The sequence below is a fragment of the Ylistrum balloti genome, unplaced genomic scaffold (assembly GCF_031769215.1).
Source record: "Ylistrum balloti isolate Yb309-2 unplaced genomic scaffold, AGI_CSIRO_Ybal_v1 Utg370612, whole genome shotgun sequence".
Classification (NCBI taxonomy): Eukaryota; Metazoa; Mollusca; class Bivalvia; order Pectinida; family Pectinidae; genus Ylistrum; species Ylistrum balloti.
This window is the reverse complement of record NW_026782376.1, coordinates 2,108,364-2,390,725: the sequence shown is the minus strand read 5'-3', so window position 1 is coordinate 2,390,725 and position 282,362 is coordinate 2,108,364. Positions and strand designations below refer to the sequence as shown.

The 282,362-nt window shown below is 35.2% G+C and overlaps 2 protein-coding genes across 2 annotated transcripts; both read left to right on the top strand.

The window, feature by feature from the left end:
• The first annotated feature begins 38,799 nt into the window (after nt 1–38,799).
• Nucleotides 38,800–259,524, top strand: LOC132556982 (otoferlin-like). The gene is made up of 44 exons (XM_060221446.1): nt 38,800–38,878; nt 106,945–107,003; nt 116,063–116,151; nt 121,366–121,465; nt 129,068–129,333; nt 129,728–129,825; nt 130,563–130,683; nt 132,181–132,238; nt 132,629–132,760; nt 133,674–133,736; nt 137,722–137,806; nt 139,134–139,249; nt 140,026–140,066; nt 140,381–140,567; nt 140,890–141,076; nt 146,808–147,028; nt 147,422–147,530; nt 147,725–148,023; nt 148,176–148,373; nt 148,489–148,758; nt 149,097–149,289; nt 149,713–149,972; nt 160,832–160,993; nt 166,191–166,259; nt 169,695–169,829; nt 170,656–170,817; nt 171,178–171,349; nt 177,980–178,111; nt 178,570–178,700; nt 192,276–192,447; nt 192,593–192,768; nt 193,734–193,856; nt 196,405–196,539; nt 197,432–197,575; nt 198,678–198,805; nt 214,078–214,248; nt 220,619–220,776; nt 225,423–225,562; nt 226,595–226,683; nt 226,878–227,024; nt 241,762–241,952; nt 244,756–244,940; nt 254,669–254,769; nt 259,344–259,524. The coding sequence occupies exons 1-44, from the start codon at nt 38,800–38,802 to the stop codon at nt 259,522–259,524; spliced, it is 6,435 nt and encodes a 2,144-aa protein (XP_060077429.1).
• Nucleotides 203,817–205,681, top strand: LOC132557012 (uncharacterized). The gene is made up of 2 exons (XM_060221477.1): nt 203,817–203,828; nt 204,716–205,681. Exons 1-2 carry the CDS (start codon nt 203,817–203,819, stop codon nt 205,679–205,681), a joined length of 978 nt encoding a protein of 325 aa, XP_060077460.1.
• Nucleotides 259,525–282,362: the final 22,838 nt, after the last annotated feature.

Sequence of the window (282,362 nt, the reverse complement as noted above, 5' to 3'; positions counted from 1 at the left end):
CCTATTGAAAATATTAAGACAATGTATGCGCTATTTTCTAGTTATTTCCAGACCGGTTGTTATTGTTTTAAAACACGATATTTACGTTTCGTACTTTCCCTACATCCTTCTATTTTCTCGTTATTTCCAGTCCCACTTGCTTTGTATATTCGGCCCATGAAGGTTTTGTTAACCTCGCGCTTATACAAGTTGTGGAAAATGACGCACACGCAAAATGATCCCAACAAAATCAACAAGAAATTACCAATATGAAAGATAATCATTATCCAAACCAAAATTCATTAAAGCTAGGGCTAAATATAAAGAAAAAAAGAAAAGAAAGAACAATATACGGAGACTCCATGGAAAGTACAAGGAGAATAAGTCCAGGTTTTCCGGAAGAGTAAGCGTCTTCTGCTTCATCAACGACACACTCTTGGCTAATGTAAGTAAGTAATGTCACGTTCTCAAACGAGAACCAGGTATACAACTACAGAGCCAACAGGCGTCAAACACGTTCAACTCCAAATAGCACAAAGAAAAAAAATATTTATCAATGAGGTCGCTATGACGACCGTAAAACTATCCCATAATTTTCATCAACCTGAATTGTTTTATTATGTCTTTTATTAATGATCTAAATGACTTTTTCTGAAACAAAGGTGTAAGCCCTGATCAAAACAAATATGTGACCAAGGGGAGGTAATTCAAACACATAGTAAGGTGAAAACAAAGACATAACTTCTCTTTGAAGCATTTGCCTTTCCACCGTGAAGACACAGTGGGTCCATTATTGATATCAGTTACATCAATCACATTTGTTGTACGCCATAAAAGTCACGGTTCTTAGTAAAAACAAAACAAAAACAAAAAACACACAGATAAACGTTGTTCGTTAACCGTTGTTCGACCAAAATCTATGAACCACTCATAGATAACCGGACAGTAAATTTACACAAAATAAATAATATAAAAAAATTAATAAATACATAATGTTCGGAAAACGTGCTTTATAATATGTTTTCCTTATAATCTGGGTGTTGTTTTAATCGTTTTGGAAATGTCATATCTCATACTCTTTATTAAACACTGTTGTGTACTCCCTGCTAAAACAGAAAATAATCTCCTACGAGACTCAACTGTGTTACCCCACGCTAAAACAGAAAATAATGTCCAACTCGACTTAACTGTGTTACCCCACGCTGAAACAGAAAATAATCTCCAACGAGACTTAACTGTGTTACCCCACGCTGAAACAGAAAATAATCTCCTACGAGACTTAACTGTGTTACCCCACGCTGAAACAGAAAATAATCTCCTACGAGACTTAACTGTGTTACCCCACGCTAAAACAGAAAATAATCTCCTACGAGACTTAACTGTGTTACCCCACGCTAAAACAGAAAATAATCTCCAACGAGACTCAACTGTGTTACCCCACGCTGAAACAGAAAATAATCTCCAACGAGACTTAACTGTGTTACCCCACGCTGAAACAGAAAATAATCTCCAACGAGACTTAGCTGTGTTACCCCACGCTGAAACAGAAAACAATCTCCTACGAGACTTAACTGTGTTACCCCACGCTGAAACAGAAAATAATCTCCAACGAGACTTAACAATGTTACCCCACGCTGAAACAGAAAATAATGTCCAACTAGACTTAATTTCCAATATTTACTCTTCGTGGGACACCATCTGTGTTTAAAAAGGGAGAACTCTCATTAAAATTCGTGAGACATTCTAATAACTTAAAAACAGATTTTTGTCATCAATCATTTACTGAATACTGCATTATCGACATAAAGAAAAAACTTGTGTGTTTGACAATGTAAAGAATACTGATCAATTAAAATATTAATTCACGATCAATTTTTCTGCAAGGACGCAAACATTTCCATATATATGTGTGGCAAGTGCGCTATTTATCATTTTACCACAATAGCCCATTATTTTTCATTATACATAGGGTACTGTCGATATTTGTTGCCGTACCGTTGACAGAGCGCTGTGTGACACGATTAATCTTACATTGTATACCATCACTTTGTCACATGGGACGTCAATTGTTACTGTTTTTTGTGAAGTGTTGCCTTTGATTCTAGATCGATTTTCATACTTGATTGTATATTCTGAAACAACACAATTCACATACATGTATAACCATTCTCGGCTTCCATCAGCTGTCGATCTTATCGCTACACCATCTGTGCCGAGAGTGAAACGAAGGGCGGTAACTCTGAGAGATCAGAATGTATATAAACCGTTAATTTGGATTAAAAAAATATCGGTTATGTTTGAGATATACAGGTATAGCATTTTGGTTATGAAAAATACATCATTATATGTATATATATTTGTAAACTATATAACAATTACATTAATAGTGGAGAGATAAAATTTGTGTAAATCAAAAATTTCCTCTGATTTCGGACATGTGATTGCCTTGGTTACCAACTGAAAAAATGATAAAAAAAAGCAAAAATACTGCTAATTCCACCCTAACACTACAACTTCATAGATGAAATTTATTTCTGAACGCCTGTCTTAAAATCAACAAAACTGTCATGGTAAACTACTTACATTTCAGCAAATTCCAACTCGGAAGTCCTTCACAACATGACCACATCTAAACACTATGAAAATTTCACTTCCAGTTTTTGGTGCGTAAACATAGATTCGAGACTGCCCAAACAGTAATCTCCAACACAAAGCTAAAATATTATTCTGAAAATAAATGAAACACCACATTGTCCACTTCAACATGACAAGACCAATTTTAGCAAGGATTTATTTTTTAAATTTTAATTAGAACCTTTATAATGGGGTAATCTAATTAGCAAAAATATCACCCATAGCCACACCGAGAAACTGTGTACTGCTACCATGGTTGTCATTTACGTAATAATTACCATAACTCTAGTGTGCATCTATCTTCCACTTATCCTACAAGAGAACCCAAGAAACCCCCAAGACCAGACCAGACCAAAGAAATCCGTCCTTCTTTATCGATGGCACTGAGCTGGCTGGCCGTTTTCAACTCGTCTTGGCGACATTCCATACATACAGGGCGATATTTTCTATTTTTCGCTGTGTGTTTTCATATTGATGTTACCGTTTTATCTCCCATTTGTTTATCGTTGTGTCGCCGTTTTCTTTTTTCTTTTTTTTCATCGTTTCCTCCGCCCGTGCTAAGCCATGTCGCGGTGAGTTTTCGTTGTTTTTCTCTCGTTTGCTGTTTGTTTACTTGTTTTTTGGTTTGTATTACAATCGCTTCACGTGTTTTCAGCGTTTTGACATTTCATCAGTTGAATTACAGTAATATTATTATTTCTATTGTTGTTTGGTTCTTTGTAGTTGTAGCCTGGTACGATGGCTAGTTATGATCTGAGCCCCATTCTGTGTGTCTCTAGCGCCGTTTTGGTTCTGAGGAGATGCCCTGTGATGTTTGTTTACTTGGCTCTCCTTCAAGGCGTCCTTACTCGGGCCGGAAGGGCAAGTCTTCTGACAAGGGCTAAGGGCAAAACCAGGTCTACCACTGGGTTGTCTAAAGACGTTGCCCGTGGTGATCTTGCGCCTGGCTTCTCCTTCGCCGTTTCGGCGGCGTCTGGTGGTAGGGGGCGGCCCCTCCCTCCTCGGTCTGATTCTTGGGAAGAGCAGCCCAGCTCAGAGTGGGCCCTCATTGATGCCGAATCGGCAGGGCCCTTCTCGTTCTTTCATTGGAATCGTTTGGGTATGCCCCCCTCTCTGCAGAGATAGAGTGGTTACCCTCCCCAACAATCTCGTTCGGGGGCCTTATCGGCCTGCATTACCAAGCGACACCAGGCGTCTAGTGATTCCACTTCTAGGGCGGTTCCGTTGCTTAGTACTTAATACAAGGGACTTGGGGCATCTAAATAGTCTTCATACCCTAAGGCCAAAGTGGGTAAGGGTTCTGGCAAACGTCCCCACCTGGCGTCCACAAAGCTCAGACTGGAGGTAGCTCCAATGGCTTCCTCGTCTGTTTCTCAGGCATCCCTTGAGGTGGTAGCTTAGGCTTCCCACCTCGTGTTGGGCATGCATGCCTTGCGCGCAGGTGTTGCACTTATCGTTGGCGAGAGGGATTGTTCACCCCTTCTGCGTCATCGGTCCCGAAGGCCACCACTTTGCTGAGCTCTGTAGTACCTCCAAATCTGCTTTTGAGTGTCTTAGGCTGCAACTCAGGGTGACAGATTTATCGGAGGTTAAACCCTTCGATTATGCTATGCACGACGGGAAGCTTACCCCTCATCCGGCCAAACTGGAATCGAGGGATTTGTCTTCCTGGCCAGGGAAGTTAGTAGACCAGGTGGTGTTCCAGCCTAATGAACATGATGTTGAGCCTCTCGCTTTATATCCTGTCGTATGTGGATTTTTTTCACTGTATCCACGTATAGACTGTTTGATTGGCCTGATGATCGGCTTTCTGACGTGGAGAGGTAGGACATGCAGGCCAAGCTCACGTCTGTCATGAATTCAGCATTAGGTTCGGTGGTGACGTTTCAGTGCTTGCTGCTCGCCGACGTGTGACTCACTCACCGGTGTTCCATCCTCGGGGATATGAAGGTTAGCGAGCCTTTCCGCTCTTGTCTTTTGACAGCCCCCTTCATTGGACTTACCCTGTTCAGCCGGGTTTTACCCGCTGTTCAGAAGGATCTGAAGGAGGACTCACTGGCCTCTGGAATTTGTTTGTCTTTGTTTATCACAGAGTTCTGGACCTGCTGCGAAGGAGTCAAGACTTAATCCTTAGCAGCGTTGAGGTTCCCGTTTTCATATGTTTCTGCCCATCGGACAGATCAGATAGATCCAAGATGTGATTAGCTTTGCTTACGATCATACATAGGAAAACCCGTGAAGATTATTTTGTTGATGGGGGGGGGGGGGAGATGGGGCATTATATATATATATTTTTTTAAATTCTAAACTTAATTCTGAGTTAATTACACATATGACATCATCTTACAAGAGTTTATGAGGCTTGCTGACTTTAAAGATATAAAGAGAGATGATGTTCTTGGCTAATTATATATATATATTTTTTTAAATTCTAAACTTAATTCTGCAATGTTTTTTGATTCAGTGATATTTTGCACATATGACATCATCTTACAAGTATTTTTATAATAGATTATTTCACTGTATGAAAGTCACTTTCTCTGGTTTTCCCTGCCCCTCCCCCAATCCCTAATACCGCCTCACTCCCCAATCCCTAATACCGCCTCATTCAGCAATACGATGTGTTTCATTTTCTGCTTTCTGACCTGCGTTCATTCAGTACTCCAGGAGTTACGATCTCACTAAGCGCTAAGATGACGTAACCCAAGGTATCCCGTAAAAATAGCAGCACATGACAAAGATTCCAAGATTTATTAAGTCTCCTAGACACAGTATCGTGTGTAGCAAGAGGACAACATACAATACACACTCTAACGAAAATATATAGGATGGCGACTGTAAAATATATGTTGGTAGCCATTTATTTTCAAATTTTCGTTTCAGATACTGTTCCGCCATTATCAAAGATACGACTGTCTTTGGCATTAGCACACACGTGTCGTGGAAATTCCAGTAAGGGCACTGATAGTCACACAATGGGCACATGGTGAAATTGTTATTTTCATCACGAATCTCAACTCTTCAATGATAAGTACATTCGCATCATTTAAACTTAAAAACAATACAGGGAGTAACCTTCCATTGCCCTCCAGCTGGTTACAACTTAGTAAAGATCCGAGTGATATTTGTAAAATTTCAGTATCTACAAGCATGGAATAAATCAACGAACGGGATAAAACAACTTTCAGTCTTTTCACAGAAAAAATCTGAATTACAACAGTTTGTAAAAATACAGAGGGCAGTAATTACTTAAGTATGTGGCGGCCACCAGAAAAAAACATGGCCGCCAGATACAATAATATCACGTAAAAACATGGCCGCCAGATACAATAATATCACGTAAAAACATGGCCGCCAGATACAATAATATCACGTAAAAACATGGCCGCCAGATACAATAATATCACGTAAAAACATGGCCGCCAGATACAATAATATCAAAAAACATGGCCGCCAGATACAATAATATCACGTAAAAACATGGCCGCCAGATACAATAATATCACGTAAAAACATGGCCGCCAGATACAATAATATCATAATATAATATCACGTAAAAACATGGCCGCCAGATACAATAATATCACGTAAAAACATGGCCGCCAGATACAATAATATCACGTAAAAACATGGCCGCCAGATACAATAATATCACGTAAAAACATGGCCGCCAGATACAATAATATCACGTAAAAACATGGCCGCCAGATACAATAATATCACGTAAAAACATGGCCGCCAGATACAATAATATCACGTAAAAACATGGCCGCCAGATACAATAATATCACGTAAAAACATGGCCGCCAGATACAATAATATCACGTAAAAACATGGCCGCCAGATACAATAATATCACGTAAAAACATGGCCGCCAGATACAATAATATCACGTAAAAACATGGCCGCCAGATACAATAATATCACGTAAAAACATGGCCGCCAGATACAATAATATCACGTAAAAACATGCTGTGTAGGACTAATACGTTTCCGTATGGTGGACAGGAGTAGCTGGCATTTTCAATATTGTAGTCAATGACTAAATTAACCAAATTTCTGCTACATATTCCACACATCATGTGTAGTTTATATCAACTTAAAAGATGAAAGTTTTCGATGGACGTTATGGCAGATTAATGCAATGTATTACAATGTTGAAACGACCCCTACCTCCCATCCCCAGATCCTTTCTCCATTGAGCCAAGTTGTACTCAGTGTTGTAAGACACAATCACAGATTTCTTCTTCATCTACCACAGAAGATTCGTACGAGTAATTAACGTCCTAGATGGATCTAGGAATGGATGATCTCAATGTTACCGAGACCAAACATGCTGCTTGTTCTGTGTTCTGACACCACCTCGCGGTGTCTTCCTACTTTTGAATTTTGCTACAATCGTCAGACCTAGGTTGTAATCTGTGTTGTATTTTAAGATTCTTCCCGTGTCTCCTGACTTTTCTTGTATACCCAAAATAACTAGTTACATGTTGTATAATTCTCTGGTCTTCTCTGACTCATTGTTTACTCTGTCGCTTCCCGACATTCCCAAACACGATCCTTCTCACAACTGTTCTCTCTTACTATCCCTCTCCTACTCTCTTAAGAAAGTCAAATTCTCCCCATAATCCTTTAACTCTTTCCGAACTTTTTTGTCAACCCGTGTAAAACTAAATTCTGTTGTAAACAGTTTATCATATATCTCAGGGTCTGTTCGAGTTCGCTATTGTCTTTTGAAGACATTGATTATTATTTATACTCGCAAAAAAATATCGCGGCTTTGTCAGGATTCTGACTTTACTGGTAAATTTACCCTAACATTATTGTACTTTATATGTTAGTTTTAATGTGTGAGGATTGATCCGTCGTCCTGATTATAATGCAATCCGTGATTAATTGTCGAACTGAAAACCAGAACGATTTTTAAATGTATATAACGGAAGGTGTCAGACACAATACAAAAATCAACAAAAATGAGCGCTTCCTCTAACCCCGCATCCTGGATCTGCGTCTGTAAGATGCTTGTGTATATTCTGATTTCCTTGACTTAAATGTGATCGCTGTTTTTATAAACGTTTGCTTAAACGGACCGACTTCGATTTCCTTTGGTAGATGTTGGGATTCCCTTGGATAGATGTTGGGATTCCCTTGGGTAGATGTTGGGATTTCCTTGAGCAGATGTTCCTTGAGCAGATGTTGGGATTTTTTTGGGTAGATGTTGGCATTTCCTTGGGTAGATGTTGGAATTTCCTTAGGCAGATGTTGGAATTTCTTTGGGTAGATGTTGGGATTTATTTGGGTAGATGTTGAGATTACTTTGGGTAGATGTTGGCATTTCCTTGGGTAGATGTTGGCATTTCCTTGGATAGATGTTGGGATTCCCTTGGGTAGATGTTGGGATTTCCTTGAGCAGATGTTAGGATTTTTTTGGGTAGATGTTGGCATTTCCTTGGGTAGATGTTGGGATTTCCTTAGGCAGATGTTGGAATTTCCTTGGGTAGATCTTGGGATTTATTTGGGTAGATGTTGGGATTTATTTGGGTAGATGTTGGGATTACTTTGGGTAGATGTTGGGATTTCCTTGGGTAGATGATGGGATTTCCTTGGGCAGATGTTGGGATTTCCTTGGACAGATGTTGGGATTTCCTTGGGCAGATGTTGGGATTTCCTTGGGCAGATGTTGGGATTTCTTTGGACAGATGTTGGGATTTCCTTTGGTAGATGTTGGGGTGTGTTAAATGCCAGTATAAATATCTGTCTAGTCTCCAGATCAGCTGGATCACAATTAATAGTGTTGGTTGTTCCGAACTCCTAGTTGATTTCGTTCACGTTAAAATCTCACACAAGTCTGTTCTTATATATTATTGTTTTGTGGAATAAAAGCGAAACTGTTCTATATGGCCTTTAGTTCTGCTACTGGGGCTGTGTCATCGACACGAAAACAACAGTCATTTTATGTTAATGGTTTTCATATCCTACCCATTGTTGTCTATATTTCGATCACATGTATAAATATGCTATGAACTGTGGATCCTTTTCACATAGATAATTCTTTTTCTGTTCGTCATGTTTTTCTTAAATCTTAACCTTCGATGTTAAATTCAAATCATTGTGTATTAGTATTATTCTGTTTTATGCTCTCAAGACGTCAAGCACATATGCTGTTGCCTTTTGTCATTATTCCGTCTAAATGATGTTTCCGCTCATTGCCTCTTTAATGGATAGAGATAAGTTCGAAAGCATGTACCGAAAAACAGAGAAGCAATATGTTGACTTTAAAGAAAACCTTTAAAATAAGCAACGCCAGAACAATAGTTAATTTTGATAAATTTTGGCCACCAGACCTTAATTGGTCCTATAGGGTAATGCTTTATCGGTTATTAAGTTCATTTATTGTATAATTTGTTTAAAGGAATATTGCGTAAAAGATCTAAATTAAGATAATTTGTGTCTGATAATTTCAAATTAATTCATTCTACAAGGACAAGCAAATATTATTTCAAGTTTGAAAATTATTTATCTATTATGTATTGATTTTCATTTAGGGGTTTGCGCCATTTTAGTGAGTAAAGGGGAATAACTGGAACTGTTTCCCGCCGTTTGTCAAAGATGAAATGGACACCTGCAGCTGGCACGTGTTACGATTTCAAGTTGACGACCGACATCAAGTAAGTGTTCACCATCCTCGATGTGCTAATCCAACAATCGACAATCTTACTGTGATTGGGAAATCAGTACAAAACGTTTCTTAGAGTATTTATTTGGACTGGTGCCCATCTTCTTGGAAACACATATCAAGAAATCGCGGGCTTTAAACAAAAGAAGTTCACCTGAGTTATCTCCCCTCTTTATTGAAAAAACATTGGAAACATGGCGTGCGGCAAAAGTCCGCCTGGAAACTTCAAGACCAAAACGCAACACCTCGATCAAAAGAGAAGGTGTGTCAGTGGGTTCCTACGAGTAAGTACTTTGTAAGTAATGATAATAATTGTTTATTTTGTGGCGAACACGGATAATTATGATAATTAATTTTGAGACGTGACCGCGGCCGGTGCAGATCACAGGCACTCGAGGCCAGGATATTATTTTTTAAACGTTGATTTTTGTTTTAGCACTCATGACTGACGTTATTTAAACGAAATATCAGCAGAATTCAAGTTTATGTGCCGGTTGACAAATCCGAGGTCCACGGTCATTAAAAATACACAAGGCAAGCAACTCCAGATTTTAAAAAATCGACCCCTCGCTTGGAAACTGGCTCAAAAAAAGTAGTTATGATAAGTTCCTTGTAAAACAATATGTATCCGTAGGTAGTGTGTATATTTACCTTTTATTTGGTGCATAACATTACAGGCAACGAGAAATTCACAATACGTACATGAGATTAACATCTCAATAACCGGAGATTTTATCGTCCATGTAATTATCTTTGACGGAAGTAACATGCCATTTCAAGGGCGGTCACTCCGACTTTTTGGGAGAGGAGTTCCGGATAGCACTATACCAGTGAACAGGTAAGAAAGGTTCCGATGTCATTACGCGCGTAACTTCAAAATAGATATTTTTATTTCTACAAATACATTTGCGGGGATGGAAAAATAATGGCTGGGCAAAGAAAGTCCACATTTGCCAACTCGGATACAATATCATGGTAAGGGATTATACAGAATGCATCAACTTTCAATCAAGCTGGCGGTAATGAGAATAGAAAAAAATCATGCAGATAATGAAAAAAGGGCGCAATTTATGAAAAATATCGTGGGGGAAATATATTAACTTAGAAATTGGAAATTAAATGATTTTTTGTTTTAATGGAGAAATTCGAGAGAAAACCTGAACGTGTCATTATACAGTATCTGCTTGAAGCAAGTTCACAACAAAAAAAGTTGTATCCATGAGTGGTGATCAGCATATTAAGTGAATTTGACTGGCTTCAATTCATCATTGTTATTGTACATTTTAGCCTGTGAGCATATGTTTACTAAATTGTCCCGAGTCTTATTGTTCACTGTTATATTGGTCTTTGAAGAATTTACTGGTAATCACTTTTGTTTTCAAATCAGCAAATAGCAATGGATTATCATTTTAAAGTTTTTTTTGATGTTTTAAGTTGTTCCATCCCATAAATAATTTGTGATTTAACATGATTTTTATATACATGATTAATACTGTAATTTTTGTGTTTTTGTTTTTTTTTTTTTTTTTTTTTTTTTACATTTTACATTGTTTACTGTAATTTTGTGTCATTTTATGTATTCAGGAAATATTTATTGTTTATTTTGATGGACATTCCTGTGCTTGTCAAGTTTTTACATTTTGTCTTATCTGAAGATATTTTTGAACTTCTGCGGTGCTTATTTGATTGATCCTAACTGATTTTTGTACCTGGTTATAGTAAATGTTTAATTAGTCTATACCTGGGGAGTTAATGACTGAGGTGTGTACCTGGTTATTAGTCTATACCTGGGGAGTTAATGACTGAGGTGTGTACCTGGTTATAGTAAATGTTTAATTAGCCTACAATGTTAAATGTTTTCTTAATTGACATGATGTAATGATTTTGTGTAATTGTGACAAATAATTGATTTTATACATTAAACTAATTTTCTACAAATTAAATGTTCTGTTTCATCTGTCGATGCTCTCAAAACGGACTTGTGCATGTCTATATAAAAGTTTAAAGATATCAGAATATTTGAAGAACAACAGAATTCACATTTACAGTAGATAAATATGGTTTCATTTACTTCTCAATCACTGAATATACGAACATGTACAACAACAATACACACTCAGATGAATGGTACCTAATCTCGAAGGCATCATGTTATGTGTGGGCACAAAATTGCCTTTACACCGGAAGGTTTTCCTGGCAGTTTTTTTTGAGAATTACGGAGTTTATTTTTGTGATATGGCCTTGGAACCTGATTGGCTTTCAAGGAAAAACTTTGGATGATGTCATAACAAGTGTAATAGCTGATTGGACGAGGCAAAACTTGGGGAATCCTTAAAAGTTAACGACGTCATGATCTCTTCCATCACTTGATCGTTACATAGTCTGTTGCAGCGCGGTGATTTGAAGTAAAAAATACAGCATTTTTATTTCAGCTTGCTATCAGTCAGTGTATCAGAATGAAAGAGTTTCTTTGATGATATTCCCAATGTAATAATATAACTTTAGCTTTCAAGTGGAGGGATTCAGATAAATGCATCTAATCTGATGCCATTTCGCTGTGGTAGTTGGTGGGCGGGGCTGAGATTCAAGGGCGGCAACTTGTGTCGTATGATGAATATTTGTTGACATGAGAAGGGGAAAGGTATATAAAAATCTCCTTTTCTATCTACGAACTTTAGAAAGTTGTGTAGTTATAATTGTTTTTATTTGTTGTAATGTAAAGGGTTTGCAACCATTATACGTCACAACTATGAACAGTTTCACCAATTTCTAAGGTTTGTCATTATTTTGATTAAAATTGATCATTAAATTGTCTTTTACCGTCAAAAAAACAGAAAGAAGAAAAAATACCAAAAAGAAGTATACAACCCCCCCTCCCCAAAAAAAAACCCACAAAAATCCAGATGTGAGAATTTTAATAGATACCTTCCTTTAAAGATTATTGTAACAATTAATGGTAGGTGAGGATGTAGTTGGGTTGCAAGTGTACGTTTTGGATGTGTATGGAATGGGGAAGAGTGGGCTAAAGCAGAGAGTAAAAAGGACAGGAAGTAGCTGGTGATTTTTGAAGTTTTGTATTCCTGAAATTTTCAGGGATCAAAACTAGAAAAAGTATAGCAAGATGTTAATTATTTAAAAATGTCTTTCTTTTTAATTTAGGCAAGCACATCTTAGCCTCCCATCCCTCACTCTAAAAAACAGAAATAAAATACAGAGAGAGAATGAAAAAAATATTAATAAGATGATATAATATCAAAGTCCTATTAATACTGTGAAGTTGTTAATTTTCATGGGGAATTTATTTTCATTGAATTCTCATGTCCACAAACTGTTGATGTTAAATTTTAGTGTAAGTAGATTTACCATGAAATCAAGAGTCAATGAAGTAGTAATATTTGGAAAAAAATCACGGAAACTGAACACCTCAAAAATATATGATGTTACGGTAATACTTTCTATTGGTTGTCTTCCTCAGTATCTGTTCTCTATCTAATTTGTTTATCTTATGTATTCTTGTTACAATATAAAAAAATAAGTTATTTAAAAACGTTTTTGAGAAAAGATTTTCTTAATCTAATTAATGAAAATTTCTTAGCCTTATTAAAACAAAATTTACATTAGATCCATTTAGAATAAGATTTTCTTAATCTAATTAATGAAAATTTTTTAGCCTTATTAAAACAAAATTTACATTAGATCCATTTAGAATAAGATTTTCTTAATCTAATTAATGAAAATTTCTTAGCCTTATTAAAACAAAATTGACATTAGATCCATTTAGAATAAGATTTTCTTAATCTAATTAATGAAAATTTCTTAGCCTTATTAAAACAAAATTGACATTAGATCCATTTAGAATAAGATTTTCTTAATCTAATTAATGAAAATTTCTTAGCCTTATTAAAACAAAATTTACATTAGATCCATTTAGAATAAGATTTTCTTAATCTAATTAATGAAAATTTCTTAGCCTTATTAAAACAAAATTGACATTAGATCCATTTAGAATAAGATTTTCTTAATCTAATTAATGAAAATTTCTTAGCCTTATTAAAACAAAATTTACATTAGATCCATTTAGAATAAGATTTTCTTTGATATATCTTAATCTTATGCTTGTTGGAAAATTATTTTCACCAAATTCATCAGCTTCCTGCTCACAACACTTGACATCTTCATCTAAGGTGTGTATCTATTCTTTCTTTCTTCATACATTGTTCTGACTGTTGTGAGAATTCAAAATTCATGATGCTTTGAGTAAATACAGAAAAGTTTTAGAGGAAGTAGGAGTAACCTCCCCTTGTCTGAAGCAGTGAATTTAATAGGTCCTGTATTTTATTGCCATTATAGTATTTACAGGGTTCATAAGAAAAATAACACTACATAGAAAATCACATATGTGTTTAATATGATGTTCATTGAAATAACATAATTTTGATTATGATCAATTTGTTTTCTGTAGAGTTTATTGGGCAGTAGAAATCAATATAGAAAATGCTGAACCCAGACATTTTACATGAAATGCTTTATAGCAATAAGCAGTAAAAGACATGATGTTTTCTTGAGGTTTTTATTATCCTAATTTGGCCTTTTCTCTCCTTTTAATCAGCTGTAATACATGACAATTTTGAATAGAAGGAAAACTTCCTCAAAATACACTCACCAAATGGTATTGTATAAAAATATCACACAGCAATAATAGGGGCTAACACATTTAATGACATCGCAATGAGAAATAAAATAACTGGATCATTAATTTGCAAGATTATGATGTTTCAAGATTCCCTTGCTCATGGTAACATACTGAGCTAAAGAAAGTAAATGATGTTGCCCTACTTTTTAAGCCTCAAGGGTAGAACATATTTAAATCTTAAAATCACTTCTTCCTAATATCCAAAACGGGGCAAATTCCTGATATTAAGTAAGTTGCATATAGGGCTGAAGATCTTTCAGGCTTATCTAAATAAATGACCTGAGCAATTTTCAAGTCATACAAAAGTCAGTTGTGTCAATGGTCTATAAAGAAACTTCTTGGTAACTAATATAGGCAGGGTTATGATATTAGGCCAGTAGCATGGATGCTCAAGAGGTTGTGGCTCACTTGCAAGGTTCTGATGTGTTATGATCTTGACTTAAAAAAAATTCCTAGAATTTGTTAAATGGTGTGCTAGGTTTAGGATTTTTCAAGTTTTGTTCAAATGGATGACCTTGGAAAACCAATGTCCTGAAATCTTCAGACAACATCTATCCAATGACCTTTTATGCCCAGAGTTTTGTTATTAGACAAATAGCATGCTTGTCTGAGAATTTTTCAAGTTTGTTCAATTAAATGACTTTGACCCATACAAACAACTTCTCCTTAAGAACTGAAAGTCCAAGGGTCATGGTATTTGGCAGTAGTATAGTTTCACATCAGGCTTTCAAACTTATCAAAACCTTGATCAATTTCTCTTCAGGAACTCAAAAGCTAAAGGTCATGGCTTTCACCAGTGAATGTAGTTCACAGGCATGTAAGGCTTTCTGGTTTGTTGACATGGATAATCTTTGCCCACTTCTTTTCAATAACCTAAAGGTCCAGGATCATAGTTGAGTGAAGCATGGTGAGGTCAATGGTTGAGCTGAAGCATGGTAAGGTCAATGGTTGAGCTGAGGCATGGTAAGGTCAATGGTTGAGCTGAGGCATGGTCAGGTCAATGGTTGAGCTGAAGCATGGTAAGGTCAATGCTTGAGCTGAAGCATGGTAAGGTCAATGGTTGACCTGAGGCATGGTCAGGTCAATGGTTGAGCTGAAGCATGGTAAGGTCAATGGTTGAGCTGAAGCATGGTAAGGTCAATGGTTGAGCTGAAGCATGGTAAGGTCAATGCTTGAGCTGAAGCATGGTAAGTCAATGGTTGAGCTGAAGCATGGTAAAGTCAGTGCTTGAGCTGAAGCATGGTAAGTCAATGGTTGAGCTGAAGCATGGTAAGGTCAATGGTTGAGCTGAAGCATGGTAAGGTCAATGGTTGACCTGAGGCATGGTCAGGTCAATGGTTGAGCTGAAGCATGGTAAGGTCAATGGTTGAGCTGAAGCATGGTAAGGTCAATGGTTGAGCTGAAGCATGGTAAGGTCAGGTTGAGCTGAAGCATGGTAAAGTCAGTGCTTGAGCTGAAGCATGGTAAGTCAATGGTTGAGCTGAAGCATGGTAAGGTCAATGGTTGAGTTGAAGCATGGTAAGGTCAATGCTTTGAAGTTTGTTCAAATGAATGACATTGACTACCTTATAAAGTCACTGGAGTCAGATGTATTAAAATCTTGAAACAATTTCTTTTCAATAATGTTAAAGCCATAGGCTTTGTTTCAGTTAACTTCCTGAGATTAAAGGCTTTAAATCTATCACATTTAGATTCTTTATCAAGAAATTTTCATAGTTGTCATCATAAGGTAATGTAAAGGTATGTTTCTCATCAGAACATAATTCAAGATACTGATAGGTTTCAGATTTTTGTTTTATGTTCAATATAAAAAAAGAAAGTGATATGTGCCCCATTAGACTTTTCTAATTCAACAACTATAAGAACTTTTATCAACTATTCTCCATTTTGTAATCAATAGTGTTCATTTTCACCCATTGTATAAGGATGGGAGCAATATTGATGTCAAGTTCCATAAATATATCCATTTGGCATGATATGTTGATATTCTACCTTAAACAAAGAGAGAAAAGTATTACTGGTATTGTGTACATTGTTTGTTAAGGAAACAGTGTACTAATTGGACAGATCTCATGTGACAGGAGAACATTCCAGATTGCTTGACTCCCTCGCTGGCAATTTTCGATAGATTTTCTACAGACCGGTACATGGACCCCTTGATCCTCTTGCAGGCCAACAATTAAGCTGCCTGTAAAATACTTAGATTGTCCCTTAGAGTTCCATTAGGCTGGTGCAGATATATACTTACCAGTGTAACACAAAGGCCTGGATAGAGATTGGATAGCACTAGATGGACAAGTGTGGGGGATATTGCCTACACTTGTTGGTACTTACTAGGGGAACGGCACGGAAATCTTAGGTTTGTCAATAAGTGTCGTCTCTCCTGAGACAATATACTCTGTACTTTGACAGTATTTGGCATCACTTAGAAGATATAGGTACAATATTTATTGGAGATAATTTTACACTTTTCACACACAGCAAGAACTTCTTTTCTCAAAGTCAACCTGTTAAAGTCAGATATCTGATTGTGACCTGATATTTATTGACAGTAATATTCTCATATCTTTGAATTGCAGGTAGTCCCATATTTGGTTATGACCAAATATTTCATTTGTCGAAACATTCTCATGTCTATGAACTGCTCATAGTTCCATATCTAGACATGACCAGATATTTCATTTGTGGCAATGTTTTATTAGTGAACTTCTCACAGTCCAATTTTCAGTCATGACTATATTTGGAATTTGTCATAATCTCATATCTGTAAATGTTCAAATCCTGTAGATTGGGTTATAACCAGATAGTAAATTTGTCATAAAATTTTTATATTTGTGAACTGCAGCCATGATCAGATATGGATTTTGTCATAATATTTTCATATTTGTGAACCAATCAATGTCCCATATCTGGTTAATACCCGTGGCCGACTAGTAATTTGTTAAATATTCTCTTGCCTATCCAGTCCAGAGCAGATATTGAATTGTATTTGTTAAAATATTTTTCTGTATCTGATGACATGGCCAGATATTGATTCTGAGACTAAGAAATTAATTCTTGTGTTGTTCATGCATCAATGAACCAGCTATCAATTTCTTACCAATTTCCATGGACACCATTTATCTACCAATCACCTTTAATGGTAACACACAATTCTTCTACTTTGCGTTAAAACCACATTTTTTTCCATGCAATCAGCCAAGTAACATGCTAGATTCTGGAAATGGTCTGTTCTTCATGAAAGATTAAACATCAACAATCAAGCTTGGTGCCAACTAGCCAGCCTTCCTACCATGAAAATGTGCCGCCGTGTGCAGCTCTGGTGTTGACTTCACTGCACTTAGCATTTTGTGGAGAAGCTATTGGGAGCTGAAAAAATGTGATCGATGATTGTAAGAAAAGCATGCATTTGTGTTTCTGTCAACACATCTTCAAAAAAAGGTAGAGCAGGCTCAAGGAATTATAAAAACATTCTTTCTGAAAATTAGTTTTACACTAAATGGAAATGAAATCTTCAATTTAGCGTTTGTAAGTAAAGTTTATGTTTGGAGTTGGACATTTTTTTTATAGCTGAATGACTAAGAGAGACTGTCTGGATGTGTGAAATTTCCAAGAAAAAAAATTATAAGTCGACACAGGGAAATGACTACCAGGAATGTTTTGATTCAGACATGCATTTGATGTCAAAGGATGTAATTTTCTTGTTGAATACGGCAATGTTTAATACAATTGTAAGATAGAGACAAGTTTGATCAAATGACATGTATCTAATGGTTGTAATTAGCATTGCATTGGACGAAACACAGGACGGAGCAAGGGACACGCACCAAGTCTATCCTGCCGCACTTCGATGGTGTGATAGAGAGAATTATATTGACGTTTGCGACGGGAGTTGTCTGACCGAGTGACGTACGTACAAAATGTAAGGGGTAATTGATGTCTGGTGAAACATTGCGGACGATTCATTAAGGGAGAGGCCGGATGCTGTGTAGGGTTCTCAGTATAAAGACCTTTGTGTCTGTGGGTTTCTTAAAATTAGCCTTTTCTTGCTACTTGATAAGAACTTTCCCAGGGTTTTTTTAAAAGTTTTTTTGTCAATGGTCTTGTTTTTTCATTTAATGAATCATCATCTCATTTAAAATATTTCTTTATCATCTTGTCTTAACCTGTCAAGATAGGTTTCTTAATTAGATAAGATGACATCAACATGTATGGTGTTGTTTCATGTAAATTGATTAATTTGCTGTTTTCTTATTTAAGTCAATGTGAAAAATATTTTTTTAATGTTGAGCCATTTAAACTGTTCAATAATAGAACTGTGGAATGATGGTAGAACTGTGGAATGATGGTAGAACTGTGGAATGATGGTAGAACTATGGAATGATGATAGAACTGTGGAATGATTGTAGAACTGTGGAATGATGATAGAACTGTGGAATGAAATTAGAACTATGGAATGATGATAGAACTGTGGAATGATGGTAGAACTGAGGAATGATGGTAGAACTGTGGAATGATGGTAGAACTGTGGAATGATGGTAGAACTGTGGAATGAAAATAGAACTGTGGAATGATGGTAGAACTGTGGAATGATGATAGAACTGTGGAATGATTGTAGAACTGAGAATGATGGTAGAAATGTAGAAAGATAATAGAACTGTGGAATCTTAATAGAACAGTAGAATGATTGAAGAACTGAAATGATGGTAGAACTGTGGATTGATGGTAGAACAGTGGAATGATAATAGAACAGTGGAATGATAGAACTGTGGAATGATGATAGAACTATGGAATGATTGTAGAACTGAGAATGATGATAGAAATGTGGAATGATAATAGAACTGTGGAATGATGGGAGTACTGTGGAAAGATGGGAAAACTATGGAAAGATACTAGAACTGTGGAATGTTTGTAGAACTGTGGAATGATGGATGAACTGTGGAATGATTGTAGAACTGTGGAATGATGATAGAACTGTGGAATGATTGTAGAACTGTGGAATGATGGATGAACTGTGGAATGTTTGTAGAACTGTGGAATGATGGATGAACTGTGGAATGATTGTAGAACTGTGGAATGATGATAGAACTATGGAATGATGATAGAACTGTGGAATGATGGATGAACTGTGGAATGATTGTAGAACTGTGGAATGATGGTAGAACTGTGGAATGATGATAGAACTGTGGAATGATGGTAGAACTGTGGAATGATGATAGAACTATGGAATGATTGTAGAACTGTGGAATGAAAATAGAACTATGGAATGATGATAGAACTGTGGAATGATGGTAGAACTGAGGAATGATGGTAGAACTGTGGAATGATGATAGAACTGTGGAATGATTGTAGAACTGTGGAATGAAAATAGAACTGTGGAATGATGGTAGAACTGTGAAATGAAATTAGAACTATGGAATGATGATAGAACTATGGAATGATGGTAGAACTGAGGAATGATGGTAGAACTGTGGAATGATGATAGAACTGTGGAATGGTAATTGAATTATGAAATGCTAGTAAAACAGTGAAATGACGATAGAACTGTGGAATGATGATAGAACTATGGAATGATGGTAGAACTGAGGAATGATGGTAGAACTGTGGAATGATGATAGAACTGTGGAATGGTAATTGAATTATGAAATGCTAGTAAAACAGTGAAATGACGATAGAACTGTGGAATGATGATAGAACTGTGAAATGACGATAGAACTGTGGAATGATGGTAGAACTGTGGAATGATTGTAGAACTGAGAATGATGATAGAAATGTGGAATGATAATAGAACTGTGGAATGATGGGAGTACTGTGGAATGATGGATGAACTGTGGAAAGATACTAGAACTGTGGAATGTTTGTAGAACTGTGGAATGATGGATGAACTGTGGAATGATAATAGAACTGTGGAATGGTGGTAGAACTGTGGAATGTTGGTAGAACTGTGAATTGATAATAGAACTGTGGAATGATGGTAGAACTGTGGAATGATAATAGAACAGTGGAATGATGATAGAGCAGTGGAATGATTGTAGAACTGTGAAATGCTAATAGAACTGTGGAATGATGGTAGAACTGTGGAATGATAATAGAACAGTGGAATGATGATAGAGCAGTGGAATGATTGTAGAACTGTGAAATGCTAATAGAACTGTGGAATGATTGTAGAACTGTGAAATGCTAATAGAACTGTGGAATGATGGTAGAACTGTGGAATGGTGGTAGAACTGTGGAATGATGGTAGAACTGTGGAATGATGGTAGAACTGTGGAATGGTGGTAGAACTGTGGAATGATGGTAGAACTGTGGAATGATGGTAGAACTGTGGAATGGTGGTAGAACTGTGGAATGATGGATGAACTGTGGAATGATAATAGAACTGTGGAATGATGGTAGAACTGTGGAATGATGGTAGAACTGTGGAATGGTGGTAGAACTGTGGAATGATGGTAGAACTGTGGAATGCTAATAGAACTGTGGAATGATAATAGAACAGTGGAATGATTGTAGAACTATGAAATGCTAATAGAACTGTGGAATGATTGTAGAATTGTGGAATGATGATAGAACAGTGGAATGATGGTAGAACAGTGGAATGATGATAGAACAGTGGAATGATGGTAGAACAGTGGAATGATTTTAGAATTGTGGAATGATAATAGAACAGTAATAAGATGTGAGAACTGTTTAAGCAAATAATGTTTTAAATATAGAGAGTATCGTTAACAAAAATGAGAAAGAAAATAATGTAAGATTTAATTAATCATTGTGTACTCCTAATATTACACTATATTTCACCAATATTCATGCTGCTTTTACTTGGGGTAAGACCAAATACTTTGATTTCCAACATGTTTATAATATGATATTGCAGAGTTATCCCCCCAAAGTTGTTTGTGATAGATGTTTGTGTCTGCATGATTAGATATATTTTTTAATGATAATACATGTACTTCATTTTCATTTTCAGAACTGTCGTTAATTCTAAATAAAAAGGAAATTAAAGGAAAATTTATGATACAATTAGTGTTAAATGCCATAAATGGGTCAGTATTTCTCTGTCTACCATACAAATAGTACACTGTTCTATTTCTGTTCATTTTCATTAGTCTAGAATTGGTATAGACTATTCTGTGTAGCATTTTAAATTGAAAAAGATTGAAGTGTTGAACTGTGGAGTCAATAAAATAGTGGACCATGGAAGCTTGGAGTGATGGGACTGTGGAGTCATTTGACTGTGAAATCATCAGACTGTGGTGTGATGGGATTGTGGATAACAAAAGTAAAACCATAGAATGACAACACAACCATGTAATGATAGTAAACATGTATCATGACAATAAAGCTATATAGTTGTCTATTTTGTTGGTCAAAATAAGTGTGTTAGTTTATGCTTGAAAATGCCATAATGTGAGTGAATTCCAGTGAGATTTCTGTACTTACAATCTTGATTACTGATAATTGTTCGATGTAGATAGTATTCATGAAGTATTAGAGTAAATGTAGGTATGTTTCTGATCATCTTTCAAATTCCATCGTAGATCAATTTATTTTCCTTTGCGTCTAGACGTCCAGAGTGACTGTGTTGGGATTGAGTTTCTGGCGAGATGTTGAGGTGAATTGTAAAATTGACCATCAAATTCGGTGATATCACTATCGGTCAATGACCATGACTACATACAAATGACTCTCTCCATGAATATTACACAGAAATTTATCATCTGCAATCGACAAGGCTTTGAGGCCAAGACTTTTTAAGTAGTAAATGGCGTCATTGTAAGCATCAGCCATGTCTACCATAAAAAATACATGTCTGGTCGGGGTTGGATATCCAAGATACAGAATTACGATCCAAACGATGATGACTTTCCACAAACAACCAATCAAAACAGTTTCGTTTAATTAGTGACAGATAAAAGTACAGTTTTTTTTTATATTCAGAATCTATAGGATCAAAAGCTTAAAGAAAATTGGCATTTTAAAGCTGATATTGGCATTGTCATAAATCTTTCAATGTTGTATCCCAATATTTTTTGTGTACTCCAAACTCAAAAGGCTTAAAGCAAGAAATCAATGAATTCAGTATGAATGCTGACATCTATGTTAAAGTTTTTCTAAAACTGGACCTCTTGTTATATATTGGTGTAAGATTGACAAGGGTAATTGACTTTCTGTCTCAACCAATCAGGAACAGTCACTTCAATTCAGATTTACAAACACATCAGGATATTTTACTTCAATTCTTTATTAATGATCATGATAGCATTTTACAACTTGAGGACAAAAATAGATCAAGGAAATTGGTTATCCTGGTGGTTATAATAAATTGATGGTCAATTCTCTTGTGCCAGTAACATCTTGTCTGAAATGTGGTTAAAATGACACAAACTGACCGAAGATTGGTAATGGCTAATTAGCACGATTCTTCACCAAAAGACTAGCAGACACAGAGGCTTCAAGTGATTTGCCAGAAGTAATTAAGTGAAATTATTACTACAGTGAACTCTGTCTAAACTGAACAACACCCAAGGACCAGATCATTTGGTCGATTTGTGGGGAGTCAGCAATAATACCATTTCATAGTAAAATGAAAATTTATACATGACATAAACAGCAGTTGACGAAGAAAATGAAAATTTATTAAACATCAAAATTCTAACTTTACCTTGTTCAGGAAATCGAAATAAAAATCTGAACTAGGTTTTGGCAATCTTAGGGGCTGCTCACTATCTAACCCTTCTAATATAATTACAAAAAAATATAAACTGGTACAAAGCAAAGATACAAAAACCTATCTAATTACAAATAAGCAAAATTAATTACAACACAATAAAGTGAAAGTGGGGCAGTCCCCGGGCAACCTCAAAAGCTAAACAACCACCAGGCGACCCTGAAGGTTGTAAGGAGAAGCGGGCGACCCCACTGCAACACCAAGCATCCCAGAGTTGTGATAAGTAAGAACTCATTGCGAGTCACTGAGCGATCCCGGAATTGTGTAAGTAATAACTCATAGCAAGTAAAGTGTATGCACGTGACTTATACAGGGCAAGCCCTGGCAGGTACATAGACTTATGAACAACATGGAAATGGAATGATGTAACAAATGCAAGTACAAAAAACAAACATAAAATAAATTGGGGGTATAATTCCCCAGAATTCAATGCCTAAACGAGCGTAGGTACTATTTTCAAGGTAAAGTAGTAACAAGTGAGAACCCCCATGAAAATTCATAGTAAAATGAAAATAAGAACAATTGACAGGTGATACTGATGTATCTTTTAAGTCTTCTTCTAGCGAAACTGTTTGCGGCCTATAAGCAGTTGTCCTCCGCACCTGTCCATTCGTCCTGTCCATCTGTCCTATCCATTCCGTTCTGTCCATCTGTCCTGTCCTGTCCGTCCTGTCCATCCGTCCGTGTGGCTGTGAAAGTTTGTCAGCGCCCTAGTGGCTTTATTCCTTAGGGATTCTCATTAAATGTCACACAATTATTAAGCTTTAAAATACCTTGGACAAGTTTGATTTCAAGGTTGTTGGGCCAAGGTGAAGGTCATTTTTACTATTTTAGAATATTTCTAAATATCATTACAGTGTTATAGCTTTTGGGGGCCAGTAGGAGACATGTATTGCTTCAGCAATACTCAATTTGCTCATTTACATATGTATCCTAGAAAATGTGGGAAACTGATTTACTAGATTGAAACAAATGTATCTCAATGTAGATCATAATGGTGTAGTCATATATAAAGCCTTATTTTACGTGGTTATTTCATTTATTTTAATTGTATACGGTCAAATTGTAAACATAGACAATGAGAAATTTTGATGAGTCACTGATTGTGTTAACTTAAAAATGCCTCAATTTCATATCGAAGAGTGAGGCCCTGGCTTCAGGTGCTACTTTTTTTCTTTTCTAATGTTACATTTTCATCAAGGATTTTCAAGGATATCTCTTACAGTACAGCCTTGCTTCCATGTTGTCAATGAGTCAGTGATATTTTTGTTGGCATTAACCCTTTCAATATTGTTACCATCAGCTATATTGACTGTATCAATTTCGTTTTGTTGCTACCAAAATAATTGACTGGTTTGTTAAGACAAAGATCCAAATTGGACAGAATCCAGTTCAGACAGAATGCACTCTAATGACCTTTAAATCCTGCATCTCATAAATTAATCAACATTTATAAAATAAATTCAGTTTCTGTGAAATAGATGACGTGGCAGTTATTGAATACATTAACATATGGTTGGCTGTATGAATTCTGTATATATTGTGTTTTTGATGTAAGCCTCAGAAGTGATACCCTTCCAGACCCTAATTATATATATATATTCATATATGTAATGCAAGTAGCACTTAGCAACAAAAACGACTATTGATCTCACTGAAACACAAGCCATCATGATGTTGAGCATGGTATTTATCGTTACTGATGTACTCCAATCACATCATTAATTTTACTTCCATTGTAATGTTCATCATTAGCATGCCAATGATTTTTTCCCTGTAATACAACTTTTTCCCCTTTTTAAACAAAGTTGGACGGGATTTGTATTAAATGAGATTCGGTGCTGTAATGAAATATTCAGCATTGATTTCAGTCTTCAATGTACCGTTCATATTGATGCTACAATTTTCTTTGTTTTCCTTGTTTTGTAACTGTTTTCAAAGACATTGTTCCGCTGAATGATCAAGGTTAACATATTCATAAATTTATATATGCAAATCTGTTTTTTCCCTTGTGCTGATTATGTTGTTTTCTGAGATAAGAAAGAATCTGCTCTACATAATGATGTTAACTGTATAGATATGTAAATTATCTAGGTGTTATACTGTGTAGATATGTAAATTATCTAGGTGTTATACTGTGTAGATATGTAAATTATCTAGGTGTTATACTGTGTAGATATGTAAATTATCTCAGTGTTATACTGTGTAGATATGTAAATTATCTAGATGTTATACTGTGTAGATATGTAAATTATCTCAGTGTTATACTGTGTAGATATGTAAATTATCTAGATGTTATACTGTGTAGATATGTAAATTATCTAGGTGTTATACTGTGTAGATATGTAAATTATCTCAGTGTTATACTGTGTAGATATGTAAATTATCTAGATGTTATACTGTGTAGATATGTAAATTATCTAGGTGTTATACTGTGTAGATATGTAAATTATCTAGGTGTTATACTGTGTAGATATGTAAATTATCTAGGTGTTATACTGTGTAGATATGTAAATTATCTCAGATGTTATACTGTATAGATATGTAAATGATCTAGATGTTATACTGTGTAGATATGTAAATTATCTCAGTGTTATACTGTGTAGATATGTAAATTATCTAGGTGTTATACTGTGTAGATATGTAAATTATCTAGGTGTTATACTGTGTAGATATGTAAATTATCTAGGTGTTATACTGTGTAGATATGTAAATTATCTAGGTGTTATACTGTGTAGATATGTAAATTATCTAGGTGTTATACTGTGTAGATATGTAAATTATCATGGTGTTATACTGTGTAGATATGTAAATTATCTAGGTGTTATACTGTGTAGATATGTAAATTATCTAGGTGTTATACTGTGTTGATATGTAAATTATCTAGGTGTTATACTGTGTAGATATGTAAATTATCTCAGTGTTATACTGTGTAGATATGTAAATTATCTAGGTGTTATACTGTGTAGATATGTAAATTATCTAGGTGTTATACTGTGTAGATATGTAAATTATCTAGATGTTATACTGTGTAGATATGTAAATTATCTAGGTGTTATACTGTGTAGATATGTAAATTATCTCAGTGTTATACTGTGTAGATATATAAATTATCTAGGTGTTATACTGTGTAGATATGTAAATTATCATGGTGTTATACTGTGTAGATATGTAAATTATCTCAGTGTTATACTGTGTAGATATGTAAATTATCATGGTGTTATACTGTGTAGATATGTAAATTATCTAGGTGTTATACTGTGTAGATATGTAAATTATCTAGGTGTTATACTTTGTAGATATGTAAATTATCTCAGTGTTATACTGTGTAGATATGTAAATTATCTAGATGTTATACTGTGTAGATATGTAAATTATCATGGTGTTATACTGTGTAGATATGTAAATTATCTCAGTGTTATACTGTGTAGATATGTAAATTATCTAGGTGTTATACTGTGTAGATATGTAAATTATCTAGGTGTTATACTGTGTAGATATGTAAATGATCTCAGTGTTATACTGTGTAGATATGTAAATTATCTAGGTGTTATACTGTGTAGATATGTAAATTATCTAGGTGTTATACTGTGTAGATATGTAAATTATCTAGGTGTTATACTGTGTAGATATGTAAATTATCTAGATGTTATACTGTGTAGATATGTAAATTATCTATGTGTTATACTGTGTAGATATGTAAATTATCTAGGTGTTATACTGTGTAGATATGTAAATTATCTCAGTGTTATACTGTGTAGATATGTAAATTATCTCAGTGTAGATAGATATGTAAATTATCTAGATATGTAAATTATCTAGGTGTTATACTGTGTAGATATGTAAATTATCTCAGTGTTATACTGTGTAGATATGTAAATTATCTCAGTGTTATACTGTGTAGATATGTAAATTATCTAGGTGTTATACTGTGTAGATATGTAAATTATCTAGATGTTATACTGTGTAGATATGTAAATTATCTAGATGTTATACTGTGTAGATATGTAAATTATCTCAGTGTTATACTGTGTAGATATGTAAATTATCTAGGTGTTATACTGTGTAGATATGTAAATTATCTCAGTGTTATACTGTGTAGATATGTAAATTATCTCAGTGTTATACTGTGTTGATATGTAAATTATCTAGGTGTTATACTGTGTAGATATGTAAATTATCTCGGTGTTATACTTTGTAGATATGTAAATTATCTAGGTGTTATACTGTGTAGATATGTAAATTATCTAGGTGTTATACTGTGTAGATATGTAAATTATCTAGGTGTTATACTGTGTAGATTTGTAAATTATCTGTATATAAAAACATTTACATGTTTATGTATGTATTAAATCTCAGGTAGTGACTTATGATCTTCCCATAACAACCTGTCTGTAATGAAACCTGCAATAAAAACACCTGTATATAACAACCACCTGTCTATAACAATTCTCTGTCTATAACAACAACAACTTGTCTATAACAACCAGCTCATAACTACCACCTGTTTATAACAACCACCTGTCTATGACAACTAGTTTGTAATGAAACCTACAATAGAACTACCTGTCTGTAACAATTATCTGTCTATAACAGCAAACTGTCTATAACAACCACCTCTCTATTTACTATCAGCCTGTAACTACTGTCTGTTTATAACAACTACCGGTCTATAGCAATTATCTGTCTAAAACACCAACCTGTCTATAACAACCATCTGTCTAAAACACTAATCTGTCTATAACAACCATCTGTCTAGACCACCAACCTGCCTATAACAACCATATGTCTAGAACACCAACATGTCTATAAAATTCAACTGTCTATACCTACCACATCCATCTGTGGACTACCAACCCTCTGCCTATAACTATCACCTACCTTTAACTACCACCTGTCCATACCTATCACCTGTCTATAACTACCAGCCTATTACTACCACCTGTCAATATTAACTACCAGCCTTTAACTATCACCTGTCTTTAATACCTGTCTATATTTACCACTTGTCTATAGTTACTATATGCCTATAACTACCACCTGTCTTTAATACCTGCCTATAACGACCACCTGCCTTTAATACCTGTCAGTAACTACCACCTGTCTTTAATACCTGTCTATGTCTACCACCTGTCTTTAATACCTGCCTATATCTACCACCTGTCTCTAGTTACTACCTGCCTATATCTACGACCTGCCTTTAATACCTATCTATATCTACCACCTGTCTTTAATACCTGTTTATAACTACCACCTGTCTTTAATACCTGCCTATATCTACCACCTGTCTCTAGTTACTACCTGCCTATATCTACGACCTGCCTTTAATACCTGTCTATATCTACCACCTGTCTTTAATACCTGCCTATATCTACCACCTGTCTTTAATACCTGCCTATATCTACCACCTGTCTCTAGTTACTACCTGCCTATATCTACGACCTGCCTTTAATACCTATCTATATCTACCACCTGTCTTTAATACCTGTTTATAACTACCACCTGTCTTTAATACCTGCCTATATCTACCACCTGTCTCTAGTTACTACCTGCCTATATCTACGACCTGCCTTTAATACCTGTCTATATCTACCACCTGTCTTTAATACCTGCCTATATCTACCACCTGTCTTTAATACCTGCCTATATCTAACACCTGTCTTTAATACCTGCCTATATCTACCACCTTTCTAAAACAACTGTTTCCATGCATGGAATTACTTATCCAAATGACCATTAATGAATTAACATTTTCTGTTTGATGACGTTTTGTGTTCACATTATATACAGTACCTAGTACCTATAAAGATAAATACCTACTGTTGACCTGGTCTTATCAATATTATCCTCCCTAACATATCTTACACCACATTTGTCCAACATGATGTAAGCATTGTGATTTATCAAGCGTGGGTTGATGAGCGCTGACCATTCATCAGATAGTACAAAGCCTTTGACCAGAGGCTCTGTATCTACTCCTATTGGTCAGTCTGCTGGTCATTCACAAGCCAGTTCAGGAAGCTATTTAGCAGTCAGTAAGGTGACTGAGGAGATTCTAAGAGTGTTTATAAGTTAGATTTGTGGCTATTCCAGCTCCATTGGTGCAATGATTGAACTGAAACTTTGGCAAGAAATTACCGTCATCACATGAATATTAGGATTATTTAAAAAAAAATTGCTAAAAACATTCTTAAAATTTCAACATTTTTCTTAATAAAATTTCTATACTCTGATTCTGTCGGGTGATGTTTTTCAATATGATGATGTTAGGTGAAGCAGTCATGTCACACTGTGTGACTTCACACAAGTAGTTCCCTGTCAGAGGCTGTTACAGATGAGTTGTTATACAATAAAATGAAAATAAAAGAAGTTTTAAAATCATTTTCATTTCACATATGTAAAGAGTATATATTAAGGAAAGATTGTATTTATTGAAGCATGAAATATGTTCTATATCAATAATTTGTATTGTCAAATCAGAACTGCATACTGTGTTCTCATTTCATTATCGTACTCTGAAGGCAAGTGCATCACAAATATGCTAATATTAATCTCAACTGAAAATAGGATTCTTTACATTAAAGAGGATAACTTGTAAGTTATAAACATAGTAGCTTGATCCAGAATTAAATGGATACCTATTTATATGACCAGTCCGAGTTTCTATTTCATGACTCTAGAATTTGCTACAAAAGACACCCTGTGTAAACCACCTGTCAAGGTTTACATTTCCTGAGTAAGCCTGCTGTCAGTGTAATGTAAGCAGTTGGTGTGTCATTCTACTCAGCCTAGGTGATAACATTTCAGTGTGATTGCACTATAAATTTTTTCATCAGTGTACCCATCATTCATGAGCTCCCTCTTCATGTGACCTTAGTTGTTTTGATATCGTAAAACTGAAAATCTGTTTGTTTTAGGGCAGTGTAGTATAATAAGGAAGGTTTGTATTGGCATGTAGGTAGACAAATTTGTTTGTGCTTCAGGTGTTTGGAAATTTTGAAATATTAGGTATTTTTCACAAAATGTTGATTATAAAGAAAACAGTCTGATAAATCAGAAATTGAAGAACACTTTTTTTAATAAGAAACTTAATTTGCATTCATTTTAAACTGTCTGTATATCGAAAAAATAAATGTTTATCAGAAAAATCATCATATTGAGAAAAATGTGATCAAGATCAGAGTTAAGATAACAAGCCAGGTAAATCTATCACCTATAGTGTGAAATGATTTTATCCATTGGGACGGTGATGATAATGTCCAGTAATGGTTTTGTTTGGAAGGAAAACAATCCTAGGACAGAAATGGATAAAATGTTACAGATATTTGTTATCTTGTACTAAATACACTTTATTTATACTAAGTAATTTTCCCCTGCAATATTCTCTATGACAGTTATGCTTGAATGAATCCAATCATGGATGTAATTCTGAACCATGTTTTTAGATGATTAATTACATCCATACATGCCACGTTATTCAATATTGGCAGCAGATTTCATTGCTTAGTGTATTGATTTGATACCTGTCTGTGTGTCCCCGGTATATGTATCCATTTTCTAAATTGGATGAATTTGCTTTTATGTTCTGTTGTTGTTTGGGGAATGATACAGGTGTTAATTACAGGTGTGCATCACAAGTGAACATGATGCTTGGACAACATATTAAAAACATTTATGCAGATATTTCATATAGATTCTGTTTCATTATCATCCCAATTTATCATGAATAATTTGTAATTTGAAACTGATTATTTTGTGATTTATGTTAAGTAACCATATTTGTAGTAGAATATCCTTTTTTGAAAAATAAATCAATATTCATTTATTAGGTCATCAGACCCGAAGGGTCCGATGACCTATAGTCATCATGCTTCGTCCGTCGTCGTCCGCCGTGCGCCGTGCGGCGTCCGTAAGCTTTTCATTCAAACGACTTCTTCTCAAATACTAGAAGGTCTAGGGGGCTAATACTTGGCACAGAGGATACTGGGATGAAGGACTACCAAGTTTGTTCAAATGAATGACCTTGAACCACTTTAAAGGTCACAGGGGTCAAATATGTTAAAATCTTTAAACAACTTCTTCTCAATAACCAAAAGGCTCAGATTGCTGATATTGTGCCTGTGGCATGCTGGGATGAAGGGCTATCAAGTTTGTTTAAATGAATGACCTTGAACAACTTTCAAGGTCACAGGGGTCAAATATGTCAAAATCTTTAAATAACTTCTTCTCAAATACTAGAAGGCCTAGGGGGCTAATACTTGGCCCATAGCATGCTGGCATGGAGCCCTACAAAGTTTGTTCAAATGAATGACCTTGGCCTACTTTCAAGGTCACAGGGGTCAAATATGTTAAAATATACAAAGGACTTCATCTCAATAAGCAAAAGTCTATGAGTGCCGATATTGGGTCTGTAGCATGCTGGGAGGAAAGGCTACCAAGTTTATTTAAATGAATGACCTTGAACAACTTTCAAGGTCGCAGGGGTCAAATATGTCAAAATCTTTAAATAACTTCTTCTCAAATACTAGAAGGCCTAGGGGGCTAATACTTGGCCCATAGCATGCTGGCATGGAGCCCTACAAAGTTTGTTCAAGTGAATGACCTTGGCCCACTTTCAAGGTCACAGGGGTCAAATATGTTAAAATATACAAAGGACTTCATCTCAATAAGCAAAAGTCTATGAGTGCCGATATTGGGTCTGTAGCATGCTGGGAGGAAAGGCTACCAAGTTTATTCAAATGAATGACCTCAACCCACTTTCAAGGTCACAGGGGTCAAATATGTTAAAATCTTTAAACAACTTCTTCTCATTAACCAAAAGGCTCAGAGTGTAGATATTGGGCCTGTGACATGCTGGGATGAAGTACTACCAAGTTTGTTCAAATGAATGACCTTGACCCACTTTAAAGGTCACAGGGGTCAAATATGTTAAAATCTTTAAACAACTTCTTCTCAATAACCAAAAGGCTCAGATTGCTGATATTGTGCCTGTGGCATGCTGGGATGAAGGGCTATCAAGTTTGTTTAAATGAATGACCTTGAACAACTTTCAAGGTCACAGGGGTCAAATATGTCAAAATCTTTAAATAACTTCTTCTCAAATACTAGAAGGCCTAGGGGACTAATACTTGGCCCATAGCATGCTGGCATGGAGCCCTACAAAGTTTGTTCAAATGAATGACCTTGGCCCACTTTCAAGGTCACAGGGGTCAAATATGTTAAAATATACAAAGGACTTCATCTCAATAAGCAAAAGTCTATGAGTGCCGATATTGGGTCTGTAGCATGCTGGGAGGAAAGGCTACCAAGTTTATTTAAATGAATGACCTTGAACAACTTTCAAGGTCGCAGGGGTCAAATATGTCAAAATCTTTAAATAACTTCTTCTCAAATACTAGAAGGCCTAGGGGGCTAATACTTGGCCCATAGCATGCTGGCATGGAGCCCTACAAAGTTTGTTCAAATGAATGACCTTGGCCCACTTTCAAGGTCACAGGGGTCAAATATGTTAAAATATACAAAGGACTTCATCTCAATAAGCAAAAGTCTATGAGTGCCGATATTGGGTCTGTAGCATGCTGGGAGGAAAGGCTACCAAGTTTATTCAAATGAATGACCTCAACCCACTTTCAAGGTCACAGGGGTCAAATATGTTAAAATATACAAACGACTTCTTCTCAACAAGCAAAAGTCCATGAGTGCTGATATTGGGCCTGTAAGATGCTTGGAGGAGAGGCTACCAAGTTTGTTCAAGTGAATGACCTCAACCCACTTTCTAGGTTTGGCTTGCTTTTTGTCAGATGACCGTTAAGGCCCATGGGCCTCTTGTTTATAAGATAACTTAGTCGCCTTTTCATTTTGGTGACAGATTTCTTTTAACTGTCTCTTTGTTGACTTGTTATGCATGATATTTGCATAAGAGTTATTTCCCTTTAAAATTCTGTTAATGTTATTTTGTAAGTATTCTGGATTTGGCAAAAACATCTAGCCTATTGTTAAAAATATAAAGTGATAGGGAGTCCTTGTGTTCAATAATATTTTTAGTGCTGGTGCTTTTATGAAATATAAAATATAAATGTATCGGGTACGCTATGACAGGAACTCTTCTGTATTGGCAATTATTATCACTTATTATCAGTAATGAAGCATACCTCCCTAAAATGTGTTGCCACATTTTGAGAATTGTAGCATATCCCCTTAAAGTGTATTGTCAAGAGTGTCAGTAGTGTAACATACCTCCTTAACGTGTATTGTCAGAGTGTCAGTGATGAAGCATACCTCCTTAACGTGTTTTGTTAGAGTGTCAGTAATGTAACATACCTCCTTAACATGTATTGTCAGAGTGTCAGTAATGTAGCTTACCTCCTTAACATGTATTGTCAGGGTGTCAGTAATGTAGCATATCTCCTTAACTGTATTGTTAGAGTGTCAGTAATGTAACATACCTCCTTAACATGTATTGTCAGAGTGTCAGTTATGTAACATACCTCCTTAACGTGTATTGTCAGAGTGTCAGTAAAGTAGCATACCTCCTTAACGTGTATTGTCAGAGTGTCAGTAATGTAGCATACCTCCTAAACATGTATTGTCAGAGTGTCAGTAATGTAGCATACCTCCTTAACATGTATTGTCAGAGTGTCAGTAATGTAGCATACCTCCTTAACGTGTATTGTCAGAGTGTCAGTAATGTAGCATACCTCCTAAAACGTGTATTGTCAGAGTGTCAGTAATGTAGCATACCTCCTTAACATGTATTGTCAGAGTGTCAGTAATGTAGCATACCTCCTTAACGTGTATTGTCAGAGTGTCAGTAATGTAGCATACCTTAACCTGTATTGTCAGAGTGTCAGTAATGTAGCATACCTCCTTAACATGTATTGTCAGAGTGTCAGTGATGTAGCTTACCTCCTTAACATGTATTGTCAGAGTGTCAGTAATGTAGCATACCTCCTTAACGTGTATTGTCAGAGTGTCAGTAATGTAGCATACCTCCTTCACGTGTATTGTCAGAGTGTCAGTGATGTAGCATACCTCCTAAACGTGTATTGTTAGAGTGTCAGTAATGTGGCTTACCTCCTTAACATGTATTGTCAGTGTCAGTAATGTAGCAAACCTCCTTAACGTGTATTGTCAGAGTGTCAGTAATGTAGCATACCTTAACCTGTATTGTCAGAGTGTCAGTAATGTAGCATACCTCCTTAACTTGTATTGTCAGAGTGTCAGTGATGTAGCTTACCTCCTTAACATGTATTGTCAGAGTGTCAGTAATGTAGCATACCTCCTTAACGTGTATTGTCAGAGTGTCAGTAATGTAGCATACCTCCTTCACGTGTATTGTCAGAGTGTCAGTGATGTAGCATACCTCCTAAACGTGTATTGTTAGAGTGTCAGTAATGTGGCTTACCTCCTTAACATGTATTGTCAGTGTCAGTAATGTAGCAAACCTCCTTAACGTGTATTGTCAGAGTGTCAGTAATGTAGCTTACCTCCTTAACATGTATTGTCAGTAATGTAGCTTACCTCCTTAACATGTATTGTCAGAGTGTCAGTAATGTAGCATACCTCCTTAACTTGTATTGTCAGAGTGTCAGTAATGTAACATACCTCCTTACGTGTATTGTCAGAGTGTCAGTAATGTAGCATACCTCCTTCACGTGTATTGTCAGAGTGTCAGTGATGTAGCATACCTCCTTAACATGTGTTGTCCGAGTGTCAGTCATGAAGCATACCTCCTTAACGTGTATTGTCAGAGTGTCAGTAATGTAGCATACCTCCTTAATGTGTATTGTCAGAGTGTCAGTAATGTAGCATACCTCCTTCACGTGTATTGTCAGAGTGTCAGTCATGAAGCATACCTCCTTAACGTGTATTGTCAGAGTGTCAGTAATGTAGCATACCTCCTTCACGTGTATTGTCAGAGTGTCAGTGATGTAGCATACCTCCTTAACATGTATTGTCAGAGTGTCAGTGATGTAGCATACCTCCTTAACATGTATTGTCAGAGTGTCAGTCATGGAGCAGTTCCCTAGATCCTAACATATATCATAGTAACAGTTATGCAGTATACCTCTTTTATAGTTCATACTTTGGCTGTGCTTTTTGCTCTCCATTTTGCCTAAATTTCTCGAAAAATTATTGGCATAATATGAAATTTGAATATTTCATCACCAAAAAAGGAAATATGCTTCTGCACTTAATCTGACTCGGGTGGGACAATGTTTCCATAAATGATCTTATTCCAGAGTTATTGTGTTTCTTTTTTCTTAGATAGTTATCTAGTAATTAGGCAGAAGAAAAAAAAGATATGCTTTGTATATGTACTATGTATAATTTTTCAGAATATTGAACAGATATAATATATATCTTTTCTTTATATGTTGGGTTTATTGTCCTTTGAACAGCCAGGTTGGAATTGAGATGGGCTCACCTTTTTGTAGCTGATGATCACCTCACTGAACAACATGCAGGAGGCCCATCAAAAACAGTTAGGGTAAAGTGTTTTACCCAAGGATACAACCACAGACCTATCCATTTCTCAGTTTCCTGAAAAACACGTTTTAACCATCGCGTTTTAACAAGTAGCGTTTTAACGAGTAACTCGCGTTATAACCAACACACCGTTTTTTAATGAGATTTTTTTCTTTTCAAAGTGACACTAATAGGCCTTCGTATGTACTGCAGGCCAGCTCTCTAACCAACTGAGCTGTATCTGCCCCTTTCATTTAGCATCATCATTGAGTGATATACATCAGAAAATATTGTCCCAGTGTTACTGATGAGGAATAAAACAGCTTTGTTTAGGCCTCTTTGTTATCTATAAGTGGAAATGGAGGACATCGCAACAATAGCCTTTACCTGGTATTGACCATACCCCTTTGTCGTTGCTCTGGCACAACTCTAAGGCTGATATAGTGCTTTGTTTACCACTGTGAAATGCAAATAGTTTTTAATGGAATCCATCATGATGTATGATCCTTGTTTTTGTTATAAAGCTTCCGTTTCATATACTTGTTGTCAGAACTATTGGAAAACTGTAAAAGCATACCTGTTCTGTGCTCTGTTTTGTAATCAGATAATGTACAGCTCCTGCTAGGTATGAAATAGACATCAGACAATGTATGTGATAATATATGATTACCTGTATGGATAAAAGGTCTGTTGACATAATATTGGCACGTTTAAGAAGAATTACCGTGCGATAATCACTTGTAAATATATTTATCTTTCATGTGATATGGAGGTGGTATCATATTGGTTGCTTAATATAGTTGGTCTGTTCATTCAGGTGGTCTTATAAGAGACATGGTCTTAATACGGGTCGTCTTGTAATGCAAATGTCAAAATCTTCTGTCTGCAGTAAAACCTTATTTGTATTTAAAGTTGGATAATTAAACTTGGTGATACATTAGTATACTGATATGATGTGCAATGTACCAAATTCAGGTCCTTAATTACAGAATTAATGCCCTTTGTTAAAATTTTGCATGCAGTAAAGTTGTTTTCAGGGAGCATCCACTAGTTTCACAGATAATTTTGTTTCAATGTAAATTGTGTATACATGGAAAAATAAATGGATTGAAAGACTTTTATATTGTGGTCAAAGTCACACATACTGCATTGATCCTTACTCCGTGGGGTCAAACATTGGTGAAGGTTTGTCCCATTGGCTGGAATCATACAAAGATGAAATACAGTAATTGTGTTGAATATTGTAATATCTCTTCCATCTTCATAGCTCACTTTTCAGTACTTTAAAATCACATATTTTCAAGGAGCTAATTTTTGTGTTTTTCCTAAAAATAGTTTGTTCATTGACACTTGATTTTGTTGCTACGGACAGCTAAGTTGATTTACCGAGACTAATTCTAACGGTTTGTTGACGTATAAATTTGTGGATTAAAAGTACTCACAAAATCAAGGAAAATAAATTCCCAATGAAAATGAATGATTATACAGTACTTTCCATTGAGGAAATAATCATCAACATGGTGTTTTTGCGCCGACTCTTGAAACCCACATATACACACCCACACCATGACAAAGTGAGTGAACCATCCTATCTGTAACAAATGTAATTCACTCCCACCCACGCAAATCCTTATCATTGCTATACCTTTGGAAGCTACAGGAACAGCTACCTCCCTCTAGGTACTGATCCTGATCCAAAGGAGCCAGTTCTCATGTTAAACAACTACCCTTGGTTGACAATCTGTTATATTTGTGTGTGTTTATGTATTCTGTACCAATTCTAATTACTTGCTCTGGACACAGATGCTAATTGGTTTGGTCATTTATTATGCATGTAAGTTATTGGATAAATGCCAGTTATCTCCCTTTTCCTATTAATTGTCATTAGGCCTGAATGGTGACCCAAGTGTGTGCGAGTATTGATCGGGGGAGTTGGGACAGAGGAATTTTGATTGGTTTGATGGAAATCCTCAGGGCACTCTGTGGTATATCCTATGTATGGCCAGGCGTCGACCAACTACTGAAATAATGATGAACCATGCTTTTATTAGTTATGAAACAGAATCCCGTATATACCTTAATATTTAGGAGGTGTAAATAATGATCTCCTAGAACCCGTTCTTATAAGTTAGGGTATATCACATCATATACATCATGAAACACTAATCAAAAACAAGTTCAGCTCGTAGTCAATATAATTAAAGAATAATTTGATTGAGGAAAAGGCTCCCCGTCATTTCCAACTTCCTTGTTGAGAATGAAGTTGTAATCTTGACAGCAGATTTAAAATCCTAAAAAGATTACATATTGGAAAGCTATTATGGAATTTTATTTATTGGACACAATGTTTTTTTCTTTAATATTGGGAGGTTTGATGTGCTTTGTTATTCAATTTTGTCACTAAAATTGTTTTCCATTTTCTAGAGACACAATTCACCATATTATATGCATACATATATAATCCATTAAAGTTGCTGTTTTAGAATGTGTACTCCTGTTGTAATAGATATCTTCACGGTTGTGATATATATTGGAACTTTCTAATATCTGAAATGCATGAATTGGTCAAATTGGCATTATCCTGAAAGTTTTGTTCTATATTTGGTAAATTTTATAACTTTACTTATCAAATATTGATGTAAAAACTCGATAACATGTTTTAGTAATACTTGGGTGCTACCCAAGTAACGTTGGCAAAAACATGGAGTCTCATCTATCAATATGGAATGTATCATATTTTTGTATTTTTTTACACGATATGTTCATATATATACAAATGTCCATAACAATCTGAAATTAATTCATTAATATGAAATGAAACTTTGTGAACTGAAGCTCTGTGAAATTGGGCTCCGGGGAAATTGGGGACGTCGTCACCATAAGAATCAATAGGCTTAGTCGTATGATGGTGAGCCTAAGCAGAGAAAGCTAGTTTGTGCATACCTCGCTTGGTGCTGCCAGCGTTACACTGTTATATACTACATTACCTTGTACTTTTGTTATAAACACATTTTGACTGTTGATACATTTGAATTTACTTGATGCAGATATAACGTGCTGTATGGATTAACTGATAGACACAACTAGAGAGAGAGAGAGAGAGAGGGGACACACTCGCACACAAATGTTCATTATTGCCCCAACCCTGGTACCTGGTTTTAGGATATTTCTATCGCTGCCCAAAGTCGCTCTCACTGAGTTCACGGTCGACTAGAGCTGCTATTGTGCTACTGGAGAAGGTATGTCAACACACAGTAGCAGAGTATACTGGCAGTGATACACAAGCGCCTGTTAACATTGTGTACGGATACTTCTACTGACTTAACAGGTAAACACACAGTGAACTGCTACATTCTTTTACAGAAGTACAGTTCTACGCAAGTCGGCTTCAATTTTACTGATATTTTATTTTTTTATCCTGACTTTGGATCGGTGTAAAACTTAATGTTGTGTATTCCTAATTTTCCAAGGATCTACTTCCCGTTTTGGAGAAAAGTTAAAATAACCGAAGAATCAGTGATGTTCCTGCCAATTCCACGGTGATACTTCACTATCTTACGTGCTCACTAAACAGGAGGTTTTACCTGGCAACGGGATTCAAGCCCCTTCTGGACCAAGATGGCTCTAATATTGCATCTCAAATATGCGGAGAACCTTAGGGGTCGAGCAGATCGGCTGGCTAAAGTGTCCTTCCGGGGTAAGTCCCTGAACGTTATCCAGTCTCCATTAGAAGTTGACAATGAATGTTTTTGATGTTAAAGAGATAAATGTAGACATGTGTAGAGTTTGTGCGTTGAGCCATGACATGATATCCCTGATTCTTTATTTAGCTTCCCAATGTGTCTGAAATTTCATAACAGTAGAGAAAAGTTGCTGTAGGAAATTGTTTATCTTTTATTTATTTATTTATCTATCTATTTTATAGCATCTAAAGTTCAAACATTATACATTTTGAAAGAGAGCTGCAAAGGAAACAAAAACAAGTTTTTCAAAAATGGAGGTTTTATCTACAATTTTGCTGAAAAGGTAAAAACCTGTTCAGGCTTCAGTCTAAGGTTTTAAGATTTGCCTGAAGAACTTTCACTAACAGGTTTCACTTACTATACATGTATGGCTTGACCGATTGTCAACTTTTTAACAGGTACATTAAGCAACCAAGTGGACTGATTTTTTTACCTCTCACATCGTTATTGGATTTGTTTTCGTCTTAAACTGGCTGTTGTAATTCTGTGGGAATAATAAGTGATCTCTCCACTTGTGATAATGTTCATGTCAATTTCAAATAGAAAGAGTTAATGGGTAGATATTTTGTTTCCCTATTTGCCTCCATTCAGAAACAAATTAAATTTGTCACTATTATAGGAATCTTAGGATTTTGAAAGGGCACTAAAATTCATTTTCAGGTATTTTTACCTTCTGAAATAATTCTCTACATCAGAAATCAGACTTCTGAGAAATGTAAATATCACATGCTCTCCATCTCTTTATCTCTCTCTTTCTGTCTGTCTGTCTCTCTGTCTCTGTCTCTATTTCTCAGGCTTATGAAATCGACACACATTGTATACATGTATATAATACATTGTCACAGGGTTATTAACTGGTTCAGTGCTATGGCTGTCTTTATATCACTTTTTAAGAAGACAGGTGTCATTCTAAGGAAGCTTATTCCTTTTGTTGTGTACATTTAAACTTGACACGAGGTTAAGATATTTTTAGCCGTCTTTCATGACTTGATGATCCTGTATATTTGTAAAAGTACTAAAGTACTCGCGTTTAGAAAGCAATTTTTTCTGACGCCATCTAGTACAATCAGTTTTTAATTTTGTTTGAAACAATGTTGTTTTCACTTTTAACAACACTGATAAGTTTACTCTGTTGGTACATAAAATAGTTGTTTAAAAAATGAAGAGATTAGATTACAAAATTACCTCTTGTACTTTGAATGACTCTTTAGTCAATTGGTGAATGCCAGCAGTATATACCAGACAATTTAGATAAAGTCTATACATTTAGAATACCTTTACAAATGATAACAATGGTAGCTGTTCATTTCCAAACATACAATAGCCATGTTATGTTTACCTGTGGCATTTTTACCTGCACTTCATCTGTATACAGTGTCCGTAATATTTTATCTACCCTTGTTTATCAACATAGAATAAGAAGCTTCTTTAAAGCGTGGTTAGCCAGATTAAGCCACGATCAAAACATTTTGTCTCCGATTTAAACATTAGTGACATCAATAATACATTTCCATACTGTGTGATTCATTTAATTCAATAAAGGTCATTCCTGCTGGTAGTTTATTTTGCAACTTCTCTTGAGTTCATATTCAATTGACTTATTTTCCCACATATTGGGCACCACATGTGGTGAGAGAAATGCCTACTGTATATGTTTTAGTCTAGATCTTAAGTGAGTGTCAGAATACCCAGAGGTCAGCTAAGACAGGATGTCAGAATATCCGGAGGTCATCTAAGACAAGATGTCAAAATACTAAGAGGTCAGATCAGACAGGATGTCCGAATACCCAGGGGTCAGATCAGACAGAATGTCAGAATACCCAGGGGTCAGATCAGACAGGATGTTAAAATACCCAGAGGTCAGATCAGACAGGATGTCAGAATACCCAGAGGTCAGATCAGACAGGATGTCAGAATACCCAGAGGTCAGATCAGACAGGATGTCAGAATACCCAGAGGTCAGATCAGACAGGATGTCAGAATACCCGGAGGTTATCTAAGACAAGATGTCAGAATACCCAGAGGTCAGATCAGACAGGATGTCAGAATACCCAGAGGTCAGATCAGACAGGATGTCAGAATACCCAGGAGTCAGATCAGACAGGATGTCAGAATACCCAGAGGTCAGATCAGACAGGATGTCAGAATACCCAGGGGTCAGATCAGACAGGATGTTAAAATACCCAGAGGTCAGATCAGACAGGATGTCAGAATACCCAGAGGTCAGATCAGACAGGATGTCAGAATACCCAGAGGTCAGATCAGACAGGATGTCAGAATACCCAGAGGTCAGATCAGACAGGATGTCAGAATACCCGGAGGTTATCTAAGACAAGATGTCAGAATACCCAGAGGTCAGATCAGACAGGATGTCAGAATACCCAGAGGTCAGATCAGACAGGATGTCAGAATACCCAGGAGTCAGATCAGACAGGATGTCAGAATACCCAGAGGTCAGATCAGACAGGATGTCAGAATACCCAGAGGTCAGATCAGACAGGATGTCAGAATACCCGGAGGTTATCTAAGACAAGATGTCAGAATACCCAGAGGTCAGATCAGACAGGATGTCAGAATACCCAGTGGTCAGATCAGACAGGATGTCAGAATACCCAGGAGTCAGATCAGACAGGATGTCAGAATACCCAGAGGTTATATAAGACAAGATGTCAGAATACCCAGAGGTCAGATCAGACAGGATGTCAGAATACCCAGAGGTCAGGTTAGACAGGATGTCAAAATACCCAGAGATGAGATCAGACAGGATGTCAAAAAACCCAGAGGTCAGATAAAACAGGATGTCTGAATGGTCAGAGGTCAGAGGTCAGAATATTGCACAACATCCAGGCCTATTTTGGAAGCATAGATGATTTTACATCTGTGTGTCAGGTTGGGCAAGCTATTGGTATGAATATGGAATTAATTTGCTGGGTTTATCTTTGCATTCCTTTCGTCCATTTCATAATTGTAATTGACTAGTAAATCATGTTGTTTTTGAAAAGATATATAACAACTTCTCATTAATGTCATGATTTATAGTGGAAAGACTTGAGAATTAAATATCAGTTCTATTTCATTACATAATTCAAGTAAATGTTGAAGTAGATTGGTGAACAAATAATTATTTTAACGGAACCCAAAAATTCAGTGTTTTATATACTTTTTTCTTCTTGGCGTATTATTTCTATCTCTATAATGAGTTAAAACCTCACTAGATAAAAACCTCACTAGATAAAAACCTCACTAACGTCACTAGATAAAAACCTCACTAGTTCACTCTATTTTCCAAGTATTTCCAGTATCATACTTTTGTTACGGTTACCTGTGTAGGTGTTTTCTACTAAACAATCAAACATCCAGTTATTTACCTGTGTTAGGACTCAATACAGGTAAGCATCAGTGAGAAAATCACAGATGTCGACAATAAAACCTATTCAAATACCTGTGTATGGAATAGTGTCACAAATGATTTCACAAATAATTAAGTTCTGTCAAAATCAATTATTTTGTGGAGTATTAAGGAACTAGATGGTACTTACTTAACAAATGGAATTTTTAAATATGTACTAATTAGACCTAAATTGGCAAATGTTTGTTACATAGTTACAACACAGATAAACAATGTAAGATTTGACAAATGTTACTAAGGATATGATAAATAATATGTAATCATACTCATCCTTTTTATCTCTCCCCTCCCCCTTTCCCTCTCCCTTTCCCTCCCTCTTTCCCTCCCCCTTCCACCCCTATATAATCATTCAGTCCTTATGACCAACCACTTCCATATCCATCCCCACTCCCCATGTAATTGTCTGTCCGTTTGTCACCCTCCCCTTCACCCTCCAATTTCTATCTGTACATTAATTAAACCTTGATGCAATTAAAGATGAACATCAATTTCTGACTTTCTGGTGTATTTTTCTTGCGAAAGCCAAAAGGAGCTAACCTCTTACCTAAAAATCATGGGGTGGGCTTATTACAGGACATTGGCATAATATTTGTTGATAATCCTACATAGAAATAATAGGTATGTTTGGACTTGTTTCTGGATAAATATGGTACTCATTTTGGTAGACTCGCACAAGTCCAGAATTTGTTTACGTCTTTCTTCAACAATATGATGTCATGAAAGGAAATGGCCTTGTTTTGAATCAGGTCCACATTTTATAGTTGTACAGAGGGAGAAAAGATGGCAGGCCTACTGACAGAAGTAAGAGTTCTATAGTCATTAGAGAACACCAATTTGTATTACCCTGAAGGATTGAAATCTTTTCTCTCCTACAATTCAGAAACAGTCACTTTCTATCATTATAGGGTAAATCACCATTGTCTCTGTATTTGAATGACCATTTTACGATTTGTGTGTGAAGTTGTTATGTGATAAGTTTTCTACTGAATATACACGTTTATAAAGATAAAAACCAACATTCGTTAATGCTTGTAAAATGTCTCTAAATGAGTTTTGTAACTAGCTTCACACTTTGACCATTTTGGAAAACTTCTTTCTAACAGAACAGAAAGAACAGTGAAATAGTGTGGGCCAATAGTGATTTGCTGTTGAAAACGTATAAATGGAGAGATTGTTGCATAATACGAGAATTTTTATATGAGTACTGGGGAAGGGACAGGATTATTTGAAATCCTTGTTAAGGTGATACAAAGATGGATGTAGGCATTAAAGATACATACTAAAGTTATGATATGTGTTACTAAAATGAAGTATAAGGTTACTGTATTTGTCCAGCTGGTAAGTAATCAGTAACTGAGAAGTCAAGACAGCAGTGCCAACAAACCAACATTCCCACACCAATCGTCATCACTCAAAATTCATTAACCTTGGTCCAATTAAAATTTTTTCAAGGGAATGAAAAATAAAGTTTGATGATAGATCACTGAAGTATTTTTAGTGGAAATTATTGAATTTCTTTCATTATATCACTGTTACATTTTTTACATGCAGATAGTCAAAACCCCTCTCTTAGGTTTAAGTATATTGCAATGTTACATTGAAACAGGCAGAATCTGTGCACAGTCCAAAAAACCCATCAGGCTTCACACAGGTGAATTTAACTATGCAGTAACATGTTCTGTGTTTTTTGACCAATCAGAAGAGTGGATTGTTGTAACAGCCTCAGGAAATATCACATTCTGGGGTCAATAAATCATCCTATTCCTGAAAACAAGTAAATAATTGTATTATTACAATTAAATCCAGTGGGATATGTGTAATCTTGTCAGCAAGGAAGTGGGCTTATTACTGGGTACAGAAATATTGATGATGCCATACGATCAACTGAACAGTAATAGATATACGGTGGACTTATTAATAGACATGGGCTTATTTGTGGATAGATATAAATTGGATGTTTTGTGAAAAGCAAAATGTAGGGAAGTCTAATGAAAAAGAAGAAATACAAAAGAAAAATGTGTTAAATGTATGTAATCAGCTGACAGTGCCTCTTGTCACCACATATGGTACCTGTCATAATGTTTCCTGTTACCACAACAATCTTTATGTCTCTTACACATATTGGACAAAAATTATATTACTGTTATAGATATTTTAAAAAGTACTTGTATTTATGAGTTATTGTTTTGTTTGAAAATTCTATATTGGTGCACTAAATATTTGTTTAATGTAAGATCATCAATATTTATGGGAACAGCTTCTATACATTTCATTATTGACATTCTCAATAATTCAACAAAAACGCAAGAAAACAATTTCAGCCGGTATTGTGTTCCTGCTATCAGAGACGAGACTCGCAGAGCTAAATGGCAACTACAGAATGACACTCGACAATTTACAAAAAAAAGTGGCGTCAATGACGAATGCTGGAAAGGCCAGTGTACCGGCTGATTACTGATCACCGAATAGGATTTCTCTCTATGAAATAATTTGCAGACCTTTGTGTTCGGATTGTATGAGGTGTATGTATGATGTACCAATCTTATTCGACAATCTCAATTATTGGATTCTTGATACATTGTATTTACAGAATAATCAAGCCGTATTTTGTATTAATATAATGTTCCATAATTCGTGACATTTAGCTCTCATGTCTGCCTGTAGTCTTTAATTAATATTTTTCATGACGTAACTTTGGGTACAGAGAGCCCCTTTTTTATGATGTAATATTCGCTACCAAAGTTTAATCACATTCTGCGGTAATGTTTCGTCTGTATGGTGGTGTGCTTGTGTACATGTCAATTTATCTAAATATTTACCCGTAAATTCCTGTAATTTTCATCTGCAGTTGTCATTGGCATATTCTTTATAGAGTGCGGAGCTTGCGTTTTTGCTCCCGAAATTGCTGTTTTTCATGATACATTGAACACAGTCTGACTATCAAGGTTTGATTAAAGTTTTCTGTCAGCTTTTGAAGCCTCGGTGCATTACTATAATACAACATGCTCATCTTACACCAATGACGCATCCCGGGAGAACATCTCCGACAAAAATGTCTTTCTTTATTTACACACATAATTTCTCATATGTGAAGTATTCAGAAAAGTCTATCACGCAACACATCTCAGCAATGCTTGCTTCTAGGTTATGTAGCTGACTTCTGCTTCCATTCACAAATCACTTAGTTTTAATTTCTCAATTGGATGTCTACATGAACATTTGTGTACTTGTATATCATGACTTACTTTGAAAAGTCAAAACATTTATGACTGTCAACTTAAATTGAATCAAGTTGATGTTTCTGAAACTTTAAAAACTTCATGATAATCATAGTGTGTTTGAGAAATTAAGAATGTTTTCAATTTAATAATTTTCACATTGAGGAATTTTCAAAATTCAAATCTAGTTTTAAACTGTTGGTTGCTAATAGTTTGTGTGAAATGTGTTTGTGTTTTTTAAATTTCCTTTATCCAATCAAATTAAAAGGTCTTGAACTGTTAAAAAAATACATATGTTGATTGATTTTGTTATGTTTTAAAGAATGATGTTGTGATGGTGTATTTCATAATCAAATTTCTGCTGGTCAGGCACTGAATTTTTGGCAGACACAAGTCTTGGCTGCGTTAGCTGTATTTCCCCTTTGAATGCTTGAGTCTCGAATCTTTAAAAGGTTGACTGTGTCCTTTTATTTTGTTTTTGCCAGTCTCCATTGGCTGATAGTTCCAGGGTTAAATTGTGTTAGTGTTTCATTTTGATGCTTTTAGAAGTTGGTCATAAAATGTGTTAAAGATAGATATGTTTTGGTACCAAGAAAATGTTACCAAGAATTAGTTATTTATTGTAAAATGTTCTACACAGAAACCTATTTATGGAGATGTTTGAAGACGCTTGGTAGCCCTGTTAGGAAATTAGCCTAAGACTTCTTATAAGTACTGTGTTCAGGTCTGAATTTTGATGCTGGAACCTGATTTTGTATTTCACATTTTTAAAAACTTTTTAAAGCAAGACAACCATGGGACAAAGCCTTCGGGTGAGAAAATATTTCTTCAAAGAGTTGGTGGGAGACTGAAACCTGCATAGCCACTAGCAATGAAATTCAGTTGTATTATAACACTACTCAGCCACATTTTTGGTTGAAACAGTTCATTTTGGTGGGCTTATTATCAGACATGGGCTTATTACTTGACCTGTAAAATCAATGAAACAATAGCATCAGAATGTAGCTTCTGTTACTCCCCGTTTGTCGTTATTTCTACTCACTTAAAAACCTGTTAGTGCTATAGCGTCTGACAATATCTATATTCTTTGTGAAATATCAATATTTTATTTCAAAGATAAAATGTCTTTTAAAGCTAATTTATCCCCTTTTGTCTTTTTCTGTATGTTTTCTTTTTAATTGTTATGTTTCAGTTTTTTTTTTATATTTTTGAGAATTTGATATTAATTGATTTTCCTGCAAAAATATATAATTCATAGATCAATAAATTTAATCATTGTTTGATTTCCAAATCAATGTTTTACTCTGTGTATTATGTTTCTTGTAAAGGTTGTTTATAGTAATGTTAAATCTAAACAACAAAACAAAAGATACCTGTCTGTCATAACTTGTGACAGACAAACTTTTAAATTTAAAAACTACACAGGAAAAATAGCTATCAACATGTTTGGAAGTTAAATTTTCTGTTTTGGCGAGTTTCTGGCAAAATGACATCCATGATGAGTGAGGCGAAATCTTCAAAGTAAATACTATTTCTAATCATGTGTTATTTCTAATTAAAATCCCTTACTGCAGGGTTACCAATATTATCTGGTTGATTATTTGTTCAATCAGTTGAGTGGAAATATTTCATCAAGCTAAACTAATTAACAAAAAACGAAAATGAAGGCTGATGATAAACTGTGTAAAGTCTCATGTAATGGGATTCCTTTGGGGTTTGTGGGCAATGGGGAGTATGTGTGTGTATGTGTTTGGGGGCGGGGAGGAGTATGTGTGTGTATGTGTTTGGGGGCAATGGGGAGTATGTGTGTATATGTGTTGGGGGCAATGGGGAGTATGTGTGTGTATGTGTTGGGGGCAATGGGGAGTATGTGTGTGTATGTGTTTGGGGGCGGGGGGAGTATGTGTGTGTATGTGTTTGGGGGCGGGGAGGAGTATGTGTGTGTATGTGTTTGGGGGCCGGGGGGAGTATGTGTGTGTATGTGTTTGGGGGCAATGGGGAGTATGTGTGTGTATGTGTTTGGGGGCAGGGGGAAGTATGTGTGTGTATGTGTTTGGGGCAATGGGGAGTATGTGTGTGTATGTGTTTGGGGGCGGGGGGGGGAGTATATGTGTGTATGTGTTTGGGGGCAATGGGGAGTATGTGTTTGGGGGCGGGGGGGGGAGTATGTGTGTGTATGTGTTTGGGGGCAATGGGGAGTACGTGTGTGTATGTGTTTGGGGGCAATGGGGAGTATGTGTGTGTATGTGTTTGGGGGCGAGGGGGGTGGGGGGGTATGGGAGATTATATAGGACACCTTGGGAATTGAGGGGCTCCTGGAGGAGGTGGCTGGGGTTAAAAAAGAATATTGAAATAAATATTTGTATGTCATTGTTGTTGATCATGTTATGATTTGTATGAATTGGTGGCAAGTTTGTCTTTTCCTTATCTAATTCCCAACAAGTTTTATAATGTTGCACAATCCAATTTCATTCTTTATGTTTCTAAAAAATGCCGAAAATTAATCCACTTTTTACTAAAAAATAATTGAAAAGTGAAATATCTTTGATTGTCTTTTCTCGGAACTTTTGGGTTCCTACGTAATTGAACTGACCATTTTCTGTGCATAATTTCCAGCATTTGGAATTTACTTCTGAAAATTGGCTCCAATTTGGAACATTCTCTTTCCAGATAATAAAAAACTTTCCATTTTAACAGGAAAAAAAACAACATGTTTCATTATTATTCTTTTTTTTATAGTTTCAAAATTATTTCTCCGTTTTACAACATTTAATATTTTTCTTCTTAAACAATCTTTTATTAAACAAGGTCCTGGTTAGGCTAAACGTACTCAGTACGTACAGCCTATTGCGACGACCTTTCAGACAAAATTTACCGATCCTGGCCTTCTCATTGGCTGAAATATCGAAAAGAGTTAGAGCCCTCTAGCGGTGATTTTCTGTGTAAATAATGCCGCGATCTTTTAAATCGCTATTTCAAAAGTATCCACAATAAGTTTATTTTTTTTCAAAAAAGAAGTACAGTGTGGTTGAACTATTGATAAATTTTGAACAATATATTTTACGGAATTTGCTCACGGACATCCCCGACCTCTGCTGTTGAAGAAGATCGAGCTGACGTGATTCTTATCGCTTGCTGTGAATATTCCTAGAAAACAACCATATTAACCGTAAGCAGAGATACGTCTCTGCCGTAAGTAAGCAAAAAAATGGTTTCTTGTATCTTCAAAGTTTATTGTAACCGCGTGACTTGATTTACAGTGTATTTACTGTATGGCGGCTTATGAATCCTTCTCGACATGACGTAAGCGTCCAGAACACTGTTGTGCGAGTTGGCGCCATGATAAGAAGCTAGTCTGGGGGCTTGGTTTGAATTATTAACTAACAACACTTATGAACAAACAAAACTTACAAACAGAACATCAATTTTGCTTTAATCCTTGTCGTTGTGGCAAGATCGTCTTAATATATAACATCATTTTATTGTAAATTTTGTATATATATGGAAGTCTAGTTTAATCTCATTGAACTATGTCTTTATAGATATAATTACTGGAATAAAAATCTAACCATGATACTTCAAGAAAGATAGGCATGTAAATACATTTAATGTAATTATTTACACTTTTATCTATCTGAAATGCTGTGTACACCTTATCTACTTTCCTCAACTACAAATTTAATTATAATAAGTAAGGACTATTACTTTGCAATACATTTAAAATAGAGAAGTAGGTAAAAAGTTCTTTCGATTTGTCTAAATCCTCATATTGATAGGATAGTAATTGCAACATCTTGGGGATTTCAAAGGTTTTATTTAGTCAGTTTCATCATAGATCTATCATTCATTTGGCTTGTTGGCGATGAATATATGGTTGTATTTATTTTGCTATTTTATTTTTTTGTTACCTATTTTGATTTGTTCACATTATTGTCGTCAAATTTGAAATAAGAATTAAAGAAGATATAAAATCGCTTAAAATTAAGAAAAATAGCCTCTGGTTCTCTTAGTAATTTTTGCATTCCAAAGTGTAGGAGTATGAGGAAAGTAATATAGCTTAGCGGTTATTTGTGAACATTTTTCAATACGTTTAGCCTCTCAGTACCTTCAGTACTTTGATTTTGTATTTGTCATGATATTTGTATAATTTTCTGAAACTAGAGCAGTATGATACCAAAGACAGCATCACTGCCTCCACTACTGACCAATCCAAATGACCCACAAAGTGGTCCATTAAGGATGATAAGATCCAAATGTCTATCTCATGACCAAGGTTGATTTGTAACTCTACCAGTGGAGATCAGGGCACGTTAGATTACTGATTAAAAAAGTAGGCCAGTTTCTGATGAAATTCGGCCAATCAGAGCATTGTCCTGATTTTTTGGGTCAAGGTTATTTCTTTGAGATGACGGGCTGGTTTTCTTCTCAGTTTCATTAAATGTCTCTCATGCTTTTCCAAAGCATCTTTGTTATGAAATAATTTCTATAGACAGAGAACTACAGAAATTTTTTTACTTAAGATTGACTTAAGTCAGAATCACTAATAGTTCACTGCTCAGCATTAAAAAGATTGTGCAAAAGACACACAAGTGAATAGCACTTTTCATGCAAATTTAAAGTTAGAGACAGTAGAGCCAGGCAGTGAATTAAACTACATCATACAGCGGTCTCGTCCTTCTAGGACTTGTCAGTGATGCCTAGGACTTCAATTTTAAAGCCTGGGATGCGATTAAGGAAACTGCAAAGTGATCGAAAGAAAAGCCAAAATCTTGATGGGGAGATGCACTTGACCTGTCATTCATAAAAATTGTAATCTACATAAGTTTAGAATGACATCAATACATGTGTATATTCTGAAGCCAGACAAGAAAAATCACCAGTTGGAGAAATTCTCCACCGGGACCAACGTCTTGCCAAGCTGATCATTTGTGTGTTGGTTGATCTACTCAGTTTTAGGGGGATACAACATGATATACAGAAACCTCCTAAATAAAGTCAAATGATGATAGAGAAGAGGGGCAGCTGCCGGAGACAGGTAACAGTACACAAGGTTATTGTTATCTGGAGCTGGTTGCCAACATCTTTTGGCCTTAGGCAGCCTGTCATGAGGACACAGCTTACATGCTGTACATATATGCACCATAGCTGTGGAAGAAAGCAGAATTTTCTGTTTGGAAAACTCCAGGTTTCTGGAGTAAATATTTTCTTTTATTTAATTTGCATTATGTGAAACTAGACTTACCATTTTTTTTTTTTTTTTTTGTAAGCAACCATTTAAGTTTATATCTGGAACATCTTTCATACTGGCTGGCCTTACTGATTGACTGACTAAACTGTTCCACCTGTCGTGAATTAACATTAGCTATTTTGTTAGTAGTGATTTCCTTTGATCTCATAGTCTTTAAGCTTGGTAGGATAGTCACCGGTGTTGTGTCACAGATGGACCTTCAAGTTTCTTGCAACATTTGTATGAGCATATTTCGTTTCTATATTTTAAGTCATCCAAAAAGGTAATTTCTTATCATCCAACGGGAAAGCTGTTGGATATCAGCTCTCTATGTCAATCAGAAGTGTAATATTTTTTAGCCAATCAGCAATTAGTATATCACACTCTAACCAGGCTAATCAGCAATTAGTATATCACACTCTAACCAGGCTAATCAGCAATTAGTATATCACACTCTAACCAGGCTAAAAAAGCATTGTTTATGGTTGACTATTCTTAAACATAAAGAATTATCCTGTAGTTTAATAGAATCGCAAATAGCTGAAGGACGATCACTGTCAAATTCTACTCTTCTGATCTGAATGGATGTAACATTCTACTCCTGTGATCAGACAGATCCATTCCTTGTGTCCCATATGACCTCATCATTGACAATTAGTGTAGAATACTAATTACAATGTTGTATGTGTCCAGCTTAAACCACTGATGGAACATAAATCAGATTTACTTCTTTCACATTAGCATTAGGAACACAAGCTTGAAGTGTAACTTTGATATGATTCGGTAATAAAACACCGCCATTGTCCAGCCATTATCTGACATGAATTGTAGGAGGTTGCGCTGAGGTTCCTGACTGTATAAAGAATGGCGTTGTCAACGTATGGTATTTTATCGGAATTTCATTAATGATTTTTCAGTGTTTTTGAATGCTATGCCAGAGGCCTCAGACCATTACAGTCTGCATGCCACTTTAATACTCTGGATGGAAATCAGGAAACCAGGCTGAAACACTGAAAACAGTTTAAGCTGTCCAGGTTTTGGGTGGTACTGTTTTAAACATTGTAACAGAGTTTGTCTCTATACTTGGGACTTTTGTCATCTATTCATTACATCAGTGTTATTTCAACCAGTCACACTAGGGGTCCTAGTGATGGAAACAGTTTCCTTTAGCACTGCTGGTAAAACTGTTTTACATAATCTTGTGTAGTATAATGGTTTAATGGAGATACTGTGGTTAAGTAATTTAACTGGAGCTGTTTCCAGTAAGAGAAGGGATGGGTTTGGTGACAACAGGGTGCCTTGGATCTTATTACCATATCTTTCTAAATTAGAATGCATGTACTGTCACCCTTGTACTGTAGAGGAGTGAATTGTTACTGTTGTATATTTGTGGGGAGGCTGCTGTCCGTACATCTGTAGGAAGGAAACTGTTGTATATTAGTGGGGAGGCTGCTGTCCGTACATCTGTAGGAAGGAAACTGTTGTATATTTGTGGGGAGGGTGCTGTCCGTACATCTGTAGGAAGGAAACTGTTGTATATTTGTGGGGAGGCTGCTGTTGTATATTTTTGTAGGAAGGAAACTGTTGTATATTTGTGGGGAGGCTGCTGTTGTATATTTTTGGGGAGGCTGCTGTCCGTACATCTGTAGGAAGGAAACTGTTGTATATTTGTGGGGAGGCTGCTGTCCGTACATCTGTAGGCAGGAAACTGTTGTATATTTTTGGGGAGGCTGCTGTCCGTACATCTGTAGGAAGGAAACTGTTGTATATTTGTGGGGAGGCTGCTGTCCGTACATCTGTAGGAAGGAAACTGTTGTATATTTTTGGGGAGGCTGCTGTCCGTACATCTGTAGGAAGGAAACTGTTGTATATTTGTGGGGAGGCTGCTGTCTGTACATCTGTAGGAAGGAAACTGTTGTATATTTGTGGGGAGGGTGCTGTCCGTACATCTGTAGGAAGGAAACTGTTGTATACTTGTGGGGAGGCTGCTGTTGTATATTTGTGGGGAGGCTGCTGTCCGTACATCTGTAGGAAGGAAACTGTTGTATATTTGTGGGGAGGGTGCTGTCCGTACATCTGTAGGAAGGAAACTGTTGTATATTTGTGGGGAGGCTGCTGTCCGTACATCTGTAGGAAGGAAACTGTTGTATATTTGTGGGGAGGCTGCTGTCCGTACATCTGTAGGAAGGAAACTGTTGTATATTTGTGGGGAGGCTGCTGTTGTATATTTTTGGGGAGGCTGCTGTCCGTACATCTGTAGGAAGGAAACTGTTGTATATTTGTGGGGAGGCTGCTGTCCGTACATCTGTAGGAAGGAAACTGTTGTATATTTGTGGGGAGGGTGCTGTCCGTACATCTGTAGGAAGGAAACTGTTGTATATTTGTGGGGAGGCTGCTGTCCGTACATCTGTAGGAAGGAAACTGTTGTATATTTTTGGGGAGGCTGCTGTCCGTACATCTGTAGGAAGGAAACTGTTGTATATTTGTGGGGAGGCTGCTGTCTGTACATCTGTAGGAAGGAAACTGTTGTATATTTGTGGGGAGGGTGCTGTCCGTACATCTGTAGGAAGGAAACTGTTGTATACTTGTGGGGAGGCTGCTGTTGTATATTTGTGGGGAGGCTGCTGTCCGTACATCTGTAGGAAGGAAACTGTTGTATATTTGTGGGGAGGGTGCTGTCCGTACATCTATAGGAAGGAAACTGTTGTATATTTGTGGGGAGGCTGCTGTCGGTACATCTGTAGGAAGGAAACTGTTGTATATTTGTGGGGAGGGTGCTGTCCGTACATCTGTAGGAAGGAAACTGTTGTATACTTGTGGGGAGGCTGCTGTTGTATATTTTTGGGGAGGCTGCTGTCCGTACATCTGTAGGAAGGAAACTGTTGTATATTTGTGGGGAGGGTGCTGTCCGTACATCTGTAGGAAGGAAACTGTTGTATATTTGTGGGGAGGCTACTGTCCGTACATCTGTAGGAAGGAAACTGTTGTATATTTGTGGGGAGGCTACTGTCCGTACATCTGTAGGAAGGAAACTGTTGTATATTTGTGGGGAGGCTGCTGTCCGTACATCTGTAGGAAGGAAACTGTTGTATATTTTTGGGGAGGCTGCTGTCCGTACATCTGTAGGAAGGAAACTGTTGTATATTTGTGGGGAGGCTACTGTCCGTACATCTGTAGGAAGGAAACTGTTGTATATTTGTGGGGAGGCTACTGTCCGTACATCTGTAGGAAGGAAACTGTTGTATATTTTTGGGGAAGCTGCTGTTGTATATTTGTGGGGAAGCTGCTGATGTATATTTGTGGGGAAGCTGCTGATGTATATTTGTGGGGAAGCTGCTGTTGTATATTTGTGGGGAAGCTGCTGATGTATATTTGTGGGGAAGCTGCTGATGTATATTTGTGGGAAGGCTGCTGTTGTATATTTGTGGGGAAGCTGCTGATGTATATTTGTGGGGAAGCTGCTGTTGTATATTTGTGGGGAAGCTGCTGATGTATATTTGTGGGGAAGCTGCTGATGTATATTTGTGGGGAAGCTGCTGATGTATATTTGTGGGGAGGCTGCTGTTGTATATTTGTGGGGAGGCTGCTGATGTATATTTGTGGGGAGGCTGCTGTTGTATATTTGTGGGGAAGCTGCTGATGTATATTTGTGGGGAAGCTGCTGATGTATATTTGTGGGGAAACTGCTGATGTATATTTGTGGGGAAGCTGCTGATGTATATTTGTGGGGAGGCTGCTGTTGTTTATTCTACTGTTCCTGTAGGAATGATTGAATTTTGTCATAATTTAGTCTGACGCATCCTTGCGTAAATTGAAATCAGTTTTGTATAAATGATGGGCCTGGGGCCCCTTAGATGGGAAGGGCAGGACCCATGTGAGGAGAAATAGAGCAAATTCTTTACAATTTTTCTGTTGGAATTGCAGGATTCTGTCCACTTCTACCTCAAAACCCCAGAATCAAAGAGATAAAAAAAAATCTTCACATTTCAACATTCTTTTGGAAGTAATACTATTCTAGTCTAATCAATGTAGCGACTACCAAAACATTCGAGTAAAAAAAACCTTTGGACAATGATAATGGTTATTGCTTCGATACGCTTTTCACACGTACAACATCACTAAGTCATTTCTCAAATTCTCATACCGTTGAAACAATTTGCTTGCCTGGCTGAGGACATGAATTATTCAGTGTGGGTTCATGGGTACATGCAGGATCAAAGTTGCTTGTCTACCTGTGAGTCAGTGCCATTAACTCGTTAACTCAGGTGTGTTTGTTTGACGTCAGGCAATTTCTCATTTACGCTACAACTATCAATGTCTGCATTTTTGTAGATGTAGATTTTGTATTGTTTTAAACACGCTATACAATTTACTCTCCAAATTGTTTTTTTCTGACAAATTTTAAGAGGTTTTGTGTCATGCTTTGTTGTGTATATCTTTCAGTTTAGATTTGCAAATTAATTCTTACAATGTCTATTAAAAAAAACAAAAAAATCCCAAAGAACAAGCAAAGAGAAAAGAAAACCAATTAAAAAGAGAAATTTAGCAAGGAAAAATAAACTGGAATAAAAAAAATGTGTACCAAGGTTTTTACTGCATTGTGAATTATTGATAACTTTGTATTATTGGGGAGATCTCAAAGGCAGTATAACACATAACAGATTATTGTCTGTCTATTTTCTCGTGCCTTGCCTTTGTAGAACATCTTCCATCACCTGGAATTTACAATGAAAAAAAAAAAAAATATTAGTTCCCAGTCCAGTTTTAGAAAGTAGTCATATTTTGCTGGTAATCAGCCCAACCTTATCTGTACTGGACATTTGGTTTATTAAAAAAAAACATAAAAAAAAAAAAAATAAAATGACTATTATGCTGTCCTGCAATAAACCCACCCTCTGGCTTTGAGTGTTTATCTTCTCTCCCTCCCTCCTCCCTCCCCCTTTCCCCCCTTCCCCCTCCCCTCCCTCCCCCCTTCCCTCCTTCCCCCTCCCCTCCCTTCCCCCTCCACCCCACCCACTGGGTTTTCTACAATATAGATATTGTATCAATATGCCTTATACCTATCCATTCCTCCACAGACTTTCTATCATCATCACCTGTATATACTGTAGGATCCCTGTCATTAATATATTATAAAGAAACTAGCTACGACACCTTGGCTTGTTACAAGGCTGGTTATCGTCATGGTCTCTGGATTTGAACAAGGCTTTTAGTGTATGCAGAAAGTTGTCATTTACCTCTCTAACGTACAAACATGTTAGGTATAAATTGTGATGTGCTTTCCAGATTTGATTTTAACACACGAAATGAGATACAGTTTTCATTTTTATCATCATGATGTGTTTATTTAAAAGAGAAAAAAATCTTGAAATAGCAAAGAACTTACATCAGGTTTGAACACAGAATTATACCTTGGCATTAAAACGAGAACACTTTTGTCAGTATTCTGTTGGAGATAAAGCAGTGAGTTTGAAGTTGAAACTGTTTTTGAGTCATAACAAACAATTTTGTCAAATTTGACATTTTTGTACGTTATTCTGAGATTTAATTAACAAACATATAAGAAAGATTAATTAGTTAAGTAAAACAATATTTACAGTGAATGAACATTTTGAAGTTGTTGGGCATGTCTTAAATAACCAATGAAACTTTAATAACATCATGTTTGGAACCACAGTGAGTTTGTCATAAGGTCATACATCATGTTTGGAACCACAGTGAGTTTGTCATAAGGTCATACATCATGTTTGGAATCAACAGTGAGTTTGTCATAAGGTCATATGTCATGTTTGGAACCAAAAGTGAGTTTGTCTTCAGGTCATACATCATGTTTGGAACCAACAGTGAGTTTGTCATAAGGTCATACATCATGTTTGGAAACAACAGTAAGTTTGTCATATGTCATGTTTGGAATCACATTGAGTTTGTCATATGGTCATACATCATGTTTGGAATCACCAGTAAGTTTGTCATATGGTCATACATAATATTTGGAACCAACAGTGAGTTTGTCTTCAGGTCATACATCATGTTTGGAACCAACAGTGAGTTTGTCATAAGGTCATATGTCATGTTTGGAACCAAAAGTGAGTTTGTCATATGGTCATACATCATGTTTGGAATCACCAGTAAGTTTGTCATATGGTCATACATCATGTTTGGAACCACCAATGAGTTTGTCATAAGATCATACATTATGTTTGGAACCAACAGTAAGTTTGTCATAAGGTCATACATTATGTTTGGAACCAACAGTGAGTTTGTCATAAGGTCATATGTCATGTTTGGAACCAAAAGTGAGTTTGTCATAAGGTCATACATCATGTTTGTAATCACAGTGAGTTTGTATTCAGGTCATGCATCATGTTTGGAACCAACAGTGAGTTTGTCATAAGGTCATATGTCATGTTTGGAACCAAAAGTGAGTTTGTCATAAGGTCATACATCATGTTTGGAACCAACATTGAATTTGTCATCAGGTCATACATTATGTTTGGAACCAACAGTGAGTTTGTCATAAGGTCATACATAATATTTGGAACCAACAGTGAGTTTGTCATATTGCCATACATTATATTTGGAACCAACAGTGAGTTTGTCATAAGGTCATACATCATGTTTGGAACCAACAGTGAGTTTGTCATAAGGTCATACATCATGTTTGGAACCACAGTGAGTTTGTCATAAGGCCATACATCATGTTTGGAATCAACAGTGAGTTTGTCATAAGGTCATATGTCATGTTTGGAACCAACAGTGAGTTTGTCATAAGGTCATATGTCATGTTTGGAACCAAATGTGAGTTTGTCATATGGTCATACATCATGTTTGGAATCACCAGTAAGTTTGTCATATGGTCATACATCATGTTTGGAACCACCAATGAGTTTGTCATAAGATCATACATTATGTTTGGAACCAACAGTAAGTTTGTCATAAGGTCATACATTATGTTTGGAACCAACAGTGAGTTTGTCATAAGGTCATATGTCATGTTTGGAACCAAAAGTGAGTTTGTCATAAGTTCATACATTATGTTTGGAACCAACAGTAAGTTTGTCATAAGGTCATACATTATGTTTGGAACCAACAGTGAGTTTGTCATAAGGTCATACATCATGTTTGTAATCACAGTGAGTTTGTCTTCAGGTCATGCATCATGTTTGGAACCAACAGTGAGTTTGTCATAATATTATGTCATGTTTGGAACCAAAAGTGAGTTTGTCATAAGGTCATACATCATGTTTGGAACCAACATTGAATTTGTCATCAGGTCATACATTATGTTTGGAACCAACAGTGAGTTTGTCATAAGGTCATACATAATATTTGGAACCAACAGTGAGTTTGTCATATTGCCATACATTATATTTGGAACCAACAGTGAGTTTGTCATAAGGTCATTCATAAATTTGGAACCACAGTGAGTTTGTCATAAGGTCATACATCATGTTTGGAACCACAGTGAGTTTGTCATAAGGCCATACATCATGTTTGGAACCAAAAGTGAGTTTGTCATAAGGTCATACATTATATTTGGAACCACAGTGAGTTTGTCATAAGGTAATACATCATGTTTGGAATCACCACTAAGTTTGCCATAGGTCATACATTATATTTGTAATCACAGTGAGTTTGTCATAAGGTCATACATTATATTTGGAACCAACAGTGAGATTGTCATAAGGTCATATGTCATGTTTGGAACCAAAAGTGAGTTTGTCATAAGGTCATACATTATATTTGGAACCAACAGTGAGATTGTCATAAGGTCATATGTCATGTTTGGAACCAAAAGTGAGTTTGTCATAAGGTCATACATTATATTTGGAACCAACAGTGAGATTTTCATGAGGTCATATGTCATGTTTGGAACCAAAAGTGAGTTTGTCATAAGGTCATACATTATATTTGGAACTAACAGTGAGTTTGTCTAATTCTATAAAATCAATGCCTATTGTATCATAATAGCTATCATTGCTTTATCCATGATACATTTCACACCAATGGGTTGTTAAAGGATCCAGTAAATTTGTTATAAAATCATTTTCGCCACCATGTTTGGGAACTAAAGTAATTTTCCAAATGAAAATTTCTATACATTTAGAACCATCAACAAGTTTTTTGGAAAACATTATTTCATACTTCTTATTAAAGATGAAAATTGTTGATAGTTTTAATGAGATTCTTAATGATTTTCTTATGGCTTGCTGAAAATCTACCTGTCTGCACCTTGTTAATAACTTATGGCTTGCTGAAAATCTACCTGTCTGCACCTTGTTAATAACTTATGGCTTGCTGAAAATCTACCTTTCTGCACCTTGTTAATAACTTATGGCTTGCTGAAAATCGACCTGTCTGCACCTTGTTAATAACTTATGGCTTGCTGAAAATCTACCTGTCTGCACCTTGTTAATAACTTATGGCTTGCTGAAAATCTACCTGTCTGCACCTTGTTAATAACTTATGGCTTGCTGAAAATCTACCTGTCTGCACCTTGTTAATAACTTATGGCTTGCTGAAAATCGACCTGTCTGCACCTTGTTAATAACTTATGGCTTGCTGAAAATCTACCTGTCTGCACCTTGTTAATAACTTATGGCTTGCTGAAAATCTACCTGTCTGCACCTTGTTAATAACTTATGGCTTGCTGAAAATCTACCTGTCTGCACCTTGTTAATAACTTATGGCTTGCTGAAAATCTACCTGTCTGCACCTTGTTAATAACTTATGGCTTGCTGAAAATCTACCTGTCTGCACCTTGTTAATAACTTATGGCTTGCTGAAAATCTACCTGTCTGCACCTTGTTAATAAATCATGGCTTGCTGAAAATCTACCTGTCTGCACCTTGAAAATAACTTATGGCTTGCTGAAAATCTACCTGTCTGCACCTTGTTAATAACTTATGGCTTGCTGAGAATCTACCTGTCTGCACCTTGTTAATAACTTATGGCTTGCTGAAAATCTACCTGTCTGCACCTTGTTAATAACTTATGGCTTGCTGAAAATCTACCTGTCTGCACCTTGTTAATAACTGAACTTGATTCTAGCTACATTTACTACAATGTAAGGAAATCAGAAGTACATTCATTTTCTAAATATATAGATATCTGTAATTCTTGTGGATTAATTCTGATTTTTTTAATAAAATGATTTGAATAGCTAGGATGTAACATGTGTGGGGATCTGTTGTTGTAAGTGTTAGCATAACTTTTATTCAAATGATTTCATTTGAGGATGAAAACTTCACAGAGACTGCTAATGATCTAAGGTGAAGATAATTTTGATGACGTCAATTACGTTGAAGCTTAATGATTGAAAATGAGATATCAAATTTTAAATTAGAATGTAAATGATGGTGTATGGTGATAAACAGATCACAGAGAAAAATGGTTTCTTTGAAATAATGTATTGTATTCGAAAATGAATCCTGATTTTCATAAATTTTGAAGTTCATGTTATATTGCTGACTTGTTTTAAGGACAGTGCATGATAAAGATAATTCCCAAAAAGTTTTTGATTTTCGTTTCTATGGTTACAGGGCAGTTTGAGAAAACAGTCAATTAGTAATGGGTTTTAACCTAAATACACCATTTCTTCTTGTCAAATGATTAGTAGATGGATCATTCTCCCGATAAAATTGGTCTTGTTCAGCAATTACATTGTTTTACACTCTAAAAGGGCATTTCACTCTCCAATTTACTAGCAGTGCTGTCATAGACATGATGTTTGTAAAAAAAGCTGTGTAAATTGTCGAAATATTGATTTTTTGGTATAAAGAGCTAAAGCATTTGCAATGACAGGGTTGTATTCTGCTAACTTTTTGTAATATTGTAATGTTTGAACTGCATTTATTGTCTTTATTTTGGAAAGTTTTGAATTTCTATAAATACCAAAATTAGAAAAAAAGTACAAGATGTGTTTATGGAACACTGTGCCCCTGGTTGAAAAAAAATCAGTTGTAGGATATAAAATCTGTACTGTGTAAGATTGCTGATTGCATGCACAATTTTTGAAATGTTGGTCAATAATTATTGACATGGTTAAAGTTGACAACAGAGAAACAGACAGCATAAAACCAATGTACCCCAGCCAGACCTTTCAATTTAGGGGCATAAAAAGTGCTGAATAACACATGTAAATTTGAGACATTACTTCGTTTAGTCCTTTTAGAAGTAAAATTGAATCTCAATAATCTATCAGTCCAAATTATAGAGATATATGTAAATGTAAGATAGACAAGGTAAAAGTTTAAAACCCTTGGATTGGAGGTTGTGGCTTATTCTATACAGCAAATAGAAAATCCTTATTTGCTTATTCGCTTAATAACAAGTTTTTGGGACAGATATTAATAGATATAAGATAAAACCTTACAAGGAAATGAGCTTATTGCTAAATAATTATATTGTCAGACATGGGCTTATTGCTAAATAATTATATTGTCAGACATGGGCTTATTGATAAATAATTATATTGTCAGGCATGACCTTATTGCTAAATAATTACATTGTCAGGCATGGGCTTATTGCTAAATAATTACATTGTCAGACATGGGCTTATTGCTAAATAATTACATTGTCAGACATGGGCTTATTGATAAATAATTATATTGTCAGACATGGGCTTATTGCTAAATAATTACATTGTCAGACATGGGCTTATTGCTAAATAATTACATTGTCAGACATGGGCTTATTGATAAATAATTACATTGTCAGGCATGGGCTTATTGCTAAATAATTACATTGTCAGACATGGGCTTATTGCTAAATAATTACATTGTCAGACATGGGCTTATTGCTAAATAATTACATTGTCAGACATGGGCTTATTAATAAATAATTATATTGTCAGACATGGCCTTATTGTTAAATAATTACATTGTCAGACATGGGCTTATTGCTAAATAATTACATTGTCAGACATGGGCTTATTGCTAAATAATTATATTGTCAGACATGGGCTTATTGCTAAATAATTACATTGTACAGTGATATTTATTCATTTTCACTCTGAGAACATTTCCTGAATTATGGTCTTCTATACTGTAAGTACTGCACAGGTACTCCCTAAGCTTGGTTCTCGTAAGATTAACAGGGGTGAGACGGTCTACATCATTTGTAGGAAATGTTGAAAAATTAATGGCATCCTTTCGAACTTTTAGGGCAACAGTTGATTCAGATAACTCGTAATTCCAATAATGAAAGTAAATTTGATTTAATTGTGTAGGTCCCAGAAGAGATAATCAGGAATTATTTTGTTTGATAATTAACGGAAAGATTAAAGTTAACAGCATGAATTTAAACTGCAGGTTGTGTTGGTGAAAATTTCAATATCTTTTTTTTATTTGGGAAAGAGGGACTTTGTGACTTTAGATTAATGTAATCACTGATTCTTAATTAGTTCTTTTGATTAATCTTTTGCCTAACAATGTAAGTTAAGGATTTAATTAGGTCAGTCAGTGCTGTGTGTTCACATGAGGGTTGATGTTTTCTGTAGGCTAGAAATCTTCATTAAGATCATTGGTGATAAGTGATATGAATCTATGGCAACAACACTACCTCATACCAAAGTCAATAATAGAAACCTTCCCTCAGGAAAAGGCAGTTTACTATATCACATGGTTAAAATTACCATCAAACTCTTACAGAAAGTGGATGGTCATTGTACTCTAGAAAAAGGTGTTGTTTTCTGTTACTAATTACTTTATAATCAGCTACTTTTATGTAATTGTATTGTCGTAGTTGGCCAACTGGATGAATTTTCCTAATCCTGTTGTGTTGCCTGTTTTGTTTTTAAGTGCTTTGTTGATGTTCCTGCGAGATCTCCAAATTTTCCCTGCTTCAAATTCGGATTTTGTTGATTTTGTATCTATTGTTGCATAACCTCCTATTAACAGCCGAGGCCATTTTAGATTGTGCTAGGTTTAGGTGATGGAGGAAAACTGGAGTTCCCAGATAAAAACAACCAACCCGTGGTCAGTACCCAACCACTGCCCTACATAGGTTCCTGACCTAGAGGTTGATGGCTGGTGATAAAGACTGTTAGACACCTTAATTCCACTCAGTCACCGTGGCCCTGCAGATGCTACACCAGATGAAAATATTAAAACGAAAGTAAAGTTTCAGGTGCTTCCATGGCAACAACGGGCAATACCCCAAGTGTATGCTTTATATTTACCAATTATGATAAAAATCATTTTCCTAGAAAATTTCATGTGTTTGTGCTTCAAGGTCTTGGCAAATGATGAAAAAGCATTCACAGAAATATGATTTAGTGTGAAGTGTCGATGAGTGTTGAGAGGTGACGGAATGTAAAATGAGGTTGCTGTTTAATACAGACTTTACGATGGTGAAAAACTGGAGTGTTATTCTGTGGAATAGAAAGGCTTACATGTGAGAGTTACAGACAACTTTCAGGAAAATCTTTGAAGGGTTGTGTGATGTGGAGTTACAGGAAACAAGAATGTGAACCATCTCTTATTGCAATGTCAAGCATTAGCTGCTCTGATTCGTGGTAATTAAAATATAATGGATGTCTTTGAAGACAAAAGACGACACTGAATTGTTGCTATCATAGTGCTCATAGGCCTTTCATTGGCTTTTTTGATAAAAAACATGGATTCTCGGATAAAAAAATTCTTTGAATTTTATCACAGAAGCATTATAAAGAGATCGTCTAACGATGGGGATTTTATTACCCTTTCACAAACAACAGATTTTTTTCTCTTAGATCTTTAAAAAAAGTCTGCGTTTTTTGTAAAAGATGCCCTGTTAGGGTCACCTATACTTTAAAAGTGCTGATTGCTGATGTCTGTCATTAAAATATTGCAAAAAAACTACCATGATATTTGTTTGTAAATTATAAACCACTAATAAGTCTTATTTCCTTATCAATTGATGTACATTTTTGAGGCGTATATCATGCAATGGCTGAGGCAAATAAACCTGTCAACTTTAACGATGGCTTTGTTGTAGGATTTGAACTTTCACGTTTATAAACTGGTGACATTAATGCTCCCTAGGGGATAATACAGAAACGTGGAGTGAGAGTTTTTGTGTGTTTTTGTTTTTCTTTTTCGTGCATGTCTTGCGGATAGCATTATGAATGACTCTGATAGTTTAAACCTGTGAATACTCTTGGGGTTTCAAAACAAAGCCGAACAAGATTCTTAAACATTTCAACACTATGGGAAGTTAAGAAATATTGATTTCCTTTAAGAATGAATCAAGAAAAATTTGAAAAAATTTGCAGTAAATACTTGTAGTTTCATTCACTGAAATTCCCTATTGATGAATGAATGAGTGGAATGAGGGGGTGGGGTTTATCAACCTTTGTGAATGTAACAATTCTATTTTGTGTGTTCAATATTGATAATTACATTAGTAACATCGGTTCAAGTGAGGGATGGTTATCATTAATTTTATCCCAGCATATACCTTAGATAAATCACATTACAGAGAGTTGTTTCCATAAGAAATATTCACTATTTCAGGATTTTGTCATCAGTTAATTCACTGATATATTGTAGTACACCTTGGCATCGATGTGGAAGAATATCAATACAGTCTGTGAATAATAGAACAAATTACTAGAAAATTGTTCGTTATTGTTTCTAAATTGACAGAAAATATTTGAAATTGTGATTCATACAGTTAGGCAAGTCTTAAGGAGTTTCCATTCTTATCTAGTGAGAGGGGTATGTTTTGTTTTCATAATCAATAACATTTTAAATTGAAAGAACTTTCTCTAATAAATTTTATATTATTTTTTTTTTGTTAAATGAAACATGGTTTGAATTGTTTGTTACAGTAATTGAAATTACAATAGTTTTTATGATGAATTCAAAGCCATTTTTTTCATCAATTAGTTACAAACACTGTGACATCAATTAGTTACAAGCACTGTGACATCAATTAGTTACAAGCACTGTGACATCAATTAGTTACAAACACTGTGACATCAATTAGTTACAAACACTGTGACATCAATTAGTTACAAGCACTGTGACATCAATTAGTTACAAGCACTGTGACATCAATTAGTTACAAGCACTGTGACATCAATTAGTTACAAGCACTGTGACATCAATTAGTTACAAGCACTGTGACATCAATTAGTTACAAACACTGTGACATCAATTAGTTACAAGCACTGTGACATCAATTAGTTACAAGCACTGTGACATCAATTAGTTACAAGCACTGTGACATCAATTAGTTACAAGCACTGTGACATCAATTAGTTACAAGCACTGTGACATCAATTAGTTACAAGCACTGTGACATCAATTAGTTACAAGCACTGTGACATCAATTAGTTACAAGCACTGTGACATCAATTAGTTACAAGCACTGTGACATCAATTAGTTACAAGCACTGTGACATCAATTAGTTACAAGCACTGTGACATCAATTAGTTACAAGCACTGTGACATCAATTAGTTACAAGCACTGTGACATCAATTAGTTACAAGCACTGTGACATCAATTAGTTACAAGCACTGTGACATCAATTTAGAGTTTCCTTTTACTTTTTCAATAGATTTTTGATTATTTTTATCTTACCTGGTTCAAACGGCCATGTAAGCATCGTGCCATATTACTGCCATTACACGTACCATTTTGAATGATGAATTTCCTGACACTGATTTCAGGTGGGACTTAAAAAGTGAAACCCTGATGCATGTAATTTAAGTAAAACAAATAAGTTCAAGACAATGAAATTGTAAGTTATTTCTGCATTGTTTTATTCACCAATTCTGCCATTTCTCCTGTAAGGAAAATTAGACTTAATTATGTTCATCGGTACAGAGTGCATTGCTAGTCTGGATCAGTATAGCTAGTGTTTAAAAGAACAGATACGGGACTTGCCTTGGGGACTGGTAGGTCTTCGCACCCTTATATTGTACAATATGGCTGCTGTAATGGGCTTCGACACCTTTCAGGAAGACGCTTATTTTTTGAAAATGAGATTAACGTTAAGTATATAAATTTCAAAAGTACATGGACACTCCAAGTCGTAGATTTTTAGCTTGTATATGTTTGAAAGAGTAACTAATGACATGTTTAATTGATTTCATCGTATATCAGAATGATGATTAAGGATATATGAAACCATACTATGTCTCATCCATCTCCTTTATCGAAGAATTCTGCAGGAAGAAGCAAAACTAAGACAGTCAAATTCTAGTTGATTAATTCATTACACTAAAGAAAAGTACACGAGAAGTTATTAAAAAATATTCAACTTTTGATAATCGTATGAAATTCTAACAAAAAAAAAACAAAACAAATCAGTATTGAAAATTTAAGGGAAATAACCTTTGCACCAATGTATTACATTAATGCTTAATGCTGGGAAGTTTGCTTTTCATATGAACTTTAACCTCTAAGTAAATAATTCTTATTTTAATTTTACTGCAATTAGCACAGGACTTTTATTAGGAGGAAACATAGATTTCCTTCCTGCTAATTATTGAAGAGAATTATATCTGAAAGAGAATTTCATTAATAAATAATCAAGTTTCGGCTTATCTTGATGTGAAATGATTGGTCCTTAAAGGTGTCGCCTGGACTTGCTCTGATTAATTTTGTTAAAGTTCAGTACCTGAGAAACATTTAATCAATATTTCCATACCTGCTTATCTCCCTTGTGATGCTTCCAGATTAGGAGATAGACAATAATTGTCCTTTAGTGTTACCCTGGTTACTGTGAATAACCATAGAAACATAATTACAATAAATAGAAATGGAATGAGATTAGAGAGCTGAATTTGACAATGTTGTAAGATGTGAAATATATACCTGAAGGAATTTCTGTGAAAGGTGACAATATTCTTGCTGTATCATGTCAAGATGGTCTTTGTATGATATTCAGATCCTTTGAAAACATTGGTCTGATGGCATATTGTTTATTTATTTTCTGTGTATGTTAAACAAACACACTAACAAACATGTAGCATTATGGAACAGGAAAATACATAAATGAGGAGATGGGTTGTGTTGTGTAACAGAATCCATTGACAAAATTTGTTTTTGTTTGTAACACAATAAAATATATGTTCTTGGCAAAGAGCCCAGCGTATCCATTGATCAGTGTAGGACATGGGACAGCACAAGGCACAGAAAGGTGTTTGTGCCATCCTGTTCGTGTGACGTATGCGCCAAGCTCTTGTGTGTTCCTTTAGGTTAGACTGTTCTCACACGCAGCCAATGAGATTACGCACGTTTTATGAAGCTGCCGTGTAACGGCCATTATAGGGGACTGCTGGTACTGGAAATCTATAATTGGATAATGCTGATAATTACATTTTCTTCTAGAAAAGTTTTCACCGATGAGTATCATCCTACGTCATCAGGTGTACAAAAAGCAATACCACCTTTAAGCATTGATCAAACCTAATAGAATTCTTGACAAAAAAAATGCTTTATTTACATATAACGTGGTGATGACGTCTTATGTGTAAGTGAAATGGACAACCTTATTTCCTGTTGATGTGACTTGTAAGGAGTATGTAATGTCCAAGAAGTACGGAAAGTTTTAAGAAGCATTTTGTCAGAATTCGAATGTCTCTGCCATGACAATTTAATGCAAATTTAATTGTTCAACAACATTTTTTTCAGAAATGAAATCGATATAAATTCAATAAATGATGTATTTAAGTTGTGAGGCTGTACAATATTTCAACAAATATTTGTGTTGTGGTGATATCAGGTTCAGGATGTGTGCTGCAACATTTAAATGGGTCTACAGACATTGGAAGGGTATCTAGAGTGATATTGAACAGTATCATTTCAACAGAATTGGTCTTTTTTTACAGTTATGTTTTCATGCAGTATATTTGTCACTATTCTCTAGTCTGTCAATCAATACTACACTGTGTGTCTGTTATCACACTCCCAATGACTAATGACATGAAGCTGTCAAGGAAATCAGCTATTTCTATACCTGCATGTTGAGAAGGAATAAGAACATTTCCTGTCACCACTTGTGGTACCTGTCATGTTGTTTCCTGTCAAGGAGTGTGAAATTCCCCATCAATCTACTGGTATATATTTAGACATGTAAAGATTAAAGAAAAACCGGAGAAAATAGGAAAGGTTGTCATAATGATATCTATAGTAAAGTGTATAGGGTCCAGGGTCAGTCTGTGGAAGTGGTCATTATGGTTATATCAAAAGTCAATGACAATTCAAGGTCATGGAGCTAGGGTTCAGGGTCAGTCTGTGGAAGTGGTCATTATGGTTATACCCAAAGTCAAGGCCAATTGGAGGTCAGGGAGCTAGGGTTTAGGGTCAGTCTGTGGAAGTGGTCATTATGGTTATACCCAAAGTCAAGGACAATTGGAGGTCAGGGAGCTAGGGTTTAGGGTCAGTCTGTGGAAGTGGTCATTATGGTTATACCCAAAGTCAAGGACAATTGGAGGTCAGGGAGCTAGGGTTTAGGGTCAGTCTGTGGAAGTGGTAATTATGGTTATACCCAAAGTCAAGGACAATTCGAGGTCATGGAGCATGGGTTCAGGGTCAGTCTGTGGAAGTGGTCATTATAGTTATACCCAAAGTCAAGGACGATTGGAGGTCATGGAACTAGGGTTCAGGGTCAGTCTGTGGAATTGGTCGTTATGGTTATACCCAAAGTCAAGGACAATTGGAGGTCATGGAGCTAGGGTTCAGGGTCAATCTGTGGAAGTGGTCGTTATGGTTATATCAAAAGTCCAGGACAATTGGAGGTCAGGGAGCTAGGAATCAGGGTCAGTCTGTGGAAGTGGTCGTTATGGTTATATAAAAAATCCAGGACAATTGGAGGTCAGGGAGCTAGGGTTCAGGGTCAGCCTGTTGATCTGGAAGTAGTAGGGAGCTTTGGGATCTGTTGTCATAGTTATTTCAAAAGTGAAGGGCATGGTCCGCAAGAAAATTGTACAAACTTGAGAAATAGATGACAATGCATATAAGAGACTATAAATTGCATATTTTGTACATTTTATGGAGAATTAAATAAGATTTTTAATTTTCTTTTTCACATTATTGAGCCACAACAGAAAAAATAGAGTGTACGCTAAATAATCTGAAAAGTGATTTACACCAAGAATAATCCATTGTTTATGTTACAGATCAATGAAGTCTACTGGAAGATAAGTTTAGATCAATATATTTTTATTTATAACAATTTTTTTTCTTCCGTAATTTTTTTTTGTATTAGGGGATGGGGAAAAAAAGGCTGACGAAAATGCTTGTTTCATACAGGATAAGGTTATTGTAATTCTTATCACTGGACAATGGGAAGTGAGATTCCTGTTTCTTTACTGGCGTATAATTCTGCTTACATTTCTGTATTCTTTTATAAGTAACCTTTGCAGTCTCTAATGAAATATCAAGTTGGGCCTATTATATACAATCACATGGCATTTGTTGGCAAAATGAACTGACCTAATCATTGGCTATCATTAGACATGGACATTTTGATGGACTAATTAGTACCGTTAATTAGCTTATTATTTCTTGATAATTCAGTTATTCTTTTCATATAATATTATAATATATAATATAATATAATATAGTATATAATTGACCAATAATGTCTGGTGTTGCATACTGTAAAACTGTATGTTTTCATGGGGGTTAAATTTTCATCTTTTTCAAAACATTTCCCACTTGTGTTATACTAATTTGAACAGTTTGCGGATGTATGAATTTTTGGATTGTGCCATGGAAAGCAACGAAAATAACTGACCCATGAAAATTAACGATCTAAAGCAACTGTTTGATCCAGTTTTCTATACCAACATCTGCAGTCATTTATCAAATTATCACTCAATATTGATTATGAGAACCTTGAGATTTTCCTGTTATTTTAAACTTTCTAGGGATCATTTTGTCTGCATAACTGTGAGAGGATTTCAAGACTGACCTCAAGTATGTGAGGTCTTGCTTTGGATATCATTGTGTAGCAGTAAACAAAGCTGGGGTTGTTACATGCCCTCTGAGCCTCTTGTTTTTATTGATATGCTGGTTCATACACTAAAACATTTCCCTGTGGAAAGTCTGTGCTTCTTATCTAGGCTTCATATAGTTTCATCATTTACTCAAGGTCAACAAGGGGTTTAGTGTTTGATTTACGGTGTTTCCACTAATGATGCATGTGCATTGTAATTTGTCAAACAGTATAACTGTGTCTGGCATTAAGCTCTTTTGTAGAATAACAACAAATCATGTCTTTGTCCTTCAATAAGCCCACTCTCTGACTTTTAGGCAGAATTTGGCAATGTTGTGCTGCTGGCTATAATACAGGACAAATTCAGCTATTTTTCTGAGAAATTCTTTCCTAAAGTATAGCTATTCACTTTTAAGTTATAAACAGGTTTTAACTTGCGTAGCTTTCCGCTTCAGATGCTGGCAAATCATTGATGCAAGATAAAAAAAATCAATAAGGTGTTTTGTTAACTAATTATACTACAAAAATGTAGTGTTTTTGTAGATATTCCGAGATAAGAATGCTTTTTTGTGATAAAAATTGTGATATTCTTAATCAACTTAAATTACCTGTATTGCTGATTTGTGGAACAGCATTGACATTTCCTCTAATGATCACTGCTGCCATTTGACAAGTGTTGTCCTTCCAAGGTTGAATTGTTTCAAGGTAAAATCTTGTTAATGGGATGAGAATTCATGTCCTGTGTAATTATTAGGAGGAACAGCCTTTGTTTTGTGTGAGAGTGTCTAGGAAAAAATGGTGTAGGCAGGGTTTATTCGCTTTGAAAATTGAAGAACCATTGTCCATCAGGTAGTAAGCCCATTTCTGGTGATAAGCCCATGCCTTATAAGCCCATGTGTGGTAATAAACCTATGTGTGGTAATCCATGTCCTTCCATTAAACCAGTCAGAGCCTCTGTCTGGTAATTGTAATAAGCCCCTGTCTTATAATCGTAATAAGCCCCTGTCTTATAATCGTAATAAGCCCCTGTCTTATAATCGTAATAAGCCCCTGTCTGGTAATTGTAATAAGCCCCTGTCTTATAATCGTAATAAGCCCCTGTCTGGTAATTGTAATAAGCCCCTGTCTTATAATTGTAATAAGCCCCTGTCTTATAATCGTAATAAGCCCCTGTCTGGTAATTGTAATAAGCCCCTGTCTGGTAATTGTAATAAGCCCCTGTCTTATAATTGTAATAAGCCCCTGTCTTATAATTGTAATAAGCCCCTGTCTGGTAATTGTAATAAGCCCCTGTCTGGTAATTGTAATAAGCCCCTGTCTGGTAATTGTAATAAGCCCCTGTCTGGTAATTGTAATAAGCCCCTGTCTGGTAATTGTAATAAGCCCCTGTCTGGTAATTGTAATAAGCCCCTGTCTGGTAATTGTAATAAGCCCCTGTCTGGTAATTGTAATAAGCCCCTGTCTGGTAATTGTAATAAGCCCCTGTCTGGTAATTGTAATAAGCCCATGTCTGGTAATTGTAATAAGCCCATGTCTGGTAATTGTAATAAGCCCATGTGTGGTAATAAGTCAATGTCTGTAATAAGCCCATATACACAGTAATTGTAAAAAGCCCATGTATTGTAATAAGCTCCTGTCTAGTATTAAACCCATGTCTGGTAATAAGTCCATGTCCAGCTATAACCCATGTCTGGTAAGAAACGAATGTCCAATTATAGCCCATGTCTGATGATAAGCCCATGTGTGGTAATAAGTCAATGTCTGGTAATAAGCCCATATACACAGTATGTTAAAAAGTCCATGTATTGTGATGAGTCCATGTCTGGTAATAAACCCTACTCTGTTAAGAAGCCCTGTTCCAGTGATAAGTCCATGTCTGGTAATAAACCCTTCTCTGTTAAGAAGCCCTGTTCCAGTGATAAGTCCATGTCTGGTAATAAACCCTTCTCTGTTAAGAAGCCCTGTTCCAGTGATGAGTCCATGTCTGGTAATAAACCTATCCATGTATTCTGAAATTCAGTAGCAGTAATTGATACTGTTATTTCAGATGTAATGCAGTCTAGTAGAAATGCTGCACATTATTCTATAATAGACCCCTGACTCTGTGGTGGACTTAATGTAATTGGCCAGGAGAGTTTTCTGCCTGCTTAAGTTGTCTTTTGGTGCAGATCACTGCGGCCCTGTATGTCAGTCATTTCGTCAGCATGGGTCACTTTTTTTATTTGGATGCCTGTGATATTTGTGGGGCATTGATTATTGATTCTGCTCCTTTTGAATGCTATGTGATGGGCAACTAAATTTCGATCTGATCTATTCTGTTCTTTACTTCCTTATGTCTCCCTTGACGCTCTTTCACTTTTGTCTTTTTGTTGAGCGTTTGCCCCTTGGGTTCTTTTCCCTAGCAGTAGTAGTTGCTATTTCCTGTGTAACATTCAGCATTATAGTGTAATGACTGGTTCGCTAGTTGCGGCACAGTTTGGTGTGATAGTACTATAAAGTTACCTTTAGTTCCTTACGATATCAGACCGAGTCTAACATGATCATATTGCAGGTCACCTCACTTTTCATACATAGGAAGCTATCTTTAAATGACTTAGGATGTTAAATATGACATTAAACAACAGAAAACAAAACTAATTCTAAATGAAATATGAAATATTTTGAGATTTGTTTGTCAGATTTGGAGAGCTCTTGATTAGAAATCATTTCAATGAAATTTGAAATTATCCTTGAATGTTTACTTGATATAGCTTTAAACAATCTATGATTTTGTTGCTTCTGATACTATGAGATATCACCCTTCACAGATTATCTTTAAAACTGAAACCATATAGATACAATAGAAACACAGATATATTTATTGTCTCTAAAGTTGGTTAGTGGAAGGGTAAGAGATCATGTACAATTTTTTAAAGCAAAAAGGATGAAACTCAAACTGACATTTTGACATACTTGTTGTCAGAATATTCTCTCGACATGGGTGAACTTTTTAACACTTAATTTATGTAAGTTTGCAGATATCTATGATGTTATCAACTCTAAATTGTTACACGAATAGATGTTTGATTAACTTACGGAGATCAAAGGAAATCTGCTAGGTAATTGAAAATTCTGTAAACAAATTTTTTCCGTCATTTTTTGGATTAAGGTGCCAGTACCAAGAAATAACTGAAGACTCAAGATGTAATTGATGAATGAGAAAGTGAAGTGACAATTAGTGATTAACGATGTATTGTTTCATTAATGGAGATTGGAGACACCATGCTGGTAGGATTGTCTCCCTTTCTATTGAACCACAAACAAGTGCCCAGAGAGTCAAGGTTGATCCTATTATTTTACAGCTGGTTTAACAACCGCTGCTAATTAAAGAAAAATGGCTTCTTTAAATAAGTAATAGGTACTGATGCTCAAAACAACATTTCATACAATAAGGTTTTAACTTCTGTTTATGAGGAAGCCTTTGTACTTTAATTTCAACATTAACATAAATTAGCTCTTCTCTCATCAAAAACCAATCTTGAGTAAAAATTCATGATTTTCATTTCCTCTGTTGTGAATGTCAACACCAAAATATGACTTTATTCCTTATTCCAAGGTTGTTAAAATTATCTATAATTTCTGGACAACACTTGCCATGATGGTCTGCAACAGTTTTTTGTCAGCGTTTGTTGTCTGTTTGAAGAGCTTAATGATATTCCAACACTTAGTTCCTTGTAGTTTTTGTTCAGATGCCGTAGATTTTGTTTCCTGACTTGAATAAAGATGCATGCTAATGTGCATCTAACACTACTGAAAGGGTTTTTATTTCAGCTCTAGTAGGCTATCTGTTTGTGAATAAGAATTTAGTGACATTTGGGTTAGGTGCAACTCGCCCACGCGCAGAACCATTGACACTTTGCCTGAGCATTGACAATATCCATAGTCTAGATCTACAGCTATAGTACTTGTTTTGGCAGACGGACAATTGAGGCTGGCAGCCAATAAAACTGCTAATGTACATTGGAAATATGTAGTAAAGCAGACGTTGGAAAGTTGCAAATGGAGGACACCTGTAACCTTCACAATCGTACAAAATTTGCAGAGTAGCAGCTGTGTCTCCCAAAGACTAGTGAATTAAACGCTTGATTGAATTAGTGCCCTTTCTTCATTAGATATTGACTGACGACATACATCGCAACCTTTACTTTAACTGTTGTTAGTTATAGACAGATTTTATAAAAACTACTGTCAATTTTTGTTAGCTGTAAGGATGGCCTTTGATTTCATCAGGTTTCTCTTTTCTTAAACACTAGACAATAGACTACACAATAAAAGATCTCAAACATCAAATGTTTATTAGTATGATTGTTTGAAATAAAATTTTAAAAAATCATTTGGAAACTAAAATGTGTAAATTCTTCTGCAGGCTCTGTCATTTGAATGGATTGATGATATTTATAACAGGCAATTAAGGCATCTCTGTGATAACCACAGAGTGAAACAATAAAGGAAGTCATAATACCGAATATTTATTGGAAAAGAACGACTCAAATTCAACAAGCCATCCGATCCTCGTGCGATGGTTGTATATGAAGGTGATACTGACAATGTCGATACTCGGCATGCTCCTTGAGATTAATCCTTTGTTTGTCATTGTATCTTGATTGGCTTAACTGTCGCATGTCTCCCGAGATTACCAACACTGGTGGCAATGAAAACATTCCTTTGTCAACATCAGTTCCTGTTGATAATATTGGCTTTATATAGGATTAGAATCCAGCAGTGTAAAAGAAAGCAGGTTAACTCAGTTTTAAAGAAATGAAGGTAAAGGTGAATTGTTCAAACATAAAGACTATAATATGGGAGACCTATATCATATGTCATTGTAACTTTTCCTCTATGTCTTGGACCTCAACCTGAGTATCAAGTTTAAAGCCTTTTACAAAACTTGAAGAATATTCAGAAGGTGGACTCTGTCCACACAAACAGTGGTGATTGGTTATTTTTATTTCACTCTTTAAATCATAAAATACTTGAAGTTGTTGCCATAACAGTATTCATCTTACAATCATCATTATGCTACATAAAGTAATGACTTGTTGACCTAACTGTGTGTGGTGACCTATTGACCTTAGTGTGTGTGGTGACCTGTTGACTATACTGTGTGTGGTGACCTGTTGACCTTACTGTGTGTGGTTACCTGTTGACCTTACTGTGTGTGGTGACCTATTGACTATACTGTGTGTGGTGACCTGTTGACCTTACTGTGTGTGGTGACCTATTGACCTTAGTGTGTGTGGTGACCTATTGACCTTAGTGTGTGTGGTGACCTGTTGACTATACTGTGTGTGGTGACCTGTTGACCTTACTGTGTGTGGTTACCTGTTGACCTTACTGTGTGTGGTGACCTATTGACTATACTGTGTGTGGTGACCTGTTGACCTTACTGTGTGTGGTGTCCTGTTGACCTTACTGTTTGTTGTGACCTGTTGACTTACTGTTTAAAGTAACTTTGAAGCATGTTTTCTTGGAAATATGGCACTACATTTGTGAAGTATAAGAATTGGTGATCTACGTCAGTAGAACTTTTAGTTCAAGTCTGTGTTATATATAGCTGAGGAGTATGTTTTTGGCATCTTTGCAAAAAAGGAGTCCATTTAGAAAGAAGATCTTCCACTGTTTAGAAAATTCTCTGGTGATTTTGTTGAAAACAACTATAAACTGATTATCTTGAGAAGGCAGACAAGTCTGTGTATATTTGTAGACTAAAAGTGATAGAGAAAGTAATAGTTTTGACAGCTGACATGAGGATTCAGCAAAGAATTACGCTTCTGGGTAATTTGGTTATCTTCAATTACATTAACTTTTTATGACTATTTACGTCGTTGGTCATTCCTCAAGTAAAATTACTTTTATTTGCATTCACCTACTGTGCCTTCAGGAAAAAACTGTATTGATAAAACTTTTTGGTATTCATACCATTGATCTTTTGGCACCTTCAATGGCCAAAATGATGCAGTCTTGTCAAAAGAAATCTTAGTTTTTGTTTAACATCTTCATTTCATCGACAATTCCAAAAGGTTGACACTGATGACTATTTCACCAATTTGAGCTCACCTGGCTCGAAGGTGTCCATCTGCTGTCTGGCATCGACATTTTACTTCACACAACTTCTTCTCAATGACCAATGGACCAAATGCTAAGATGAAACCTGATAAATTCTGCAATATATCCAAGGCCACAAGGGTCAGATTTGTTATAACCTTTAAATGACATTTCATGAATTGAAAGGTCTGGATGCATGATATTTAATTGGTATGTTTCTATAATAGAGCTTGTCAAAATTTGTGAAAAGAAATGACCTTGACCCAGATGAAACCGATGAAAGACTTCTTCTGGCAAACCAAAAGTCCAAGAAGCAGGATATTTGGTTTATAAGTGTTTCTAGGTCAAAGCCCAACAAGTTTAACCCAGGTAATAACTATCATTGTTTAGATTTGAGTATTGGAAGCTGTTTGGTTGTGAAAATTGGTTAAAAATTAATTGGATGTGCCCAATTTTAATGCCAAAGGCGTAAATGTCAATATATTAGTGATATTACCGCTGATTCTGTTTTTGATGAATATTGAATACCAGGTAGGCAATGCAGGCCCATTGGGCCTCTTGTTTTTTTTCTTTTTGTTTTTTTTTTCATAGGTCATATGTACTCATAATTCTTGAAATTTGGGATACAGTTTTGCTTATGTTTCTGGAAATTCATACATTGTTTGATACTGGATTTTTCCTGTAATAAAACTCCAAAAGTCAGCAGCTTAAAGTCAGGTTATTAGACTCTACATTTAAATAATTAGTCTTGTAAGATTTAGATTCTAAAATTTTCATAGTATTTCATAAATGAAAAAAACAGATGATAAACTTATGCTTATTTTAAAAGTGGATTGATGTTACCAATGTACAAATATGTATGCCAAAGTTTTGTGAGTTAATTTTTTTCATTTTGAAATCATTATCCTTCAAAAAATACTAATAATCACTTTTAACAAGATATGTTCAAGTTTGTTTCAATTTGGATGGTGTTTTCTTTTCAAACAAGGGGGAAAAAAGATAGAAACCAGGGAGGATTATGGCTTGCAATTAACTCCAGTTTGGTTTGGAAATGGTAATTGGAAATGAAAATTGATTTGCACAGAGCAATTTATTGGTGATTGTTGTAGAAATGATGTAAACATGTTAAGGTTGAATCCAGAGTTTATGTAACAGTTCAGTTGATGACGTCAAGTGAAGACACTATAGAGAAGTGACTAATATTCTTAAGGAGAGCTATCAATGGAAGGAAATTGTGAATAATGAGAAACTTTCCCTGTCAACTCCATGCTTTACTGCTACAATAAAAATTTGATGTACTTTATATCCGTAGTGAACATCTAAGAACGATTATATAGCGTGTGAAATGGAAAAAAATGTCTCGATTTTACAAGTCATAGTAATGGGTATGAACATCAGCTGTTTAATGTAGCATTTAGCAATGTCTTCATTAGCGCTGTGTGATTGTAGGTTTTATGAAACATCTACAGACCTCATCTCTATCTCCGAAGTTATTTGTGATCAAGATGAAATTGATACTCTGATACGTCACAAATGATCAGCGCAAATCCGTTCCAGTTTTTTTTTAATCAAATGTGTCTCCGGCTCTTGTAGATTTGGCAGATTTTGTTGTATACTTTAGGCGTCATCGTAATAATTTAGTTTTTTTCGTATATGTCAAAACTAAAGTTTGAATTTTGATATAGAATGATCCTTACTCTTGAAGGCTGTGGAAGCTGTCACACTTTAAGATAAGAGTTTATCGTTTTATAGATAAACATCATTTGACATAGCAATAATACTGGGCTTCTTTTTATGGCTGAGGAAGGAGGCATATTGATTCTGAGAAGTCTTCCGTGAAAACTGAAGTGGAAAAAAGATAGTGAATATTTGACATCCCTTGTCATTTGAATATTGAAAGATGCTCCATGTACCATAGAGGGAACCACAGGTATCAAAGAGGACATTTATTCCATAGAGGGAACCACAGGTATCAAAGAGGACATTTATTCCATAGAGGGAGCCACAGGTATCAAAGAGGACATTTATTCCATAGAGGGAGCCACAGGTATCAAAGAAGACATTTATTCCATAGAGAGCCACAGGTTTCTGAGAAAGTGAATTTTACCATAGATGGAGTCACAGGTAGCAGAAAAAGCCACTTTTGCCATAGACAGAGTCGTAGGTATTAGAGGAGGTCACTTTTATCATAGAGGACCTACAGATATAAGGGGAAGTCTCGTTTACCATAGAGGGACCCACAGGTATAAGGGGATGTCTCGTTTACCATAGAGGGACCCACAGGTATAAGGGGAAGTCTCTTTTACCATAGGGGGACCCACAGGTATAAGGGGAAGTCTCGTTTACCATAGAGGGACCCACAGGTATAAGGGGAAGTCTCGTTTACCATAGAGGGACCTATAGGTATAAGGGGAAGTCTCTTTTACCATAGGGGGACCCACAGGTATAAGGGGAAGTCTCGTTTACCATAGAGGGACCTACAGGTATAAGGGGAAGTCTCTTTTACCATAGAGGGACCCACAGGTATAAGGGGAAGTCTCTTTTACCATGGAGGGACCTATAGGTATAAGGGGAAGTCTCTTTTACCATAGAGGGACCTACAGATATAAGGGGAAGTCTCTTTTACCATAGAGGGACCTACAGATATAAGGGGAAGTCTCTTTTACCATAGAGGGACCTACAGATATAAGGGGAAGTCTCTTTTACCATAGAGGGACCTACAGGTATAAGGGGAAGTCTCGTTTACCATAGAGAGAGCCACATGTATTAGAAGGGTCAGGATGACCTATAGCAACCATGTTTCATCTGTTGTCAAATGATAAGCATCCTGGATCATAGTATATATATATAGTATGCTATGGTAACCCCTTTGAGTCTCTAACATATATCTGTCTTTATAATCAGATGACTGTTAATGCCCATGAGTCTGGTTATACTATAGAAGGCACTGTATGTATCAAGGTCAGCCACATTTACACATTTAAGAATTACTTCAGACTCACAAGGAGAGCCAAATATATCATATAGGGAGCCACATTTGACCTTGAGCCATATAGATAAAGGAACCACAAAACAAATAGAGGGAGCCACATTTATCACATGGTATTTACATCATGTAAAAGGTTTATAACGTGTCATAGTTCTAGACATGGACAATAGATGAAGCTGCATGGACAATAGATGGAGCCGCATGGACAATAGATGGAGCCACATGGACAATAGATGGAGCCACAAGGACAATAGATGGAGCCACATGGACAATAGATGGAGCCACAAGGACAATAGATTGAGCCACAAGGAAAATAGATGGAGCCACAAGGACAATAGATGGAGCCACATGGACAATAGATGGAGCCACATGGACAATAGATGGAGCCACATAGATGATAGGTGAAGCCACATGGACAAGAGATGGAGCCACATTAGTGAGTGAATTCTAATATCAGATTATGTCATGATTGACAATGAACTTGACCTTCAACATACATGACATGGCATGTCCTTGTAAGAAAAATGGCAGAAGTTATGAGGGAGGAGGAAGATGCATTTTGTTCAAGGTTTGTGTCTTAAGTATAAATCTAGAGAGACTGACTAACTAGGAGAAATAACATTTAAGTAGAGAACAAAGCTATAAAGGAGAAAAAGATTTATGGTTTTAAACATATTGTTTTTATCCAAGGGAGGAAGGGAACCATATATTTTAAGGGATTTGACTGAAAAATCAATTGCTGTTCAGTGGATTAAGAATTGGAAGAAAATGTCATGAAAGGGAAGATTCCAGGTCTGTTGTTGTTAATGGAGACGCCTCCATGTCTAAACTGAACACTGAAAACGATAACCTTGTCTGCTGAGCTGTTCCAAACTACAGACACAGCGATGAGATTATCCAAGCTAGTTAAAAGGAATTGTTAAATGGAGAATTTTTTTCTGGTATTATTCAAAGAAAATTTTCAACTTTCATGTATTTTTTAACTGTATTTTGTACGAAAAGAATTTGTTGGGTTTTCTCATATTATTTTTGATCAAACTTGTAATCTTTTTGAGGTTTAAACTTTTTTGAGAGGTGAACTGTTTGTGTATGGAACAGCTTATTTCAATCCAATCAAACATATAGAACATCATCTAAATACATAAAGATGTGATAACTATACAATAAAACATCGTTATCACACCTGTATGTATTTAGATGATGTTCTATGTTATGTTTGAACATTATTTTCACTATATTACATACGAAAATTGAATTTAAAATGAATAAATACTGATCAAAAGTTTAATTATATCAGCTGATCCTAGCCGTTTTTAATGATTTGAACAGGTCATATGTCCTATATCAGGTTGACCTGAAGATACTGGGTAAGCCGAAAGAATTGACACAGGTATCTGACCAGGAGGACAGGGATATGGGTTATAGGGTGGTACAGCAAAATATCATCAGTAGATATAGGTGTTGTAATCTGCAGGCATTGGCTTATTGTCAGATAAAAATGATATATTTGAAAATGAAAAAATTATAGTTTTAATGGTAAAATTAAAAAGTGATGGAATGGTCATGCTTGTATGTACATGTTTAAGATAAGGCGCTGATGAAAGGTAAGCTCAGATATTATAGATTGTAATACGTCTAGATTACTTATAAGGCTACTGAGATAATTCATTGTGTGCTATTATTAACAAAACTTAAGAGGATTTGACTTAGCCTTAGTATGTATATGAAAAGTATACAAAAATTGCCAGCCCTAACATCAGATATCCTGGACTCATACTAAGGTATATTGTGTCTGAAACAGGAAGTGCTTTACTCATTTCTCATTTAGTCTTTTCCAGATATCAACAATTTTGTGCCATTTAAGTGGCCACAAATACTTTCAATAGATAAGATGGATGTGGTTTCTGTAATGACACAGTGAATTTGGCAATTACCAGATCAAACCCAGATTAAGCAGCTGCTGGGCTGAACACTGAGGTCTTAGATAATCAATTCTACTACCTGATTAATTAGCAATTATTCAAGCTATCTGACGGAGCCAATGATATAACAACATGTCTGACCTGAGAACTATCATGATCCTCTCTGGAAGAGGAGCACAATGAGAGAGATTTGCATCGATCACGGATTAATAGTCAGAGTATCGTTATGTTCCTTAGATAAAAATCTTAATTGCAGTCTGCATGCAATCTCTTTTGTAGTCTTCATGATACTGCAATCACAAACTTTCCTTGTCTGTTTCCATGATACCACAGTCACAAAATGTCCTTGTCTGTCTCCATGATATTGCAGTCACAAAATGTCCTTGTCTGTCTCCGTGATATTGTAGTCACAAAATGTCCTTGTCTGTCTCCCTGATATTGCAGTCACAAAATGTCCTTGTCTGTCTCCATGATATTGTAGTCACAAAATATCCTTGTCTGTCTCCGTGATATTGTAGTCACAAAATATCCTTGTCCGTCTCCATGATACCACAGTCACAAAATATCCTTGTCCGTCTCCATGATATTGCAGTCACAAAATGTCCTTGTCTGTCTCCGTGATATTGTAGTCACAAAATGTCCTTGTCTGTCTCCGTGATATTGTAGTCACAAAATGTCCTTGTCTGTCTCCATGATATTGTAGTCACAAAATATCCTTGTCTGTCTCTGTGATATTGCAGTCACAAAATGTCCTTGTCTGTCTCCATGATATTGTAGTCACAAAATATCCTTGTCTGTCTCCGTGATATTGCAGTCACAAAATGTCCTTGTCTGTCTCCGTGATATTGTAGTCACAAAATGTCCTTGTCTGTCTCCGTGATATTGCAGTCACAAAATATCCTTGTCTGTCTCCCTGATATTGCAGTCACAAAATGTCCTTGTCTGTCTCCATGATATTGTAGTCACAAAATATCCTTGTCTGTCTCCGTGATATTGCAGTCACAAAATGTCCTTGTCTGTCTCCATGATATTGTAGTCACAAAATATCCTTGTCTGTCTCCGTGATATTGCAGTCACAAAATGTCCTTGTCTGTCTCCGTGATATTGTAGTCACAAAATATCCTTGTCCGTCTCCATGATACCACAGTCACAAAATATCCTTGTCCGTCTCCATGATATTGTAGTCACAAAATATCCTTGTCCGTCTCCGTGATATTGCAGTCACAAAATATCCTTGTCCGTCTCCGTGATATTGTAGTCACAAAATGTCCTTGTCTGTCTCCCTGATATTGTAGTCACAAAATGTCCTTGTCCGTCTCCATGATATTGTAGTCACAAAATATCCTTGTCCGTCTCCATGATACCACAGTCACAATATTTTTTTGTTGTCAAATGTTCATGTTTTATATTTAAATGTTTAATGGAGACTGAATAAAAAGTAATTAATTTGGAGATTGATCAGATAATTCATATGGATTTATAAAATTTGATAGAATATTAGCAGACAGGCCTTACTGCCTTCATCTGTGTCAGCTTCAGGTATAATTAGAAATTGCTGCTTAATCCAGCCAGAAGGCATATTTCGGAGATCCTTGTGAGCATGTCATTTTATCAATAATATTCAGTGGTATATTGATGTTACAACTTCATATTATGTCATAGAACTCATTGGAATAATCCCATGATATTGTAAACAAGCCAGCTTTGGGTTCCATGTTACAAGAACGTGATCCTTTTGTTTATGGCAACTCATCTGAAAATCAATTAGTAATGTCTATGGAAACGGTTGTAACTTCTGGCATTTAATTCTGATTTTCATCAATAGGAGTTTATGCTTACAAGAAAATAGCATTATTAGGAAATTGGATGCCATTATTGTGTATACAAACACCTTGATTATGATGTAATCATGTTTAGAAGAGAAATTATATATCATGGTTATTATTTCCGTCAGATTCTTAAACTTGGCATAATCAATGACACTTAAGTCGAAATAGAAGATTTATACCAGACCCTGGGTTGCTAAGAGATATAGAAAATTTTGCCAGTATTTGATAAACCCAATTGTGTTGGTTAGTATACAGGGTTGAATCCCAGAAATGCTAGCCAAGGTTTGTACCAGTAATACACGAAAGGGATCCTTTCTTTATGAAGTCATCACCTGACTGTGTGTTGAAATGCACTGTAAACCATTTTATTTACCATCACTAACTTTCAAAAGTTCCTTGTTATAATTAAAGTGATTATTTCTAAGATAATTTGGTGATGATCAATGGCATTAGAAAACTGCTGTAGTGTTCCACTGACCTTAATATTAAACAGTTCATATACTATAATAGGTGAAGCTTGATTGCAGCAATAACATAATTATTGTAAGGAATGTTTTTGTTCATAGCAGTTCAATTAAAATTTTCAAAATGAAGTTCTTTTTTGAAAAATCCCTCATTCAACAGTCAAAAGTAAGTCTCTTGTCAGTAATTCCGGTAGCAGTGGAAATTAAGTTAGAAATCCTTTATATTTGTATATTTTTGAAATCATTCAGATTTTAAAAAAATATAATTATTGTTTTACAAGGAATGAAAAATTTTAATTGGAACTGTCAAAAAATATTGATTAAAGAATTACATTGAACCCTGATTTTAATTACGATATCAGTTTCACTTTTGAAGGTGCAGATCCTGACGTCTCCTTAAACCTGTAACAGGTTTCTTGATGGATGTTCTATCTGAATTAAGAGACTTACTATAGCATATTCGTACAGTAAACTGTTTGTAGTTGATCAAATGCAGTAAAACCCTAAGGAACTCTTCAAAGCAGTAATCTTCATTTTGTCAATATTAGCTCTCATATATAGGCAATCACAATTTGCATGCATAGAACTCATTTAATTTGTGAAAACTCATTTTCGACAGTCTGTGTACAAGAATTTATGATCAGCGTGTTTCAATCTTGACATAATGATGTAAGGTTTGAAGACAACTTTTGAAGAATTTAATGAAACTTTTGACATTTTGTACTTTGGTGAAATTGATGGTGTGTACCATATGGTCTGTTGCAGGAAATTGAAAAGTAATTAAAACGGTTTTGACATATTTAGGTTCCTGTAGAATAAATTATATGATGATTAATCGTTTTCTCTTTATTAATGTTTTAGAAATGAACAATGAAAAGTTATATGGCATTCGTTCATTTTGAAATATGACGAAGGCTGCTGAGAACTACACAGCAAGGAAAAGCTCTACCGACTAACGTGTTGTATATTGTGTGGTACAATGATATAGTGTATTACAGTCAGGTTCTTCAGTGAGCAACATCCGGGCTTTATGAATTATTTAGATTATTTTCGTGTCATAAGGTCAGTGTTAGAGCTGTTTGGTATTTCTACGTCACATTGGGACGCCTGACTGGCAGAAAGATGATGAATTATTACAAAATGGCGGGCTTGTCGTGGCAGAAGTCTTGTTTTAATCGCTACAATTTTTGTTAAGTGTTCTTTAATATGTAGTACCCTTGATTTGAAAATGGTTGAAATCTTTAATGAATTTTTGTTTGTTTTGGTATCTTGTTTGAGAATGTTTGATGTCCTGTAAAACAATGCTCTTGATTAAATCGAATTGAATTTAAGTATCTGAAATTTGTTCTTTATTAACAAATCTTACACATAGAAAATAAACAAAAACAAAAACAAAAAAAAACAGATGCATATTTATAAACTTGCTGTTCTGCAAGGCTGTTCGGGGCTACAATATTTTAAAGACTTTGACAACAGTTGTTAAGGAATACAATATATTCCACATTGACAACAGCTGTTCATGGCTACATTATTTTAAAGACTTTGACAACAGCTGTTCATGGCTACATTATTTTAAAGACTTTGACAACAGTTGTTAAGGAATACAATATTTTCCACTTTGACAACAGCTGTTCAGGGCTACATTCTTTTTAAAGACTTTGATAACAGCTGTTCAGGGCTACATTCTTTTAAAGACTTTGACAACAGCTGTTCAGGAATACAATATTTTCCACTTTGACAACAGCTGTTCAGGGCTACATTATTTTCCACTTTGACAACAGTTGTTCAGGGCTACATTATCTTAAAGACTTTGACAACAGCTGTTCAGGGCTACATTATCTTAAAGACTTTGACAACAGTTGTTCAGGGCTACATTATCTTAAAGACTTTGACAACAGCTGTTCAGGGCTACATTATCTTAAAGACTTTGACAACAGTTGTTCAGGGCTACATTATTTTCCACTTTGACAACAGTTGTTCAGGGCTACATTATTTTAAAGACTTTGACAACAGCTGTTCAGGGCTACATTATTTTAAAGACTTTGACAACAGCTGTTCAGGGCTACATTATCTTAAAGACTTTGACAACAGTTGTTCATGGCTACATTATTTTAAAGACTTTGACAACAGTTGTTAAGGAATACAATATTTTCCACTTTGACAACAGCTGTTCAGGGCTACATTCTTTTTAAAGACTTTGACAACAGCTGTTCAGGGCTACATTCTTTTAAAGACTTTGACAACAGCTGTTCAGGGCTACATTATTTTAAAGACTTTGACAACAGTTGTTCATGGCTACATTATCTTAAAGACTTTGACAACAGTTGTTCAGGAATACAATATTTTCCACTTTGACAACAGCTGTTCAGGGCTACATTATTTTCCACTTTGACAACAGTTGTTCAGGGCTACATTATTTTTAAGACTTTGACAACGGTTGTTCAGGGCTACATTATCTTAAAGACTTTGACAACAGTTGTTCAGGCTACATTATCTTAAAGTCTTTGACAACAGTTGTTCAGGGCTACATTATTTTAAAGACTTTGACAACAGTTGTTCAGGCTACATTATCTTAAAGTCTTTGACAACAGTTGTTCAGGGCTACATTATTTTAAAGACTTTGACAACAGTTGTTTAGGAATACAATATTTTTAAGCCTTGGTAACAGCTGTTATTCCATCATCTTAGGTGTATTTGACTTCTCTGACTTAATGGCTATGGTCCCAAGGTGTCTGTAACATGTACAAGACAAATCAATCCCGACATTAGGAGACAAAATGTCACAATAACTGTGTAGTGTATTTGGATAAGATTACAATTGACTATCATCATGCATACCCTAGACAGAAAAATAAATCTTATTTGAAAATTTTGGCTCCGGTGCAGTATAAAATCTTTGAAAGAAATCAGTTTTCAAAATTTATCCGCTGGAAAATCAAAACATTTGTGGGGAAGTTTACCGATTTCTAGGTATAACTCTAACCTACGAGGATATTCAATACCTCGATATTCAGTATCCAGAGAAGGTGGTGTGAATGGAAAAAACCAGGAAATCAATGCCGGTTTAAAATATATTGGACAATGGATTTACTTTGAAATAGAACATGTCTTTTATCTCTCACCAGAAATAAATGTATAAACCCAGCAGTATATTGCCTCTCAGATGATAACGGCTTGTTAACCATTGTTACATATGCTGGTATTATTTACAGTTATAAGACCATTTGTAAAGCTTTCTGTGTACATTACATGTAAGCAATCAATTTTTGCTGAGTTTGTTTGAAAAATCTATACAAATGAAAAAATAGTACAGTAATTATAAAGGCGTTTATATGGAAATGAAGATGGAGAGAAACTGTAGACACGATCAAACCAGAAATATTTACGTAATGTCAGTGACGATTTTATAAAAACTGCAAAACCCGTGCAATCTAATGGAGTCCATTTGTCATTGCCATACACTGGCATCTGTATTGATGATATTTGAGTCGTATGTTGACAAGTTCCCATCCCATAATATGTTTTTTATGGCAGAGATCATGGGTGTCCTCTTATTTACTTTAGGAATTTAAAACAATACCTGTGAAATATTTGAAACATTTGGTTTTGTGATCTGCAGTCTTGTGAGTTATATTATAGTTTTCTTCCATACATCATTAAAAACTTCTTTAAAAAACTACATATCATCAGGATGATGTAGTGTTTAGCTTTTTGTGCAATTGATTTGGAAGTATATAGTTACGACAATTTACGACATATTAAGAAATAGTGTTCAGTTAAATTGATTGTGTATTGAAGATTTTTTCTTTCTGAAAACGGCGGATTTTATGTCCTTTTCTGATATATAAACTGTATGAATATTGATAATAATTATGGATTTAAAAAATTTTAAGTGTTGAATTGTATCTCCCTTATGATAGTGTGAAGAATTTTTCTTTTAATTACATTTGATGCTAACATTTTTTTCGGACTAATACTCCTACAATTTTGATGCCAGGGTTTCGTGTTGCCAGTGGTTATTTCTGTTAACTGTTCGTCTGGATAATTTCTCTCTATATTTACTAACTCCCTTGGTAGTAGTTCTACACTTGTCACTCATAGCTGTAAGTACCAGACATATTGATTGATTATTTGTTTTTTCAGAGTTATGCCCTTTTGTATGTGATCTTGTAGTGATGGCTACATTCTCACTTTTTGTTTTCTTGTTGGTTGATTTTACCAGGGACGTATTATACGTCCCTGATTTTACTAAACACTATGTTGTTGATCTCTAGTGGGAAAATTTTCAGAGTTAAATTTTGTTCCAAGGAGGTTTTCTTTAGTGGTTTTCTATTGTCCTTCTTATAAGCTCACCTAATATCTGAGCCACTTATAAGCTCACCCTAATATCTGAGCCACTTATAAGCTTACCCTAATATCTGAGCCACTTATAAGCTCACCCTAATATCTGAGCCACTTATAAGCTCACCCTAATATCTGAGCCACTTATAAGCTCACCCTAATACCTGAGCCACTTATAAGCTCACCCTAATACCTGAGCCACTTATAAGCTCACCCTAATATCTGAGCCACTTAAAAGCTCACCCTAATACCTGAGCCACTTATAAGCTCACCCTAATATCTGAGCCACTTAAAAGCTCACCCTAATATCTGAGCCATTTATAAGCTCGCCCTAATATCTGAGCCACTTATAAGCTCACCCTAATATCTGAGCCACTTATAAGCTCACCCTAATATCTGAGCCACTTATAAGCTCATCCTTATATCTGAGCCACTTATAAGCTCACCCTAATATCTGAGCCACTTATAAGCTCACCCTTATATCTGAGCCACTTATAAGCTCACCCTTATATCTGAGCCACTTATAAGCTCACCCTAATAACAGAGCCACTTATAAGCTCACCCTAATAACTGAGCTACTTATAAGCTAACCCTAATATCTGAGCCACTTATAAGCTCACCCTAATATCTGAGCCACTTATAAGCTTACCCTAATATCTGAGCCACTTATAAGCTTACCCTAATATCTGAGCCACTTATAAGCTCACCCTAATATCTGAGCCACTTATAAGCTCACCCTAATATCTGAGCCACTTATAAGCTCACCCTAATACCTGAGCCACTTATAGGCTCACCCTAATACCTGAGCCACTTATAAGCTCATCCTAATATCTGAGCCACTTAAAAGCTCACCCTAATACCTGAGCCACTTATAAGCTCACCCTAATATCTGAGCCACTTAAAAGCTCACCCTAATATCTGAGCCATTTATAAGCTCGCCCTAATATCTGAGCCACTTATAAGCTCACCCTAATATCTGAGCCACTTATAAGCTCACCCTAATATCTGAGCCACTTATAAGCTCATCCTTATATCTGAGCCACTTATAAGCTCACCCTAACAACAGAGCCACTTATAAGCTCACCCTAATAACTGAGCTACTTATAAGCTCACCCTAATATCTGAGCCACTTATAAGCTCACCCTAATATCTGAGCCACTTATAAGCTCACCCTTATATCTGAGCCACTTATAAGCTCACCCTTATATCTGAGCCACTTATAAGCTCACCCTAATAACAGAGCCACTTATAAGCTCACCCTAATAACTGAGCTACTTATAAGCTAACCCTAATATCTGAGCCACTTATAAGCTCACCCTAATATCTGAGCCACTTATAAGCTCATCCTAATATCTGAGTCACTTATAAGCTCACCCTAATATCTGAGCCACTTATAAGCTCACCCTAATATCTGAGCCACAATGTAAATTTTGCCTCTTTGAACAAGAAAATTATGATAAAATATGCATTAATTGTATGGTTTTTTTTCTCTGTAAAAAGAAACAAATGTGAAAGTAATTATGACATAAAGATATCAACTCTATTAACAAAAATCAGAGATTGCTATTGTTTTATGTATATGCTAATATGTCTAAATAGAATGGTGTCTGTGTAGTGAGAACAGTTAGTTTGGTTCAGGAACTAGCCATTTTTGTGATTGGTTGAAACTCCCCTCCCCCCCCACCACCTTCAATAAAAAAAAAAAAACTTAAATGAAACTAAATATTTGGATGAAGTATCAAGTGTTTTATTCAGTTGGATGTAACTGCCAGGGGAATTCTGGGAAGATCTAATCAGACGTGATGTAGAATTGATGTCAGTCGTATGTGGGGGTGGTGCGTATGAAGCAATAATAAGGTCTCATTTGTCTTTCTGATTGATGGTTTGTTCATGCAAGTGTAATTTTCACAGAAAGGGCTTAAAATATTTTGAATACAGATAAAGTTGAGACAAGGCAGACTTCAGACAGAAACCATTCAACTACTCTCTGGTTACCAGTAACCGAATTCTGATCAGAAATTATATCAACTTCTTTCTGGTTACTTGAACAGTAACCTTACCTACCTTACAATCAGTTAAGAATCACTACTTTTATCACTAGTTTTCTGGTTGTCTCTAAGTATTTGGAACTCTGAATTTAAGTTTTCAACTTAATTTTAGAATTTAAGTTGGTAATAACTTGGTCAGTAAACTTTAGCAGGTTCTGTTTGGTTACCAGTGAGGGTACTGTAGACATAAACTTTAGCAGGTTCTGTTTGGTTACCAGTGAGGGTACTGTAGACAGAATATTTAGCAGGTTCTGTTTGGTTACTAGTGAGGGAAATGTAGACAAACTTTAGCAGGTTCTGTTTGGTTACCATTGAGGGTACTGTAGACAGAAACTTTAGCAGGTTCTGTTTGGTTACCAGTGAGGGTACTGTAGACAGAATATTTAGCAGGTTCTGTTTGGTTACTAGTGAGGGAAATGTAGACAAACTTTAGCAGGTTCTGTTTGGTTACCATTGAGGGTACTGTAGACAGAAACTTTAGCAGGTTCTGTTTGGTTACCAGTGAGGGTACTGTAGACAGAATATTTAGCAGGTTCTGTTTGGTTACTAGTGAGGGAAATGTAGACAAACTTTAGCAGGTTCTGTTTGGTTACCATTGAGGGTACTGTAGACAGAAACTTTAGCAGGTTCTGTTTGGTTACCAGTGAGGGTACTGTAGACAGAAACTTTAGCAGGTTCTGTTTGGTTACCAGTGAGGGAACTGTAGACAGGAACTCTCATCATCTTTTGCCTTTCTGGTTACCATTGATTGGACTATGGTAAAAATTTCTAGAATTTTCTGTCATATTTGCCCCCTCTGGTTACAGTCACCAGTAGTTCTAACCTCTATTATCTTTGCCCTCTGGTTACAGTCACCAGAAGTTCAAACCTCTATTATCTTTGCCCCCTCTGGTTACAGTCACCAGAAGTTCAAACCTCTATTATCTTTGCCCCCTCTGGTTACAGTCACCAGAAGTTCAAACCTCTATTATCTTTGCCCCCTCTGGTTACAGTCACCAGAAGTTCTAACCTCTATTATCTTTGCCCCCTCTGGTTACAGTCACCAGAAGTTCAAACCTCTATTATCTTTGCCCTCTCTGGTTACAGTCACCAGTAGTTCAAACCTCTATTATCTTTGCCCTCTCTGGTTACAGTCACCAGTAGTTCTAACCTCTATTATCTTTGCCCTCTCTGGTTACAGTCACCAGTAGTTCAAACCTCTATTATCTTTGCCCTCACTGGTTACAGTCACCAGTAGTTTTAACCTCTATTATCTTTGCCCTCTCTGGTTACAGTCACCAGTAGTTCAAACCTCTATTATCTTTGCCCTCACTGGTTACAGTCACCAGTAGTTCAAACCTCTATTATCTTTGCCCTCTCTGGTTACCATCACCAGTAGTTCAAACCTCTCTTATCTTTGCCCTCACTGGTTACAGTCACCAGTAGTTCAAACCTCTATTATCTTTGCCCTCTCTGGTTACAATCACCAGTAGTTCAAACCTCTATTATCTTTGCCCTCACTGGTTACAGTCACCAGTAGTTCAAACCTCTATTATCTTTGCCCTCACTGGTTACAATCACCAGTAGATCTAACCTCTCTTATCTTTGCCCTCTATGGTTACCAATAATGAACTCTTTGATGGAAATCCTTGCAGATTCTATCAGATTACCTTGATACTATAAAGCATCCTGGAACTAGTTAATTTAATATGTTATTGTGTTGTATGAAAATGTCACAAATATCAAGAATACATCTTCTCCTTTCACACCTGACAGTGTCTATGAACTCTAGGTAGGTAATGTTTCCAATCTGACTAAAGTCTCACGAGAAAATTGATTTGTTTTTTAAACTAATTGAAATTCTCCATAGTAATCACAGCATGTCGTGTTGGATATATTTTGATATTTTAATTTTGGAGGAAGTTACAGTCGTTAAATCATTGTTGTAATTTTTTTCACCCACTTAATTAACATAAGGAATATTCCAAGATGTACCACACAAGTTTTGTTAGTTCCAAAAGGTTTTCGAAAATAATTAAAACTTGGCTTGTGTTTCATTCATTGTCAGGGATATAATTGACATTTCCTTGTTTCGAGGCAGAAGCTGCGACGCTCTGCCCATAAAGAAATTATTTTATGAGAACAGATAAAAGGTTAATTTAGCACACTACCCTTTTCATGCTGATTACATTTTCAAACGGAGGCAGTAAGTGGGAAATAAATGTGATTGGTTGTTCTCTAGTACTGGAGACAGATATACGACGTCAGTATGAGTTGTGTTACACTTTCCGGAAGTAATCGATATTCAGTAACCTAAGCTTTTTGACTTATTTTCATATACCCATCTAAATCTTTGATGGGACATATTATTGTATGGTGCTTTTGTCTGTCCAACTGTCTCTCTTGCCACAAACTTTTATTTATCTGTGCATCTCCTTCCTCAGTTTTCAACCTACCTGTATCAAACATGGTAAGGCTTTATCACCATGGCAGCAAGTTGTGTTTTCCTGAATGGGTGTTTGATTTGACTATTTTTTGAAGAGTTATTGCCCCTTGTTGTCCTGGCAATGTTAATCCTGTCTAAAGATTGCTCTCCCTCAATTTTCAATCAATTTCTTTAAAAACTTGACAGGCATAAATCGACATGACATGAAGTGGTGTTTTCTTACACAGCAGTTTGATTCAATAATTTTTGAAAGAGTTCTTACCTCCCTTTTTCTATGCTGAGAAACTTAGTAGGCTTTATAACCACAACCTTACTTTTGAAGATATCTCCTCCTTCAGTTTTCAACCAGTTCTTTGAAACTTTCTAAGCTTGAAAACCACAACATGAGAAGATGTTCTTATGAAAAGTTATTGCCCTTTTTTTCTTTTCAGTATTCTAATCTTGTCCAAAGATTTACATTCAGTTTTCCATCCATCTCTTTAAAACTTGGTATGCTTTAATTCATCAGTAAAACAAAAAGGACTGTTTTCCCTGATGACTTTTTTGACTTATTATCAACATTTCTATATTTTTTTTTTTTGATACAAGATGAGACCAGAAAGTGTCTTGAGCATGGGATGGGCGTACATTGTTTAGTAAATAAATAAACTTTATTTATTGTACAACAATTGCGAAACAAGTTATTTCAACTTATACTAATCACTCTTGTTGGCCTGGATGTAAGCGTGTGAGGGGTGTTATTGTGGGAGGAAACCAGAGTACCTGGGGAAAACCCATGTGGTCGGGCAGGTGACCCTTACCTTTTTACGTCCGTTCCAGGAGTCAAACTCGAGACGGCTAGGTGAAAGGTGAGTGCGTTGCCACTGTGCCACCCGACCACCCTATTGTTCAGTGGTTCCTGTTACTTATTTTACTACATTGAGATTCCTGATCTGTCATCAGTTAAATAACCATACTTGTTTTTGAGTGAAAAAAAAGGAAATACATGTAAAACAAAATAAATAAAAGGTAGCCTTTTTTTATATAACTTTTCTTTCTTTTCTTTCTTTCTTACATTCTTTAGTTTTGCCTGTCTGTGATTGGCTGAATCTTTGTTCTGTTGGTCTGATAAAGTGACTTGACCATTGAATATCTGAATGAGTGAACCAGATATATCATAGAAACAGATGATTACACGGTTCATCGTGTGAAAATAGAACATCCATTTTTTTCCTTCACAACATGTAATTTAGCTTGGGTTTGCTTTATTAGAGTTAGGAGGAAATACCTTTTATGATTTTGTTTTCATTTCTTCTTCCTTCAAGTCATAAAGCTAGAACTGACTTTATTAGCAGAAATTCTAAGTATATCCCCAGTGAGTATCACCACTTGTTCTCTGATACAATCTCAACGTGATTACTGTATTGCTGGATCACAATAAAAGCATGTAAATTGCCACTAAGCAATGTGGTGTGACCACTATGGGCTACTAGACCAGTGGCTCTTACACAGCTGGAGCCGCGGGTGGCCACCAGGGAAATATTGAAATCAGTAACTGGAGGTCAGTTCATCAAAAATGGCTAACTATACCAAAGAACTGGTAGCATGGAGGTTCTAGGCGATACCTAAGTGACTATAAACTGCTGCCGGATATATTGGCTTTAAAGTCAGAGTATGTGGTACAGGTAGATTTAGGTAGAACCCTATAGTCCTTGTGGGGAAGCATTGTCTATTAAAGATTCACAAACCATCCTTCAGATTACAAGTTATGACCTTGTTTTTATAGTGCGATTAGATTTTTGTGTGATGTAAAGCTAGCCGTATGATAATCATTATGGGAGGTCATTAGTTCTAATACAGGCTGGACTTAACCAGTTTCCAATCATTAGTATGTATGTGGGAGGGTAGGGGCACATAGTCCTGGAGACTTACCTTAAGGAGTTTAGGCTGGAAAGAGACAGGTTACAGATGCATAGAGGAAGGTGTGGAAAATCGAACAAAAAGTTGTGGGGATTTAAATTATCAATATTCATCATTGTTACAATCCATTTAAGCTCATTGATGTATGGAGCTTTAAAGCATTTGAAAAGCATGTCTGCTGTAAGATATTTAAATGTTCTTAGGTAGATATGTTTTTAAAAGAGTTGTCTTAAGCCTATAGCATTTGAGACCTGTAGCTGAAGTTGGAAAGTATTGGACCCAATATTTATCAGAACTAGAGGACTTGGGACCTAAGCTGCAGAGTATGGGACCTGATGTCTTTATCTGAACTAAAGGACCTAGGACTTATCACTGAAGTTGGAGATCCAGGTTAAGGTCAAAGAGTCTGGCATTCATTTGTAATTGATAAGATTTAGGATCCATAGACTCTAAAAATAAAAAAAACTGAGACCCATAGACAATAGATAGAAATGACTCTAAGACCCATAGACAGTAGATAGAAATGACCGAGACCCATAGACAGTAGATAGAAATGACTCTGAGACCCATAGACAGTAGATAGAAATGAATCTGAGACCCATAGACAGTAGATAGAAATGACTCTGAGACCCATAGACAGTAGATAGAAATGACCGAGACCCATAGACAGTATATAGAAATGACCGAGACCCATAGACAGTAGATAGAAATGACTCTGAGACCCATAGACAGTAGATAGAAATGACTCTGAGACCCATAGACAGTATATAGAAATGACCGAGACCCATAGACAGTAGATAGAAATGACTCTGAGACCCATAGACAGTAGATAGAAATGACTCTGAGACCCATAGACATTAGATAGAAATGACCGAGACCCATAGACAGTAGATAGAAATGAATCTGAGATCTATAGACAGTAGATAGAAATGAATCTGAGACCCATAGACAGTAGATAGAAATGAATCTGAGACCCATAGACAGTAGATAGAAATGACTCTGAGACCCATAGACAGAAGATAGAAATGAATCTGAGACCCATAGACAGTAGATAGAAATGAATCTGAGACCCATAGACAGTAGATAGAAATGAATCTGAGACCCATAGACAGTAGATAGAAATGACTCTGAGACCCATAGACAGTAGATAGAAATGACTCTGAGACCCATAGACAGTAGATAGAAATGACCGAGACCCATAGACAGTAGATAGAAATGAATCTGAGATCTATAGACAGTAGATAGAAATGAATCTGAGACCCATAGACAATAGATAGAAATGAATCTGAGACCCATAGACAGTAGATAGAAATGACTCTGAGACCCATAGACAGAAGATAGAAATGAATCTGAGACCCATAGACAGTAGATAGAAATGAATCTGAGACCCATAGACAGTAGATAGAAATGAATCTGAGACCCATAGACAGTAGATAGAAATGAATCTGAGACCCATAGACAGTAGATAGAAATGAATCTGAGACCCATAGACAGTAGATAGAAATGAATCTGAGACCCATAGACAGTAGATAGAAATGAATCTGAGACCCATAGACAGAAGATAGAAATGAATCTGAGACCCATAGACAGTAGATAGAAATGAATCTGAGACCCATAGACAGTAGATAGAAATGAATCTGAGACCCATAGACAGTAGATAGAAATGAATCTGAGACCCATAGACAGTAGATAGAAATGAATCTGAGACCCATAGACAGTAGATAGAAATGAATCTGAGACCCATAGACAGTAGATAGAAATGACCCTGAGATCTATAGACAGTAGATAGAAATGACCCTGAGACCCGTAGACAATAGATAGAAATGACTCTGAGACCCATAGACAGTATATAGAAATGACCGAGACCCATAGACAGTAGATAGAAATGAATCTGAGACCCATAGACAGTAGATAGAAATGACCCTGAGATCTATAGACAGTAGATAGAAATGACTCTGAGACCCATAGACAATAGATAGAAATGACTCTGAGACCCATAGACAGTAGATAGAAATGACTCTGAGATCTATAGACAGTAGATAGAAATGACCGAGACCCATAGACAGTATATAGAAATGACCGAGACCCATAGACAGTATATAGAAATGACTCTGAGACCCATAGACAGTAGATAGAAATGACCGAGACCCATAGACAGTAGATAGAAATGACCCTGAGATCTATAGACAGTAGATAGAAATGACCCTGAGATCTATAGACAGAAGATAGAAATGACCCTGAGACCCATAGACAGTAGATAGAAATGACCCTGAGATCTATAGACAGTATATAGAAATGACCCTGAGATCTATAGACAGTAGATAGAAATGACTCTGAGACCCATAGACAGTAGATAGAAATGACTCTGAGACCCATAGACAGTAGATAGAAATGACCCTGAGATCTATAGACAGTAGATAGAAATGACCCTGAGATCTATAGACAGTATATAGAAATGACCCTGAGATCTATAGACAGTAGATAGAAATGAATCTGAGACCCATAGACAGTAGATAGAAATGACCCTGAGATCTATAGACAGTAGATAGAAATGAATCTGAGACCCATAGACAGTAGATAGAAATGACTCTGAGACCCATAGACAGTAGATAGAAATGGCTCTGAGACCCATAGACAGTAGATAGAAATGGCTCTGAGACCCATAGACAGTAGATAGAAATGACTCTGAGACCCATAGACAGTAGATAGAAATGACCGAGACCCATAGACAGTAGATAGAAATGACTCTGAGACCCATAGACAGTAGATAGAAATGACTCTGAGACCCATAGACAGTAGATAGAAATGACCCTGAGATCTATAGACAGTAGATAGAAATGACTCTGAGATCTATAGACAGTAGATAGAAATGACCGAGACCCATAGACAGTATATAGAAATGACCGAGACCCATAGACAGTATATAGAAATGACTCTGAGACCCATAGACAGTAGATAGAAATGACCGAGACCCATAGACAGTAGATAGAAATGACCCTGAGATCTATAGACAGTAGATAGAAATGACCGAGACCCATAGACAGTATATAGAAATGACTCTGAGACCCATAGACAGTAGATAGAAATGACCCTGAGACCCATAGACAGAAGATAAAAAAGAACAACAAATGGTTATAAAAAACACTAGGCTTCATATTGTACTGTTTGTTGTGACAGTTATCAGAAGTGTATCTCAGTGATAAAAAACGACAGACACAAGAATTCCTTATTAGTACACGTTACATTCAGGTTAGTGTTGATCATCTGTCACTGGTCATGTCACTGGTCATATCCTGGTCTTTGTATGTGTCTCCGATAGTTCCTACGAGACAGACATTGTAAATGGCAGTGGTAAGATGCTAGGTGAAAGATGTGTTTTCTCTCTACTCTCCGATTATCCTATAAACACTGCAACAATTACTTGATGCTGTCACATCTTTCATCAGACACATTGTCTCCTGGTTTTTATGACCACAGTATTTAAACCTTGCCAAAACAACTGAGATGGAGTGGTCTGGTGGCACTTGGTGGCACTGATTTCATGATCTCAGATCATTAAGTGAGATATGATGGCTTTAGTTCAAGGTCTTGTGGCGGTGGTAAAGATCGCTGAGCCTAGAATGTCTATGAGCATAGAAGTCATGTGACATTCTGTAAGTCTATATTATTATGTGATCAGAATCTAGGAGGGCTTACTGTGGAAGTAATTATTTTCATGGGTTTTTATTTTTGTTATTTTCATATCTACCCTATCTAATAGAAACTGGTAAAAGCAGATTTGTTGTTCCGTAATATCTACAAAATTAAAATGAAAAATTAAAAAAAAAACATGAAAATTGTGCCATATGGGAAAAAATCTGATTTCATCATACCATATTTTTTTGGCTTTAAGCCACAGATTTTTTCCTTGGCGTTCGGGCATGCAGCTTATATTCTGGTGCATCTTATATATGGATGGGTAGAAAAAGGCAAAATGAAAAAAATAAAGTGTACCAGTACACCAGTGTGACACAGTACAGACTTTTAATGAATACCTGTCCATCATATGTTTGTGGCTAAAACAGATCATGGAGAACTGTCATTTGCAATATTATACCAGATCCTTGAAGATTGGGGAAAAAAAATAACATTCTCATGGATTTCAATGATCAAATATTATAACATGAATCACATTAATATCGTCTGGACTTTCATGGTTACTTTGAAGTCATAGCGGAAGTTTACAATAGCCCTTTGCATCCTCGGATTGATAGGTCATTAAGGTCATAGTTGTAATTCTAAAATGACCGTCATTGCTTGTTTACGATATAAATGGCTTAAATGAAATGATATAAAATTATACAAATTTTGTCAGCATGCAAGGGCCTTTGTTATTATCTAACAGTACAGATACCGATGGTGAAATTGTACAGTAAACTGTACATAATGTTGGGCCCTATTCCAAACGAGTTTGATAATTTCTATATTACGATTTTTGAGAAACGTTAATGAAATAAAGGATTATTTATATATCTATGTATAATTCATTTTCAAACTTTATTAAGTAATTCACTAATGATCTTGATAAATTACCACATTGTAAGAAAGGGTGAGGCTTATTTTGCAGTGCAGTTAATATGTAGGTCAAATTAAAAAAAATCATTAAAAATTGGCTCTGTGGCTTGGTAAGGCTTATAACCAAGAATAGAGTTATTCCCCTATTCTGAAATAAGTCGGGGGATGGGGTTTGGGAGAGGGTATGGCATCTATGACATAATCTCTGGCTCTAAAAACTCATGGATGTACATAAGGTTTTAGTTAAACTGCAGTAGGTGTGGATGGGCTTATTAGCAAGCATGGGTTATATCATGTTTTTTGACATTTCTCCGGGATCTGAAATAGATATCTGGAACAGGCATGGGCTTATTGCTGGAAGTCAGGGAGAGATGGCAGTCGGGAGGACAGCAATTTGAAAAATGCAAAAATCTTGAATGATGATAATTCTCTTTGAAATGAAAATTTTGCACATGCCCTCTCCGATTTATTACCACTCTCTTAAGAGTCAAAAAATCCTGTGTTATTAACGAAAATACATTTACTGAATCTCTGGCTTCCATTAGGTTGAAATCCTCGTGATTGAAGGACTCATTTCTTGAAATCTCATTGAACAATTCCACTTTTTTGTATCTGGGGTTTCAAATTCGAATGACTTAAGAGATTAGAGTTGGAAACGGACGAGCTGCCGTATTTAATGCTGGGTCGCTGATTGCTGTGACATTTATAGCTGAGAGATCGTACACCATTGGTGACCTTGATCAAACTTTTCCCCCATTACAGATGAAGAGATTTACATTCTTGAAAATGGAGAAAATTTTATGGATTTCCGAATGACACTGGTAAGATGGAAATTCATATGATTTTTCTTCAGTTTACTTTTGACGGTTCATTAATTAGGTGTCTAAAAATAAATGACAGATATCCAAATTACGATAACTGTTTGTGGATCGTCAAAAATAGAAGATCCCGATCATTTCTTGTGAAAAAAACGAAAAACCTCGTATTTACATCAATTTTTTTATCCCCCATGAAACGTGTTTGTGGGGGATACTAATTTGGACAACTTTTGTGTTTTATATGTGTGCATATATGTCTGCCCAATGGATTTTCTGGGCTATAACTACAAAACTGTTCAACTCAACATCACAAAACTTGCTACATATATTTAGTTAGTGCCCTATTTGTGTTTTTTGCTATTGCATTTTTTATGGTTTTTCTATTACCATTGAAACATAGCCAAAAAACACAAAATTAGTGTTTACTTTTCCTTTCCAGGCTACAACTTCAAAATTGTTGCACTAAACACAACAAACATTCTGTCTATATTAGGTTAGTGCTCTATTGTGCCTTTTGCTACCGATGACATTTCATTTTTTATATTTTTTCTGTTACTATAGAAACATACCCCTAAAACACTAAATTAGTGCTAACTCTCCTTTCCGGGCTAAAACTTAGAAACCATTCCACTCAACTCCACAAAACTTTCTGTATACCGTATTTATTCCAATAAACGCCCGGGGGCGTGAAAATTTTCAGACAGGGGGCGATTGATAGAACACAAAATTTCATAATTTGTTGGTCGTGACATGCCATGGCTGCCACTTAAAAACATTGTTTAACAAACTAACGAATTACTCAACAAAGAATGCATTTGAAAATTGCAATAATTCCAACATCGTTGTAGCTTTAAACATTGTTGTCAATTGCATTCTGATAACCTGAATTCATGTATGAAATGACACAATGTCAATCGTGTCAGCTTCAGTCAAAAACGTACAATGTTTATCATCGCTTGTAGGCCTAGTTTGCATAACAAAATACAAAAACACAGCGGTATATAAGCCAGTCTGTGTCTTAATAAATCCAACATACCTGATAACAATTACTGGGACAAAACAAAATTACGACACTGCTTTCAAGCTTAAAGTAATCGCCTTCGCAGATGAGAAGGGTAAACATGCCGCCGCGAAAGTGTTTCGTGTTGACAGAAATCGAGTGTGGGACTGGTGTCAAAACAAAGAAAAATTAAAAAATCTTTCTAAAACATCTAAACGCTGTAAGGGAGGTGGGAGGCATGTCTGATATGAAGATATTGACAAAAATCTGATGAGATGGCTACAGGACAGACGGGAGGCCGGAATACGAGTGACTGGGAAAGCATTGCGGTTTGAGGTCCTGCGTATGCATAAGGCAAATGGTAGTCAATCGTTCAAAGCCTCATATGGATGGTTTTCTAAATTCAAAAAAAGGCATAACATTTCGTTCAGGCGATCTACTAATATGGAACAACTTGGAAGTTTCATTAATTGATGATCGTATTGACAGTTTTTTTTAATTTCGTGTTAAGAATGCGTCGGCTACGAGAATACCCCAATAGCCATATCGCTAACATGGACGAAACTCAGGTGTGGTTTGATACGGTATATTAGGTTAGTGTTCTGGTTAAATTCTGTTCTCTTACCATGGGAAAAGATACCCAGTACCCATTGTACAGGTACCAAAGTAGTACTCTATTAGAAGTTCTTCATTTCAGTATTTTGTATGGAACAATTAAAAATAGCAAATAGAATTTAAACTTGTTGTAATATAAACATATATATATGATTGTGTGTCTTTCTTTTAAACAGTGAGGCGTGAGGGATAATGTCACGCTTTGTGTTATTCTGTCTTATTATGCTCTTAGCAAATTTTCAGGGGAACATATAGTCGCCACCTTGTTCACCTGTCTGTCTTTTGGCCCATACTTTATTGTCTGGAGCATAACTTTGCCCATAATTAAGAAAGGTTCCTGAAAGTAAGAATATACATTGGTATCAAAGACAAATATCAATCGCAACAAGCCCAGGGTTGTCCTGATGAAGCCCACCAAGTTCGGGCGAAACCGGTCGACAAACCAATACATTTACAAACACCTTACCCTGAGCTTGTTACGATTGATATTTGTCTTTGATTGCTCCTGATTCTTCAATCGCCCTGCATACCGGCATAGGTATCCAAGTGGTTGGTATCGGGGACATTATACACCTGTTCTAAAAATCATGGCATTGGCGCTAGTCTCGGTTAGTATACATTGGTGATACAACGGCTTTGTGCAGTATACCAATTAGGGCCCACAATCCCATAATTACAGATTTATTGCCCTTTGTTCAAATTTTGTGTCTGGAGCATACCTTTGCCTGTAGTTAAATTTGGATAATGAAAAGTGATATATACGTCAGTCATTCAAAAGCGATCTGCACTGAATCAAATCCGGGCTCACGGCTGCTCATTCACAGAGTTATTGCCTCTATTAAATTTTGTGTCATAAGCATAGCTTTGCTTACATAAAACTAGGATATTGAAATCTAGTGTATATATTGGTCATACTAAGAGAATGTACAGTATACCAAGTTCAGGGCCTGCAAACCCTTATTACAGAATTATTGCCCTTCATTAAAATTTTGTGTCTATTTGAGTTGTTTTTGGGAAGCATGCATCAGTTTCACAAATACATTTGTTTGATTTACTTTTATAACAATTTTACAAAATTGCTCTAAACTGAATTGTTACGATTTCTGCTGGTCAGAATGGAAGAAACAAAATTAGAGGAAGTTTTGAAATAAGAAACTGAAATACTTGAATTACATCTTGATATAACTGGCTCGTTATCTCCTACCTTTTTTAATTTCAAAGTAGGAATTGAAAATCAACATCTGAGGTGACTGATGATTATGTTGTATTTGTTTCACTGCCGTTGTATTTTATATCAATATTGCATTAGTTCAGGTGTTTGAGCAATTTCCGTGTTTGTAGGTGGAAGATGATGGTTTCAGTCCTAAAATGGTTTTAGTGAAAAATGGAAAAATTATTATTTCAAGAAATATTGTCTGTTTTAATCCAAATTATTTGAAAGTTGAAAACTGAGGAAAACTAAGGTTTTATGAGAATATTACTTCATCATTTTCCTTGTATTCCTCATCAAAATGTCCGCTGATCGCAAGGTTTCATCTTGCTAATTGTCGTAAGTGTTATTTTCCTTTGTAATGTTTATTTTGGACACTACCTTACATTGTAAAGGAAATACGGTCAGATATAGATGGAGAATACATACAGACTTGTCCAGTAATAAGCCCAGGTGGATATTTCAGTACCACAGACTAAAAGTCACAGGGGTGGACTTATGTAGTAATGATACAATGAACATCAAGCGATATAGTGGATAAGATTTTCAATGATTTTAACCAGACAAGGGCTTATTGATGGGTAAATATGGTAACATTTTGTTGTAACCATTGGTTACGGGAAATGAATGTCTGTAACTAACTGATGTAGTTAATACAGTAATATCATACTGGCAGATAGATTTATTTCTAAGATGTCTGGTAAATTTCAACGACACAAAAGAATTAGATCAATGTAATAATTCGCTATATCCTCTCTTTCATAGATTCCTCTATGAAGAGAGACTTGCCTTTTGGGGAATTAGGATCAAAGTCAGCCTTGAATGTAACTCGAAGCGAATCCAGTATCATAGTCTGATCTGACTCTCAAGAGTGCTTGAATAGAATACAACTATCATAGTAGCTGTTTATTACAGTGAAGATAAATGAGGTCATACCATCTCGTATTGAATGGTCATACAATTTTGCTGTCTTGGCTATATGTTGGAAAATAACAGGAAATTTGGGTCATAATTTGATCCTTTTTACTTGCATAAATCGTTTTATGGTGAATCTGTTTTGACAGCAAATAAATGTTTATTTTCTTTTGTTGTCAGGCTTCTTGTGTTTTGTCAGGAAAATTGGTCGAGTGACAATAAAACATGGACTTGTCTTTGACCTGTTAACCTGATGTATGATTCTACAAAACGTTGTATTACTATATTGTAAATAAACAATTTTAAACTGTTGATAAATCATTATGCTTACTGTAGATCAGTATCAAATTTCTAATACTTTAAATTGGTATTATACACAAATACTTTGCAGCAAATTGGATGACTTGTTAAAAAAAAATCATAGAATATTTTTTTTTAGGGTGGGGGTAAGTGAAGATTTACTCTACTGATATAAATAACACAGGTTGAATATGGTTAGATTGAAAGCAATGACTTTTTGTTGCTACAGTAGAAATATTTTTATTATATAACCAAAATCAAGTAGATCAACTGCTATGTTAGACACACAGTGTTAACAATGGCTATTGACATTGTCTATAGATAAGGTACACACACCTATACTGGTTAACTACACCTACTACTAAATGATAGCTTGTATGATATCTAGGTTCTAGGCTCATTATCTTGGAGAAAGGTGAACCAACATTTTCATGTATCATGAGTTCTCAGCGGATTTTTGGTATTGTGCTAATATTTTCACTTGGAACTCTGAGCAGTCCTCAAAATATATATTCTGTGTCTAACGTTAAATATTCATTGAAATGTGTGTTGTTTAACAGGAAACGTGTTACACATATAACAAAATTTGACAATATTATTTTCAAATTGCAAAAAGTAAATGTTACGCCTTACATGGTCGTTCTAACAAAAATCTTTCAGGACTCAACATTCTTCATAGATGAGATCTTTGAAAGGATTTGTGGGTCTGTCTCAGTAATCACTACAGGGAATGAGTTCAAAGGAGGGGATGGGCTTATTACTAAGCACAGGCTTATTGCTGGATAAATACAGCAATAAGTCGGTGCATTGTTTTAAGCTGACGTATAAACCTTTTTTTTTTTTGTGGAATTCACAACAAAACAAACATTATTGCATAATCCTGTGAAAATCCCACTCCATGATAACTAAGATACACACTGAGAGAAGTCTGAATGGCCTTAGAAGCCAGTCATTCACCCAACAGGCCATCTTTTTGATATTATCCACTTTTAACTGGCTTTTTTCGCTTTTTACATGAGTGAAATTCACAGTGTCTGTGTGTGTTGAGATCTGACTGTATATGTAATTGTGGACGTTATGCTGTTTCACAAAGTTCAAACCAATAAATAGATAAATGCGAAGGCAGGCTGACGTGTAGACACGGCTCTTGAGAGTGTCATCGTTCGCCGTTCTCGTTCTCAGTTTTATCAACAAGATGAAACATGTGGTCCCTTAGGGAAAAATGTCTGTGCTTAATTCAATAGATAGTTGATGACCTGCTTTGTGGGAACATGCTATCGAAAAATATGCCACACTTACCTTATATACAAATATTCTAACAATTTTTCTTTTTTTTTTATATTTTGTCAGGAAACATACAAATCCCATTAACTGGAACGTTAAGATTGGAATTTCAATATAAATTTTTTATCAGAAATATCTTAATCCTTGTCGGAAGTCTGTAAACAGCGGATATGGGCTGACATCAACACTATCGATTGCATGCAGTGAGAATTGCCAGAAAAGAGGTTTTTGTATGTGTTAAGGTATCGTGTATATGCAGCCTAGGGCAGGGTCTTGATTGGTTGACGGTTTTCTAATTACTTCCTAAGTAGAGACCCTGGAAATCCATTAGTGACCATGCAAACATGTCATTATCACCGAACAAGCTGTCATGACATTGTGACAGACATGACTTACTGTTCCTCACAACCTTGTTCACTTAATGACCTTGTACTCTTCTTGACCTTTTGGTTTCTATAACTTTATGTCACAACCTCAACTTTTCCAGAAATGGTATGATATCTTTTCCTTGATTTCATCATGACTCCATGTGTAGCCTTCACCAATTTTCTTTTTCAATGACATTGCAATATCATTATGACCTTGGACCTTTAATGACCTTGAACTCTTGATGACCTTTTGTCTACTATTACATTGGCATTCTATCTTCCCATCTTTTTGCAGCCATTAACCTGTTATTCTCAGGATCTTGTCATCCTTTAAAAACCATGAAAATTATTATAGGACTGTATGACATAGTATATGCGTCTTCATGACATTACTGTATACTGGGAACATTTTGGCCTCTGTTTAATTTTTGCCCTCTTTGTCCATGACAGGGAATACAAATTTAAAATATTGGCAAGAAATGGTTATATTACCCATCTATATAATCCTTATAGAGTGAAATGAATAATAGACAAATTTGTGTATAATGGTAAAGGTCAAAAATTATCTGGAGGAAAAATATCAGGATATCAGTACCTTGGACACAAATTCAAGTGAATCAGGATTACTACAGGACAATGATATAGCATTAGTTTTTATTCCTGGAACAGCAATGTATTCAGGTGGGCTTATTACCAGACATGGACTTGTTGAGGGATAAATGCAGAAGGTAGAAAGTGACATCTCTTTCTCAGTTCAGCTGTGTCTTATATCTATTATAATCTTCCATGAACCTTTCTTTACTATGGCAGCAAGGGTAAAAGGACATATAGATATATGATTTTCATGACCTTATATCCCAAATGTCATATTGTTGGCAATGATTTCCTGTCAACACAAAATGAAGTTTGCTGTGACATTGTGTTTGTCCCATGTGACCTTTTTTCATCTACAATAATCTTCAATGTCAAAAATGTCTTATATCATTGTTGATTACAATACAATCATCCCTTGTGGTTTGAACATCAATAATTTATTAATGTTTTTGTCAAAGTTTGTTTGGTAGGAAAAAAGATAGCAGTTATGTTTGTGACATTGGAAAAAGAACAGTCAGCATTTAAACAAGTAAACTTGTTGGGATATAAAAGCACCATCAATATTGTCTGATTCTGTTGATGGAGAATCCGGTGGCTGTTATTTTGATACTCAACCATTGTTCATTTCCATGAAAAGCAAAATATCAATTTTCTCTTCTCATGCATAATTACTGTGCCCACACAGTGATGTAGTTTGTTATTGAGCAAGGTCATTCACTATAACACCAAAAAAAAAAAAAATATAGTTCATCAAGGGAGCTTACTCTACATAAACAGTTTTTGTTTGTGTATTGGTTTGATTGTTTGTGCCGATATAAAAGTACAACAGTGATACAAATCTACATTATTTTTCTTGGCAATTTTTCTTCAGAGAACTGGAAGTTTTACTTCATTTTGTTTTTTTGCATTTTCAAATATGGTATTTATTATATGTTTTCTGGTTAGATGAGAGGTCTTCATTTAATATATGATATATATCTATCTATAAAATCATTGTAGTTGAATGTCATTAAAATTGATTATCATTGTCGTAATACAATCTGTTAATTAGCAATGAATTTTTTATCTCTATTTGGTGAATCATTTAATTCAACTTCTTCGGTTAACAGTTTCAAGGTAGTTAAATGTGCCAAAGTTCTTCTAATTAACTTGTAAGAATTGTTGATTTCACTTCAAAATAGATATATATCCTCAGACTTAAATTATCAATGTTATTTTCATATCTTCAATGAGAGAATTGTGTCAATGATAACAAAGACAGAAGAAAAATATTATACTTCACAGAAACTGGTTGCTATTGACAACTGAATATCTTTCTCCTCAGGTTTTTCATTGGTTATCAATGTTATTGGTGTATATCAGAATTTGTCTTCTAGGCTTGTAGATATACCTCAATGAATAAATTTCTCAATTCCTCAAAATTAAATCAACTACAAACATCTTGAAATGCATCCATATCAGTAGAAACATTATTTGCAAGGTTTAATATGATTTGTTTTAATTTCAAATTTAAAACTCAGTTTTATTAGATTGGACATTTTTGCTGACGCTGCTCTTTTTTTGTTGTTTCAGGTGTGTGCCACTACTCAAAAATTATTGAGAATGCAGAGGACAGCATCTGGTTTGATGAGGTAAAGATCAATCAATCTTTCTCAATGAGAGGAGTGGGAGGGGCTTATTTAGATATTTTTTTTGTTTTGATCATATGATGTTTGTAGATCACTGTTTTGCTGAAATCATTTCTGTTGTATTGTTTCTTTTTAAATGAGACAGTTAACCACTTCCCATAAATTGGATCATGGTATTGAATGATCTTTGGTTAATTAATGCTGATTGGTCAATGGATTAATTATTAATGCTGCTATAGTGTTATCAATGAGATTAGGCCATATCATGTACAGAAGGACATGAAGGAGGACTCAGTTGCCTCAGCAATTCTTGTGAAGAGGTTTCAGGCTGAGAAAGCCAGCGCCTCGCAGGGGCTCAGTCTTTTGCGCAGCCCAAGTCCAAGCTCGCTTCAAGGACAACAAGGGGAAGGGTAAGAACCCTCCTGGGGGCAAGAAGAAGGGTTCCTGACTCCTTCAGCTCCTTGGCCATGGCAGACCAAGAGCCAGGTTGGGCAGATGGCGGTCTTTCTGTTTCAAGCTCTTGTCCCTGTCTCCAGGTGGACAGACGCTGGTCTGGCAGGGTCTTCCTGTTGGGAGGCATCTTTCAGCTTTTCTTCCGCACTGGCAGGAGATCACGGAAGATGCTTGGACTATGTTGGTGGTCAGGGAGGGTTTAGGTATCCCCCTTCTTCGGGATCCACCCCTCGCCGCCCAGCCAATTTTCTTTCATCCTCCGGGGGATGCGGAAAAGGTCGGGCACTCCAGGAGGAAGTAGGGACCATGCTTGTCAAGGGTGCGGTAGATGAGGTTCCTATGTCAGAATGCACTCCTGGCTTCTACTCTAGAATGTTTCTGGTTCGGAATAAGTCGACTGCGTGATGTCTGATCATAGATCTCAGTGCCTTCAACAGACACATAGATTCTCCTTACATCAAGATGGAGACCCGAGGGGGCATTATGGCCTCTGTGAGGGACGGAATGTGGGCAACTTCAGTAGATCTGAAGGATGCCTACTTCCATATCCCCACCAAGAAGTCGGCATGGAAGTTCCTCCATTTCACGTGCAACGGCAAGGTTTTCCAATTCCTTTGGAGAAATTCAAGAAGGCCAAGGCTCTGGCTCTGACCTTCATCGCTTGCTGGCATGTCCAGGTGCATTGGTTCCTCAGTTTTCTGGGGTATCTCAACTCCCTGGCAGATGTGGTCCCCCTAGGGAGGCTTCACATCAGACCTCTCATGATATTCCTCCTGTCCAAATGGGTTACGTCATCCAGAATATAGGTCTGGATTCCTCTTACCCAGTTGCTCAAGGAGTTCGCTCGCTGGTGGATGTTTCAAGAGAACATTCTCCACTGGGTGCCTTTGACCAAGCCTTTCCCCTCTATGACCCTGTTCATGGATGCGTTCATGACAGGATGGGGAGCTTATCTTGACGGTCTATGCCCATCAGGGGAGTGGTCTGGCAAACAGCTCTCGGAGCACATCAATGTACTCGAGATGAGGGCTGTTCTTTTGACTCTGCAGTCCTTTCGAGCTATCCTGGAGCCCAAAGTGATATGTATGGCTACTGACAACTCTACAGTTGTCAATATCTGGAGAGGCAGGGGGGCACCAGGTCTCACGTCCTATGTGTCACCATCCGCATCCTTCTTCTCTGCCAGAACATGCAGTTGACCATAGCTGTCAAGCATCTTCCTGGCAGGCTGAATGTGTAGGCGGACACTCTCTCCAGGCACTGCCAGACAGAGTTTACTGAATGGCAGCTGTGTCCCTTGATTTTCAAGGGAATTTGTCAGGTATGGGACAGACCTCTTATAGACCTATTTGCCACTTCCCTGAACAACCAGCTGCCAACCTTCGTCTCTCCAGTCCCAGATTTGTAATCTGGTGGGCAGGGTACAACAGAAGTTCCGGGAGTATCCATGTTTACCTGTCCTTGCCACATCATGGGGTCTGTGGTATCCATGTTTAACTGTCCCTGTCACATCATGGGGTCTGGGATCTGTGGTATCCATGTTTACCAATCCCTGTCACATCATGGGGTCTATGGTATCCATGTTTACCTGTCCCTGTCACATCATGAGGTCTGTGGTATCCATGTTTACCTGTCCCTTTCACATCATGGGGTCTGTGATATCCATGTTTACCTGTCCCTGCCACATCATGGGGTCTGTGGTATCCATGTTTACCTGTCCCTGTCACATCATGGGATCTGTGGTATTCATGTTTACCTGTCCCTGTCACATCATGAGGTCTGTGGTATCCATGTTTACCTGTCCCTGCCACATCATGGGGTCTGTTGTATCCATGTTTACCTGTCCCTGCCACATCATGGGGTCTGTTGTATCCATGTTTACCTGTCCCTGTCACATCATGGGGTCTGTGGTATCCATGTTTACCAGTCCCTGCCACATCATGGGGTCTGTGGTATCCATGTTTACCTGTCCCTGCCACATCATGGGGTCTGTGGTATCCATGTTTAACTGTCCCTGCAACATCATGGGGTCTGTGGTATCCATGTTTTCCTGTCCCTGCAACATCATGGGGTCTGTGGTATTCATGTTTACCTGTCCCTGTCACATCATGGGGTCTGGGATCTGCTGTATCCATGATTACCAGTCCCTGCCACATCATGGGATCTGTGGTTTCCATGTTTACCTGTCCCTGCCAATTCATCGGGTCTGTGGTAATCCATGTTTACCTGTCCCTGTCACATCATGGGGTCTGTGGTATCCATGTTTACCTGTCCCTGTCACATCATGGGGTCTGTGGTATCCATGTTTACCTGTCCCTGCCACATCATGGGGTCTGTGGTAATCCATGTTTTCCTGTCCCTGCAACATCATGGGGTCTGTGGTATCCATGTTTACCTGTCCCTGTCACATCATGGGGTCTGTGGTATCCATGTTTACCTGTCCCTGCCACATCATGGGGTCTGTGGTATCCATGTTTACTACCAGTATTGGTCACAAGGGACCTTGACCCCACATAGTATAAATTATCCTAGCCTATTGTGTTTTGTCTGTTGAAAATATCTCCTCAAAATGACTGAGCAGAATTCAACCAATATTTCAGTGGTTACTTGTGAAATTTTCAGAACAGGAGTATCAAAAGTCAGGTGTTTGTAAATAAAAAAAAAATCCATATTGTTGTATAATATGATCACGTAAATTGCCTGAATCGCCATTCATATTATCCCTAAAACTATGGCACGAATTTCAATCAATTTTTAATGGAAGCTTGCTCAGTGCATGACAGATTAAAAACTGTTAATATTAAGTAGCTATATAAACCAGCTTTGTGTGTCCTCTACCGTCATATATCAGTTAGCCTGTAAACAATTAACACAGATTTATTAGTATGTAAACCTGATGATGTAAGGTAGAGGCCATGACAGCTCAGTCAGTTAGACTGTAGGCCTGTACTAATTCAGTGAAATCTGTACCACACTCCCTGCCTGTGGCAGTGTGTTTCTCTAAAGCTAACAAAAGGACTGGTGTGTGCTGACATAATGATTGTGTCCTATCAAAACCAAATTGCTTTGGATGGCATGTGACAAGCCTCCTGTATGTTGTTCAGCAAGGTAGCCACCAGCTATTTTATGGACACCACCTATGTCAAAATATGATATCTATAACATCACATAGAGTGTTGATTTTTGTCGAAATGGGAAATTAAATAGAAAGAGATATTTGGGGAATTTCAAGGCAACAGAATTTCCTCATTTTGATCTGTGCTCCATTGATGAATGAGCGTTTGTGACAAGGGGCAGCTTCTATCTCCTATAAATGTTAAACTTGAAAGAAACAATTCTATGTATGATATTGATCTTTTCAAACTGGTTTCACCGCAGTAAATACTTAAACCCTCTTGAGAAATTTTTCATGGATCAGTATACTCGCTTACTGTGTCAAGGCCAGGAAAAAAGAAAAAGAAAACTGACAAATTCTCTATTTAGGCATCATCAGATGATGGACTTTTCCGATCTCCTTTCCTCTGTTGTCTTGAAAAATGTAAGATACAATCTTCTTTGTCCCTAGAATTGCAGGTTTAATTTTATGATGATATAAAGAAGGTATGAGGTGAAATCTTTTAATTTTAATTACAGTTGAAGTATTTATCATAATTATTAATTATTGCAATTTTTTCGATCACCTGCCCTAAGCTCCAGGACCTTGTTCATCTGTTGACATTTCCACATTTCCTACTTCTGCTGGAAAACCACATCTGATTTTGCTTACTTTTGAAAAATCTTTTTCCTCAAACAGAGTTATGTGGCATCAAAAACTTTTCAAGTATGGAAAGGTCAAAAGGTGGTTTATCAAAATTTTACAAATCTAAATTCCATCTGGATTACCCCTGGGGGTAATCTTTGTTATTTTAAATTTTCTGTGAGTTTTAGAATGTCCTACATAGTATTTTTTCGCTTTGAAATTTAAGCTGCTTTGTCATTTGTAAAAATGTGAAAAAGAGGGTGGTCAGAAACCAAACACCTCTCAGTATGAAGTTATTTTAAGTACTGGTCTAAACATCAGTTAAACAACGGCACTCTGAAAGGTCAAGGTCAACTTCATTATGAAGATTTGATCAAACTCCATCGTTAAATTCATTTACTTTTCTAATTATCATCAGTGCATTAGAAATACGCAAAAAAATAATTGAATAGATCAACCTTGCATGAAAATGATTTTTTTTGTCAGTAAGGGCACCAAGATCTTGATCCGGTATCACAAATGCATATAAACTGCAGCAGGTGCAGTAATTTTGTTCAATGTAACGATATACCATTTTCAACATGAAGCAATGTTTATGAAGTACTGATTTGTCACTTTAATGACAGAGGTTTATAATTCAATATCCTCAGTTTTTTATACACTCACAATTTATGAAATTAGATTAAGGCTTTGCCAGATATCATGACATAAACTTTCCAATAGCACAGATGATTGGCTGTTAAATAGAGATTCTGTCAGCTTTTATGGACAATAAAAAGATTGTGATGATACAAAAAATAATGCTTTCCTTTTATATATTCTGAGAAAGCTCTAGAAAAATTTGCCCATATTTGCTGTAACTTCCTTTCTTTGCCTTGCTTTTTGTAGTATGGAATATTTGATCACTTTTCAGGTTAAAACATATTATTTTTTAATGAAAGAAATTTGTGAAGTGCAAGTATAGACAATATTATGTTCAGAGTTGGCTCTCGGTGTGTTTGGAAAAATAACTAACACATTTTTTTGCGTTATTGATTTTTCATGAAATTCAATTATGTCATGCATTGCATGTTCATTTCTCTTCTTCTGCCTCCCATATCTCTCATGCAGTGTCAACATGAATCGAAAGCGTGTAAATGTTTTATGAATGCACTTTTTGACATTGAAGGAGGGAATAGAAAGCAACTAGAAGTGTTTGGTTAATGTCATTCAAAGAAAACAAATGTTGTTTATAAAAAACAATGCTTTTGACGTTTATATCTTCTAGCCCACCATTATCTGATGGTGAATTAGTCAAATCGCCCTATGACTGTGGTCCAGGGTCCATCAGTCCATCTGTCTAATCGTCCGTAAACAATTTTTGTTATGGCTATAAATCGAGAAGTATGAGATGGATCTTTCTCAAATTTCATATGTAGGTTTTCCTTGGTCTCTAGTTGTGCCTGTTTGATTTTAGGGCTGATCAGAAAAACAAAATGGCTCATAGGCGGCCATCTTGGATTTTGATTTTGAAAGTTAGTTATCACTATTTGTTAATAAATTCTGCATAGATCTTGCTCAAATTTCATGTATAAGTTTCCCCCAATCCCTAGTTGTACCTGTTTGATTTCGGCAAGGACCAAGAAAAAAAGGCTTTCAGGCAGCCATCTTGCATTTCGCCTATTAAAGATTGTTATTGCTATTTCTTAAGCAGTACTGAATGGACCTCTCTCAAATTTCATGCATATGTTTCCTTTGGTCTCTCCTTGTGTCCATTTGATTTAGGGACTGATCAGAAGAAACAAAATGGATTCCAGATGACCATTTTGGATTTGGCAAATAAAGATTTTTCATAGCAATATCTGCAAAAAAATGTTCAAATGTCTTATCATTAAGAGCCAAAACAGAGAAGAGAAAAGAAAGAGTAAACAAAGATCAAACAATGGTGGGCACCAAGATCCCTCTGGGATCTCTTGTTTTTCCATTTTCTCCAAAATTGTTATGAAGGAATGTTCATATTTAGAAAGCCAAATATAAAGTACACCTGGCATATGCAAATGAATTGAAGTGCAAAATTGTTGATAAAGATGTTGATCAGGTATTTACAATTTCCCTGATACATGTAAGTAATTTCTTTTAAAATCCGTTCAAACTTGTCTTTGAAGGCTAGTTTCACTGGAGCACAGAAAAGAGGCTTAGTTAGACTGGTGATCCTTATATAGAAGTTCATTGTTGTTTTACATCTCCATTTGTTGTATACAAAATATCTAGGTAACTTTTATGTATAGGTGGCCTTTATCCAAATACAGTGGAAACCACTTAATGTCACATCAGTTAATGTCACTGTCTGGTTAATATCATGTTTCCTTTGTATATTCTATGTAATCTGGCATCTAATGATAACATTTATTTTCATGTTGGCAACACTTTATATCCCTTCATTTCTGGTTTTATGATTATTTTCCCCAAATGATTTGTTCAGAATTCATAAGGTATTGTATGGAATGAAGATAAAAAATCTGTTTTGTCAAAATATTAGAATATCAACATTTTGAAATGAGTTGTTGCTTTTGTTGAGCACCATTAAGGTGACCATAAAAAAGTTCTCTAACCTGTACCATGATGCCTTACTATGGAGCCTACACTGTAATGGGTGAATAAGTTATACAGCAAAGTATCAGCTGATGATGTGTGAGATAATTGCATATTTCAAAGAAAAATCACTTAGCTTATTGGAAAAACACAGCAAATGACTTTTTTTGGTTTTTCAAACAATCTATTTAAGCAACAACTCAGAAAGATCAGTTATGGGTTTAGAGGTTGAAAAAGAAAACTTGTCAAATGTTGATGTCTTAATCTGGTGATTTGGAAATGATATTAAGCAGTTTTCACTCTATTTGGAACATGATATTAAGCAGTTTTCAGTATTTGGAACATGATATTAAGCAGTTTTCACTCTATTTGGAACATGATATTAAGCAGTTTTCACGCTATGTATAGGTGATCATATAGACAGTTATTTCTTTTATACAAATGACCTTTAAAGTTTCTGTATAGTTGGCCTTCATAAACAGGTATTTGTTTTGTAAGTGTGGCCTTTGTAGTCAATTATTTAAGGTTTGATTGTCTATTTTGTTGCTTGCATGGACTGATGCTTCGCAGTTCACTTCATTTGCACGAGGTTCACTTCCCTTCATCAGTCCATGCAAGCAACAAAATAGACAATCAATCCTTATATTTACATTTACTATTTTAAAATTCCCGCTGAAACATTACGCCTTCTACGGACACTGCACTACATGACAGTGATAGTTTGCTACATTGTTGTACTTATCCTACATGTGTGTACAAAGGTGGGACAGCAGTCATCAAGCTGCTCTCGTTGTCAAGACAACAAAAAAAAAAATAGTTCTTAGAAGTTTTTATTTGTTTCATGTTTATACACTTAAATATATACATATCCAACATGAAATGGTCATTCATAACAAATATTAATAATGGTTTTTATAATTAAAATAGCTAACATATTCAGAAATATTATTTTTACCTCGCAGTGTTAACTATATTACGAGGTGTGATTTGAGTAAACAATGTATTCCTACACCGACAGAAAGTGATTCGCTGCTCAGAAAAAAAGCAGGCGGCCCACTTCTTTCATTGGGAAATGCAACGAAGTGACATTACTAGTTTCATTGAGGCGTGTAAATGTAAATATTTGTTTTTATATATCATAAACAGGTGACCTTTATAGGCGGGTATTTGTTATGGACAGGGGGCTTTTCCTAGGATCTGGAATTTTACAAGACTTATTATTGATGAATGGCATGACGTTTTGAGGGATAATTCAAAGTTTGAGCAATCATTAAGAAAGAAGGAAGACAGAAATGAAATATGAATGTGCATGTTTTCCCCTGAAGCATTTTATTTTGGACTTGGAAGAAGTTATGTAATTAACATGCTTCTTATTTGCATATTTCAATACTTGCTAGAGGTATTGAATTATATTTTCAAGAATTAAATTTTAAACATTTCGAAATTATGCCCTGAAGGTGATTACCACTTCAATGACGTATTTTTTAAAAAATATACTTGACATGCAAATTCTTCATCAAACTGAGTTTAATAGGTCATTTGATTATTCGTACTTATCTGCATGTTGACTGAGGGTGTTAAGGTGCAAGTAATTCATTTGCATTTTCTTCTTGCGACAATGGCTTAGTGGTTTTTTCATGAAACCTCATGTACTGGTGCTAATGTAAAAGAAGCAAAGCAGTATGTAGTGTAAATGATTACAGAGTTGAATATGTACTCTGATGGACCACGTTTCTCTGACTCAGTTGGTAGAGCTCTGAATTATCACGCTGAAGAACGTTGAATCTAAATGGATTTATTTCATGACGCTAAGAACATACAGAACAGCGCCTTAATAAATATCTATACGAGGTTGACTTCACAGAAGATGCCTGTAAGACAAGCTATAATTGATTTCCTTCTGTACAAAAGAGTTCCAATTTTTCAAGTGTCAAATGCATGTTTCACTTACTTCCTGTGTTATTTCTCTGTCGAACGTCACATGCTCGAATGAGCACTGCGTGCAGTGCTCTTTCAGGTGATTATGCAACTCAGTTGACACTGCCAGTGTTTCTGCGGATACAATGCAGATCTCTTAACTTTTCTCTGTTGTCTGTCAATAATGCCAAGAAGATATTGAATTTTATTCCTTTTAGATAATAATACTGACATTCGTTCATTTCAAAAAAGGACTTAATAGATTTCCTTCAATATTTTTTTGTTTCGTTTTTTTCTCAAATGTAAAATTTCAGATGTGATTTTTTTTCTAGAGCTCGAATTTTCTTCACTATTTCAAAGTTGATGTCAATTTTTGTTTCAGTCATTTGAATGGCCCGTGGCACGTCCCGTGGAAAAAGAAGAAATCATTGACATCCAGGTCTTCAACTACAACAAATATCTCAGTAACAGGTACTGTTACCAGTGAATCCTTCCACAAATATTTTAACAAATCCAGCTTGATCAGACCCTGTGTAATCAGGACACCTATATAAACCATACTTCCCATTATATCAGAACCTGTGTAATCTAGACAGCTATGTAAACCAGATTTACCACTAGAACAGACTTTGTGTAATCTTGACACCTATATAACAAGACTTACCACTAGATCAGGCCCTATGTAATCTGGACACCTATATAAACCAGACTTACCTCCAGATCAGACCCTGTGTAATCTAGACACCTATGTAAACCAGATTTACCACTAGATCAGAAGCTGTGTAATCTAGACACTATGTAAACCAGACTTACCTCCAGATCAGAACCTGTGTAATCTAGACACCTATGTAAACCAGATTTACCACTAGATCAGAAGCTGTGTAATCTAGACACTATGTAAACCAGACTTACCTCCAGATCAGAACCTGTGTAATCTAGACACCTATGTAAACCAGATTTACCACTAGATCAGAAGCTGTGTAATCTAGACACTATGTAAACCAGATTTATCACTAAATCAGACTCTGTGTAATCTGGACACCTATATAAACCATCCTTCCCATTATATCAGACCCTGTGTAATATAGACACCTATACAAACCAGACTTACCACTAGAACAGACTTTGTGTAATATTGACACCTATATAACCAGACTTACCACTAGATCAGACCCTGTGTAATATAGACACCTGTACAAACCAGACTTACCACTAGAACAGACTTTGTGTAATCTTGACACCTATATAACCAGACTTACCACTAGATCAGACCCTGTGTAATATAGACACCTGTACAAACCAGACTTACCACTAGAACAGACTTTGTGTAATCTTGACACCTATATAACCAGACTTACCACTAGATCAGACCCTGTGTAATATAGACACCTGTACAAACCAGACTATATAAACCAGACTTACTACCAGATCAGACCCTGTGTAATCTGGACACCTGTACAAACCAGACTTACCACTAGATCAGCTCCTGTGTAACTGGTAAAAAGGAGACTTCCATTGAAGGAAAAAGGCCACAGAAATTTAATTCTAAAAGAAATTGTTTAATATTGATTCTAAAGTAATCTGAAATATAGATTGTGAATTATTTTCATGTTTTGTTGGAAGGAAAAAAAAAACCAGAAAACAAAAAAAAATTCATTAAAAAGAAAGAAAAATCAGCATTTCCTAAATCAATTGATTGCCAGAAGACAGGGTTATACAATAGAATCATTTTACAATTCCATTTAAAATAAATATCGACAACAAGTATTTTCCATAAACTTGTCACATGTTAGGATAGGTTATTGATAACATCACCTACAGGTATATGTAATTACCAGTGTGTGGAGAATTGACTACTTAAAACTTTCAGATGCTCACAGTGAATTAATCATCAGAAAGCCGTCTCCGTGTCAGCATCTAGATCAACATTCAGAAGAACAAAGCTGAATTCTCACTGCATTTCAATATTGATACGACATATTGTGGTGTATGCAGACAAGTGTATTGTTTGAAAGAAAAAGATAATTAATTTTTTTTTTCTTATAATATATATTCTGACATTACAAAGTAACAATTAATATCTCCAAGTGATTGATTTTTATTTAGCAATGATTGAATCAATGAATTATTAATTGATGTTTAAACAAAGTTGACTCTCTCTCCATTTAACAGCACACATGGTTAACTGCTGCCAAAAATTGTTTTTCACGGTTTTGAATTTGATAGAAAAAGGGATTTTCTGATTTTTACTTGTACTCAAAAGATTCAAAGCATGTACACTTGACTTTTCTAAAGCAATTTAAACATATTGTTGTGTAGCAATGAACAGATAATTTCTTCAAATTTTTGTGTTGTTTGCTTTTTAGTGAAGACAAGTCAAATAAATTTGCCAAGGTTTTTAAAGCTGATATGAATGGTGGGATGCTTCATCAAAGTCATTTCAATCAATCACTGTTTCATTCATGGTGGAAATAGCTGCAATTAATTTTCGTTAAGACTTCAGAGAAAGAAAAATGCAGTGCCTAGCACTTGATTCATTGACTTTTTAAAAGTTGGTCAATGAAAATAAAAAATTTCATTAATTGTAGAAAAATCAATAAGGCAAAAAGTTCATTGAGTGCAAACCTGGTTAACAGCAGAATTTTGGTGAGGAATGTGACCCAGAACATATCAACAGTCAAAATTCAGCCTTGTGTTTATCATGTTATAAGCCCAACCATATCTAGAATTACAAACAAATGCAATTGTATTGTCCTGCAATAAATAATAAGGTAAATTTGACCAAATTTCATACTGTTCATGCATTTTGGCCTTGCAAAGTCTATGAGTGCAAGGGCAAACTTTGGTGACTTCTGAAATATCCTTCCTTGCATTACAATGAAAACATACTTATTTAATGATATGTAAAGTTATTGAAGTGGCTGAATTTGAAGTTCTTGGAGTTTTTAGCAAACCTGGACCTAAGGGTCAAGTAAGCATATGTTGTGGTGTGGCATCTGGAGTCCATTCTCCGACGTCAACTATTTCCTTTAAATAACTTCTTGTCAATAACCTGTTGACCAATTTTTTTATATTTGGCTGGTATGTTTCTAGGATGAAGCCCAACAACGTTTGTGAAAAGAATAGGTCGTGACCTATATGCAAGGTCACAGGGATCAGATTTGTTAAAACATATAAAGGACTTCTTGTCATGAACTAAGAAGCCTGGAGGCATGGTGTTTGGCTGGTATTTTTAAGGATGAAGCCCAACAAAGCTTGGGAGAACACAATGACTTTGACCTATGTTCAAGGTCACAGGGGTCATATTTATTAAACTTTTTACACAACTTCTTTGGAATTTCGGAAAGGTGCAGAAGCATAGTGTTTGGATGATAGGTTTCTAAGATAAAGCCCGACAATATTTGCCAAAAAAAAAAAAAATAACCTTGACTCTTATTCAAGGTCGCAATTGCCAAATTTGTTGAAACCTTGAAATGACTTCTTCAAACCAGTCAATGCAAAAGTGAGATATTTGGCGGATGGATTTCTTTGATGAATCCCAACAAATTTTGAAAACAGAAATGACCTTGATCCTTGTTCAAGTTCACAGGGGTCAGATTTGGTTAAACGTCAAAACAACTTCTTTTGACTAACCAAAAGGTGCAGAAAAATTGGGTCACAGGGGTAAAATTTGTTAATACCTTTAAACAACTTCTTTTGACTAACCAAAAGGTGCAGAAACATGGGGTCACAGGGGTAAAATTTGTTAATACCTTTAAACAACTTTTTTGACTAACCAAAAGGTGCAGAAACATGGGGTCACAGGGGTAAAATTTATTAATACCTTTAAAGCTCCAATATACGTAAAAATCACTATAAAAAAACAAACTTTATCAGATTTTCCCCGTAATATATGTAACAAAACAGATACTTTCCTTTAATTAAATGAAAGAAAACTGACTGTTTTCAATTTAAATAAAAATTGAAAAAATCGGAAAATAAACAATGTGGGACCCACAATAATTCATACATTACCGCTCGTAGAGATGACATTGCGCATGCGCATATTCCACGTGTGTAAACATGGCAGACACAGTACCGACGTCCACCAGTCGCTTCCTTTTTTTCCAATCATACATCAGGCCAATTCTGAAATCTTACGTTATAATTGTGCGTCGTATCGTTTCTAAACCAATTATTCCTTCTAATAATTTCCCAAAAACTGAATGTTTATCACAGGAATACCTCAAGTCTTCGCAAACAATGTTTGTAAACAAAAACTTACCGTAGACATATCTGCATGTGCTTCCTCTATAAGTAGAAACCTCAACTCTCGCGAGTTCAGGTCATGAAATTTCCGACGTGGTTCGGCAACAATCGTAATTTTGATGGCGGCGCATTTAAAATGGAGGTGTGTTTACAAATAGCAAGTTTCAACTGCTCATATATCAATACTTTATGCACAAAGTCATGGTAACTATTGTTTGAATAATTTAATTTTAACTACATCTTAGAGAATATCTCAATGATTATGTGTGATTCTACACTAAATTTTTGGTGAATGTTACGTATATTGGGGCTTTAAACAACTTATATGGTATTTGATTGATAGGTTCTGAGGATGATGTCTTACATTTGTGAAAAGAAATGACGTTGATCCATGTTGAAAGTCGCAGAGATCAAATTGTTTTGAAACCTGTAAAAGATTTCTTCTGGTAAACCAAAAAGCTGAAAAGCATGATGTTTGGTGGAAAAGTGTTTCTAGGTGAAAGCCCAACAAATTTTGTTAAAAAAAAATCTGGCACTTACTTAACATACAGGTTTTAACTGTCACTGTTTTAAGGTGAGTATTAGAAGCTCTTAGTGGTTGAAATTGTTTAAATTGATTAGATGTGCCACTTTGAATGCATATGGTGTATATGTAATTATATTTGTGATATGAACACGGATTCTATTTTTGATGAATATTGAATGCCAGGTGAGCAATGCAGGCCAATTGGGCCTCCGATAGATTTCGAACCTGGGACCTCTAGCTGACTAGTCTTACGCTCAATCAATTGATTGAACTAAACAGAAGTCCTCTCTAGCTGAGCTGTATATTACAGCTAGTATGTCGCAGCGTTACACAGAAAATGAGACCCTTTCCTCCTTGCAGTTCTCCCCCATTCCCCCCAACTCCCACCCCCTATCCTTTCTCCCTCTTTTTTTTTGTAAAAAAATTTCAATGAGTTTTCAATGAGGAAATGATTGAAGAATCACAGGTTATTTTCTGATCTTGCTCGTAATCATTTCGGTACAATATACTAGGAATGTTATGGGAAAGAAACTCTTAAGTGCTGTAGAAATGGGAAACATAGTTATAAAGATTGATGAAGTTCACGGTATAGTAATCTCGTTCATTCAGTTATGTTGACATCAATTATTCAGAGATATAACCCTGCTCTAGATATCTGTATCTGCTGACCTGAAAGATAAGACGAATGAAGTTTGTTCTACTGTAAATAATAAACAAAGCCATCAATCTGGTTTTGTCTAACTCAGGCTGCTTGTTTTTGTAATGTGCTTTTGCCAATACTGAAAAAATCCTTTAAGATAATTTGATTTTGTACAACCAATTTTTTTCTTCATTATATGTCAGGAGATAAGAAATATGAGCAGCTTTTTTTCTCCCACCCCTCCTTATTATGGAATTTTTTGTTATTTCAGACTTATTGGAACGTTTCGTATGATTCTACAAGAGCTGGTAGATGTTGGACATGTCAAGATTTCTGACTCGCTGCTGGATGGAAACAATGTAGTAATGAGGGTTGGTATTTAGACTAAGCATACATACTTAATAAAAAAAATCCCAGACATTTTGAGGTCATCTTGGCCATTTTTTTCCAATTCACAGGAAATAACTTCATCAATCATCATAAAGACTGAAGGCCAGAGGAGATTTTCTGGACAAGGTCTTTTCGTTTATTTTTTAAGAATTTTTCTGCAGCTATGGTTATTGATTTGTGGTAATCCTGTCTAGATGTCTTCATGTTAACAAATTTCATCACTGTTTCCTAGGCCTTTATTCAGGCTATAAAACAGTCTCTGCCCTGTGATACATAATTGTCTATTTTGTCTCAATCTTTATGAATTTTTTATAATGATTTCTTATTGTTTTCAAGTGAAAGCAGAAATGTTTATGAATGTGTACCTATTTTGTTTTAAAGAAAAAAATATGAAAATTACAAAAAAAGTTGTTGAATGAAAGAATTTGAAAATTCTGAAAAGTTCTCAATTTTTATTTAAAAAAGAAAAAAATTATCACAGAAACAGTTTTGGAGGAAATTTGAAATTTACTGTAGAGAATTATTGTACATGTGGTATTTTCTGTTTTGGTAAATTCTGACAGAAACAATATAAGATTAGTATATACTGCAGATGGTAATTTCACTGCAGACCTATGCTGAAAGCATTATTCATACTTCTACAGTTTTTGCATCTGACATTTTATAAATTTAGTGTTTGAAAGAAATTGTTGCTACCCCAGCTGTGCTTCTAAAATCACAGGTCTTTTTTATACCTATATGTTGTGATATCGTGGTGACATTTTCTATCATTGCATCCCTGTCTGCTTGCCGCAAATTACACAACTCCAAAGTAGTTTGAGGGAAAAGTGCCACCTGATGCTCTGTGGGTTGAGAACTTGAGAAGTTAACGAGACAGTAGATATCTTAGACACATGTTTCCTAATGAAGCACCAGAAGGACCATTAAAATTTAGAGACATGTTATTTTCTTCTTATCTCGCTGTCTCTTTGTCCCGTTTGGGCTATCTTCTCATCTCGCTGTCTCTTTGTCCGGTTTGGGCTATCTTCTTGTCTCGCTGTCTCTTTTTCCCGTTTGGGATATCTTCTTATCTCGCTGTCTCTTTGTCCCGTTTGGGCTATCTTCTTATCTCACAGTCTCTTTGTCCCGTTTGGGATATCTTCTTATCTCGCTGTCTCTTTTTCCCGTTTGGGCTATCTTCTTATCTCGCTGTCTCTTTGTCCCGTTTGGGCTATCTTCTTATCTCACTGTCTCTTTGTCCCGTTTGGGCTATCTTCTTATCTCGCTGTCTCTTTGTCCCGTTTGGGCTATCTTCTTATCTCGCTGTCTCTTTGTCCCGTTTGGGCTATCTTCTTATCTCGCTGTCTCTTTGTCCCGTTTGGGATATCTTCTTATCTCGCTGTCTCTTTGTCCCGTTTGGGCTATCTTCTTATCTCACAGTCTCTTTGTCCCGTTTGGGATATCTTCTTATCTCGCTGTCTCTTTGTCCCGTTTGGGCTATCTTCTTATCTCGCTGTCTCTTTGTCCCGTTTGGGCTATCTTCTTATCTCGCTGTCTCTTTGTCCCGTTTGGGCTATCTTCTTATCTCGCTGTCTCTTTGTCCCGTTTGGGCTATCTTCTTATCTCACTGTCTCTTTGTCCCGTTTGGGCTATCTTCTTATCTCGCTGTCTCTTTGTCCCGTTTGGGCTATCTTCTTATCTCGCTGTCTCTTTGTCCCGTTTGGGCTATCTTCTTATCTCGCTGTCTCTTTGTCCCGTTTGGGCTATCTTCTTATCTCGCTGTCTCTTTGTCCCGTTTGGGCTATCTTCTTATCTTGCTGTCTCTTTGTCCCGTTTGGGCTATCTTCTTATCTCGCTGTCTCTTTGTCCCGTTTGGGCTATCTTCTTATCTCGCTGTCTCTTTGTCCCGTTTGGGCTATCTTCTTATCTTGCTGTCTCTTTGTCCCGTTTGGGCTATCTTCTTATCTCACTGTCTCTTTGTCCCGTTTGGGCTATCTCCCTCGTTCTCTTTTCTTAACAGTGTAATAACCAGGAAATTACAAGAAAGGGAGAGAAATCAAAACAAAAGTGAAAAATTTGCTTTTGATTTTCAAAATTTTGCTAGCTTATTATGTCTACTTTTTAGGGTAGTATTCAGTGTTGGAACATCGTCACTGGAGCCTCTTCATAGTTAGAGTATTCACTTGGAACACCTTAAAGGCCTTGGGAATGTCAACAGCAACATATAACATGTTGCCAAGAATCAACTGTTATAAGATTTTTCTGTTGTAAAATTGTTGTACTTTTAAAGGAAACAGACACAAATTAAGTTATAAATGAACATCACCTTGGAATTTTTCCTGGAGGTATCCAAACCTAATTTTCTAGTTAGAGACCCTGATGGAAATGGATATGGACATATTTTTTGAAGACTGTCTGCCTATACAAAGATATGGGGGTTCTTGTATTTCTACATATAGAATCTCTCTGACATTTGGTATTTCAAAATTCTAAATTTGTTTCGTAAATGGTCTAAAAGAGAAATTAATTAGTGCATTTCAACCCATTTCTGCCGTTATGTCATCAAAAGCAGTTGAACCATTGAATGAAAATGCAAATTCAAAGTTTCACTGCAAAAAAAAGAATCCAGCAAAAGTGGATTTTTAAGTTGACTGCATCATATACAGGAGTGGTGTAGTTGTTAAAACATTATTGGAAAAGGTTTATTAGATGAATTTCTTCCCCAAAATTTACATATCAAATTCTGGAGGTCAAGGTGAAACTATGGAGAGTAAAGGTTTTTAAGTATTATGTTTGAGGGATGAAGTCCTTCATTACATCAATATACTACTATGACAGCTAGGCAATTCTACACCACAAGTAAAAATATACACTATTTATTCTAATAATCACCTTTACTCAATCATTTGTTGCTTGCTTTGAGGCAGGGCAATTATTAGAAAGAATAAGGTAAGTTCCATTCTCATGGTATCAAAGTTACCTTGATGAAGATTGTACTAACCACACACACATTGTAGGATATTTATCAGTTACCATGTATGTGTAGGTTGATTGGCCAGACATACTGTTTGGCATGGTAATGTAGGCATTTGTTACCATAGTGATGTAGACATTTGTTACCATGGTGATGTAGACATTTGTGACCATGGTGATGTAGACATTTGTTACCATGGTGATGTAGACATTTGTTACCATGGTGATGTAGACACTTGTTACCATGGTGATGTAGACATTTGTGACCATGGTGATGTAGACATTTGTTACCATGGTGATGTAGACACTTGTTACCATGGTGATGTAAACATTTGTGACCATGGTGATGTAGACATTTGTTACCATGGTGATGTAGACAATTGTTACCATGGTGATGTAGACATTTGTTAGCATGGTGATGTAGACATTTGTTACCATGGTGATGTAGACACTTGTTACCATGGTGATGTAGACATTTGTGACCATGGTGATGTAGACATTTGTTACCATGGTGATGTAGACACTTGTTACCATAATGATGTGGACATTTGTTATCATGGAGATGTGGACATTTGTTACCATGGTGATGTGGACATTTGTTACCATGGTGATGTAGACATTTGTTGCCATGGTGTTGAAGACATTTGTTGCCATGGTGATGAAGATATCTGTTGCTATAATGATGTATGCATATAAATATTGACATTCGTAGCAATGACTCTGTATATCAGTTGCCATGGTGATGTAGATATTTGTTGTCATTGAGATATAAACATTTCTGAAAATGGTGATAAACACATTTCTTGCCATGGTCTTTTTGATCTTTGCACAATGATTACATTTCCATGGTGATTGGACACTATGCCATTGTATCTTAACATCTTGTGTATAAAAAACATCCAGTATCAAATATAACAATTATTTCAGAAAATTTGAACCCAATATCAAGTTGTCCCATTCATTCTGTCTAACTGTAGCTATCAGCCAAATGCTGTGTTTATAATTCTCATTGGATAAAACAAGCCAAAGTTAGCTGTACTAAAGCTGCACTGGACGAAAACTTTTTTTAGAGAAATCGTCAAAATTGTGTTTGAAATATTAATCAATTAAAATTTGATGTTGATATATTGTTTTTAGCTAGATAGTGTGAAAATTGTTTGGGAGAGTAAAGATGTTATTGTGTTTACTAAAAAACCTGTGTTGGACAACTTCACATCCATTAACTGGATCACTTAAATCAAGAAAATCTCCAAATGAATTTATCCTTTAGTTTTTGTATTTGAGAAATTAAGGAGCAGTTGCTCTTACTAGCAGATAACACATCAAATTCTGATAAAAAATGTGGTGAAAAAAATAACCAGATAAACCATCTGCTTTAAGGATAAAAGAAAAAGAAAAGGATTAAATTGATATCAAAATGTCAAGTAGCAAACATTTAGGAATGTTTTATTTCTGTCAAATTTTGGTATTCAAGTTTTAAATTACCAGACTTTTGCAGAGAGCACACTTGATTTCATTGAAATCAGTGATAATGTGATGTGTTTCAATCAGTTTTGTATGCGTAGGCATGCACCTTAAGACATTACAAAGTACTTTATTTGATAAATGGGGTTATTTAAATTTCATTTTGTTAAATTATACTCCCAAGTAATGTTTCATGGAGCACATTAGCTTAGAATGTGACAAATTCATTTATATTTTATTTTTTGGTAGTTTTAATGACTCATAGTGAGATATAGAAAAACAAGAAAAACATGATGTTTTCATGCTATAGCAAAAACAACAGCTTAAAATGTTTTCCTGAAACATCTTAAGTGTCAGCTTTAACTAGTTCTCTGGGCACTAGATTTAACCTGAAGTAAATCCATGTCTGGTAATAAGCCCGTCTATATCTGTTTCAGCTTTACAGAAATACTAATAAATGTTGGTGTGTATTAAGTCCTCTCGTCTATAGAGTCATAGATTAGATGTCTGGAACCTGGGCTTATTTCAGGATAATAATGGTAGAACAAATCCTGGTGGTACCATTTTACTTCATCTAACTGTCTCTTTTGTCATCAAAATAATATGTATGCATAGGGTTCCATCAAGCTTTATACATACATTGTAATCAATGTCTTATGGAAAGCCATTCAGTGCGTAAAAACATTTTATATCTACACTCGGAGCTGACTTGTATATATTCGTATAGGTATAACCTTCTATAGGATGGTTACGCGTGTAGATGCCGGATAAAGGACCAGGTTCAGTTTGTTTATTGCAAGACTGGTCCAGATTGTCAGACAACGTTAGAGAGGAAGTTATGCAATGGAAATTCATATGTTATTTTTCTTATCGTAAAATCTTCCCTTCTTTATTCCTAGACGACTTTTGTGAATTGGAATGTGAATATTATAAAGTAAATCAGTGCTCAGGATCGTTGCTTAAATAGATTTACAAGAGAAAGATAAAAAAACCAGGTTAAACTTATTACATGATAGATGCTGAAATTGTGTTGATTGGAGTTTGTATATGTCAGTGATGGACAGATTTGCTTAAAAGCTTTCCTCTCTCTATATGTTCTTTCAGCCTGATGGGCCTACAATGCGTTAATGTGTCACATAAAAAAAGGAATGATGTCGTTATTTAGGAGATAAGAATATAAAATCAAATTTTCTTCCAGCATTCGATGTGGCTAAGATTCAGGTCATACACTCACCTACTTATTTCTGAAAATGACGACCTTGAAATGGACAAAGCTGGGATTGGATTTCAGTGTAATGCTTTTTATGCAGAAATCCAGTTTATTTTATTTCACTTGTTCAATTTCCACCCTCTGCTTTTGTTTTTGATTTAGAGTGAGCTTGATGTGAAGAAACTAAAAAAAATTGTGAAATTTATTCTTTTTCATATATCAGAAATTAGTTTCAAGGGATATACAATTTAAATGCTAGCAAATATAAATGGCATCGATCCAAATCTAATCATCATAATTATGTAAGCTATTTGGATTGAAAGTCCGATGGAACAGGTGACACAATTACCACGATCTCAAAGTGTGGGCTTATTGCAGGACAATGCTAATATTTTCATTGTCAACAGTAGATATATATATAACTGAGGTGATAAACATATTGTGAGATATGTACACACTTCACTTTTTTTTATTTTAAGTATAATTGTACGTTAAAAACTATGGACAGTTTAATTAGCAGAAATAATTGGTTTTGAATAAGTCCCTTGACCAGTGATAAACATTGCTTTGAGAAGTAGAAGTTTTGAAGGCTTGGGCCACTATTAACATAGTGTCTGTGAAATTAACTTAAATGAAAATTTGTTGAAATGCAGTTTTAAATGCACATGCTATTAACTAGGAAAACATATATAAGGCTGTGAAGATATTGTTGAAACACTCACTCTGTATCTAGGATCTAGGAAGCACTATTGATTCTGTTGTGGGACTCTTTAAAGATTTTAGTATTCCACAGCATCTGAAATCATGGCTTTGAACATTGTTTAACTGCTATGAGGGAACTTTTAACTTCTCAATCTTTTTATAAATTGATAGGAAAACAATTTATGTGGAATAAAGATGAACCAAAATGTATTTCCAAAGATTCTGTGCAGCTACCATAAGTGCTATTGAAAATTGATTACATAGGAAAAAAAATCCTTAGATGTTTCTTTGTGGGAGTTGATTTGTCGATCCCATACGTGTTTTAATGATCTTTAGGTTACGACTGCCAGAATTTCCTGTTAAGAGTGTAACGGAATTGTCTATTGATATAACATGTCTCGTAAATCATGAAAACAATGACAGCAGATATTGAGCAGACACAATAAAAAGTATTCCTTTTGTTTTACCAAGGGAATTTCAACAAAAATTAATAGAGTTTTTCAATTCCATCCCATAAAGGTACATCAGCGACTTTTAACCAAGAGTTATTTCCCTTTTATTTTCTTCTTCAAAATTTGTATTATAAATCTAGCTTTTTTTCGGTAACTAATTTTTTTCCCCATGATAGCTGTCAAATAATTGATCTTGTGTGATTTATCACATATGTGGTGGAAAATCGTAATTGTTTGATAGAAAAATAAATTTTTGACTAGTTTGTAATTACATTTTGATATAAATGCATGTTTCCACTTGAACTTAAAGGACTTCAGTTTCTGTTTTATTTTTGCCTTATAAAAAAAAGTGAAATCCACAAAATGAAGACTATGGTAAACATTTTCCCATATTCCGAGAAGTAAATGTTATAGTCGTTTTATTTGTTACCATAAGAGACAAATAATATCTGAGAGCCCCCAAACAACCTGTAGGTCATCAAATGTTTGTTTACTAATGATAAAAAAAATTCTTTATCCATTTTAGCAAAAAAATATTCCTGGTGATGCTTTATATATTTATAGATTTTCATGCTTTTCTCATAAACATTTGGTTCTGTGGATAAAAAGTACTTACCATATCCTCATGTGCTAAAATGACATGCATTTTTAGCAGTTTCTCATTTTTTGGACATATGACTTTGTTACTCAATTGTAGCCAGAAAATCAATGAATGTATAAACTCTCTGTGCTTATTAATCATCCTACAGTAGATGATAACACCATAGATGTCAAACAGGTATAACAAATTCACTTATTTTCAGACAACGATAACATTTGAGCTGACCTACAATGCTCCGGACGGGTCAGTAGGGCTTTGGCAGAAGGGGGAATTCAAACAATTGAAAAGTGATGAATTACGTGTGCCGTTAACTGAGGAGGAACGAAACCAACTCAATCTTGGCAGTCGTAGCAGCATCGGAGAATCTGAATCCATCCTGACAAGCCCTTCAAAGGCTTCCCTCAGGGAGTCACGTCTCAGTCTCGCCTCGAAAACCTCGCGTACCTCTGGTGGCAGGTCCCCAAAACAGTATGTATAAAATGGTAGTGGAAGGGTAGAGAGATTAATTGTAACTGTAACTGTTAGGGGTTCACACAGATTTAGGGATAAAGGGCAAAAGGACAACAGAATTTATACAATTAAGGTTAGAATGAGGTTAAAGAGTAAATAAAGGAAAAGGCATGGCACAACCTGACAAAACAACCTTTCCTGGAGTTTGGAGAGTGGAACTGTGCATTTCTGATTCTGGATATTTATCAAATTTTTCTTTTGTATAGTGCAATCGTAATGACTTGTTGAAAGTTAAATAGGTATGTTCATTTTGGACAATTCAATGCTTATGAGTGCTTTCCTCTCATTTGTTTGGAAAGGTGAACACAACCAGGTGTTTCAGTCATATTTTACAAACACTTGTATGTTTCAGTGTGAAAAACTTCCCCTCAGTCGTCAAGATGATGATGGGCTCTGGGAAGCGGTCAGATATCGATGAGAAACAGTCCCTTATAGACGAAATTGAAACAGGTACAGGGTGATTTATAGTTACAAAAGGTCAAGAGGTCACCAATGAAAAGTTGTAGAAAGTAATCTAAAATATTGAAGATCTGATATCCTTTGACGTGTGATCAGCTGTTGTATATGCAACATGAAAATGAATTCAGATATATTTTAGTCTGATAAAATTTTAGTATTTTGTCGAAATTTTTCACTTTTAAACTGTATGTGCATTGAAAAAATTGCAAAGACTGCAGGGTCTGCAGTTGCCAAGTGGCCTCTGACCCTCATTATCACCAGCCCTCCACCTCAGGGTCACAGGTTTGTTGTCTATGTAGGGCAGTCACCAGGTACTGGCTGCATGTCAGTGGTTTATCTCCGGGAACTCCGGTTTTCCTCCACCACCTAAACCTGACATGTCCTTGAATGAACCTGACTGTTAGTAGGACGTTAAGCAACAACAAACAGACTGCAATTGGCTCATTTTAAATTAATGCAATGCTTCATCAGTGAAAGGCAGTTAATATTATTACTCCAAAAAGATATACATTTGTAGTATTTGTATAATTAAAATTCAAAGAAAAAATATGCAATTTACTTAACACGTGAATAATGTTTCAAAAATTAATTTCAACACTCACAGCAAATGACAGATGTGCAGTTTCAGTTCTGAAGTTTTTTGTCTGTGATGTCAAAGTGGAAACAATTTTGTACATGTTTGTTAAATATGATATTAGAACACATGGTGTTGTATACTCTAATCTCAGACCCAAGCTTGGATGCACGAGCAGCAGAAGTGGCGTCCATGTTAGGGGCTCGAGCTGATCAAATGGAAGATGATCAGGGCAGTCAGTCATCGGCAATAGCTACACCAGTCACCAACAGAAGGTAGGGCAGCATAGTTAGGGGTTGTAATGGCATTAGGATGGGACATTGGTGAGGTGAAGTGTTGATAAAGGCCAGGCAAGGTCAAATAAGGTCAGTTATGGTCATACAAGTTCATACAAGTAAGCCAAGGTTAGATAAGATCATGCCAGGTCAGATCAGGTCATACAAGGTCAGGTGAGTTCAAGCAAGGTCATGCAATGTCATTGAAGCTCAAATAAGGATGTAAAAGGTGAGGCAAGCACAAGACAGTTCAGGCAACTCATAAAAGATCATTGAAAGTGAGGTAAGTCTAGATAATCTTTAACAGGGTCAGGTAAGGTAAACTCGTACAAGGGCATACAAGGTCAAACAAGGTCAGGATTGGTCATACAAGGTCAGGTAAATTTAGGCAAGGTCATGAAAGCCCATAGGCAAATTTAGGCAGGTCAGGCAATGTCAGGCATTCATACGGATATTATTTCAAATGTTAAGTAAAGAGATGGGCTTAATTAAGGACAGTAATTTTAATGGATTTGCTTTAACTTCAGTAAATGTCGATGGGCTTATTAATGGATAAATATGTTACTATTTAACACATTACTTCTGTCTCAAAATCCAAGGATGGGCTTATTACAGACAACGAAATAGTATGGGTTTATAACTTTACTCTGCTGCAGTCTTATTGCAGGATAAATATATTTACAGTCAGCACAGGAATACGGAGAGTAGGTATAGGAAATAGCATGTTTATAGAATCGTTTACTTCTGACTTGGACCTACTACGCTTATATCTTCACTATGACCTTTGGAACCATTATCTGGACACGATATTGATTAGCTGGCTTTGTGTAATTAAACTAGTTTGTTGATAAAGTCTTGTCTCCTTCTCAAATGTAAAAGGTTAAGGAAATATCAACCAATGGGTTTAACTTTCAAGAGAAATAATGAATTTTAGAATTAACTTGAAAAGCTAATTTTGTCACGTTTGAAATTATTCATCTGTAATTAAGATGTCAACGGTCTTATTCTAGGTCACTAGGTTAAATACATTAATGTTTGTAAACATGATGAGGAAATTATTTTGCGTCATTCCTCAGAGACACCAATGCAAAAAATATGTGAAATGAAAACAAAAAAATGTTCCGTGAATTTAATTTACCTTGTTTCAAAATATCAATATTTGTACTATTTCATTTAATTCATATGTACAAAGTGTAATACAGTTATGATGGCATTGCATGTTATTAAGTTAATGGAAAGTTTCACTTGAAAAACTACTAATCTAGAAAGGCTCAGTAGATTCTGGTTTGATTTTGTACGGAGTGCCTTTTGGTTCTAAGATAACTTAAGGTAACATAAAATAATATACAGGGTAAAATCTTAGATGTTATTATCAATGTCTCCAGACTTTCATACATCTTTGATATGAAAACAGGTGTTCTGTATCAATCTGTATCAATCTTTTGGTGTTTTCCATAAAAAAAATATTAGACAATTTGATGAAATTAAACATTACAGAAACAAGGGAAGACCACAACAAATGGAGCCGGCATCTTTAAAAGCCCAGGATTTTCAGGTAAGTAGGTACAATGTGATTTACTTTACAAATGAACACTATTAGTTTTAGTTGATGAAATATCAAATTCCAAAGTAACAAAATTTTCAGATTTATGGAAACCATACGATAAAAAGACTGAAAATAATATAAATGAAAGGATTTAGTTTCTAATGTTATTTGCAAAAAATAGAAATATAATCAATTTAGTCATGTGATACAATCTGTGCAATATGCTGATGTTAGATGAGATGCATTTTAATGTTCTGTAACACCTCAGAACAAATTTGTAATGGAAAAATGATGTTTTGTTTCAGATAAAGGTGATTTCCATCAAAATGCATTTTCCACTTCAAAACTGTAGCGAATAGGTGATTTTTATCATATTGACCTTGACCTATGTTTTTTCAGGTCTGTATAACTGTGATAGAAGCACGACAATTGGCAGGACTAAACATGGATCCCGTGGTCTGTGTCCAGGTTGGTGACCAGAAGAAATATACAAGTGTGAAGGAATCAACGAATTGTCCTTACTACAGCGAGGTAATAATTCCAACATCACAATGTCTTATCTCCTTACTACAGCGAGGTAATAATTCCAACATCACAATGTCTTATCTCCTTACTACAGCGAGGTAATAATTCCAACATCACAATGTCTTATCTCCTTACTACAGCGAGGTAATAATTCCAACATCACAATGTCTTTTCTCCTCACTACAGCAAAGTAATAATCCCAACATCCCAATGTCTTGTCATCCTCACTACAGCAAGGTAACAATTTCAACATCACAGTGTCTTGTCATCCTCACTACAGCAAGGTAACAATTTCAACATCACAATGTCTTGTCATCCTCACTACAGCAAAGTAATAATCCCAACATCCCAATGTCTCAATATCCTTATCACAGCGAGGTAATAATCCTGATATCCAAATGTTTCAATGTCCTCACTACAGCAAGTTAATTATCCCAACATCCCAACATCTTAACACCCTTATAACAATGGCAGAATATGTCCTGATGTCCTTATTAAAGCAAGAAAAGTCATAACATCATACTATCCAAATATTCTCTAACCCCAAGCCAGAAAAAAATCATGTCTAAAAGGCCTCTTGTGGAAGAAAGCAGTCTTTGGGTTCATTTTGTAGACACCAATATTTTCAATATCTGAAATTAATGACTTGCCCTTTGCTGAATATTAAGATCACCATAGCAAGCAGCTTTGATGTTACAACTTTTATAAGTGAGTGAATGTTAACGAAATCATCAAAATTGGCAGTTAATCATTTTCTTATGATTTACTGTTTTTTCCCAGATTTTTTGTTTCATTTTCTCATCTAAATTGCTTGAGGTGTTTATTGAAAAATTGCGGTTAATTTTTGTTTTCTTACAAAATTACATACAATGATATTATGTGTATTATGTCTGTTGATCAATGTTTTTATCCATTACAGTATTTTGTATTTGACTTCCATATGGCACCTGCTATGCTGTTTGACAAGATCATTACGCTGACGGTATGTTTGTACAAGCTCCCTTAAGGAGATCCCTTATTCATTAAAGAATTTGTTTAAGGCCCCTGATCTGTATTTGTGGTTTTTTAAGGCCCCTGATCTGTATTTGTGGTTTTTTGAGGCCCCTGATCTGTATTTGTGGTTTTTTTTAAGGCCCCTGATCTGTATTTGTGATTTTTTAAGGCCCCTGATCTGTATTTGTGGTTTTTTTAAGGCCCCTGAATCTGTATTTGTGGTTTCTTTAAGGCCCCTGATCTGCATTTGTGATTGAATGGAATCCAGATTTGTCCATGTACAAGTAATCTGTATGGCCTGAAATCTGTATAAATTCCTTTGTCCGGCCCAGAATATCTACATGCCATATTGTAGCATTCCAGATATATATTAATTTCTTTGTTAGGCCCTGAACATGTACATGCTCTCTGTAAAGCCACTTGAATCTGTACATATATATTGTAAGGCCCCATGATATGTATACATGACACGGTAGTGCCCTGTAACTGAACAGGTCATTCTTTATATGACCCTCGAGCAGTACATGTTAGCCTAAAGGTCCCAAAATATGTATATATGTAACTGCATGTGAAGGGCCCTTTGTCTGTTTTTAATTCAGTTCAATTTGAGTGATTAAATGTGTGAAAGTGTACCTCATATATGGACTTTAAAAAGGTAATAAATGCAAAATAGATCATCCATCAAGAATTGTCAATTTAAGATATTGATGTTTTTAAAATGATATTTTACTTAATATGTTTCATATGTTCATGTATATATAGGATGTTTATCATGTGAAATACTATTCTGGTGTGAGTCAACCCCAGTTTTATCTTAACTGAATAAAGGATAACCAAAGTGGCAACTGATAAACTAACTTGCTTTGGTATCACAAACTAGATGTAAATAGGTCATCATTACTTTAAACTATACATACAATTTTAAAGAATAAAATATGGCATTTGTGTATTATAAATGTAAATAGTGTTGTATTGTTGGTTTAAGTGTCTCCCTTGTTTTTTATATGTTAGTTTGTCTTCCCTGTTCTGATGTTAGGTTTTGTGTCCCATTTTTGGTATAGATACGTGTATGTATTAGATTGTCTCCCTTGTTTTAGTGATTATCTCCCCTGATAGTGAACCTGCCAATCAATGTTAGAAATTCACATCTACTTCCTGTCACATGATCATAACTATATTATTGTTCTGTTATTGTGTCAACCATGCACAAAATATTTGCAAACAATTTCATTTCAAATGCTAGTTTTCTCCGAAAAATCTTAATTGAAAGGGCTTAGATTCTTTTCATATTTGAATGCAAATTTTATGACTGCATTTTAACAGTTTATAGAATCGCTGACTGCTAAATTTTACTGTGTTTTGGTACATTAAAACTTCAGAAAATATATACATGAGAAAAATTTACATCTGTAAAATTATGAAGTAATTTCATAATTTGCAATATTTAAACATCAATTGTGTAAACTTGCAACATTGCATGCATTTTTTATTTAGTTATGTAAAACACAACAAAACTCACAATGATCTGCGTATTTATGTATCATGTGTCTTGTGCGTTTGAACCAGTGTGATATTCTTTGTGTAATGACCTTTGTTGACCTTGTAGCCTTGCAACTTATTTTTTTTTTTTTTTTGTAGTTTTTATTTACAAATTTTGTGTTCCTCCCCCCAGGTGCTCCACTCTCGTAACCTACTCAGCTCCGGTACCCGAGTGGGCAGTTTCAAGATAGATATCGGGACGGCTTATAGCGCTCCTGGTACTTTTATTTGTTCTTGGTCTTCAAAACTCTTGAAGACCTGATCAAGTTACCTGCATGCTTGGTACTTCCTGGCATGTAGCTCATATCCTATTTATTTTGTCTAAGGATATATGAACAGATAGTTGAGTGAATGAAAAGTTCTGCTCATTGTTCACTGCACGTTGCTTTTCAATTATTTCTTCTGTCTTTGAAAATAATTTGACAATTTACTATGGTAGAGATGATAAATTTAGAACTACAGATATATAGAGTACAAATTACATATCGATTTTTAAATTCCAACTGCTTGAAATATTTTGGAAAAATCTTTTTTTGCCCTGTTGAACACAAAATTGAATAATAACAAGAGAACTTTGATTCCATAATGCACCTCCCTTTTTCCCAGCATGTATCAGCAGTTTTTGCCTATTCATCATTGAGCTCTTAGTGAATTTTTATTTATCACTTTGATTGTATAACAAATATAATGAAAAAATGAAAGTAAGGAAAACTGCACACTAATTACCTTCCCCCCGCCCACCCCTTCCCCCCCCAAAAAGTTCTGAATGTTTTATCAGTCTTGCTTGCAAATGAGTCAAATTGCATTTTCTTGCCTTGATTTCTATTGGTTTTTTTTGCCCTTTGTCAGTTGGTTAACATTTAGGTTTTTGTCAGTCCACAACCATCAACCAGGATCTTAAAAACGTGATTTCAGTTGAGAAAATAAAGTGTTTACATGGTGTGCCTAATGGAAAACAAACTACCTCCGCTCCAACCCCCATCTTTTTTCTTTCGATAACAAAATTCAGTTTTAATTTTTCTTTTTAATGATTTAAAAACATTTTGCACTGTTTTATAGAAAAAGTCTTGTGGATGTCCAAATGTGCAGTTTTTTTATCTAAATTTGATAGAAACTTTTGTTTTGATAACATGTGACTGATACAGCTTTTAAGATTGAGATTTTGAGGACTGACAAATTGGATCCTGTAGTATATACAAGTGTACTTACTATTTAGTAAGCATGTTAGATCTACCTAGAACCTTTAAGGTAAACATTGAATATGTTGTCCCTTCGCAGCTTTATGCAAGAACAACAGAATCTGTTCCCTGATAATATTTATTCTGTCATAAACTCAGGAGCTGATGGCTAACCTCGGATTTGATGTTTAGATGCAGGCCTATTACAGGATAGTCTAATGATATTTGTCACCAATACAGGAAAAACACTATTTCAAATTGTAGCTGTATGTCATATTTTTATCATGAAAGAGGAGCTAAAGCTATGAAAATGAGCGAGAGAAACCAAAAAAGGACAATTTTAACATATCATTTGACAGACTTGAGGGATGACAAAAAAATCTCTGTATTGAATTGTCATGGTTACTAGATCAGTTGTTCTGGCAGACAACTCTTGTATTGTATCACATTTCCTGTTTATCATTTCTGGCTTTTGGAGTTAGCATAGTTCGGGTCTTTTCTGCTACACTATCTAACAAGCAAATTCAATTAGGAAAATCAATATCAGGAACTGTTTACTCAATTAATTGAAAATTTTGCTTAATTAAAAAAAAAAAAAAATGGAAAATAAAAGTTAAAATGATAAAAAAATAGATAATTACAAAATTCACTATGAAAGAAAATGAAGAAAGAAAAAAAACAAATTAAAAAGAAAAAATTAAAAAAAATATGCAAATGAATTTTAAAAAGATGTCCAATTTGCTTATTAGATTATTCCTCTGAATGTTGATTGTTGATATTTCATTGGTGACATCATTTGTGTACGATTAAGGGGAAATAACCCAAATAACGTTAATGCTTCAGTTTTGTATGGAAAAAAATTTGTTTAAGAACAAGGTAGACTTTGCTATCAATTTCATAGTTTTCAGGCATCGCATAAATCTTTAAAAGATTTGAAAATTTTCAAACATTGATTCACAAAAAAATAAAGAGAAAAAGTTGAAATATTATTTGTTTACTATTTCATAACATTGATGATGCATCAGAGAAAAGTCAACAAAAAACAAAACCCAATTTCTTTAATTTCCAGGTGATATGTCTGGGTTTTTTCTTTCCTCCATTAAGTGAATAGAAATAGATAGAAAATCAATGATTTTAAGTCTGATTAAATGTTAATTGCAAACCGTTTGTCTCACCTGTTCACACGAATGTGTGTGTATGTGAGTGGAGAATCCTGTTGCTATGACGACTGACGAGATCTATGTTGTCCATGGTTAGGTTTGTCAGTCGGGACGTCTATTCCGCTCCAACAAGCCTCTCGGAACTTACAAACTTGATGTCGGCACAGTTTACAATGCACAAGGTACTGAATTGAAAAATCACAATAGACATATATCACAGGAGAGCAGGTAAAATAGAAAACATGTTATTACAGGTAAAAAAAAATGTTAAGATGTTTATTGCAAATGATCAAAAGTCTAACAATGACAACCTGATAATTTTGAATTGTCATTCTTTTCTCTGTGTTATATACGTTGTATAAATTCAGACTTTTATATAAAATCACTGTGTTATTTACTAATACATTTGTATTCAATAATATCTGTCTGTCTGTTTCTGTGGTGCTTTTGGCTTTCCTAACAATATATTAATTGATATGCCAATGAATGATGTTGCGTTGCCAGTTTTTTTTAACGCAGAAAATGGCTACATCAGTATGCCTTCCTCATTCTGCAGAATGTTAAATGTCCTTTTTTTTTGTATTTTTGAAAAAATTTAAGTTGATAATTTTTTTTCATAAAAAAAAAAGAAAACAAAAATCCCAGGGCTCTAATTGCCAAATTATTTCCAGTGATAATTAATATTTCAAATTTGTTGAAGGACGATTGACGTGTCATTGTGTTTTGAAAAAAACTGTTTTGTTTTTCAAAATTGATTAAAATTCAAATATAGAAAGATTTTCATTTTCTATTTGATTGTGCTGGTGCATTGGGTTATTAGATTATTTCAAGAGATTTTAAAAAACAGAAAAATATCTAGCAATATCATATAATTATATTTTAATATTTCAATGCCTTGAACTTTTGTGTATGTGTTTATATATATTCTTAGATAATGAATTCAACATTTTCTACATTTAATGAGCTTGATCTGCCTTGATCTTGATAATTTTATTTCCGGTATCTGGCTCAATCCTTGTCTTATAATATGGAAGTTTTGATAATTTTTGCACGAATGAATGTTGTGTGTTTTTTTTTCTTCTTCTAATAAATAATTGTTGGTTAGAAAAATGTTTTTGTTGCTTAAATTGCTGTTGGAAAATATCATTTTTCAATTTTAAAGACTATCGATTAATTTGCAATAGAGTGATACGTTGAATCAATTTGTTTCTATCTAGAGATAAATAATATTTTCATATTTCATAGTTTATCTTTATAAATTTATCAAAATTTTGTTATTTTGGATTATCACATGAAATGGCTTCTGTTTTCTCAGCTACTATGAGTACTACATTATTTAGAATGAACATTTTATGATGCTGTAAGACAATGAATATATATGATAAAGCGTTATATGTATATTAATAAATAATGATAAAATTTATCATATTACGTATAAACTGCTTATGATATCTAGAGTTGTGCAAATTTTTCAAACCCTTTTTCTGTAGATTTTTTCTTAAATTGTAGATCGACAGTTTTATCATAAATGGGCAATGTTGACTGACTCGGACGACATCAATGGAGGGGTCAAAGGTTACGTCAAAGTTGATATAGCTGTGATAGGGAAAGGCGACTCTGTAAAGGTAGTACATTAGAGAAATTGATAATAGTCATATTTGATACATTGTAAGTTATAATTGCATAACTGAGTCTATAAAAATATTGAAAACTTTTTAAAAATTTCGTGGGGTTATCAGTTCAATTTCTCTTTTCTTCAACAAATCATCAGCAATATGATTTTGGTTGAACTATAGAAAAATTCAATCAGTGAGCTTTATGTTTTCAATGTTTTCATTTAATGCTGAAGTATTGTAGATTCTTTGGGTATATTTTAAAAAAATAAATACCATTTTAAAATGGCATCCTATTTCAAACCTATGCTGTACTGATGTATTGTAACATTTGCAGTTTGCTAATGTTCCTTTCGAAACTTACTTTATCTAGAAAGCATCCCTACCAATAAGCCCACTTCTGTTGGTAATCAGTTGTACTTCAATAAGCCCACCTATTCCAATATGTTGATAAAGAAGGAAATCTATTGGATTAACATTTTAGTATGATTTCCATACCAATTCTGTCAGTAGCCCAGAATCCAACTTACATGACCTTAGGGGGTGGGCTTATAACAGGAAATCAAACTGTTTTTTATTATTCTTTCAATCATGGATGAATATGGAGATGGGCTTATTGCTGGAAATCATGAGACAACAGTGGATTAATTTGGTGAATTGAGTAACTAAAATTTCACGATTTTTTCCCTTGTGCTTCATTGTATAACAAATATTAAAGATATCATTATGAAATTGAAGTGGTGCAGCATGTGATAGGTGTGAGTCTTACCTACTTACTTTGTTCTCAGGTTCCCCCCAAAACTGACAAGGATGAGGACGACATTGAAGGGTAAGCAACATGATTTGTAGGAGCTGTGTGTGTATAAACGAAGCATGGAAAAGTTTCTATACAGTGGATTGTAAGTCTTGATGCATGTCAAAATATTCTTAAACACATTTTTTGTTCTTTTTTTTTACAAAACAGGGGAATCGAATGCCAGCTGATTTTGTGATCATAAAAAAATAAAAGTGAACATGTATATTGAAAAAGTATTTCAGCTAAGTTTTTTTTCCAAAGGGATGGATGAACCAGAAAGTATCACACAGATTTTACTTCTGCTTCACCACAGGGTTGGCTTCCACTGTAATTTTAAAATTTTACAGGAACCTGTTACTGCCAGAAGGTGTTCCAGCAGATCGTCAACGTGCCAAATTCACTGTTCGCATCCTGAAGGCAGAGGGCCTACCAAAAATGAATACTGGGATCATGGCTAACGTGAAAAAGGCTTTCACTGGTGAAACAAAGGATTTGGTGGATCCCTATGTATCAGTGTCATTCGCTGGACATGTGGTAGGTTGAAAAGAATAGGTCATAGGTCATTGAATACTTCATGGTAAAGCTGGGTCAAAGGTCAGGTGTTATTTATGTGAGCGAGTCCATGATTTATGATAGAATAAATATAGAGGTATAGATGATCATATCTTGCGACTGATTTGACTAAATTTTGAATAAATCTTTAGTGAAATGACTTTCACTTTGTTTGAACTCATCATAACTACAGTCTGAATCTCTAGAGAGTGTTGTTTGTTCATCTTGGTTAATTGTTTGCTACATTACTGATTGATGTGAATGGAAGAAATATCTAGCTTTTGTCACTCGTGTATTCCACCAGGGGAAGACGTCGGTAAAGAAGGGATGTTACGAACCTGTGTGGAATGAACAGCTTGTGTTTACAGAAATGTTTCCACCATTATGTCGAAGGATGAAAGTGCAACTACGGGACAGTGACAAAGTCAACGATGATATCATTGGCACATTCTTCATTGACATCTCTAAGATATCCAACGAAGGAGACAAAGGTAGATTACGTAGAATGAATATCTGGGACGACTTGTCGCTTGATATGATGTAGAGACTCTTTGAAAGCATTCAACCGGAAACGCAATGATGTAGCAGAGTCAGATTCTTCTGTAAATCTTTGTAAAATCAAAATGAGTCAAAAATTAGTTTGATTTGTGCTCTCCAATCACCCACCCGTTATTATGATGTTTGAAGTTTAGTGACATAATTACTCTGCAGTGCTGCGATGTTGACAACAGTGGGGTTTTTCACCATGGTGATTGTGATCTAACACATGGCTGAAAAAACATAACTCTTCATCAACTTTTGTCAAGTTGTGTCATCCTACATGGAACCGTATGGTTGTGAATTCTTTTGTGCATATTTAAATGTTGTTTGTAAATTTTTAAACTTTACATCAGGGGATACAACTCATGTCCACCTGTCTCATTACAAATCAGAATCATATTTTGAGAACCTCTAAATACATTTGGGTTCACATTTGCCCCTTAGCCTCAAAAGTTCTAAACTTGGTTGAATTCTGGTTTTCATAGAAGCAGGGGCACTTTTTTAGTTTAAATAAAAAAGTGAAATTTCATGTCTTTTATCATAAGTGCCAACTGAAAAACCAGCAGGACCTTAATCAATTTACCTATATATGATAAGACAGGCATTCTGCAGATGATTGATGCCAGGTAATCGTTATTTGTTTATAGAGAAGAGAGAGGCCAAAAGTGGTAAGGATTGCAGTGATTTAATGAAGGGAACTGAACATTTAAGTTTGCTCAAAATTTTCAAGGGTAGCTGGCTTAACAATTACCTGATCTTTGCACTAATATAAGCACCAAACGAGATTCATGGTTATCTATAGTCTATCCTAATTATATTTTATGTTCAACTTCTTTATGTTGGTGTGGAGTCAATGTTGTCAGAACTCTTGCCCTATATAAAGTGAATGAAAGAAGCAAGTTGCACCTAGGTCAGCATTCAAATGATAATTGTGGAAAGGAAATGGTATTGTCACATGCATTTTGCACATGGATCAAATTACTAGTCCAAATCCAGCATTTGGGTGAAGGGAGATAACTTTAGTTGTAATTTAGGTAAATCTGCAAAATTAAAAGAAGTGGATATCAGATAACTTTTTTCTGTTTCTTATTACACTACACAAATGGTAAAAAACTGAGCACTCTTTATTTTGAAATGCATGTCAACAGAAATAATTTGATCAGGTCGTTTTTGACCAAAGGGAGGCAACTCAATAATATCTTTCAAACTGATTGATGCTGGTAGCTGGAGGTGTAAGGTCAAAGGGAGAGTATTATCTATATGTAATAGTATCATATATATCATATTGTATTATATTATAGTAACTTTCTGTATGTGAGGTCATTTCGGTGAAAAACAAAAAAGCTTAGTTCTGAAATACAGCCAAGGTAGATTAAGCGGGTTTTGTAATGAGTATTTACCTTTTTGTGTCATGTGACCGAAGATAATTAATGTGTATTATATAATGTTTTCATTCTAGAGAAGACAAACCACAAAGATGGTAAGCAAAATATAGCAACCAATGGGCCATTACAGGAGCCTTCTACTTAACAATACTAACTGTAGAAATGCAAAGTACTTGTGTATTAACAGGAACACTTAGAATATTTAAAGTACTAACTGTACACAGGGGATCCCCACAGGGGCAACTAACGTTAAAATATTAAAGTACTCGTGTATTAAAAGGAACACTCTACTGTAGAATATTTAAAGTACTAACTGTACACAGGGGATCCCCACAGGGGCAACTAACGTTAAAATATTAAAGTGCTTGTTGTGTATTAACAGGATTTCCCAGAGGGGCACCCAAATGTGCAATATTAAAGAGCTTGTTGTATATTAACAAAGGATCCCCACAGGGACACCCATTATATGCACCCAAGTGAAATTTATGGAAGAACTTTTTATGTGCAAACAAGGAAAACTCATTTATACATAACATATTGAAGTACTACTAATATGTGCGTACACCCTATGCAATACAATGTATTTGAATATACTAACAGGGACACTCAATAGGGACAACAGAAAATCAGCTATACTCACCATGGAGCTCAACAGGAGCATCCAATTAAAAAATATGAAAGTGCTTGTAAAAAAAAGGTACCAGCTGTGTGCTCACTGGGGCACTTGAACTGGAGTGCCCAATTAAGAGATATGAAAGTGCTTGGTGTGTACTGGCAGGGTCATCTCACAGGAATTCCAACCTATTCAAGTTCTTAGATTATTGTGTACTTAAAAAGGACACCAAAAAAGGGCATCCATTTTTATGTATGACTATGTTAACAAACCATGTAAAAAGGAACAGAAATATTTCTAGAAAGTGCACTGAACTCAGCCTGTAGAAATATTTCTAGAAAGTGTACTGAACTCAGGTTGTAGAAATATTTCTAGAAAGTGTACTGAACTCAGCCTGTAGAAATATTTCTAGAAAGTGTACTGAACTCAGCCTGTAGAAATATTTCTAAAAAGTGCACTGAACTCAGCCTGTAGAAATATTTCTAGAAAGTGTACTGAAATCAGGTTGTAGAAATATTTCTAGAAAATGCACTGAACTCAGGTTGTAGAAATATATCTAGAAAGTGTACTGAACTCAGCCTGTAGAAATATTTCTAGAAAGTGTACTGAACTCAGAATGTAGAAATATTTCTAGAAAGTGCACTGAACTCAGGTTGTAGAAATATTTCTAGAAAGTGTACTGAACTCAGGTTGTAGAAATATTTCTAGAAAGTGCACTGAACTCAGAAAGTGTACTGAACTCAGCCTGTAGAAATATTTCTAGAAAGTGCACTGAACTCAGCCTGTAGAAATATTTCTAGAAAGTGTACTGAAATCAGGTTGTAGAAATATTTCTAGAAGGTGTACTGAACTCAGGTTGTAGAAATATTTCTAGAAAGTGCACTGAACTCAGGTTGTAGAAATATTTCTAGAAAGTGTACTGAACTCAGGTTGTAGAAATATATCTAGAAAGTGCACTGAACTCAGCCTGTAGAAATATATCTAGAATGTGTACTGAACTCAGGTTGTAGAAATATTTCTAGAAAGTGCACTGAACTCAGAAAGTGTACTGAACTCAGGTTGTAGAAATATTTCTAGAAAGTGTACTGAACTCAGCCTGTAGAAATATTTCTAGAAAGTGTATTGAGCTCAGAAAGTGCACTGAACTCAGCCTGTAGAAATATTTCTAGAATGTGTACTGAACTCAGGTTGTAGAAATATTTCTAGAAAGTGCACTCTCAGTTTGTAGAAATATTTCTAGAAAGTGTACTGAGCTCAGAAAGTGTACTGAACTCAGCCTGTAGAAATATTTCTAGAAAGTGCACTGAACTCAGCCTGTAGAAATATTTCTAGAAAGTGTACTGAACTCAGCCTGTAGAAATATTTCTAGAAAGTGTACTGAACTCAGGTTGTAGAAATATTTCTAGAAAGTGCACTGAACTCAGGTTGTAGAAATATTTCTAGAAAGTGCACTGAACTCAGGTTGTAGAAATATTTCTAGAAAGTGCACTGAACTCAGGTTGTAGAAATATTTCTAGAAAGTGCTCTCTCAGTTTGTAGAAATATTTCTAGAAAGTGCACTGAACTCAGAAAGTGTACTGAACTCAGAAAGTGTACAGAACTCAGCTTGTAGAAATATTTCTAGAAAGTGCACTGAACTCAGCCTGTAGAAATATTTCTAGAATGTGTACTGAACTCAGGTTGTAGAAATATTTCTAGAAAGTGCACTCTCAGTTTGTAGAAATATTTCTAGAAAGTGTACTGAGCTCAGAAAGTGTACTGAACTCAGGTTGTAGAAATATTTCTAGAAAGTGTATTGAGCTCAGAAAGTGTACTGAACTGAGCCTGTAGAAATATTTCTAGAAAGTGCACTGAACTCAGCCTGTAGAAATATATCTAGAAAGTGTACTGAACTCAGCCTGTAGAAATATTTCTAGAAAGTGTACTGAACTCAGGTTGTAGAAATATTTCTAGAAAGTGCACTGAACTCAGAAAGTGTACTGAACTCAGCCTGTAGAAATATTTCTAGAAAGTGTACTGAACTCAGCCTGTAGAAATATTTCTAGAAAGTGTATTGAGCTCAGAAAGTGCACTGAACTCAGCCTGTAGAAATATTTCTAGAATGTGTACTGAACTCAGGTTGTAGAAATATTTCTAGAAAGTGCACTCTCAGTTTGTAGAAATATTTCTAGAAAGTGTACTGAGCTCAGAAAGTGTACTGAACTCAGGTTGTAGAAATATTTCTAGAAAGTGTATTGAGCTCAGAAAGTGTACTGAACTCAGCCTGTAGAAATATTTCTAGAAAGTGCACTGAACTCAGCCTGTAGAAATATATCTAGAAAGTGTACTGAACTCAGCCTGTATAAATATTTCTAGAAAGTGTACTGAACTCAGGTTGTAGAAATATTTCTAGAAAGTGCACTGAACTCAGGTTGTAGAAATATTTCTAGAAAGTGCACTGAACTCAGGTTGTAGAAATATTTCTAGAAAGTGCACTGAACTCAGGTTGTAGAAATATTTCTAGAAAGTGCTCTCTCAGTTTGTAGAAATATTTCTAGAAAGTGCACTGAACTCAGAAAGTGTACTGAACTCAGAAAGTGTACTGAACTCAGAAAGTGTACAGAACTCAGCTTGTAGAAATATTTCTAGAAAGTGCACTGAACTCAGCCTGTAGAAATATTTCTAGAATGTGTACTGAACTCAGGTTGTAGAAATATTTCTAGAAAGTGCACTCTCAGTTTGTAGAAATATTTCTAGAAAGTGTACTGAGCTCAGAAAGTGTACTGAACTCAGGTTGTAGAAATATGTCGAGTAAGTGTACTGAACTCAGCCTTTAGAACTTTTTCTAGAAAGTGCACTGAACTCAGCCTGTAGAAATATTTCTAGAAAGTGTACTGAACTCAGCCTGTAGAAATATTTCTAGAAAGTGTACTGAACTCAGGTTGTAGAAATATTTCTAGAAAGTGCACTGAACTCAGCCTGTAGAAATATTTCTAGAAAGTGCACTGAACTCAGGTTGTAGAAATATTTCTAGAAAGTGTACTGAACTCAGGTTGTAGAAATATTTCTAGAAAGTGCACTGAACTCAGGTTGTAGAAATATTTCTAGAAAGTGCACTGAACTCAGAAAGTGCACTGAACTCAGAAAGTGTACTGAACTCAGAAAGTGCACTCTCAGTTTGTAGAAATATTTCTAGAAAGTGTACAGAACTCAGCTTGTAGAAATATTTCTAGAAAGTGTACTGAACTTAGCTTGTAGAAATTTTGATGGCTATGACGGGGGTGCCCTCCACACAATACTAACATTTGATCATTTATCATTTAAACATATAAAAAATAACCTGTAGTTTTGCATTAATTTAGAGAAACATTTAGGTGCATATACTTACATGGCTTATTAAGTGAAAGAATGCATTAAATATCTAGAAAATTAAAAATGCTGATTTCACATTTTGAAAAGAAAATGGTGAAAAGGAAAAAGATAGAAGTTGTAGAAAAGATATGTATTTTGGCCAAATTGAAATGAGAATTCAAACCAGGACATCTATTTGTTATGTGTTATCTGGAGATGTCTGTTAACAGGTTGGACCTAGTTGGTTTAGTACACTGACAGATTATTACATCATTACTGAATAGGACAACATTATTCCTAGGAGTCATAAGACAGTGTCCATATACTTACATAGATAATGGTGCCTTGTTTCAGGTTTCCTTCCAACTTTTGGCCCCTGTTGGATCAACTTATATGGATCTATACGTGACTACAGCCTTTTGGATGAAAATACACACCTCAATGATGGACTTGGTGAGGGAGTGTCGTATCGGGGCCGTCTCCTCATCTCTCTTAAAACCGATATCATTGATAGTGTGGAGGAGGGCTCTAACAAAGCTATGGTTGAACTGGAACCAGCACTGCCAATTCCAGAGGTAGGTTAGTCATAGATATGTCAAGGTCACAATAGCTATGTCAAGGTCATATAAACATGGGTCAAATCTGTACTTTATTTTATGTTAAAGTCATGTTGATTTAAATGAAATTTCAACCATTGGACTTAGACAATGTCATTTGCAAATTGCTTCATGATTTGAGGGCTTTGTTTTGTTTAAATGAATGAAAAACATCAAATGAAATAGATTTGGATTAAATGGTTACCATGGCAATTATATGTATTGCAAATTAATGTAAATTAGTTAAAAAAAAAAATAATTTTTACAAAATTAATTGTAGGAGAAATATTCATTAAAGAAATTTAAATATTATGATAAAAAATATAATTGCTTACAAAATGATTATAATTCAACTTTTTTACAAATTCCTAGAATGCTACAGGACGTTTGGAGGAGTATTATCTGTTTGGATGTTTCCTGGAGGCTTCCATGATTGATAAGAAAGTTGGAGATAAGCCTGTCCATTTTGAAATCAGTATTGGTAAGTATTAACCCCATTCTCCTGCCCCTCCTTCCTGTCAACCCTCAATCAACTTCTACCATCCATACTCTCGGCTAAGTGATTGAAAACTGCATTACCTGAAGAATTTGAGGGATATGTTCAGGTATCACTTACCTGCACATCTGTTCCATTACTTAAAGATGTCATACTTGAAATTCTGTTGCTTCTTTAAGCAAATGCTGGGAACACACTTGATGGGTACAACCCACCCACCAAGAAGAAGCAGGACTCAAGCAGCGAGGAGGAAAGTGAAGAGGAAGGCGAGGATGGACCGATGGAGAAACTCGTCAGTACAGATGCCCCCAAATGGCAGAGTCATACGCCACCTCTGCGACCGGTCACCCGTGACCGCTGCTACTACCATCTACCATTCTATGATGATAAGCCATGTGTGTATATCAAGGAAGTTTTTGAAGACCATAGGCGGAGAATGTACAATACCAATATCATCAACAAGATTGCCGAAAAATTGGTCAGTTGCTCGAATTCTTGTTTCATGATTCTATAATTCTTTTGGATTTGATAACTAGGATTCACAATCACAAATTAATTTTTAATTTTTATTTTGTTTAAATTTGCTCGAATTTAATAGCATTCTTTTCTAATATTGTTTCCACCAATCAGGAGGACGGTATCAACGATGTTCATGAAATGATAAATCAGGAACAGCCATTCCCAGAGAAACGTCTTCGAGGAGTATTCGAAGAGCTTGGCTCATCAGCTTCAAAATTTGTCACAATAGTGAAGGGAACTAGTGGGGGAGCCACCGCAGGAAAAACTAAGCTGGACAAGGAACGACAGAAATTACTTATCAGGGAAATGGTAGGTTTGGGATATCAAAACAAGGTTTCACTAGTTATTCATTTTTTTGTAAAATTACATGGCAAGTGTTGAGGAATGTTACATTAATGCAGTATTGGCCCTTTGTGTTGAACAGGATCAGATGTCCACCCTTGCACGTAGCATGAAGGCCACTGTATCTAAGGGAAATCTCAAGGACAAAATTCGCTATGCAAGTCAATATCTCCAACGGCTGAAGGGCCTTACCTCGGAGCCCCAGCATGCCCTACCAGATGTATTTATATGGATGGTAAGCGGCAACAAAAGGATTGCCTATCAGAGGATTCCTGCGATGGACATCATTTACTCAATTGTCGATGAGGAGCGCGGCAAAGATTGCTCCCGTGTTCAGACTCTACTCCTGAAGGTGAGTGCCAAGGTCAATTATAAAAGTTAACGATCAACCTCTATTGTTGTTACAGGGAAATGGTTATAAAGAAGTGAAGAACCAATGAAACAGTCAGTGTCTTTGAAATCTTGAATCCTATGGACTGCTCATTGAATACAAGCACTTAGGTGACAGTGATTATAGGCTGCTCTTGATTAATATTCCAGAAAAAATAATATTCTGGACAATGTATCAACATGATATTAATGGAATTTAAAAAAATTCAACAATTAAATTATTTATCTTGGCAGATATGTAATAATTATGTATACAATACCATGATAAAAACATTTTTCACTTCTGTCCATGTTCTCCAGCTGCCAGGTAAGAAGGCCACCAGCCAGGCAGGCTGGGCGATCCAGGCGAAAGTGCAGGTTTATCTTTGGCTTGGTCTCGCCAAACACAAAAAGGACTTCCTTAATGGACTGCCTGGAGGTTACGAATCAAACAAACTCACTCAGCTGGCCATCAAACCGCAGGGAATACCACCACCTTTCATACACTATACAGGTAAGGAGATACCTCAGACTTCATCATAGAGCCTACAAGGGCACGTCCAGTTATACAGACATATTAGTTTGTAGTTCTGAATGTAAGAATTTAATCCTAATGATCCTGCAGATGTCCATAAATGTAGGCAATGAAGGTCTTCAGCAAAAATCACATGAAGCTAAACGTGATTTCTTACTTAAAATTTCAGTCCATCTGGTCAAAACACTTTTGCTGCAAAATATGATTTCCAATATTGGAAAAATATCCCATTTTATCAGTTTCAGCCATGAGAATGATCCTGAAATTATGAAGTATGAAAAAGAACATTTTCGTCACAAATTTATGAGTATCTTATTAGATATCTGTTCTGGATTAAATTTATTTCCAAAAGTAGTCTCCCTTACCTGATATGATTTAACACATTTTGTTCCTGATTTTCAGAGAAACAATTATTCCAATTACGAGCACATCTTTATCAGGCTCGAAGTCTCATTGGGTCTGATGCCTCGGGATTGTCTGATCCCTTTGCAAGGATAGCCTTCGGGGACCAGAGCGTGTGTACACAAGTGATCGAGGAGACGTTGAGTCCTACGTGGGACGAAATGCTCATCATCAACGAAGTCACCATGTTTGGTTTGATGGAAGAAATCGCGAACAGTCCACCAACCATTATAGTTGAACTCTTTGACCAGGATAAAGTGGTAAGTTCTGTCTAAAATTTGTTATGATTGAAATTTTAATTTGAAAATATCTCTATTTTCTCTTCGTAAATGTATTTCATGGACTGTTAGATTTGATTGGTAGAGTAAGGTTTATGACTCATTAAGACACATTTGCATTTTCGAACTGAAAGCACTGTAGTCAAAAATGCCTGCCAGTATTCTGAATAAATTTTAGCCTGCGGACTAAATATAGCTTCAATATTGTCATTTATGTATTTTGTTAGATAGGGCTTTACTTAGCCTGAAAATTGTTCTCACATGGAGCAGGTGCTATTTATAGGGTTAGAAGTCATGCCAAATGATCTATTTATAGATTCAGAAAATCTTGTCACATGAGGTCTGGAACTATTCATATAGTGTTTTGATAACAAATCAGTGCATTACATTTCATTATAAGTTTGATGACGTAAATATTATGAATAAAATACTTTTTTAGATTACCAGGTAGGCTTCGAATCGTACGGTCGATAGTAGCTATAGGCTAGGTTTATTCAGCATTGTGAAAAATCTTAGCTTTAAGTATGACAGGGCATACGCTTAACTGTAAACTATAAAAAAATTTAACTTATAAAATGACTTTCTTAACTGTGGAAGTTTGAATATGTTGATTTAATTGTGAAAATGTATAAAGTTGGATATTTTTCTGTATTGTTTTTCTGGAGTAAACCTTGTGTCCTAGCTTATGTTTAGTGCTTGGCTTCAAATCCCAATGTGTTATATATCGGTGTAATTAATATGGTTTCGTTGTTAATGATCAGGACACCCATAAAATTATCTCCTTCCTCCAGTCCTCTGCTTTACCCCAGCTTTCTAACATAAATGGTGAAAGAGTTGATAACTGGTTACAAAAGGGTTGATTTAAAAATTAGAATTAAAACTTCACAAAGACATCTCCACAAATATTGGAAAACCAAGAGGAAGCAAACAAGATTTCAGTTTTGTTTTGAAAAAGCATTTTTTTTTTGCTTTTTTTTTATAATTTCTAATTCTCTAAGGTTGAACTTAAAAGTAAATCTTATCCTAGACTTACTGTCATTTATTCAGAGAGATTTTGAATTAATATTTTTCATTCCATACTAAAATAAATCTCACCCTTGTAGAAGAGGATAGTTTTATACTTTTATTACCAGTCATTGAGTTATCGAAATTTGAAATCAAACAGGAAATGCATTTTCTAGAATTGTTTTTGTTTTGCTTGTCAAAAAAATGACATTGAAAACAAAATTTATTTGATAAGTTTCTGTTTATTTGATGGAATGAAAAATTATATAAATCAAAATGTTCTAAGTTTTAATTTTATGATAATCATACACTGCAATACATAAAAACTTGGGACATTCCTTAATTTTGATAACATGTGCCTGATGTCTCTTGTTATTTTGAACCAATGAACAGTTTAGTCAATGAAAATATTTCAAAGTTCTGTTGGAATGTGTTATTATAAGTGAACTGATTTCAGACAGACAAGGAATAATAAAATTGAGAATGTATTATCAAACTATTTACCTGGGCCAAGGTGCTACAACGGCCCCGGTGTGGCCATCAGTGAGAATATTGTATTTATCCGACAATAAGCCTGTGCCTGGTAATAAGCCCACTTGTATCTTTCACTATTCAACAGTTTAACCAATTAGTGGTATTTCATATTAATGTAGTAAGCCTATACCCAGACTTCAACGTCAAACCTGGGCTTATTGAATGATAAATATGGTATGTGTAATGGCCAAGAAAAAACAAAAACTTTGTTGAGATGTACTTTATCAGAAAGAAATCTGATCGTTTCCACTCCTGCTAATTTTTAGGCAATAAAAGGCCAGGTATGGACAGAGTCACGCTCCTGTATGGGTTCGTGACATCTTGTGTCGTGCTGTTGTCGTTATTCAATGTTTTGCAGAGTTTAATCGTTAGCATTGTAACTTAATTATTATCACACTCCAGACATACCAGCGAGCATATTGGATTGTAGTGTTTTCCTTTCGTTTCTAACTTATTTTTTAGCAGCAATCGTTTTGCATGTAGACTGTTCCTTCGCAACATTTTCTGACTGCTTCTTTGTTCGAATGGTATCTTGTAGATTTATGATAATAATAGCTGGTGTGGTATTTTCTCATCGTCATTACTACATTGAGAGCATCCATCAGAGTCATAAAACATCATAGCCATGCTGTTGGTTTTTTCTTTACAAAATATGTTTTATCAAATCTTTTTTTTTTGGTGGAGTTCTCCAAATGTTTGTAGAGAAGGAATCTTTCATCAGTCAATTATATATTATTTATTACATTCAATTCTTTTTTTAGTTAATGTCACTTTTTTTCCCCATTGTTAGCATAATTTTTACAAATTAAATAGAGTACAAATTTGTCATAATATCAATGCTGAGAAAAAGATCATTTTCACATAATTTTCACATAAATCAGTCTTTAACAAGTTTAATTTGTTAGACAAAACTCTCTTAAAACCACTTATAACCCCTGGCAATGAAGTAAGGTGGGGGGAGGGTGGGGGGGGGGGTGAGGTTGAGGAGATGGGATGTATACTGGAATCAACTTGTCTGTCAGTAGGAAAATTTTGTACTGACATTGGAACTTGGTGTAACTGTGATCATTGCCAGTAATTTGACTCACCAGGTGTTTCTAGAACTGTTGCTATGAAAACATGATGGATGCTTCTGATTGGTCGAAATTAAGATATTATCCAATTGTGCTGAAAATTGATATATAAGGGTTTCGAGGAAAGGCATTTACAATGGTACAATTTTCAAAAAACATTGAATGTCATTTAGTTGCTATGGTAACCACAAAAGGCTGATTAGATAGATCTTTTCCAGACTGCTCCTGACATTGTGGACTGATTACAATGAAACTACACAGGGATGTTAGGGACTACGTGTAGATTTGTACAATGTAACTACACAGGGATGTTAGGGACTGTGTAGATGTGTACAACGAAACTACACAGGGAGGTTAGGGACTGTGTAGATGTGTACAACGAAACTACACAGGGATGTTAAGGACTATGTGTAGATGTGTACAATGTAACTACACAGGGATGTTAGTGACTATGTGTAGATGTGTACAACGAAACTACACAGGGATGTTAGGGACTATGTGTAGATGTGTACAATGTAACGACACAGGGATGTTAGGGACAATGTGTAGATGTGTACAATGTAACTACACAGGGATGTTAGGGACTGTGTAGATGTGTACAATGTAACTACACAGGGATGTTGGGGACTGTGTAGATGTGTACAAACTACACAGGGATGTTAGGGACTGTGTAGATGTGTACAATGTAACTACACAGGGATGTTAGGGACTATGTGTAGATGTGTACAATGTAACTACACAGGGATGTTAGGGACTATGTGTAGATGTGTACAATGTAACGACACAGGGATGTTAGGGACTATGTGTAGATGTGTACAATGTAACTACACAGGGATGTTAGGGACTATGTGTAGATGTTTACAATGTAACTACACAGGGATGTTAGGGACTATGTGTAGATGTGTACAAACTACACAGGGATGTTAGGGACTACGTGTAGATGTCTACAAACTACACAGGGATGTTAGGGACTGTGTAGATTTGTACAATGTAACTACACAGGGATGTTAGGGACTGTGTAGATGTGTACAATGTAACGACACAGGGATGTTAGGGACTATGTGTAGATGTGTACAAACTACACAGGGATGTTAGGGACTACGTGTAGATGTGTACAAACTACACAGGGATGTTAGGGACTATGTGTAGATGTGTACAATGTAACGACACAGGGATGTTAGGGACTACGTGTAGATGTGTACAATGTAACTACACAGGGATGTTAGGGACTGTGTAGATGTGTACAATGTAACTACACAGGGATGTTAGGGACTGTGTAGATGTGTACAAACTACACAGGGATGTTAGGGACTACGTGTAGATGTGTACAAACTACACAGGGATGTTAGGGACTGTGTAGATGTGTACAATGTAACTACACAGGGATGTTAGGGACTACGTGAAGATGTGCAAATGTGCATGCATTTTTTTTAGCAGAAAGTTTGGTTGCCATGTTCACTATACACAAGTTTTAAGATTACTTGCCATGACTCTTAGCCCTTTAATTGATTTTATTTGAATTTTATCAAGTGCTACAGCTATTTATAGTTATAATTTGACCTATAAGGTGTTCCAAAACCATTACGATGGAAACAGAATTTAGATATTACCTGATTAAGTATAAAATTGGTATAAAAATGTTTAGGGAAATGACAAATACAATTATACCATTTTCAAGGGAAAAAATGTTTGCCATTTAGTTGCCATGATGACCAAATGAAGCTCTCATGGAGGAAGCTTGTTTGGCGATGACTCCAAGCCTATTGTTGATTGGAGAGCAGGAGGGTATTAGTGGGCCATCCTGGCTACAGTTGTAGTTTGTATGTTTACAGTGATTACGTAGTGTCAGGGTCTAAATCAGTAAGGAGATGGAATATTTCTGGCTTCACTCTACACTTAACAGCTGTCTATTTCACATCTATTGCAGCTTCTAAGTTATTGACTCATAGAACTAAATTTCAAAACAAGGGATATAATTTCAGTTCAGCTGAAAGCAATATTTCTCAAATAACTTAAATGTAACTTGTGTTGTCTATATTCATTTCATACCTACATGTTTCTGCATTTATGTTAGTACAATAGTATGTACTGTAATAGAATACTATATATATGTAAGTGTTATATATACCTGTGTATTTACATGTATAATTAACTTGCAGCTGTATTTATATTTTGGGTTTTTTTCACTTTCTATAAATTTGCTTCTGTTTCCTTGTAGTATACAATTGTATTTAGATTATTATCATGTTTTAGCTATATCTTGCATAAAGTTGCTAATATTGTTTTCATTATAAAGCTACCTAGGTGTTTGTTATAATCTTACCGTTTTTACTGGCGGACACACACTAGTCCATCTGTCCTGTTGTCACACATACGGTTGTGTCCCAATCAGATTTGGTTCCTATTTACCCCAGTATTATGGCATCCGACCTGAGAGGTGAGGCCCAATAGGGGAAATAGAGCAAATTCTGTGGGAATCATGGGATTTTGTCCCAATTTGGTCAGAGGTATTCTTGCCGATATTATTGTCCCTAGAACAAATTACATACAACTTAATATTCCCTTTACATGTGAAATCAAATGTCGGACAAAAAACACATGAATTATCAGAACACCTCCCACGTTAGGCCTTATTTATAGAGAAAAGGGAGAATATTCTCAAATGGAAATGTTGAAACGAAACTAAAATGGCTGATGTAGGATGTGAAAAAATGCAGCACCACAGCCAGAACTTTAGACAGGAATACACAAAGATGTACCTGTGTTTCAGGAACTCTCCACTGGGATCTAATCATGCATTTGAAATTAAAAAAAAAAAATTAGATGAAAAGGGACAAATATTGTCTTTCTTTTTCCAGTTCTACATCTGTGACAGTCTTGAGGTTATCAAAGAAAAGGTCACAGTTACAAAATTTCTCTTTGAGAACAATTCACCACTAATGTTATCCTTCAGTGTTGGTGCAATGTTCAGGAAGATGTTTCCCAACTCTGCCATTGCCAAAAACGCAGGACTTGAATAAATTCCTAGTGCCAGTAAATTACTTTGGAGAGACAACTTCAGATACCTTGGAAAAAGAGTTTCTTCAATATCAGATTCATGAACCTGGAGCCAGACTGAATAGATGATGCATGGGTTCAAATTGGACAGTTATCTCTCACAAGAAATAAAGAGTTTGCAATTTTGTCAAAACTTATGCTTGGTATATTGACAGTATTTCATTCAAACACTGTCTGCGGATGCATATTCATTTTTGTTATGGGAACAAAAACAAAGTTCAGACCAAATATGAATACCAGCACTCTTGGTGCCTTTGTCACAACAATGTATGTATGAATGGCAGGGGTGAAAGGGTATTCAACACTAATCCCTCATACAGTCTTCTTAAGGAAGAAAAACAGGCAATGTATAAATTCTTGTAAAAAAGCTGACAAACATTTGTGGGCGAAATGGCTACATGTATCATTTGTGTACAATGGAAGTTTTCAACAGAAATGACAACAATGATTAATGCTCAAGTGTTGATTTTAATCAAATTGTCATTCTATCTATATTTCTATACAAGCAATAGCTTTGGGGGTTTGCCTTTCGTCCTTCGCCCCCATTCGCTCCATGGACCCATGCTCCCATTTCCATTCAACAAATATTGTCATCTTCCTTTCTTAAGTGAATTGAAATAAGTTTTGTATATGGGTCTAGGCCCCTTGTTATGGAAGGGGCAGGACCCATCCAAGGGGCTGCTGCAAATTCTTTAAAATTCTTCTTCTGTAGGAAAGATTTTGTCCAAATTAAGTAAAAAGCATAAATCGCCACAGGACAGAGAGGTGGGGCCCAATGGGGAATTAGATAAAGTTTGTAGACTTGGAAATTTAGAATCCCTTTCCTTTTAGTTTGGATGAAGCAATTTCAGCCAAGCAGAGCCAGATGAATGATACTGGCCATATGGGCCTCTTGTTATGTCCAAATATACAGAATTGAAGATGGTTTACAACTATTGTCTTCTTGCTTTATTTCTTAGGTTACAATCAAACACTTTATTTTTCCTTTTAAGATAGCTTATTTTTTCATACATTTTTCTTATATGTTATACTCTTCAGTGTTCAAGAGCCATCAATGAAATGTTACAAATTTATCACATGGTCCAGTTTTCCAGTGAATGTGGCCATTGAATATTTATGCATTTGTCACTAGAATGATGTACCCTTGTGCATTTTTCATTGGCTGTCCCAGGCAGAAATCTATTGTGATGTCATCAGATTAACAGTGACATTATGTCATGAAGTGAAAATGGTACACATTTTACTTTAAAACCTTACAAAATGTAACTTTTCTGAGTATACGAGAAAAAGTGTCTTAGATTTGCTATCATTTCATATGAGAGTTTATGAAATTCATCTGGAAGTTTTAAATTGTGCTTGACATGGCTTTAAGACTTGTTTTGTAAAATCTCATCTATGACACAAAAACATATTTACAATTCTGTCTTTATTGTGTTTTCTATTTAATCACACTATTAGTCTAAATTAGTCGTGCACCAGTTCTTGTTTGAACCCCCGGTTGACATGTTACATGCATTAGATCTTGTATCCAGTAAGCATGCAATGTTAACACCACATTAATTAGTAGTTATTTTGAAATGTCAATAACATATTCTAGACCTACACATTTAACTTCCTGACAAACAGTGTACCATTACCTTGTGTACCTTTCTTATATTTACAATGAAATTTTGTGTTATGTACCATAAAGTAATTAATTTTGAGTTATGTACCATAAAGTAATTAATTTTGAGTTATGTACCATAAAGTAATTAATTTTGAGTTATGTACCATAAAGTAATTAATTTTGAGTTATGTACCATAAAGTAATTAATATTTGTTGTGTTGTTTTGTACTCATGGGTACTTTTAAACAAACGTTTGTTGGAGACATATTACGGGAATAGATATATGATCAATGAAGTAAGAAGGTATCTTGATAATTCCTTTGGTCAATGGATGCTGAAGCCCCTTTGAAGGGGAAAAAAATGTCTTAAGTTGTATGAAAGATTGTCATTCAAATAACAAAAATGTTTCATATAAATTTCGGTACATGTGCACTGTAGCCATTGAGCATATATGTGATCGAAGAGAAAAACAATTTGTGTCACACTCTGAGAAAAGGAGTTAACTGTAAACTAAATATCACCAGTTAAATGCAAAAAAAATATTTATATAAAAAAGAATATTTTGAATGTGGTTGAATAGACCCTAGATTCGTTAACTCGCCCTTGAACACTAGATTTTTTACTTTTGGAATAGAGTTAATAATCAGTACCAATTTTAAATAGGAACAAAAGCAGAGAGGAACTAAATGAGAAGTGCAATAAATTGGGAAATGCAGTTATGAAAAAAACATTAGTAGGGCAATCCTAATCACACACTAGTTGCCTCAATGGTGGCAATAGATGTACCGACTGCCAGGTATGTATGACCCAGTGTGTTTGAAGCAGCCAGATCATCTCTCGTTGTTGCCCAGTGGGTAGCAGGTTTGGAATTTGTTGATCCAGTGTTGTTACTTACTGAGGCATTGCTGGTCACCCCAACTCCTGCAGTGGTCAATGGGTACCACCTGCATGTCATGCCACATGTGGCTTGTCATGTTGAAATATCTTGCTACAAGCAGATCTGTGTCTTTCTGTTTAATAGAACATCTGTGATTGTTGATCCTGAGATTAAGTGACATTTCGGTCTCCTCCACGTACTGTTAATGGCCGTTGACCTCACATTTGATTGAATTGGTAATGTGAGTATACGGACAAAGCTTGCACCTCTTACTGTTACATGTTGCAAAACAGCCAGTTGCAGGAGTGTGGGAAGTTGTTGGCAGCTTACTGCTCACCACCAGGTCTTTGATGTTTTTTTGCATCTGTGATAAGCTAGTATTAGTGGTTCCGGGAAAATGCTCTGAAGTTTACTGGACGACAGCACGATTTGTCAGGGTTTCTTGAAGATCATTGACAATGGTGGCATGCCAGATGTAAGGTCACCACACGAGGCACTCTCTCAGTTTTTGGTCTGACTTAGTATTCAAGTGTACTAGCCATGTGTAGTTCTTTAACTCTATCAATTTCATGGTCAAACAGAGCTGCTTTATTTCCCCTGTTGAGTAAACGGCTTCTAAAGACGTCATTGTCAGAAACAACTAGATGGACGAAGGTACTGGTCAGTGTCCAAGGGGTTAATCTGTGCTTATTTCTCCATTGGTGAGTATTGAACAAGTGTCCAAGAAAGTGTTTTTTCTCTCTGGAGATGTCAGCAGTTGACTTAATGGTCCTGTGGAATTTGTTTGCAAAACAAATGAAATTCTCAAGAGATTCTCAACACTGATTTGTAGAAAGTGCTCTCCATTGAATGTGAAGTTGTTCAACATGAGCACCAACTTCAGAAGTTATAACAGACTATCTGTTGAAGGATGTGTGTACTCCCTAGTGTCCCATGCTGTACAGCAAACTAAGATGCCATCCTTGTGTGGGATGTTGGTGTACAGGGAGACTACATCCATAGTTACCAAGAACGTATCTTCAGGTAGATTGCTACATGGTGTGTTTTCAGATTGTCTATGGCAGCTTTCAGGTAAGATGGTAGGTCTTCCACATGAGGTCTTAAGTGACAATGAACTTTGAATTTTTTTTCTTTGGATGGCCAATCGAATTAATGATAGGTCTACCAGGGTTACCAGTCTTGGGGAGTTTTTGGAGGAGGTAGAAATTGTCTGCCCTTGGGGAATCACAGCGTACAAATTCTGTTGTATCTGTATCTATATCGCCTTTGTTAAGTATCCTGTTAATAGTAGCATCAACCTATTGAGCATGTTCTAATGTCAAATCATGATCGATCTTGTCAGCTGGTTTGATCACAATACCATTGTTCTGTTCTCCCTTCCTTAGGTTATTTCCTTGCGTATGGGTTTTAGTGAAGACTGCATAATGTACCAAGATTTACATAAAACATTTGATAATATTTGTGTCTTGATAAAGGGGCAGATTGCCTCGAAAATTTGACAATTCACTTGTCTGTACTTTCGTCATTACTTCATTGATCGTATATATAAATATTATCTGTTTTTCTTTTCTCTTAAATCCTGGAAATTAAGACCTACAAAAACATGATTTTGCATATCATGGTGTTATGCAATACATTTAGAGCAATTTATACACTTGTAAACTTATACGATCTCACTGTATATCAAAAATAAAAAATGTGCACCTCTATGTATTAAGTAGTTTTCATATCACTTACATTTTGTAAATATTACAGTTTCACGATTTGAAAACTGCACATAAACTTGTGAATGATATGATCAATAGAATAAGATAACAGGATAATATATACATCAAATTATTGAACAGGTCAAAAATTTGTATGAGTATATGCGAAATTAAGGTCAATGTATTTATAACTATGAGGTCAAGGTTATAATAGTAATATTTATATGGTATTTTGATTTCATCTCTAAGTACATATATTCTGTCAACACTCATGCAATCAGAATTTCTAAAAGCCTAGCTCACTTTTCATGGGTTATGAAGTGATTGAGAACTGGATTCTTGGCAAAGTGATGCATCTAACCTTTTTCTTTCAAGCAATGATGATCAGTCAGTTCCTTAGTAACACAGTAGTAAAAGATCTTTTGCACTTTGGCTGCTGACCATAATATAGTTGTGACTCCAAGAAAACTTCAGGAAATAAAGATAAAAAAGATAAAAACCGACAGAGAAAAAAACTAGAATTACAAAACAAAGACCTTGATGGTTTTGTTGAGTATAAATTTGTTTACTTGTTAGTTTTGTCTATACTATCGAAACTGGAATTCCTGAAAGATGTGTGTAGCATTTAGCTTTTTCAATGGTACCACACTGTATACTTGACTTGGAAATGGAGCCGTTAATGTTGTATAATGTTTATTGACATGCTATTTAGACAAAAAGTAAATAAGTAAACATATAAAAATGACTGATTATTTTGTGCAGTTACCTGTTGATATTTGAACATGTCATGTCAATCCTTGTTTTCAATGTCATAAAGATTAATGTGTTTTAGCCTTACTTGAATTGTTGTTTGTTAACAAAATATAAGAGATTTTGAACAAATATGAACTATATATGAATTTTAGAAATGCCCTGCAGCTTTGATAATGCTTTCAAACGATGTATATGATTTTTTATTTGGTTGATTTCTTTTGAATGTATAGGGCAAGTCCGAGTTTATTGGACGATCCATTACAAAGCCAGTGGTCAAGAAAAGCAATGAGAAATACGAAACGCCGAAATTTCCTCCGCGTTTGGAATGGTGGGATGTCCACAGAGGGCCAGATCGTGCCGGAGAATTGCTGGCAACCTTTGAACTCTTACAGGTAACCAATCACTTTCCTGCACTTTAGGAATGTCTGAGTCACACTTGTCAAGCAGCATTATCCGTTTATGATTTTCAGCATGATATTATAAAACAGTGATATATATCGAAAGAAATATAACTGTGAGTAGAAACAAGTAGCGATCATGAATATAGTCCATGGTTTTTGTCCGTGAATCGTCAAGCTTTTCAATAGACTTGCATGGAGTGAATTGCCCCATTTTCAACATACAAAGCTTGCATACATGTACAAGACGGTCTGTAGTTAGGATAAAAGTGAATGATGAAAGGATGAAATCTGCATGTTGTAGTCACAATATGGTCGCCTTGTTCTTTTGAGAAATTTTTGTACAATATCTAGAAATAAATCATTGCCGAGTCTTTAAAATCTGATATTTTTTTTCATTGTTCAGATTGAAATTGATTTGTTCTTTGAAAGTTTTATTCATATATAATGTTTTTGTACAAAATTATCTCCCCTAGATTTGAAATTATGTCCCTTTGACATGGCATTGATTTCCTTTCCAATATCTTAAATCAGATGATGTTAGTGGCTTCTATATTGGAACAAGTTTTGTAAAGAAACCATTGATATAATGATAGTTACATATATATATATATATATATATTAAGTATATATTTTTGTAATCAAGATGCAAAAATCATCTACTTTTTATTTTCTAAAATTTCAAAGTTTAAAATGTTATCAGACTTTTAATTGGAAAAAACAGAGCTATCATTTTAATATTTTAATAAATTTGCTGAGTAAGCTTTTATTTGATTGTAACCCATGCTTGTTAGACTGTTTTTAATCTGTTATCTTATTGTCAGATTTGGTATAGTATATATGATATATTCTATTATTCTTTTGCCTTGATTTATATGATATCTTGCTATGTGTTAATATGTCTTCAGTATTGGATCTTGTTAGCTTAATTGTGTTGATAATCTGTTGGATACTTCGTTTCCTCTGGTAATTTCTTAATTCTTCGCAATAGTCTATCTTCCATTGCTTCATCTTTTTCATTCTTTCATTTATTTCATTTGCTATGGTAAAACATCTTTTGTTGTTTTTTGTCCAGGAATCTAACATTTTTATTGTTGCCTTTTTTAGCCCACCATCTATCTAATAGATGTTGGGTTATTCAAATCGCCCTGCGTCCGTGGTCCGTGGTCCGTCTGTCCGTCCGTCGTCCGTCCGTAAACAATTCTTGTTACCGCTATTTCTGGAAAAGTTCTGGATGGATCTTTCTCAAATTTCATATACAGGTTTCCCTTGGTCCCTAGTTGTGCATTGTACCTTTTTTGAACTGATTCGCATTCAAGATGGCCGACAGGTGGCCATCTTGGATTTTGGAAGTAAAAGTTTGTTACCGCTATTTCTGGAAAAGTACTGGATGGATCTTTCTCAAATTTCATATACAGTTTCCCCTTGGTCCCTAGTTGTGCATTGTACCTTTTTTGGACTGATTTGAATTCAAGATGGCAGACAGGTGGCCATCTTGGATTTTGGAAGTAAAAGTTTGTTACTGCTATTTCTTGGAAAGTACTGGATGGATCTTTCTCAAATTTCATATGCATGTTCCCCTTGGTCCCTAGTTGTGCATTGTACCTTTTTTGAACTGATTCGAATTCAAGATGGCCGACAGGCAGCCATCTTGGATTTTGGAAGTAAAACTTTGTTACTGCTATTTCTTGGAAAGTACTGGATGGATCTTTCTCAAATTTCATATGCAGTTTCCCCTTGGTCCCTAGTTGTGCATTGTACCTTTTTTGGACTGATTCGAATTCAAGATGGCAGACAGGTGGCCATCTTGGATTTTGAATCTAAAAGTTTGTTACTGCTATTTCTTGGAAAGTACTGGATGGATCTTTCTCAAATTTCATATGCAGGTTCCCTTTGGTTCCAAGTTGTGCATTATACCTTTTTGGACGGATCCGAAATCAAGATGGCTGACAGGCAGCCATCTTGGATTTTGAGAGTAAAATCTTGTTACTGCTATATCTGAGGAAGTACTGGATGGATCCTTCTGATATTTCATAGATATTGGTTTCCCTTGGTCCCTAGTTGTGCATTGTACCTTTTTTGGACTGATTTGAAATCAAGGTGGCCCACAGGCAGCCATCTTGGATGTCGACAGTAATACAGCACAAGCATATTGTCCATTATCCACCTGTAACTGACTGCTATCTAATAATACTTTGGGATCTTTTTCAAATGATATTTGCTAATAGGTGCTTAATAAAAATATCTTGTGCCATCTTTGAGTACATTCAATGAAGACCAGTTCATAAATATTTACAACACCTGTAACAAACAAAAAAAAATAAACAAATCTTCAAGAACTGAAAGCAGATCCTCAAATGGTGGGCGCCAAGATCCCTCTGGGATCTCTTGTTCAGATAGTCCTATATTATTTTCTATTTCCAAAAACAAAGGCCTAACTTTTTTTAATATACCTCTTTTCTATCTACTATGGTCTAGCATTCTCTGCTGTTCTATCTGCTATGGTCTAGCATTTACTGCTGTTCTAGCATTCTCTACTGTTCTATCTGCTATGGTCTAGCATTCTTTGCTATATATCACAAAATGATCGAGCAGTCTTGGCTATTATTTCTACTTGCTAACTGGTCTAACACAGATTTGCCTTGGTGCAAGGTTTGTCCAGGTGCAAACCCTAACTCAATTTTGTCAAAAACCATGCAGCTTTTTGTCTTGTTCCAATATACTTAATGATGGTGTTGGTTTGGTCTTAATTGTGTTGTAGATGTTAACAACATCTTTATGATATGTATTCATTTTACAACAATCGTGAAATAAATTAACACAACTTATGTATGTAAGCGCCACAGAGATATTTTTATTGTGGGAGGAAACTGTAGAACACAGGGAAAACCCATGTGGTTGGGCATGTGACCCCTTATTTTTTCATGTCTGTTCTGGGAATGGGACCCCAGATGACCACGTGAAAGGCGAGTGCCTTACCACTGCGCCACCCAACCACCTGTTAACAGTAACAACAGTACATCTGCCCTTTGGGTAAAATGAAAGCTAAGTGGTATGTCAGTAAGGTTGAGTTTGATATTTTATGGTATTTATGGTAAGGTGGGTAGGTAAGTGTACATAACAGGTGATTTATGGTAATTGGACAATAGTAAGAATATACTGTTATGTTGTACGAACATCTGAATTTATTCTTCATCTTTTATTCTGTCAAATCAGACTGTAAGTAGAAGTATTCCCCACTATCTAAAACCACAAAATGTATCAGTATATACGTATCATATGTATATTCCAAAAGTGGAATTTTTTTTACGTTATTCTGACAAAAAAAGCTTTCAGACATGTATGCTTTTAAGTCAATTCAAACTAAATATATGCAAACTTAATTCATAAAGAAAATCCACTTTTGAATAATATTACTTCACAGATATACATTGTATACAGCCCAAAATTATTTTTAAATTCATTGAATTTATTTCAAAAACAGATGATGTATTTGTCTCCCTTATATAGAAATTATCTCCCCTTCCCTCATTATAAACACATCTAGGTAATAGCCTTGACCTCAGGCATTTGCATCCTGGGCTGAAATGTGTCTCACTGCTTTTCTAATTGTGTGTCCACTATAGGCAGGTATGACCTAGCTGTTGTGATTATCAGTCAAGTATGGTGTTGGTCAAGTGCATGTGTACCAAGATTTTATGTGTTGTATATTTATAAAGGTCACTGAATATTTATAAAGGTTACTCACTATTTGTAAAGGTCACTCACTATTTAGAAAAGTCACTGGATATTTATAAAGGTCACTCACTATTCATAAAGGTCACTCACTATTTATAAAGGTCACTGAATATTAATAATAGTCACATTATCATAAATATTATTTCATTTTGTGAAAAGAATAGTCTCATTATTGAATATTTGAATAACCTTGTATCCTAAAGCCAGATTTGATAGCAAAATTTTATTGAATATCTCAAAATAGGTTATATTCCTTTGATATACTGACTTTTCATTAAAAAAAGTGATTCACTTAAAGAGAGAATTACCAGCATGTGATACTTGTGTATAGTAATTTCTGACAGCTGATTGGATATTGTTGTGTTCTCTTGTGTTGTTTGTTTTGGAGTCTGATACAAGTTTCAGTCACAATGCTGGAAAACTCTCTTTGACTCAAAGAGTAAATTTGATACAGGTACACAGTCTGTTGACACAGATATGGACTCAAATCACCTTTCATACTTATAGAAAATTTGAAATGACAACATGAAATTTACAGGTTGTAGTGTACTCATGATAACAAATAGACAGATGTAAAGTTTTGCATCTGTCTGAAATATTCTAAAATATTAAGATTGACAGGACTGCATTTTGTATTCTGTATTAAGAAATATTCAAACCTATGATGTATTACAATAAATAAGACGACAACTGGTAAATCATATTAGATTTAAAGTGCTGTGATTTTAATAACATCCAAGTTCAATGTGAAATTTCATATTCATATTTCCTCCACATTTAGTTTATTGAAGCTCTTTAAATGAAATAAAAATTCTGCCATGGATGGAAATTTGAAAATCATAATATGTGAATAGCTTATATCTGCCACAAATAAAAGAAAAATATATAAAACGAGGAAAACAGATTATCTCCCCTTCCCCCCAGTTGGTGGAAAAAAATTGAAGGACTTTTCTATATAAATGCACTGTTAGGGGTTCACTAATTCCCAAATTAACATACAGGGAAAAGGGTAGGTGGGCATTAAATTTCTGAATGGTATTTAAAGCAAATATTGCAGAAAGTCAGCATGAGAAAATGAAATGATCAAATACAACTGTTTATAAATAAGTATTTGATAGAAACATCTGTGTTGGAATTCAAAGATAATGATTGCCATATAACATCAATCCTGTATTCATTCTCGTAATTATGTATCTGGGTTTTGAATATATAACAAGCACTGTGTTTACATTACTGAACACTGGATGTTTTCTGATGTAAGATTATTAACTGTGTAAAAAGATATTATCTAAAATTATGTTTACTTATAATTAAGATGTAAGACATTGATATATGTATATCAGTTATTGTACGTGTGTGTGCGTGTGTGCTATTGCAACACCATGTTGTGCACCCCCTGTACGGGGCGTGGCTTTCCTCCCTGTGTGTAGTAATGTGTCATCCCCGTTTGTAGTTCCCCTTCGAGGAAGCTGACCTTCGCGAGGCCCATCTCACTCCGCCTCATGCCAGGAAAATTCCACTGGTATCATATGCCTACTACTTTTCTCCTGTTATTTTTGACATTTTTTGTTTCATATTATCTAGACTTTATTTTAAATCTTGGCTGTTTGTGCTTGGTATGTAGTTTTTAACTTCTTCGTATTTGCTGCTTACTAATCTTTTAATTTCACTGATAAGAAAATATTTTTTGCTCTGCTGTAAATTTCCATAGCTCGAAATTGTACTCATACTTATTTTTGAAAAATTGCATGATTTTTTGCATATTGAAAATCATAGTGTATAAAAAAAAACTTAGGAATGATACTATAAGAATGACACATGTCTTTGACAACTTAACAGGTGACAAAATCTCTTCAGGATATAGATAAACGATATGTGAGTAATGTGAAGGATTGATTGGTGATGTTATGGTGTAATGACCTTGGTCAGATGGTGTAATGGCCTTGGTCAGATGGTGTAATGACCTTGGTCAGATGGTGTAATGACCTTGGTCAGATGGTGTAATGGCCTTGGTCAGATGGTGTAATGGTCTTGGTCAGATGGTGTAATGGCCTTGGTCAGATGGTGTAATGGTCTTGGTCAGATGGTGTAATGGTCTTGGTCAGACAGTATGGTGGTATGGGGCATGTTTGGATGGAGTATTTTTGTTAGGGATGTGTTATATGGGAGGATGCACACTGCGGTGTAGGAGAGGTGTATGGTATAAGAGAGATGTTTGGTGTGGGATGATGTGTCATGTGGGATATGTGTGGTATGGGAGAGATGTTTGGTGTGGGATGATGTGTGGTATGGGATGGTGTGTGGTGTGGGATGATGTGTGGTGTGGGATGCTGTGTGGTGTGGGATGATGTGTGGTGTGGGATGATGTGTGGTGTGGGATGATGTGTGGTGTAGGATGATGTGTGGTATGGGAGAGATGTGAGGTGTGGGATGATGTGTGGTTTGGGATGATGTATGGTATGGGAGAGATGTTTGGTGTGGGATGATGTGTGATCTGGGAGGATGTGTGATGTGGGAGGGATGTGTGATGTAGGAGGGATGTGTGATGTGGGAGGGATGTGTGAGGTGGGAGGGATGTGTGATGTGGGAGGGATGTGTGATGTGGGAGGGATGTGTGAGGTGGGAGGGATGTGTGATGTGGGAGGGATGTGTTTTATTGGAGATGATTTGGGATTGATGTGAAGTGTAGGAAGGATGTTTGATGTCAAAGAGATGTTTTGAAAAGGACATTATAAGTAGGGTATTTGTGCTGCTAAAGGGGACATAACTCATTGTCTCAGTTTGTAACTTATTTCTTTATTTACTACCCAGTTCGATGCTAGTTAACCCTGTAGCAATATATTTAGAATCCTACAATAGTGTATATATACCATTCCCTTACAATACCCTATGTATGATGTGTGACCAGTCATCACAGCTCTGTTGAGTATATTATACTTGTAGTCTATGTCTGGCATTCAAACCAATGTTTGATGATCAACGTTAAGGATTCCAAGTTTTTACTGAATTTAATGATAAATTGGTCAATAGAAACCCAAAGTCATTGGTTTATTAAACATAGATAAACAAATAAATAAGTATATCACAGACTAATAGTTCAATATATATACACTTTATGTATAAATGCACATATATTCTTCTCTGTAGATGCACAATAAAATCCCACCCTAATGAGTCATAATGTTAATTCTTGGTAGATTCTACTTTCAATTATAAAGTGATGACAGGGTTTACATTTGTCTAGATTTGTAAACAATACTTCAAAATAATGCTGAATATCTCATTTGGTTCATTAGCATTATTGCTCACAAGTGTTTAGCACTACATAGATGATTTATTAGCAATAAGCCCAGTGTGCTATCATTTCCTACTCAAAGAAAATAAGTAACTTGTGGGCTTATTACATGACACTGAATTAGCACCTGTAAGGTAAGGATGGGCTTTATTTTTTTTATAGAAATAGGACTTATTGTGGGCCTTGTTTATGACAATGTTTTTTTTTTATAATTTTGAGTTTTTTTTTGTTGATAGATATTTATCAAGTAATAAGGTCACACTTGACAATATACCTACCAAATTTTTTTCAAGCTGATTTCAAATCAAAGATCCCATCCTTAAAATCATACCATTATGTGACGTAAGCAATTTCATCTTGATAGGGACTTTTATCAAAAAGTTGTTAGGTGAAGAAAACTATTAAAACAAATCATACATTTATATAAAAAATGTTTTATTTACTTACATCATTTGCTGAGGGAGCTTTTCTACATTTTATTTTGATTCTGAATTCATCATGCACCAGTACATTACATTATCACAACATTTTCTTGCATGTAAACAATCTGACACTCAGATCCAGCATACCAGCTAAAATTTGTTTCTCCTTTTACTTTTCTGCCCTTCCTTTTTCTTTTGACATGTGCTGTAACTGTCCAAATGTATGTTCTAATAACTTGAATATGTAAATGTAAAGCTGATCTGAAATATCTTTGATAATAGGGTAATAAATAAATAAGAGTGTTGGCTGTTTTGACATTTTCTACTAATGAACTTTATGACCTGGTGTCATCATTTGTTGCCTGTTTCTTGCTACAAGAGATGGCTATTAAATTGATTGAATGAATGACTTTGATTTATTTCAAGGTCAGGGGTCCAAATATGTGAAAAATGACATCCATTTGTAATATTATGATTAAAGAATTTTATCTATGTAAGTGACTTTACAAAGTTTTTAACAACTTCTTCTTATAAACCATGAGGCTTATGGTATTGTCTTCAGGTTTCTGTAGAGAAAATTCTGTGTAAATAAATGACAATGATACACATTCCATTATCTCCCATCACTCAAGGTCACATTGTCAGATTTGTTTGAATACTCAAACAACTACTTCTCTAGAAGTGTAGTTCCTCTTGGTGAACTTCCCACTTACAGATCAGAAAGACTGTTCAAATTTATGCAGACATTCAAAATGAGTTATATTTGATACGATTGTATCTTGAGTTACTGACATTGGTAACTCATCTTTTTGATCCATTATAAAAAAAGAAAGAAAATATTTCTTGGAAAGATAAAGTAATTTTAGTTCACTTGAATAGTTACACACAGTTTTCATTTCATTTCTGTATGCTTTGCATACACATTTCATTTTCATTCTTTTCACATTTTTATTTCTTTTGACTTTTATAAATCTCAAATCAAGAAATGGAAAAATTCAGATTAAATGTTTAAAATCTCTCAGTTTGCATTAAAATATAAGATAAATCACTCAACTCATGACTAAATATCTATATAAAAAATAGTCTCTATGTTTAAAATCTTATAATGTCCTTCTGATTCAGGCATCAATTAATGTTAAAAAGACATAAAATAAAAGGTATCAGCTGTAATAAGGCATAGAGTGGAAGAATGACTTTGTATATTATTTAATCATATCATGTCTTTTTATTCCTTCATCAGTTGGCAGCATTTGGCGACATGTCTGGGCAGGATTTACCTCCCCTTGAACTCCCAGCCGCCTCTGACAAAGATCGTGGGCCTATTATGCCCGTACCAAAAGGTATTCGGCCGGTTCTTAGCAAGCATCGGATAGAGGTAAGTTTAATTTGAAAAGTTTTAGAATTGTGTACAGTTCTGTGCTTCCCAATCCTCAGCATCTTTACGGAGAAGGAGTTCTAGAATGTAAATTATACTGACTATAAAGGTATTGTATCTACAGTTTTGATGTACTCAAAACAGGTCGTCAAAATATTCTGTAGTTTGATCAGACAGGATGTCAGAATATCCAGAGGTCAGATCAGACAGGATCTCAGAATACCCAGAGGTCAGATTAGACAGGATGTCAGAATACCCAGAGGTCAGATCAGACAGGATCTCAGAATACCCAGAGGTCAGATCAGACAGAATGTCAGAATATCCAGAGGTCAAATCAGACAGGATCTCAGAATACCCAGAGGTCAGATTAGACAGGATGTCAGAATACCAAGAGGTCAGTTCAGACAGAATGTCAGAATACCCAGAGGTCAGATCAGACAGGATGTCAGAATATCCAGAGGTCAGATCAGACAGGATGTCAGAATACCCAGGTGTCAGATCAGACAGAATGTCAGAATATTCAGAGGTCAGATTAGACAGAATGTCAGAATACCCAGAGGTCAGATCAGACAGGATGTCAGAATACCCAGGGTTCAGATCAGACAGAATGTCAGATAATTCAGGAACAGGATTAGAGATTTGACTGCATGCTGAAAATGCCTGAAAAAGTCATTTCTCTAAATCATGTTTTACAGTGAAGGATGTCATAACATATACTTATACCTTGCTGTTTTCAGATCTTATTTATTTTTGCAGTGAATTAATGAATTTTCCAATGAATCTTCTGGAGGTAAATGTCAGTAACATTTTCTTTTACAAAAAAAAGGTGTTGTTCTGGGGGGTGCGAGACCTGAAGCGTGTCCAGCTTACCTCAGTGGACAAACCTCGTATTGACATTGAGTGTGCAGGACAGGTCCTTCAGTCATCGATCATACAGACTTGCAAGAAAAATCCAAACTTCAATGTACCCGTCAAGTTCTTTGATGTGGTGGGTAAAGTAGAAATCTAAATGATATTAATGATTATTACAAAAACAAAGAAATAGACCACTAGAAAACTGCACATAATAGATATACTTAAATGTCAAGATAGAAAATATATCCAGATATTCCTGTTTCTGGAACGTAGTTTTGTCACCACTCTCTTTAAAAAAAAAATATCATTAACTGAAAAGTGATTTTGTTTGATGCTACAAGTTGATGTTCATTGCATTAATCAGGGAACTTTCTGTTCCAACCTTTCATACATAAAAAAGATAATTCAGACTTTTATATGATGATGAGGATATGATTTCAAAAGTTAAAAATGGGTTCATGAATATAATATACAATACATGTTTTTCCTACAGGAACTTCCAGAAAATGAGTTATATTGTCCTCCCATTACGATTCGTTGTGTAGACTGTCGTAATTTTGGGCGCTACGTTCTCGTCGGTACTCATGTTATCAACTCCCTGCACAAGTTTATGTATGTACCTACGACCAAGAAAGCCAAGTCAATCATCTCCAAGCTGTTTCCAGGTAAGGGACATAATTCATCTGACAAAGGAGCATAACTATATCAGGTTACTGGATATATTATGCTCATTTCATAGGACTCTTGTTTGGCTGATTTTACAAGGGTCCTCATACTATTTACATTCACACAACAAGCATCAATTCAATATCCAGGACATCACTGCCATTACAACTTCTATATCTGATATGCCGATCTGTAGCCTTAATTTCATCATGCTTGAGATAGACTTATTTTGATGTCATAAAATACATTTCAAACTGCCTTGCATCTCATCAGACAAGGGGTATAACTCCCATCTCATTTGGGGTTTTACATCAAAATTTATGTCAATATACTTTTAAATTCATTTCTTTTGCGTTTTTATGTATAAACTGCTTTTCTCTATATCAAACAAGGTGTTTTTTCCTGTTTTCTTTTTGGTGAGAGTGGTGGACAAATCACTTGTTTTTCCCCACTTATTTCTTGTTTAAGTTGTTTGTTTTGACAAAAATATAAACGGTTCAAATGATTTTTACCCTAGGTGAAGCAAAGGGTAAGTGGACATTGTAACCTGTGTATAGCCTAAAAATATTCACTGTCTGATTGCTGTGATGCAGCAAACTTTCAGATGAATCATGAGTTATCTCCCTTGTATAGTGGAGAAAGGAGAAACTCATGGGAACAGCACATGTTGTATTCCTAATGGCTTTCATTTACTGTAAACCAAGTTAATTTTTGCATATTTCACAGGCAAATAAAATCAATTGCTGTTAAATAGTTTTTAATCACAGGTACAGTAAGTAAATTTTGGTTTATGTTTCTTGTTAGCCGAGAGAAGACTGCCGTATAATACATCCTGTGCATATATGAAAGATAATTTCTGATAAAGAGTGATAATTACCTGTCAGGTGTAAAGTTATCTTGATTTAGTGACATAGAACATATTCCTTCACATTCAGTAAGCTTTTACTAATCTAAAAAGTTTTTGCAATATAATAACCTATATTTGGTCAAATACTTACCTGGAAATTGGATGACTCACACTTAAATTGTAACTTGTGAAATTAAATCCCCACAAGAAGTAAGAACACATTGAAAGTGTGAGTTTAAGTCACCAAGAAAATAAGTTGGTTTACAGTACCATATTTATCTGACATAAAGCCTTGTGAAAAAAAAACCGTATGAAGTGTATTTCTAGTAGAAATTCTATCAATAGTAATTTTTTTATATTGTTTTGTAATCAAACCCACCCCAACCATCACCCACCCAGCAGTCTTGACCTATTACTCCTTTAAATATGAATTAATGATGTAAGTACATTTAGATTTAAAAAAAAAATTGCTTCTTTAAAAAAAAATGCAAAAAGACTAGTTGTTTCTAAGGGGAAAAAATTCAAGCAAAGATTTTGAAACATAAACATTTTGTGAGCTCACTGTTTGCCACTAAAACATTTTTTGAGCTCACTATTTGACATTAAAACATTTTATGAGTTCACAATTTGACACTAAAACATTTTATGAGCTCACTATTTGACACTAAAACATCTTGTGAGCTCACTGTTTGACCCTAAAACATTTTATGAGCTCACTATTTGACAATATAACTTTTTATGAGCTGATAATTTGACATAACATTTTGTAAACAGTATTCTGGTCTTTTCTGAAAATAAATAGATATTCTACAAATTTTCTGACCCTAGTGTTTAGTCTGATTAAATACTAGAATGACACTATAACTTAACACTATAGGATGTTGTTTTATATATCCTCATATTGTCACCAATATTGTGTAGCTCTTTATATATTCATGACCAACTATTTGTTTTTTGTAAGTACCAAGTAACTCAGTATTACTGTGTTGATAATGAGTCATTATTATTTTCATAGCTCACTATTAGTTTATTGTGAGAGAGAGTTTATTAGCACAGTGTTCATTATGAGTTTCCTGATGATGAGCTCACTATTAGTTTATTGTGAGAGAGAGTTTATTAGCACAGTGTTCATTATGAGTTTCCTTGATGATGCGCTCACTATTAGTTTATTGTGAGAGAGAGTTTATTAGCACAGTGTTCATTATGAGTTTCCTTGATGATGAGCTCACTATTAGTTTATTGTGAGAGAGAGTTTATTAGGAGTTTATTAGGACAGTGTTCATTATGAGTTTCCTTGATGATGAGCTCACTATTAGTTTATTGTGAGAGAGAGTTTATTAGCACAGTGTTCATTATGAGTTTCCTTGATGATGAGCTCACTATTAGTTTATTGTGAGAGAGAGTTTATTAGGAGTTTATTAGGACAGTGTTCATTATGAGTTTCCTTGATGATGAGCTCACTATTAGTTTATTGTGAGAGAGAGTTTATTAGCACAGTGTTCATTATGAGTTTCCTGATGATGAGCTCACTATTAGTTTATTGTGAGAGAGAGTTTATTAGGACAGTGTTCATTATGAGTTTCCTTGATGATGAGCTCACTATTAGTTTATTGTGAGAGAGAGTTTATTAGCACAGTGTTCATTATGAGTTTCCTTGATGATGAGCTCACTATTAGTTTATTGTGAGAGAGAGTTTATTAGGAGTTTATTAGGACAGTGTTCATTATGAGTTTCCTTGATGATGAGCTCACTATTAGTTTATTGTGAGAGAGAGTTTATTAGCACAGTGTTCATTATGAGTTTCCTTGATGATGAGCTCACTATTAGTTTATTGTGAGAGAGAGTTTATTAGGAGTTTATTAGGACAGTGTTCATTATGAGTTTCCTTGTTGATGAGCTCACTATTAGTTCATTGTGAGAGAGAGTTTATTAGCACAGTGTTCATTATGAGTTTCCTTGATGATGAGCTCACTATTAGTTTATTGTGCGAGAGAGTTTATTATGAGTTTATTAGGACAGTGTTCATTATGAGTTTCCTTGATGATGAGCTCACTATTAGTTTATTGTGAGAGAGAGTTTATTAGCACAGTGTTCATTATGAGTTTCCTTGATGATGAGCTCACTATTAGTTTATTGTGAGAGAGAGTTTATTATGAGTTTATTAGGACAGTGTTCATTATGAGTCTGCCATGGTAATGAGTTCACTATTAGTTTGATGCAACAGTGAGCTAATTATGAGTTTTACTTAAAAATTGTCCTCAAAATCAGTATATCTTAGTTATATGTGTATCTAGTGTGATGCAACAGTGAGCTAATTATGAGTTTTACTTATACAGTGTCCTCAAAATAAGTATATCTTAGTTATGCGGAGCATGATAATGAGCTCACTATTAGTTAACTGTGACAGTGAGCTAATGATTTGTACTCATCATGAGCTCATCACAATAATATAAATGAGTAGTGTGTTCCTTGTATATCTTTATGTTTTTTATCACAAAAAAATTCACACTCCTTACGTGTTTATCATAATAGTGTGGTGATTGTGAGTTTATAAAAATGTAACAAGCTCATCATAAAATCATGATTTTTTCTTATACTTTGTCATTTTATTGTTGACATCTCATAACATCAAATTCTACACCATATCGTTTTGAGATGATAATCAGTCAAGGCAAAAGGACACATCTAAAAACTTTTACAAATATCAAAACATCAAGCTATATATATATATATGCATGGGAGTGGGGGGCATTCATATTTGAAGTTTTTTATATAATATAAAATTCATTAAGAATATGATTATACAATAACAAAAACTACAAAAAACCATATCACATTGATGAATTTAGTCAGAATTTAAGACTGAATAGTTCTGCTTTTGTAGTCTGTATTATCTTCTAACCATTTTGAAGCATGTACAGCATACCAGAATTGAACAGAAATGAAATAGGTACAATTTGATATCTATCTATAATGGACTGAATAATTCTCTACTTTTATTTTATACTTTATTCTAACTGTGGTCATCTTCTGTTTCTTTTCTTTTTGTTTATACCTTCTAAAAAATAATAGATACAATTAAAATCATACTGGAAAGGTCAACCAATTCATGTCATCATTATATATGTAATAATTAGGTCAAACATGACAAGATTTTCCAATTTTTTTTTTTTTTTTGAGGGGGGGGGGCAGCAAAATACATCTTCTTTTCATCCACAGACCTCATCAGTCTGTATTTTGTTTAAGACAAATTTTTGGTTTTCTTGATGAATTCAGTTTAGGCTCTGATAATAATAAATTTATATAAATTTCATTTATTTTACAATAATTGTGAAATAAGTAATTTTAGGTTGTTTTAATCACTCTGGATGGATAATACCCAGTTGTAGGAGGAAACCTGTGTACTAGGGGAAAACCTATGTGGGTATGCAGGGTGCTGTTGTTTTTATATTCAATTTAGGAAAGGAACGCTGGACTAGATGAAAGGCCAATCACTGTGCCACTCAACCACCCAAATCTGATCCTACAATTTATTTTTTTTATTATTCAGCTTTGTTGTATTTTTCTATTGGGTACAACTGGTTCTAATAATCGTGTTCATTTTTACTACATAGAGGGCGAAGGCCCCATCTCAGGTAGGAAATTGCATGGCCATTATATATAACAGTGTCTGATGGTCTGTCTCAACATCCATTAATTATCTCCCCTTAGATAATCTGCTAAATTGTACTGCTAGAGATAGAGATATTAGAAACATCAAATGGTGAAAAAGTGGTCACATTTTTTATCTGGCAATAAACCCATGTCTTGTAATAAGCCCGTCCATTTCTATTGCTGCTCAGTAAAATGAAAACAATGTTCTTTATCTTCTTTTAATAAGCCCACCCTTTGTTTATGGGTCAAAGTTTTTTGTCCTTTTCAGGGATGAATAAAATCAGATGTTTTTAAAGATAATTTATAAACAACGTTGATTTAGATATTTCAATAATTATTTTGTTTGATGAAATTGCTTTTGTACAATTTATATTGAGACAAAATTTCAAAAGTGCAAAGTGCTTGTTTGAAATTTGTAAAAGAAGCTTCAGGAAATGCAAAAGAAAGGAAATTTGATTGTAATTAGTATATAATTAGGGTTATCAGGATGATCCGTTATTTTGGTGAGGAAAGACAGGCCATCATATATTCCCCCAATGTATATATATATACAAACCCCTTATTTAATGCTGTAGTATATTTGTAAATCAAACTTTTGTAATTTTATCTTTAATAGCTACCATCCTATATTGCTTGATATATATTATTATATAACCTTTTTTCATTGTTACTACTTGAGATCTCATCATTTTGATGGATCTTTTTTTTACAAATTCAGAATTTAGAATTAAGTTGTTTGGCTTGTATGCAGGATTGCATTATTGGGGCATTTTGCTTTGAGCTTTCTCCCGATCTGAAAAGAAAGCATGCCGTAACCATTTCTTTTTGTCATAAGTTGATGATTTAATTAAGCAGCATTCCTACTAGTTAGGTTAAATTTTTTGGTTATACAGCAGAAATATTTCTCTCAAATCTTTTACCTAGTTCATAACATACTCTTGCTTACTGGATCTGGATCTTTGGACACATGTCTTTTCATATATACTCAATATAAAATAAAATGCTGTGTTATTTACTTGAATGGCTCTGTGACTGAAACAAGTAAAGACAGTAATTAAGACATAGTCAATAAGTTTCATTGTAAAATTTATATGTTGTCTTTAAGATTACAGATGGAATTTGAAGGAAGTAGATTGGATTTCAAATTTAGTGCTGTGACCAATGATGTTATTTAAATATATCTGAATACTCTCTGGTAAAAATTATTTAATGTCTAGCAATACCATTAATATTTAAACGATAAGGATATGTTTGATTTTGTCTGTAAGCTTAGTTTAGTTTTTTAGATGTTATAGGATCACAGAATAATAATATCAAGCATGATACCATATATTTATTTTACTTCTTAAAAATCAGTAGTTGTCATGCCACTTGGTCAATATTCTTTATAATGTTCATATCGCAACATATTCACCTAAACATTTTCCATAATTGATCAATATTTGTAATCCAAGCACCTTGTATAGTTTATGCATACTGAAATTTTCAAACAAATGTTGTGTAAATTAAATCATTAAGTATTCATGACTAAATATCTACAAATAAAAAAGTTTCTGTGAATCATTTTTTCATTCTCATTTATTAGATAAATATTTCTTTTTCTCCGTTCTTTATTCTTTTGCTTTCTTTCATAGTTCTCTAAGAATCACTTTAAATTTTACTTTTAACCTATTTTCTTTCTATTTGACTGATATACTGTGTATTCATCTTAATTTGTACCTGCAATTTGTCTTGTATAAATTCTTAATTATAATCTGCAATTACACACACTTTTTTCGATGTATGTGGATTTTTTCCATATGAAAGATACCCTTTCAGCCTGTCTGGTATTTCTACTCTCCTCTGTACTGTATACTGGTGTCAGAATTTGACACAAAACACTTGCATTAAGACATTTCCTTTTCAGTTTTGTAAAGAAGAATAAAAAAGTCTATCTAGAAAAATTTCAATAAAATACTCTTTGATATTAAACAATTCTAGGAAATCAAGTTGTTTAAGGCTTGGCATATTGCAGGCTTGTTGTTTCAATCCTGATTTCATTTAGAAAGATCAACAGAAAAATTAACTGCTTCACTAATAAACTATTGTCAGAATATTTCACCCATAATGCATCGCTGGTATTTCACAGGAAAGGACCCAGATGCACCAAAGATTATCAGCGACGGACAGGTGTCGGTGAAAGCAGACGATGTTGCTGTGACGATTGATGAGCGTCTACCACTGGTCCACAAGGATCCCCAAGTTAATATAGATACGGTTAGTCTTATTGTTAGGAACCTGCCATTTTATTGAGGGGTGGGGAGGGGGGTGTATGGTGTTATGCATGTTTGTACAGTCTGTTCCATCTGGTCCTGCTCCAAACTGATGTCATATCTTGAGGACCTTTCATTAGACTGAGGTGATCATCAGACAAACTCGGAGGTCACATTTGACAACTTCCCCAAATTCATCAAACAATTATACTAATATCTATGGGAGTGGGGTGGGGGTGTGTTAATGTCTCACAGACATTTCCTACCTTTGTAGCTTTGTAGGGGTAAAATTCCCTTGAATTGACATAGACTTGCCTCAGCCAGTAAAATCATGCAGCTATATACTCAGTACATTGCCAAAAAAATACAAAAGCTTGAAGAAAATTTGAGATTATCAAATGTCAGCATGCATATTGTGTTTGTAATCTTAACTTTGTTTTCTTATATATTGTCATTCAGGCTGCAGAAAAGAAGGAGAAGAAAACAGCTGAGAACAAGAAAAGGAAGAAGAGTTCAACAGAAGACGAGGATGACCTTGATCTCGAGAGTCTGGACTGGTGGAGCAAATATTTTGCTTCTGTAGACACTTTGATCATGGTAAGGTAGTCAGTACCTGCCCTCAAGGGTCTATGATGGTGTGGGTGGGTTATCTATGTCGGTCGTAACTAGTAACGTAATGCCAAGTATCTCTATCCCTACAAGATCAATAGCTGCCCCAGGGTGTATCTACTAAGTTTTGGGATTCCCATTAAGGGCTCCAGGAATCCATTGGGGGTAGAAAAGCTTTGGAGATAATTATACTTGTTCAGTTGGATGGGATTGGCAGAACTCAAAAGATTTCTCTTGTTTAAATGCTCTAGAGTTAAAACGGATGTCCTCTACATTACTTTTCAAGATTTACAAAGGTAATTGTTCAATTGAACTGTTCATTGGTCACAAAGGAAAACCCTACTTTATATTCATGGGTAGTAAAAGGATACCATACCTAACTGTTCAAGAGTTACACTAGTGAAGTCCTACCAAACCGTTCAAGGGTTACAAAGGAGTGTCTTACCACCTGTTCAAGAGTTATAAAGGGATGTTCTTCCTTACTGTTCAAGGGTTAAGAAGGTATGTCCTATCTTATTGTTCAAGATTGACAGTGGGGAAAAAATTCCTACTTGTTTATGTTTTACAATGGTTTCTCCTACATAACTGATCTAATTGTTCAAGTGTTTAAGTGATATCCCTACCAATCGTTCCATGGTTAAAGAACTGTGCCTTACTATTTAAGTGTTACATCTAAGCTTTTTTATGTTTATAAGATATGTGTTATCTGTTTGAATGTTCCAGTAAATAGAAACAGTGTTAAACCTCCTATGTATGGCTTTTTGTTTGTCATTGGTAATTCACTGCTTATAATCACATTAGTACTACATCCCATATTGATCGTGACCTTTGCCCTTTATTTGATATTGTGGGCTGGCTACGAATTCATTCTTTTCATTGTTTGTCTTCTTCTAAGAGTTTTATCATGTATGGGCTTTTTGAATTTGATTTGTTTGTGTAGAAGTCCTAGCGTATGTTATTGTGGCATGGGATCTGTCCATCTGTTGGTTGGTTTGTTCATAAAATCAAGATTTGTACAGGTGATGCAAGTGAGGCTTTTTTCAGAAATAAGAGCACAATTTATGGCAAGTTATTGACAAAAACAAATAGTCAATCAGCTAGCAAGTTATCTAAATTTATCATTTAATGGGATTTGCTACCTTGATATGACACAAAATCCCTTCCTAGGTATCCAATTGTTGACAATATTTAACGTTTATTGAAAGTAAATCTGAAGAAAATCTAACACATATTTGAAGGGAGATAACCCAAATTTCAGGATATAAATGTGTATGCTAGTCAAGGGAGATAACTCTGATATCATAAATCATGAAATTGAAAATGTGAAGCAATTGATTTAAAATTACAAAGCAAATTATATTACAGATGATTAAGGTGCTATGGTGTTTTGATAATCTGGTCTTCAAAAAATTATAATTGAAAAGTAAAAAAATCAAGACAAGAATTAAGATACATAGATTTATCCATTAAAATTCAAACAACATTAAAGTATTATTTCTAAAAAATTAGTAAGAAAGCAATCTAGGAAACTTGGAAAGCTGATTTGTTGCAATGTAGCACAGGACATGATAGAAATTTGTCACAAGACATATGCAATGCAGTTGATAAATCAATATTTTGAAGGTCCACAATTGAAGTTTTACAAGAATTCAAAACTGAAGTGTATATTATTGGAAAAGTTTTTTTAACAAATCATAAAATACACAGATAATTAACTTTAGAGCAAGCTTCCAAGTCATTGAGATTATTTCAATTATCTTTAAAACAGACAGATTTTTATAAACCAGCAAAACATTTGTTGATGCACATATTCACTATGTTAACTCAATAGTTCACCTAGCTACATTAGGTACTATTCTGCTGGTGTGATTTCATTTCATGGCTGTTTGACTGTGCACTTTCAAAAACAGCCTGGTCACAGTACCAAACTTTGTATAAAGAATATTAACTTCTGGCAGCAGTGAAGTGTATCAAACTGGTAGCTTTCCACAAAAGTCTAGTCTCAAGACTTCAAGCTGAAGTAAAACAGAATGCTTCATGATTTCATGGGTTAAAATTAGTTTTTTCATTAATTTCATTTGTTTTTGTTTTTTTTTTTGCTCCCAGCTTTGAGTGTTTAAAGAAAAACCTCCTTTCCCAAAAGTCTTACCCAAGTAATTTTAATTAATATATCTTAAGCCCCATCCACTTTAATGTAATACCAATGTTTTAATTTTTTTTCTTTAATTTTTTTTTTTAAATTTCTCATTACACTCTTTATTGGAATAGAATTTTATAAAATGTCAGCACATAGCAAACATTTCGGTCTATGTTAAATTCTGTTGCTTATACAATTTATTTTGGGTCATGTGATCACAACCTGCCTCTGTATCGCTACAGGATCCAGCATCATCAACCAATCAGGTAAAGCCTTACAAATGACCACGGTGGTGGTTACCATGGTTACTATATTTTTTTTCAATACTTTAGACTTCTGTCTATCAGTTTGTTCGCAATTACTTTATAAATATTTGTCATGATATGCATCCGTCTTTCCAAAGTCATATATATGTATATATATTTTTTTATATATATATATTTCACCCTGAAATTCCAGCTGTAAATTTAATTTTACAATTTCTCAAATTTCCTGTTTTCTATCTGTAATCTAATTTGTGCCTTTTTGCCAAATTTCTGTCCTGATATTCAAATGCCTGCTAAGGCATTCCTTAGGCCCTCAAATCTCTGCTCTTATGTTGTCAATTTTTTTTAATTATTATTTTTGTAAATTAATTCATAGATATTGTTTTTTTATGATTATTTTATTTTCATTCTTATTTCTAATTTATAATATCTATTGTATAAGATGTGCATGCATGTGGGTGCTCACCTGAGCTTATTTTCACAAAAAAAAAAAACCCCAAAAAAAACCCCCAAAAAACCAAGAAAAAACAAGAAATTGTTGGCCAACAATTTGATGTTTTTTTCACATAGACATCTTACCTAAAGGTCAATAATTTCCATACATATGACAGCTAACCGTTCAAGCAATTGATATATTACAAATCTTGACTGTACCACTTCAGTTTATTTATTTGTGTTACCCCAAAAAAGTACTTACTACATGTGACCCCACCCTAAAACCTGTAGTTGACATTTGACATAATATTTTCTTACTTCTATCAATAACAGTTAAATGCAATATGCAAAAGAATAACCATTGTCACCTTCTTCCTCTAAGTTACTGAAAAGAATCTGTTTAAAGATTTTAACAAAATTAACAAAAGCAGGTTAAAGTCATTCATATTATCAATCCTGATAGCTAACAACAGGGACATCTTACATGTGAAATATGAATTTTCAAGTTTGATACTTATCGAGAAAATAGTTGAATTTTCGGACAAGGTTTTACAAATACATTAAATAGCAATTGGTTACAGTATGCTGACAAAATTTCATCACCGTGTGACTCTTGGTAATTTAGAAAGTACTATTTAATGAGTTTGGCATAATCGTGACGTTGAAAGTAGGTCAAAGTCATTTAGTTGTAGAATTTGAGAAGAAGTTTTTTATCAAACTTCGTTTCACAAAAGTTCTAATTTGAACTTTGACCCCCACTGGAAACTAGAAGTTGACATTTTAGAAAAAAAAGGGTTTCCAGAGAAATGTTATTTTACATAACATATCCAAAGCTGAATTCAATACATTCAGCCATTAATGAGACAGGGCAATTAACAGTAAAATCAGACATTACTTCATAGTGGCTCTTTTGTATTTCTGATGAAGTTGAAACTCTCATTTACCGGTAGAAGACTTCTGGGGAAACGTCTCATAACAATTAAGTCAAATAAGTAATTGATACAGGTCTAAAACAAGATTTATGAAATTCGTCAGCATTTTAAATAATCAAAGGAAATTTTCAAAACAATGTCCAACTTTAATGGTGAATGTTTAAATTATAATGAAGACATCAAATTCATTGGAATGACATTCTGCATCAATGTGTGAAAGAAATTTTAAAACTGAAAAAAAAATTAAAATTTGTGACCTGAGAGTCCAAAAATTTCGGAATAATAAGAAGAACCAGATGGTGATAAACCCTAAAAATTCACACAAGACAAAACGCAAACAGTATAGTAAACAAGCATTTACAATATAATATATATGCCAGCAGTGAATCTAGGCCATGACTTGTATATATATGCCAGCAGTGAATCTACGCCATGACTTGTATTTATATGCCAGCAGTGAATCTATGCCATGACTTGTATATATATGCCAGCAGTGCATCTATGCCATGACTTGTATATATATGCCAGCAGTGAATCTATGCCATGATATATATATATATGCCAGCAGTGAATCTACACCATGACTTGTATATATATGCCAGCAGTGAATCTACACCATGATTTATATATATGCCAATCCAGAAGTGAATCTATGCCATGATTTATATATATATATATATGCCAGCAGTGAATCTACACCATGACTTGTATATATATGCCAGCAGTGAATCTACACCATGATTTATATATATGCCAGGCCAGCAGTGAATCTACACCCTGATTTATATATATGCCAGTCCAGCAGTGAATCTACACCATAATTTATATATATGCCAGGCCATCAGTGAATCTACACCCTGATTTATATATATGCCAGGCCAGCAGTGAATCTACGCCATGACTTATATATATGCCAGGCCATCAGTGAATCTACACCATGATTTATATATATGCCAGGCCAGCAGTGAATCTACACCATGATTTATATATATGCCAGGCCAGCAGTGAATCTACACCCTGATTTATATATATGCCAGTCCAGCAGTGAATCTACACCATAATTTATATATATGCCAGGCCAGCAGTGAATCTACACCCTGATTTATATATATGCCAGTCCAGCAGTGAATCTATGCCATGACTTATATATATGCCAGTCCAGCAGTGAATCTACGCCCTGATTTATATATATGCCAGTCCAGCAGTGAATCTACGCCATGACTTATATATATGCCAGTCCAGCAGTGCATCTACGCCATGTTTTTTATACATGTATATGCCAATCCAGAAGTGAATCTATGCCATGATTTATATATATATATATATATATGCCAGCAGTGAATCTACACCATGATTTATATATATGCCAGGCCAGCAGTGAATCTACACCCTGATTTATATATATGCCAGTCCAGCAGTGAATCTACACCATAATTTATATATATGCCAGGCCATCAGTGAATCTACACCCTGATTTATATATATGCCAGTCCAGCAGTGAATCTACGTCATGATCTATATATATGCCAGTCCAGCAGTGAATCTATGCCATGACTTATATATATGCCAGTCCAGCAGTGAATCTACGCCATGATTTATATATATGCCAGTCCAGCAGTGAATCTATGCCATGACTTATATATATGCCAGTCCAGCAGTGAATCTACGCCCTGATTTATATATATGCCAGTCCAGCAGTGAATCTACGCCCAGATTTATATACCGGGTATATATACCAGGCTGGCAGTGAATCTACGCCACGAGTTATATATATGCCAGGCCAGCAGTGAATCTACGCCTTGATATATATATATATATATATGCCAACAGGAAATCATTATTTATATACGTCAGCTATGAATCTATGTCTTGATTTATATGTATGCCAGAATCTATGCCAATGGTTTGTTTGCATATGTCACACCTTATGCGAATTTTCCTTCATATATTGCCAATTGTCTTAACTCAATCCAGGACAACACTCTTAATCCAGACTGTTCAAAAGTGTCATGTTAATCAGGAAATAACATTTTTTTCTTAAATAATTTGAATCCAAACCAGAGCTTTTTACATATACTTGTATGAGTCTGAAATTAATCTGTGGTTTAATTAATTTCAAAATTTTATTTATTTGTTTATTTTCTAACCACAATTCAAGTACAAATGGTACTTGATGTAATATTCTTATATATTATAGTTTGTTTTTTTTGTATTTTTAACAAAATTATTCCTGTGCAAAATTTTCATATTTATGTTGGAGAAAGGGGTGTGATATTATGTGACAAAAATCACTACAAACTGTGTGATCTATCATGTGACAAAAATCTCATACAGACCATGTGATCTATCATGTGACAAAAATCTCATACAGACCATGTGATCTATCATCTGACGGTATCATGTGACTTCAGAATGAAGAGGATGACAATGTGGAAGTACAGGTCGTCAAGGATCGTTATTACGAGCAATTTGAGGTTAAAGGCCAGAAAAGCTTCATACATATTATTGTTATTCACATTTAAAAATATATCACTTCTTTATAGTTTTATTAGAATTAACATTTTGTAAGATAAAATTTCAACTTCACATGTATTTACAGATATGAGACTTGTAAAGCACATAACAGAAAGGGAACACAATTGGCCATATATTTTCGGCCATCATATATATGCTTGTTCTATAAATAGCTTGGTCTGAATGGACATTGCCCTCCACAGACATGCTCACTGGGACTCACACAGTGCATGGATCACTTAGCATGACTGGAAAATTCGTAAATATCACTTATATCATGCTTGCCCCAGCAGGAAAGTATATAAAAATATTTGCAAATAAAACCTAGCTAGTCAAAGGCGTACTAATGTTACAAATATAGTAAATATTTGCTGTGCCTATAGTTAAATGTATCTTTGCAACAGGGTATTTGCATGCTGTATAGTTGCTTATATTTGCAGGTCTAAATTTTCATATTTTTCACTTAAATATCAAAAATTGCTTCCAATATCGAATTGGTAATACATGATTGTTGATTTATCCAGTTAAACACCAGATATGGTAGCAGTAGTGTTATTATATCATAGATAATATTTTTGGTGATCACATGACTGCCTGGTAAAAAAAAAAAGGCAAAAAATATAAACAGTACAAGATTTAAGGTAAATTGGTCTCCAATCTCCATGACTACTACACAATGTTGGATTGTAATGTTGTCAAATATATAGTTTGGTGCAGTATGATGTTTTCATGTAAAAAATGAAAAATTCTGACATAAAGTTAGAAATAAACTGAACATACCACTCATGTCCTGACAAAAAAATAAATGTGACAAAATTTGACTGTTGCTAAGTGACTGTGGCGTGTTGCTTACATGTTGTATAAGTAATGCTTATACTTTTGAATTAAAACTTATCTGCTGTTTTTGCTCTTAATTCCAGGGTAAAACCCTTTTGTTTGTAAACTTGCATCCCATGATGTGCTTTTTTGTGATCTTATCACATAAGGGAAGTCGTCAGGCATATTTCATGGTGCAGTGTCTGTCCTCTTTAAAACATTCAGGGAGAATCAGCTGAAATACTGGGTATTATAAGGCTGGGCATGTACTCTCTGACATAGTTATTCTAGTCTTGTCATTTCTGTCAGTTCCTCAACAATGATTGGTTGTCAGTTATGCCTCAACTTTGATTGGTTATCCAGCATTAACTGTGATTGACTGTTTGTTCTGCCTAAAACATTATTGGTTGTCAAACATTTTAAACTTTTTAATTGGTCTTTAAATCTTGAGAAATTTATTCCTTACAGGTTTGTTTGTTGATCTTTTTTGATTGAGTTGTTTTGAAAATTTATTCCAGAAGAAACCAAGAAGGCAACATAAAGTAAGAAAAAAGTCCTGAAGAAATCTCCAACTGATGATAAATGACCTTTTCTTACTTCATCAATTAATGATTTTTTTCTTGGCTGAGGTCTTTTAATCATAAATAAAACAGTCATGGTAACCTCTCAAATCTATTTACTTCATATACCAGGTAGTTTTTAAGTCAATGGTAAGCTGAGTGTAGTGAAATATTCATTCAGCGTTAAGATTTTTTTCTTTCTGCAAATTTCTTGGAATTATGTTTCAAAATGTCCAAAATATCCATATCTTTGCTCTTCTGTCTCTAATTATCTTCCCTTCTTAATTACCTCCCTTTATTTAGAATTCATTTCATTTCCCCCAGAATATATAAGCTAAGACAGATTTTGATATCTGAAAAAAAACATGTTCCATTTTGAATGTAATCAATAGTTTTCTTTGGTAAACTTGGCTAAGCTGTTCTCATAACATAGTAACATTGATCTAAATGATTCTATAAAATGAGGACAAGGACAGCATGACCTTTCAATGTCTGAAAAATTAAAACATTTAATTAGTTGTACTTTTATTCATATGTGGTAATGGGTGATGTATCCTACCAAAAGATGGCTCTATATCTGACCTAGAGGTGGCATTGTAAGCTGAATACTACCCAAATGCTGGCGCTAAATCTGACCTAGTGGTGACACTGTAAGCTGAATACTACCCCAATGGTGGTGCTGAATCTGACCTAGTGGTGACACTGTAAGCTGAATACTACCCCAATGGTGGTGCTGAATCTGACCAAGAGGTGGCATTGTAAGCTGAATACTACCTCAATGGTGGTGCTGAATCTGACCAAGAGGTGGCATTGTAAGCTGAATACTACCCAAATGCTGGCGCTAAATCTGACCTAGTGGTGACACTGTAAGCTGAATACTACCCCAATGGTGGTGCTGAATCTGACCTAGTGGTGACACTGTAAGCTGAATACTACCCCAATGGTGGTGCTGAATCTGACCAAGAGGTGGCATTGTAAGCTGAATACTACCCAAATGCTGGCGCTAAATCTGACCTAGAGGTGGCATTGTAAGCTGAATACTACCCAAATGCTGGCGCTAAATCTGACCTAGTGGTGACACTGTAAGCTGAATACTACCCAAATGGTGGCGCTAAATCTGACCTAGTGGTGACACTGTAAACTGAATACTACCCCAATGGTGGTGCTGAATCTGACCTAGTGGTGACACTGTAAACTGAATAATACCCCAACGGTGGTGCTGAATCAGACCTGGAGGTGACACTGTAAACTGAATACTACCCAAATTATGGTGCTGAGTCTGACAAATGGGAAGCACATGCAGTTTCCCACCAGTAGTTGGCACTGTATTTCATCAATAGGTGGTGCTGTATGTTACCAGTGTAAGGTACTATATGTGTAACCAGTAGGTGTTGCTGTATCTGACCAGTAGGTGGTGCTGTATGTTACCAGTGTAAGGTACTATATGTGTAACCAGTAGGTGGTGCTGTATTTCATCAATAGGTGGTGCTGTATGTTACCAGTGTAAGGTACTATATGTGTAACCAGTAGATGGTGCTGTATCTGACCAGTAGGTGGTGCTGTATGTTACCAGTGTAAGGTACTATATTTGTAGATGGTGCTGAAACCAGTAGGTGGTGCTGTATGTTACCAGTGTAAGGTACTATATTTGTAACCAGGAGGTGGTGCTTTATTTCATCAATAGGTGGTGCTGTATGTTACCAGTGTAAGGTACTATATGTGTAACCAGTAGGTGTTGCTGTATCTGACCAGTAGGTGGTGCTGTATGTTACCAGTGTAAGGTACTATATGTGTAACCAGTAGATGGTGCTGTATCTGACCAGTAGGTGGTGCTGTATGTTATCAGTGTAAGTTACTATATGTGTAACCAGTAGATGGTGCTGTATCTGACCAGTAGGTGGTGCTGTATGTTACCAGTGTAAGGTACTATATTTGTAACCAGTAGGTGGTGCTGTATGTTACCAGTGTAAGGTACTATATGTGTAACCAGGAGGTGGTGCTGTATTTCATCAATAGGTGGTGCTGTATGTTACCAGTGTAAGGTACTATATGTGTAACCAGTAGGTGGTGCTGTATTTCATCAATAGGTGGTGCTGTATGTTACCAGTGTAAGGTACTATATGTGTAACCAGTAGATGGTGCTGTATCTGACCAGTAGGTGGTGCTGTATGTTACCAGTGTAAGGTACTATATTTGTAACCAGTAGGTGGTGCTGTATGTTACCAGTGTAAGGTACTATATTTGTAACCAGTAGGTGGTGCTGTATGTTACCAGTGTAAGGTACTATATTTGTAACCAGGAGGTGGTGCTGTATTTTATCAATAGGTGGTGCTGTATGTTACCAGTGTAAGGTACTATATTTGTAACCAGTAGGTGGTGCTGTATCTGACCAGTAGGTGGTGCTGTATGTTACCAGTGTAAGGTACTATATGTGTAACCAGTAGATGGTGCTGTATCTGACCAGTAGGTGGTGCTGTATGTTATCAGTGTAAGTTACTATATGTGTAACCAGTAGATGGTGCTGTATCTGACCAGTAGGTGGTGCTGTATGTTACCAGTGTAAGGTACTATATTTGTAACCAGTAGGTGGTGCTGTATGTTACCAGTGTAAGGTACTATATGTGTAACCAGGAGGTGGTGCTGTATTTCATCAATAGGTGGTGCTGTATGTTACCAGTGTAAGGTACTATATGTGTAACCAGTAGGTGTTGCTGTATCTGACCAGTAGGTGGTGCTGTATGTTACCAGTGTAAGGTACTATATGTGTAACCAGTAGGTGGTGCTGTATTGTGACTTATATAGGTGGTGCTGTATGTTACCAGTGTAAGGTACTATATGTGTAACCAGTAGATGGTGCTGTATCTCACCAGTAGGTGGTGCTGTATGTTATCAGTGTAAGTCTCACTATACTATGTGTAACCAGTAGATGGTGCTGTATCTCACCAGTAGGTGGTGCTGTGACTTATAGGTAACGCTATATCTCACCAGTAAGTGGTGATCTCTATATTTGTGACTGTAATAGGTAACGTATATCTCACCAGTAAGTGGTGGTGTGTATATCTCACTAGTAAGTGGTGGTTTCTGTGACTAATAGGTAACGCTATATCTCACTAGTAAGTGGTGGTTTCTGTGACTTATAGGTAACGCTATATCTCACTAGTAAGTGGTGGTCTCTGTGACTTATAGGTAGTGCTATATCTCACTAGTAAGTGGTGATCTCTGTGACTTATAGGTAACGCTATATCTCACCAGTAAGTGGTGGTTTCTGTGACTTATAGGTAACGCTATATCTCACCAGTAAGTGGTGGTTTCTGTGACTTATAGGTAACGCTATATCTCACTAGTAAGTGGTGGTTTCTGTGACTTATAGGTAACGCTATATCTCACCAGTAAGTGGTGGTTTCTGTGACTTATAGGTAACGCTATATCTCACCAGTAAGTGGTGATCTCTGTGACTAATAGGTAACGCTATATCTCACCAGTAAGTGGTGGTTTCTGTGACTTATAGGTAACGCTATATCTCACTAGTAAGTGGTGGTTTCTGTGACTAATAGGTAACGCTATATCTCACTAGTAAGTGGTGGTTTCTGTGACTTATAGGTAACGCTATATCTCACTAGTAAGTGGTGGTCTCTGTGACTTATAGGTAGTGCTATATCTCACTAGTAAGTGGTGATCTCTGTGACTTATAAGTGACTATATCTCACCAGTAAGTGGTGGTTTCTGTGACTTATAGGTAACGCTATATCTCACTAGTAAGTGGTGGTTTCTGTGACTAATAGGTAACGCTATATCTCACTAGTAAGTGGTGGTCTCTGTGACTTATAAGTGACTATATCTCACTAGTAAGTGGTGGTCTCTGTGACTAATAGGTAACGCTATATCTCACTAGTAAGTGGTGATCTCTGTGACTAATAGGTAACGCTATATCTCACTAGTAAGTGGTGGTCTCTGTGACTTATAAGTGACTATATCTCACTAGTAAGTGGTGGTCTCTGTGACTTATAAGTGACTATATCTCACTAGTAAGTGGTGGTTTCTGTGACTAATAGGTAACGCTATATCTCACTAGTAAGTGGTGGTCTCTGTGACTTATAAGTGACTATATCTCACTAGTAAGTGGTGGTTTCTGTGACTAATAGGTAACGCTATATCTCACTAGTAAGTGGTGGTTTCTGTGACTAATAGGTAACGCTATATCTCACTAGTAAGTGGTGGTCTCTGTGACTTATAAGTGACTATATCTCACTAGTAAGTGGTGGTTTCTGTGACTAATAGGTAACGCTATATCTCACTAGTAAGTGGTGGTTTCTGTGACTTATAGGTAACGCTATATCTCACTAGTAAGTGGTGATCTCTGTGACTTATAAGTGACTATATCTCACTAGTAAGTGGTGGTTTCTGTGACTTATAGGTAACGCTATATCTCACTAGTAAGTGGTGATCTCTGTGACTTATAAGTGACTATATCTCACTAGTAAGTGGTGGTTTCTGTGACTTATAGGTAACGCTATATCTCACCTACATTTGCTACAATATTTTACCTTTATGTTGCACCTCATCTGACCCGTAGATATAACTGTATTAGACTAATAGGTGCTGTGCTGAAACTGACCAGTAGATACAGCTGTATTGGACTAATAGGTGCTGTGCTGAAATTGACCACTAGGTGGCGCTGTTGTATTCCATCAATAGATAACACTGTATGTGACAAGCAGGTGGTGTTGTATGTGACCACTAGGTGGCACTCTTGTATTCCGTCAATAGATAACACTGTATATGACAAGCAGGTGGTGTTGTATGTGACCACTAGGTGGCGCTGTTGTATTCCATCAATAGATAACACTGTGTATGACAAGCAGGTGGTGTTGTATGTAACCAATAGGTGGCGCTGTATCTTGTTGTATTAGATTATTGGCAATGAATTCACCAGTAATTGGTGTTGTATTTACATAGCACTGCATTCATAACTCCATAAACACCATGGTCATTATCATCTTCTGTTTTCCATTTGTCGTCATCATTCTCATGAAACAGGATAAATTTCCTGGTTCATATACAACTATATCTACATTGTTATATATACAATGCATGTAATGTTTCAGGACTTATATTGTTGATGTTCGTGTCAATGATGTTTGAGAATCAATTGTCTTTTTAAAAGGTTTTCAGAATATCTGTCATGATATTTATTCATCAAAATTATGATTTTATTTAGTGGAAGTCAAATATTACACAAAACTCACAAAATTAGTGCCTAACTTAAAAGCCTGCTTTGTTATAACTGAATCCCTTTCAGAAAGACAACCATTTGTTAAGGCTATGATTTCATGCTCTTAATTCTTTTTCACAAATTTTATTTCAGAAATAAATTTGAAAAAATAAAGCACATGCATCAAACTAACATAGTGTTTTCACAAAGCCACACAGTTTCCAGGATAACAATGTTAAGGATAAGGAACTAAATCAAGTCAGCTCACCCATTTCTTTTCTCTGCACCTTCCCTATCACGCTTACACTACCTAGGGGAGACAACTCCTGCTTCTTAACCCAGCACATGGTCTTATCCTTTACTTTTTTAACATTATATTTTTTCCTTCAATATTCATTCAATTCGTATGTAATTGGAAGGAAAGTAAAAAATAAAATGTCAAAATATACAAAAAAAAATGGTGTAAGTTTTAAATTATGAGACTTAAAACATGCTGTTGTTCAATTAAAATAGATGATTTAATGAAAATCACAGATCTTTTGTTCATTTTTAGCTTATTGCTTAAAGTATTTTAGTTTAGAATTTTGAAATTGCAGCATTATAGTGATGTGTGTAGATATCATATTAGACTGTGTGAACTGAATTCAGTAACTTGATCACTCTTAACTATTTCACTGGTGTTCTGTTCCAGGAGCATGACCGTGCTCGAGCAGATGGTGTGGATCCTCTTGACCTTGACAATAAGGAAGAGGTTGCTTCCTCCCAACAACAGCAGCAACAGCAGCAGACCCTTCCAAATGGACAAGGTAATGGGGTCAATTATGGCGCAATTCCAAATGGACAAGATACAGGTCATGAGGATGGTGGGTAGTTCACATTTGTTTTCTATCTTTTTTTTCTTTCTTTTTTTTTTTTTGATGATGATATACTTTTTCTGGGAAATTTTGACACAGTTCTTAGTGATATGTTCAGGAGAATGCAAAATTTAATTCCGATGCATATTTGTAGATGATCCTGACTTCAATGCAAAAGAGGCCAAGAAGTTTGAAGCTGCACTGAAAAAAATGGAAAAACAAGACTCCAAGGGAGAAAAGAAATCCAAAGGTTCTAGTCTTGCCTCCAAACTATCACCGAAATCTCAGAGAAAAAAGGAAAAAGCTACCAATTCTACTGCTCAGCTTAAGGTAAAGCTTTTCTCTTCTTTGTCTTGTGTTCAGTGTGTCGTTAATTTGCTTTCTAGTTTAGATCATTGTCCTTGGCCATTTATATAGTGTTATTGTGTGGTGTTACATGTTGTGTTCTGTGAAAACAAAATAGAAACCTCATTTGATATCATATTTTACAAAGGCAGTAATGCATTGTTCTTTAACATGTTGATATGATCTGTGTTTAAGGCTCAATGTGGAGATTTTAACCTCCATTAACACAGTTCTGCTCGGTGAATTATTTATGAAATATTTTTAGAAATTCAAAATGAAAGCTATTGCCATTTATAAGGTAAGATAACTCTACATCCATCTACAAAAAATTGAAGGTAGCATGTCGCCTTAATTATACTTAAAAAAATGTTTCTGTTCATGTTTAAGTCAGACAGAAAAATCTCTATACCTAAGGTATTTCTATAAACCATAAAATCATCTTTATATAGCGTCGGAGAACTTTCAAGGTAAATCGATCTTGCATAAGCAAGGCTGGTGAAGGAAATGATGTCATGTTCCAAATCCTATTCTATCCCTGTAAATTTCTCCAATTGTTGTACCTATGAGAATGTAGTTTTCAGGAAATTTTGAAGGAATGATTACAATATCAGCAGTAATGCCAAAATTATGTATTTTTCTAAGATATTTCAAATACTGCATTTTGTTTTCAATTCATTTTCTTTGTAGCATGTGAGTGTATAGTCTCTAGCTCTTTAGTCATGTACGGAAGGATTTCAGTCTTTGTAAATCCTTCATATCATTTTATCTAAAATCTTCAGTATCGTGATCCATATGTGTGCAATTATTTCAAATCTGGCCCAAACTCAACAAAAAATCTGTCTCCCACACCTTCAAAAACTTGTTTTCACTGTATAGTCACAAATTACAATATCTTCATCACTTTCGTTTCTATTTTCAGTTATGCATGTGTATGTGTTGTTTTTGTTTAGACTATTTCATCAGGAATATTATCGTCTGGTTTGTCCTCATTTGTCAACAAAGCGTTTCAGTCAGACAATGACGATGAACAGACTAAATTAAAAGAAGAAACACCGAAAAGTACTTTACTGAAGGTAAAAATTCTGTAACTTTTTCAAATTTGATGGTGACGGTTATTTGAGATTTCACGATAATATTTGCTTCTGTCATTAAAGGTGCTTGTGTTTTATTGAGGTAAAGGTTCCTTAAATTATAGTAAAACATGGTTAAGTCAAAGTCAACAGGATCAAATGAAATATTCAATTGATGCGATGGTTCGACTTAGCCGTGTTTCTAAGAACAAAGACATTGTGCATTGAAGATTGACTCTATTTTCATCGGTTGTTTACTGAAACGTGTCTCATAGCATGGCATCACAGCAATGAATAAAAAATAGATAAAAAGATTTCATGTTTTCATACACTGACGATATCTTTTGTTTAAATAAGCAGTTGTAAGTATTAATATAAAACAATTAATGTAAAATGAAACACTTGTCATTGACCTGAACAGCAGGTGAGCTACGAAAAAGTGAAGGCAACGACAACATCACTGGAGCATAACTGTACACATACAGTACCGTAAGAACATATATCGTAAACTAAAATAACATAGAACTTTGTTTGTACATGTTCATGTATATCCAGTAAACATATTTAAAATCATAAACAAACGTGTCAATGACAAAACTAGTAATTTTCATTCATCTGTATCGGCACATTGCTTGTTTTTTCCTTTTGGTTTCTGGCAGTCATGCGCCAAAAAATGTCAACAAAACACATAAAGTAAAAATGAAAATTTTCATAGAAATTGGAAAGGATGGACAACAACATATATTCGACACAAATGCAGTATTCGACCCATCAGTGTTCGAATCATCAGTGTTTAACTTACTAAGATAAAGAAGAGAAAAATCAGGACCAAAACATTTGATTTATCAGATGTATTCCATTCAAGTCAACACTAGTGAGTTTTACTGTAATTTCATCAAAACATTTTTTAAAAACATAATGATGTGCTTCATTTGTGACCATTGACCTCCAGTTGAACCTTTATCAGTAAATACACAGTAATAATAGTGTATAGTTGTTAGATTTGGTGGGGCTAATATTTTGCTGTGATTTGGTTTCACACTTGTCTATACATTGGTGTCTTTGTATACAGATATACCACATATATTTCCATACATTTTAATGTTCATTGTTTGCTGGGTATTTTCTTCTATTTTTAATGACCTTGAATTTACCAAAATAACATCCCCGCAAATATTATCAACTATACAGTATCATGAAAACTGTGATGGTAGTTGTTAATCTATAGAATTTACACTCCTTTCAAATGGGAAAAAATTAGATTTGCTTGTTCAGAGTATGAGTGGTTAGTTTTAGAATCTTTCAAACAACTTATAAATTAATATATCTATTTTTGAGGAAACGCATGTGACTTGAATGTTGATTATGTTGTTTTAGTTCGTACATTTTTATTTTCTTTACTTTTCTCACTGTAAATGTTGTTTTTTAAGAGGATTTTTATTTTCTTGTTGTCACAGAAGGAAGAATTTTTTTTTAGATATATACCACGAAGAGTTATATAACAGTAAAAACCATAGTTTGTTTCATGAAAAATCTTTGTTTTTGATTCAAACTTTATTTAAGGAGAAAAAAAATCAGTTGGTTTTTGTGTATATTGAATAAATTGTGGATGTTTTTACAAAAAAATGGCTTCGTTTCAGTTCGATCTAAAGAACAAAGTTTTCTCAAATTTTAGTTACACCCAGTCATATGGCTTTACAATTGTATTACCCCTAGACATTTTCAATCTGTGCAACGGATTGTTAGACAAATTTCAAAAGATTAATACTAATCATTTAATTGGCTCCAGAAATGGAGGAGAGAACAGGAAAGGCAACTCACAGGCGAAGTACAGAGAGGAGGGGATAAGGATTAATTGATCTATTTTATGTGGAATCAGAGATAGTTTTCTTCAGGAAGGAAAAAAAAAGAAATAGAATCTGAGGCAAAAGAAAAATTAAATCAATAGATTTCATATTTATTCAAATTTTATTTGTGAAGATAATTAGTTTTTTGGTGATTTTCTGACACAAAATTAAAACCAAACTTTGTGATTCACAGTTTCCTCAGAACTTTGAGTGAATTAAGAGACTTGCTTGAGATTTTATAGAAGTTGTCTCCCTTACACTGTATATATAGGGTGTTACATGGTCAGTGTTGAGACTCACCACTGGTGTTGCCAGTTGCAGGAAAAAAATGTATATATACTTATAGATAGAAAATCAAAACATTAACATGGCAAATAAAATTGTATGAAATCGCTAACATTTTCCGCCCTTGTGGTTATATTCAGGCGTTTGAATTACGTTACATAGTTACATAATTATATATATATATTGAGAGTGGATTGATGAATAAAAATTATCTTCCTATTTCTTAATTTAAATTATTTTGTTTTTGTAAGTCATCATTTAGATATTAAGTGATTTATTGAATACAAAATATTGTCTTAATATTTTATTATTCTTCTACACTTTATTCCAAGTTTGATAAGACATAGCATATCTAACAGAAAGAATCATCCAATTCTGTAGTAAACATTGACCTTTGACCTTTTGCCTTTGACCTTCAGGTGTATCCATGTGAGCTGGAAAGTCTCAATGACTTCAGTAACTTCAAGGACTGGCTTCACACATTTGAGTTATACCGCGGCAAGAAAACTGGCAACGAGGACACTGATGAAAGTCGAGTAGTTGGAAAGTTCAAGGTCAGTACACCATATCTGTAAACTTTTAATATTTCGTGATTCTATTTTCTTGATACGGTTGTAATCGAGTGTGTTCCAATGAACAGGTGAGTTTGATTATCCGTCCGCAGTTTGGTCTGTTCATTGTGCAATACACCGATTATCTAATGATTTGTCATCATTAAGTTTAAGGTTTTGATGTTTGTGCTAGAAATTAAGAGCTAAAATACAAGTTTCAAGTCCATTAAATGAACTCATTAAAAGCAACAATTGGGCAATTTTTGCCAATTTTTTAAGAACAAATTCATATTTAAGATATTTGAAAATATATATTTGTTTTTAAGCTTTTGATAAATTTCCCAAATAGGATTATCAGACTAACATGTTGTACTCCTTGTTCAAAATTCTGTTCTAATTCTAAGTATAAATATCTAGTTCACTACTGTAATAAACAAACTGTGGAGCAAATAGTCAACAAATTAATGGTGTCCTAAACAAGGTGCTGTGGCACCCTCTCGGTTATGGCTGAGGAGTAGAAGCTGAGTGTGGACACATTTTATGTATACCTGTTCATTTTATTTTCCTTTTTTTTCTTTACATTTTCACTATGAAACTGGTGAATACCCAATCATTTACAAACATTGTTTCCTAGTACACAGGTTTAATTTTCCTTATCACCACGACTACTCCATCATGTGTCCCAGGACTACAGTATTGGGACACAGTGGCATTTTAAATACAGTAATATATAAATACTTATCACCTGTTTGCTTGTTATAATGATAATAATGTAATGACAAATAAAAGAACTGGAGAGTATCCAATATCAAAAACTAACATAGTACAAAAACATGTTGATGCAGAAGAGTTCTTTGATTCTAGATCTAAGTTTGAATGTTTATGTTTTGCTCAGGGTTCTCTGAAGATCTATAAGGTTCCTCTCCCGGATGACATTGAGGATACAACTGTGACAGGTGGTGATCCTTCCCTAGGGCTGTTCCAAGGTCTCCCTGGAAACGACCCAATCAAAGTTCTAGTCCGAGTCTATGTAGTAAAGGTAGGAGATTTGAGATTTAAAACATTTTCATTTTTTGTCGAGAATTTAGTAAGAGTTGTCTCCCTTTAACCATTCCTGTTTTAAAGTAAGTTGTTTTGTGCCTGATGTAGGGTGTGGTTAGAGAAGTTATCTCCCCTGGACTACTTGACACAAATTTCCACACCTGCTGGGTTATCCAATATTTACAGCTGTGTCTCCTGTGTCGGCCATTATACTCTCAGTTTTGTTTATTCTCCTAATGTCTTGATTGCTGCCACTTTTGCAATACAATTGTAGAAAAATATGTACACTATGATACACAAGCCCTTCACACAGGCATATAACCAGCGGTAGTATACACCGCTCATTATGGGGTGTGCGTTTCAAATTTTACACCTACAGGGTTTTATTTCTAATTTTGTAATTGGCAAGAGGCTATAATGACTGTTATGGGCTGAGTGGATCCCCTGAAATATATTATGACAGTAATTTGAAGATATATATGTTGAATTCTCTCTACACCATCTGTACTGATTGAGCAAGTCGACAACAGCCAGGCTGTGTTATATATTTTGCAAAACAGAGAGAGAGAGTTAAAAAAAAACTCAAATTGAAGTGGTTAAAAATTTTTGTGTAAAATCTTACGGTTTTTAACTAGCCATGGAAATGTGGGAAATATTCAACATTTGTGTAGGAAAGACACAGGCACCGGTGACAACCACAGAATCATCTGGAGCGTTTAATAATTCTTCTGTGTTTCATATTTGGCCACTGCTATTAAAACTGTTTGTGGAAATTGTGATAACAATGGGTACTGTCATGTTTTATTGTCTTCCAACAATTTCTTGTTTTTATGGAGTGAAAAAAATTGTGCATGATTATTTTGATTACTTTCCATGGAAACAAACAAATTTGTGGAAATTATTACAAAAACAGGTTTTATGATGACGTTTCATAGATTTGTACGTATCAAATGTGATTCGGATTTAAAAGAGTTTTTCCGACCTTTGTTCAGACTTGGAAAAATCTGGATCATGCATCATGATGCGGATTTTTTTTTTTTTGGTAAAGTGAACAAAATTCCAGTGAAACTACTGCCATTAGAAATTAATTATTTTCATAGGCGAACGATCTACATCCTGCAGACATGAACGGAAAGGCTGATCCGTACTTAGTTATCCGACTTGGTCAGACAACTATTAATGACAAGGAAAACTACCTCTCCAAACAGCTCAACCCTGTCTTTGGAAAGTAAGTGTATTTATATCTAACCCCCAAATCTCCCTCCTTCATACCCCTGACTGCCCCTTTAACTCTGACGACTGGTGCACACATATATAGGTATGTAGTAAGTAATAACAATGAACTGGTCCAATAGCAACTGAACACTCACATACTTTATATTATCAATGGAATTATTTACATGTTTACATTTTGATAAAAGGGTGACTTGACTGAAAACAAGTCTTCTATTTTCTGTGTCCACATTATTGCTATCATAATTATGATTATCAATAACATATACTTTCATCTTATCATCTCTCCCCTTTCCTAAATATGAAAATCATTTACCAAACACATGTACATTTCAAACAAATTTTTGTTTCCATTGAAATGTTACATTGTCATCATTTTGTAGTGGCAATTTTTTTTCAATTGTGAATGACTCCATATCTTCAGCTGTAGACTTCAAAGGATGAAATTGATGTCTGGAAATATTCAACATTTATAAAGTCAAATTTGTACCATTTCTTTATTTATTTGTTTATCTTGTAAATAGGCAAAGAAAATCAGTTATAAATTATATTTCCCAAAATTAGAACATTGATTTTAATTAATTTTAAGAATAAAAATATATGATTTCAAATGTAAAGAAAAAACAAGTAGCATTAATTTGAAATTAAAAAAAATAAGTATACATATGTATGAAATGTTTGTTTAGCATTTCTAAAAAGATTTACTTTAAATCTATTTGCTTTGAAGTATGTCGACCCAAATCTAATCCATTCCTTGGTATTTTATGGGATGAAGAGGGAAAAATTCTACTCATTGACTCAGATAAAAAGACTTCTTCTAAAATACATGTATAAACATTTTGTATACCAATTAAATTCTTTATGTTTCCTTAAGTAGGTCTCTATTTTATTGATCTGAGAAAGATTTAACAATCTCCAAACAAATTGTATTTAAAATGTTCGACCAGACATAAAAGACACTTCTTGCCTAACAATTTGGAAATTTAATCATCTCAGGATTGCGATACATAAAGAAAAATTATATAATGTAAAATATTGATACAAAAGATTAGGTCTAATGATTGTACATATTTATCTGTTTTCAAACTTTCTTGGTTCTTTCACTCTTTTATCAGCTCTACTATCTTTGCGATAATTTTTTTCAACCTTGAACTGTTGATTGCTAAAACTTGATGGACTCTATAGAAATGTCCTTTTAAAAAAAAATTCTGCCATAGGGTAGGCCGCCTACCGGCAGTTTGTCTATTTGAGCTATGAGACTGTCATTCATTATAGGGTAAAGTTCCACTTCACGGCTAATTTGACCTGTGTACAAGATTACTTAAAAATTCTGTCCCCATTTTTGTTACATTACTTAGAAGATGGGACTCAATTTTACTCTTTCTTTTTTTTAGACTGTTTGACAAAGAATTTATGTTGTATCCTAATATCTGTGTAGTTTGATGAATATTTTGTATCTTTTGTTTTCTAATATCTGTGTAGTTTGATGAATATTTTGTATCTTTTGTTTTCTAATATCTGTGTAGTTTGATGAATATTTTGTTTTCTAATATCTGTGTAGTTTGATGAATATTTTGTTTTCTAATATCTGTGTAGTTTGATGAATATTTTGTTTGCTAATATCTGTGTAGTTTGATGAATATTTTGTTTTCTAATATCTGTGTAGTTTGATGAATATTTTGTTTTCTAATATCTTGTGTAGTTTGATGAATATTTTGTTTTCTAATATCTGTGTAGTTTGATGAATATTTCCTAATATCTGTGTAGTTTGATGAATATTTTGTTTTCTAATATCTGTGTAGTTTGATGAATATTTCCTAACATCTGTGTAGTTTGATGAATATTTCCTAACATCTGTGTAGTTTGATGAATATTTTGTATCCTAATATCTGTGTAGTTTGATGAATATTTTCTAATATCTGTGTAGTTTGATGAATATTTCCTAACATCTGTGTAGTTTGATGAATATTTTGTATCCTAATATCTGTGTAGTTTGATGAATATTTTGTATCCTAATATCTGTGTAGTTTGATGAATATTTTCTAATATCTGTGTAGTTTGATGAATATTTCCTAACATCTGTGTAGTTTGATGAATATTTTGTATCCTAATATCTGTGTAGTTTGATGAATATTTTCTAATATCTGTGTAGTTTGATGAATATTTCCTAACATCTGTGTAGTTTGATGAATATGTGGTATCCCTTTGTATGGCTCCACATTACAGACTTGTACTCATGTACATACAGAAGATATGCAGAATGAACTTTGAAAGTACAAGGTCTTTTCCGTGATAGGAATCATGTTGATTATGAAATGAAAATTTGATATCATTCAATGTTTTGAAGTTTTATTTGATCTTGAAGACTTTGTCTACATGTTGTTTGTTTACCTGTAATTGTTTATGAAGCTTTTTTGGGACATGCTGATTTTTGTTTATAACTTGGAAGTCCATTCTATGTAAATCATTCATTTCACTTTTTATTAGGTTTTAAACAATTTTTTGAAGGTTTTCAGATTTAAGCAAACTGATCTAGTTTGTTATAGATGTTGAGATGTCAGTGTTGTTCATTAATTTACATTTTTAAACCTAAAGAGGAACCATGATAGTTAGAACTAAAAATAATTTTAAAATGTAAAGTTATTGACATGGGACTTATTGGCTAGAACACAAAGTGGAATATAAGTAAATTGAGATACACAATATAACATGGGACAAAATAGTAAAGAATCTACAAGACACACTTGAGTAACTAAATTAGGACACATTTAACATAGAACATGATCAAGGGAAACAGGGACACTTAAGATAACTAGGGACCTAGTCTAGGTACATGTAACTAGGGGCAATGTTCAGGTAACTAGGGGCAAAGCCTAGGTAACTAGGGACAATGTTTAAGTAACTAGGGGCATAGCCTAGGTTACAAGGGACAATGTTTAGGTAACTAGGGACATAATCTAGGTAACAAGGGACAATGTTTACATAACTAGGGACATCGTCTGGGTAACTAGGGACATAGTCGAGGTAACAAGGGACATTGTCTATGTAACTAGGGACATAGTCTTGGTAACAAGGGACAATGTTTACATAACTAGGGACATAGTCTAGGTAACAAGGGACAATGTTTACATAACAAGGGACATAGTTTAGGAAATTGGGAATATTTTAATGATCAGTGGTGTTACTTGAATTATATATTTAAAATGTCAACTGATATACACATTTTAATTGGGTGTGGTCAGATTTTGTAATAATGAACATGGTTCTAATTTACTTTGATATCAATACTAACATAGTAATAGATGATATCAATACTAACATAGTAATAGATGATATCAATACTAACATAGTAATAGATGATATCAATACTAACATAGTAATAGATGATATCAATACTAACATAGTAATAGATGATATCAATACTAACATAGTAATAGATGATATCAATACTAACATAGTAATAGATGATATCAATACTAACATAGTAATAGATGATATCAATACTAACATAGTAATAGATGATATCAATACTAACATAGTAATAGATGAAGCAATGGATGCTTATTCTTTCAGAACCTGGACTTATTTCCCATAATTTTATGTCCATGGTCACAGTTTAATCTTTCTTTTGATATTTTTTTGTAATTGTTTAATCAAGTTTGAAGAAATAGATTTTTTTAATGTTCTAATTTTCTCCTATTATATTTTTCATGTAATAAGCCATGGCAATAACTTAACCTGAGACTCAAAATAGGGAGGTTAGCTTATTCGTTACTCTCATGACAGCATTTGTGGGAAGTTTCAATAAAACAGTGATACACCAAGTGTTAGTTAGCTTATTGTCTGTCTGACACAGGCTTATTGTCTGACACAGGCTTATTTTCTGTCTGACACAGGCTTATTGTCTGTCTAATACAGGCTTATTGTCTGTCTGATACAGGTTTATTGTCTGTCTGATACAGGCATATTGTCTGTCTGACACAGGCTTATTGTCTGACACAGTCATATTGTCTGACACAGGCTTATTGTCTGACATAGGCATATTGTCTGACACAGACTTACTGTGTGATACAGGCATATTGTCTGACACAGGCTTATTGTCTGTCTGACACAGGCTTAATGTCTGTCTGACACAGGCTTATTGTCTGTCTGACACAGGCTTATTGTCTGACACAGGCTTATTGTCTGTCTGACACAGGCTTATTGTCTGACACAGGCTTATTGTCTGACACAGGCTTATTGTCTGATACAGGCTAATTGATGGATAACTATGGAACTGAGTAAGTTCCTTTGAATATTTGCTTTAGTAAATACAGGTTTCTGGAAAAGCACTACAATTTTTTAAAAAGCACATAAATCACATGCCATATTTTAATTAAAAAATTTAAATATAAGATTAAAACATCCCGATTTAGATAAGAGAAAATAAACTGCTTAATTAGCGAAAAATGTACTACCATATTTTTTAAATCTAGTAAATAATGAAAAATAATTGGATCAGAGTCATGATAAATTGAAATTGATTGTAGATAAAAATCGGCCCACATGTTTAGGATCCCTCAGTTGTTTTGTGAAAATAATTACATACACAGAATCTGAAAACGGATATCTGTTAACGAGTATTAATTGTTTGCAGGTTTTCTCCAATTGGCCTAAATGTTCTGGTATGCTTTTAAAGCATTTCACTGATTAAGATAATTTTAGAATTATGTTTCGTGGAGTTATAATTTTGTGGGGTAAGTGTTTTTTATTGGGCATATATACACTGTTAAAAAAAACAGTTGCTCCTATCTTTTCAGCAGAATTACCTAATGTAACAGAAATCTCATACACTATATCATTTCCAGATTGCCTCGCTGTGAATTTCCTTCTTTTTTCTTTTAAGTTAGTATTATTAGAATTATTTATTTTTCAAATTTAAGGTTACGTAATTTTGCCTCAAGTGGGTGGTGTCTCTCTTATCTCTCAAGTTTAAATATCTGGGTATTCACAACAGTAAAGATAGTATGTTTCTACAGGTAAGATGGTTTTACCTGTAAAGCATTATTTAACTGTCATATATTTGTTTGCCACTGTTAAAGAAGGCTGATTAAAGTTAGTGACTGTGACAACATTAGTGAAGTTTTCAAACTTTTGTTTACAAAGTATTTGAAATTCCTACCTGTGCTTTGTAAAAATGATTTAAGGCGTAACTTTGTATGAATGTATATTGTGTTCCGATATCTTAAACTTTACATCATTGTTTCCATGCTTACAGGTTGTTGTGACTTTTACATAAATGTTAACGCAAAATTTATCTGACAGCAAGCTAATAATTTCCTAAATGTAATATGTGTAAAGTTTGTTATTGGAATCTGACCCAAGTCCTGAGAATAGATAACCTTATTAGCATACTTGTTTTTATTATGTAAATGTGTTGTTTATCAATAAATTAATTTCCCCGATATAAAATATCAAATCAACAAATGAAACACCATTTGAATATTTCATTAGTTATATGATATACACTATCACATTCTACGTACCAAACAGAAATGAAAAGTACACACAATATAGACTTTTTTGGTTTGGAAATATTAGATATTTTCCCAGGATCGCTTGAGTGAATTAGTGGCAACATATGGAACCAATTCGTGAGTTAAGGTCTTCCAATGCACACCCAGCTCTTGGCCACCCATTTGATAGGGCAGTCCTGTAATGGTCAATTTGTAACAGCTTAATGTCGAATCACATGGCTCATAAACTTTTCACAACTTACTGGACATTTTTATCATATACCATACTGAGACAGAACAGCCTGACAACCTTAAAGATAATTAGTAATTAATGGGTCACATAAACAGTGTTTTACTCATCGCAACTTCTTGAATGATGTCCCTTGTTGCTGATCACCTTTCTTAAACAGGTGGTCATTACAGATTCACATAAATCATTACCCAACAGACAATCTATCTGTGTAGTGTTCAGCAAGTTTTCTAGCCTAAGTAATTCTGAAAGAAAATTTTGCAATCTCACACATCCTGTTTTATTTTCCATGTCAGTTTCTGCTGTCTCATCCTCAATGTCAACTTCTACTGTCTCATCTTCAATATCCACTTCTACTCTCTCATCCTCAATATCCACTTCTACTCTCTCATCCTCAAGGTCAACTTCTCCTCTCTCATCCTCAAGGTCAACTTCTACTCTCTCATCCTCAAGGTCAACTTCTACTGCCTCATCCTCAATGTCAGCTTCTATTGTCTCATCCTCAATGTCAGTTTCTGGTGTCTCATCCTCAATGTCAGCTTCTACTGTCTCATCCTCAATGTCAGTTTCTGCTGTCTCATCCTCAATGTCAACTTCTACTATCTCATCCTCAATGTCAGTTTCTGGTGTCTCATCCTCAATGTCAGCTTCTACTGTCTCATCCTCAATGTCAGTTTCTGGTGTCTCATCCTCAATGTCAACTTCTACTATCTCATCCTCAATGTCAGTTTCTGGTGTCTCATCCTCAATGTCAGTTGCTGGTGTCTCATCCTCAATGTCAGTTTCTGGTGTCTCATCCTCAATGTCAGTTTCTGCTGTCTCATCCTCAATGTCAGTTTCTGCTGTCTCATCCTCAATGTCAGTTTCTGCTGTCTCATCCGCAATGTCAGCTTCTACTGTCTCATCCTCAATGTCAGTTTCTGGTGTCTCATCCTCAATGTCAGCTTCTACTGTCTCATCCTCAATGTCAGTTTCTGGTGTCTCATCCGCAATGTCAGCTTCCACTGTCTCATCCTCAATGTCAGTTTCTGCTGTCTCATCCTCAATGTCAGTTTCTGCTGTCTCATCCTCAATGTCAGTTTCTGGTGTCTCATCCTCAGTGTCAACCCTAACATCTTGTACCTGATTCCATGTAAAAAACATCCAAGGAATAAAAGAAATTGGAGAGAGAGAAATGTGACTAGGTACTCAAGAAGAAACATCCAAGGAAGAATAATAGAAAGGAATAATTGAAAAGCAGCTAATTTAGCAAAAATTAGATACAGACAAAAAGTCAGGCCAAGTTAGAAGTGACAGAGAAAGGATATGAGAAAAAGAGATAGAAGTGTCATATTGTTTATCCTAGCACCTACAGCTACCTCTCATTACTTCAGTATCTCTGTATCCCTCACGCCCTGTCACGATTAATTGTGTGAGGCATGGAACTCACTTACTCCAGTGCTTAAGCTCTTGGGAATCAACTTTTCCATAAATCTCAAAGTTAAAATTTTCAAAATTCCAATCTGGCAATAGTTTTACATCTACCACTCATGAAAGGGGCTGCTGTGAAAAGCATTCCTATTGCTCATTGTGCTTGGTAATGCTACATTAGAAAATAAAATTTTGACAACGTACAGTTGATTTGTCACAAGATCAACCAACCCTGACTTGTTATGGGCTAGCTTTGACAGTATTAGGGAAGGAATGAGACCTTAAAACAAATGGAATTTGAATCACTCCCCAAGAAAAACAAACAGAATTGACTCAAGAGCCCTTGACCATTTTAAGTACGGTCAAAAATGTCGGAGAGAACATGTGGGGATACATGTGGATTAAGAGGTTTTTGATTAGAAGCACATGCTTGTGTCGAGACTCTCATCTGTCCGGAATGTCCTCCCCCTACTCTCTATTTTCTCCTCAACTCTGTCATTCATTCATTTCTTCTATCCTTCATTGTTTACTTTCTTTTCGTTTGAGTGTTTGCTGAATCTCCAATTGCTTCATAATATTATTTTTTGAAGACATGCAGGAATTTTCATTGTCAGATTAGTTTTTTTAGTAAGAAAACCCGCTGTCAAAGTGATAATATATCAAGAGTACGTTTATATTCCAATTTTTGTCTTTTAAATCAAATTTTGAAAGAAAAATTTTTATTCATTGTTTTTTTTGTTTCTGTAATTTTTTTCTTAAGATAGGTTTCAATGCAGAGTACATATTAAATACTGTATATGGCATTTGATTCTATGTTTAGGTATAAGTATGAGGGCAAAGTTTCATATACATTACATTACAACAAAATTCTCATAACAATAGAAATGTTTTTAGAAGTACAATTCAAATTAAAAAGACAAAATAGTTCCTGCTTATTGTTGATTTAAAAGTTGCAGTGTGGTTCATATACCAAATGAGCGCGACTAATGGTGTATGGGTCGGTTTGCAAACAGCTTGTTTAGATCTGGACAAAGATAAAGCAATTAATTAAGTTCTAAATGCCAGATTGTTAATTTAAAATTATCTGCCATATGGTACATAGATTACGATGTCATAATAAGATTAAAAACACAATACACAAGAATTATCAGACTACGATGAATTAGACCCTGTGTATGGTACTCGGTTGGAAAAAGAACGGAGTGCTTGTGGCTATTCTTGTGGTTTTCATGATAATACAGGAAAATATTGTGTGATATTATGTTTTCTCTGCAATTTTTTTTGTTAAGTTGTGGGTCTGTGGTTTTGAAGGAAATTTGTTTTCCCTTAGTTCTAAAGATAAATTTGTAACTTTTTATCATGCATAAAAAAGAAAAGATTGATTATCATTGGGTATTTGTTTGTTTAAAAAAATTACATCGCTGATTGATAGATGTTCAACTACCTGTGTATAAAGACCACTTTCCTTCTACCGAAATGTACTCTCTTGTTCTATATTAATAATTTAAAGTTTACCTGAATAGACAGACCAACCCAGGAGGATAACAAGCAACATTTTCTGACAAAAACTATGTATAGAGACCATCACAAATCGTTAAAAAATGTACCTGTATAGAGAGGTCACTCCCCATTGGGGGGAGGGGAACAGTCTCAATTTTTTGGTAGTTTTATCTGTATATACAGACAAGCTTTGTGAAAAAATGAAGAAAGATTTCTGCAGTTGTGTAACAATTTTAGCTGTATAAACAGACCACAACAGTTATATGAGAAAATTCACCTATATTCACAAGATAATAGTGTAACAGAAATATCTATTATTCAAAACTTGATAAGATATTTCAGGCAATAATAAAAAAGTTTCAGAGTTACATTTTGAAATAAGTTGATCAAAAAAGGACGATAAACAAATAGAGATTTGACAATGAAGACAGTTTACTGCAGTTGTTAAGATAGTATCTGTGTTGAGAAATTCCACTGTAATGACCAAAGGTGAACAACCTCGTAGGTGAAATATTGGGGTGGATTATTAAAGGGGTCAGACAAAAATCCCTAATTTAACATGATGGGATGAAATAGTCATGTTGTTTTTTACAAAAGCCATCCTACTTTTTTCTTTTTTTTTTCCACGGGAGGTCCAGCTGTCATCATTCTTCATCCCTAGAGAATCTTTAACAATGACCAGTTAGGTACAATGGTCGCCAGTAAATTACCTACCCATTTAAAAGGACCCCACAGATTTGTATAAGATTTCGGAAGCCACTGTTGTAATGGTATTTGCTTATCACCACAAATTCTGCAGAGTTACTGACCCTTGAATTTGTTGCCAAATGGGTCAGTGCTTGTTCTTTTTTAACTCCGAACACAGGTCACGGATTTAACATCAGATTGTTCATTGTCGTTTGATATCTGTTATAGAGGGAAAACGCTATCGACTAGATGAATCGTTATTTGTTACAGCTAATGGACATAATACACATTGTCTTTGTTTACACACAAACAGCCCTAGATTCATTGAAATGTTATGCAAATTTCCAACATTGATTTATTTGTTTGTATGAGTTGTACAGAAATGGACAGTCAAGGACTGTTTAGAATTTTTTTAGAGCTACTTAAGCTATCTGTTTTGTTGGCAACATGATAAGTGTACATCATTAGAAAATTCAGTGTCTTATTTCTACAGGACCTATGTTATACAGGGCATGTTTATTACAGTATCTGGTTTATACAGTGTCTGGTGTATACAGTGTCTGATGTATACAGTGTCTGGTTTATACAGGGTCTGGTTTATACAGGGTTTGGTGTATACAGTGTCTGGTGTATACAGGGTCTGGTGTATACAGGGTCTGATGTATACAGTGTCTGGTGTATACAGTGTCTGGTTTATACAGGGTCTGGTGTATACAGTGTCTTATTTATACAGTGTCTGGTTTATACAGGGTCTGGTGTATACAGTGTCTGGTGTATACAGGGTTTGATGTATATAGGGTCTGGTTTATACAGGGTCTGGTTTATACTTGGCCTGGTGTATACAGTGTCCGGTGTATACAGGGTCTGGTTTATACTGGGCCTGGTGTATACGGTGTCTGGTGTATACAATGTCTGGTGTATACAGGGTCTGGTTTATACGGGGCCTGGTGTATACGGGGTCTGGTGTATACAGGGTCTGGTTTATACAGGTTCTGGTGTATACAAGGTCTGGTTCACAAGGGACTCTTTTTGGTAGACTGTGTATAGGTGAAAGTTCATTTCAAAAAATCAAATGGCCAAATTTTGACAATATTCGTTTTATCCTAGTATTTGCCTTGTGGTTAGATTTAGAAAAAAGTATGAGCAATGCATAATTTATTAATAAGCTTCTGATTTACGATGACTTGTTTGAATAGAATTATTCTACAAAAATATTATCCTAGACATCATTTTCTCAACATTTCAAAGTTCAGGGTATTTATGACCTGGTTCTTTCATGGCTTTGATAATGCAGTTCAAAATTAATATAATGCATTTTGTCAGTATGTGGAAGGAAGTAACAAAAAAAAAAAAGAAAAAAAATAAACAAGAAGAAAAACAGATAGCATATGATGATCAGAAAAAAAGAATTTGAAAAAAAGGACCAAAAAAATACACATTGTCTTTGTTTACACACAAACAGCCCTAGATTCATTGAAATGTTATGCAAATTTCCAACATTGATTTATTTGTTTGTATGAGTTGTACAGAAATGGACAGTCAAGGACTGTTTAGAGTTTTTTTTAGAGCTACTTAAGCTATCTGTTTTGTTGGCAACATGATAAGTGTACATCATTAGAAAATTCAGTGTCTTATTTCTACAGGACCTATGTTATACAGGGCATGTTTATTACAGTATCTGGTTTATACAGTGTCTGGTGTATACAGTGTCTGGTGTATACAGTGTCTGGTTTATACAGGGTCTGGTTTATACAGGGTTTGGTGTATACAGTGTCTGGTGTATACAGGGTCTGATGTATACAGGGTCTGATGTATACAGGGTCTGGTTTATACAGGGTCTGGTGTATACAGTGTCTGGTGTATACAGTGGCTGGTGTATACAGTGTCTGGTGTATACGTTGTCTTATTTATACAGTGTCTGGTTTATACAGTGTCTGGTGTATACAGGGTCTGGTGTATACAGTGTCTGTTGTATACAGTGTCTGGTGTATACAGGGTCTGGTGTATACAGGGTCTGGTGTATACAGTGTCTGGTGTATACAGGGTCTGATGTATACAGGGTCTGGTGTATACAGTGTCTTATTTATTCAGGGTCTGATGTATACAGGGTCTGGTGTATACAGTGTCTGGTGTATACAGGGTCTGGTGTATACAGTGTCTTGTGTATACAGTGTCTTGTGTATACAGTGTCTTGTGTATACAGTGTCTGGTGTATACAGGGTCTGGTGTATACAGTGTCTTATTTATACAGTGTCTGGTGTATACAGGGTCTGATGTATACAGGGTCTGGTGTATACAGTGTCTGGTGTATACAGGGTCTGGTGTATACAGTGTCTGGTGTATACAGTGTCTGGTGTATACAGTGTCTGGTGTATACAGTGTCTGGTGTATACAGGGTCTGGTGTATACAGGGTCTGATGTATACAGGGTCTGGTGTATACAGTGTCTGGTGTATGCAGGGTCTTGTGTATACAGTGTCTTGTGTATACAGTGTCTGATGTATACAGTGTCTGCTGTATACAGGGTCTGATGTATATAGGGTCTGGTTTATACAGGGTCTGGTTTATACAGGGTCTGGTTTATACTCGGCCTGGTGTATACAGTGTCTGGTGTATACAGTGTCTGGTTTATACAGGGTCTGGTTTATACAGGGTCTGGTTTATACTCGGCCTGGTGTATACAGTGTCTGGTGTATACAGTGTCTGGTGTATACAGGGTCTGGTTTATACTGGGCCTGGTGTATACGGTGTCTGGTGTATACAGTGTCTGGTGTATACAGGGTCTGGTTTATACTGGGCCTGGTGTATACGGTGTCTGGTGTATACAGTGTCTGGTGTATACAGGGTCTGGTTTATACGGGGTCTGGTGTATACGGGGTCTGGTGTATACAGGGTCTGGTTTATACAGGTTCTGGTGTATACAAGGTCTGGTTCACAAGGGACTCTTTTTGGTAGACTGTGTATAGGTGAAAGTTCATTTCAAAAAATCAAATGGCCAAATTTTGACAATATTCGTTTTATCCTAGTATTTGCCTTGTGGTTAGATTTAGAAAAAAGTATGAGCAATGCATATTTTATTAATAAGCTTCTGATTTACGATGACTTGTTTGAATAGAATTATTCTACAAAAATATTATCCTAGACATCATTTTCTCAACATTTCAAAGTTCAGGGTATTTATGACCTGGTTCTTTCATGGCTTTGATAATGCAGTTCAAAAGTAATATAATGCATTTTGTCAGTATGTGGAAGGAAGTAACAAAAAAAAAAAAAGAAAAAAAATAAACAAGAAGAAAAACAGATAGCATATGATGATCAGAAAAAAAGAATTTGAAAAAAAGGACCAAAAAAAATCCAATCCAAAGCACGAGTTAAGTCTGGATTGTAGGTTCAGACAATGTCAAGGCAGCTTCTATCCATTATGAATTATGGACATTCATAGACATCCATTTTTAACTTCCATCACATATTATATATGGTGTGTAAGTCATGTGTATACTGGCGGACGGTCTCCCAGGCACACACAGACCTGGCGCCAAGCATTCTCCGCCAGACATATGCTTTGTCCTTATTTTTGTTTTAATTCATAATATAAAACCCATCAAAATACGATACCACCTGTAGCTTTTTACCTATCTCACAATGACAGGATCGGGTGATGAAAAGTTTTGGTCGAACTTCATTGCACTTGATTTAAAGCTATTTTCTTGTTGTATTGAAGTGACTTAAATGGTTTGATATACATAACATCAGAAAAAAATTACTGAACTTGGTTGTTTTGTTTGTTATGAAGGTCAGGCTACAGAGATTTATTGCCACTGTAAAAGGTTCGGATTAAAAATTGTCTTGTGTTTATAAAGAATTATGATGGCTAATTAATCTCGATAAAGCCAGATAGCGTGATTACACCCAGGTGTCCATTCTCAAGACCATTTGTGTGTTTCTACCCAAAATTAAAGCACCTCTAAGGTTGGGGTGTCATCTTCTGATCCATGACTTGACCTGAACGTGGAATCAGAAATGTTTCATACTTGACTGCAAGTATTGTTCAAGTTTTGTCTGTCTGTGGTAATTCTGGACAAAATTAGGAGATTGGATATCTGTGTCCAATTTCAGACAGTGAATAGAATAAGAAAACGGAAGACTTGGTCTTTTTGTTCGGTGGTCGAACCATGGATACTTGTATTAGTTCACTGGTCAGAAGTGTAAAACATTTACATGGGAACATTGTTGTATACTTGATTGGGAATTATCTTTTGAAGAGTGTTGTAGCTTTTAATAAAAGGCCTTTGATGAGATTGAGGAGAGAAAGTTTTTTGTGCACTTGTTTTCCAGGTGCCTGTTGATGTGAGAATATGTAATGATGTTGGGACAGAAAATTCTAAAAAAAAAAAAGATCCGAATCGAGACATGATTTGCATGGCAACAAGCTCGCGTATTGTATTGCAAGTTCATCGTCTCATTCATAATGCAAGGCAGCCAAGCCCTGCACTTTCTGCATAAACTCATTATTCTCTCTAATGCAAAATTATTGGATTTGCTCCATATTCGCATGATTAGGTGAACAAAATCTAATCGTTCAGCCATCAACTTTTCTATAGGTATTGTGGGTAATTTATGTCAAGGTACAAGCGTTTCATCTTTTGTTGTTTTAAATGCAGCTATGCTAATGATTTCCTTGCTTTCTGGACAACATTTGAATTTTTCATTAAAGAGACTGTTAACAATACACCCAACAAATGGATTATTTTTATTTTGTCATTATGCCTAAATATGAGCTATCGTAAATATCAGTCAGACCATTTTGTTTCATTCTTGTATAATTACATTTCCCCCTAGTTTGCCCAAGGTCCATTCTTAACCATGTATAATTAATAATTTGATTCATCGGTAGATTAATTGATAAGGACCTAGACATCCGCTCAATATATGTGTACCCCTCTGCCTGAGTGAAATTCATGAATGACTGTCTGCTTCTTGATGGAAGTGACTTTTCATATTTAATATTGCGGGAAAATGATTACAAACCGCACAAAAACTCAAACATTACATGGATTAAAAATAATAAATATATATGAAATACAGGGTTTTTAATTGGCCTGTTAATTGTTGATGAACCTATTTCTTCATATGTTTGTATTTCACTGGATTAATATGTGATTTCAATGATTGATATGAGATTTCAATGATTGATATGAGATTTCAAAGATTGATATGAGATTTCAATGATTGATATGAGATTTCAATTATCCTTCTGCTTAAAAAAACTCTTAGGGTGAAAATTTCCTCAACAATGGAATTAATACATATTTTATAAAAGTCAATCTGCCAGAAATGATATTCACACGAACAAAATTTTTAGTATTGATCTGTGGTATTTTTTCAATACAAAAACAAATCCACTGTTTTCTGGTAACAGCATGAAAGTGTTGAAAACTTTAGTTTCAAAATTCCTGCATAGTTTTGAAAGAAATGCTGTTACCAAGTTGTCAGGAAATGTATGGTTTTAAAACCACTGCAGTAAATCTGGTGTATTTTGCAGTGTAACATGCATTGGGAATAAGGGCTATTGACACTGATTTTTTATGAGTACAGGAAAGAGATGGGTGTTGTCTGACATGAGATGAGAAAGTGTGCACCATATCTGCTTCCCCAACACAAAATTGGTTCTTGTTTCCCCCTCCCCCCCCCCTCCCTCCAAAAAAAAAAAAATCTTTCCTGTCTGTTTTTGTCTCTCCTATCTTGTTTTGTTTTTATTTATTCATTGTTGTGTCTCTGGACATTTTGCTGCTGGTCACTATTGCAGGAAAATTTACATCCTTTTGCTGTTGTGACATGTATAGAAGTATGATGATACAAATGAATAGATTTCGTCCTCTGATATCTATCTAATGACTTACATTCATGTGATTTCCTTTATTGTCAGATGTTTCGAAATCGAGGCTACCTTTCCGATGGAGTCCCTCCTTACAGTACAGGTGTACGACTGGGACTTGGTCGGCATGGATGACCTAATCGGGGAGACCCAGCTGGACCTTGAGAACCGCTACTACAGTCGTCATCGAGGAACATGTGGATTCAGCACCAAGTACGATATGTAAGTATTACAATGTACATCTACTTTGACCTTTTGAAAATAATGAAGCTCAAGTCTCAAATGTCAGAATCCTGTTACAATGCCTTTGTTTCTGTGTTGGATGAATGGCTACCATAAAAAGTGTTTCCAGACTTTATGGTTTCTGTAAAAATTAAGTTACCATCAAAGTTTAAAGCGATTTCACCATGTATACTTTATTCAGGAACAGTGAAAGAATCATAGACATTTTCTCTTTTTATTTGCCTGAGAAATGTTCTAATTTATTTTCTATAAAAATCATGATATTTTATTTGACATTAGATATTTTTCATGAAGTTCAACCCTGAAAATAATACTCCATCTGAAAAGTCTTTCTCCAGCACCAGTTTTCCCTGATGTAGAAAGTCAGAATTTCTGTATCCGAAACAAAGTTTCTGACACTGCAAATGCAAAATATTCAAAAAAAAAAAAAACATGGCAAAAAATTAAAGTCGGTGCAGAAGAAAAAGTCCAATAATTTAGGACAAAATTCAATTTCCACAAAGAACATTTTCAGCTTTATTTAAGGTCAAGGTCATACTTGAATGAAACTATCAGATCCTAAATGAAATTAACACAAGGTCAATGTCATCAATAGAGGTCAAGATCTTGTAATTTAATGAAAGGTCATATCATTATAAATTCTATCAGATTGAAAGACGATTTTTTGTTTCGTTACGTTTTATGTACGTTGTTACATGACCTCAAAACACATGAGGTCAAGTTTATGAAAACATTTCTCATGATTGGATAAAAAATATCCATTAGGGGTGAAACAGTGCCGTATAAAGATTTGATCGGAGAGAGAACTGAATTTGTATAGATATTTTTGGGAAAGAAGAAACTGATAGGAAAATTGTTCGGGGAGTGTAGCAGCATGTTACGTAATGGGACAAGTAATTAATGAGGATTTTGATTGGGTAGTGCAGACGATGAGTCGAATCCAGTGGTGTTTCTGTCCCAGGGAACCATGCATACAGATAACGTTACGGCCAATGGATGAGTTCTCTTATTGAACCGTCCGACTAAAACACAAGCACTTTGGCTAATAAATGACTTGGTCTATTGCTTTAAAACAATACGGAAAAGAGGCTGTGATGAATGGCCAATGTGAGGATTACAGAGACTCGGACAAAGCGCCGTGTCCAAACACATTTATCATTAGCTGAAGTTTGTTGTAATGAAGGAAATCTCTCTGGGGCAATATGTGGTATGCACGGTAGAATTTATTGAAAAATATTGAAAATATGACATATTGAATAAATTTTCGTAATGACGTGAAAAATGATTTTCTCTTTCCATTTTTCATCTTTCATGTGTTGGGAAGTGATGCAATTTGTTGTGAGGGTGATTAGGATGACAGAGTTATTAGTATTTAACATTGTCTTGGTTTTGGAATAAATGTGCCCCAGGGACCCCCTCCCAAAGCCATAAAACTACACTGTCAACTTAATCCTGTCCTCATTTACAGTATGCAGGAATATGGCGATTTTTGAAGGATTTTTTGTCCCCTTGGCTCAGGGATTTATTTGACTGAATAGATTTAATAAAACAGTTTTTCTACAGCAAATTTTGGTTGGTAAATAACATGTTACAATCAAATTGATTTCTAAACGAATTTGGTGGATTGTTGAAGATGTGGAGTATTGGTATGGAAGGTTGGGTATAGTTATTGGTTTGGGTGATACAGCAGTATTGGTATGGAAGGTTGGGTATAGTTATTGGTTTGGGTGATACAGGAGTATTGGTATGGAAGGTTGGGTATAGTTATTGGTTTGGGTGATACAGGAGTATGGGTATGGAAGGTTGGGTATAGTTATTGGTTTGTTTGGGTGATACAGGGTATGGAAGGTTGGGTATAGTTATTGGTTTGTTTGGGTGATACAGGAGTATTGGGGAAGGTTGGGTATAGTTATTGGTTTGGGTGATACAGGAGTATTGGTATGGAAGGTTGGGTATAGTTATTGGTTTGTTTGGGTGAGTATATGGTATGGAAGGTTGGGTATAGTTATTGGTTTGGGTGATACAGGAGTATTGGTATGGAAGGTTGGGTATAGTTATTGGTTTGTTTGGTGATACAGGAGTATTGGTATGGAAGGTTGGTTATTGGTTTGGGTGATACAGGGAAGGTTGGGTATAGTTATTGGTTTGGGTGATACAGGAGTATGGGTATGGAAGGTTGGGTATAGTTATTGGTTTGGGTGATACAGGAGTATTGGTATGGAAGGTTGGGTATAGTTATTGGTTTGGGTGATACAGGAGTATGGGTATGGAAGGTTGGGTATAGTTATTGGTTTGGGTGATACAGGAGTATTGGTATGGAAGGTTGGGTATAGTTATTGGTTTGGGTGATACAGGAGTATTGGTATGGAAGGTTGGGTATAGTTATTGGTTTGGTTTGGGGTGATACAGGAGTATGGTTTGGGTGATGGAAGGTATGGGTATAGTTATTGGTTTGTTTGGTGAATTGGTATGGAAGGTTGGGTATAGTTATTGGTTTGGGTGATACAGGAGTATTGGTTTGGGTGATACAGGAGTATTGGTGGAAGGTTGGGTATAGTTATTGGTTTGGGTGATACATGGAAGGTTGGGTATTATTGGTTTGGGTGATAAAGGAGTATTGGATAGGTTGGGTATAGTTATTGGTTTGGGTGATACAGGAGTATTGGTATGGAAGGTTGGGTATAGTTATTGGTTTGGGTGATACAGGAGTATTGGTATGGAAGGTTGGATAGGGTTTGGGTATAGTTATTGGTTTATTGGTTTGGGTGATACAGGAGTATTGGTATGGAAGGTTGGGTATAGTTATTGGTTTGGGTGATACAGGAGTATTGGTATGGAAGGTTGGGTATAGTTATTGGTTTGGGTGATACAGGAGTATTGGTATGGAAGGTTGGGTATAGTTATTGGTTTGGGTGATATTGGTATGGAAGGTTGGGTATAGTTATTGGTTTGGGTGATAAAGGAGTATTGGTATGGAAGGTTGGGTATAGTTATTGGTTTGGGTGATACAGGAGTATTGGTATGGAAGGTTGGGTATAGTTATTGGTTTGGGTGATACAGGAGTATTGGTATGGAAGGTTGGGTATAGTTATTGGTTTGGGTGATACAGGAGTATTGGTATGGAAGGTTGGGTATAGTTATTGGTTTGGGTGATACAGCAGTATTGGTATAGAATTGGTATGGAAGGTTGGGTATAGTTATTGGTTTGGGTGATACAGGAGTATGGGTATGGAAGGTTGGGTATAGTTATTGGTTTGGGTGATACAGGAGTATTGGTATGGAAGGTTGGGTATAGTTATTGGTTTGTTTGGGTGATACAGGAGTATTGGTATGGAAGGTTGGGTATAGTTATTGGTTTGGGTGATACAGGAGTATTGGTATGGAAGGTTGGGTATAGTTATTGGTTTGGGTGATACAGGAGTATTGGTATGGAAGGTTGGGTATAGTTATTGGTTTGTTTGGGTGATACAGGAGTATTGGTATGGAAGGTTGGGTATAGTTATTGGTTTGGGTGATACAGCAGTATTGGTATGGAAGGTTGGATATAGTTATTGAATTTGTGGTTGGTTTTGAGCCAATGATTGCATTGGAAGTTTTTTGAAGATTGGTTTTGTTGGTTGTTAGTTGTTTGCAGATGGTTGGTGATGTTAGTCGTTGGTTTTGTTTGTGGTTGTGAGTGTGGTCCTTTGTGTGGGTGAATGGTAAAGGTTGGGGGGGTTCCTGTAGGATGGTGAATGTTCAATGGTGGCTGTGATGTGGTATGAAGGATGTTGAGTACGGATGGTTGTACACTTGGATGGTGATGTAGGTTAAGGATGGAGCCATTGGCGGATGGTTGTGTAGATGGATGTTGATGTGGGTGGATGGTTGTGTAGATGGATGTTGATGTGGGTGGATGGTTGTGTGGGTGGATGGTTGTATAGATGGAAGCTGATGTGGGTGGATGGTTGTGTGTAGATGGAAGATGATGTGGGTAGATGGTTGTGTGTAGATGGAAGATGATGTGGGTGGATGGTTGTGTAGATGGATGTTGATGTGGGTGGATGGTTGTGTAGATGGATGTTGATGTGGGTGGATGGTTGTGTAGATGGATGTTGATGTGGGTGGATGGTTGTGTAGATGGATGTTGATGTGGGTGGATGGTTGTGTAGATGGAAGCTGATGTGGGTGGATGGTTGTGTAGATGGATGTTGATGTTGGTAGATGGTTGTGTGGGTGGATGGTTGTGTAGATGGAAGCTGATATGGGTGGATGGTTGTGTAGATGGAAGCTGATGTGGGTGGATGGTTGTGTGTAGATGGATGTTGATGTTGGTAGATGGTTGTGTTGGTTGATGGTTGTGTAGATGGAAGCTGATGTGGGTGGATGGTTGTGTAGATGGATGTTGATGTGGGTGGATGGTTGTGTAGATGGATGTTGATGTGAGTGGATGGTTGTGTGGGTGGATGTTGATGTTGGTAGATGGTTGTGTGGGTGGATGGTTGTGTAGATGGAAGCTGATGTGGGTGGATGGTTGTGTAGATGGAAGCTGATGTGGGTGGATGGTTGTGTAGATGGATGTTGATGTGGGTGGATGGTTGTGTAGATGGATGTTGATGTTGGTAGATGGTTGTGTGGGTGGATGGTTGTGTAGATGGAAGCTGATGTGGGTGGATGGTTGTGTAGATGGAAGCTGATGTGGGTGGATGGTTGTGTAGATGGAAGCTGATGTGTAGATGGAAGCTGATGTGGGTGGATGGTTGTGTAGATGGATGTTGATGTGGGTGGATGGTTTTGTAGATGGATGTTGATGTGGGTGGATGGTTGTGTTAAGGGATGTTGATGTGGGTGGATGGTTGTGTAGATGGATGTTGATGTGGGTGGATGCTGGTGTTAAAGGTGGATAGTAGTTTCGTTTTGATGGTGATGTAGATGATGTAGATGGATGGTTGTGTGTAGATGGAAGATGATGTGGGTAGATGGTTGTGTGTAGATTGAAGATGATGTGGGTAGATGGTTGTGTGTAGATGGAAGATGATGTGGGTGGATGGTTGTGTGTAGATGGATGCGGATGTAGATGGATGGTTATGTGTAGATGGAAGCTGATGTAGTTGGATGGTTGTGTGTAGATGGAAGCTGATGTGGGTGGATGGTTGTGTGTAGATGGAAGATGATGTGGGTGAATGGTTGTGTGTAGATGGATGCGGATGTAGATGGATGGTTGTGTAGATGGAAGCAGATGTGGGTGGATTTTTTAACCAGCAGGGTGGTAGATAGTTAAGATATTTCTACCCACGTTTGACAGAGAGGGAGAGGTAGTGGGTAATTTATCTACTGTCTGTCTAAGTTATCCTCAGCCACATGGCTCGATTGAGGTGTGGTTGTCCATGATAAATACCCATTCATCCTGACATAATGATCTGCACTGTTACATATAACCCCACCCCCTCTCTTAACGGTGATGAAAACATCTAATTTGAGGTCGCGTCCCCAAAGATAACACTGTGGTGGTGCACAGGGGCAGTAACTCACACACCAAACTTTAAACACATGTATAATGTTGGCAATTAATTCTGGTAACTTTGCACTTATATTTTTATCCTTGTCCAGGGAATATAAAACAGATCTTATTAAATTGATATGAGAAAAGTTTTATCATATTGAAATAAACAACAGCCCTAATTATGTTAACGATTTCTGATTTGAACAAGCTGAGTATATCTTGAGAGAATTTGAGCGGGTCTTGGACTGTAATGTTACTATAGATCGATTCTAACATGAAACTTGATTTTAGAATCTCAGGCTTTTACTTTCAGTTTGACCTCTGACCTTGACACTCATCACATTTAAATGAAAGACAGGAGAAATGTCAATATTTAGATGCTATTAATATATAATTTATTAAACATACACGAAACAAAAAAAAACATTTTCCCTGTCTTTGTTTCAGTAGCAGTAAATGATAATAATCTTATAATATTTCTCAAAATGTTTTCTTAGTATTTAAAGCTTTTGTAAGGTCTAATTTTGATGTGATGTCTGAAAATTATATGCGGTGATTGAAAGTTTCCTAAAAGACAGAAAAAAATTAAAGATTATGATTAATGTACTTGTGTGGTCAAACAGACAGCTATTTAGAAATGACCGGTGGCCAAGTCTGAGCGTCCAAACAGTATTTTTATCCTGTGTCCATTGTGGCGGTCAGTCTGTAACACAAGGACCTTATGGACAGGAAATATTTTTCTAATTTGATGTCGTTTCTGGAGAAATGACCAGAGCTAAGATATCAGACTACTGAGGAACTTTCATTTCCTGTTCTGTCAACACAAGTCCAGGCCGTGAGATTTTGTATGTTTTGTTTTAACTACAGACAAGGGTACAACATGTGGCGAGATCCGATGAAACCAACACAGATTCTGGCTAAACTCTGTAAGGAGGGAAAAGTGGACGGTCCGCACTATCAGCCAGGCAAAGTTCGCATCGCCAATAGAATCTTCTCTGCCTCCATGGATCAAGATTTTGACAATGGTAACGACTTTGAAATAAATTAATCGGTAAATGAGTTACAAAAATGGGAAAACCTTGATGATGTGAAAAACTGAAAAGGAAAGAAAAACATAAAAAAAAGGGTAAAAAATCAACAAAAACAAACTTATACATTGTTTTGTTTTTATAAAACATGCTTTTACTTATAAAAAACGGAATCTTTTGTCTTCACAGTAATGCTCTTACAATGACTAAATTCACATAATAACAGTTTTTTATTTCATTAATAAGATGTGGTTGGAGGTTATTTTGTGGTCTGTTTGTATATACTACCTAAATGTCACTAGAGAAAGGGTAGTTCTATATGTTTATCCAATGACACGGGCGATAACAGGTAACATTTGAATTGTTTAAATGGTTCATCAGTGGTATCTGTAATATTATCTAATATCTTCAACTCTCATCGGGAAACAGCTTTGTCTGATTAAATTGTAATCCAGTGCGAGTCGGATGACACCCGGGATCTCTAGCAGGGTACACTGTCCGGGCCAGACCATTGTTGATTATAATAGGGATGGTGTCAATCTGCCACCAGGGAATAACAGAACTATCGTAGACCTGGTTTAAATTGGTAATGTGAGGCCTCTAGCATTCGTACATACCCACCCAATAGGCATCTGACATTTCTTACCCGCGAATATGACATAATCGAAAGCTGGTAATGATATTGCCACAAGAGATATGTATGAAACAAATTCGCAATCCCTATTTGACAATCGGGATGAATAAATATGATTAGGTTGATTAAATAATTAGGCCGTCATGTCTGCCTTTCTCATTGGATCAACACCACTTTATGTATTTGAATGTACTCAGTAACAAGTAAAAAAAAAAGGATTTCAGTCTTGGATGGATTCTCATTTCAATGAGAAAATAAAAATTGCATTTTTGTCAATTTGAAAGTTAAATGTCTGTTTTTGATGAGAATAATTAAAAATGTGAAATTGGTGTTTATTTTCTCTTGGATGTTTATTGGAATTTCAATAGAAAAGTAGATAAAATTTGTATGTAAAGAGAAACTTACTGTAAACATTAAATTTGATTATAAAGTAGGGAGTCATTGATTTAAACATTGTAATTCTGACAGGTGTCAAAAGAAATGTTCGTGGTGGGTCTTTTGGCCATAAATTGATCCACGAGGATAGTTTTGGAATTGGGCAAAATGAAAATATATGCATTCATTCTTACAAAAATAAAACAGAAAATGACAATGGAAGTGAGGTGGGAGGCTGTATTTGTTTTGTAGATATTTGTCTTTTTTCCTTGTATATATATACTTATTGGGACTGATGGTTTACTTCTGTAGAACATGAACCAACATCTATTACTGTTATGATTTCTTTTATCAAACAAATATCTTCTATCACACCTTTTCAAATGATTTGTCAGGTGTTTTGTTTTTTTGTTTTTTTTTTTCAGCAGTGTCAATATTTACTATTGATACATAAAATATTTATTCATTCTTGTCTGCTGAGAGGCTGTAATATCTGAGATTAAGTTTGTTAAATTAACAACCAATAATATAAATGTTTACTTGAGTTGCTAGTACAATCTTAATACTCTTATTTACTGTATCCAGAAGTAAACCTGGTAATAAACACATCTACAATATCAGTACAAACATACAAACTTAATTTATTTTACAACAATTACAAAAAACATTATTTCAACTTGTAATTGTTACTGTTGTTGGCCAACATTTAAGTGTGCGAGGCCCCAGAGGAAAACCAACATATTTTGGCAAGTGACCCAATAGCTTTTCACGTCCGTTCTGGGAATCGAACCCTGGACAATTAGGTGAAAGGATTGTGCCACCCGACCAGAATCACCCACAAGTTCTGTGTTATTGTATGTTATAAGCCCATTAAATCAAAAGAAATTGGTTTGTCCCTGAGTTGACTGCAGTTAAGTGGTTAGAGTAATTATGATAATTCACATAATTAATTTATTCATCAGTATATTATTGTAGGCTGTACGTCAGTTGATATTTTTTTCAAGTGCTCTATTAAAAAAAAATTGGCATAGGTACATACATTGCCCTTACATACCTGGCTTGTGTTCTTCTGTTATTCTAGGGATGTTTGTCATTTATCCTGCCAATTAAACGACAAGAATTTTTTCTACTCTCCCCCCACCCTCCCCCTCCCCCCTGGTAACATGGTAACACATTCAGTCTGCTGTGTATCTACTCCTGCTCTAACCCACCCCCACCCTCCATCAGTCAGCTGTAATCCATTTTGATGGAAGGAGAACATTTTCCTATCCTGTCTTGACTGATAGGTGTTAATTGGTTATTAGAAAGTAAGTTACAGTCCAGACATTTTATTTTATCACTGAACTTTGACTTCGAATGTTTGATTTAGTGTACTCACTGACCCTGAAAAGATTTAAGACCAAAAGGTCAAGTAAGAAAAAATTCAATGTTTAAAATTTGTACAGTGCTGGTATCTGTAGAAATTTATAAAGCATAGCTCAATATCAATGAAAAATAAATTTTCTGAAAACATTGATGGTTTGATACAAAAATCAATTTAATTGCAGGGTGTCTTCCCTTTGGTCCTTTCTAGTTTTTCGTTAGTTTTTAAACATTATAAGAGCTGAAAATTTATGATGTCTTTCTCCCATCCAATTTATTAGACTAGTTAAATTTACGAGTGTTTTTATTAATACGGTCATGTGATATACCTTCTAGATCTGTAGGTCTATGATAACTTATGTAAATGTGGTCTGGCTAGAAATGTACTGCTCTAATTGGGTCTAATGGTCTTTGTAATTGTGACTCAAATTCAGCAAGGGTTACGGACTGATCCTTCCAGTCTAAGATCAGCTAGATAAAACCAATGCAATAATGTTTGTGTTCCACTTATATACAGCGACTTTGGTCTACAGGGTTCTCGTTTCTTCCTATCAGGTTCTCTTACCGTGTTGATTATATGAAAAGCCCACGAGGCTTAGATGTAAAATTTGACTCACAGTAAGAGATGGACTTTTTACAAAACATTGATATATATAGATGGGCTTATTACCAGGATAGATATAACAGTTTTTTCTTATCTCCAAATTCAATTTTTTGTAATGGATAAAAGGTGATCATTAAAGAAAGAATTATGTTTGAAATATACCACATATATATTGTAGATAAAAGGTTTGAGCAAGAAGTACTTTGTTGCCCTCCTGGGCTTATTACAGGACAAGATAAAGCAGTCCTTTGATTTCTTCAAGGCATGAGCATTATGTATTATGTAATAAGCCCACCCCTAAATTTATGTAAGAAGTAACAGTGTTGTCCCCTGGTCGTCTTGCTGTGTATCCTGTAATAAGCCCACCCCCTAAATGTGTGAATGAAGTAGCAGTGTTGTCCCATGGTCTTATTACTGTGTATCCTGTAATAAGCCCACCCCCTAAATGTGTGAATGAAGTAGCAGTGTTGTCCCCTGGTCTTATTACTGTGTATCCTGTAATAAGCCCACCCCCTAAATGTGTGAATGAAGTAGCAGTGTTGTCCCCTGGTCTTATTACTGTGTATCCTGTAATAAGCCCACCCCCTAAATGTGTGAATGAAGTAGCAGTGTTGTCCCCTGGTCTTATTACTGTGTATCCTGTAATAAGCCCACACCTGAAATTTGTGTAAGAAGTAACAGTGTTGTCCCCTGGTCTTATTACTGAACAATCGTGATAATATGTATTGTACTGATCAGGTCTATATATACCTCTTGATGAAGTCTACAATATCAGCACTGTTCACCAATTATAGTTTCAGTAGCCATACAAACAGATAGGTATTACTAATAAGGGGTTTCATGTCCTGATTTCATCATGTAAGAAAGGGGGAGGGAAGTGTTGTCAGTTTTTGGGGTTGGGGGAGTAAGGTGTCCATTTTTAGATTGAAGAAGTCAACTAGTCCCACAGGTAGCCCTTTAGTAACAAGCATAGACATGGAAAGACTAATTGTTGTTTTCCAGATAAAAGAGCATAGACCTTGATAAATATTAGTCACTTTTATAGAGCTGTTTTTTTATAACCCAGTATTTAATGTTGGATGCTTCAATAACAATTAAATCTTGGAAATAAAAATTAGACCTGATTATTTTTATTGACAACACACAAGAAACAGTACTGTTTGATTATTCAGGAAAAGAATATTATTATTTTTCAAGTATGCTTCAAGCATTCTGATTAAAACACCAAATACCATAATTTATATTGTGGAGAGTTTCCACATTAAGGTTACCACACCCATTGATCGGCACATAGTATGATCTTAGCTCTGAAGATATGAACTGAATGAGGATGTGGAAAACTTACTGTTGCTACATATTACTTAAAAAACCCCATTATTTTTTACATTTTCTATATATCTTGAGAAATCATTTAAATCAAATATGATTTGAAATTAAATTTATAAAAATAAAACAATAATTCATTGCATAAGGCTTCTGCAAAACATTGATCCCAGTTGCCTTTAAGTCTTAAAAACCAACAAACTCAATCAATGTGCTTGCTATAAGAAAACCTGGTTTAGCGTATATAATATTGGGGCTATTGGTGTCATGTTTTTGTGTTATTATTTCAGGTACTATATTGAGATACACCAATAATGTTTGGGGTTGTTTATTTGTTTATGACAGATAACAAAGCACGTGAGGAACACCTAGCCCTTTATGTTCTGAAACATTGGGAAGAGATTCCGAAAGTAGGTCGTAAGTTAGTGCCAGAACATGTGGAGACACGGCCACTCTATAACCCAGAGAAACCCGGCATCGAACAGGTAATTTGAACACAAAGAAATCCAAGTTTGGTCAGATATTAGCAGAATTGGGTAATTGAAGTAATAGGTGTTTTTTTCTTTTCTTTTCTTTTTGAAATAAATTTTGTTTCTTGTAAAAGTTAAAGATTATCAAGATACATGTTAGAAACATTGCATTTTACAATCATTTTTAGCTCACCTGGCCCAAAGGCCACAAAGCTATAGGGATACTGCAGCATCCGACGTCTGTCGATCATTTGTCATCTGTCAGTTTCTTCTACAAAATGCTACTTGTCATGAACAACTGAGGGGATTTTGACCAAACTTGGTCAGAAGTATCCTTAGGGGAAGGGGGAACATTTTATTGTATAAATGATGTGTCCTTGCCCCCAGAGCCTGAGGGGCAATATTTGGAAACATTTGAAATACCCAGCATATAGGTATGTATAACATTGCTGGGCTTTAAGATTGAGGCCCTATGGGCCTCTTGTTCTTATTTAGAATCCAATTGAGATTAACTAGAAAAATTAATTTGATTTCTGCTGACCTTAAATCAGGTAGATAAATTTATTTACTTAGTAATCCATGTTTAACATGATACCACTTCCTCTGTCTGGATTTTCCAGTCTCCATGGCATTAACGAATGAAAATGTCAGAGCCTCGATTTTGGACACTGATTTCGAACACTCTGTCATTTTGTCACCAGGGGTGCTTAAGGACTAATGTGTGAATCGTGTCTTCTCATAGATCTGTATTCCGGGAGCAATTCAAACGAAATGGGAGAAGGTGTTACCTGATGGTGACATCACATAAAGCATTAAAGCCACCTGTGTTCCATTGTTCTCGCTCAGCGAGACCTTAATCTCATTACAGCTGAAACAGAACAGTTCTGCTGAAAAAGAAATAAATTTTACAAATGTTTTCACATTTTGAGATTATAGCAACTTAGAACAATTTCAATGCAAAAAAAAATTCAGAAATGGGTAGGTGTAGAATATTGCAAGTTATGTCCTTTGGCTAAGGTTTTCATTAAGTGTTATGTTATCCCCCAGGGCAAGGTTGAGATGTGGGTGGATATGTTCCCAATGGATATGCCTGCTCCAGGGCCACCTGTAGACATCAGCCCCAGAAAGCCTAAAAGGTAACATTTTATCATCAACATAAATTTTATTTTGAGACAATTATTTCACAATTATTCATCAAGTTTTGACTCTCTCTTAAAATGAGGTAGTGAAATAATTATTGATGAGGAAAATAATGAAGAAACTTGGTCACTGTGACTATTAATGAAATCATAAGTGTTCATCACCTGACTTGTCTTTCATTTCTCTTCAGCTACGAGTTACGTTGTATCATTTGGAACACAGATGATGTAGTCTTGGAAGATGATGCATTCTTCACTGGCGAAAAAATGAGTGATATTTACGTAAAGGGATGGATCAAAGGGCAAGAGGATATGCAAAACACAGACATTCATTACAGGTAGGTCAAAGGTCATACAATACAGAAAGTCAAGGTTTACATGCTCATGGCAGTTAGGTCAAAGGTCAAAGTTTACATACAACAGTAAATTAAACTTTTATTTTCATTTCAAGTAAGTCAAGAGTCAACATTACTGTTAAGACAAGGTAAAATCTCATGATAAATATGTCAAAAGGTCAAACAATACAGGTAGGTTCAAGTTTATATACTGCAGTCAAAGTTCATAAACTCATGACAGGTAGGTCAAAGGTCACACTCTGGAGATAGTCTTAAGGTCATACCTTAACTGAGATATTAAAAAAAGTATGTGAGACTGTCACATCTGAAATCAAATAATGGAAAATAAATAAAGAAAAAGTAAAAGTAGAGTGTGTAGAAGATAAACACTCAAGTTTTCCATTCAGACTACAAGACCAGTCCCAAAAGTTGTCATAACATCTCAAAAAATCTTCAATAAGCTAAGACGGAGTATGTTTTGTCAGGTTTGAAGAATACAGTGTCTGTGCTGTAAAGCCAAATAAGGTGGTATTTTGTGAAAATAAAGCATTTATTAGTATCCGGTAGTAACCAGCTTTCCCATCCTCATGTACCCACATGTACAAACATGTATATGGAGGTATTTCGTCTGATGGCCTAGGGTTGGTAGAAAGGGAGTTCCTGAAAAGTCTTCAGTTTGGTGTAATGTTGGCCTAGGGTTGGTAGAAAGGGAGTTCCTGAAAAGTCTTCAGTTTGGTGTAATGTTGGCCTAGGGTTGGTAGAAAGGGAGTTCCTGAAAAGTCTTCAGTTTGGTGTAATGTTGGTCTAGGGTTGGTAGAATGGGAGTTCCTGAAAAGTCCTCAGTTTGGTATAATGTTGACCTAGGGTTGACAGAATGGTATAAGATAGATTTATGATAGGCAATTTTAAATCATCAAATCACTTACTTTTCTAGTAAAAATTGAAATATCAAATACATTGTACTACAGTTACGGATAAAAGTTTAAAGGTAAATGCAGGAAAATAGGAAGGTCAAAGGGTAGATCGGCCAAAGTTCAGAGGTACACTAACATTATGTTTAGATTTAGAAATACATACATAGGTCAAAAGGCACATGTTTAGGTCAAGGTTCAAAAGTATTGATTCTTTTATTAAATGTAGCAAATATGTATGAAGGTAAAGAGGTCAAAGGTCAGAAGATTTAAGTAAATTTTGCTTTTGGAATCTAGAAGGGGTCAAGTGTTGGCGTGACTTGGATCTATGTGTGCACTGAATATTTCTGACAAGATAGTTGTTATATATTGGTAGAGAATAGAAAAAACGCAAGCAATTATATGTAAGAAGAAAGATAATTATATTTATTTCATCAAGTGACGAAAGACTCCTACAACTTTGGCAAATGTACGTTGTTTATTGACGAAAGCTTTCATCATAGGTATGATTAGTACGTAATTAATATGCAGACAAGTCCTCTGGAAAGGACCGACAGTGAGGTAGGTGCTCTAGTGTACAAGTCGTTTGTGTGTCCCCATCAACTTTGTCGACACAAACAATGCCTCTGTAACGTAGAAGGTTGAGCCTGGACATAATACATCAATTTCTGACACTATAGACTTGGCAGGAAAGTTTTCCTGTGGGGGAGTGTGGAGAGGGGACGAGTGTATCATCTAGATCCTTATGTCAGTAGGGAAGAGTTCGGGGAAGGACATATTTCATTATTTGGCTTCAATAAAAACCAAGGGTTCTGGGTTTGGCTATTACAGTGACAAGATTGTTTGAGGTTTGACCATCAGAAGATAGAACTGTAATGGTACTAATGAGATGTGCTCGTCACATCTCTCTGCTACATCTCGTACATGTCCCTTTACTGCAGACATGTGTCTCTGTAGAAAACCATCTTCCAAACAAATAACATTTTTTATCCTACGTTCTGATAATGATATTCCATATATTTGATGTACAGGCATGCATTTTTTAAAATCCACATTAATTTGTAATATTTATTATTAGTTTTATTATTATTATCTTTTAATTGCAATTTTATCCTCTTTTTTTTCCCAATTGCAATAATATTCTTTTTTTTTTCTAGGATTTTTTATCTTTAATGCCTCTAAGAACCTAAAACTATAGATATAAGCTACTGAGTTCATTTTTCTGCATGTGTGTGTTTTGTTCTCCCCACATGACGGTACTTAATGTTAGAACCCTATCGAGTGCTGAAGTTACAAGGGAAGATAAAGTTACATGTGATCACCTTCCTGACTTTAAAGCTTTTGATGACCCAGATTTACCTTTCACCTGAACTGCCCCGCTCACCTGGCGGGGCCGTAAGATGAAGGTGACACACCTGAAGGACTATTAATCAGCCATAAGTCGTCAATAAATGTGGACCAACACAATGATATCCTCCACTTCACAACTGCAGTCATGTCCAAACTCCACATGGAGAAGGTCGGCCATTTTTTTTATCGATTTCATTTTGCTGTCACCTGCCAGGGTCACCAATTGTGGCGTCCAGCTACAAGAAAACATTTAATATCTGCCCTGTAATTGAGGAATTCCAAAGAAAGACTGACCGCCTCCTGGTCATTCTGAATGTTTTTGGAGATTTATTTGTTTTTTTTTAAATATTTAGTTTGAACGTACATGATGAAAGATGATGGGGCTTCCTATAGCATTACAGACAAGACCATGCAGGCCAGACATTTACTGTAAAACTTTATTGACACCTGAATTGAAGAACAAACTAGTTACATTTAAGGAAGGCTCCCACCAAAAAATAGCATGTGTTACAATGATATATAAAATGATAAAATATTTGTAAGCTATCCTATATATCCTGTAACAAGCCCAGGGGGCCATCACACATTAACATTTGACCCAAAATCAAGGAGGGATCTTATAACAGGAGTTCAGAGGGCCAACACATAACATCTGACTCAATATCAGGGGGTGAACTTATAACAGGAGTTCAGAGGGCCAACACATTACATCTGACTCAATATCAGGGGGTGAACTTATAACTGGAGTTCAGAGGGCCAACACATTACATCTGACTCAATATCAGGGGGTGAACTTATAACTGGAGTTCAGAGGGCCAACACATTACATCTGACTCAATATCAGGGGGTGAACTTATAACTGGAGTTCAGAGGGCCAACACATTACATCTGACTCAATATCAGGGGGTGAACTTATAACTGGAGTCCAGAGGGCCAACACATTACATCTGACTCAATATCAGGGGGTGAACTTATAACAGGAGTTCAGAGGGCCAACACATTACATCTGACTCAATATCAGGGGGTGAACTTATAACTGGAGTTCAGAGGGCCAACACATTACATCTGACTCAATATCAGGGGGTGAACTTATAACTGGAGTTCAGAGGGCCAACACATTACATCTGACTCAATATCAGGGGGTGAACTTATAACTGGAGTTCAGAGGGCCAACACATTACATCTGACTCAATATCAGGGGGTGAACTTATAACTGGAGTTCAGAGGGCCAACACATTACATCTGACTCAATATCAGGGGGTGAACTTATAACTGGAGTTCAGAGGGCCAACACATTACATCTGACATGAACTTATAACTGGAGCATCTGACTCAATATCAGGGGGTGAACTTATAACTGGAGTTCAGAGGGCCAACACATTACATCTGACTCAATATCAGGGGGTGAACTTATAACTGGAGTTCAGAGGGCCAACACATTACATCTGACTCAATATCAGGGGGTGAACTTATAACTGGAGTTCAGAGGGCCAACACATTACATCTGACTCAATATCAGGGGGTGAACTTATAACAGGAGTTCAGAGGGCCAACACATTACATCTGACACAATATCAGGGGGTGAACTTATAACTGGAGTTCAGAGGGCCAACACATTACATCTGACTCAATATCAGGGGGTGAACTTATAACTGGAGTTCAGAGGGCCAACACATTACATCTGACTCAATATCAGGGGGTGAACTTATAACTGGAGTTCAGAGGGCCAACACATTACATCTGACTCAATATCAGGGGGTGAACTTATAACTGGAGTTCAGAGGGCCAGTTACATCTGACTCAATATCAGGGCCAAAACATTACATCTGACTCAATATCAGGGGGTGAACTTATAACTGGAGTTCAGAGGGCCAACACATTACATCTGACTCAATATCAGGGGGTGAACTTATAACTGGAGTTCAGAGGGCCAACACATTACATCTGACTCAATATCAGGGGGTGAACTTATAACTGGAGTTCAGAGGGCCAACACATTACATCTGACTCAATATCAGGGGGTGAACTTATAACTGGAGTTCAGAGGGCCAACACATTACATCTGACTCAATATCAGGGGGTGAACTTATAACTGGAGTTCAGAGGGCCAACACATTACATCTGACTCAATATCAGGGGGTGAACTTATAACAGGAGTTCAGAGGGCCAACACATTACATCTGACTCAATATCAGGGGGTGAACTTATAACTGGAGTTCAGAGGGCCAACACATTACATCTGACTCAATATCAGGGGGTGAACTTATAACTGGAGTTCAGAGGGCCAACACATTACATCTGACTCAATATCAGGGGGTGAACTTATAACTGGAGTTCAGAGGGCCAACACATTACATCTGACTCAATATCAGGGGGTGAACTTATAACTGGAGTTCAGAGGGCCAACACATTACATCTGACTCAATATCAGGGGGTGAACTTATAACAGGAGTTCAGAGGGCCAACACATTACATCTGACTCAATATCAGGGGATGAACTTATAACTGGAGTTCAGAGGGCCAACACATTACATCTGACTCAATATCAGGGGGTGAACTTATAACTGGAGTTCAGAGGGCCAACACATTACATCTGACTCAATATCAGGGGGTGAACTTATAACTGGAGTTCAGAGGGCCAACACATTACATCTGACTCAATATCAGGGGGTGAACTTATAACTGGAGTTCAGAGGGCCAACACATTACATCTGACTCAATATCAGGGGGTGAACTTATAACTGGAGTTCAGAGGGCCAACACATTACATCTGACTCAATATCAGGGGGTGAACTTATAACTGGAGTTCAGAGGGCCAACACATTACATCTGACTCAATATCAGGGGGTGAACTTATAACTGGAGTTCAGAGGGCCAACACATTACATCTGACTCAATATCAGGGGGTGAACTTATAACTGGAGTTCAGAGGGCCAACACATTACATCTGACTCAATATCAGGGGGTGAACTTATAACTGGAGTTCAGAGGGCCAACACATTACATCTGACTCAATATCATGAACTATAACAGGAGTTCAGAGGGCCAACACATTACATCTGACTCAATATCAGGGGGTGAACTTATAACTGGAGTTCAGAGGGCCAACACATTACATCTGACTCAATATCAGGGGGTGAACTTATAACTGGAGTTCAGAGGGCCAACACATTACATCTGACTCAATATCAGGGGGTGAACTTATAACTGGAGTTCAGAGGGCCAACACATTACATCTGACTCAATATCAGGGGGTGAACTTATAACTGGAGTTCAGAGGGCCAACACATTACATCTGACTCAATATCAGGGGTGAACTTATAACTGGAGTTCAGAGGGCCAACACATTACATCTGACTCAATATCAGGGGGTGAACTTATAACTGGAGTTCAGAGGGCCAACACATTACATCTGACTCAATATCAGGGGGTGAACTTATAACTGGAGTTCAGAGGGCCAACACATTACATCTGACTCAATATCAGGGGGTGAACTTATAACTGGAGTTCAGAGGGCCAACACATTACATCTGACTCAATATCAGGGGGTGAACTTATAACTGGAGTTCAGAGGGCCAACACATTACATCTGACTCAATATCAGGGGGTGAACTTATAACTGGAGTTCAGAGGGCCAACACATTACATCTGACTCAATATCAGGGGGTGAACTTATAACTGGAGTTCAGAGGGCCAACACATTACATCTGACTCAATATCAGGGGGTGAACTTATAACTGGAGTTCAGAGGGCCAACACATTACATCTGACTCAATATCAGGGGGTGAACTTATAACTGGAGTTCAGAGGGCCAACACATTACATCTGACTCAATATCAGGGGGTGAACTTATAACTGGAGTTCAGAGGGCCAACACATTACATCTGACTCAATATCAGGGGGTGAACTTATAACTGGAGTTCAGAGGGCCAACACATTACATCTGACTCAATATCAGGGGGTGAACTTATAACTGGAGTTCAGAGGGCCAACACATTACATCTGACTCAATATCAGGGGGTGAACTTATAACTGGAGTTCAGAGGGCCAACACATTACATCTGACTCAATATCAGGGGGTGAACTTATAACTGGAGTTCAGAGGGCCAACACATTACATCTGACTCAATATCAGGGGGTGAACTTATTATTTAGTTTTAGTTTATCTTTAACCAACATGTTACCCCTGATTCAACTACTGACCTCTATTTGTGAGAATGTCCTTGAAAAACACACCAGAATTTGTCGTTAGATTCTATCAGCATTGTAGCAGATTTTGATGAAAGATATGTATATATATATATATATATATATATATATACGCTGCAGCAAGTAACATTGCTGATTATGACAAACAAATGACCGTAATTCTAGATGAAGGAATTAAAAAAGCCTTTCTCTGTTTTTCATTCCGGTTTTCCGTATAAGCCAGTGTTAGACTATAGTTTAGATATAGGAGTTTTAATAACCTATTTCAGAACATTTCTTTATATGCTACCGGTTGTTGTGCCCTAATGACAGCATGAACATGTAAACTGAAGCTAGATGATGATACAGCTCAAGTCTGCGAGAGATAATGATATTTATTTGACCTGTCAGCAGACCATCACACCTGAGGCCAACTATCTAGGATATGTCTCCGACCGTCCTTCCTCCCCTTGCCCATAAAAACAGATTTATAGGTCAACATGGAATTTGTATCCTAACACAACTGTTGTACATACTGAGATTTTCACTGCTTATAAAGACCTTTCTCCGTGTTATGTTTGGCTTACAATCTGTCTGATATTTGTCTTGGTATCTTTGACAGCGTATCTTACCTTGATGTTCAACAATCCATCTTTTCCTGAATTGTATTTTTGAGATACAAATATCACATGCATCTTATTTCTGTGTCTGACAGATGTCACATAAGTGTCTATAAATATATAATGTACATTTTGTCTTTGAAAGAAAAGATGTCTTTTTGTCCCTGAGCTATAAGTCTTATTGTGTCTTTCTGAAAGTCGTTGATATGTCTACTCCTTTTCCTTGTGTTTTTAAACATAAAATTTCGCTTTATATTTCTACACCCGTGTCTTGACTTCTGTTTTTTAAGATGTATCTTGTGACATGTGTAATGATTTGTGTCTTTGAGAAAAAACTTGGTCTTTGTGATATAATATGTGGCTTGACATGTGTCTTTAAGACATGTGCTCCACTTTTCCATGTTGTGACACATGTCTTGTTTAATCTTTGTGCAACACATACCTGGTATTATCTTGTGTCTTTGAGACACAGGTATTATCTTGTATCTTTGAGACACAGGTATGATCTTGTATCTTTGAGACACAGGTATGATCTTGTATCTTTGAGACACAGGTATGATCTTGTATCTTTGAGACACAGGTATTATCTTGTATCTTTGAGACACAGGTATTATCTTGTATCTTTGAGACACAGGTATGATCTTGTATCTTTGAGACACTGGTATTATCTTTATCAATCCAGTAGGTCTGTAGCCATGTGCCTCCTATTTTTACTGTGATCCTGTGTGCCCTAGTTTTGCCTGGAAGCTGTGACACTATAAACATTGTGTCCTTTTCCCCAGCCTTTGTATCCTGATTGGTAGAACCTGAGAACGTCTCCTTGTTAACCTCAAATTAGTTCCTTTGTTGCTGCAGATATCTAAACCCCATTTCATTTGTCGTGCTGATTAGAATCTAGGCTAATATGAAAGCAACAGTTTTACAACAGTGTGGTTATCTGATTTCCCTCCCCTCCCCTCCCCTCCCCTTCTCCCTCCCCTCCCCTTCTCCCTCTCTTCCCCTCCCCCTTCTCCCTCCCCCATTCATATCTTTCTGTTTAGAATCCTTCAAAATAATTAATCTTTTCTTTCCATTTCCATTCATTCCTTTCATTCATTTCCTTCTCTATTGTCCTATTTTTTCCCCTTTCCTTGCTTTTCTCTTTTTTATTCTTTTTTTTTTCTTTCATTCCCTTCAGCTTTTCCATCATTCCCCTTCAATATTTCCTCATTCTTTCCATTCCTTTTTTTTCTCCCTTCCTCATTTCTCATATTCTTTCTACCTTATCTTTCAATCTTCTTTCTTTCCTTAACTGTCCCTTCTTCTTTTTGTTACATCATCCCAATGATTTCATCATTCTCTTTTCTCACCCTTTAAAATCGTGTCTTTTGTGAATGACATTATCACCACTCAGTTAAATCACCTTATCATTTTCTTTAAATAAAATTCTACATAAGTACCTTGTCCAATGTCTGTATGAATGCTGAAGATTATGTCAATGCCAGTTTGTTTAAATAAACATTGACCTCTTACACACAAGCAACACCTTTGGAATTTCTTACTCTTGAGTGGTAAACTCAGAGAAAAAAAACAAAACCAAAAAAACAGGGGAAAACTTCTGTTTTGCATGGTTTTTGTGAGAGATATGCCTGAATATACATCTGCTGTTCAATGTTGGAAACTAAACAAATAGGTTTGTCTGGGAAAACCGTTAAAAGATCCCTCGTTAAGGCACAGGTGTTAGAGTAAGGGTTCGAGACTTGTCATAACAGCGTACACCTTGTTTTTACAAGCACATGGTCGTGGAGAATTATTTGGCGTTTTGTAAGCTGTTTTCCTGTTCCTATCGACAAGGGACTTCCTCTGACCCAGCTGTCAAAAAATGACTGATGATTTTGGACCAAGTGTTTGTTTATTCCAACTTCACTGGTAGGAGAAAAGTAAAAATGGTTCCAGAGCGATGATAAAAAGTAAATCTCTTAAATAAACTCTTATTTTGGGAGTATTTGACTTTTTCTTTTCAATGATATAAATTTTGAAATTTGTTTGAAGTTGTTTACAAGTTAGGATCATTTTTGTATTTTTTATCATAAAATTATTCAAGTTTAATACAAATGTTACTTGTTTAGTATGATCTATAGAATGTTCAGAAAATATGAGAAAGTAATATTATGTTGTCATATTTCTGTTTAGTTTTTCAGTTCAGTTTTCTAATCAAATCAGGGATGTTTATTTTATGCAGGACTGTTTTTTAAAAATTGACATATCAGCATTTTGTCAATTGAGGGTTGAAATTGTATATTTTAAAGGGGTGGGGGAGGATTCTCAAATCATGAAAGTTCCTAAATTCTATGTCATGCTAGGAAAACTGCAGACTCTGTTTTTGATAATTTCTTTTTCATTATGTCAATAGAGAATTGATATTCCATAATGTCATTTTATAGAATTCAGTTCATGTTGTGTCCAATGAAAATTTGTCAAATGTTCTCAAATGATGTGACCTTTGAAAGCTGCCTAAGGTCATGACCTGGTGTAATGTACATTTGATGGCCATGAAACATGATATCAGATATTGGTCAAATCCATGAGTATTTGTTCTAAGAATCTCTACTAGGATGTCATGCCTCGAGGACTTAGTTCATTTTCATGTCATGGAGAGTTCTCTTATTTTAGATCTTATGTCATGTGAAATCAAATTAAGCACTATGCCCTCCATGAGGACTGTCATCTTATGTATGACAACCCATTGTCAACATATATCAGGACAGTAATTGGCTTATTCTCCCTCCCCCCCCCCCAACATCTCCCCCCACCCCCACCCCCACTCACCAACCCCAACCCTACTCTGACAGCTATCAATTGCTACTGTATCATGGTCCATGTGTTTATTGGTAATGACACATTCCAAACTTAATGAGGAAAAAACTACAGTATGTGAGGTGATTCTGAAGGTTTCGACATGAGCCTGTTCCACAGAGTCAGGGAAGAATCTACCAAAATCTGTCACCCATGCTATTTTCTTAAGCCTTTCACAACCATTTCCAACATTCAGAGAAAGTTCTGCTTTACTGCTAACCATGACACGACATCTTTAAAACTAATTTACCTAAATTGTTTGCATAACAACTTTTACCGCTAGCATGAACTTGCCTCTGTGGATAAAATTAACTTGTCATGTCGAAAACAAGGTCTTCTCTCAAATATTTTACTCACGTATTTTTCAAGAATGGGCAGTGAGTGAGAGGGAAAAGATATTGCTGCTTAAAGATAGAGAATTCTGAAGCTTGATGTATTTGTATGGAAGTCCATTCACTTGATGTCTTTCCCACATGGTGGCACTTGCTCCTGTGCCATTGAAAGTCACTTCTCTCAATTCACTCTCCCACTTTCTCTTGAACCTATAAATTTCCGCTGATTGGAGCCACTTTTTTAACCCTTACTTACAACAACTGGAGCTCATACACTGGTAACTGTCATACTAGATTTGCTTGGTATGGTTTGAATTAGTCCCTTTTTTTAACTGTGAGAAACTTTACATTCAACATGTGGTGAGCTGTGGGTATTAAGAGGGGTGGACACATTCTACATCTTTCCGACCATAACTATCCGTCGGTATAATGGATGGAGAGTTCTTGAACTAGCCTTGTCCTGGTGTCTTGTTCTGTAAAGAAATATAGGTAAATTCCAATGTATTAATGATCTTTGAGAAATTTCTTATCTCTTAAATACTGTTGATAAAATCTTATTTACCCCCATAAACATGATAACATGGTAATGTATGTCAAAGTCAGATATTCATTTTTTTATATTTAAAAAAAAAAAGAAATTGAAAATTAGATAGAAGTAGAAAAAAAATTTTGAAATGAACTCCACTATTAATTTGATAATTGTACTGCTCAAAAATGAAATTCATATTTATTTTTTTAATAGTCCTTAGTCGAAATAAAGAACTTACATGTTTTTGAAAGTTTTACAAAGTCATTTTTATTCATATTTGTTATAAGATATAATCTGAAGTTTATCTCTATGTTTTCGTTAGCATCAATATTTTTTTCTGCTTCTAAATTCCAAAGAGTGGTTTCAAGTTTTCTAAATTTGAAAATCAATTTCAACTTGATCAATACATACTTGTAAGGGGGAGCTGAAAAGCCAAAACCATGAAAACATTTATGGCCGAATCTTAATTGCGGATGTGTGCCAGAATGTTGGTATTAATTTGTATGTCGTAACTTTGCTTGATTGCATTTACAGTGTAACATTGTATGTATGTCACACATTGGCTTGATTTGGTGTAACCCTACATGAATCTTCATGGACTAAACTTTTGTAATTAAAACTGCGTTTTAAAAATAAAGATTTTTAGAGAGAATATTTAGAAAAAGCGCTATGCCTAATTGAGTTTAATGTGTAGACATCTGCAGGTTCAGTTTATCTCTGCGAGTCTTTAACCATGGAAAAGTATTTTAGTCCTATATACTTGATACAAATACAAAGTAGATTTGACAGAGCAGAAAAGCATTAAACTGTGGACCCTCCCACAAACAATGGCGACCCAAGTGACTAGTGTTGCGATCAGAGATACGCTTCCCCGCTTAATGCCATGTTTCAGATTTCTTATCTTTTGAATAAAATAAACAAAAAAGGGTCCGGCATTGTGTTAGGGGTTGAAAACATTGAGAATTGACGGAATTGATATGTCCATTTTGAAACCGGATGATACACTGGAAAAGAAGGAATCGAGAGAAAAAAATTTAGAAACACTATGGCTAGTATACAGTGCGCAGGCATACTGCACCGCTTCATGCTTATTTTCAGCTTGAAAAGACCACTTCAAGCTTTATTTGTAAACTTAATCCTGGAAACATGATGGGGGGTTAATATGTCTCGAGATTGGGCAGATTAATTTTCATTATTAGATCATGAAACATATGTTTGTATGAGGTAGTTTAACAGATGCTAGTGTATACCCTTACTCCAGGCCAGGCTCTATTGGAGTCGCCCAAACCTAGTCGAGGGGCCCTACAAAGGCGAGACAAGACGAATTTGTCTTGCAGAAGTTTAATAGTTAAAGATTTCAGCATGTTCACTGTAAAAATAAAGAGAACGATTACACGCAATTGGAGATGAAATCTACAACGATGTTATTTGACAAGTTAGAGCTGATTTCTTAGGGTGAAATATGGGGTTGATATTCTCTGGGTAGTGTGTCTAGTTACACGAGAATTAGTCCTCACTGTGTTGTTTCTTCAGAAATCACATTTCCCATCTTCCTTGTAAATTGAACAGATATTTGAGCCATGACAGGTTTAATAGTGGTTCTGATGATGTGCAGCCTCTGAAGCGCCTATCATCGCTTCTATATACTATAAACAAACACCTATAGGTCTATGCTAAGCTATCACTGTGTATGGATGCTGTCGCCTGTGAAGTCAGTGTTGCCTATAAGAACAGAGGTCTCTGACATTCTTGTACTCTTTCATACTATACTGCTTTATTATCAATGACGTTAGTAACACCATGTACTTTAAACCTGTAGATTTGGACTAGACAAAACTCTAGCATTTTCTAACACACTGGTATTTCTATCGCTACTTAAAAACATAATGATTAAAGATTTTGTATAAAAGATACACAAGTGAATAACACCTTTTAATAAAAATTTAGATCCAGCAGAGCCAAACAATGAATTAAACTGCACCATCCATTGTCCATGTAGGACTCATCAGTGATGCTAAGGGCCTAAAGTTTGAAGCCTTGGAGGTGATTGACTGAGGAAATCCTGAAGTGATCAAATGAAAAGCCATTATCTAGACAGGGACGTACACTAACCCTATAGTTAACTCAATTTTGTAGTGTTTATATATCAGATAATTTTAAAGTAACGACAAGTACATGTGTATATTTTGAATCATGCCACAATATAATACCATGCATGAAGTTTGGATGTCAAGGAAATTTTAATGAAGTATCGGTATGAATCAGGTCTATTCTCATTAACCTGTGTAAAGTGGAACCATGGTAATTTAGAAATTTTCATTTGTTCATAAATAGTTGGAATCTAATTAATGTTGATTGTATTACCTCTGGTCACTTTGTGTGTCATGTACTCTAGAATTTATTTTTGAATATATTTCAGAATTTCAATATTCTGAGCATTTGTATTTCTGTGAACAGTGTAACCTGTCTGTCAAATGTTTTGATTTTCTCTGAAAGAGATCTCTGAGGAGTTCAAAGTCAAATATAGCAACTATTTAAAATTTCAAAAGAACCTCAGAATTGGTGTAGTAAATTTTAATATAATTTATGCATAGAAAAACACTGTCTCTCAAAATTTCTAGAGATACTTGAAATATACAGTCTGAAGTTGTGTAAAAAAAGTTGTCAATAAAAAAATTTAATGATGGGTTTTGTTTGTTGTTTTGTTTTTGTTTTTTTCCCCACTCTTGATGTAACCATTGTGATGATTTACACGATGATTTTAGGACATTTCAGAGGACTGAATGAAACTCTTTCACCATTAACAAAGTGCCATGTTTGCTTATCTTTTTAATCTAATTAAATTTAATTCATTTGAAGGAATGAAAATTTCTTTGCTTTTTTAAACTCTAATTTCAATTCAGGCATTTGTAGGAAACCAAAAATATAAATAAGATATTGGTAATTGCTATATTTTGTGCACTTTGCTGGTTTAAACCAAAGAAATAATTTGTATTTACATCTCCCAATTTTTTTCATGAAAGTAAACAAAAAATGTCAGCAGTTGGTTTGAAGTTGTTGTTTATTAGGAATGTGAACTGAAAATTTCACATCTTGCACTAACCCTAAAAATATATAAGTAAAAACATATGTATTTTAAGAGATGTTTCCGATATTTGAAGTTGTGATTTTTTTTTTTGCTGACTAATTATCGGTTACCCTTTCGGTACCCCAGAGTCACCACTTCATCTCATTGCATAATCTTTTGTTGAATTTGTTCATTTGGGGATGAAATTCTGTTTCACCCACAATGCATTTCAAAGCCATGTTTTGGTCAGGGGAGAAAATGAAGCAGTCATGAACATTAGGGTATTTAGTTACCGTAACAATGTTGCCATTTTAAATGTATATTTTGAAATGTATATTTATGATAAAAGCCGAGTAATTTGCATACCTGTGACCTCTAGGCACCTTTAAAACGATTTAGCGTGATTTGAATATATGCTTGCGTGCTGATACTGAAACATATCAATTAGCCAAAACTGGTGTGTTTCTTTTGAATCACTATCTGGTTTTTCTGATTTTGTAAGATAAACGCGTCGTCCATTCACCAATATTTTATTTACAGTCAAAAGAATAAATAAGCCTTTCATAGGCTGTTAAAATATATGCAATGATTTGCTAAAATGAAAAGTTTTGAAGGAATTTGATCTAAACATTGAATGAGATGATCCTTTTGTTAAACAAAGAAATGCCCTAAAAACAGATTTGACGGGGAGGGGGAATAAACTAATGCAGTATATTGTATTTCTTAATAAAGAATACAGTATTTGTTTAAAAGTGAGTTTTCTTTAACTTTAAATAGGAGGAATGAATGGTAAACATAATGAAGTATTAACGAGATGCTTATTTATTAAATTGAATGTATATTGTTCAAACTGCAAGACAACATTTTAAAGTTTTAACAAAACAATGTTTTGTTTGAATGGTTTGCAGATCCCTTACTGGAGAAGGAAACTTTAACTGGCGGTTTGTTTATCCATTCGAGTACCTGATTGCTGAGGAAAAAATTGTCATATCAAGAAAGGAGTCGTTATTTTCCTGGGATGAATCGGAAACAAAGATTCCAGCAAGACTTAATCTACAAGTATGGGATGCAGACCATTTCTCAGCAGATGACTTCCTTGGTAAATAAACAAAATTAGAAATCATTTTACACACCTTCCTTGGTAAATAAATAAAATTAGAAATAATTTTACACACCACTACTGTTTCTTTAGTGCTTCAATATAGTTAGAATTTGTACATTCAACATAATCTATCCTTAAATGTACAAATTAATTAAGATGGTTTTTGCTTGTTGACAACAATGAAGCAACATAAAACATCATTTTGTTTTCGATGAATTTTGCTATAATTTCATTGAAATGTAGGGATGTCTTTGAGGCATTTTTATTTTTGCATTGGTTTTGTAGTTTTAGGGTCCTATATATTGGTTCTTTATTGTTTGACTGTTCATCCAAACCTGATCCACACCTACAGTAAATACTCTTTATAAATATTTTAGCTTGTTCGTTGTAATAAAAAGCCCTTAATGTCTCTGTCTGAAGAATGAAGATTTCACTTTAAATTAATTTAATTTATTAGTTATAGCTAATCAAAAATACTTTTTAGCATGGAAACATAAAATTGATCATGAACTATTCATATATGAGTAATTTTATTCAATTTTAAAGGATGAAAATAAAAAAGTTGTCAAACATTGAAGATATTTTCAAAAGGTTTAAATATTTTAGAAAAATATAATGCCAATTATCAATTTTTATAATAAGAATGTAAGTAAGAAAAGTACTTGTCGTAAGAGAAGAATTTTTACCAATAGTATTTTCTGAAACTTTTCACACAATTTTTATTTAATTTATATTTTTCCCTTTTTGCTCCAAGTTACATTTCTCTTAACTTGTACAGGAGTTTTCATCTTCTTCTGATTTTGAAATCCAAATTGCTTTCATGCAGTAAGTCCAAACATTTTTGACGGTTTGCGAAGGAATTTACAAAAGTTGTTGTTATAAGAAGATATCACTATTTAAAGTACTGATATGCAATGTATCATGGTAAGATCAGGAGAAATTTGCATATTTACAACGTGGTGAGTAAGGAAACATATTAACCATGATTTAAGTAATTTTAATGTTTCATCATTACAAAGTCAAAGGTAAAAGGACTGTAAGTTTAAGAATTTACCACAAAATGTCTGATGATGAAATGATCCAGGATTTTAGAGATGATATGAACGTGTTGTAATTTATATCAATGCTGTAATATACACTGAATAATGTATATTTCGTAATCAATATTGAAATAGATTACCATGACTTTGATTTATGACAGACAGATTACGTAAATTTCTGAGCCCAACTTTTGTCACCTTTGGCTTGTCAAGAGTAAACATTTCCAAATCAAAAACCAGGTGTTTGATTCATGTGTGATAATTAAATATGTGTACAGTATTTAAATTTGTGAATGAATTTTCACAGAGAAAAATCATACAAGGAAACCTTCATGAATGGAAATGACTTAAAATTTATTCAAAATTTAATGAAATCTTATTTCACAAGATATGCAAGTAGGTTAAGGTTTTTGCTATAGTTGACAAAGTTTATCTGATTATTTGAATAATTTTGGATAATTAATTTATAAAAAGACGAAACATTGGAACTGCTAACCCAGAATTTACAGCTGGGAATATAGGAATACAAAATGTTACTTAATTAATATGATGCAGTATTATTCAAACAAGAAATGAAAAAAATGTTCTCATTCATTCATTTATTCATTTATTTATTTATACTTTTTTTCATTAATTTTTTCTCATGAATTTTTGCCATCATTAGATAAATATTTTAAAGAAATTGAAACATTAGAGAGAAGTATGTAGATGTGATGGTCGTTGTTTATCAAAACAATCATTATCAGGAATGGAAATGATCTGAGACAAATATTATCTCAAATGGGTTGTTCTTGCCTGGAGGCGAGATAGCACATACCATCATCCGACTTTCTGAAGAGAAAAAAACTAAGTCTTAAAGACAGAATTTTGAAATGTTGAAACAAAAATGAGTTGATATATATTTATAGAGTGACTCATGCCAGTTGTAAACGGAATTTTGTTGCCAAGATATGAACATCTCTCACAAGCACTGGTATTTTCTAGTCAAATCGACTGTAGTCTGGCACAAGTTTTGTTTTCTTTTCACATTTACAAGATTCTTCATACCACCATGTTTTTAGAATGAATTGATAAACCGTATTTATTCAAACGAACACCATCCAGCTAAACTAGCTCAATTAGTGGGCACAGGAAGCTTTGAATGGCTAGAGCTACTGGTACCTCATGGTGTGTTTCTGATAACGACCCTTGTCGACTCATCATAGCACCAATTCATCAGGTTTCAAGGGAAGCATTTCACAGAGAAAAGCAAAGTTGTGACTGTGTTGGAAAATAAACAATAAAACCATTTTATCTTCCAACATATAAGAATTACATTGATATACCTTATATAGCTGTCAAGGTCACTTTGTATTCTGGTCAGTTTATCTAACAGCTAGAAAGATATTTCCTAAAAATTGTAGTCTTCATGGAATTTATCTACAGTTGAAAAAGAAAAAGATTTTTTTCTGAAGAAAAATTATTTTAATATGCAAAAATTCCAGTGAAAATATTAAAATTATTTCATCAGAATTTTAACAACGTTAAATTTGCAACCAACCAGCACTTTTCTTCTTAATGTGTCTAATTGGGCATGACAAGCTTTTTCTTTCCGAACATGTTTTAAAATCCTTTGAATATTTTCAAAATATTTCCTGGAATTTAGATAAAATTATCAACTATTAATTATGAAGATTTAAAGAACAAATCAGAACTTGATTTGTCAATTTGATGTTATGCAACCTTGAATTATTATTACTTTCCCTTGATTCTGTTGCCAGGTGCCCTAACCCTGGACCTCAACCGGTTTCCACGCGGTGCCAAATCAGCCAAATTGTGTTCCCTGGACATGCTGAAGACGGATGGTAGTGTACCACAAATGTCCCTTTTTAAACAGAAGAGAGTGAAGGGCTGGTGGCCGTTTGCGGTTAAGAGCGATGGTGGGGAGGAAGAATATGAACTAACAGTAAGTCCACTTTCTGTGTTGAGAAAGCACATCATTCCTGACTTAAGGTTGGCAAGCAGATGTAATAAAATGTTAAAAGGTTTGCTGGAAATGTTTTCAAAACATGGGCTTAATACTAGACATTGACTTGTTGCAGAATATCACATATGTATTTTATCATATATTTGTGCCATTTTTTTCGTAAATTTCCAATTTCCCTTTTTAGCATAGATTGACCATGTCAGGTCTTTGGTGACCAATATATGTCTGGTTGTCAAAGCATACAACTTTTTGAATTGCTTCATGATTGTGCAAAGAAAAATGTTTCTTAAGGCAAAATCTTATAAATTTTTTAAAAGAAAATTTCCTGCAGGTATTTTTGAATTATAAAATTTGACATATATTGTCAATTTATTTTTTTTATCACAAAGAAAAAAACCTGTTGATGGCAGCTCTGGTTCAGTTTCCTCTCCATTATGCTTTTGGTGTTGTGATCTCTTCGATGGCAGAGATATACCCCCATGTATGTGTGACATAGAAAAAACGTTACAATTAAGTCAGTGCTGGACAAAAGAAGAGTTTCCCTTAATAAAATAACTCACCAAATGTTTTCTTCAAAAAGGATGAAGTTTAAAACTAGAGTTTAAAAAGTCAACAAATGGAAAATAAAATCATTTCAGGCCTCAAATCAAGACAAATTAGCTTGAGTTAATTCAAAACTACCTACCAGAGTAGGAGGTTGCATCGGCCTTCAATTTTCAATAAATATTCTTAAACCTTGACAGAATTAGGAATTTGAAAACGAATAAAAAAAAAAGATTCTTTAATGTGCTCAAAAGGTGATCAACTATTATTTAAAACTATTATGTTTCATTTGTCTTAAGAATTAAGAAAAATGAGGCTACTGTAGCCCATTATGTAGAACATTGACTATGCAACATCAGATAAGATTCAAGGTTTGAATGTTTTTAACCGTGCTTGCTCTGGATGACATGCGACCGGCCTCTAGTATGTTGTTCAATGAAGTAGTTACCAGTTGTAACAAGGAGAACCCAATATGACTCTGTCTGGCCAGGTACAGTGAACTCAGCAAACAAACAAAGAAGTGTACTCTGATTTAAGTTAACTGCTTTGGTGATGGGGTGCAATCAATATTTAGACTTGATTCAACACTTTTGTTGCCATGACCATTTAAATATTTCAGAGTGGATGGCAACTCCAAGTAAGTTGTTCTTCACTTTTATGCACATCTGAAAAGTATTATCAAGGTCGGTGAATGGGTGCATTTCTTCTGTTTATGATATGAAGGTCAAGGTGATATTTTTATTACTTCTGTTGCAAATTAAAAGGTCAAGGTGATAGGTTTATTTCTTTCTGTTGCAAATTTGAAGGTCAAGGTGAGATGTTGATATACTTTTGTTGCCAATTTAAAGTTGAAGGATACAGGTTTACATCTATTATGTAAAGGTCAAGGTAATAGTGTTAGCTTCAATTTTACATCAGGATGTTATGTAGGTCAAGTTAACTGGGGAATGTCTGGAGTTTTTTGTAAAGTGCTTGAATATATTGCAGCATAATATTGCATTAATTTAATACCATGTCAGTTCAATTTCAGGTATTTAATTCATACTTTGCATGCAAAAAACTAATAATAATCAGCATAAATTTTTACTTGTCTTATCACCCATGTATTTGCAGATTTTAAAGTTTTGCTTGTGTTTTCTTGACAACTCAGTCACAAAATTTTGACACTTGATACTAGACTCTGGTGTTCTCTACAAAGGATCTTTATCCTGGTGTGAAATCCTTAAATGATGTTTATTTTAATGATGCTGAAAGGCTGCAGCATCTGTTTTATCCCAAACTCCCCATCCCCACTTAGTAGGTGTAGTGATGTTGTTATATAGTAATCATTTTGTGCATCCATGCATGCATGTGTCCATCCGTCCATAGCTTCTGTGCAAATAGAATTAGACTTAGAAGTTACATAAAGTTCTATAACACCTGATAAGATTTCAGTTATCGTTGGTCAAGGTTAAAGGGTCAAAGATCACACTAAACCACTTTTGGATTTAAAAGATTGTTTACAAGATTCAATGTAGCAGAAATGAAAATGAAGTTTCCGAAATTTCACAAAGGAGCTGAAGTTATTGTCTAGTTTGATAGATATCTCCCTTTCTCAGAAATCTTTTGAAATGAGGGTTACGGTTGAAATTAACTTTGTTAGATATCCAATGTAATTTGAACAATGGTCTCAAATATTTCATAGAGAATGCTTGGATGATGAACAGTTGCTATTGACAAAATCTGTGTACCATTTAGCAGCTTTTGAAGATCATGTTTTCATTGACAAGCGATTTCATAGTGCGAAGTAGAATAGTATATATGCTGCTCTTGTCCACTCCATCACATCTTACAACAACATTGCAATTACTTCAACTTCAGCTACAGAGCAGGTGAGAGATACAGGCCCATTTGGTCTCTTGAGCATTACTGACATAAATTACATGGTAGATGACGAGCTTACTTTCAAATCTAAGGGTTCTAAGATTTTACCTTGCATGATTTGTACAGTCAAAAGAGTCATTCTCAATGACCCATTTTACTTTTTCGAGTAACCAACAAGTCATATTAAGTGATAGGCAAAGTCAAAGTAGGAAAAATACACTTGTGTCATACATGCCTAAAACTGTAGGAATGTGCACTTTGTTTTCTGTTACACATTTTTATGCCCATACCCTTTTTAGCCCATTATCATGATGATGGTAGGTTATTCAAATCACCTCAGGTCCTTAATTGTGACGGTTTGGTTTCTGGCTTGATCAGAAACACAAAATGGCCGACAAGAGGAGGTCTTGTATTTTTACAAAGAAGTTTGTTATAGCTTTTTCTGGAGAAGTACTGGATGAATCTTTCACAAATTTCATATGTAGGTTTCCTTTGGTATCTAGTTGCACCCTGTCAATTTTGGGGATCATCAGAAACAAAATGGCTGACAGGCAGTCATCTTGGATTTTCACTTTAAATGTTTGTTATCGCTATTTCTTGATAACAACTGCATACATCTTTCTCAAATTTCGTTTGTAAGTTCCCCTTGGTCCCTGGTTGTGCCCATTTGATTTTAGGACTGATCAGAAAAACAGAATGGCTTCCAGGCAACCATCTTGAATTAAGCAGTTAAAGATTATTATTATCGCTATTTCTGCAAAGGAATGTTAACATTTCTCATCATTATGAGCTTTCAAAGAATAAATAAAGATCAAACAATAGGAGGTGCCAAGATCCCTCTGGGATCTCTTTGTTTATGGATGGGACATTTGGTTCATATTTACCACTCACGATATCGTAACATCGAGTATTAAGATGGTCATTGTTCAAATATAAAGGGTCAAAGGTCTCATGAGAACATTTATGTCTTAGATATAATTTTGATGGCAACCAAATAAATATTCTACCAAAAGCACACATACCTGTCCATATTTGTGTAGTCGACCTGTTGGAATTGGTACCACATAATGATACTATTACAATATGCCCGATTTTGTTCTGGTATTTGATCTTTTTGTGGATGTTCACGATGTCTGAACTTTCAAACTCATTCCATTTAGATTCAGAAAGGCACTGTGATGAGATATGTTTTATTTCAATCGGTTGTGACTAACACACATTGATAGTATAAGCTCCATTTGGAACACAATTTCTGCATCACAGAGCATTTCAAAAATGAGGAAAATTTTTTATCTTTTAAATGGGTCAAATAACATGGTTATGTTACACTCAGCTTATAAAACTGTTTCAAATATATATTTTTTTAATTTGGTTGTAAATTATGTTCTTAATCTGAAATGTTAGTAATGAGAGTTAAAGTTATTTGTCCAATGTGACTCCAGGTGCCATCTATATACAAGTTTATAGACACAAGAATGTTTTAGATTATCTGGAAATTGAAACATATAACAAAATAATTAAAGGCAAAGAGTTGAACCCTACTCTAGTAGAGTTAATGGCACAAGGACAGCCAGAGTGTTTAGAGGAATGAACGCCACTGGCCCGCCATCAGGAGTCGGCATGGCTTTGACAGTCTGACTGGGACCTAACACTATTAGCACCACCGCCTATAGAATTAGTATTATGTCTAATTTCACAGATAGGACTAATAAATTCACTCATTCTGCCCACATTAGTGTATAATAATCAGAAATAAAACAGTTGTCGTCTTCAACTGTGCCAAAAGAACATCACACAAACTGTGTAATTGTGACGCGTGCCACCATACTTTATCAAAAGATTTGTCTTGTCTGCCCGGCACAAAGACAATGATACTGAGATTTAACTTTTGTACTGGTTTTACCTCGCCTCAGTTAACACCCAGTACTTTGACAGTGTTCTTTTCATATCAGCTTGTAGAATTTCTAGATATAAGCATTGGATTGTGCTTCATTTTTAAAAACAAATAATGATATTTTGAGAATGCAAATCAGCTTTTTTTTATAATATTTGCAATGGTTGTTAGTTGGAGAAAAAACAGACCCTTATAAAAAAAGAAAATTTAAAAACAGAAAATATGTTGCCAAAAATTAAAAAAAAAAAAAAATCCTGCAGGTTCTGAAAAAGTAAGTACAATATACTTTCTACTTATGTATATTTCATAACATTCACACCTGCTGTGACAAATTCAATGTCCATTTCAGAAGTTTGTAATTCTTGTAATCAACAACAGTTGTTGATAGCAGCACATTATGATGATGTGTGTTGTCACAACAAAATCTGTGACATGATTAATTACAAATATGTAAAGATTTAGGTCACTACAGTAAAATGGTATAAATTTTTCTGTGATGGTAGGATATTTCAATCTCTTTGAAGATGAAAAAATAATTGGTTCTCTGGCTGATAACAGTAATGGCTTGTTCTGAGTACCAATGGTTCCCCTCATGTCAAGATGCAATTTGTTTTCAACCCAACTAACAAGTTTAAAATTCAAAAAAAGATATGACTGCTGTAAAATAAAGTTTCAATTCAAATAAATCAAAAGTTGTGACGTCCTTGACTTCAATTAGAACTAATTTCTAAAAAATTAATTAAGACAGGAGAAGGCCATGTTATATATATTGGAGGTGGGGTGGGGGGAGGGGCTTATTAAATGACAATGAAGAAGCTTTTGCTGACCAAATGTCAGTGGGATACATTTATCAAAATACCATTAAATAGTTTCTTCTGACTCCAATTCTGAGGGGTTGTGTTTATTAACAGACCATGACACTAAAATAGTTTCTTCTGACTCCAATTCCGAATTGATGGTTCTCTACAATATGAAGAAATAGCTCCTTTTGACATCAGGGGAACAGGATTATTACATGACAATGAAGTAGCTTTTTTCTGACTCCATTTCAGGAGGATCAGTTTATTACAAGACCATGAAATAACTTTGACTCAAAGTCAGTGGGATGGGCTTAAGACCGCAAAATAGTGTATACTGTCATAAAACTACTTAACAGTAATATATACATATTACCAAGCATGGGCTTATTACTGGATAAATGCATTTTTTTCTGTCATTTCTTTACATGTAATTTCAGCAGGATAGGTAGGTATGTAGGTATGAAGATAGGTAGATAGTGTGACCTTGAGAAGCTACAGAAGTCCTCTAACATTGTGGGGTCTTTGTTGTACAAAAGTCCTCAACTACAGACATATTGATGCCCTCTGGAGTCTTTACTACAAGTCCAAGTCATGTAATGATTTTTCGGGGACTAATGATGTTTTTGGTCCTTCTCTGCCCTAGCGGCTTTGACATGTTGGAGTATCAAGTTGACGGTAGCCTGCTGGCCAAACAAGCTAGGTTTTCTGCCAATTTGTAGAGTTACCATCAAAGAACACACAGATACTTTTATTTTAACTGTCTCTTACAACCTCTAATGAAGTGACAGCCAGATTGATGCTGATGAGAAACCAACCAATGTCATTGCCGAATAATTTTTGGACATTATTAGTGCAATTTTATCAAGGGTGTCAATACCATTTTTCTGAGGACAAGACACATTACTATTGGCATCTGTACAAACACTCGTGTGGCAGGTATGCAGCCAGACGGCCATCGTTGTTGTCGTAGAAACCATCACCTAGTGAATATGATTAGTTTGTTTTTGTGCTAACCTCCAACTAATTGTGTTGTATAAAGGCTAGCACAATCAAGTCTCATCTCAAAAAATTAAACGACGCAAGACACTGTTTACTCCAAAGCCTTGTAATTTGGGTTGGATCCAAGAGTATGAGGACAGGCCGCGTCTGAGGTAGTGTAGCCAGAGATAGAGGGGGTTACTGCTAATAAATGTGAATTACATTGTTTTAACTGTCCTGACTGTTATACTTATGGTGCCTGTCTTTGATCCCATCTGACTGTAGCAGGGGCCTTAACATATCTTTCTCATTTCAGTACTTACATGCAACAAAGCGTCTTTAGTATGCACCACAAGGTGCCTCCAATACTCACACCACCAGGTGTCTCCAGTACTCACCACCCAATGTCTTTTGTCCTCACACCACCAAGTGTCTCCAATTCCAACACTTCATCAGTCTTCTTTGCTTCCACAGTGATATATCACCAGTGCCCACACACAGCCTAAGATATCATTAATACTCACACACCACCAGGTGTTTCCAGTACTCACATCACCAGGGGTCTCCAGTACTCACACCACCAGGTGTTTCCAGTACTCACACCACCAGGTGTCTCCAGTACTTACACCACCAGGGGTCTCCAGTACTCACACCACCAGGTGTCTCCAGTACTCACACCACCAGGTGTCTCAAGTACTCACACCACCACGTGTTTCCAGTACTCACACCACCAGGGTCTCCACCACCAGGTGTTACACCACCAGATGTCACACCACCAGCTGTCTCACACCACCAGGTGTTTCCAGTACTCACATCACCAGGTGTCCACAGTACTCACACCACCAAGTGTTTCCAGTACTCACACCACCAGGTGTCCCCAGTACTCACATCACGAGGGGTCTCCAGTACTCACACCACCAGGTGTCTCCAGTACTCACACCACCAGCTGTCTCCAGTACTCACACCAACAGGTGTCTCCAGTACTTACACCACCACATGTCTCCAGTACTCACACCAACAGGTGTCTCCAGTAATATGACTTCACAAGGTATACTCAGTACTAACAAAAAATTATACTCCACTCACAAATGGGAGTCAAACAATGTGGTCAATGTTATTAGGTGATGATGTACATGACTGGTTCTATCTGGAAAATCTGAACATGTCATATTCATTGTGTTATGCTAATTTCTACCTGTACAGGGGATTAGTAGCTGAGAATACCACCAGAACTATGATTATTAGACCATGTCTAAAAAATGGGCTGGATCATTCATAGTGTCTAACTATGTAGTTGGCATTTCAGTCAAGTATTTTACAAAATTCAAGGCAAATTTTATGAGGGAAAGTTTAACAAAATTTTCTGGAAAGCTACATTTTAAATGCTTATTCTCAAGAAGTGCTGAAGAGTTCTTCATTACATTTTGAAGCATGCTGTTTATTTAATCTAGTTGTACCCAACATATTTTGAACTTGATTGAATATTCAAGATGGTTACAACTCACTATTTTGAATATTGATATTTGAATTTTCCAGTCTCTTTTTTTTCCAAGAACAAGTGTAAGATTATCTTAATTAGTAAGTGGGAGTGACATCAAAGCTTTTATAAATAGCATTATCTTATTTTTCTGAGGTATCCTTGTGTAATTATCTTCCTCTGTAATGAAGGAGTTATGTGTGGTGATTAGATTTGTCCATACTTTTTAAATTGGAAAGAACAAGAGAGACTTCAAAGACATTGTAAAACCTTCACCATTATCTAAAAATAATTGACCTTACGTCTTAATCAATGTATGTGGTTAGTAATCATTTGACCAGATTTTTTACTAAACTACACAAGTCATATCATTGACAATCAGCACCTCTGTCCACAGCTAACACTTTCTTAATAACCTTTATTTTGAGTTTAAGCATATGTTTATCTTAATAAATGTTGCGTGTTGTTTACGGACATCATAATTGTGTGAGAGTATCAAGATTTCTGGTAATACCTGTTGTTTACATCACAACATGTTCTGTTAGTTTTCACCCCTGTAGTAAATCAATAATATGTCTTTTTCTTGGTATGTTGACACCTGTCTATAACTTAATTTGCTGTTTGACACCTGTCTATGTTTGATGTGTTTTGTTGACATCTGTCTGTGTTTGATGTGTTTTGTTGACACCTGTCTATGTTTGATGTGTTGTGTTGACACCTATGTTTTTTTGTTTTGTGTTGACAACTGTCTATGTTTGATGTGTTGTGTTGACACCTGTCTATGTTTTTTTGTTTTGATGACACCTGTCTATGATTGATGTGTTGTGTTGACACCTGTCTATGTTTGATGTTTTTTATTGATACCTGTCTATGTTTGATGTGTTGTGTTGATACCTGTCTATGTTTGATGTTGACGTCTGTCTATGTTTAATGTGTTATGTTCACACCTGTCTGCATTTGATATGTCTTGTTGAAACCTTGTTGAAAATCAATAATATGTCTTTTTCTTGGTATGTTGACACCTGTCTATAACTTAATTTGCTGTTTGACACCTGTCTATGTTTGATGTGTTTTGTTGACATCTGTCTATGTTTGATGTGTTTTGTTGACACCTGTCTATGTTTGATGTGTTGTTTTGACACCTGTCTATGTTTTTTTGTTTTGATGACACCTGTCTATGTTTGATGTGTTGTGTTGACATCTGTCTTTGTTTGATGTGTTGTGTTGACATCTGTCTATGTTTGATGTGTTTTGTTGACACCTGTCTATGTTTGATGTGTTTTGTTGAAACCTGTCTATGTTTGTGTTGACACCTGTCTATGTTTGATGTGTTGTGTTGACACCTGTCTATGTTTGATGTGTTGTATTGACACCTGTCTATGTTTGATGTGTTTTATTGATACCTGTCTATGTTTGATGTGTTGTGTTGATACCTGTCTATGTTTGATGTTGACGTCTGTCTTTGTTCAATGTGTTATGTTCACACCTGTCTGCATTTGATATGTCTTGTTGAAACCTGTCTACATCATGGCATCAGCTTTTTTTTAATCCATTTATTTATATTTGAATGTAAATTGTGTGTTATGTAGACATCCTTTTGTATTCTTTATTACTTGTCATGGTGATATCTCTTTATGATGTTTTGTGTTTTGACATCTGTTTATGATGTTTTGTGTTTTGACATCTGTTTATGATGTTTTGTGTTTTGACATCTGTTTATGATGTTTTGTGTTTTGACATCTGCTTTAAACATATATTGTGTTGGCATGTTGTTTATGTCATGTTTTATTGCATGTGCTGTGTTGACACAAAGTTATTGTTAGGAAGTCTTTTGTTGACATCTGTTGTCTGTGACATATATTTTTGTGCCTTTAGTTAATGTCATTTACTGTGATGACACCTGTTTATATAATGACTTGTGTTGAGATGACACCTGTTTATATAATGACTTGTGTTGAGATGACACCTGTTTATATAATGACTTGTGTTGAGATGACACCTGTTTATATAATGACTTGTGTTGAGATGATACCTGTTTATATTATGACTTGTGTTGAGATGACACCTGTTTATGTAATGACTGGTGTTGAGATGACACCTGTTATTTGTGTTATGACATGTGTTTTGACACCTGTTGTCTGTTGTTCCCTAGGGTAAAGTAGAGGCAGAACTACACCTACTGTCTATGGAGGAGGCTGAGAAACACCCGGCTGGCCTTGGTCGGAATGAACCAGACCCACTAGAAAAACCAAAGTAAGTAAAATACACCTATGGTGCTGGTTGCGGCCATCATTTTCACCCTTCTGTAACAACTTTTTCAGTATTTTACTGAAGCATCAACAGAATTTTGGTGCATGTGTTCTACAAATCACAGAGCATTAATACCAATTGCTTCCAATCTTTCAACATTCTGTGTCTGTAAGAAATGTTTACCACTATAATTATGTTAAAGTTTGTACAAATGACACACCGTTATATAGAATCATTTAGTACAAATTTAGATACTGAACAGTAGAGCCAAACAACGATTTCATTTCAGTAATAATTACCATAATTTTAGTAGTACCTGCACTCGTCTTTGTATTTCAAAAGCCAAAAATTCAAAAATCCCTTCTCCCTACAATCCCATGAGCCATTACAACAGAAACATAGAATGATCTCAACCAGTTCAGAAGGCCAAGATTCTTGTTCTGACTGAGAGTTCACCAGTTGGTGGACCTTTCATTAGAATGTACTCCCTTCCTACCTGGAGTTTCCCCTCAGTTGTACTGTATTCTGATGGGCTGCCTGGTGTCAAAGTCTCCACCACAGTAAGATGAATTTGCACACTAAAGTTATGGTAATCATACCTAAAATGAAATTGAGTTTATTTTTAAGTGAAACTAATTTTCATGTTGTAATACTTACCATATCTTTATGGAGTCCAACCCTTTCCTTCCCTTTCCCTCTCTGCCCCTATTTTGGGCTCAAATAAAGGTTTTTGAGGAAGGGAGGTCACTCAATGTCTCCTTCGTAATGGCTCTTAGGCTGTAGGGAGGGTAGGATTTTGCTTTTGTGCTACAAAGATTCTGAACCATTTTTGTTTATTGAATGGCTATCACCATTGATTTGTATGCTATACTACTTCATACAGCACACTCCATAACATTATTTTCCTTCTTGTAAAAATTTCAATATATGATTATCTCCCATCTTACTAGTTGGTTATCTCCCTTTCTGTTTTGATTTACCTACAAACTTTCATATTTTCATGTTTATGAAACTGATACTTGATGTTAACTACAACTAAACACTTAATGACCTCTTCCCTTTTCTTTTGACGATTACCTCCCTTTACACTCAAGGTTACATCTCTTCCCAATCAAAGGTTAGCTCCCTTTGCACTCCCCTTTACACTCAAGGTTACATCCCTTCGCAATCAAAGGTTAGCCCCCTTTGCACTTCTTTTTACACTCAAGGTTACATCCCTTACACTCAAGGTTATATCCCTTCCCAATCAAAGGTTAGCTCCCTTTGCACTCCCCTTTACACTCAAGGTTATCTCCCATCTCAATTAAGAATCACTTCCTTTACTTGCGGTTTACCATGTTTTTTTGAGTGAAGGTCACTTAAGTATATTGAAAGGTTTTTATATGTAATTATGTATGTATGACTATATTTCCTCTAATATTCTTCTTGATATCTCTGTCATGAGTACCATGTCACAAAAGGATAAATTTTAGGATTTTTTCAAATTTAACCACAAACTAGAAGGTTTAAAAACATGAATTATCAGTCAGTTTATAAAACTGATAAATTAAACGAGAGACTGAAAAAAATATATTCAGCACAATACAGTGCATTTTGTGACATTGTACACAATATTTTACTGAATCTTATTGAACACACCATTTATATTCATACTTGAAGAAATTCTTTATATGAGATTTCTCCTTCTTTTTTTTGACTGGGACTGTTCAGATTAACCAGGTTTCACATAAAATCAACAGTGATGTCTGCATGTGTTTGTTGACTAATCAATGCCTTGGTTACAGAATTCAAGCTTTCAGTTGATCTGGATTTTACTCTCATTACTTCCACAGCCACATGTCCAGACTCCTACTGACAAAGACTATTACTATCTTTTCCAGCAATATTCCCATGTCGTATAATGAGCCTATCAATATTTATTATAGTTTCAATGAAATGCTTTATCAATGTCCTGTAATAAGCCCATCCTCTGAATTTCAGTCTTATTTTTGTTGGCTCTCAGGCTTTACTTTGGCTAGATAAAGTGTTTCTTCTTCACATTTCAGTTTTGTAGCACCAACTTTTCTCAATACATTTTGTCATGTTTTCTGCATAATTTATTAAGAACATGACAAATGCTTTCCTTTTCTAGAAGACTTGAGTATTTCTTGTCCTGCAGGTGCTTGGTTTGACCCTCCCAACCAGTGCCATTTAAGTTTTTCTTGAAGTTTAAAACTGACCACACTGTGCTAATGTGGTTATGTAATTGGGAAAGACACTTCACTACAGTTGCTGTAGAATTTTAAGGGCTTTCTTTATCTTGTTCAGTGAAATAGCCACCAGCTACTACAAGGAAAACCCACCTCCAAATGGCCCTGGCTGTTCACAGTGTGATAAATAAACTCAGCAAAAAAGAAATCTAATGAAATTTCACTATTAATGAGGCCATAACTATTTTATTTACTTAATGACAGTTGTCTCCCTTTAAAAATTGCTTTAGTCAGTTTGACACTCAGCACTTGAGTCGTTCTCCTTTTTTTCTAAATTTGCAGACCTTTATTTCTGTCACTGATGAGGGGAATGTTGTTTTCAGTTTTTCACTTGTTTTTCATCTATCTTGACAATTTCTGATCTATTTCACTTACAATGCACACAATTTTGTCAAAGCTTCTTTCCAAAAAATTCTTTGAAATAAGCCTTAAGATCTTTACTAAACTAAGCAGTATTCTTAAAAAAGTGATGAAAAGAAGAAGATTTATTTCTACCAGTGATTGATTTCAATTGAACTTTTAACAATTAACAGCATTTCAGTTTGAAGCAATTTTTTTTCTTTCTTTAAACATTTTAAAAATAAATGCATTCTTCCTGAAAAAAGCACATATTTGAAAACATCATTTCCACTCAATGGCTTGTTTTTTAGTTTATAATTTTGTGGTTTTTTACAGTCGCCCCGATACTTCATTCATTTGGTTCCTGAGTCCCCTCAAATCCATTCGCTACATCCTGTGGAACAACTACAAATGGGTGATACTCAAGATGCTCATCTTCAGTGCACTGACAGCCATATTGATACTCTTCTTCTACGCGATGCCGGGATATACCGTCAAGAGGATGTTTGGCGCTTAGGTAGATTTTATTACACCGCTGCGCAAATATCAGTTTCAGTAGATTTTTTTCTTTCTTTTTTTAGTCATTTCATTATTTCCTTACATGACTTACTAATTATGAATTTTCAAATTTTCAAACAGCTACCCTGACTGATTTTTTAACACTGCATGGACTTGATAACATTGATATCGGAGTTGGCGTTGTGACTGCAGTGATATCCCGCACCCTGAATGCCATACCCCCAAACTACCTCTCCCCTGATATTATTTAGTTTTGATGGAAGTGACATCCCACACCCCCTTCCATGATGTCAGTTTGCCAACTTTTGGCCTCTATAATGATAAGTCTGGTAATTTTTAGTCCTATTTCTAGAGTGATCCACTCCTCCTGTTATTGGCTTGCATTTTTTTATCTCTACAGTGACCTCACAAGACATTGGAATGTCCAGTATCTTTATTACAGCAGTCAATCTCATTATATCAAATTGTGTATTAATGTCTTTACAGCGTCTCCTCTTGTATCAAATTGTCCAGTTTTGTCTTTACAGCGTCTCCTCTTGGCATTAAATTGTCCACTTTTGTCTTTACAGTATTTCCTCTTGGCATTAAATTGTCCAGTTTTGTCTTTACAGCATTTCCTCTTGGCATTAAATTGTCCAGTTTTGTCTTTACAGCGTCTCCTCTTGGCATTAAATTGTCCACTTTTGTCTTTACAGCATTTCCTCTTGGCATTAAATTGTCCAGTTTTGTCTTTACAGCGTCTCCTCTTGGCATTAAATTGTCCAGTTTTGTCTTTACAGCGTCTCCTCTTGGCATTAAATTGTCCAGTTTTGTCTTTACAGCATTTCCTCTTGGCATTAAATTGTCCAGTTTTGTCTTTACAGCGTCTCCTCTTGGCATTAAATTGTCCAGTTTTGTCTTTACAGTGTTTCCTCTTGGCATTAAATTGTCCAGTTTTGTCTTTACAGTGTCTCCTCTTGGCATTAAATTGTCCAGTTTTGTCTTTACAGCATTTCCTCTTGGCATTAAATTGTCCACTTTTGTCTTTACAGTGTCTCCTCTTCGCATTAAATTGTCCAGTTTTGTCTTTACAGCGTTTCCTCTTGGCATTAAATTGTCCAGTTTTGTCTTTACAGCGTCATCAAATAGTTCTTTTATTATACTACTGTATACAGCCTTCAATAAGCCGATGGAAAGAGGGGGGGACATATTGCCTCTTATTCTAAGTCAAGGAGGTGGGCTTATTACAAGACAATAAATTAGCATCTATTTGTATTTCTAACCAACAAGAATAAGTATAGGTGGGCTAGTATTACCAGGCATGGGCTTATTTTGAAATAGATACAGTACATCTCTAATTCTATTGCTCTACAGTACTTTTTTACTAATTTTTTTTTCTCTTATTTCTAATACAATGCCAATAGTATCCTTTCACTGTTTATTTTAGATTTCTGTTCTTGTAGCTTATTCTCTAATATCTTGTCATTTCAGTCGACCGGACTCATCATTCATCTGGTTCCTAAACCCCCTCAAGTCAATTCGGTATATACTCTGTCACAACTACAAATGGGTGATCATCAAGGTGCTAGTTGTTCTAGCACTGGCAGCCATTTTGGTTCTCTTTTTCTACGCCATGCCAGGTTACATGGTCAAGAGGATGTTTGGAGCCTAGGTAAAATATGACATTCGCATGCACAACACAGACCGAGGCAGTTCACACCCGTCATGCCCACAAACTAGCGTAGACTATTTTGGTTTTCTTAATATCATACAGATACATCATTAGCAGACAGGAAGGAACCCACATTTCCGGGATTGATCAAATATTGATCACCATGGTAACAGTGTCTGTCAAGTAATAGACATTTGGAATCCTATATTCGACAGGAAGCAAGGCTGTCGAAACAATAGCTGTACGGAAATGTCAATACTCGAGTCGCGCTCCAGTGCTTCAACTCAGATTACCAAGGGTTTTAAATATCCTAATATACAAAACGATCCTTACCTATTACAGAAAGTGCTCATTACCCATATCATAACCCAAACAAATCCAAAGTGCAATAACTCCATATACCTGTTGTTTTGTTTACATGTGGGTAGGAATACCTTGTACAAATTGTACCATAGTCAGATTTTGTTTTTTCTATGTTTAATACATTTTTTAATGGTGCACATGTTATATTCAAATATCATCTCATAATAATCATTTCCACACATCAAACATACAACTCTTCAATTTTTCTCGATTCCATGGGGAAAAAAAATGATTTGGTACATTCCTTGCTAAAAAAATACAACCTCTTGAGACATATGCCAGTAACCAAAGCCTTTTCATGGAAAGTTTTTAAAATGTTGACATTCCTTTGAAATCTGGTATTATAATCAGGTTATGTTAATTTTGTTGATATATTTCTACATTTCTTGAGCGAGTCATTTTGCTTATCTCATAAAAATTACATTTGCAAAGAGCTCAAGGGTTCACTCCAGAATCTGAATGTTATGCTAAGTACAAAACAATCAATTTCCTCACTACATGTGTATTATTTGAAGTAATATGTACAACTAGCATTTGATTTCAGTGTGTAACTTACTGAAATTGACATCTTTAAATGTGAATTAAATGCCATGTGTATTTCAGATTTCTCTTATAATTACATAGTAACATAGATTTTATGTTTGAAAATTGTTTGTATTAATCGTTTTTTTATCAAATACATTATGTTATTCAACTAAGCTTTTATAACTTTTTCTTTTGAAGAAATAACCAAGAATAGATTTCTGAATTCTGTATTTCTGTATTCTGCTAAATTTTCCTTTGCCACAGTCAATGACACACATGATTAATGAAATACTTATTTGTAAAAAGGACACTGTTCCAGGGGTTCACAATTTTGTGATCATGGGTGGATTTCAAAATGGAAATATTTGAAAAAATTGACATACTTGAGGTCAAATTCCATAGAATTTCACACTCTGTTGTTAAATATATATATATCAATAAATTGTAAGTTAGAAAATTGTGCAAGAGTCTTGAAATGTGATAAACCTTTATGCATCATGATGTTAACACCTGTACATAAAATGTTTACACAATGTTTTTTTTGTGATGTTTATAAAATCATGTTGATTAGCGATCCATCTTTTCATTCTCCTGGACTCATTGACCGTTAAAAATTTGAGAAAACTATTCAAATGTCAAGGTCATTATGACAACATATGATTGTTACTATATTCAGAACAATTCATGGTCTTTTAGGGTGTTAAGACAATGTTGTCTTGTATGAGAATTAATGAAAAAAAAGTCAATATGTTTCATGGCATTCCATTGTTCACAAACATGTTCACACTTTGTCACAAAATAGTTCATTAGTACACTAGCAGTTCACAAAAATGCTCAGCAGTTCATGAAATTTGAAAATGTATAGTGAATTTTAAAGGTGTTCATCATATATTAGAGGGTTCATAGTGTTCAGCTGTCCAATGATTATGTGTTAGATTGAGTGCACAGTGATGACCATCAACAAATATAGTTAATAGCCCACTGGTCAGTAGTTGTGTTGTTCATCAGTTACTAGATGTGATAGCCACTGGTCCTAATGGCCATCGGTCAGTTTTGGTTTAGCATTTACCCTTCAGAAGTCTGTGCTCAAAAGTCAGTCTCTGGTGGAGTCTGCGTATTACAGGACAATTTAGAAAAAAATGTTTCTGGTCTGCAGAACTGAGATAAATATTGGTGGGCTTATTACTAGACACGGACTTATTGACACAGAAAATGCAGTATTGACCATCAGTGACATTAGTTGTGATAGCTATCTTTCATTAGACTACAGTTGTAATGCCAGGTTTTAGCCATCTTAAACACTGGTCTCTATTAGTTGTAACACCCAACGGTCACTCATTGAGGTAGTCATTGGTCAGTATTTCCACCAGTTACTATACTTTCAAGCCACTGATCACAAGGTATTTCAAACACCATCTAACAGTTCAGATGAAATATTACATTGATACTGTCAAAACAAACCATAGTGAATTACATTCCACTATGCGTATCATAACTGTGGACCTCAAACGTACAACATGCGAAGTGACTGATGTCCGCTATAAGGAAGACTCTATATATAACTACAAATAAATAGCGAAAAAAGTAAATACGTAAACGACTTTCAGGTTTTAATTGAAGATACTGACACCCAACAAACCTGACAATAAACAGTGTTTATCATCTGTGATCTGTTGTTATTTGTTAAGTTTATGTTAAAATACTGGTTGTGTCCCTTTTTGTGTTTTTTTTCAGGGGAATGAAAATATAATATGTATCCTTTTTCTTATCATATGCCAAACCATTTTGTCTCTTTTTTCAAGAAATTTTTTTATCTTGTGGAGAGAAAAAAAAAACAGGTCCTAAAGATAAAGACAAATAAACTCGCAGCTTAACACGATCCAAAAACGGACCCACTTCGGGTCAAGGCACATACAGTTCAACTGTCTTTAGATACCAGCCAAGACTTCGTCTTGTTGTCATGGTAGCTAGTCTGGACTTGTACAGATGCCATGGTTTCCATTCAGACATGGTTGTGTTGTCCTGGAGACAGCCACATCAGGACATGTCACATGATCTGCTCAACCAATGACTGGATTCTGATTTTAAATACAAAGAGGCTTAGTAAAAATCTGAGGTATTCCATGATTGGAGATTTTTCATCACCTGTCTATGAGAAAAATAACATTCCAAATACAGTAGAATACAGAACAGAATAAATTTCTTTCAAAATGTTATCAATAATTAACAATAATTGACTAGTGCAAGCCATTGTTAGCAGATCTGGAAATTTTGATTTTTGAATGCTGGATGTCTTACGTTTAAAATGTTTGTGAACTAAATATAAATACTCGTGAATGTTTCAGAATTTGTTCTCAAATTTATAAGTTATTGATACAATTGCCTGAATTGCCATTATAAACCTACAACGTTGATTTTATCTCTTTCATTGATGCACAACATATTTGCAAGTTAAACCAATATATCTATATATGTATATATTTGGGTCACATATATGACGTCAAAGGATGGGTTTTAAAAGGTTCATATATATATGACATTTAGATTTATGTCATATTGGGGTCACATAAATGACATATATGACGTCAAAGGATGGGTTTTAAAAGGTTCATATATATAACATTTAGATTTATGTCATATTGGGGTCACATAAATGACCTTGAAGTATGAGTTTTTACAGGGGTCTTGCATATATATGACCTTTAGGTACGACGTTAATTGGATCAAATGAAATATCCTTATTTAGAAAACATTGGATGATTTGGATTTTCATTCCACATTGGATTATTTTTCTTCTTCAAAATCGAAGTTACATCATAATTCCGTCTGTTGAATGTTATAAGTGTTTCTAAAACAACACAGATTTTTAAAAAAAAAAGGTAAAATGAGGATGGCTATTGAATTTTTACTCAGATCTCATTATTTCTGTATAAAAGATGAAGGAGATTGATTAAGTGATTAAATTTCTTCAATATTTACTCAGATAAATGTTTATGAAATTATACAGGAAGTAAATAGTATTACACAAATATTTAGTTTTGAACAGCACACAATTCTTTCGGGACATTAAATTTTTTAAATTTTTTTCCAATAAAACATGACTAAACACGGAAACTATTAACTATGCTTTTCTGAAACAAGAAGTCACACACAACAGCTGTAGTGTATCTATCAGCTTATCTGTATGGTATCACGACACCTGTCGGTGGGGAAATGGTCTGTAGGTACAGCTTTACACCTGATGATTACAGTAGAAAGGTTAACACTGCCGGCTGGTTAGGGACACCATATTGACTTCCAAATGATACACCTATCATCATTATATTACAGACTTGTGAAAAATAATCTTGATTTTTATTGGGTAAACATTTGACCCTCAGCTAGGAAAGTGACATATGTACAATGTCACATATTTTGATGTCCTTTTCTCTATTTTAAAATTATTTCTTTTTTTTCTTTTTTCTCTTTAATTTGGTTTAAATTGTTGATAGTTCAAAAAAAAATACAAAATAAAAGAGAGAGAGAGAGAGAGAAAAAGGAAGAAAAAGATATGTAGATGTAGAAAAAGGGTGGTTCTGTTAGGAATGGATGTGAAAAATAAATTGAGAGAAGAAAACAATGGAGGGAGGAGGAGGGGGAGAATTATCAATTTCTTCATTCTTGTCTTGATCTATCTGTGTAAAAGGTGGCGGAGACTGATTTAGCGATTAAATTTAATAAATACTTATTAAGATAAATGTTTATGAAATTATAGAGGAAGAAAAAAATATAAGGTCAATATAGTGAGATTTAGGGGTTAATAATTCTTTGTGTTGACCTCCTCTAATTATTTCTTAGAACTCCAAATTATGAGATGCATGACATAAAAATGGAATATCTATATTTTTAAGGGGTAGGATAAAATGCTCTGTGTTTCCTAATAGGAGTATATTCTTCTTTCCCTCCCCCCTCCTCCCCCTCCCTACCCAGGGAGTGGGGAGTGTGGCCAGAGAGCCTGTTACCGGACTCTTAGCAACATGAGAGGACAATGTTTACTCAGGATGACATAAGTTTGATAAGAGTATGTTTCAGAGCAGGTAATGTTACGACATTGGGTTTCCCTCTTATTACAGACGGTGTCCTGTTTTGATTTTTATCACTGCAAAACTCAGGGGCACAGATGTTGTTTTTCAGGGAAATAGTATTTGTAAATGAATATGAAGTTTGAAATCCTATCAAAATATTAAGGAAATATTTTGTTTGTGTGAATTTGAGCTAAAATTCTGTAATTGAATTAAATATTTATGGAAAGTTAAGTAAGAGGAAGTTGTTTATCATAAATTTTTAAAGAATGGCTCATCTTTAACAATGTATGTTTTATGAACAATTCATTTTTTTTTTTTTTTTTTTCAAATTTAAGTAACTTTTTTAACATTTGTTGACCAAGAAAAGTTGGCTGTCTGTGGTAGGTTGGAGATATTTTAATCAAATCTATATACATTTTGTACAGAATATGTACATGTGAAAATTCATGGCAGGTGAAGTTTCAATTTTCCATTTTTTTCTCTTTTTTTACATTATGAAGATTTATCAGAAATTCTTCATTCACACAGAACCCATGTTTCAGGAACGTGCGAATCAGAAGAGTTATTCCTCCAGCTGACGTTGTTTACTAGGTTTTCTTGGGCACAGAAATGCAAGCAATAAAATTTAAGTATGCAAGCATTTTAAATGCCTTTTTATCAAACTATATTTAACAGTTATGCCTTCTGAACTCCCAGGGTGTATTTTTATGAAAAACGGTTACTTAGGAATTAGGGCTCATTTTGTAATCTGATTTATTTATGGCGGTTAAGGCTGTAGATATGGAGGTCTGTGAAAGGGTCGAATATTTGTAAAGTACACACCACAGTAGGAAAAATGAAACAGGAGTCAAAATCAGCCCTTGATAAAATGAAATATTATTTATTATATCTACATTATCAATCAAAAATAGTTTTTAAAGACATGTCTGGATCTGTTGTTTTATCTTGACAATCCTCAACATGATAAATTGTTTTTTTTTTTTTTTTTTCAAAACCATATCAGTACAAAAAAACCATCATAGAACAAAGCCTTTTTAAAATTTAATTGCTAAATCTTTAAGCATATCTCTTCTTCCCTAATAAAAACTCTATATTACTGAAATGGAAATTACCTATGATAGGAGAACTCTTTTTACTTGAAGGTAATTTAGTTACTGTACCTTCAGAACTATCAGCTAACAATGGCTTTCACCTGTGGAGGTAGAGAGAGAAATAAATGGTGATATTTAAATATTAAAGGTAAAATTTTAGCTCAGTTCAGATGATTAGATCCTTATGTATCAATTTGTAGTCAAGTATGAAAATATTTTCAATCCAGTAAATTTCTGCCATGTTATATATAATTCAGCGAATCGGTGGATGTTATTTTCAAAGTTTATGTTTCAAAATTGGTTTGCTTTTACCGATATTACTTTTTAAAAAAAAAAAATTTGTCACAGGATTTTGATTACTATATTTTTTGTGACTGATGTCAAGGTATACTTATTGATTTTTTCTATACTCTGGTGACATTTTCTAAAACCTTGGCATGCAATGAAAGGTTTTGTTTCAAAACGAATACTAATGGGTCCAATAATTTTTGTTTATGACATATTTTTGTTGACCAATTAAATAATGACAATAAAATTGTTTAATGTTAGCACATCAAAGTCACATTAGATGTCACATAAAATATACAGGAGACATCACATACATGTGGAAACTTGATAACTAGCATTTTTTAATTGTGAAGGAAAAAAAACGGAATGGCAACTTTGTTACTATTATAACTCTCCCCAAAAACTTCCTAATATTGGTTTCCGTGGATCCACTGCACATGGTACCTTGGTTTTAGTTTCTAAGGATCCACTGCACAACATAGATGTAGTTTCGGTGTTACTGAAGTCCCACAGTACATGGTAACTTCAGTTTTGGTTACTGATGTTCCACTGTACATGGTAACAACAGTTTTGATTACTGATGTTCCACTGTACATGGTAACAACAGTTTTGGTTACTGATGTTCCACTGTACATGGTAACAACAGTTTTGGTTACTGATGTTCCACTGTACATGGTAACTACAGTTTTGGTTACTGATGTTCCACTGTACATGGTAACAACAGTTTTGGTTACTGATGTTCCACTATACATGGTAACTACAGTTTTGGTTTCCAAGTTTCCACTTTATATACTCTATTTGGTTATTGAAGTTCAACTTGTAAACCTGGTAAAATACTAGCTGCAATATACTCATTTTCAAGAGAGAACTTCTCTTAGCTCGATCAGTTGAGCGTTAGACTAGTAAGTCAGAGGTCCCAGGTTAAAATCCTAGCAGAGGCATTGAATCAAATAACAACCTTTCTGTAACACACTGTACACAATAACCTCCCCCTAAACATTCCAAAAATTGTTGCCTTTAGATTTCAGAGGAATGCAAAAGTTTGGAATTGTACTATCTTCCATTTCTTTTGTTACCCTGGTTCAATTGTACAGACAGGTACTTTTCTGACTGGTTACCAACAATACTGGGCGAAATTATTTAAATTTTGTTCTAGGTTAGCCTTGGGGTCCTGTAACTAAGATCATGGTACACAAAGTTACAAGTGCATGGGTTACCATGGTTTCACTTTTATCCATGGTTACTTGGTAAACAGCAACTGTAGTTTTGGTTGCTCAAGTTCCACTGTACCGAGTTACCACTGCTATGGAGATTCCAACATTGTCCCATTTAGATTTTATTGAAATTCCAAAGTTTCAAATTATATTGTCTCCTATGTTCTTTGTCTTTCTGCTTCCATTGTGCAGACAGGTTAGCCTTAAGGTTTAGAAGACAAAGTTCCACATACAGTTCCACACTTAACTGTGTTTACTGAAGGTCCAAAGTACACAAAATCACAATTTTCTGAGTAACCATGGTTCCATTGTTATCGTTGGTTACCGAGGTTCCACAGTACACAACACATGCATATTCTGGGTTACCAAAGTTCCATAAACTTTGCAATTTATGAAAAAACGAAACAAACATTGTTATCCAAAAAGAATTGTTGATAAACAAATGTCTTTCAAGTTTGAATTTCATGCAATCTTAGTTTTGTTGTCATAGTAAAATGTGTTGTCAATAAAAAAATGTTTGTGTCACAAATGAGTGGGTTTTTTTTATTTCTTAGTTACACGTGATATCCCAGAGGGCTCTTGGCACCAACCATGGTTGGATCTTGATTTGTTCTTTAACACTTTGATCTGTTCCCTTTCAAATGAAATTTGAAATTTCCTTATAGAAATAAGGATCAGAACCTTAATCTGTTAAATAAATGTTAGTATTGTATTAGTCATTTTGTTTTTTCTGGTTGGCTCATTCCAATACTTCTCAAGAAATAGTGACAACAAATAAACTTTTATTGTCAAAATCAAAGATGACTGCTTGTCACCTATTTTTGTTCTGATCTGCCCCAAAATCGACAGTGCAAAAGAAACTACTAAGGAGAACATGAAATTTGAGAACGATCCATCAAGTACTTTTGTCAAGAAAAAATACTTTCATTGTCCGTATTTATTTATACCTTACGGTTTCATGTTTTCAATCTCAAACAGTTGAAAGTGACTTATAAAACAAATTAGTAGGTGACAAAAACCAAAAGTCGAACCCATGACCTATGGTCTCTAGACGGGCGCTTTGGCTGATTTGTGGTATAGCCCTTTACAAACTGACCTCATCATCATGGACAATGAATATCACTGTAAAATTGCTTTGTGCCGTTCACCAATCGATTTATTGTAAAGGTTTTCAAGGTTATAGATTTTCAACGTTTAAAACAAATGGATATTTTTTTCCTTCCAAGAAATCTTGAAACAGACTATCGATTATGTATTTTCACAATTAATTACATTCTCGAAAGCAAACAACTTATACAAAGACAAAATTTGATTGCTTGAAAAGCTGAGAGACCAAAAAGCGATATTGAACATTATTTTCACATTTATACTCTTATAATTAACAATCTTCAAGCAATTAAAATAACTTCATATCATGAAAGTAACTGTTCATTTAAAAACGTGATTTCTACATAACTTGATATCGGATAAACAAACGTGTTCTTATGTCGACAAACCCAACTTTCATTGGATAGTAAGTTATTTATAGATCTGGAAAATAAAGGGAAAGCATTGGAATAGAAATGATTTAATTATAAATGCTTAATAAAGTACGTCACAAGAAGTAAAAATCGGCTCGAGAAATTGTTTTAAATGCTGTAATTATCTCCCCTTATGCATGTAGCATCGCATTTCTGAAAATGATAAACAAAATTATTAAAGTCGATCAGATTCAAACCTTAATTCTTAAATTAGATACATTGTTGTATTTATATATATATTAGTTTCGTACAAAACGTAACGACAAAGTCTGTGAATGTACATTGACATGTGCGCACAAATTTTGGGACGAATGAATTGATAATGAAATCGTCAGTCTAGAAAAAGGTAAATATCTTATTATTATCACTGATATAGAATTTTTTCTTCTTAATGATCAGGAAATATTTGTTATACAAACAAAGTTTTGGCGGCGAGGTGTAGAACTGGCTCTCTTACGCTTTGCAAGGCGTCATAATACCGGATGTCACTCGTTGACTTTGCCGGAACATTTCCGTCTCCAAAACATTTTTTATAGCTCATATTCTACATCAGTGTACACTTCCCTAATTGAAGTTTGTTAATTAGACTCTAAAGAAAAAAGAAAAATACATCAATTTTACAGTGACCGTAGCTAAACGTTTAATACTGTTAAACGACCCTGACTCAGTGGGTTGTCTTGCGAACATGTAGAAGTTTGATGGTCAACATCAACTAAAATGAAATGCGATACAATCAGTTTGTCTGTCAGCTGTGAAATCGACACATGTAGACAAGTTTATAAACAGTCATTAGTATAGCAATGTCTCTTCGTTAAATTTGATGCTTAATCTATATATATATTTCATAATAAGACACGAGTTTAGTTGAACGCTTTCAAAAGTTTAAACAAAGATATAATAATCATATATCATACATCTTCACACTTGCTCGTTATTTGGTTGGATATGTTCAAATACTTATGTCCGATAGATTTGTCTTCGTTAATAACATATTTATACAAAATTTCACACCAGGAACAAAATATGGCGATGTGGCAACGAAAATATTGTAAAAGGTGTTTAAAGGGCGAACAGACAATTAGGGAGGCGAACGAAGAAGATAGAAAGAAGTACATGTTATTCATAAGTCCTCGAGAAAAGTGAAATGTTGACATGAAAGATATAACAGTGTTTTCGTTTATATCTAATGTGGTATTTTTTGACAAAATAGAAATCAGAATAAATATTAAATAGACATGAGTAAATTGTATAAAAATAACCAAGAAAAAATTATACTAATAGTTTTTTATTGTGAAATAATGAGCGCGTGCTTTGTAGTTGAAATATTAATGTACAGTCCTGTGTTATTTTCACAAACTACAAGAACAAAAAGGAAGAAAGAAAGAGAGATAAGCTGCAGCTCTCATTTTTGAGACTTCCTAAATCTATAGTTATTTTGAGAAGTTTTCTTTAAACACTTTGTAAGAAAACATATCAAAATTGTAGATAGCTACGTACCGTCTTCGGATATTTTGATGTTTTGAAAACCACGACACTGAAAAGTACAGATCGCTCTTCATCAGCAAACTGTAAAAGATATTTTTGATAAAGTGAAATATACATGTATATATTTGTAATTTTGTGTATAACATATAAAGGCCCCAGTCGGGTTAAACTCCGTGCACAATCAGACATGAATTGAACACAATGAACTTTCACATTAGAATCGGCCATTAAAAACGACACATCCTTTTCCAAATGTCTACGGAAAGGACTATCTCACTTAACAAATATAGGAAAACTTGTAATTAAGCTTGGAATGGTACAAACCAATATGGTTTTGTGTTAAGATAGGATGAGATTTGACACGTAACCTGGTGAGGTCACGCACGCCCAACACGTCTGCTAGGATGATCAACATACATGATCAAATACCACGGTTTAAGTAATAACGATATAAACTTTGTCGTCTCACGAAATGTTTTGATAGTAGAGGTGACAAAAGACATTTCACCTGATGTCACTACATGTATGTCTTAGCATCGTAAAATATCTATGTAATAGTACGAATTAAAGAGAAACAAATATACCACATTGCAGCATATTACAAAAATATCATATTGTAGCATATTACATAAATACCACATTATAGCATATTACAAAAATATCATATTATAGCATATTACAAAAATATCATATTATAGCATATTACAAAAATATATTGTGGCTTATTACAAAAGAATGTTATATTTAAACTTATTACAAAAAAAGCATTCCATAACATACTACAAAAATTTCATATTATAGCATATTACAAAAATATCATATTGTAGCATATTACAAAAATATCATATTGTAGCATATTACAAAAATATCATATTGTAGCATATTACAAAAATATATTGTGGCCTATTACAAAAATATCATATTGTAGCGTATTACAAAAATATATTGCACTTTATTACAAAAATATCATATTATGGCTTATAACAAAAAATATATATTGTGACTTATTACAAAATATCATATTGTAGCGTATTACAAAAAGATATTGCAGTTTATTACAAGAATATCATAATGTGGCTTATAACAAAAAATATATTGTGGCCTATTACAAAAATATCAAAATTAAACCCTTTCCTCGTATATTCACTTTGAAAAGATCACTTCTAAAAAGTCAAGAAAATACATTATTTCTATATAGTCACCGTAAATAGATTGTTTCTATATAGTCACCATACATATGTCGTTTCTATATAGTCACTATAAATAGGACGTTTCTATATAGTCACTATAAATAGGACGTTTCTATATAGTCACCATTAATAGATCGTTTCTATATAGTCACTATAAATAGATCATTTCTATATAGTCACTATAAATAGGACGTTTCTATATAGTCACCGTAAATAGATCGGTTCTATATCGTCTATAAATAGATCGTTTCTATATAGTCACCATACATATGTCGTTTCTATATAGTCAACGTAAATAGATCGTTTCTATATAGTCACTATAAATAGGACGTTTCTATATCGTCACTGTAAATAGATCGTTTCTATATATAGTCACTATAAATAGATCGTTTCTATATAGTCACCATACATATGTCGTTTCTATATAGTCAACGTAAATAGATCGTTTCTATATAGTCACTATAAATAGGACGTTTCTATATAGTCACCGTAAATAGATCGTTTCTATATAGTCACTATAAATAGGACGTTTCTATATAGTCACCGTAAATAGATCGTTTCTGTATAGTCACTATAAATAGGACGTTTCTATATAGTCAACGTAAATAGATCGTTTCTATATAGTCACTATAAATAGGACGTTTCTATATAGTCACCGTAAATAGATCAGTTCTATATCGTCTATAAATAGATCGTTTCTATATAGTCACCATACATATGTCGTTTCTATATAGTCAACGTAAATAGATCGTTTCTATATAGTCACTATAAATAGGACGTTTCTATATAGTCACTGTAAATAGGACGTTTCTATATAGTCAACGTAAATAGATCGTTTCTATATAGTCACTATAAATACGACGTTTCTATATAGTCACTGTAAATAGATCGTTTCTATATATAGTCACTATAAATAGATCGTTTCTACATAGTCACCGTAAATAGATCGTTTCTGTATAATCACCGTAAATAGATCGTTTCTATATATAGTCACTATAAATAGATCGTTTCTATATAGTCTATAAATAGATCGTTTCTATATAGTTACTATAAATAGATCGTTTCTATATAGTCTATAAATAGATCGTTTCTATATAGTCTATAAATAGATCGTTTCTATATAGTCTATAAATAGATCGTTTCTATATAGTCACCGTAAATAGATTGTTACTATATAGTAACCGTAAATAGATCGTTTCTGTGTCGTCACCGTAAATATGTTTTTTTAATGTTTTGATGCTGGTATGTAACATGATCGTGTTGTTGCCGTCTGATATCTGTTTTTAGGTTTAAAACCATCCTTCTGATAAAAGACAACAAGAGATCTAGAAAGATCTTGGCGCCCACCCTTGATTGATTTTAATTCGCTCTTGGAAGCTTTTCGTTATTATTATTTTTTCTTTTCTTTGTATTTGCTCTTAATTATATGAAATGTGGACATTCCTCTTCTGAAATAGCGACAATAAATTTCAAAGGTCAAATCCAAGACGGTCGCCTGTGACCAGTTTGTGTTTTGTTTCCTTTTTCTTTCCTTTTTTTGTGTGTTTTTGTTGGGTTTTTTTCCTGGTCAATAAAAGTGAAACAAATTGAAACTGAGAGGAACCAAGATATGAAATCTGAGAAAGTTCTATCCAGTGCACATACTTCTCAAGAAATTATGATAACATACATTAGAAGAGATAGACCTCAAAATATATTATACATAAATGAAGTTTTAATTCAACAGTCTTCGAATCATCTAGGTTTAATGTACTATAAGAAAAATCGGGACTGAAGAAAATATTCGACTCATGTATCTTATTTAAGGTTGTTCGACATAAGGAAGTTTTGCTGTACTTTCATTCTGTTGTTGTGATCAGTTGCAAAATCAAATGGGCAGAACTAGGGACCAAGGGGAGATTGGATGACGACGACGACGACGATGATGATGATGATGATGACGACGACGATGATGATGGTGATGATGATGATGATGATGATGATGATGATGATGATGATGATGATGATGATGACGACGATGATGACGACGACGACGACGACGATGATGATGATGATGATGATGATGATGATGATGATGATGATGATGATGATGATTATCTGCTTCTATATTTTCATAAATGTTAAAAAGGTTTTGAAAAAGAAACAATAGAAAATTGTTAAAAATCAATCCAATATGGCCGCCATTTTTTCTGATAAGTTCCATCTAATGATGGTAGACTTAATATAAACTTTTGCTTCGTTGTCCGATATTTTCAATAATACTGCTTTAATATACTTTGACTTGGGTATGTTTTTGTTTACACATAATCTGTGTCGTTGTACTTTGTCTACATATGAACCTACTTGTAGTATTTTAAAATTGCTCAATACCTACAAACTTAAAAAAGAAGAAAGAAAAGTGAAAAATAAAACATTCACTTGCCCGATGCGTTTGGGCGTCACCAGAAACTAAGTTCAAGAATAATCAAGTCCACCGTGTTACGTATCTCTCGTCACGAAAAATGTGATTTAAACGTGAAAATAAACCGACTTCCGGTACCTAGGTACAATCAAATTAATTAAAAAGGATTGGGAAAATAAATAACGATTTCTTTATCGGCGTGGAAAACACATTCTGATAAGATATTTTTGGAGGTCAGAACAGAATGATATTTTTTTTTTCATTTTCGTCCATTGCGCGATTAACTTCAAGAGAGAGAAAAAATACATCTTTGTTGAGCTTAATTTCTGTTTTTATCCAAAAGCACAGCTGCGATGGAGGGACGCGAAAATTCATTTTTTCTGGCAATAACCAGCGTTGATCCGATGACAAAATCTGTAGAACTAAACGTCTTCTAAGCACGATGATCAAAGTCGAGACGATGTCTTGTTTTATCTTAACTGTCAGAGTTTTGTAATGGTTCTAACTTTATCGTCTTACTAGACACTCCGCTTGCTATCTTTGCGGGCAACAAATTTTGTTTATGCGCTTGGCTTCAAAGCTGCCGTAATGTTATCTTTGAGGAAACACTTTTCGCTGAGCGAGATGTTCGCCATTGGAAGTCGAAGGTGTGGAAAGGTTATCACGCTCATTGTTAAATCATGACACATGTGTCACGTGCTTGGCAGGACCGTGCATTACCAAATAAATTATGTCAAAAAATTTACTTTTTATCATTTTATGCTAAGATTTTGGCTTTAATCATTTTACCATTTTTTTACTGTGAGTTCGAAAAGCGTTTTCTTATCGTTGTATAATGATTCACGCCAAAATAGCTGAATGTCACGCTCGTCAAGATTTTGATGGATTGGAGTGGTATTAAAAATCTAAGTATACCAGTTGTACGATCCGTGGCCTGATTTCATAAGATATAATCACCAGAAACAGCAGTATTCGTACTCAATAAAACGGAAGGCCCAGCAAATGTCACTCTAACGTCAATATCCTGGAGTTGACGGCTTAAACGCAGGTGAACAAATCCCCTACTTGAAGGTTATGACGAGTTATGACATCTGTTGATATATTTAAAGAAAGAATAAAAACAGAAATCTGATACATGTTTTTGATGTTGTTCTCAACCGATCGGCCGATATGGATTGAAGATTCACAAACTTTAAAAACTCTTTTTCTTATCCGCGTAGCCATTCGCGTGTTGTTGTATATGTGTGATTTTCCATAAATTTTGAAACATGACGTGAAACTTGTTTCTTGTTAAATACCAGAGTAAGATGAAAACAGGGTTAAATTCTATGCAACGTTGGTGGTATCAGAATATATATATTTCTTGACGTGGCAAATTTTAAACACTACCCACATAGCCTTGCCGCTATCGTATCCATTTCAAACCCGACTAATTTCAACATGTTTTGCAATACAAAACAATTTCAGGTAGATATTTAAAAAAAATAATTAAAAGTCGAAAAATAAATCAAATTGATATTTCTTATAAATGACGGAGAAAAACTACATACATCAATATATGCCATGCGGATTTGACAAACAGGTAGAAACGAGAAACGTGCATGATATTATTTACGATGTATATTTAATACGTCTCTGGTCTTAGAATTATATGTAAACCTTTCCAGAAAGCAAAGGAGAATCTTGATGAAATCAACGACTTACACCAAGGTATGGCAAATTCCAATCTTGATAAATTTCTGTCGAAATCAAAGGAAGGTCTGAAATCATGAAATGTAAACAGTTCTTCTGCGGTCTTGAAAGATCCCGACAGTAAATGGAAAGCTTTTTCAAGAGACATTCAATCTGAACATACATGTGTCTCCAAATATTTATTAAAGGGTATATTTTGGTTTCTTTTAGTTCCTGTTAAAGTGTAACCCTCCATCTCCCTTTTCTTACCTCCGGTAGAAGTTTGTATTAACGTCTGTCGACAGTTGTAGTATATCTTTTCAGTTCCGGAAACTTTTCTCCCGGCAATAAAAGGATATTTTGATGATTCCTATAATATTTCATCTTCAAAATTATATAGTCCTTTCTCCTGAGTATTGTGTTTTGACACCTCTTTAGATAGAGAGGTGATGACACAAAACGTGATCATTTGTTGATCTTTAGATAGAGAGGTAATGACACAAAACGTGATCATTTGTTGATCTTTAGATAGAGAGGTAATGACACAAAACGTGATCATTTGTTGATCTTTAGATAGAGAGGTAATGACACAAAACGTGATCATTCGTTGATCTTTAGATAGAGAGGTAATGACACAAAACGTGATCATTTGTTGATCTTTATCTTTATCTATTGAATTGTTTTCTTTCAAGCCAAGTTTTCAATTATCTATAGCCCATAGTTCCGTATGATCTGCAGCGAACACTCGATGGGAACAGAACGAGATCATAGTTGTCATGGTTTCGTTCCGCCGTGCTCATGCCGAATTACTAAGAGCATAGCATTGTTTTCGTTCCCTCTTTCCCTCGTCATTGTGTTTTCGTTCCCTCTTTCCTTTGTCATTGTGTTTTCGTTCCCTCTTTCCTTTGTCATTGTGTTGTCGTTCCCTCTTTCCTTTGTCATTGTTTTTTCGTTCCCTCTTTCCCTCATCAATGTGTTTTCGTTCCCTCTTTACCTCTTCATTATTTTCGTTCCCTGTTTCCCTCGTCATTGTGTTTTCGTTCCCTGTTTCCTTCGTCATTGTGCTTTCGTTCCCTCTTTATCTCGTCATTGTGTTTCCGTTCTCTCTTCCTCGTCATTGTGTTGTCGTTCCCTCTTTCCTTTGTCATTGTGTTTTCGTTCCCTCTTTCCCTCGTCATTGTGTTTTCGTTCCCTCTTTCCCTCGTCATTGTGTTTTCGTTCCCTCCTTCCCTCTTCATTGTGTTTTCGTTCCCCTTTCCATTGTCATTGTGTTTTCGTTCCCTCTTTCCCTCGTCACTGTGTTTTCGTTCCCTCCTTCCCTCGCCATTGTGTTTTCGTTTCCTCCATCCTCTGCGTTTCATTTATCTTTATGGGACCCTATGGTAGACTAAAATGTTTATAAAACACAGCTTCATTTGCGAATATTGATCTAGAATATCATTTTTATTATACTTACATCATATAGCGAGTAGCATTACACTACATGATCAATGGTTTGACAAAATAAACTCATTGTGATTAATTTCCTTTGATAACAATACGTACAATTGTTTGTGATCCGTCCTAGGACAACAGCTGATGATGGACCGATAATGCTAGTGTAACCACAATTATCATCACCGTTATACAGGTGAAAAAACACAGGTATGCTTTATAAAATCTGTTCACTTTGATTTACTTCAAACGTAATTTTATTTACTTCAAAAGTTTTAAAATCATTTTTATGCTGTATTAGATTTTATCTAATTTCTCTTCGGTGTTTGATGTAAGCAAAGCTGGAATAGATTTTAGTTTATAGTAAAGATGTTTAATTTTACGACTGAATACATCTCAAAAGCAATATTAACAAAAGGATTTGAAACGAAACATGGATGCTAATTTCATTGGCAAATTCAAATATTGCTAAGTTTAAAGAAGTTCTAATAACAGGTACGTATTTCCTGACGTGAAATATTGAAGAAATGATTTTGTCTCAATAAAGTACATTCGTGAAAACATACAAAATTGGATCTATTGGTGTCGATATCCACGTGCAACGTATTTGTCGTGATGAAAATAGGAGGATGCTAAACAGTTAGACTAAGTTGATCAAATACCTGTATATAAGGACCGCCAATGTGATGGACCGCCTTAAACAGGTAGCGTCTAACCTCTGCCTCTTTATTGAGACAAAATAAATTTCCTGCATTAGAGGCCACTTGAGTGCATTTATCATCTGTATAAAACTAATGTCAAACTCGCTTCATAGACCACTTGGGTCTAATACCTTCCTAAAAGGGCCACTTGCGTAAACGTATATAGCGATCTCTTGTGAGTGTATAAAACCTTAATGTAGTGACCACCTTCAGAAAATAGCACCTAATTACAAAGCGATCAGATGTTTATAAAACTATTAAAAAACTGTGTATAAAGAACGCTTGTAAGTAACTAACAGCTGCATATAGCGATTACCTGCACAATGATCAATAGTCAATAAACTATACTTGTTTATAGCAACCAACTGTCAGACCTGGCAATAGACAGACGGACGGACGGATGGAAGGACATATCAAAATTCTTATTACATATGTAACCCTAATCATATCATTATCGCTACCGATAAAAACAGACTTACAAAGTCTTACCAAAGTGTGACGGACGGAATAACCGACAGCCTCCTGACCAGATCTACGTGCCTCTGGTCAATTCAAACCTGCTATAGATAATGACGATATATTGTCGTACTTAGAATTTACAAAGTGAGCTCTATCGAGAAAAGTAAGGATTAAATATCCCTCTTAATGACACCCATTTCCAAAAGTGTGACGACCAAGCAAGCAACTAACGAAGCTGGCCGGAAGCAGAAAAACGTGCAAAGCAAATTTTACCCACACTCGTGAACATTTACCCACACTCGTGAACATTTACCCACACACGTGAACATTTTACTAGCACTCGTGAACATTTACCCACACACGTGAATAAAACTCAATGCTGCTTGACACATACTCTTAGCCTTGATTCGAATCAAAATTGGGGACCAATTTGAACGGATTTGATACACAAGAATAAAAATTAGGTTTAATACCTATACAACAGTACCCCAAAGACTTCAACTTACGTTAGTTTGAGCACAACTATATCATAAATATGTTATTTAAGAACTTTAATAAATAAAGTATATGTTAGTCTAGTTGGAGATATTTCCATAAAGATATATATCACATATATGGACACAACAATAATGCATTGTTTAAATGGTTCTCTACTTTTGCTGAAAAAGTTACAAGGTATACCGGACAATGTTTTCGTGCCTTACCTGTACCCATGAATAGAACGTGCATGCACAATGTTCGAAACCAAAAGCCCGTGGACATGTCGGGTAGGATTTATAGCATACCTAAGTTCTATAATCCAGGATATATGAGTGATATATTGTTGTAAATACAATGATATATTACTTATAATTTTACATACCTCAATCGTCAGCTATTGACGTTACAAGGATGACAGTCCTTTCTCGTTATACGTCAGTCAATGTTACAATGTTGACGCATGCGTAGCACGGAAATGTTACGTTTAAAGAAAGGGCGCTTTATTCAAACAGTCATGTTTACAATATCACAACGTGTATATAAGTCCTCCAAATGACCCGAGACAACGATGAGAAGATCGTCCTAACTAGTACACCATCACAAGAATGAATGATCTCGCTGATATCAATATCATGGGAAGATAAATATTGTAGTGAAAATCGAGGTTAATTATCTCCCCTGGTTGTAGTTTAATTACTGACGCAAGCTGACATGGACACCGCGAGATCTCGTTGAGCTCCTTTGACAGTTTGGCGCGAAACCCCACGACCGCGCTCTCTTGACTTTTAACTTACAACAACTTAAGACGTGTTCTCCAAACGGGGGTAAGTTTCACAGTACCACTCGTTATGTACACTGATATTGTCAACAATATCCTGAATGTTGGGTCAATCACGAGGAGATATATCCTGAATGTTAAGTCAATCACGAGGAGATAAATATCCTGAATTTTGAGTCAATCATGAGAAGATAAATATCCTGAATGTTGAGTCAATCACGAGAAGATAAATATCCTGAATGTTTGGCCAATCACGAGGAGATAAATATCCTGAATGTTGAGTCAATCATCAGACGATAAATATCCTGAATGTTGAGTCAATCACGAGAAGATAAATATCCTGAATGTTGAGTCAATCACGAGGAGATAAATATCCTGAATGTTGAGTCAATCATCAGACGATAAATATCCTGAATGTTGAGTCAATCACGAGAAGATAAATATCCTGAATGTTGAGTCAATCATCAGACGATAAATATCCTGAATGTTGAGTTAATCATGAGGAGATAAATATCCTGAATGTTGAGACAATCAGACGATAAATATCCTGAATGTTGGGCCAATCACGAGGAGATAAATATCCTGAATGTTGAGTCAATCACGAGAAGATAAATATCCTGAATGTTGAGTCAATCACGAGGAGATAAATATCCTGAATGTTGAGTCAATCATCAGACGATAAATATCCTGAATGTTGAGTCAATCACGAGAAGATAAATATCCTGAATGTTGAGTCAATCATCCGACGATAAATATCCTGAATGTTGAGTTAATCATGAGGAGATGAATATCCTGAATGTTGAGTCAATCATGAGAAGATAAATATCCTGAATGTTGAGACAATCAGACGATAAATATCCTGAATGTTGGGCCAATCACGAGGAGATAAATATCCTGAATGTTGAGTCAATCATGAGAAGATAAATGTCCTGAATGTTGGGCCAATCACGAGGAGATAAATATCCTGAATGTTGGGCCAATCACGAGGAGATAAATATCCTGAATGTTGGGCCAATCACGAGGAGATAAATATCCTGAATGTTGGGCCAATCATGAGAAGATAAATATCCTGAATGTTGGGCCAATCATGAGAAGATAAATATCCTGAATGTTGAGTCAATCATGAGGAGATATATATCCTGAATGTTGCGCCAATCACGAGGAGATAAATATCCTGAATGTTGGGCCAATCACGAGGAGATAAATATCCTGAATGTTGGGCCAATCACGAGGAGATAAATATCCTGAATGTTGAGTCAATCATGAGGAGATATATATCCTGAATGTTGCGCCAATCACGAGGAGATAAATATCCTGAATGTTGGGCCAATCACGAGGAGATAAATATCCTGAATGTTGAGTCAATCATGAGAAGATAAATGTGAATGTTGGGCCAATCATGAGAAGATAAATATCCTGAATGTTGGGCCAATCATGAGAAGATAAATATCCTGAATGTTGGGCCAATCATGAGAAGATAAATATCCTGAATGTTGCGCCAATCACGAGGAGATAAATATCCTGAATGTTGGGCCAATCATGAGAAGATAAATATCCTGAATGTTGAGTCAATCATGAGAAGATAAATATCCTGAATGTTGGGCCAATCACGAGGAGATAAATATCCTGAATGTTGGGCCAATCATGAGAAGATAAATATCCTGAATGTTGGGCCAATCATGAGAAGATAAATATCCTGAATGTTGGGCCAATCATGAGAAGATAAATATCCTGAATGTTGAGTCAATCATGAGGAGATATATATCCTGAATGTTGGGCCAATCATGAGAAGATAAATATCCTGAATGTTGGGCCAATCATGAGAAGATAAATATCCTGAATGTTGGGCCAATCATGAGAAGATAAATATCCTGAATGTTGGGCCAATCATGAGAAGATAAATATCCTGTGTGAATGTTGGGCCAATCATGAGAAGATAAATATCCTGAATGTTGGGCCAATCATGAGAAGATAAATATCCTGAATGTTGGGCCAATCATGAGAAGATAAATATCCTGAATGTTGGGCCAATCATGAGAAGATAAATATCCTGAATGTTGGGCCAATCACGAGGAGATAGATATCCTGAATGTTGAGTCAATCATGAGAAGATAAATATCCTGAATGTTGCGCCAATCATGAGAAGATAAATATCCTGAATGTTGGTCCTGATAAATATCCTGAATGTTGGGCCAATCATGAGAAGATAAATGTCCTGAATGTTGGGCCAATCATGAGAAGATAAATATCCTGAATGTTGGGCCAATCATGAGAAGATAAATATCCTGAATGTTGGGCCAATCATGAGAAGATAAATATCCTGAATGTTGGGCCAATCATGAGAAGATAAATATCCTGAATGTTGGGCCAATCATGAGAAGATAAATATCCTGAATGTTGGGCCAATCATGAGAAGATAAATATCCTGAATGTTGGGCCAATCATGAGAAGATATCCTGAATGTTGATCCTGAATGTTGGGCCAATCATGAGAAGATAAATATCCTGAATGTTGGGCCAATCATGAGAAGATAAATATCCTGAATGTTGGGCCAATCATGAGAAGATAAATATCCTGAATGTTGGCCAATCATGAGAAGATAAATATCCTGAATGTTGGGCCAATCATGAGAAGATAAATATCCTGAATGTTGGGCCAATCATGAGAAGATAAATATCCTGAATGTTGGGCCAATCATGAGAAGATAAATATCCTGAATGTTGGGCCAATCATGAGAAGATAAATATCCTGAATGTTGGGCCAATCATGAGAAGATAAATATCCTGAATGTTGGGCCAATCATGAGAAGATAAATATCCTGAATGTTGGGCCAATCATGAGAAGATAAATATCCTGAATGTTGGGCCAATCATGAGAAGATAAATATCCTGAATGTTGGGCCAATCATGAGAAGATAAATATCCTGAATGTTGGGCCAATCATGAGAAGATAAATATCCTGAATGTTGGGCCAATCATGAGAAGATAAATATCCTGAATGTTGGGCCAATCATGAGAAGATAAATATCCTGAATGTTGGGCCAATCATGAGAAGATAAATATCCTGAATGTTGGGCCAATCATGAGAAGATAAATATCCTGAATGTTGGGCCAATCATGAGAAGATAAATATCCTGAATGTTGGGCCAATCATGAGAAGATAAATATCCTGAAT

Excerpts from the sequence above, each read along its gene's own strand:
- LOC132556982 (XM_060221446.1), top strand. The coding sequence starts at position 38,800 with ATGGCTCTAATATTGCATCTCAAATATGCGGAGAACCTTAGGGGTCGA. Across the intron at positions 193,857-196,404 it reads CGAAAAGTACTTTACTGAAG|GTGTATCCATGTGAGCTGGA; the intron begins GTAAAAATTCTG and ends TTTGACCTTCAG. Across the intron at positions 225,563-226,594 it reads AGAAACCCGGCATCGAACAG|GGCAAGGTTGAGATGTGGGT; the intron begins GTAATTTGAACA and ends GTTATCCCCCAG.